Source organism: Manacus candei, unplaced genomic scaffold (assembly GCF_025592945.1).
Source record: "Manacus candei isolate 608988 ecotype Guabito, Panama unplaced genomic scaffold, ASM2559294v1 h1tg000027l, whole genome shotgun sequence".
Lineage (NCBI taxonomy): Eukaryota > Metazoa > Chordata > Aves > Passeriformes > Pipridae > Manacus > Manacus candei.
Genome location: NW_026138075.1, coordinates 5,169,868 through 5,399,529, shown reverse-complemented (window position 1 = coordinate 5,399,529; position 229,662 = coordinate 5,169,868). Strand labels below are relative to the sequence as shown.

Here is a 229,662-nt window from a genome sequence, read left to right as displayed (position 1 = left end):
CAAGCTTGGCTCTGCTGAACTGTGCCTTAAAATATAGACCGTCCCTAGGAGAGCTGTTAATTAACATCAAATATTAGCCAGAAATATTTCTTTAGCAAAGATGGCAAAAACATATTTGACCCAAATTAATTAAAAACTTTAAGATGAGATTTATGTGCACAACAGCATATGGTAGGCTTAGAGGTCTATCTTTACTGGGGAACCTACCCATATCCCTGTGAAACACAAGCTTTTTGAATTACAGTCTTTCAGGAAAAAGCTGTCATTTCCTCTTTATCCTTCGTGGGCGATATGAAGGAAGAACATGTAACAGCAAAGCAAACATAAAGTGGAACAAGTGTAGAAATCTGTTTCTACCAGCTCTCACACGAAAAAGGAGTCAGCAGCTGCATCAAGCAGAAGGGAGGAAGAAGTGCCTTCTAGGGATCTATTCCTTCAAGTACAATCTTGAAAGGGTTCCTAAGCACTCTCATGACAGTTAATACTGAAAATGCTTGCCAATGCAAAAGGTTGTAATAAAAAATTACAAGGTTAAATATTTTTTCTGTTAATGTCAAGAATAGCCTCACCAGCCTTAAGAGTGAGCAAGGACTAGGTTCAAAGGACCACAGTGCCACAGGATAATCCAGGGGAGGAGAGAGCTCAGGAAGTGGCTGGTGCAAGACATGGTTCCTAGCAGGGTCAGCCATGGGATCAGACCAGGCTGCTCTGGGTGGGGGGGAGAGCCTGCACAACCCCTGGGCACTGCTCATCCGTCCTCCTGGGGAGAGGTTTCCTAATGGCCAATCTTGGCCTCTCCTGTCCCTCAACTGCTCACTGTGTCCCACTGAGAAGATCCCAGCTCCCTGACAGCCTCTCATAGGTACTGGAAGCTGCTGTTGGATGCCCCCAAGGCTTCCCCCTTGTCCAGGTCGAGCCAGCCCTGGCATACCAGCCACTGCACACAGTGCTGGGAACCCCATGGCATATCCTCCGTAAGTCACATCATCAGAGTCTCTCCCATTTGCTGTTGTGTGCTCAGTCTCATTTGAACCGTGAGCTCAGCTATGGGCCTACTTCCTTAAGAAACTTGAAAAATCCCCATTTTCCCCTTGTAAACACTGAAAATTTTGTGAAAAAAAAAAAGAAAATCCAATGGATAAAAGTAATACTTAAAGCAGTATTATTTAACAATATTAATTCTCTGCATATATAGATTTGTATTTGAGGACTTGGAAGCACCTGGCTGAACAGACCTAAAATAATCACACCTTATCATTTCCCATGACAGGTATGATCTGAAGCACAGAGGAATTCAAAATCCCATGTTATAACACTGCAGCCCACAGAATATGAGAACTACTGTGAGATAGGCAAAGATAGCTCAATGATTTTCTGCTGAGAACAGTAAGAAAAATCAGCATTCACTTCAGTGAAGAGTGGGAAATGGGCTGGAAGGAATATATCTCAGGCATGTTCAAGGCCAGCTAAGGTGACATTCACATGAAAAGGAAAAAAAAGGCTCATAAGCAACAGCAATGTGTTCAATGCTGAAAGAAAAACCACTTAGCAGCCAAACAACACAAATACTGCAATTAGTGTGACTTGCGGCTGCAGAGTATTACACAAAGTTGCACATTGCAGAATCTTATGTAGTTTGAGCTGCATCTGACGCTGAATTTGCTGTTGTGTATCTGTGCGATCATGTGCAGCAAAGGTCTTTGTTATGGTGCTGTCACCCAAAGAGGAAACAGAGGAAAAGTTGTAGTGTGTCAAATCTGAGTGTCATTCTCAGGTGCAAATTTAATAAAACAGCCTCTATATTAAAAAGCATGTGGTGATATGAACAAAGGTGACAAATTCATTGGTAACTTGTAAAGGGTTTATCCTCAGATTACCTTGATTTGCACACAGGTTGTTTACTACAGTGCAACAGAAATTTTGTTGGTGTGAGGTATACACTGTGAAGTCAGAGAAGTGTATAAATGAGCACGTCAAATTATTGGAGACATGTATTTACATAACTTTCAGGTGCTCATCATGTGCATTAGATGCCTCTGTTTAGAGGTAGAGAAGTGTAGGCAGCTTTTAATGGAGAGCAGCTAACTGTAAAATAACCTGGTGTATACCAGTCCACAGACCACCAGAGTGGTCCCGTGCCCATGGCAGATTTGTAAGGAGATTGAAAGCAGCAACAAAAGGAGTTGCATTTGAGGCTGAACAGACATGACAGTCAGGTTTATGCTGCTGTCTGCTGCTGCAGTGATGCCTGTCAGCAAAGCATTAGGAGAAAAGTTTATAAAAACTTATATCCTAATAATGGCACCTATGAATAAATGTAGTGTCCCAGCCATCTTAGGCACATATTTCACTTAACAGTGGTAAAGGAAAAGAAAGGACACACTTCTCTCTTTACTCAGTTAATTTAGTCCTGTCCAGTCTTGTGAGAGGCTCCTAGGGGGACAATTGCCAAATATTTGCAATTGATGGGCAAACAAATACCGTCTTCAGAGGGCAATAGCGAGTTTCTCATCCCATGCCATTGGCAGATTCCCAGGCATATTGCCTTGTAAGGCGTTTGACCAATATTTATTTACTTAATACCTGTCAACTTCACACCCCAAGTCAGATGTCACTTATTTGATTTACATGAAAGAGATTAATGTTCTTATTTTGTGTATATTTTGTGTATATTTAGTATCTATGAAAAGGTCTGGCAAATTTCCAGACCCATCTCTCAGTTCCTGTCACTGGTAAATAAAATGCACACTTGACCAAAGGAAAGAATGAAATTATTTGTAGATATTTTTTTCATTAGAGTTCTCCAAAAGTGATAAAACTAACGGCTGATATGTTTAGTGCTTTAATTTCCATTCTCATTCCTGTCATCAGACCAATGGACAATATACAATTGTGTAGCAAGTCTGCTCATTTTTTCTTCTTTTATAAAGGTTTAAATTTTTTCCAATTCAATTATTTTATTTAATATAATATTATGCAAAGTGGCCTTATAGCAATTACTATTTGCCAAACCTAAAATTTTTTTATGTGACATACCTTCATTATGTGACATACCTTCATTAAAAGGAATGAAATTATAACATTTAAGTCTTAAGTATTATTGGAGTCCCATAAATTAAAAGCTTTCAGAACTAAAACAAGTTTAAGTTAATGTGGAAGTCACAGAATATGAAATCTGAACCTGCCATTTTTTCCCCCAGGAAATATCTACATATTTTTTGGTAAAATGGGTACATTGTTTTTTTAAAGAGTTCTTGAGGCTCTAAATTCTTGGGCTTGAGCCTTTGCTTACAGTTTTTTAAGTTATTGGTGATGACAGTTTAAAACTGTGCAAGCAGTACTGAAACCAAGCTATAATACTTCACTGGAACTTTCTTGAGGACAGTTATTTTTATTTATATATATTTCAATCATTCAATGGAAAATCACAGTTGTCACAGTAGATTTTATCTATGGCAAAAACCAAATTGTTGATTTCAATGGTTTTGATATATGGTTTTGTATTTTCTGTTGTTTATTACAGAGTACATTAGAATAATGAAATACTGATTTGTCAAATAATCATCTGGTGTTAACGCAAAAATCGTAGTGCTACATCTCGGAAAAAATCCTTTTTATATTAGATAGTACTTCTTATGTAATGTGAAAACACTGTGAACTCTTAGACCTATAAAAATCTTGTAACCCAAAGCAGGACATGTTGTTGTTTGAATCATCCAGCAATGACAGTCAAGCATTCATATATCTTCATATTTCAGGTAATCATTGTTGATTGCTATGCATTCTGAAAACATGCCAATAGCATGCATTAGTGATGATTCATAGTCTCTTTCTCTCACACAAAAACATACACATATGGATGCTCACATCTGTACACAGACTTCCAGAGAAATAAACAGGGCGGTTCAATATTTACGTGGAACTCAAGAGCAGGAAACAATTTCCTAGATTGAACTGTCAGTTTTAGGCTTTTGAGTGCTCATTATTCACTGAGTTAGTTAGTTATTAATTATTTTCCTCTCTGGACTAGTGTATTTAAACACAGAATCTAATTATATCTGATTATTATCAATTTTATTTCTCTCTCCTCCTGGGGCAAGACTGTGTCTTTCTATTTTTATTTAGAAAGAAGATAGAGTAAGGTGTAATTGCAAACACAGAATACCTATCATGCTTCTCTTTTGCATTGTGACTGTATTAGCTACCTGCTTCTTTGCAAAGCCCCTCAGAAAAAAGGGAGATACTTGAGTAAAGTTCAAAGAAAAATTCCTTGTAGAGAGGGGTATTGATTAAAGCTCTCTAAGTGTATTTATCAGTGCCACTGAACCACAATGCAATGGAAACTTAGTTAATGTATAGAATAAGCCACTGGAATTGCAGAAGAGCGATTTATTTCTCTTCCTCCAAAATGTGTTTAAGGGCATCATCTTTACAACACAGCTGACAGTCTACTCCAGCTTGTTACACGTGATCTAAACGTACCTGTGGAATAAAGCTTTGCACAGCTGTTTTTCATTTGCTGTGTTGGCATTTTGATATCTGTATGGTTCAACTAGACTTCGTGTTTTTAAATCATTACTGATAACCTACCAGAATAAACTGCTTGCAAGAACATATACCTAACATGAAAGAAACCAGGCTTGCCTGGATCCCAGTCTGCATTTACAAAGTGATTTAGTGTATCAAAGCTTCTTGATGGCTGCTTTTATTTAATTTCTCTCATATTTTCTCTTATGTTTGGTTCTTTCTCAGGTGTATGCTTCTGGTACAACAGGATCTCTTTTGCTCACACATGCAGGGAAAAAAATCCTATTAGTTGCTCCATGGCGTTAGAACAACACTGTGGAAAAAGCACGTTCTAGGTTTTATACATGCCCTACCTCACAAAGTATCTCCCCATTGTTCAATCAAGTTTTATAGGGCTATTGCAATACAAGCAATAAACAGTAATAACCAAGGCATTGTAGCACTTTGGGGTGTTGAGGACCCTTAATTTTCATTAGAAACAGGTTGAATATGACTGGATTAAGGCCTAAATGCTTTAAAAAGCTACTGGTACCATTCAGTTGCTCAGACAGGGATTACAACTACTGCAGGCAGTAGCAAAGTGGTAAATATTGACTCAGCATTAAATAAAATCAGTTCATTGAGGTGGATCGTACAATATGTGGTGGAGGAAGAGTCACGAGGAAGCAATATTGCTCTTGGGCAGATTAAACAGTGTACACCACAAACCCACATGCTATTTCAGGAAAGTCACAGTCTTCATAAAACACAGTGACACTTTACACACTTAACAATCTTTAAACAAGGAAGTTGCATGCACTTTTTTTTTTTAAATCTTAATTGTCAAAGCTCATTTTCTTGAGTTATAAAACAGATGGTACTGATGAACAACCCACCACTCTTCATTATGTATTAAAATGTGCATGTATAAATTTTAGTTCCTGTCAACCATTATGTTAAAAAAATCCTATAATTTGTTGTTTATAACATGGAGGATGTTTCAATGCCATTCTCTCCTATAAAAACACAAGCACTCTATTACCATATAAAGAAAAACAGATGTCATACAGGTGTTCAAGTAATGAGAAAGACAGTAATTTTAATAGTTTTTTTTGCAAGCCCCGTAAGTGTGGTTTGTTCCACCCAAAATCAGTAACTGCAATGCCATTTTCTATTCATCATATAGGAGTCAACTGCAAATCTACTACCAAGCTGAAATCTACTACCAAGCTAGTGTTTCATTTGTCTCAGCACTTTTATTAAATTTTATGTTTCTACAGAGCTATGAATATGCTGTTGAATGGTGCAAGGGATGTGCAGTAACACAGAGATGAACCCCCCTTCATTTGGTTGCTCTTACTTTCTCCCTCCTACTTTGGGGAATAAAAGCAATACCAAGAAGGTAATATTAATATTAAAAAAGCATGTATACCTAACTGTTCAGACACCCTGCATTTGTATGTAGGAATGCCTGATCTCTGTTAGTGAAATGTAGCAAGCAGAAAAAGAAACAACTTTGAGCTACATACCACTAAAACTGCTGGCAAAAGAACAAAAAGTGGGGCTACCTCACAAAGTAGCTGTGAGATACGAGGGGGTGTATGCATTTGAGGGGAAATTGTTAGTTCCACTGCAACTGGAGAGAAAAATGGGTTTTTTGTTTTTCTTTCCCAATACTAGAATGGCCATCTGCTTAAGTCTGTGTATATGTATGGGGAATAACCAAACCTCTGTCTAACCAAATCCTCCTATGAGGTTAAAACCTAACCATAAAGGTTTACCTTAAAGAGATAAAAGCATAAATAGCATAAAATGACTTTATTTTTTCAGGCTAGCTGTTGAGCATCCTAAGGCATTTTAAAGGCCTAAATATAAACGTCTGTATGCAACAGACTTGTGGAGATACGCTGATACTGAATTTGGAAACATATATATCCAACATGAAAGGAACACTAAAGTGATTGCATTATACCTCAAGTAAGTTTCTTATGGACACATATAAAAGATGCCACCCTTTTAAACATGATATGGAAAACATGTACCATGTGAAATACCACAGAAAGTTTAAAACATATAATAGAATATTCTTCCTTAGAATAGACAGACAATATGAATATTCATTATATGAATGTGGAGTGTTCATATTTATTTACATATAATTTAACATTTCACAGTAAACTAAAAAAAATAGTATTTATTATTATACTCAACTTGAAATTGGCAGTATATCAAAAAAAGAATAGACTTACTGAATAATTAAGGTTTTATATAAAAAGGACAAATACATACTGGTAGATAGTACTTCATAATGCCTATTTCAATAGCCTTTCATGTGAATTTCAAGTAACAGACCATACACAAGCAGCCTAATCAGAGCTCAGTGCCAGCAGGTGAGTTGTCAGCAGAACTTCTCCAAGGCCAGACTGAGTCTCCTAGGTCTACACAAATAACTGACCAACTAAATGGCATCTGTATTTGGGTGGAGAAAGGCTAGCTCAGTGATTTCCAGGATACGAACTATTGCACTAGGGCACAAAAAGTACCCTGTGCACATGAGACTGATGACATTTGAAAACTGACTGGTGTATCTGGGAATTGTCACTGTTTAGCATTTGCAGCAGGACAGGACTCCTACATGACACACAAGATCACTCTCATCTATGCACCACAGTCTACCAGTGGATATTTTGCGCAGCAGCTCTCAGAGCTCTGCTCCAGTGCAGCTCCCTGTCCTGGCAGTAGTCTGCTGGGAAGCAATGGGGGGACCCACTAGGGCCACCCACCACCCTCACTCAAGAGATGAAGTTCAGCTCGGCATTCTCTGTCAGGAATCACAGGGTATTTTATAAATACACAGGGAAGGAGTGGACAGTTAATGTATTATCCAGCGGTGTTTCCACGATTTTCTTAAAAAGTAGCTTTAATCTCAGTCTGTGAAATCAATACAAAACCCTGAATATGAATGGAAATTTTAAAAGCCTATTAATTGTTATCTGTTAATTTGCAAGCCTGAAGGATCTAATAATGGTTGACTTCTACCTTGGAAACAACTACTGATGATACTCTGAGCTGGAACAGAAGTATCAGCAAAAGCAAAAAAACCCCAAATTTAATAAATGAAAACATCTTTACCAATATTTTGTAAAAAAGGTACCAGTCAGTATATATCTTCCTCACCAAGTAAAAGGTTACATCAGATCACTGAAGTGAAAGGGGATGTACTGCACTGTACAGGAGATGTGACAACAACATTAGCTGTTATGAAATGTCTTTCACCAAATGAAAACAGTAAAAACCAAACGAACAGACAAAAAACCAAAAAAAACCAAATATCACTCCAACCTTCAGGCTACAGATAGAAAACACAAGCTACTGAAGACATGAATAAAGCAAGCTTTTTGCAAAGAAAGGTCTCACAAAGTGGTCAGTTGTTGAGAACCTCACTACTAAATGTCAACGTTTATGTATTTATGAATTTCACATTTTCCCAAGATGCCATGCTGTGTTTTGACTCTTTTTACACAGTTAAAAGTCACAAAAGTTCAAGAAGAGAATCAAGTACTTCTTCAACTGATTTCCAGTGTGAGCACAGAGGGAGAACTCCAAACCCTAAGATCAGTACAGGCTTTTTTGTCTTGATCTCACTAAGGTCTGACTTTTGCTTTGGTTATTCAGAAACCAAAGAAACCCTGCAGAACGACCAAAGACAACAAAGACAAGGTCAAAGAGTATATGAGGTGGGTTATTGCTGGCTGCAGTGCATTGTTTTTTTTAAGGAAAAAAAGATAAAATATATTAAGAAAAGGTATGTTACCTTCTGATAGCTCATTATTAAGAAATAAGGGAAGAAGAACATTTTCTAGCAGTGTATATAAACTCTGAACATGCTACTTAAAATGCCAGCTTCTTTCAAAGCTGCCTGTATATCACTGACATAAGAAACCTTGCTGTTGTTAATGAGTGACTCACAGATGTTTATTGCACAGAAAGAACAGAAAGCATGTCATTGTAATTCTGAAAGTGAAATAATTTACATATATACATCAATTTTCTACTGAATTACACTGAAGAATATTGTTAATATGGATTTGCTTTGCAGATGTGCAATTTCGAATTTAGAAGAGACTTGTGGCAGTATAAAATTGTCATTTGGATTTTCTTCAGATACTGTTAGGGAAATACAAGCAGGATTTATTAATGAAAAGTGTGTATGCATATACTTGGTATTGCTCTATGAAGCATTCAAAGACCTCAGTGTTATTGCAAAACTAACACTTTGCTCAATAATCCAAAAGCAATAAATTGTTTATTTCTAAGCCCTTCTGTGCATGCACAAATACTGAAATTCTGTCAGGCTTTCAGAACAGCCACAGCCACCGTATGTTAAAATACTGGATAGTGATAGCCTTTTCTATGTTTTGCTCTTCTGATACTGAGAATATTTTGTATAGTGCCCCTAAAGAAAAACGAAGGCAAGGGCTGAGTGAGCATGCTCAGGAGTTGTGAATGACAGGAGTCATCAGCTTGTGACAAGAGCTGCAGTTCCTGGAAGACTCAAAGAAAGAAGATTTACTGAGGTTAGGGGAAAAAACAATGAAAAGGAGCTTGTGATAGAATTTTGTAATCCTGTAGGTAAATTCAATGCCTATTCCATTTTTTAGACTCCTCTGGGTGAAAGGTGAAACAAAAGTGTTTTTAAAAGAAAAAGATGTTTACTGAGAAGGTGAGAAAATATGCAAAATTAACAAAAACCACAGAAAACACTTTTGTAGCAACTATTAGCTTGTTGAGCCTTTTTTTTTACCTTCCAGAAATTGTCAAGTTTTCAAGTTCTGAGCAAACCAACCTCTGTGTTTTTCTCAACAAGATGATGTATAAATACACTTATAGTTTTACTGAATCATTTTAAGTTTTTCTTTTCAAATGCAAGTATCCAACAGTGCATTCACTTTGACATTAAAATAAAATATACAGTACATAATTTGTCTGCAGCTGAATTCACAGATGTTGTACAGAAGTGAGAAAGGGCATCAAACTGAAGGCCATGTGCCCAAGTCCCACTGCTGGGGGCTGTCCTTGCCATTCCCCAAGCTGAGAAGTAGGAGAGGTCCAGCAGCAGTGTCAAGAACCAGCAGTGAGGTGAAGTGTGAGATCTCCTGACAGTGCACTGCTGACAGTGCACTGCTGACAGCAGATGTGGGAAGGGAAAGGTAGTGCCCCATTCTTGTGGGGATGTGAGCCAGGATATGGATATATGTGCCTGACAGGTCATTACATGGGCTTTCCCTCTATTCACAGAGGAGAGAACAGAAGATAATGTCTTTTCTGTTATGAAGTAAGCCAAACATATTAATCTGAGTAGTCACAAAGACCAAATCCACTTAAGAAGGAAATGAGAAGTTCTGTATTTTCTTAGCATATCAGCGTGTTAGGGTGTGACAGTTGTAAACATGTCATGTTGTGTTGTACTTAGATATAGATTAAAAAGCAGTTATGAACTGCAGAGTAAAACTCTTCCTTTCATTATTTTAGTTGGTGTCCTGAGTTTCCCTTTTTCCTGAATTCTTCATCTTCCTCATACAGAGGTCTGGGATGGCTGTCTCCTGTTACCCTACTCTCTCATCATGCTGCAAATCCTATGTGCTTTACAGCTGTGGATTGAATAAGGCTCGAAAAACCAATCCAGTTCTGCAGCATCTCTGACCTCTTCTGTCCAGTGTGTTCCACATCAGCCATTGTGAGAAGAAGTCCCAGCTAGCTGCAAATGTGAACAGAGCAGCTCACAGTCTGAGCCCAGAAGTAGCTGGTTGTGCTGAAAATGCCAAATAAGGGCCTCTTACTGTTTCAGTCACAATTCACTTGCTTGCCTAGAACCCAATGAACAGAATTTCTGTTAACTTAAAAATCCACTAAGGTTGCTTTATGAGATTCTACAGCTGGCAGAAGAATAAAATCACTTATCAGTGATCAGAACTCCTAGTAAGGGTAAGATTACTATTCATTGATAGGATAATTGGATAAGCTTTTTTATCCTTTGCCAAACAAAAGTGATTATGGTGATAGCAGTTTATAACTACCATGAGAAAACCATGGCTCTTTGAAGGAACATCGATATGCACAGATTGCCAAACTTGATGGATTTTTTCTCCTATCAGGAGATTTTAAAAAATGTAAGAAATCTTTATTTTATTTGCAATAATTATTGCAGGAAATTGTGTTATGGTGAGATGCTTTTCATTCTGCTTTTCAAAGGATGCAAGGCTTATATTTACTAAAATGACCTGTAAGACATAGTGCCCAAAACGGTATGAAATTGACCTTGCTTCCGCAGAGACTGAAAAAGTTACAAAAGGAAAAAAGGCATTGCCATGTACAGATACATAGTATCATCTTATAAGTAGCGTGGGATGTGGTACACAAAGTTATGCCTAACATTGTGAAATTATTTTAATTATGTATAATTTCTTGAAACAGCTGGTGGGCAGAAAGATGCTCTAACAGTTGATGAATTAAAATTTTACTTGAGTGCTGTAATTTACAAGGGAAAACATTAGTGATGCTGAAGTCCCTAGGAGAAATTTACAGAATCCTAAAAACTAGTTACGGTGGAAAAAATATATTATAAAGTGCTTTCAGTGTCGGAGAAAGAATGGCCATGCTGTGTCACAATGGCGAGACACTGTCAGTCCATTTGGTGGCGAAGCGCTACTGAAATGGTGAGGTGGACGTGAAGAGCCGTCGCGGAGGTCAGGCTGCCTGGTGCTCTCGGGCCCGACTTGACCTTTCCTCGTCTCGTCGAGCCAAACTGGGCTCCACTAAACCCGCTTTTAAACTGCACGTAAAGCAGCGCCCGTCCTACCCTGCTCCCTTTTCCTCTCATTTTATGAGGACAGCGAAAAGCCCGGTTGCCTACAGGTGATTTGATGTTCAAGCGATCCTCGGGGGACCAAGCGTCCCGCTGCCACGTGCTTCCCATTGTCACTGCCGCCGAGGAAGCTGCGGCTGAGCCCCGGCGCGGGGGCTGGAAGGGACTGCGCTCGGGGTCACCGCTGCCCGTGAGTCCGCTCCGTCACCCACCCCCTGGCTCTGGCGCGTCGGTCCCCTCGCAGGGCCTCGGCCGCAGCGCTTTCCACAGCTATTTTGACAGGAAAGTCAAGTTATTTTAGCAGGGAAGTCAAGTTCCGCCCTCGCACGCAGAGCCCTCAGCCCGCCCCAGGCACCGCGGCGCGGCCGGGCATGCGCGGCCCCCGCCCCGCCGCTGGGACGCGCCGCCTCCGCCGCCGCCGGGCGCGGGGGGACGAGCGGCGGTGGGCGAGCGGCCGCGCCCTCCGCCAGCCATGAACCTGCACCAGGTGCTGACGGGCGCCGTGAACCCCGGCGATAGCTGCTTCTCCGTGGGCAGCCTGCGCGAGCAGCCCTTCACGGTGAGTGTCCCCCCCGCCGCGGCCGCGGCGCCTCCGCGGGGCCCGCGCTGCCCGGCGCCCAAAGCGGCTGCGTCAGGCGCGGGGCCGCGGCCGGCCCGGGGCGCGGGGCGAGCCGCGGGGGCGCGTCCGCCAGCGGCGGCACCGCCGGGGGGACCTGTGGGTCGCGGGCCCGGCGGTGGCGGAGACCCGCAGAACTTGCCCGTAGGGGCGGCCCCGGCTTGGCGCTGCCGGCCCGGTGCCGGGCAGGGCGCGGAGCCCGCGGGCGGGCGGGCGGGCACGTGTGGCTCGCAGGGGCTTTGGGGACGCCGCGGTGTGGTGGTGGCTCTGATAAAAGATTACATAAACGGCGGCCGGGACGTGCGGCTCTCGGTGCTAGGGAGTTTCGGCGCTGGCGTGCGGTCAGGGTAGGGGGTTGAAATCTCCACTGCGGATAGTTGGGGACGGTGCTGGAGTACCCTGCCGTGGTGGTAAGATTTTCAAAGCATATTTGGTCTCCCTGTCGATGTTTGTGCTTAGAGTGGAAGGAGAACACTTGCAGTACGTGGTAAAGGCCAAATGCTTTATTAGTATGTGTTTTCTTCCCTTTCACTTTTGTTTTGTAAACAGAGTTATGTTGTTGTGTTCTTCTTCCTACCCTCCCTCTGTGTGAGCCCGAAGAGGAATAAAATAAGATGCAGCAAAAGTTTCTCAGGGCACCAGGTTTTGAGTGCTTTTAACCTTACCTTTTATGGCCGCCCCACCTTCAGCATGGCGTGGTTTTCAGTTTGATAGGGGAATGATAGCTAGAAATGCAAGAATTAAGAAACTTACGGTTTGCTGTCTATCTGGAAGGTGCAGTTAAATTCATCTGGCTACTTGTGGCTTCGCTCTGAGGCACTGGGGCGAGGAGATGCCTTCCCACGGTTAGGCTGACAGTGAGAGTTCTGCAGCATTGTCCGGCGATGTGCTTGTTTCCAAAAAAGTGGATCCTATAAATAAGTTCATGTTGGAAGATTTCTTAAACTACAGCAGTTGGGACTTCGTATGCCAACTGTGCCAAACTTTCTGGTTTTATGTATCCAGAAATTTCATCAAGGACACACTGAAGGTGGTGGGACACTGTTTTGTAAGAGACAAGGAGGTCTACTTTGCAGTGAAATGCTAGTAGGCTTTCAAAGTATGTTCTCATAAGTTTCCCATTTTGGTTTCATTCTTTTTTGAGGGAAATAATTCGAATCATTACTGTCACTGAACTCACTTTCTGCCTGCTACAGCCCAACTTATCAAAAGTGTTGGAGTTCCCCAGTGGGTAAGAAGAGTAGGAATCTCTTCTTGAGGAGAAAGGCATGACTGGGAAGTGCAGTTTTCAGTATCTGCTAGTGTGGTCTTTTTTTTTACAAGAACTATTTTCACATAAATATAGTAACAGTGTTTATTAATGTGTAATAATAATGTTTCCCATAGGCTCATTCATCTTCCTTAGTTTGTCCTTTTCCCCAGAAGGTTATTAATGGATTTCTTTTCCTCAGATTTAAAACTGCTAACAGAAATATCCTTGAGTGCTTCAGGGCTGTTTTTGTTGTTGTTACTCATTCTGTACTACCGTTTTAAGTTAATAAGATTGCTGAGAAGGATTAAGTGAAAGGTACTGAAGCTAATTTCTGCATTTTTGGGAAGAAATGATGGACTAAACCTTTAAAAAAATCCAAGAAAAAAAATTTGACAGTTGTTTTTCCATGTCTGAAATTATGATATAAGCATTAATTAGTATAAATACTGTTGAGTTATGTTTTAGAAAAAAATCCAAACATGTCTGACTTCTGTGCTTCATGTTAAGCTTCTATGCTTCCAGTTTTCATGGCTGAGAACTCATGAGAGTTGATATTTCAGGGTTATGTACAAGTGGGGCAAGTTATCTTTGTCCAACAGGAGAACTTGGTCTGTAATATTTTGATTTTTTAATTTAGTATACACTATGCTTCAGAATGTTTTCTGATGCGCAACACTGAATATTTGAAGCAAAATACTTAAGATATTACAGTTTTAAGCTAAAAATATCAGATTCTTCTCTTGACCTCTGAAAAACTGGAAGCAAAACTAGTAAAAAAATGCCTGTACCCGCTGAATTGTATGCACCTTTTTGAATATGTTCAGTTGTTTTAAGAAGGTGTTTGAGATACTTGTTCTAGTGGTGTATTTGTTCTAATGGTGTACATGTTTGTTGTTCTGACCTTGGATTTTTAGGATGTGAAGTGTAAAGTGGAGCATGACCTTCCTTGGAGAGAACACTTGATAAGGAGTCTTTAGCCCATCTTTTATTTATATATAGAAAAAGGCTCATAATCATCAAGTTATTATAAGCATGCCTGTTGTTTATCTGTGGAGAGCAGGCAGTAGTAACACTAAATGAATGAGACCTTGGCCCTCAGATGTCAGAATTTAACTGTTTATTCTTTATATCCTCCCCCTGAAATTGAAATTGTTTTATTTTCCGTGTAATTGTCCATGGTGGAAGACATCCTTCGTTTTTTCATTTCAGATCTGAAATATTAGAATAAAAGTTTAAAAAGTTCGTGTAGTTCATCAAATAGGGTTACTCTGAACTAGTTATTGCTGAAGTTGTATTTAAATTACTGGGTGACCCGCACTTTTGTGATTGGTTGGCTTTGTGCATTTTTACTTGTTCAGTTCTGATTCTGTAATATTTTTTCTGGTTTTTCTTTTTGTTTTTTTTCCAAGTAGCAGAAGATGGGGGAGCAAAATGACTGTGAGCAATAGCAACTTTACAAGTACAAGTCCTAAGGCTGATAAGAAAAGTGACAAAAGAGCGATTGTTTGTAAGGGTAAAAATTTGTGAAAGAAAGATTAATTACATGGATTATTTTAATGGGACCAAAACATTTTCTTGGCACATTTCCTCTCTCTGTGAGATTAAATTCATTCTGGACTTGAGACTTGGTTTGTACGATAGATAAAACTATGAATTTAACATTTGAAGTTGAAAAGCACTTGAAAATTTTGGGGGGGGGCGGCATTGATAGCTTCATCAAGACCACATCAGATAGCTTGGTCAAGACTGAGTTTTTCAAAGGTATAAAGATTTCCCATTTTGCAGACTTTTTTGATAAATAAAAGTAGATTTTGTGACTCAATGAAATGGTTACTTGTCTGTCTAGAAAATACTTAATACTTGTATTTAGAATTCTGCAGATATCTGTAGTCCAGAAAATTAACTGAGTGATTGTAAGACTCAAGCAAGGAATTACGCTGTTTACACTTGCTTCTTGATTGAGATTTAGTGAAGGGAAGGAAACCTTTTGGAGACTTTTTTTAAAAAAATAATGTCCAGTTAAGCTGTTATGGATTTGCAAAATTTACTATCTTCTTAACTGAATTAATCTTAAAAAAAAAAAAGGGGGGGGATAAAATTTTACACATCAGTGAAAAGTGGAGTTTCAGTGAGACATGATTGTAACTGCATGGCCAATCAATTTGCTACTTATATATACTATAATAAAGTATTGCATAGTTTGGAAAGTTGGGGGTTTTTCCAAACATGATGAAGGAGTAGTTGTTAAAATTTAATTAAGCATCTTAACAAAAGAATTTATTTATTTTAAATAAGATTTTAAAATTGAACACTTAGACTAATGTAAGTTGTGATGCAAAAATGAGGATGGAGAGAGACCACACCAAAAAGAATAGAATAATTCACGATGGCTGTGCTTTTTGATTTTGACCACTCTGTGCAAAGGAAAAAAATACAGCCATTGTCACAGTATTGCCTCTTTATAGATTTATTTGCCTTTAATTTTTGTCCTAACTTCTGCTGAGTTGTGCATTATATTTGTAATCTGTATGTTCATCCCCTGTGTATTTGCCTGGGTTTATATATATATATTACTTTATAAATATGTATGTGTGCACACACATACTGCTGCATTCACCCATGGATAATAGCTGGCAATTAGGTGTACTTGTGCCCTTCCTGTAGGAGATGTAGGTTAAATAAAGCTTGCACAAGTTGTACAAGGTAATGTATCAGTCCTTATGTAGCTGTAGCAGAAACTACAGCAAAAACTTCTGTCAGTACATAGAAGAAATATATCAAGAAGGTTGAGTGTAAGGGAAATAATTGCTTTAGAGATGCTGTGCCGTGTCAAGACCCGTGGTTATTTGCTTTCCTTCTGTTGAGAGTTCCCAGTACCAGTCTTGGATTTTGAGTTGTGTATATCAGGCTTTCATTTTAGAAAGAAATCAGAATAGTTCATATAATTGTCTATACTATTGTATGTTAAAACTCAATGCTTTTAAACCACTGTTATTGTCAAAATATCTGTTAATCTTCTTCTAAGAGGTATTAATTTAGAAATAAGAGCTGACATTGGATTAAAAGAATGTGTAGAATTTGTGTGAAAACCCAGTACTGCAATGCAAAATCACATTTATATTCACAGGCCTGAAACATCTTTCACTCCCTTATTTCAGGCTTGTTTTGTTATGTCAGCAGAGAGATCCATGGTCATGCAGCTTGAACTAGTTCTATCTTGTTTATTTCTGTAACAGAAGAACAAAGCATTGTTTAATAAACATTCCAAGAACATGATAATATCACATTATCTGCTTGTCTCATTGTGCAAAGACAACTTTCTTGTAAATGTTCCAGGGCGTTCTTAAGGTGAAAGGCTTTTATGGTTTGCCAGCATTAGACATAGAGGCTCTGCTTGTTTTGAAAAGTCATCTTGAAGTTTTTATATTATTATTATTTTTTAAAATACATATTTGGGAACTCTTTCCTTATTCAACTGTATGGCAGCTTTTTGTGCTCCACCCCTGCCACCAAGGGCCAAGTAATGTACTCAAAAGTATATATAAAATAAATTCTTATACTGTAAGATTGCTTCTTGCCCCATGCATAATAGAAGACTAGAATTACCTCTTTTCTCAGTTCCATAGCTTATAGAAAAACATTAGCTTCTGTCAAAATGAAAATGAGTGACGTGAGCTGTCGTGGATAACTCTTGCTATAAAAATTAGATAAAGTGACTGGTAGGCAGAATTCATTTTTGTTGTCTCACATAACAAATAAGGAAGTTATTTCTTACTCCTGAGTACAGTCTTTCATTATATATTAAGTTAATATGACCCATACAATTTCTGCAGTGAAAAAAAAAGGAGTAGAATTAGCCCAGTAGTTAATTTTGTGGACTGGCTTTGGAGAAATGTCTTTATGGCATACTACTGCTTGGAAACCTCATTAGAGCTGCAGTCTGAGATCCAGTGAATGTGTAAGAGGATCTGACGTCTCTGCACAGGTACAGTCTAGTAGTTGAGTTGCAGAGGGGACAGCAAAGAACCAAAGCAAGGACACCTTGGAAGGAGGGGAGATGCTCAAGCTTCCCTTCTAAAGTGTCTGGTCAGAGTGAGATATAAAGGGAATGGTGGGCAGCAGTAGGAAAGGGAGCCCGTTGCAGTTTCATTTGCCAGACAACTGAGTCACCTTCTTATTCAGACACTTTTTTTAATTGTAGTGTGTAACTTCCTTATTCTCTGCATCTTTTGCCTTTTGTCTTTGAAATTGTGGTTCTCCTGCAGGCAAACATTAACTAAACATCAAAAATAACCTCCAAGTTATCATCCTTCTGCTTGGCTGTAGTTATATTTGGAAGCTCTTTGAAAAGGCCTTTTTTTTTTTTCTTCTATCTCTTTGAGAACAAATCAGCTCTACAGGCTTAGGAGCTAGTCAGTGATTCTGCAGCTTATTGGGCATTGGGAAACCAATGTGACCAAGAATTATCTAATCCCTCTGAACAGACTGATGTCAGAAGTGATTCTTTTTTTTCCCTAAAATATAAAATTTTTTAGATAATATGGAAAAATACCAGAACATAAGGGTCAATGATTGTATTTTTCTTCCAGAAATAAGATTTTGAAGGGTCACTCCTCTCACCCCCACCTTCTTACAAGTGAACTTAAAATAAATTGTTAGAACTGAGAACTACTAGGATGAGAATGTACTCCCTGACTTTTCATAAGAAAGTTCATCCCCAATTTGACAAACATTTTTTTTTTAAACACGCAGCATATGAATTTGGGTGAGAAATTACTATTAAATATAAAATAATAACAATGGTTCAACATAGAAAAAGAGAGGGGGAGCCATAGCTCTTGACTTGTGTTCATGAAGGGAACATTTTCAAGCAACAGCAGGTCTAGAATACGTCTTGCATACCTCTTTAAGCTACTGTTGTCCATCACAGCCCGATTTAGCAGGACCTAGCCTGGGTTCTGAGCTTTGGGCAGCACAATATGAGAAGGTTATAAAGCTATTAAAGTCCAGAGGAGGACTATGAAGATGGTGAAAGGTCTAGAGGGGAAGCCATATGAGGATTGGCTGAAGTCACTTGTTTTTTCAGTCTGGAGAGGAGGAGACTGAGGGGAGACCTCATTGCAGTCTACAGCTTCCTTGTGAAGGGAAGAGGAGGGGCAGGGACTGATCTCTTCTGTGGGGTGACCAGTGACAGCACCCAAAGAAAGGGCAGGAAGCTGTGTCAGGGGGGTGTTGGGTTGGATAGTAGGAACAGATTCTTTACCCAGAGGGTGGTTGGGCATTGGAACAGGCTCCCCAGAGAAGCAGTCACTAGGCTGACAGAGTTCAAGAAGCGTTTGGACAACACTCTCTGGCACATGGTGTGACCCTTGATGAGGGTCCTGTGCAGGGCCAGAAGTTGGATTTCGATGATTCTTATGGGTCCCTTCCAACTCCGCATATTCTACCATACTGTTTTAAGTCCTTGTTCCTGATACGCTGATGAATATACCAGTTCCTCAAGACTCCGCTGTATAGTGTTTCTTACTGTTACTGTAGCATTCTTTCAGTGCAAAATGCTAAGTGTACTCAGGACTATTTTTATATGCTAAAACTGATTGAGTTCTTGATCCCCTTAAAATGGTTAGTTTATGAATTTCAAGATTGCTGTTAGTGGTGTGTGTTACCGTAAGACCCAACTGCAAGGTAGTGCACCTGGTTTGGGGCAACCTCCAGTATCAATACAGGCTTAAGGGTGAACAGGTCGAGAGCAGCCCTGCCGAGAAGGACTTAGGGGTGCTGCTGGAGGAGATGCTGGATATGACCCTGCAACATTCATTTGCAGCTCATAAAGCCAGCTGTGTCCTGGGCTGCATCAAAAGCGGTGTGGCCAGCAGGGCAGTGGAGGTGATTCTGCCCCTCTACTCCGCTCTGGTGAGACCCCACTGGAATCCTGTGTTCAGTTCTGGGGTCCCCAGTACAGGAAGGACGTTGACCTCTCCAAGCAAGTCCAGAGGAGGAACACTAAGATGACTACAGGGATGGAGCACCTCTTCTATGAGGAAAGGCTAAAAGAATTGGGATTGTTCAGCTTCAGAGTGATCTTATTGGAAGTGACCTTCCAGTTCCTGAAGGGAACCTACAAGAAAGATGGAGAGAGGCTATTTTTACAAGGACGTGTAGTGACAGGATAAGGGAGAATGACTTCAGACTAAAAGAGAGAAGGTTTAGATTAGATGTTAAGAAGAAATTCTTTGCTGTGAGGGTGGTGCAGCATTAGAACAGGTTGTCCAGAGAAGCTGTGGATGCCAGTCCCTGGAAGTGTTCAAGACCTTTTTGGGCGGGGCTCTGAATAACCTGGTGTAGTGAAAGATATTCCTGCCCATGCAAGGGGGGTTGGAACTAGATGATCTTTAAGGTCCCTTCCAACCCAAAACATTCTGTTTCTATTCAATGATTGTGGTGGTGTGACACTGTGTGATTTCAGTTAGAAATGGAGAGAATCAGATGTGAGAAGTATAGTAAGTCTGTGAAGTTCTGATGAGGCCTAGAGGGCATACAGCGGAGCAGGTGGGCTTCATACATACAGTGTTTGACACTTCTGTCTTTTATATACATTTTTAATAAAGCCATGTCAATGTTTCTATGTCATATCTTTACAGTGAAACACTTTTTTTTAATAGTATTTGTTTTCCTTAAAATTGCCTCCTTACAGAATGCTAAATTCAACAAAATGGCTTAGGGAAAATTTGTTTATATGGTAATTCTGAATAACCTTTTTCTGGTGAACTATGGACTTAACCAGTGAGTCACCAGGTAAGATGGTTTTTTACTGAAGAAAAAAAATGTTCTGTGATGAGCAGATCCAAAATTCATGCCATCACAATATGAAAGTGATCACTTTAACATTTGAATGAAATTGCTACTAAATTTTCCCTTTCAGACTGCTTTGGAATCTGCAGTTTAGTATGTCCATTTGTAATAAATGCTGCTCTTTCAACAGGAGGAATTATATTGCTTGAACCTCTTCTTGAAATTGAAGAGGGGACAGGACAGGAAGGGGCTCAAAAACCTGACCAATAATAAGTGATCATAAATAAATATATAGTTGTATTTAGTCTACAGAATTACAGACAGAATTTTCAGTTATCGGGTTATTTAAAGGGTGCCTGGTATTCTGCTTATTGCAGTGATAGCTGAATATTGGCTGAGATAGTGATCACAGTGTTCTGGGTAAGATTGTTTTGTGAAGCATTACTGCACCCTTTGTGCAGAAAAATGTCTTTGGAACAAAATCTCCATATTTTTTATATTTTATTATTTATTTTCATGTTTGTAATGGTACTGTAGTCTAGGTCAGGCTTGGTAAAAGTACTCATTCATATTTCAGATTTGTAAATCTAACATTCACTTTTTCTGCTTTTTTTCAAGTCAACAGTTTTTATTTAATATACTAGATATTAGTAGGGTTGGTTGTGATGATCATGGTAATTTTTGTCAGTATCTGGAGATCTTCCTTCTCCAGAGTTTGTGAGACTGCTCTTAAATCTTTTAGCCAATTAACATGGCATTTTTGAACCTTTTATCATTCTCTTGTTCTCTAACAGAACACTGTTGTTCGTGCTCTTAATTTTGTTACTGTCTTTCTAACTTTTTAATGAATGTGCATTCCTTATTCTAGACTTTCATCCTTGAATGCTGCATTCCTGTGCTAATTGGATGATTCTGCTCACTGTTGTTTCCACAAGTTTCTCCAGTGTGTAATGTTTTTCTCCATTTTAATCTGTATTTAGTTTCTAATAAAACTTCCAAGAAGAAAGGAAGAAATTTTGTCTCAGACATTGCAGTACTCAATGAACTGGCTCTGTGAAGGTGTTAGAGACATTATAAATGTAAGAGAAAATAAAATTAATGCGAGTAACAGGAGACTCAAAAAGTCTGAGAGCACAGTTTTGCTTTTGTATAACTAATCTTCATTTCCATACTAAATACTTTGTACCATTTTAGCTCCTTGATTCTATTCGCCCTTTTCAAAAGTTTCAAAAATTGTAAAATTTAAAAAGTTTCTGTCTCCAATGTAAGAAATATATTACTTTTTCCTACTTTGCAAGAACTTCCTTTCATGCTTTTTCTTCTAGAAGTTTTCATAACTCCCATCTTTTTTTTTGCCTCTTCTATCTGGAACCCCTGTTTGCTTGTTATGGAAGTGTTCGATGCACTTCTAAGTATGGAGAAAAAGTCCTTTTCCAGTACTATTGCTTGATTTTAAACTGTAGGCATCTCTTATCTCTGTAAATACTTCTGTACTTCTGACTATATTGTGTTTTACATGGATAGGATACGTGGACCGTACTGTTTCATTCTTCACTGATATGCTGTAAGTAGCCAAAGTTTTATTCTTGTTTCTTTTTTAATTTTTTTTTTTTTTTTTATTTTAGGCATATGCATCAGGATGTGATATTGTGGTACTAGGGACTGACTTTGAACGACTACAGATAATCCCTGGAGCAAAACATGGAAACATTCAGGTGGGATGTGTGGACTGCTCAATGCAACAGGGGAAGGTATGTAGACCAGTGTTTCTAGTAGTGTTCTAGCAATGTAATGTTAAGCACCTTCTCAGGAGTGTGGATACTTGCAAGTTAAGGCAAATACACTACAGGGAGTAGTAAAATGGCTGATTCCTTTCTGTCTTGTGGTAAGCAGCAGAATGAATGTAAAATGGATATGAGATTTTAGGAGATATGTAGGACTGCACAGAAGGCTATAGATATAGGGCTGCATAGAGGGCATGGCAAGAATTTGGCTAAAAGATGACTGAGTTGGAAGCAAAGGTAATTTATTCACTATGGCTTTGAGCTAATGGGCATGTTGTTGACGTGCTTTGGCATGTTAGTGGCTGGCAGCAGATGAGTACTCCTACAAAAATGACTTTCAGATCATCCAGAAAAATGACATCTGTTTCCAGCAATTCATAAAGGCTTAAAATTGCTATTGAATTCTTAGCTTTTCTTTTTCTTATGTAGGTAACCTTCATCAGAAATGTTGTATTTTAGGCAGTGTTGGGTTTCAAGTCCATTTAACAGAGCTCTTTCCTAATTTTTCTGTCAGAGTAAAAAAGAAATAACCAGGTAATTCTGTCCATTGGGATGTCACTGGGATTAAGTATTGACCAATTCAGTAGAAACTGGTCTGAAGTGTCTGGATAAATATTTGCTCATGTAAGAGGGGTTTTCTACCTTTTTTATTTCTTTAAGCCTGTCCTAGTAAGGAGATAATATTAGCTTTCTTCACATTACTACAAGCCTTATGAGTTCATAAGGGCTTTGATTAGGTTCTGGTGTCCATCTTGAGGCAAGACCTCTGATGGAAACCAGTTCATGTTTACATGTAAGTCTCTGCTAATAAGTCCCCAGCCACTCCCTGTTCCTGCTTTTTAGCAATTGAGCGATGAACTCTTGCAATGGTAGTGAAGGAACACAAATGAAAATGAGGAAAATGTTCTTCTCTGTGTCTCTGGTACCCCATAGCCATAAAGTCTGCCTGGGTTTCTCCACTGGCTGCTGTTAACTAGAAACTTGGTTTTTGAGTTCAATGGGCATATATTAAGAGATGGTGAAACACACATGTAGATCACACATCACAGTTAATCGTAAAAAATATTTCTATAAATTTGCAAGGTCATCTTGACTGCATGATATTTGTTATTTATGCATTTAAAGGACAAACTGTCCTTGAATTGTGAATTAACACATGTGAATATATCATACTATAAGGCTTACTAAGCTTCAGAATTTTTTTGTTTCCTGAGTAGACCTATGAGATCATTGTGATTCTGCAAGTCTATATTGTTTGCTGTCAGCAAACTGGATGTATTTGCAGAGTGCTGAAATACTGGGATTGGCTGATTGGCTAGGAATTTGCTTATTGACCAGACTGATCAGTGCATTTCCAGTTCACTGTTGTAAGGTTGGAATTTTTTCTTCCACCTTCTTCATTAGTACTGACACACAGATTTCTCTTTGGTTTACAAAACAAAGTGTTGACTACTGCATCACTCTCAGCCTCCTATCTTCAGAGGAGTACTTCAGCTCTCTGACCATTTTTGTGTTCCTTTTCTGGACCTGCTTCAACCTATCCATGTATTCCTGGTGCTGGGAACACTGTATGTGGTACTCCAGGTGGTGTCTCACTAAAGCAAGGATTATCACCTCCCTCACTCTGCTGGTCACATTATTTGGTGCAGCCCAGGACACAATCGGCTTTCTGGGCAGCAAACCCATGTTGCCGCCTCATGTACAATTTTTTGTTCACCAGTATCCTCTGGTCCATTTCTGCATGGCTGCTCTCAATCCCTTAATTTCCCTAGTCTGTGTTGATAGTCGGTATTGACTGACTGAGGTGCAGGACCTTGCACTTGGCCTTGTTGAGCTAGATGAGGTTCACATGGGCTCTCTCCTGAAGTCTCTCATGGTCCCTCTGGATGGCATCCCTTCCCTTCCTCCAGTGTGTTTACTGCACCACACAGCTTGATGTGGTCTGCAGACTTACTGAGGGTGCACTCAGTCCTACTGTCCATGTCATTAGGAATGACTGTAGTGTCCTACAACGCAGTAATGCTTCCCTGCATATCTCATTTCTAATAGCACAACTTGGGACTACTATAGGCTTTTATTTGGTGTCTGAGTAATTATTGTTGTAGTTTGGGAAATTCTTCAACAAGTTGTCATTATTCCTTTTGGCAACATCTCCTCAGTGAGGACTAGACCAAGTGGCTGTATGATTATAGAAGCCTGTGTAAAGTTTAAGTGCATAGCAGTTGCTCTAGACACTATGTTTAGCATTTTGGAATGCTAATGCTCATATGTCTTAAAAACCCATTAAACAATAAAATATGGAAAAAGTGTCCATGTTTGCTGTTGGGTGTGGAATGGAGTTATTAGAGAATAAAAGAGTAAGTAAGATAATTAAAGAGAATTAGAGAAGGGAAATATTAATCTGAGATGGAAAGTGCCTGAAGAAACTTTTTCCTTGCAAATGTGACAAAATTACTCTTGGCATTTTTGGGTCAGGCTGATGTTTAGGTTCTTAGTGTGATAGGAATTTATTTAACTATCTGCTCTTTTAATGCAGAGGGTTTCTCTTGAAGCCATGGATCTATGGATTGTAGGATTTGAATGAATCTGTACGTTTGTACAGATCATGTACGTCTGCATTTCACCACCCCCACCCCCACCATGGCTGGGCTTTGCAAACGAAGATTAGGGAAAGGTCTTTACCCACGTTCGACACAAGCGCACCAGTGGCTAAAAAGGCCAGTACGAGACAGGCACATCTGGTTGCAAAAGGCACAGCAGAAAGACTCCTTAGGTGGTAAATTCTGCAAGGCACGATTCTTTCTGCATTGTCTTTTCTCCTCGAGAGTGATCCTGCGTGCTTTCTTAAAGGAAGCAACAGCGTTATAGATGGTGTGTCTCCAGGCCTCCTGATTGGAGGCCAGAGTAGACCAGTTATGTTGATCAATATGGCCAAGGCTGAGATGTTGTTTCAGGGAGTCCTTGTATCTTCTCTTTGGGGCTCCTCTCTTGCGGCAGCCAGTGGCAAGTTCGCCATAAAGCAAGATCTTAGGGAGGCAGTGGTCCTTCATCCTGAAGATGTGCCCTGCCCAACACAGCTGTGTTCTCAATAACATGGCCTCAATACTTGTGTCTGCTGCTTGTTCTAGAACAGATGTATTGGTCACATAATCTGACCAGTGGATGTTTAGGATTGTACGGAGGCAGTGTTGATGGAAGCGTTCTAGGAGTCACAGGTGGTGGTGGTAGATGCCCCATGATTCAGATCCATATAAGAGAGTAGACAGCACAATGGCTCTGTAAACACTGATCTTTGTACTTTTCTTCAAGTGTTTGTTTCCCCAAACTCTTTAATGAAGCTTTCCGAAAGCACTATATGCCTTTGCTAACCTGTTGTCTATCTCTCCGTCAATCTTACCATCCGAGGAGATGAGGCTGCCTGGGTAATTTAATCTGTATTTAAAGGATCTGTAAATACGATGAGTATGAAAGTTTATTATTTTTTTTTGAAAGCTTCTGTGGTTGATATATGACTCTGTTTATTGTTTTTTAAAAAAAACTATGAATACTTCCTAAGGCCGAATTTTACAGAAACAGGTAATTAACTGTTACAGCATATCATAACTGTAGATGTTCTTTTAACAGCAAGCACCACTTCAGAATGCAAGATGTCCATTATGCATGATGTATGCAAACTCCTTAATTTTTGTAAATCTGTATTTCAGGTAGTTCTAGGTAACATTTCCTTGTGACAGCTTACTCAGGCTCTCTACCTGAGGTCTTTAGCATACATTTGGCTTGTTTAGGCTCTTCCTAACAAGTCTTTTAGGCTTGCTTTTGTATAGGTATCTTGTGATCAAATACTCTTAATTTTGTCCTAATGCAAGTTTGAGGTGGCTGGTAACCACTCATGAAATAAGTCTATGAACTGCCAGTTAAAGCTGACTATATTGCAACTTTTTTGGAAATATTTTATGTTAGCCTTTAGTAGTAGTTCTGTTTGCAGTTCTCTGCATTGGGTGTTTTGCTTGTGTAGTTTGGATCTTCTGAATTAACTTTTTATGAGGCAGCATGTTCTAGTGCTAGGGAAGTGCACAAAAGCACTGTGAAACAATATTGGTTCTGTGTTTGAGAAGGTGAACTCTGCAGACTCTTTTGAGTCTTTATGTAATTTAATATGGAAATAATATTGCTAATAATCTGTTTTTTTTTTTAAAGAAAATCTCATGTCTACCTATAGTCTCAGTAGTTCATCACAATTAATGAGTAAGGGTTATATTTTTATTTTCTACACCAGTTCATGATTTTAACCAGATATCCTTTTTCTGTTATCAAAAGGAAATGAGCTTCAAATTTGTCTACAAGGAGGGTTAAAAGTAAAATGAACCGTTTGCATTTTATTCTTGTTCAATAGCTTGTTTCTTCTGTGTGTGTTTATGTACATATAAATATAAACTGCTTTAGATTGCAGCTTCTTACGGAAAGGTGATTTGTATCTTTGAGCCAATCAGCCTCTTGAAGCAGAACAGCAGTCATCATAATGTAAGTATTGCATCACTCCTTGATTCGTTTGAGCAGTTATAAAGCCCATATCATTTTTCTGGTTTGCTTTAAAGTTGAAGATTTTTTCAATGTCTTCTTTTAATGCTAGAATGAAATTGAGACATAAGGTGGTTCTTGGGAAGTGAAAATGGTGGGATAAGGACAGAGGCCTATTATTTGAAATAGTTGTAAGAAAGAAGGTTTTACTGTATTGCTTTGTAGTACTTATTTATGTAGCCCTGCAGCTTATAACTGAAATATTCCAGAACCCAAAAAGACATACACAGCCCTGTTCTGCAAATAGTGTAGCCATTACAATAGGAATTCCTTTTTCATGTGTTTTACAGTTGTTACTTTAACTTTTGCTTATTAAACTACATGCTTTTGGCCAAATCTGTAATAGTTTCAAAAACCTATGGCTTTTTTAGAATATCTGACTGAATGCTTATATTTCAGTGTTAGAATGCTGAATAAGAACAGTATTTATTCAGCATAATTCAGTGATTAACATCCAGAGTCTTAGTTTCTAAATAATCATACGATTTAGAGCAAGTTATTTAGCCATGCTTCTTACATGAAGAGTAATACTCATATAGTCAGAAGCATTAGATTCTAATTAAAGTCAGTTTGATTGTATGAGAACTTTGACTTGCAGTTGCTCAAAGAGCTTCTCTCTCCCTTTTGGTGGATTTGGTCTCTCCGTTTGTATTAACAAATTGTTTATATGGCCATCTAGTGGATTGCCTTCTTTGTACTAACAAACTCAGTCACGTGATTCTTGGCGTAGTTTTAAGTTTGTGGTATAGTATATATTAATTAAGTAGCTGCATTGAATATATAAACATATATAATAATTTACATCACTGAAAAGCAGTGAAATAAAATAATGGTAAAATGTGAATTCCTAAGCTCATACGAACATTTTAGAAGTACTGTTCTCATTTTTGGGCATTGGAACCATTGAATCCATCCTGAAGGTTTTTCTAGACTGGTAAACAGTACACTTAACTTGAAACTTCAAAGTTAGTGTAGTAACTGTGGGCAGGAGAGGAAGCACTCACCATCCATGATTTGCTTTCAAATGTGTATAATTGAAGAAATATTCTGTTACTTCATTCTTTCGGTTAGCCTCTCTGCAATATTTTGTTCCAGGTTATTTTAAGATTGTGTCCATCTTACATTTACCAGAATGTACAGATTCTTAAAAAAAAACAAACCCAACAAAAAAATAACTAGCTTCAGAAATGTTTTGTTTAGATCCTTATTAGCAGATACTTCTTTCTGTTTTCTGCCAAACTTCGAGAGATTGAGCAGTCATATTTTAACTTTCACATCTATTTGATGTGATGTTTTTGGGGTGGAGGATGATTACTTTAAAGAAGTCTGTCTTTGAGAATTAAGAGAAAAACATGTTGGCTCTTAATATTATTTTGAGTAATGTATTCTTCTGTAATTCAAGGCATAAAATCTTTGCAGTCTGCTGTGGAAACAGACCACATAAATGTTTTGTGAATTTAATTCTCAATTTGTTCCAGTGAGTGAACTAAAAACTAAAGATAATTGACTGTCCTGTTGTATATTAAACAAGAGGGAGAAGGGGGAGGGAAGAACAATCCTGTATGTTATCCTAAGCTTATTGAAACCCTCTAATTCAACAGTGGCATGGATATCAAACACCAGGTGCATTTAATACATTTCATTTTTTATATATATTTTCTTTGTTCCAAAATAAAATTGCACTTCCCTACTAATGGTTATTTTATGTATGGAAGTTTTTTCAATCTATATTTTTAAAGTAGGAAGTTAGAAACTCTATATGTATGGTCATATTAGTGAAAAACTATTTTGTTTCAAAGACAGAATGAATGAATTTTTATTAGATAAACAGTAATGTATTTTAAACATCCTTCATAAAAGTTGGAGAATGCAGTGAAGATGTTTTATTTCTATTATTAATAGAAGGAAGTGTTTTCATGCTCATGTTTGTGAATGCTTAAAATTTCAGGTGCCACATTATCAATGGCAGAAGAGTGCTCAGATCACATTGGAAGCCACAGTACATAATCTAACATGGGATCCCACAGGTAGGAATAGAATAAAAGAAACATCTATCTGTTTGATACTAATTTCTTATATAAGTTTTACCATTCTTTAAGGGACAAGGAAAAGATTTTTGTTTTGTCCTAGCATGATGGAGAACACCAAGTGGAGTGAAATCTACCCTTTGTCACTTATTATGGGAGAACTAAAATACTAAGTGCATCTATGTGGTCTGACTTGGTTGTTCTTGTCTCAGAAGTTTCTAATGTTTATAATCATGGATTAAATGGTAGTGGTTGTTGAGAAAAAGGAGTGTCTACAGTAGGTGTTTCTTTTAGGGAATTGCTAAGATTTGGTTAACTTTCACAATTTGAACTGTAGATGCTCAAATCTACCAAAAAAATCTAGCAAAGGTATATCTGCCATGTTTTGTTTTACAGTTTCAGCTTTGCAAAACTTTTTTTTCCTCTTTCTCTTTAAAGAAGTCTATATCTTCCTACTGTTTTTGGAGTTAGATTATTATAAATATTTGTTTTAGGTACTCGCCTGTTGACTGGTTCCAGTTGTCTTCAACTTTGGTCCAATGTTCCTTTGGAAAACCCTTCTGACAATGACAGTACAGAAAGAACAGATATTGGACTTGGAGAGTGGAGATGTATCTGGCAATGCAAGTAAGAAATGCATTTAAAAACAAGTAATTCCTGTTTCTTTGCTTATTCATACTTTTCAGATAAAATATCTAATGTAGTTCAGTGAAATTATATTGCATGCTGTTATTTGATAAATGTTATTGATGTGTGATAAAATTGAATTGTGTCTGCCTTGACTATGTGATGTTTCTTTCTTCTTACAAGATCAGTTGTAATTGGTTTTGGGGTAGTTCGTGTTCTTAGGCAGTTCTTCAGTTATACCGAACACCAGTAAAATATTGAGGGGGGTAATGATGGAGGGGTATAGACAGATGCTCACAGGCCAATATGGTCAGCAAAATGTCTGCTTTATTAGAAGAAAGACGCCTTATATACTGCTTATGACGCTCAGTTCTTGTTCACATTACATTGGATACATAAGGAAAACATACTTTGTTGTCCACTGCTAATTGGATCACAACAGGTGGTCATAGGAGATGAGAAAACTTGTTCACCTGCCAAAACTCCTCCTTGGCATTTGGCAAAAAGCCACCTTTGTTCTAACTTCAGCTCCCGCAGCCATTTTAACTAACTGTTCACACCCAAATATGCTAAAGCAAGACTCACAGAAATGCAAGGGAAATTGTTCACACAATCTCAATATACCGACGGGGGGGCTACTATTGAAACTATCCCAGTAGACACTGTTCCTTGTACAAGAAGTAAGGTGAAAGCTGCACAATTGAAAATTATTGTACTTAAAGGACTGATGAAAATAAGCTTTCTTCTGTGTTCTGTGTAACATCTCCCTCCTTTCACGCACCTTTTACTGTTTCTGTGTTCTGGATATTTGGAACAGTCATGCCAAGGTTGATACATTCTGGTTTACTGTGTCTCTGAATGCTCTTGTATTTATGTTGATTTTAATATTTGTGTCTGTGTATTGGTAGAACAGTTTTAGTTTAGTGCTTCAGTTTATAAGATAGTTTAAATGACGGTCCTTCCTGCTATAGGAAGACTTTTCTAGTATCTTGGGTGTGCTATTTGCTTGGAAGCACTGTTCACTTGGCAGTCTCCTAAATAAGTTTCCCAAAGTGGCTGGCTGGACAGGCTCACCTGAGGTTATGCTTCATGAAGCTTTTAGCATTGCTTCGGCAGTTCTCTGGATGAACCAGAACATCTTTTTTTTAATCCTTCAGTTGTTTCTTTTTCTCTGTAGTTGAACTTTTATCAAGGATGTGTTTAAAATCCCAAGATCATCCAAATGACAACTGAAAAATTTCTCTTTGCATACAATGAACTTTCTAAATATAAGAGGTTGAAGATTTACTCTGTTTATTGTGACACCCTTGGTTGCTCATCTCTCATCCTAATAAGGGGAGAAGTCAGCCTGCAGATGGAATGGTGCGGGGTATGGCTTTAGAATCTGGGGTTGTGGTACCAGTAGTCAAGATCATACAGGTAGTGCTTTTCCTCTGTCTCTTCTATAACATGTTTTGCATTTTTGTCAGGTATAAAGACTTACAGAAGTCATCTTAGCTCTCCACCTGTTTTCCTCTTTAAAACCTTTTGTTCGAGATGGAACTAAGTGTTTTCTTCTTTGAACTAGTAGGTCCTCGGAAGGGTCAACATAACTTGCTTTCTGTGTTCACCTTTTATGCCTGTATGTTTTCTGGCATTTTTACTGCAGTTAGATTTAGAATAGGTTTTTCTTAAGGGGTGATTTTGTGTTACTACTCTTTGCCAGAATAATTTTTAGTGTCTGAAGGAAACATTCCCAGATGTCTTTGTATTTGCCCCAGTAGGAGAATTTTGCTTAAACCCGAGTGGATTTCTTTGATACATGGCTCTTGTAATTGCCTTGCTCTTGTTACTGCACACAATAAATGCATCATGCTTTTGTTGACCTCTTGGCGAACTTAGTCCTTCCTGAAAATTAGGATCAACAACTTGTTATATATATCTAATAAATTCGAGATGAAAGTGTACACTGTATCTGTGCTGCACAATTAAATACCCGTATGTTCTCATTGCCACTTAGGCAACAACTCAGTTCTTCAAAACCTGTAAAAGGAGCTCATATATTAGTATTTCCAACTAAAGTAAAACACTACAGAAATGAACCACATAATTAGGTTTAGAATATTTTAGTGTGGCATCTTGTATCACTGTGACCATTCGTGTAAAAACTACTTTCACATACTTCTTAACTTCATTATTCTTTTTACACCTTTTTGTTTTCTGAAGTTGTAGGAAGTATAAGAAATGGAGCTGTCTTTCAGTTAAGTTGGAAGATAATATGGGACAACAGACATCAGTTTGAAATCCAAAGGATTGCAAAATGGAAGTAGAACAGTTAAATTTGTTAACTGTTTTTCATTTATGATATTTTTGAATATTGGATACTGTATCACCCTCAGGTTTTCTGGTTTTCTTGTGTGACCACAACAATGTGTTGCACATGAGTTTACCTTCTAGTCCTTTTGGATTTTGTTAAAACTTGTCACAAGTTTTGTCACAAAACACAATATACACTTGTATTTAATAATCAAATGACTTTCCTAAATTCAAGGAGAAAAAAACTGTTTAGAATTCTAAAAAAAGTTCTTAAAAATTTTTTCTTTCTGTCTTTTTTTCATAGAACTGCTTCTCAAGTTTGTTTAATGAAATTCTCACCAGATGGGGAGTTTTTTGCTACTGCTGGAAAGGTAAGCTTTTTTTTTTCCTGATGGTATTCTACCAATTCTGATAAGCTATTAAAGCAAACAAACAAAAACACATTTAAAAAAAAGGCACCTATTTAATTAAAAAATTCTTTTTTTCTATTTTTTGGTGTATCTGTCTATGCATCTTTAAGTTTTGGTAAACAGGAATTTGGGAGAAAAGCAGTTTGAAGTATACAGGCAACACACCACGTATTCACTGCTTACTATTTTAAAATACCCATTTTTAATTGGTACCAAATTATAAGACATCGGAAAAAAAAGAGTTGGGGAATGGGGGGAGATCTGTGGATGAGATTGCTGCTGGATATCCTTTTAGTGAGGAAATACATTCAGGATTTCACTATTACTGTGACACCATTAGTAAAAAAGAGCTCTCTCATATGTTTTTGTGCAAACGTGTCTGTATGCCTATTTGTGTACATAGAAGAGAATTCACCCTCCCCTCTATAGGTATGTTCACACATCGTTAATGTCAGTGTTTGGGGCCAGTCTCACAGTTTACTTCTGTGTGCGGCACTGGGCAGTTTAACAGCAAAAGCAAAACCCCTTGGCAAAATAAACAAAAAAAATTAACTCAGAAAGTCAGTCTTGTCTTTTCTCTTCCTGAAACTAACAAACTAATCTTTTATTTATGCTCCAAAACTTGTTGAGGTTTGTAAGAGAATAATGTCCTAACAAGTCAAAGCAGAAAAAAAAAATCAAGATTGTGTGGAGGATAAGTGAACAAACGTGACAAGTACCTGCAAGAATTTATATCACTTGTTAAGGAATTTGAGTGAGATTATTCTGCACATAATACTATTGTCTTTATCTGAGGGGAGAATCACACTGACATTGGTCAAAGAGTTAGAATAAGAATGTCCATATCCATCTTGTGAGAATTTATGGAATTACCGAAGTAGATTGTGGAACAAACATACTGGCTTCAGGTTATTGTTTTAAAAAAAGTAACTGAAAACAGTATAAGCGGTTTTGCACAGGTTAGCAGATGCAGGTAGGCACTGAGTTTGTGCTGCCAACTACAGAACCTGGCAAAGGCTGCACAGTTATTACAAAGGAAACAAAATGCTAGTGTGTAAGATTAATTGGGGCAATGCAGTTGCTGAGGTTAGTGAAAACCTGGTTTAAGTGTCACAGAATCCTGAGCAGTAGTAACCTGACAGAATGAGTTTAAGACTGAAGAATGAAAAACAGTTTTGCAGTCTGGTCTGGTCTGTCTTGGAAGCATGAATGAAAAATGAGTGTGTACATGTAAAGAATGGTTAGAACAGTATTTAATTTAGTAATAGAGTGTGGAACTTTGCTGTTTGGATCATAATGTGCCTTAATACGTGCTTGAAAAACAAAGATTCAAGGATGGTTCAGTCTGCAAATGAACCTTGCTTTTGAAAGGTAGTTGTTGTGCATATTTTCATGGTTCACTTATGTGCATCAGGAACAGATGAGTAATGCATATCTTGATTAGTTGTGTTTGTTTTTTGCTTTAAACTTGCCATTTCAGGTCATCATGCTTGCTTGGAAGAGTAACTTTTAAGGCATTTGCTATCTTTAAAGAAGAGATAAAGATGTAATAAATCTGTAAAATAACCTAGATTTCTTTTTCTAGAGAAACTATATTCCAACTGACTAGCTTCTAACATATGAAGTAGAGTACTAGACTTCCTTGATGATAAATTATATTCTGTATAATAACAAAGAAGCAAGTCCTAATGCTCCATTCTTTTTTTGCTTTTTTGGATGTTACATTGGTTGCTATATGTTCTGTGGTGCCTTTAGCCATATGCTGACTGAAAGAGCCATTCCAGCCATTTTTCAGATAACTATTAGTTACAAAAATTGTCTGAGTACATGTTTTGTTAAAAAAAAAAAGTGTTCTATCATTGTTAGCAATATACATTATATGTATTACATTTTTTTTGATGGGTAGGAGTTAGTATTTATTTTCTAAGTCAAGTTTTAATGGATTCCAATGTTATAATTTGATAGAATTGGTGAAAAATTAATTAATCTGCAAATAACTTCTGTAGGGGTAATACTCTTGCAGAATTTTTGACTAGAATGTCTTATGTCCTGTTGTGTTTTCTTACATTATAAACTCACTCAAAGCAAAATTACTGAATAAGTAAGAAAAATTAATAAGCAGGAAAATTAATAATGTATTTTTTTACCATAAATGCTTAAGTCGGTTACCTGCCTGGAGAATCTGCAAACACATCTTTATTTCTGTGTTTTGTTTCTTGATTTAGTTTTTTGTGAAGGACAATGCTGGTGAGCAAAACAAACACCCCCTCCTCCCAGTAGGGTCATCGGTTGATACCGTATTTCAATGCCATTCATATTTAATAGCTGATCAACAACATGAATCTAGATTCAGATTAATTTATCTAGTCCTTGAAGGCATAATCAATTTTTGTGTATATCTGACAAAAGCAGATCGAGCAGTGCTGAGCTTGATTTTTGACATGGCATCTATGACCTTTGTGTGTTTATCTAACATTAAATTTGTACTGGGGGGTTTTGGCTCTTTTCTGCCAAGGTACAATTACTTGTATTAACATTTGAATACCATTTCAAGCTAATGCAGCTTGAATTTTTGTGGTTAAAAATTGGCAACTAATCAGGAGGACCAAAATTAAATCCTGTTAGTAATGGCAAGCAGGTTAAATGGAAGCTCTGCTACTGTGTTTTCTTTAAGATCAAGTCTTAAAGTTGTATTTACTGAGCTTGTTTCTGTAAATTGTACTGAATTTGTTTCTCTGTGTTACTCTGATCACAAAAGTATTTTAAAGACGAATGAAACCTCAAGAGACAAACCCAGAAGTACTTGAAGTGTGTCATACTCTTATGTGAGGTAGTTTTATTTACTGTCTTTTCTTTTTTCCTTTCCACAGGATGATTGTCTTGTGAAAGTATGGTACAACACAGAGAGCTGGCGATCAACCATAACACCACCTGGTGCCAATCCTGAAAACCAAGCAAAAGAGATTGATTTTTCATTTGTTTATTTGGCTCATCCTCGGTCAGTAAATGCATTTTCATGGAGGAAGACCAGTAAATTCATGCCACGGTCAGTAGTTCTAACAACATGAAGTTCATAAGTTGCCCAAAGAAACCCCTGAACTATTCAGTGTTCCCAGCTGTACAGTCAACAGTCACACAAATTGTATGGTTTACTTCAGTTATTAATTTTATACTGTCTGTGTGTATGTTCTTGAGAAGTAAGCATCCTCTTACCTGAAAAGAACTAGAAAGTTAGGAAGGGAGTCTCACAGACTGACTTAGGCATTGAACTAAATATGAAATCAGATCTTGGAAAATTGTCTCTTTCCATCATATTGATTGCACTGTCTGAAATGACCATTCATTCATTTAATCCCAGCTCGTTCCTTTCCATCTTAATGGAATCAGAGCAAATCAAAATAAGTCCTCTTCCACAAACAGTCAAGTATTTTCATGTATTGTAATTTCTTTCTCTACCTGGTACAAAACTAGACCTCTGTCAGAAACAGTATCTGGAAATTCAAGTGAAATAATAATTTGGAACGGATATCTTGGGTTTGAGCTTTTTGGGGTGTATGTTCTGATTCAAAATTACCTGTCCCTAATTTCCACCGGTATTTGCAGTCTCAAACTGAAATAGCGTTAGCATTTCTGTGCCCTGCAACCATTTTTTGGCTATATTATTCCAAATAGTAGCCAAATTTACATACCTTTATGTGGAGCAAGTTTATGCTGTCCTTTATGCCACCCTTTAAGCAGAAGATTCTTCATAAAGCCATTACTATAGTTCTTAAATCACTTCTGAAAATCCATCTGCTCTGTGATTCCTAAGGGAGTTTTGTGCTGACAATCTGGTCAGATGATCCATATATCTTTTGAGCCTTAGATAAAGCTCATGTGTAAACTTATGTGAACTGGAAACCTCATGATCTGCATAGCTTTTTCCAGTATTTTGCGTAATTGGATTTTTTGGCCAAATATGTAACACAAGTTGCATTTGGAAAAATAGTAATTAAGAAAAAATTCTAGCTTTCAATTGGCTGTTGTATCCCTGGTATTACTTGGTTTCTGTCCTTTGTATATATAATTTTGTAACTGGTAGATAGCAGTAAGATCTGGAATTAAGAACAGGTATCTAGAATATTATTAGCTTTTTATGCGAAGAGCTTTGAAAGGAAAAACATAAATTTTGCTATTACAAGTATGAATTATTCTTTAAATTGAAATCCATGATTTGCTGTTGCACTGTTATGTGATGAAGTTTGAGGTAATTTATAGTCAGATACTTGAACAGATAGGAAAGCCTTTGATACATCATTTGTTTTCTTAAGAATATATTGATAAGTTTTTCTTTCATTAGTATGTTTAAGTTACTTGGTGCAATTCCAAAAATTGTTTGGAACTGTTGGTTTATTTTGATGCTATGTAATAGTAAGCAGCTTTTTCATACCTTAAATTTTCTTTCTTTAGTGGTGCTGTCTGCAATGTGCTCCTGACTTGCTGTAAGGATAATGTTTGTCGTCTCTGGGCAGAGACTTTATTACCCAATGACAGTTTGTTGTATGGTGGAGGATACAGCAATTGGAGTGAAGCTGTGAACTTCACAAATAACTTCAAGAGAAATATTTCAAGCAAAGAAAAAGTGCAAAGTGCTTTAGAGGTAAGAACTGAAATTGAACAGTGACAATAAACACTTGTACAAACATGTAATTTTAGGTTTATAATTATAAACTCAGATATGTATCATAAACTGAAATCTTTTATACCAGAGATGTGGATAAAAATGCTATAATAGGGTGAGTTTCTTTGAAATCTCCCTTGGGAAATCTAAGCTGACAACTCTCCTACTGAGCTTCTCACATTAGAAGAGACACTGTTCTAAAGTCCCAGCTGCCTATTTTGGTCTGAGGACTGAAGAAAAATGCTTTACCGTATCTAGTTCAAAGGGCTAGGAACAGTATGGAGCACATACTGTATATAGGTTATGTGAAACTCAGGAGTGATGCTGCCTTAAAATGTATGGTAGGGGCTCACTTGTTACCTCTGAAGTTGTGAGATGTTCTCTGACTTCTGCAACTGGAAAAACAGTGATCATATGGAGGGAATAAAAACAGCCTTTTTGCAGTAGTCCTCAAGTAGAGCAAATTGCTTGTAAACTTTAGGGCAAATGATCCTTGCCAGATAATGTTTTCTAACCAGTGAGAATCAGGAAGAAGGTGAAGCAGTAGTGGTCTCCTGCAAAGTTGTGTAGAGCTTATGTGGGCATTGTGCTTTCATCTTAATGGAGTGACGTGTTTAGTATGCTTATAGTGCTTTCTTAGCGCATACAGCATACATGAAAAATATGACAGGCTGAAAGGCACAACACAGCAAAGAAAGTAGTCAAAAGATGGGAGAGAAGGGAAAAGTCGGAGACAGTTCTGTGTTTCTGTTGAAAATAAGAGGCAATATTAGAGATCAGAAACCACAATTATATGAGAATTGAGGAAACGCTGTTTACATGGGCATGCTATGTTAAGATGCAAAGGACTTGCAAAGCAAGTCAAAAGGAATGCCAAGGGTATAATACTGTCCTTAGTGCAAGTTGTGTATCTTCGTGTACCTGTATGTGCCTACATAGATGCCTACAGCACAATGGACTTGAACTAAGTCAGTCTTAAAAATCAAATATTACTTTTTGCCTTGGAAACATGCATTTGCATAAAAGATGAAGACCTTAAAACTCATTGGGCCCTTGTGAAGTGCTGATCTAGTTAGGTCCAAAATCCAAATCCAATTTTTCAGTCTCTGAAATGGGGCTACTCAAATTTGCTGCTTTGTTCAGAATCCTCAATAAGCATGGTATATGTTTATGAAATACAATAGTATTTTCTGTTTAAGTGTAAAAACTGTATGAACGTTGTCTGCACACTGGAATATGAAGTAGTTACTTACGTGCAGGTGTTTTATGGACCGTCATAAATAAATCTGAAGGCATTGCTATCTTTCTGCTGCAGACACCACCCGAACAGTGTAATTTTGCAAGAAACTCCACTAATTCTTTAAAGTAGCTTTTAAACTGAGAAATACAATTCACTAGTTTCTAGAAAACCTCTTACAGATGAAATCTGCTTTTTCTTTTTGAAAGGAATTAAAATGACACCTTATTCTTCATGCAGTTAAACCTGAGGCACTTCCGACGAGGAAGGAGGAGGTCAAGTGCTGTTGTAGCACATACTGGATATGCTCTGCATCAACAAGATCCCCATGAAGTTCACAGGAACATTGCTCCTCATGCAAATGCCCTTTGTCACTTCCATATTGCTGCCAGTATCAACCCAGCCACAGGTAAGAAACATGATCAATGTTTGCTGCAAAATGAACTGCAATTTCTGTTAGGTATGTATTCTCTGTAGAAGCTTAACAAATGTGTTTGTACAGTATTTACCTGATCATGCAAAATTGCTAGTATGTTTGTTTCATTTATGCATGAAAGAACCTTCTACAGTAATGAAATCATTTGGATAAATTTTCTCTGCAGTAATCCTGTCTTTCATTTTGTCATCTTTTAACTGAGATTCATAGTGGTCTAAGATGGAGTAAGGTAAGTATTTGTAACTGGGGCTACAATTTACTGTGAATTGTGTATGATACTCGGAGTGCACTGATGCGATGAAAAATTTCCAAGCTGATTAAAATCAGTATGAGACACTAAGTGTGTGAAATAACTACGTGTTCCACTACTTCTGTTCTGTCTCTGAACAAAACAAAACACGCCTTCATCTTGCATTCCATAAACTTTAATACTGTGTAGCACTCAAACAACATGTTGATAAGCATTGAGGAAACTCCTCTATAGTTGCTAATATTTCTATTTTCGTAATCTTTGTGTATGCTGAAAATGAAGTGAATGAGCATGTCTGCTCATTGCAAAACAGAATAGAAATGGCCTTTTCATTAAGGTTTTACTGCTGTTACGTGGTTTTCTGTGTCTAGACTTAAAGAACAAATGTATTATGTAATTCTTACCTTAAACTAGTTAAACTCTGTCTTATAGTATTTAAAATTGTTTTTCTGTCTCTGCTGACCCTTGTTTGAAAGGCCAATTTTGGTCTAAAGGCATTCACGATGAGTTCATATTTGTAGCTGTACAGTCTTTGGTATGATTGTAAAGAACAAGTAGTTTCCATTAAAATTGCTGTGCTAGGCAAAGCTGTAAACCCTTTCTCCTCTAAGATTAATCTTCAACGCTTTTAGTATTGGTTTGTTCATATTTTAACAGATAGGACTAGAATCACATTAAGCCTACCAGACAGAAACTTCTTTCAGTTTTGTGTTGTACCGTCAGTGCTATCCTATGTCTGCAGGAAAAGTCTCCAGTCATTACATGTATTACTACCCAATGTCATAGGGGAAAATTTCTTCAAAACGTCTTGAAGATTTGTAGTTTTCTTCTGTACTTTCTCATCTGCAGATTGCACAAGGAGCTAGATAACCTTTTCATATGGCTAGCACATAATCTTTCACCTTTTTTTTTGTACCTAGTCTTTTCTTATTATTTTTATACACAATAGATAGTGGTTTAAACCCAACCTGCCACTGGGCCCCACACAGCCACTCAACTCACTCCCCTGTCAGCAAGACTGGGGAGAGAATCAGAAGGGTGAAAGCCAGAAAACTCCTGATTTAATAGAGTTTAATAGGGAAACAAAAACAAGGAATTATTTCACTGCTTCCCATGGACAGGCAGGTCTTCAGCCATCTCGAGGAGAACAGGGCCCTATCACATGTTAAGGGCTACTTGGGAAGACAAAACACCACCACTCCTTACATCCTCCCTTCCTCCTCCTTACCCTCACTTTTTATGCTGAGCTTGATGTCTTGCGGTCTGGAATATCCCTTTGGTCAGTTTGGGGTACCTGTCCTGGCTGTGTACTCTCCTAATTTCCCATGCACCCCCAGTTTCCTCGCCAGTGTGGGAGTACAGAAAGCAGACAAGGCCTTGAGTCTGTATAAGCGCTAACATTGCTCAGCAATAACAAGCAAAACCATCTCTGTATTATCAATCCTGTGTTCAGCACAAATCCAGAACACAGTCCCATTCCAGCTGCTGCGAAGATGATTAACTACCCTAGCCAAAACTACCCAGCACAACTAAGTAAACTTTGATTTTGCTTTTAATAGCCTTTGCAATATAAATTCGCCTAACAGGAAATTCACAGAATGAGAATAAAAATAATTTTGAAAAAGATTGGAAAAATATTTTCCTAGTTACTCAAAACTTGTGTTTGGCCTTTTTAATCGTATATTCTTTTTATATTATCTGTATTAATCTGTGTCTATTACTGTCTTTTGGATCACTTGGTCTTTAACTCAGTTACCTGGAAGGTAACAGGTTGTTCTTTAAAGTAACTTTAACATTCTAAATCTTAATTTGAAGAAGTATGTGTTCTTCCTCACAGTCAAGTCCTTAAGTATGTCAATCTAATGAGATTTTCTAAGTAGGCCTTTTTGTTTGCCCTTTTGAAATTGGATTTAATCTGAAAACCTAATTGTATTTCCTTTCATTTAATTTAAACAAATCAGTCTGTGATCTCTCACTTGAAAATTTGCCCTTACGACAACATTTTAAAATAGTCGATAAAAACTTAAGGCCAAAACAGCTTCGCATTTTGAGGAATAATGCTGTCATATGTAAGAATAAATATAAAATTTCATATAGTATATGAAACTAATTTTCTTTTAGTGACAAAATCCTTGAGACCTGCTTTTATATGATGGTGTTATTTCAATGGATATTCAGCTTGGATGGAGTTCAGTGAAAGGAATAAACGGTGGTTACTACGACAAAATTGTCTCTAGGTAATTTCAGAAGAAGTTCTTCCATCCAAAGACATTAGTATTTTTCTGGAAAGAGTGATTGTGATTTATGAAGCAAGTAGAAATTCACTAGGGATAATGTCCAGAGCTGAGCATCAGTTAGAAACTGGTAATTTTGAGGTAGGAGAATGGGAAAAAAAAAAGTGATTTCTTATCTGAAGAGTAATCTTTTTAGATCACCTTACTCAGCTTTGTGTTTCGAAAAGGGGTCAACAGAATTTTTCCCTCCAAGATCTGTTGCTATCCATATGTATAATGCTATTTTTGAGACTGGCATTGGCCTGTTTAGGAAGACAGACTGCACTTCTTAAGTCATATGTGCTCCTCTTGCCTCCTTCACATGCTGCATCCCCTTCCCACAATAAAATTGCTGGCTGTCCTGGTAGTCCTTTCGTTTTATCTGTGTGCTCTTAGTTATAATTTTCTTTAACTAGATTGGAGGATTAGTAATTCAAAGCCATCATTGACTTTGATTAAAACCAACAGATTTTGAGTGATTTTGATTTTTAAATCTCCCAGGACATGGAATTTAAGTAATAGGGAGCAGAAGGAGATGAGAATATACGTAGAGGCTTCTAGGTGAGAATTACATGCAGGTTGAGCTTTTAACATATTGCTTAACGTCAGTGATTTGAGGAAATTTCGGTAAATCACCTAACTGCCTTTTAGCTACGCTTAATTTAGATGATGTTACTCAGCAGCAGTCTGACCCTTGCTTCTGTCGCACACTTTGTGATTACTGCTCTGTTTTTCACAGCAACGTGGGGCACTGGTTACCATTAAAGGGCAATGTCAAATAACAGAATCTATCAGAATTAGAAATTCTGGAATTTTGTGATGGTGTTACAGAGGGTGTCATCTATTGACTGTACAAGTTTTTGCTTGTGTAAGCCTGTAGTCTTTGATTACAATGTATATCTGCAGCATCCGTTATGGACTTAATGTTGGAAATCATGCGTAAATTATTTGGGTCATACTGAGCTGTAGTAGCAAAAGACAGGGTAAATTAACCTGAGTGTACGGTGTTACATCAAGAAGATATCACAGGGCGGTACTGTGATCCTAAGGTAAGCATTACAAAGAACCTCTCTGTGGAACATCTCTTGTGGTGGCTGAAAACAGATCATGCTGGTGAAAGGAATGGCAAGTGGCAATACACTACGTGTATTTTTTTCATAACAGGGTTTCTGCTTAAAATAATTTCTCTAAAATGATTTTTTGACCAAACGACTTAGTTCTAAAAAATGTCAACATCTTTTTCTGGTAGATATCCCTCTACTCCCTTCTATCACATCTCTGAGTCTTGGTGAAAGTGAAGAAAAAAGTGGACCTTTTGTTGTGCACTGGCTAAACAACAAAGAACTTCATTTTACCTTATCTATGGAAGTGTTTTTGCAACAACTTAAAAGGAGTTTTGAACATCATTCTCCTGAGACTAATACTGAGGAATCTAATCAAATGGATGGCAGATCAGAAGAAGGTAAAAGTTAGAGAGACATATACCGTTCAGAAAAATGGCTTTCATTTTAGAAAGTAGTTTGTAATGTTCCTTCAGGTGAAGTCAGAGGTGGGCAACTTGACATGGAAGACATATTACAGTAGCAGTTTTATGCATTTTTTTCCCATATGCTGAAAGTACCTAAGTGACTTTAAAAAATCTCTATCTAAAAAAGCTGTTGGTTGGGGTTTTTTTGTTTGTTTAGGTTTCTTGTTTTTGTGGGGTTTTTTATGGTTGTTCTAGAAATTTTGAGGTAATACCTGCTGAAAACTGCACTGTTTACTTAGGCTGACCTGGAGGCCTTTGCATAAATTGTTACTTTAATATTAAGGAAGCAAGTGCAATACTTTGAATTAACTTCCTTTTTTTTAGATATTAACATACACTTCATTTATATAGCTTTATTCTGTAACATAATATATTCAATTAATTTATATATTTTAGAGCTTGGTGCTCATGTTCTGGCTATGCATGCAAAAATTTGTATAAAATGTGGAAAAGAAAAATATTTCAAATTAAGGTGCAATATAAATTATTTTGTTTTATTAGTCATTAAGGTCCATAAGGTCTTGTTATAATTTTCATTCTTTTAGATTAGTTCTTTAATTTTAAAGTAGTTCTCATATGATTGTCTTATAAAAGGCCTGAAAGGTGCTCCAGTGCCTGAATAACACCACTTGTTATACTGCTGGTTTTGAATATAATATATATTTATATATATCTGTGTTCTAGAAGCTGATGAAAATGGGGATGAGCAAAAAGGAAACCAAGAAAAGAAGGAACTGAGCGATGAGAAAGCTACTCCAAATTCAAGCCTTGTTCCTTTATCTTCTGCTATTATTGATCATGAAATTGAAGTTCTACTCTCTGAATGGAGTAAAAATGCTGACATGCTATTCAGTATACATCCTATGGATGGTTCACTGCTGGTGTGGCATGTGGACTGGCTAGATGAATACCAGCCCGGCATGTTTCGCCAGGTGCAGGTACTTTATTTCTTCTGCATTGTACATAGTTACTCAGTGAGATGTATGATGAGACAATAACTAATATTTATTCTTCCTTTCTTAAAATTCCAGGTGTCATTTGTCTCAAGAATTCCTGTTGCATTTCCAACGGGTGATGCAAACTCTCTTTGCAGGAGTATAGTGATGTATGCTTGTACCAAAAATGTTGACTTAGCTATTCAACAAGGCAAACAAAAGCCTCCTGGCCTTACGCGATCATCATCTATGCTTATCTCTTCTGGACACAGTAAAACAACCAGCAGTTTAAAACTAAGCATCTTCACACCTAACGTTATGATGATTTCCAAACATGCAGATGGGTCATTGAACCAGTGGCTAGTGAGTTTTGCTGAGGAATCTGCTTTTTCAACCGTACTCAGTATTTCACATAAATCCCGATATTGTGGTCACCGTTTTCATCTTAATGACTTGGCTTGCCACTCAGTATTACCACTGCTGCTTACAACCTCACATCACAATGCTCTAATTTCACCAGATGTTGAGAATGCAATACAGGCAAATGATTCCTTGAGGTCTCAGGAGTCACCAGTAAGACTTCAGAGTAGAGCCAATGCAAATGTGACATCCCAGGATCCCAATGCAGTTTACAGTGAACTTATTCTTTGGAGAGTAGATCCTGTTGGGCCTTTGTCCTTTTCTGGTGGAGTTTCTGAACTTGCTCGGATCAATTCTCTTCATGTTTCAGCTTTTTCTAATGTTGCGTGGCTGCCCACACTTATACCCAGCTATTGCCTTGGTGAGTTTTGTTTCCTGATTTGTGAAGTGTTTTAGAATAAAAGTAAATAACCTAATAATGCTTTTAAGTAGATAATATAGAAATACTTGAATGTAATGGAAAAAATGTTAAGTATGGGCCCTTCACAAATTTTCAAGCTGCTGATACTTGGAAGTTCTTTATTCTTATGTGAAGATTTGCTGTGCTCTTCTGTCTTATTTTATGTATTTGATTTTTTAGGAGCTTATGTAGTTAAGTTCTTAAATACTAGTGCATTCTTCAGAGCACACTGAACACTTAAAAGCTGAGGAAAATTTTTAGCTCTAGTTTGCAAATGGGATTCTCATTTCCTTTAATAGGCTTTGATTTGATTGCTGAACACAGCATTAAACTTTGTGATTCTTGCTTGTGAATGGAAGTTAACATTTTTTATGCTGGGTTGTTTTTTGTCATAACTTCAAAATTGCCTCTTGTCCAGAAAAAAAAAAAAGGAAAAAGGAAGCAAATTAGTGTTTGAATAGTTGAGTACTTTTTGCCTTCCTGCTTTTCAGGTGCATACTGTAATTCTCCAAGTGCCTGCTTTGTGGCTAGTGATGGGCAGCATTTGAAATTATATCAAGCTGTGATAGATGCTAAGAAACTTTTGTGTGAGCTCTCCAATCCAGAAATTTCTGTAAGTAAAAAGCCATCTCAAGTTTTTGCATGTTACAACTTCATTCAGTCTCACTAGGCTCAAAACGTATTGGTAACTAAGCTGGTTGCTGAGGATTTCACAGGTGATTCTGCTTGTAAAAGCAGATAAGATAAAACTTTTTTTAGCCACTGTATATGATTTAATCTCAAACTCTGCATATTGAGGCAGGCCAGCGTTTGATTGGAAAATACCTCTGAAACACTTGCACTACAAGGAATAATACTTGTGTGTGTGCATTGCCATCCTAATGAAAAGCTGAGATGACAGTGCAGCTTGGGGAAGGGACAATACATTGCTAAATGTGGGGCTTTCCAGATATTCTTGTCACTTTTCACCCGTCCAAATCATACGTGCTTTTGATAAAATGGGGAATATTACCTGAATAAAATGGGGAATAGTCTTACTGAATCACAACCAGTGTATATTTAGTGCTTTAGTTAACATTTGTGTAGTGATGTTGCACCTACCTAGCAGGCTGTGTCACAGAAATGCACAAAACTAAGTTAACAAGACCACTCCTCTAACTCTTTTTAAACAGAAGTATGTTGGTGAAGTTTTTAACATCATAAGTCAGCAATCTACGGCTCGCCCAGGGTGTATCATTGAACTGGATGCTATCACAGAGCTTGTAAGATTTTCTCCTATACTCATTTTTCACTGTAATTAGCTTTTTTGAAAAAGTCTTAATAGTAAACGTGATACCTGTAGCTCTCTGTCAGGTAAAGATGAGGTATTTAAAGACTGCTTGTGGTGTATACTTGCTCTTGTTTTCAGTAGTACCTGTAAGTGAAAAGAATGTGAGTAATGAAAGTGCATTTTCATGAGAAATCTTTCACTGATGTGTATAACTTAGTAAGTTAGAAGCTCTCATGTTAGAGAGCTTAAGCAGTACATTCTGTAATGTTCTCTTCCTATTTGTGTTTTTACTTTCTTAGCATGGCCGGAAAACACAGTTATTCCATGTTTTTCAAGAAGATTTCATTTTACATAACCAGGAGAAGGAAATGCCTGCAAAGAAGAACAATTTATCCGACTCTGGTAAAAAATTCTTTTTCATAGAACATTGAAATTTTCATTCTGCAGAACAAAACTTCCTAATAAATAGCTTTTGTCATTTTAAGGTCAAATACCTTACTTTGAGATTTTCAGAAGAATTTCTAGTCTAACGGAATTCACGGGTGTTTCACTTCCTCTGAGTTATGTGCAACTAAGTTTTAGATAAAGTAGTTTAAATCATGAGATACCCCTTATGTAGTATATTAAGCAGTCCCTTACTGATACCTGTCTTACATGAGGGGGAAGGGGTTTTAAATGTGAAGCCTGTAGTGGTAAAGTATGACATAGAGAAATCTTATTGTATCCTATCATGGTGGATGTTCATCCTTTATATCAGCTAAATACTGCTCCTCAGGCCTTGCATAGTATAATAAATGGCAGACCAAATAATTCCCCCTCACTAGAATACTATGAGTAGTGTGTGGATTTGTAGGTCTTTGGGCAGATCTGAGTTGCTGTGGAATAAATGGTTTGTTTTCCTTGGTGGAGTGAACCAGTGATTCTGTTATGTAGGCATCACAATTTTGTGGTGTTCTGTTCCAGTGGGGAAAAGAGAGTCAGAGTAAAGTTTGTAGTAAAATAGTAAAGGAAGTCCTGAATGAAAGGAAGCAAAGGCATGGAAAAGTGTCAAAAGGACCAAGGAACATACTGCCTGAACTTTATGTTCATAGTGATCATTTATGAATTGGCTGTTTCTACTTGAGGAAAAGATTTGGAGTAGTGGAGATAATCCCAGCCTTCAGCAGAGTTCAAAAAATGCAAGTGAGATGTTGAAAATTAGGCACAAAACAGAGAACAAAAAGAAGTGTTACTGTACACATAATTGTATGTTTACATCTTGAATATGATACACAAAAAGGATTTAAAAAGAAATATGGAAGACATTTGATCTTAGAAAAAACAACTGTATATATCTGTATGTGTTCTGAAGTTCTGCATGGATTGCTACCATGTAAGGAATTGGGCTAAATGGAAAATTGTAAATTAGTTCTGGATCATTTGCATACATTCTAATCTGAAGGTATTTTCTAGTCCTTTAAAGCCTTCTAGTTTTTTAAAAGAACATTCTTTCATCTTTAATAATGCATAAAGATTGTTTTTAAAAAGAACAAATTAATTTGTTTTTCTGTAGTACCGTAAGCACCACGGTGTCAAACACACAGGGCAAATACAACTTATTCTTGATCATGTTTTATGTAGATACACAGCTAAAGAAGGGTTAGAGGAATCACAGAGGAAAGATGATCACTAAACTATTCCTTCTTGGTCCTAATGGGTTTACTTTGATACTAAGAAGGGAGAATGGCCAGGTACACCGTCCAGAAACGGGCTCCTATTGATAGTACAACTTGTGTCCTCTTTTCTTGGTGTGAAACTATAGTAAATTAATTCTTGGGAAGAAGCATTACATCTCTTGTGTGTTCCAGACTGTTTGTAGGCCTAGTCTATATATAATTGGTCTGGCTGGGTTGTGACCAACGAGCCTAGCCATTAGACCAAGCTGTGACTTTCAGAAATGTGGACAATGGCATTTCTTCTTTAGATATAATTTGTATAATTTTTATGAAGGCCAGACCTCTGTAACTGTTACAGTTACCGCTAACAGATGGTTAAGAAACTGTGAGAGACAAACATGTAAAAGGCAAAGGTCCAGAGCTGATCCAACTTTATTATACACAATAAAGCTGATCTGGGATCTAGCTTTATTATACACAGCAAAGTCACTCAAATATGTTGTTATTTCTAAAAGAAAACATTGACAATTCTTACATGAGTGCATCCATTATTGTGGTGGTTGTTAGTTGTGGTAAAATACTGAGAAAACTAAAGTAACAGTTGGATATAGTCAGACCATTGCATTTCGGTATTAGTTTGTCGGAGCTTAATGTGATTATTTGCTAACCAGCAAAATTTAGTTCTGCTTTCAGGTGAATAACTCCTAAGATCTCCCTCTTCTTAATTTCATCAGGAAACCAGCAGAATGGATTCTCCGAAAAATTCTACTTAATAGTAATAGAATATACTCAAAGCCGTTCATTACTACATATGTGGCACTTACATTTGAAGTCAGTTCCTGTCTCAATAGGTAAGCTTTCTCGTATTTTCCTTTTAAGAAGTAAGTTACTATCTAGTGAATATATCTGCTGTTCATATATCTGCTGTTCAGTGTATTTTGAATTGTATTTCATCTTTTTGAAAAGAATCTGCAGTTGATTACAAGCTTTTATCACAACCCATTCTTTCTGGATTACTTAATCTTCAGAATGATGAAGCTTTTGGGTTCAGCCTGAGCCCAGAGTTTGGTATTTTTTGTCCATTCTAAGGGCAGAAATATTTAACTGGGTTAAACTTATTTAATATGGTCTAAAAGTCAAGGTGTTTTACTTTCATAATTTTTTCTTATGCAATTTTTGCGTTTACATGTTTTAATTTGGATCATGGTCTGAAGCGTCTAAGCATCAGTGATGTCATCATAATTATAAACAATTTTGACGTTCTGAAATCTGCTGGTTCTCTTTCAAACTACCAAACTACCTCTAAAACTATAAAATTTTAAAGTAAGCAAAGATATACTTCAGTAGTTTTCTGTTAACATTTAAAGATTTGAAGAAAACATGTTTGAGACTCACCACTTACTGGAGGAATCTATTATAATGCATGTTTCTGTCATTAAACTAAATTAGTATTTCTTACTATTGCTTTCAAAGGCAGAAATAAGTATTATTGCAATTAATTTATAAAATAGTGAGAATAAAAAAGATCCAAATTTTGTGATCTGGTTACATGATGAGGATATTACTGATAAGGCTTTTCAGCAAATGTGTTTGGCTATTTATGTTCCAAATCCATCAAATTCAACTTCAACTATTGAGTTTTATTTAAAAAAAAGGGAAAATTTATATTATGTAATCTCTGAGAACCTACATTTTAAGCGATAAAATAAACTTGTAATAAAACTTTTCTGAAAAATAACTTTCCCCATTTTGTAAGGTAAGACATTGCGCTGGTTTAAAGGTAAACCAGCAGGGGAAATGAACTCAACTAAAAGGAGAGATTATAAATCAGAATAACAATTTAATAAAATAATACAATAAGTACAATTATACAGACAGACAGTTGGTTTTAACCCACAAAACCCAAATGTATAACCCAGCACCCTGGGGCATGAACAGAGTGGTGTTCTTTGGGCCCCCTGAGTCCAAAGTAAAAGGAGAGGGAAAAGCCTGTTGGTGGGAGAGCTGTTGCAGTCTGGTCAAGAGTGGTGATTGCAGTCCGGTCGAGAGTGATGGTCTGCAGTCTGGTTGAGAGTGGTGATCTGCAGTCTTCCTCTGGATCCCAGGAGTGGTTAAAGAAGTCCCAAGACTCCCAAGATTATATATCCTCCAGTTCAGGCAGGAATGCCCAGAACTTCCCTCAGGGCAGGGTGTTCCACAATGGGTATGAGGACAGGAGCATCCTCCTGTCTCGCAGGCCTCTTAACACCCAGTTTATAGCCTGATGAGTCAAGCTGCTCTGGGCAGATGGTGTAAATGGTCTATTGATAATAGTTTCTGGGAAATGGCATGGAAGGCTATAGAATACACAGTTTTGGGTTACATCCATACAGTGATGAACTAGTCCCAGCTGTTCTAACTAGGACAGCCATGGATATCTTCATTTAATTTTCTAGACCTGCAGATATTTTGTGCTCATGGAAACCTTATTTTCAGTGGGTAGCCACATGCATAACTCTGTCTGCAGTTTTGGTCTTTCTGGTTATAGTTTGATTGTTTTTTTTATAATTTCCCAGCAGTTATAGAATCTCAGAAGTGTTTAATCTGAAATATGCTAGCATTCCTCTTTGAATATGAACGAAAGTAAAATTTTAAGTCATGTTTTATCTGTCTTTTTTGGAACTATTAAGGTGAGTAAAATTACTTCTTGAGTTAAAAGAAATCATTGTTTTTTTAAAATAAACAATGCAAAATTTTTTTAGATGAAAAGATAGGTTCAAATCCACCTGAAGAAGCAACACAAACAGAAGAATTGTATTCTTCACCTGATCCAGAGAAGATCCAATCACCTTTTACTCAAAAGTATCGGGCCTGTAGAGCAAACCTTCAGAGCACCAGCCGGCTTACTCTGTCTTCCAAAATGGTGTATAGTCAAGAGCTGAATATGCCAGAAGCAGTAGAGATAATAAGTGTAAAGCCGTCAGCAGGTTTGTAATTTTTTTCAAAAAGGACTAAAATTAGGACTCCTTGCCTTTCTGACTTTGGTCTTAAAATAGAAACGAAGTAGTAGTAAGTTTGGTATTTGATGTTAAAATTAAAATACCTATAGGATCCAAAAGGTTTGCTAAAACCTGTTTCCCTAACTTTATATCTCCATCCTGGAACTAATACAAAAATAAAACTTTTCTTTAAGGTATAATATTTATTGAATTTCACATTCTTGCAATAAAAAGAATTATACAAGCACAAATTTTGTTTTGCAATCATTCATGAAATTTTTTGTAGGATCTATAAGTTTTAAGGTTTTCATCAGTAATCTTTCAGAAATATAATAGATTTACGTTTTTGAATGGAGGCATGTTTAATGGAAGAGATAATATATAGTAATATTCATGTTCAAATAATATAATTTGGCTTTCCTCTAGAGAATGAAATGGAATCAAAAGGTAAAATGGTTTTGTGGTATTTTTGTCACATTGTCTTCTTTGTGAGGCCCTGTAAACAACCTCTTTGTGAGGAAGTAGTAATATTTTTTTAATTTCAGAATAATAAAATGGTAGCTGTATAAAAACGTCTCTAGTTTTGTGCTTGCTTTTTAGTATTTCCCACAGTGAAAATGTATTTTATTTCATTTTAGGACATCTCAGTTCTTCTTCCATATATCCTGTTTGTCGTGCACCTTATCTGCTGGCTACTTCATGCTCTGATGGAAAAGTTCGATTCTGGAGATGCAGAGTTGTCACTGAATCATCAGGTTTTTCCATGCCGGAATACAGCACACATGGTGATGTTAAATATGTATGGGAAGAATGGCCATTACTGATTGAGGATGGACTTCCTAGCAGTAGTGCTATTAGTGTTCCAGGAAGGCCAACTGAAGTCAGCTGTGCACACACCAACAGATTAGCAGTAGCATACAAGCAGGTAGCATCTAAAAATAGCCATCAAGATTTTGTAATGCATGTTAGTATTTTTGAATGTGAATCTACAGGGGGTTCTTCTTGGATTTTAGAACAGACTCTTAATTTAGATGAGATAGGCACCACGTTTGACTCTGGTGTTAGTATTGACAGCAATTTAGTGGCATATAACCAGCAGGACACTTTTCTGTCTCATGGTGGGAGTATTATACCCAGCAGCAAGCACTTGGTACACTTAGACTGGATGTCTAGGGAAGATGGTTCACATATTCTGACAGTAGGAATTGGATCAAAACTTTATATGTTTGGTCAACTGTCTGGGAAGAGGCAAGAACAAAATAGTAATGAGATTGTAGCAGTCTCCCATAGTGGCAGCACTAAGACCACAACCCTTTCTGGATTTGTTTTGCTGCGTTGTGTTGACTTGGTTTCATCTGTAGAAGGATCACCTCCTTTTCCCGTCTCCTTGTCTTGGGTGCGCGATGGCATTCTTGTAGTTGGAATGGATTGTGAAATGCATGTTTATTCCCAGTGGCAATCTCCTGCTAAGCAGGAACTAGTTAGTATGGATTCCTGCAGTGGAAGTATATCATGTATAACGAGCTTAATGAAACAAAGCCAGTCAGCCGCCTCAGGTCTACATCCACCAAAGAGAACCTTGACCAGATCTATGACCAGCCTTGCACAGAAACTTAGTGGGAAAAGATCTGCCTCTGATCTCTCCGTGGAAATGGAAGATTCTGGTCTTTTTGAAGCAGCTCATACATTATCTCCAACTTTACCTCAGTACCATCCATATCAACTGCTGGAACTCATGGATCTTGGTAAAGTACGCAGAGCAAAAGCCATTCTCTCCCATTTGGTGAAGTGCATTGCTGGAGAAGTTGTTGCTATAAATGAATCTGAGCCTAATCATGATAAGAGGCTCAGATCTCTGACAATCAGTGCTAGCGGAAGTACTGCAAGAGATCCAAAAACATTCAGCAAAACGGAGACTACAGACTATATTGAAATAGACTCTGTTCCGCCATTGCCTTTGTATGCTCTGCTTGCAGCGGATGATGATTCATCTTATTCCTGTTCAGAGAAGACTAATAATCAAAGTAGTCAAAATAAAAAAGATACACCCAATGACAATTATGAAAATCTCTTTCAAAATCCTGTTATAAGTACAGATGATCTTGTTACACTTGATGCAGAAGAAGAGAGTTTGAAACCGAAAGTCATCGATCTTTCTCAGTATAGCCCAACTTACTTTGGACCAGAACATGCTCAAGTTCTTTCTCGTCACTTACTTCATTCAAGCTTGCCAGGTCTGACTAGGATGGAGCAAATGTCATTGCTTGCCTTGGCAGATACAATTGCTACTACCAGTACTGACATTGGAGAAAGCAGAGACAGAAGTCAAGGTAAGGCGTCTGTTCCAAGTTAAATGTACTACTGTGCTTCACAACCCTTTTGGAGAGTTTTTTCCTATTTTGGAATATTTTTGTGGTTTACAGTTTTATTTCATAGTATAGCCTGTATTATTTACTGTGCCATCACAGTATTTACTGTTTAACTAGAGTTTCAAGACTTAATGCTTTGATAAGAATCAAATTTTGTTTTTCTCACTGTTAATGCCACTGTTTATCCATCAGTCCACACACCATGATTATTTTTAGTTCACTTTTGAAGGGACAGCTTTCTTAATGATGAATATTTGTTGGACTATGTATTTCAGAGAAATTGAGAAATAAAGTTTGCAAGCGATTTTTTAATATAACACTTCTTCTGTTTCTTGCATTGAAGAGAACAAAAAGCTTCAAAACTTTTTATATTTGAAATCTTCTTTCCCTTCCCTTGAAGGGAAGAATTGTGAATTATGCTATTATATTTACAAATCTAAAATGTTAGTAGTCACAAAATTGTATTTCTTCTATTAAGACACACAATAACTTCAAGTAGTTTCACTAAAGTGTATGTAAAAATATTTATTTCCAGGTGGAGAAACTCTTGACGAGTGTGGTTTAAAATTTTTATTGGCTGTTCGGCTTCACACTTTTCTGACAACTGCGCTTCCTCCTGTACATCGAGCTCAGCTGCTTCACCAAGGTAACTGATGTGTTTTCTTAGATGAGTTGGATTTTGGTGATGTACATATGACTGGTGTGCTGTTGACATACCTTCACAGAACCAATGGGTTAATGTATTGGGTTTTTTTAAAAAAAATTGTCCAATATGAATAAATGCCAGAGCAGAAAATGTATGCTTTATTTTTGGTCTTGGAAATGAAGTAATTTCTTGTCTAACAAATTTTTAATTTTACTTTTTTTTTCTGTTTCCCCAAATGAACTGACTTCTCTGTACTTCTAGTATCATATCATTCCAATAACCTTCTGCAGGAATAAGCAGTAGAAAGTAGTACATATTTACTTAGGTTTTTAGTGCCTATTGGGAAAAAAAGTATTTTACAGACTGCTTGGACTTTAAATATTTCTATATGCTTACTGTAATTATAGAGTGAACTATTTCAAATGTGGGGGTTTTTGTATAATTTAACTGTTTTCATCCTGATATTGCAGGCAATCGAATGAGGTGGATTTCATTAGTCATAATCAAATCTAAAGAACTGGCTGCGATTACTCTTTTAGCCATCATGACAGTTGATGGCATTTTCAGTCTCATGACTTGTCACCCCTCAGCTGAATCAGAGACTGGCATTTGGCCAAGATGCCACAGCAGAGTATTGCAGAGTTAGCTTTCTGATGAACTAATTTTAGTTGAGATACTTCTGCTCAGAAATCGATGAGAGTGAGAAGTGCCTCCAGGACACATGCAGAAGTGCAGTTCAGTGTGCCTCTCTACAAAGAAGTGTCTGGCTGTCACTCGAGTTACAATTATCCATAACCAGCTGTTACTGCTTAATAAATGCTGTCTTTCTCCTGACATTTTTTTATTTCATGTTTTCTTTTGTATCTCTGTCCTCAAATGTGTTTTCTGCTCTGATTATCTGAAACTTTGCATTTTCAAATCCAAGTCAAAGTAGCAAACTTACCTTTCAAAACTTTGAAAAATGTAATCAGTACATTGTGCTTTGTATCATGGCTAATCTTAGTGCCACCATTATCCATATATTTGATGTTTAGTAACTCAGTTCTTTTCAAACTTACATAAAGAGTTGGCAGACGAAAAATTGTTTTTAGCTATATGATCTTTCTTTAGTATTAGATATACAGTGCTAACAGATGTTCTTACATTTCTGTTGCCTCATCAGCAATGCACTTATAAATGCAAAATAAAGAGTTTGACTTTTTTTCCCTTCTCCCTTTCCCATCCCCTTGACTTCAGATTCTAGAATATTTTATTAATGGATGTCTTTTAAATTTTTTTTTTAATGTGTTATTATGCAGGGTTATCTACTAGTCACTTTGCCTGGGCGTTTCATTCAGTAGCGGAAGAAGAACTGCTGAGTATGCTCCCTGCAGTACAGAAGGGAGATCCAACATGGTCAGAGCTCAGAGCTATGGGGATAGGATGGTGGGTTCGAAATATCCACAGCCTGCGAAAATGCATAGAAAAGGTAAACATAGCGTTCTGAAAAAAAATTACCAAACTCTTTTCAAACAGCTGTCCTGTGGTGTTTACCTTCTATTTACGGGGTTTTAAAGTTTTAGATATATTAAACGTTTCTGAATGTTTCGTGCTGTATTTTTTGTATGTATAGTTTTTTATATGAGTATGAACATTTGTATTCAACTATTTTTTTTAAGTACTTCAGATGTCAAATTCCACCGTGAAATACGTTTTTTGCTTTTAGATATTCCATTTTGGAGGTGGTAATGTGCAGTGCTTATTGTGGATGCTCAAGATACAGATGGAGCATATAGTTGTTTTTAATAGCAAGATAGAGAAACAAGTTATGGAAAAAGGTTCTCCTTAGAAAGCTATCAGAAGTGGGAACAATTTAGGTATTGTACATCTGTCTTGCAAATTGATTAATTTTTGTGATAAACAAACCTTCTACTGTTTTATTTTGGCCTGTGGGGTTTTCTGTGTGTTTGTTGGGGGTTTTGTTCATTTTCTTTATATTAAATATTTTAACCATCACAGATGTGGCAATAAGCCTAACCTCATTATCACTTGTTTTAAGCTGTTGGAAAAGCCAAGTGTGTTGAGCTAGAAAATGACATGCACAAGATACTTTGACTACAAAGCACGAAGTGGTAAAATGCATGTCTCTACTTTTACTTTTCAATCTTTAGTAATTAATCTTCACTTTATAAAACTTAACTGCCTTGCATTAAAAAAATTCCAGGTATTCTGGGCCTGAGTTTCAGGTTATCTTACATAGGTCTTGGACTATTCTTGCTGCCACTTACCCCTTATTGCTTTCCAACCTTCCAAAGTAATCTCCTGTAAACAATTTTTCTCCTGTTGTGACTGGTCCCAGCCTGTCTTTCAAGACTTCATATGTCCTTTGATTACCAGAGCAACTAATAAATTAATTTTGCTATGATTTCAGGAACTGATTTCAGATACAGGGATTCCCACCTGATCTTCCAAAAATCTTCTAGAACTGGGAGAGCATTAACTAAATGATATGAAAAGGGCTCTTGTATCTTCACGTTTGCATCAGACTCACAATGAGAGGAGGGATCCTGTATTAAAGAGTAGTTCCGAGCACTTTGGGGTGTGGGATACCAGAAGCAACAAGAATCTCTTTTCAGATGTATTTAAATTTTGGTTGTTTTTTGCTGTTGAACTGTCTTCACAGGTGGCTAAAGCAGCGTTTCAGCGAAACAATGACCCACTTGACGCAGCCATTTTTTACCTCGCAATGAAGAAGAAGGCTGTTATCTGGGGATTATACAGGTAGGAAACATTCAAGCTGTTACGTGGAGTTTCACACTGGTATAATTTTGGGAAAAAGGTTGAATGCGACGGTAATCCAAAAGAACACAAATATTACCATTGAAAGCTGAGATTTGATTGCTAAATTAGTCATTACACTCGGTGAGTCATTTCTAAGCTTCTTATATTTACTGAAGTAATTTAGTTGCTATTTCTGAAGGTACATGTTTCACATTCTAGTCTCAAAGCTACTGTAGTTTCAGTCACTGCTTAATTCTGTTTTACTTTTGAGGATTAGCAGTGTAGTGTAGTATATGATATGATACAGCATGATATATCTGTCTTTTAGAAAAGTGTTTTTTGTTATAAATTTTACCCTAAGTTCGGGGGACCGAATTATGTCTGTCTTTGAAACGGATGTTTCGTAATACACCGTTCACTGTTTCAAACTTCTTGAAAAGTAGTTTGCATTGTCACATACTCTTAGAAGCTCACCTGGGAAAAATGAGATTTTCTGTATTTGTATCAGGTTAATTGAAAATACCATTAGGTTTTGTATTCACTGACGTTTGTTATTTTTAAATATGAAGCCTTCTCCCAGTGTAGTGACATTGTATTTCCTGTTGTAAAGATCTGTGTAAAATTATACTGGCATCTGAGGAAGTAAAGAACCATGATGCATCTAATAAAATGTATAATATTTTTATCAATTATGTTCAATATGCAGGTCCCAAAAAGATACTAAAATGACACAGTTTTTTGGAAACAACTTTACTGAGGACAGATGGCGTAAAGCTGCATTAAAAAATGCTTTTTCTCTGCTCGGCAAACAGCGTTTTGAACATTCTGCAGCATTTTTCTTGTTGGCAGGACACTTAAAAGATGCAGTGGAGGTAATAAAATGAACTGCTTTTTTATATTTAAGACTATTATATTGTCCCAAATGTACAAATACATGGAATGTGATTTGCATTTTGCATTATTAGTATGGCCCCTGAAGCTTCTGATGCATCTGGTTTGTGCTCTTCTTTCCCACTCTCTAGCCCCCCAAATTAATGCCAAATACAAAACACTGATTTTTGCATTTTGATTCTTTTTTAGCTGTCATCTTAGTGATACTAAAAAGTCACATAATTAATTTCTCTGTTAATAACATATAATAATTTATTATAATATATTATTATTATAATACCTACAATTAAGGGCGTTACCTACCATTATCTTACTTTCAGATTGTCTGCTTAGTCCTTCATGAAGACAGCAGAGTTTTCATTAGGAAATTCGAGACCTGGCATTTTGGCAGTGATGTGTATTAGCTCCTAAAATCCCTTCACCAAACAAACAAACAAAAAAAAAAAGTATTTCCGGGATCTGTTTGAATTAAAAAGTTGTGAGGAAATTCATCTCTGATAATGAAGGATTTGTTCTCTTGAAGCCCATCAATTTTAAAGATCTGTTGTCATGTCACTTAAACTGAAGAAATGCATATCAGATCTTGCATGTAATAGCTGGCTATGCCTATTCTGCATAGTTCCTGCTTGATTTTTTTGGGGTTGATAGAATTACTTATTTTAGTCTGAACAGATTCATGTCAATTCCTGCCTTGTGATCATTTTAAAGAGAGAAGAAATTATGAAGTTTAATCTCTTGAATGTATTTATTTTCAATTAGGTCTGCCTTGAAAAACTGCATGACATTCAGTTGGCTCTTGTAATATCAAGACTTTATGAGTCAGAGTTTGAAGTATCTAGTACTTATAAATCTGTACTACAGAAGAGAGTTTTGGGAAGTGCGTTTACTGGAAAAGAGAGCTCAGGAAACATACACTGTGACCCTTTTCTGCGAAGTATGGCATACTGGATTTTGGAAGATTATAGCAAGGCTCTTGACACTTTGATTAAACATTCTGTTGAAGATGAAGGAGGTAAGAATATAAGTATTTTATCTGTTAGATTTGTTTTAACTATTTGTTCCTTTAAGCAGCAGTTTCTTGAAGTATCATCTGAACAAAACCAGGTACCACATAGTTCTTCACAGTGTTAGTAAATAGCTTGCTGTTTAATAACAGATACGGTGATTGTGTTGTCCTTATCTTGTGTCCCATGAATGGATACTTTGTTCTTTAAGTATATGAATATCAAGATAATGGGATGATCCTACAGTGATGCAGTTGTTTTTAAAGCAGCAGTTTAAAGATGAAGAGAGAAGTTAACTTCATTAGTTAATTTGACTCCATCACAGCCTAAAAAGAAATTTCTGATTGCACAGTTACGTAGGAGAGCCCAGAAAACAGGGTGTTTTGTGGCTTTTAATCATTGGAAAAATAGTTGAAAACATAAACTGCCAACAAAAAGATTTTGATATTTAGGATGGTACAAGGAGGCCCACGTGGTGCCTGAAATAGCATGTAGGTCTCCTAGAGCAATTAATTTCTATGTTCACTTGCTAATTTTATAAGCTTCTAAGAATCAATTATGTTATTTCCTAAAGTTAGTGTTGTCAAGGAAGTTGAGTGTTTCAAGTCCCTGGTAGTTACCATGCTAGCTGGTTTTGGTCCTGGCTACTGAGAGAAATTTGAGGGGAACAAATGAAGACTCAAATACTTATAGTTGTGTAATTACTTTTAAAAACTGATTTCAGTTGAAGTTACATGCCTCAGTATAATTTTGAGTAAATGAGGAGTATCGTGTTTGGTTTTTTCTGTCTTGGTCGCATCTTTCTGTGTTAAGGAATTTTAAAATGTTACTAATTTTTCTGTGATCAGTTCAGTGGCTTGTTTGTTGTGTCTTGCTTTATTTTCTTACTTAAATGGTACTCTTTCATTTACCTCTTATCTGTCACTAGTTGTGCCGTAACTCCTGATGAAGGAGAGAGAAAGAGTCTATCTTCTTCTCAGTTAACCTGGACTCTTTGAAAACTGAGTGACTCATCCTGTTTTGGTGCTTATATCTTTTAAGGGTTTTTCTTGTTGTGAACATGAAAATAAAACGCATAGGTGTTGCACTGCTGTGTAATTCATTTAGTTGTATGTCATACTGCTACCATTAAGTATAAATGTTACAGGTTTCCTAGTTTTATGGTAAGTTTGTTTTTTTTAAGATGTAGACAAAATAAAAAAAACTAATCCAAAATTTTAAAAAAAGACTTTAGCTAAAAATCTTTAGTAAAATGTAACATCTTATTGTCATTTAGAGGTAGCTGGTTTAGAAATCTATACTGAATAGAAAAGTGGTCTTGTTTGACTGCAGCAAAACTGTCCTTGGTACAAGGAAAAGTAGTGGCATCTGTTTTAATTTAAAAAATCTTACTTGCTGTCCCACTCAAGCTTCTCTTTTTAGTAGTGTTTTGGTTTGGCAGTGTCCTCCCCACCAAAATATTCAAATTATAAAGATGCAAAGGAAGGTGGAAAGGGGGGATGCAGTGAAGGAAACAGTAGAACGAATGTATGAATTAGACAGTAGAATTAATATTAAGACCTGATAGCTTTCTGATGAACTCAGGATTTTGCAGATTGATGTTTCTCATGGAATGGTACATTTTCCTCATGCTGCAATCTCTTTTCAGGTGAAGGAGATGGTTCATCAACTTGTAACCCTGCAGTGTTTAACTTCTATAACTACTTAAGAACACATCCGCTCTTGTTGAGACGTCATTTTGGCTCTTCTGATACATCTTCCACACACATATGCTTAACAGTAGAAAATGGATTAGCTGATAAAATCAACCTAGGTGAAAGACGGCTGTTCTTTACCACTGCATATGCTCATTTGAAAGCTGGTTGTCCTATGTTGGCCTTAGAAGTGTTATCAAAGATGCCTAAAGTTGTCAAGAGATCGAAGCCTTTTTATAGATCCCCTAGTTTAATGGATACCAGTAAAGATTTCTCACCATCTTCTCCAGTTAAAGAGTTTGAAACAAAAGACCAAGCTTCCAGTGTTGATTGGTCGCAGCCAGTATGGAATGGTCTCGGTTCATCTTCAGATTGTTCATCAGGAAAACATTCAAGTTCAACTCTTTCCTTTGACTGGAGTCAGCCAAGTCTGGTGTTCCAAGATGAACCCTTGCAACTACAGACAGACAGTGATGAAAATGATGAGAGTGAAGATTCCTCCCTGGTAATGAAAGAGCTAAGACCTCTGAAGAAAACTGAAAAATTGTGTGAAACAAGTTCTAGCTACACAGAATCTTTCAGTGCAGTTGATGACAAAGATGTTCTCAGTCCATCAGAAGATATCATTTCAGCACAGCTGAAGTTTAGAGCATGCCTGAAAATTCTTACTGTAGAGCTTCGTACACTGTCCACGGGTTATGAAGTAGATGGTGGGAAGTTGCGATATCAGCTTTATCAGTGGCTTGAGAGAGAAGTGGTAGCTCTTCAGAAGACCTGTGATTATAATGTTGAAGTGGAAGAGATACAGTCAGGAATTGGAGTAATGCCAGAGGAAACCACATTATGTGAAAACACTGAAGACACAGCTGACCAGCAAAAAAATGTGCTACGGAGAGAAGACTTTCAGAAAAGACGTCAGTGGCTTCTGAAGTACCAATCTCTCCTAAGAATGTTCCTTAGTTACTGTATACTTCATGGCTCACATGGTGGAGGCTTGGCATCTGTCAGAATGGAATTAATACTGCTATTGCAGGAATCTCAGCAGGTATGTGGAGGAGCTTAGTTTGTTTTTTCTCTGCTTCAGGTTTGTAGTGTGTTTTGTATTATTGTTGAAGTTTTCCTACTGTAGCATGCACCTGTTTTATAACAAATGTAAATCTGTTTTTAACAGGTTGTGTTTTCTGTAGGTGTTTGCTGTTGTTGTTATTTAGAATCCTTTCCCCTCTTTCAAAAATATTTATGTTCCATTTAAGAATACGTACTATCACTTTTCATTTCTTGCTTGTTTCTAGGAGCAGTCGGTACAGATGCCTTCCAGCCCTCCACCAGAGCAAAGTTCCATACCTCTCCTATTTGCTTGCACAGCTAGTGCCAAAACAGTGGTGGCTAATCCATTGCTACATCTTGGTAATTTAACTCATGATATATTACATGCTATAATAAACCTTGATTCCCCACCTCATCCAGATACTCAGAACAACAAGGTATGTATTTTTTTTATACGTTTTGTTGTTGTTGTCATTGTCTAATTTGCTAGTCGTGAATTTTTTTCTAACAGCGTGAAAACTTTCTCCTGTGCCTTCCTGTGACAAATAATAGAACTGTGAAACGTAATTATTTTCTCTAGTAATGATCTTGAGCTAAAGTGATGTCCACTGATTTATAAGTTGTTGTTGAGGTGCTGAGCATCTGGTTAAGCAAGCTGAAGAAGATTAGCCTCTCAGAACTGGATATTTGTCCAAGATGACATCTGTTCTGGAAAACATGTTGTACTATACTATCAGTATCATATTTGTCTTATATATATGATTATAATTATTATATTTGACAATATGATCATTACTTCTGGTAATTCCCAGACTGAAGTAAAATGAAAGTTTGAAGAATAAAAATTTATTATTGGCAAAGTGCAGTAAACTTTTTTGTGAAACAGTATATATGTTCGTATAGTAAATATAGTATTTTTAAAAATTATATTTCTGTAAGATTTGTTCTATCTTTAACCTTTGACTGGAAGTCAAACTTAAAGTGTTAGGTTAAGTCTTTCCTAAAGTTTTATATGTGTCAGGTCCCAAATCATGTTTGCTTTTACTAGGGATTTCTAGAGAACACTTAAGAGATTTGCTTGTTCGTTGGAGGGAACAAGCAAATAAATATTATAAACCCTTCATGTTTTAAAACAACCCTTTTGATCAACAGATTCTAGTTTTTTGTCTAAATGTGGTTTGTGATACCTTAAGAAAAATATCAGCTATGTTAAAAATACTGATCAGTGCGATACTGAGTAAAGTGCCTGTGTGTACAAGAGTTGTACAGGAATTGATCAAAAGCTAAGCTGCATTATTGTTTCATTCTGAAGCAAAGTCTTTGTATTCTGAGCCAGCATATTGCTACTGTCTTAGGGTGTAATTACTTATGACTGTTGTGTAGAGGTTTATTACATTGCTGTTTATTCATTGAAAACATTTCAGCTACAGCTGAGCTTTGATATGGGTTGGTGGGGTAAGGGAATACTTCCCCATCCCTTTCATTCAAAGTGAACTGATTTATCTGAAATAAATTCTGAAGTGAAATGTGTCTTTTTAAGTGTGTGTTTATACCTTCTGTATTCAGTGCTTGTTCCACTTTACAAATCTGTACGCATGTGTCATAGTTTGAGAAAGGCTATCATTGTAACCATTGCTCAATCTGACTGTAATATGTTCTATAAAACTTTGTCTTACAGATATATGTCATGCACACCTTAGCAGCGTCGCTCTCCGCTTGCATCTACCAATGTCTTTGTGATGGCCACAGCTACAGGTAAAGGTTAGGAAAAGTGCTTTTTAGAGAACCATTGACACACTGTCTCACTGTAGTGGTCGTAATTGGTAGTGCACCAGAAGGCAGTGCTCACACTTGCCTCTGTCTAGAAAGAACTTTGAATAGTTGTAATCATAATATTTTTGTATAAATTTCTCACTTTCCTGTTTCACAGCTCATTTCAAGCAAATCAGTTCACTGGAACAGTGTATCAGACAGTCCTGTTAACTCAGCGCCATTCTTTAAGAACAGCAAGCTTAGAAGAAACAGTGACTCCAAACACATCACCTGCTCAGTGGCCAGGTATCTGGAGTTGATTTATTTCTTTCCTCCTAAGGAAAACCGAGTTATCTGGATCCACTCTAAGCGCATGTAGCTATGCTCTGGATTTTCTAGTCGTATTTATAACAGCTGTATGGTAAAGTTGGGTTCTTTGATTAAAATTTTGTCTTTTTTTTTTTTTTTTTCAAAACCTCTAAGTTAATGCTTCTGGTTATTCACTAAGTCAAGTTGGCTCATATTGCTTTCTCTTGCTAAAAATGTTAGTGGGGGTTCTAGTGAAGGTCAAGTAAATGGGAAGTAAGGTGAAGTCATGTCTTGTGTTCTACTTGCTCCTCCTGGAGGCAACAAATCAGTCGCACCAGTATTGTACTTCCTTACTCCTGAAAAGCTGTCTTAGTTTGTGCTCCAACTCAGACTTTTGAACTAATTGAACTTATTGAAAATGAGAAGTTTATAATAAATTAAGTTTTTCTGTAGTTCTGAAATCCGTGTTAGATTTCAGGTAATTCTTAAAGTATGTTAGTGAAGCTGTACTAGGGAGCTACATTAGAGGGAGTGTTAGCAATGTAATATATGCATATGTACACATACATACATATATATATGTATGAGCTCCAGTTTACATCGCTAACTTTACTGTAAGTATAACCAAGAAATATGCTTACTTATTATGGTATTTGTTTTTTAAATTAGAAAATTTCACACTAAAAATATTTTTGGAGAGCCTCAAGCAGTCTTTGTGTTTGATGCCATGCTGTTTTTTCTTTTCTGCAAAATGTTCTGACACTAAATCTACAAATTTTAGAGAGAAATCAGATTGTCATCTGTTTTCTCCTTATTTCATTAGTTGCAGAGTTAAATTTCTAATGAACGGAACATGGAATTGTTAGCAGTTTTTCTTATAAGTAACATTACCTTGAACTGATATCTCTGTTTTTTTAATAGATTCACATGCTCTATGAGCAAATTAGAGAGGATGACAAAAAAGCAGAATTATTTGGCCACCACTATTTGCACTTGCACTTATGTGCACAGTGTAACAGTTGAAGCCACATCTGAAACAACAGCTTTTTTGTGGGAGCATCAAAACACAAGATACTCAGTACTTGAGTGAAGGAACACTTGGCAGACAGTGTCTAGTTAAAGTTGATGCCCATGATTTTTGATTGGTTTTACCACTGTAAAGTGAGAAGACATAATTTCAACTTACAGTGTTATGCTGTAGTTATAATAACTGAAAAATTGTTATGCATTTCTTTAACTGTTAGTCCAAAACATGAAACTGAAAAGCTATAATGAATTGTTAAAAATAAAAAGTATACCTCTTTCTCCTGGAGTGTTCAGTTTCATCTAAAAGTTGGAATCTTTTTACACTAGAAATTACTAAATAACATAGGTTGCCAGTCAAAATACCCTTGATAATCTGGAGTACGCTCACAAACACATATATGTGCTTTCTTAAGGAATGTATTTATTTTGTGTAAACAGGAATGACAGCTCTAATACATCTCTTGAATTCTGCTGGTGAGGAAGCCCAACCAGGTCTCACAGTTTTACTTTGTGAAATTCTAACTGCGGTCTATCTAAGTCTGTTCATCCATGGCCTTGCAACACATTCTAGCAACGAACTGTATAGAATTATTGCTCATCCACTGAACGACAAAATGTGGTCTGCTGTCTTTGGAGGAGGAGCTCATACACCCAGCAGAGGACAACAGCAATTAAAGACAAAACCTGGTTAGTTCTCTTGTTTGACTTATATTGTCTTCTGGGATTTTTAAGAAAATTATGTGACTGCTGAAAGCTTAGGAGTAATTTGCTTTAAGTAGTTTGTGTTCAGTAAGAATTCAGTGTGGTTTTAGGTCCACACAGAAAAACAAGGATCTAAAATTATTGGCATAGATATTGGGTAGAAGTAGTGAGCAGAAGTGAATGCTAGTAAAATAAGATTTCCAAGTAGCACAGTTGCTGTAATGTGAGGGAGTTTAGTTGATCTTAAAGAGAAAGTTTCCAGTACTGTTACAGCCAATTTTTTTATGTCAATTTTAAAGCTTTCCAGTTCTCTCATAACAGGTGTATATTCCCATTTTACAAATACAGTATGTTTTCTCTCTTTGACAGGTAGGCACTTCCCAATGCCTAGCCCACATCAGGTAGTAGTGTTCTCCATGGAATGCGTGGGGTTTTCCAAATCCCTTACCTCCTTCAGTACTCATAGTCCTGCCAAATCTTCAGGCAAGATAATAGATTTAGTACTAGGCCTCTACATGCAGTTTGCTATGCGTGGGGCTTTTTTGCATATGCAGAAAGACAGAAAACCTTCTGTTTGCAAGCCATGACATCAAAATTTAAAGTTTTGTAATTAAAGCAGCAGTTGAATTGGGCCTTTTTTAAAAAGAAAATTGTCAATGCTGTTGTAGTCTTCCTACTAATTCTTCATTTGAAATTAATATTAAATATAAAATTATTTTGACCATGGTTTGAAAGGATCAGAAGTGTTTCATATCTTTGGAGAGCTGCTTGTTTCGCTTTTTGAATATAAGCATTATTATGCATGTGGATTTCTAAGTGTTCATTCTATACAATACAAATGTAAGGTGTCTTTTTGATATTCAAATTTGATATTCAGAGAACCTTTTAGGAAAGTAAACATTCTTGAAGTTTTAAAGTCAGATGACGATAAATTTTGCTGAAGTCCAGAATTAATTCCTGTAATGTTTTTCTCTTTGGTACAGTTTTGTGCATTTTAATTTAGTACTATAAAACCAAGAGCAAAAATACTGCAGATTATGTGATTTTTTTTAAAGGAAGATTTTCTAAAGATAAATTTACTTGTTGGCTTTGTACATCACATCTAAAGACATATGTAGAGAGATAAAATACAAGTTTATATAATTTTTGTTATTTTTGTTATTGATATTAGATGTATTTTACATATAAAAATACCTTACCTTGTATTTAAGAAAAACTGTAAATGTGATCTGTTTAAATACCATCTTTATCAGACTTCTGGGAAACTATTTTCAGAGTAGAGGTCTTTAATCAAAAAGGAGCTGTTATTCCGGATCTGATCAATTTTTTCTGTGGTATTGAACAAGTATTTCTCAGTATCACTTTGATAAGGTAAATATGTTTGCCATTACAGAACTGTTAGAAGCCATAACTTCTTTCGTTGACAGTTCTGTTTCCTAGATGTTGGTAACTATGTATACTAGGGTGTGTTAATACTGCTGCGACAACTGCTTTAAAATGATAAATGTATTTACATAGAAATGTGTTCTGAAACATATACTAAATGCCTGTCTGCTGTATGTTTTTCTTAAAGATGAACACTGGCTGTCTGATTACAGATTTAGTAGAACTGTTGCTGCAAGAATAAAGAAGCTCAAACTGAAAGTTTCTGGGAAGAAGGGACCTCTTTAAATACTAGTTTGTAGGGATAATCAAACACTGAAAAAAGGGTCTAAAGGGATTGCAAAGTCTTCGTCTTTGGACTTACTCAAAAGCTTGAACAAATGCCGTCAATTAAGTTAGCCCTGTTCTGAGCAAGGGATTGGACCAGGCGTCTTCCAACCGATGTAATTCTAGGATTCTGCAGGTTATTATTCATTTTTAATATGTGTTTATGTAGAGCAAATTTGGGGGAAAAAATTCTTGGAGAAATATCTTTCTCTGACACTTTTAAAAAAATGGTGGAAGAAGAAAGAAAAAAAAGTAGACCCCCAGAAACAGACGCCCAGTGAAGCAGAGCAGTAGGATTCAAATCAGCTATATTTTTGTGCCTTTACGGTCATTTCTTAGTTTTTCTTCTGACACCCAGAAACAAATTCTGATAAGTGCCTGGAATGCTTGTTCAGGTCAAGTATGGCATGTTCTTCCATAGTATTATTTAGATGTTTTTATAGCTCCTCATTTGGTTAGTCTATAACTAGACTCCTTTCTCTTATGTTTACTTTTAGATTTTTGTGAAATGTTTCCACTCTCAAATAGAGATTAAAAGCCAAAAATTATTAATACTAAAAATTCTGATGTAATACTATATGTCCTACATGTCTTCTCTTTGCCTCCCCTCCAATCCTTAAGTGTATATCTGAATGGGCATATTGATCTCTAAGTTTCAAATGTGTTTTAAGAGATCATAACATTATGTTCGGTGCTGGCCAATGTGATTTCCCTTTCTGCTCTTTGCTTTAGTGGACTTGAGCATGTAATAGCTTTGGATATAAAATTTCTCTTCAACACAAACTGAAAAAACAGAAACCAAAGACTTGTACCTGGTAGTCTTATGAAGTCTTAACATCTATTAGGAATTAATTTCTATGAAAAACTTGCTTTATTGCCTCTGTCAAGTAAAGATCAGACAAAGCATAGCAATTTGGAGCATAGCTTTTTAGAGCACTATACTTTCCAGCCATGTTTCTTGGTTTTGCAATTGCAGCAAATGATTTTGGCAAAGAGGGCTAGAATATGACGTTTTGTTTTCCAAGATGCAGTTATCATCTGAAAAATAATCCTGTTGTTTATTGTAGTAGATCTTTTCAGATTTGTATTTGCCATATAGTTTCTCTTAAAAACTGCCCTAGAAAACCACTACGTAATTTAAGTCTATATAGAGACAGTAAGTTGTCTATCATCCAGAGGGTTCTTAAGGAAAAGTTTGAATTTTGGTTTAAGTTAGATATCCATAATTTCATTTTGTATATTCCATGCTGCAAAAGCAGATGAAATGTAGAACTGCTTTCTAAATTTGAGTATTTTACCAGTACACTTTATACATTTAAAGTTGGGCTTCAGATGTAGAAAATCAGAAATCTAAAAATACTTAACTATTCAGACAAGTTATTTTTCTCCACTGATTGTCCTAAGTTTTAACACAAATATAATTTCTGAGTACTTTGGTAGGGAGAAATGATGACGTGTCAGCTCTTACTATGTTGAGTTCTGCCTGACAAGCCAGAGGTTTTGACAAACAGATGCCTAGATAATGAGGATGTGCACATAAAACTTGTCCATAGGATATTCAGTTCTGCTGTCACTCTTACTTACATCATTATCTTGTTTGATCCTCTGAATTAATTCGTAGCTCTTGCTTACTCTTCACAAACCATTATTCCTGTTCTCTTAGAAAACACATTGTCATTAGAGATCTTACAAATGTCTGACTTAGAGCAACAGGTCATGTAAGTCAAGTTTTTCTTAGGTCATTGTAAAGAAGGAAAAAAATCCAAACAAACAAAAAGCCCCCAACAAAACAAAACACCCCACTCCTTAGAACTTTTGCATTTATCTGCTTGCTTTACTTACTGTGAGGTAGTTTTCATCACAAATCTAAAACAAAACAACAAAAACTGAACTTGCATTAGCAGTGCTTCAGATTAAATCAAGCAGTGCTGTGTTACTGCACTCAAGTTCACCAGCAAGTCAGAAATAGTAAAAAGCCTTAGTGTTTAGACATTATCTTCAGGAATTGCTTAATCTCAGAATAGATGAAAGAATACAGATTCCTCAAGTTTTAAAACCTTCCAGCTTACATAAGGTAACAGCCATGCCAAACTACCGCTTTTTAATGCAGAACTCCCTGTGATCCCATTAGTAATGAAATTTTTGACAACAACATGAGATTAATTGCCTTGAATTCCAGAATTAGAGACTGCAATGTTGGGCTTTTTTCCTTATGGTGCTTTGAAGTACTGAGTGCTTTGTTAGTTCTATGGTCTTTCTAGTCTATATTTAAGTCTTTGGCTTCTCACTATTACTATCTTATTCTTGGCTAAGTCAACTTTTAAAACAACATAGAAGTTTGACTTGAAGTATTTGCACTGTAAATGATGGAGTTTCTTTAGCTCAGTGGAAATAGTCTTGGATGGTCAGGAAATGTCTTGGAGGGCAGAAAATGTCAAGAAAGTTTGCGTATGCCACCAAATATTTTGTTGTAATAATTTAACTTTTCAAGAGGTTTCCCTTCACAATTTATTGAAATGCCCACAATGTGAATAATTATATTATTGTTGTTATTATTGTTGTTATTATTAGTATAAATATCTGAGAGTGTAATATATACCTTGTTTTAAGCTTTGTAATGAATCACCAAACTGCGTCTTAGGGAACTTTAATTGCTATTGCTCCTGTTGATTGGAAATTCATTAAATTCAGCACTGTGGCCACACGAGCTGTAGCCTGTAATCAGAATATCATATCAGCTTCAGGGTTTATCAGCTTAAAAAATGCAAATTCTTTCTAAGTTTGAAGTTGAGATATGGAGCTGTGTAGAATTTCACCAGACTGCTGTTCTAGTTTGCTTTTATAACTTCCCAAAGAATTGCACAAATCTGTGCAGGGCTTAGACTTCCTAAAATGATTCAAGGTGTGACTCAAAATTGGTATTTCTTTGTAGTATCTTTATTATTACGCTCTGGTTCTGGGCTTCAGCAGTGCTGGTACTTGTTGATGTCTGCAATCAAGGAGGATGCTTTTGTAAGAGGAGAGCTTCATAATTTCATATATCTTCATTAAGACTTGTGTTTTTTGTAGGGTCTTGGGCTGTTGATGCTTCATGCATACACACAGTCATCAGTAAAATACAGTAACTCTGACTTGCGTTTTAGTTTTTGGGGAAGTTGAACCTTTTAGCTCTTCCAGGGACAGAAGGGAGGCAGCAGATCTTTTGACTATCATTGCGTGTATTATAACTTGGCACAAATTAAAGGATTTTCCTTGTCTGAAATAATCCAATATTCTTGAGAAATAACATAAATTTTACATTTGTCTTATAAGTAAAATGTGAGCAAAGATGAATGCTTTAAATACAAAAGAAACACAAAAAAGGATTTTAACTAGAAATATATGACAAATTTGAAAGTGAATGTAATTTGTTATTTGAAATCCCAAATGACAAATTGGGATTTTTAATGAATTTGTTACTGTATTTAATTTTTTTAGAATGCATAAAAAGAAATCTGTGTTTGTAGTAGGTATTTCAAACCCCTTAGATGGTTGTACTTTCATTTGCCTTAAATACTGAATTTTTTCCAGTGGCTAGCAGTATTCTTAAAAATACAAAGAATGATCCAACGGAAGGAAATAAAGTACTGTTTTGAAGTAAAATATTTGCTTTTTGAATTCTGCTTAAAAAAACAACCTGCAGACATATACTTGCTTATTTCTGCATCGTGCAACATGTGCTCCTTATTTCATGCTAGTGAATTTCTTTTTTTTTGAGCAGTTGCTAAAAATTCATAGTGATGCATGTGCATGCTCTTTCTTAACTGGTAAGCTTTAAATAATGAATTGAAAATTTTACTGCAGTTACTGCATTTTTGACTTTTAGTACAGGTAAGTGGATTTCAAATAATATCCCTAACAGGATAAAAAAAAAAATTATGACACAGTGTAGTAGTGCAACACATACTGTTATGATATCCCTATGTCAAGATGAAAGATGAGGTGTCTTCATCTTTTATTTGATTCTATACATAAATTACTTTGTAGCTGTCATGGTTTAACCCCAGCCAGCCACCAAGCCCCATGCAGCTGCTCGCTCACTTTCCCACCAGCAGGATCGGGGAGAGAATCGGAAGGATGAAAGCCAGAAACCTCCTGGGTTGAGACAGATGGTTTAATAGGAAAAGCGAAAGCTACACACACAAGCAAAACAAAACAAGGAGTTAATTCACTGCTTCCCGTGGGCAGGCAGGTGTTCAGCCTCTCCAGGAGAGCAGGACCCCCTCATGCATAAAGGTGACTTGGGAAGACAAACACCATCACTCCAAACATCCTCCCTTCCTCCTTTTTCCCCCAGCTTTATATGCTGAGTGTGATGTCATATGGTCTGGAATATCCCTTTGGTCAGTTTGGGTCACCTGTCCTAGCTGTGTCCCTTCCCAACCTCCCATGCACCCCCAACTTCCTCAACCTGCGTGGCAGTATGAAAAGCAGAAAAGGCCTTAATTCAGTGTAAGCCCTGCTAAGCAATAATAGAAACATATCTGTATTATCAACCCTGTGTTCAGCACAAATCCAAAACACAGCCCCATATGACCCGTTGTGAATAAAATTAGCTCTACCCCAGCCAAAACTAGCACAGTAGTTCAGCTGCTTGTGATGGTAATGTTCATCTTCATACATGGTCAGAAATCTTTTTGAATCTCCTTGGAAAAACATGTTTTTTTCTTGTCCAAAAATGAGCAGAAATTATGAAAAAATTCCATCAGCTAGTGTGAGTACAGAGAATTTGTCCATTTGAAAAAGCATAAAGAATCGTGAGGTATAAAAAAACAGAAAGTTTTTTTTTTAAACAATCCACTTAAATCTTACGTGAGTTGGGATTAACAGTCATCTCAGTTTGTGTTAAGAGCAAGGAAGTCTTATACATGGAATATAATGGCTCGTAAATTTGTGCTATTTTTCTTTTGTCCAGAGTGTTAGACCTTCTGTGTTCAAGTGATTGGAATACCCATAAGAGCTTTGAAGGAAATTTTTTGATTCTTTCAAGCATCTGTCAAGAATCAAAAGTCTCCTGTGGATAAAACTTAAAAACAAAAAAAATAAGGGTATAGGAAATACTTCTTTGTAGTAGTTCACTCCAAGAATGCATAGGTGTGCTGGCTCTTTTTTTGCCATCCCAAGCATTATCAAGAGGAGAAAGTAAATTTGGAGGCTTCGGTGGTAGTTTTGAGGGTTAATTTTGAGCAGAAGGGAATTGGAAAGTTAAAACGATAAAGAAACCCATTTGTATTTATGATGTTCGATTTAGTTCATCCTTGCAAACAGTTTGGCCCAACGTGTTGATGCTTGTACTCGGTGACAGTAATATCCATTCTCCAGGTCAGCTCTTTTAGACTGCAGAATTGCCATCTAGGATCCTAATTATTACTGCTGCTAGGTCAGCCAAAAACTTGGATCATAAGACAACCCATGTTGCCCTCTACTGAAGAAAAAAGACTTGATTAAATAAGTCTTGGAAATTTCATGGATTCCAAGAGGAAGTTCAAAAAATCAACTTCCTTTTTATCCTAATGTTTTAGCTTTCTGTGTTTTTACTTAAGTCTTGAACCCGTTAATTTTTTCACTATAGAAACTAATCTCCGTGCCTTACATATATCTACTTGAAAATAAAAAACCCCCACCTTTTAAAATGAAGTAGGAAATTGATTCAAGTCCCTTTTGTCTGTTATGAAAGTGAGTGATGGTCAGCATGTTTTATCAAGTCTCCAAATAAAATTTCTTTTCTCCTTTGTCCCTTTCACTTCAAATGTGTTCTGGAGAGCTAGAACACTAACTTATTGCTCAGGGACAGTGACAACAGGTATCATTCCTCCTCCACTAACACAAAGGCTGTATTGGGATATTCACCTAACAAGGTCCAGAATGATTTCAGGTTATTAGGTGATATAACTGCATTAAGATATTCCTGAAAGCTTGGATAAAGTATTTCCTTGAGTACTGTAATCATCAAGAATGTAAGTCAGATAAATCTCCCACAGACACTTCTTTCGTGTGAAAAAAGTCAATGTTGGGGCAAGCGAGGGGAGCTCTCTAGTCCTAGGACTTTGGGTGTTACTACAAATAATTAGTCCTTCCCTGTTTAATAAGATATATGTCAGATTGCATTAGTTAAAACGGAATCTTTCATATTTGCTGGAGAAATGTATTGTTGGGACATAGGATTTAGCAGAATTGTACCATTTAGAAAAAATACAGACCTCTACTACAAGGAGACATGGAATTAAAACTTGAGTAAGAATGGCAAGAATGTATATTGCTTACATATTTGCAATATACATTCTGAAAGACAAGACTTTTGGCTTGTCTTAAAAGCAAGCATTATCAGTATTCAGTAGTTCTTATTAAAGTGATTTAGTTTTGTAATATCGTTGCTTGAGTAATGATATTTGTCATCTTTGTAGAAAGAGAGCTTGTAATGCAGTTATGGGTGTACTCTACTGTTCTGTATTATTTGTGCTGGGAGTTTTCATGTTCTGGAGTTCTAGTTACGTATCAGTTTTATGTATTTGAGGATCAGCATTTTCTATTTTTGTTACAGAAACGTTAAAATTTGAAAACTTGTAATGAAGATTTTTACTTTCTATTATGAATCCCTTTATTAAAAGCAATAGGGAGGTGAAGCAGATGGTTTAAAGCAACATACTGTATTTTCTTTTTCCATAGATGATGGAGAGAAACAGCAAAAACGTTACAGGCTTTCATCAAAAACCTCGCCGAAAGAGAGTTCTCAGTTGCCTGCATTGCCATTGGTAGACCAAGAATTTCCATGTCACAAAGAAAGATTTATCCCTCCTGAGCTTAGCATCTGGGACTATTTCATTGCAAAAGTAATTTTTTGCTATTATGACTATTAAATGTCTTCTGTCACTTCTGGACCAGTAGTTTTTCTTATCTTAGTCATTATTCTAGATATTGATATGATAAAACTTGCCGGTTTTTATTGCTCACATTTAGCTTTTTCTGAAACACGGATATTTCTAAAACATTAAATAGATATTTTGAAATAGCTTTCTTAAAAACTGTTGTTATTCAGTTAATTTGGTTTTAGGTAATGGTATGAACAAAACATGTTTTTTATTCTTGCAGCATACAAATGTATAGATAGTTATGGGCCAGCTATTTAGATGAACAAGGAAATGTGAAAAGCTTTTTGTCAGCTATTTCAATTGGATGAAATGAACATGTAAGCTTACTAGGAATCAAATTATATTGCCTCCTGTTAAGTCTGCTGTGGCAGATCTTTCTTTGTAGAAAGTTACGTAATGGTATACGAGTACGTAATGGCACATTTCTGTATCATATGTTAGTTATACCAGCAAAATAAATATGTCAGTTGTATTTTAGGAACAAGGACAAAAAAGAAATTGCAAATACTGAATAAACACAGTGAGGCACCAATAGTAGGCTGGTCATATATTGAATTCTGTAGGGAAAGGATAGGATTTTCTTGGTCTTTTGTCCTCTGAGCCCTTGGAAGAACTAGAGACAATATACTCAGTTTTTGGCTTCTCTCTGACCAACTTGTGTGTCCTATGTCTTGTTTGATATATTTGACCTATAAATATATGAATAAAGTAAAATAAGAATTGGAAAACTGTTAGTGTTTTCAGCATTAGAATTTTCAGTAATATGAAAAATAGTTAAACAGTTTAAGCATATAGTGCTTATGGACAATTACCCTTTTCATGAGGTACAAACTCCAAATGTTACTAAATTGAGTAAGATGATGTGTTTGCATTTTTATAAAAAGCATTAAATATTATAACAATTCAATTTTTAAAAGGTAATTTAAAATGAGATAAAAGAAGATAATTTAAGGAATATTGTTTAAATTTTCAGCCATTTCTTCCTTCACAAAGTAGAGTGGAATATGATTCAGAAGAGAGTCAGGAAAGTGATGAAGATGATGAAGACATTGATGGAGATGTGTGTGCATCAAATTCACGTAATCAAGAGCATTCTAATTCAAATTCTTACAGGTAAGTAGCTTTAGAATGTAAGATCTTCTACAATGTCTGCTTGTATTTCTGGCCTTTTATTTTTAAGTTAATACACCAGTTACTTGATATTTCACGGGAATGCATTATTTAAACTTAGTAGTTAATTTTTCACAATGATTATTTTACTCAATATATAGTATAATGACTTTTGAATTCAGAGTATCTATAATATTCTAAAATATGGGTTTTAGTTTTTAGTAGTTTATAATGAGGATTTGAAGCTCTAAATTTAAATCCTAATATTGAATAAGTGAGAAAAAATTATTTTACTATTAGTAAATGACTTACTAGTGCTTTCTTGTTAGTTGGTCACTGATGAGATTGGCAATGGTTCAGCTGGTACTTCACAATTTGAAGATTTTCTACCCTTTGGCTGGACATGATCTTTCAGGTAATAAGCAGCAGAGTTGTCTCTTTATACCTAATTACCACACTTTAAATCAGTAACGTATAATGTAGCTTTATTTTTAGTTCAAAAGTTATTAATTTTTCAGTGATCTGGGAATAAATGTTCTGATACTCTTTATCATACAGGCATATTTATGAAATAATATTGTGGGTGGATAAAATGAATGGGTGAAAAGGAATGCTCAGTAATTAGCAGCAGTCTCTGCATACTTATGTTTTCTTTGCCTCTTAGTCACGTAAGAATGTTTACAATATGTATTTCTTGATGGAAACACTATAGGCTTTCTGTAATTCAAGTAACAACCTTCCTACTCCTTGTTTCATAGATTTGTAGAACCATGGAATGGTTTTGGCTTAGAAGGGACCTTTAGAGATCATCTAGGTCCAGCCCTGCCTACCGCAGGACAGGGACTCTTTCACTAGATGGTGTTGCTCGAAGCTTCATCTGACATGACCTTGAACACTTCCTGGGATGGGGCATCGACAACTTCTCTGGCAACCAGTTCCACTGTCTCACCATCCTCATCATAAAAAATGTCAACCTTATATCTAATCTAAATCTCCTTGATTGGTTTAAAACCATTACTCCTTGTCCTATCACTACAGGCCGTGGTAAAAAGTCTTACTCTGTTTTTAACTTAAGTCCCTTTTAAATAGTGAAAGGGTGCTGTAAGGTTTCCCTGGAGCCTTCTTTGGTCCAGGCTGAGCACGCTTAGCCTTTCTTCACAAGAGAAGTGTTTCAGCCCTCTGACCTGTTTTCATGGCCCTTCTTTGGGCCCACTCAAACAGGTCCCTGTCATTCTTACACTGGGGGCCCCATAGCTGGGTGTGGTGCCCCAGGTGGAATCTCATGAGAACAGGTGTGAGGGGCCATATTCCTTCCTTCACTCTGCTGACCATCCTTCTTTTGATGCAACCTAGGATGTGGTTGGCTTTCTGGGCTGCAAGCGCACATTGCCGGCTCCTGTACAATTTTTCATCCACTGATACCTTTTAAGTCCTTCTCCACAGAACTCCTCTCAATCTGTTCATCACTTATTCGGTTTTGGTGCTGGTTATTGCCTTGGCTCAGGTAGACTTGTCCTTGTGTAAGCTTGGAAGGTTCACATGGCTCACTCCTCAAGCCTGTCATGATCCCTGTGGGTGGCATCCCTTCCATCCAGCAAATCAACTGCACCTCTCATCTTGGTGTTACCTACAAACTTCCTGAGGGTGCACTCACTACCGCTGTATCACTGTCACGGTATGGAACAGTACTAATCCCAGTATGCATCCCTGAAGGATGCCACTTGTTGCCAGTGATCTCCATTTGGACATTAAATGTAACTCTTTGGTTGAGATCATTCAAGCAGCTCCAGCCATCAGATAGTCCATCCTTACTGCTCCAGTTGAGAGGTAAGGGTGTTGTGTGGGACTATGTCAAAGGCCTTGCAGAAGTCAAAAATAGAGGACATCCATTGCTTTTCCCTTGCCTGCTAGTGCAGTCAGTCCACAATAGAATGCCACCAGATTAGCTGGGCGCAATTTACCTGTTATGATGAAGGAATGTCATGTTTCTCTCATCAGCTGCCTGTCACCTATATGCCTTGACATAGCTTCCAGGAGGATCTGTTCCAATATTTAATTTTTGTCAGCATTGGAGAAGTCTGTTCCTATATTTAGCAGTGATAACACAAAGCAGTTCATCTTTTTATACTTGTAAATATCAAACTGAGGTTTGAATAAAGCTTAATTGGGGGGATACTGAAATAAACTTCAGTCTTCAGCTGCCGGAATTATCTTTGTCAAGATCATAATGGAAAAGAGAGGGTTTTTATTATTGTTTACTTGTCTTTCTAGAGCTTCCAGTTAGCTCCCCAATATGCCATGCAGTTTTGAAAACTTTGCAGCGCTGGGAACAAGTTCTTCTCCGACGTCTTGAGCTCTATGGGGGTCCACCTCAACATTATATTTCAGTTCATGCTTCTGAAGATTCCCTAGCTGCTGGTCCTGCATTGCTTCGCCATAAAACTTTACTTGAACCTACAAACACTCCTTTCAGGTGAGTCTAATTTATATGAGTACTGACTATAATATCTTTAATATAAATCAAGCATTAGGTTATTAGTGCATGTGATAGAATTCAATAACTAAATACCAGTTTTAAGATTTGCTCTAATCCACTGTGAAATGGTGGGTGCAGATCAGATTTCATGCATCTCTGATCAGAGCAAGATCAGGAAAAGCAAACAACAGTTTCTATTTTTTTTAAGTTCTTTCATTGAAGCTTAACATATAGATTTTTAGTGTCTTTGGAAAGGTATGGTTGACTATAAACTAAAGAATAAAAAATTTACCTTGAGAGATAATTAAGGATTAGAGACAATGAATGAAATAATTGCCCCACCTTTGGAGGTAATGTTATCACATTCTTATCAGTATTATTACCTAAAATCAGAGAAGAAATATTTACTATTTGTAATATTTGCATAGTTATGACTTCACATAATTGCATGTTCAGCCAGAAAAGTGTGCTCAGTTTCTTAAATTATAATTTTTTAAATAGATATCTACTTTTTTAGTCTTACTGTCACCTATGGATTGCAGAATTAGCAAAAAGTCTGTCTTTTTGTTGTAAAATATCTTACTATGGTCATACTTAGTTTTAGTAATGTGACTTGATTAAAAGGTCACAGTTTAACATGTGTCTGCCGTCTGATATTTTTAAATTAAGATTTAAAGCAGTTCAGAGTTTTTTTTTTTTGGCCTGTCATAAGCAACTGTACTTGCATTTATAATTTTTGCTTGAGCATATTGTTTCTAGGGATAAGCATAAAATTTGAATTCTGATCTGATTTTACAGTCCTTCCAATTTTGTTACTGAAAAGTCATGGGTGTTTCAGAAATATTGCACAGCTGATGATATGTTTCTAACAGGAAGAGTTAGTCATTCACTGCCCATGTGATAAGATCAATCATTAGCACTAAACAGAAATTATCCATGTTGTAAAGAATGAGTTGGACTAATAAATAATCTGTATCCTTATCATTGTGTAGTTTCTTGAAGAGATTTTTCTCACTTGTCCCAAAATAGGAGGAGAAAATGGTACATATTATTTTCCTTCTTCCTTTTGTGCCTTCTCTCACATGTAGGTTTTTCAGGAAGAGGGTATTAAAGTGCTTCCAAATAGATCTTGTGTAGTTTCTATAGATCTGTAGTTTTGCTTCAGCATTTCTTCTGACTATCGTTTGATTCGAGTGTAAGATATTGCACTCTTGTATAAGTATGAGCAGTGTGTAAATATTTATTTTGACTTTATTCTGTAGATCTAGCAGTCATGTTGCACTATCAGTGAAGAGGCTCTGGCAATACTTGGTCAAACAGGAAGAAGTGCAGGAAACCTTTATCAGAAATATTTTTACAAAGAAGCGATGCCTAAATGAGGTCAGTATGGTGTTTAAAATGGAGAAAATATTGCAGGTCAATCTGTGAACTTTTACTTAAGTTATTTAGCTGGCATGTTTACTTCTAGGGCATGAATGATTAATACTCTTGGTTATGACTTTAAATCTGCAGTATTTGTAATAAAAAATGTTTGTCCATTGTTTTGTAGAATACAAAAATAATCAGTCTGTGATTATAGAATGAGAACTAACACAACTTGGCTGTAGTCAGCCTGTTCGTTAAGTTCAGTAAAGCTACCTCAAAAGAGTGACAAACTCGAAAATTTCAAAGATTAAAACCAGTAACCTAATCAGCCACAGTTCTAAAACTGTGAATTTTTCCCTGCCACAGTCATTCTGGCTTTTATCCACTGCTTTCTGTCATGTTATGATTTGATTTTAGTAAGAAAATTGGTCATACAACAGTTATTATTTCTGTCTCTGATAAATTGTTCCAGTGCCTTCTTGGATTCCAGGTTCCAGATTCAGTTAAATGTTTTTAAATCGTGGTTCTGTAATGGACGTTTAGGTTTTTCTTTTTCTCCCTGTTTAGTTCCTCTTTTTTTCTTCTTACTCGTCCATACTTCCAGTATTTTAAAAGAATTACTGGTATTATAGAAAAAGTGTGGAGTAGCATAAACAGAAGAGAAAGCAGCAGATGTGAACCAATTAAACATGCAGGAAAAAGAATATTTATGACTAGAAAATATTGATGACATATGGCAGCAGAGAGGTCTCTGTGACCTAACCTTCATTCTGTCACAACTAGAATATTAGCTTGTTTGGCTAATTGTGTTCACTGCAGACTGCAATTAAAAGGAAAATTGTTTGTCCTTTAAAGATGCACCATTTCTGGTCATGCTTCATGTTAATGCAGCTGTGTTGCTATGCTGTATGGACAGGTGTTTTGGGAGATTTTTTATGTGCTTTATATATTTCAAAGGAGGATCATGTACAACCTTATAGAGCATAGGTGTGTTGGCTTTATTTTTTATCTTGTCAGTGTAGATTGCTTTTTTTCCAATAAATTTGACTTTTGGGATGGACAAGATACTGTTACATCACAGAGTAGGTAAATCAGTATGTTTTGTACTGAATACAGAGCTTAGAATTTGTTAATTATTGTTACTACATAAAATGTGTGTGTGCAAACATGCTACTGTGTTTCAGTTGTTCTGTGTTGGGGTAAAAAACAAGGAATTAAGGATTTCCTTGATACCTTGTGTGTTATGTCTTACCTTTATGCTTTGTTCTGTGGTTGTTCTTTCCTTGGTGAAGTCATTAGAGGAGCACAATGAAACCATGAAAAATTCTGTGGTGGAGGAGCACATCATCAATAAGGTACACAGTAGTAATCCTCAAATTTATTAGATCTTACATCATTATGAAGTACTTTCTTTTTGAGATGGTGCTGATTTCACTTAAAAAAAGTCTTTGATGTCATAGCAAGCAAACTTAAAAAATCACTTTTGCAAGGGATTGAGTTAAACTAGTCTTGTTATAGAGTTTATCTGAAACTTAATTATGCTAGAAAGCCGCATCAAGCAACCAGGTATGAACAATATGTTGTATCAAATTCTGTAGCTCTGGCAAGTGAAGAGCTGAAGTTGAGATTTGCACAAGTGACAAAGATTTAGTAGCAGTATGGTATATAGTACATACAGGACCTTTCACCAATATCAGATGTCTGAATAGTTTCCTATAAGTGGAAGTGGTTTACTGAAGTTACAGCAGTTTTGTTAGCATGGTACTAGTTTGCTACTGAAAATTTTCCCTGAACCTTATTTTAAACATGGTGACAAATGAATCCATATAACAGTTTTTTTTGTAGCAAGTTTCTTGGAAGATTGGTATTGAAAAGGTATAATATTCTGCCTAGAAATTCAAATGAATACTGTATTCTTCAGTCTTTCTTTTGCAAAACTAATGTGAAGACAAACAAGAACATCCTGTGATGTCCTTGGGCTACCTTATTATTATTAATTATATGATAAAGTGGTATTAGCAAATAGGTAATTGGAACCGACTGGGGAAAAGTAATTTTAATTTCATGCAGGTTTGTTCACCATAACACACAGGTCATGGTTTCGTATCTGTTTGTCACTGCAGTTTTGTGCAGTGTCACATACATAAAGTCAACAAGGTATCAATTTTGTTTTGACATAAAAAAATATTCCACTTCTTTGTCTGTAACAGCTATAGACTTTTTTCAGACTTCAAAAAAGATTTGCAGATCTTTGACAGCACAGTCTTACTGTTTTTTCAAGTAAAATATCCTTGATTAACTCTTTCAAATGTCAGAAGATTAAGAATTTGAAGATGAGAGCTGGGAATAGTTCTGGAATAGTTCTTTGTGTTTTGAAGAAAATATAAGATTTTACATTTGTAATTCAGGTTTAAATTTTCAGATCACCATTAGTTTGGCAGTGTCATTTTTTTTTACTGTAAAATAATTTTGTAACTGCGATAGACTGAGTCTTTAATTAGTGTAATACTTGCAATGCTGAGCTCTTTAGTTTTGAACAGAAGTGCTACAGTGCTGGTAGAGTTTAGAATTTTGTGTGTGTTGGCACATACCCCAGTGCACTTCTAAAATACAAAATGGTAGATGATACTCAAATCCAACATTAGATCACATTAAGAAAAATGAAAGAAAAAAAGAATATGTAATAGTAAAAAGTTTGTGATACTTCAATGTACAGAATTCCAGATTTATTCAATTGTGGAAAAATGTGAATAGGTAAGCTGACAAAGTTCAAATTTATTTTCCGGCTCAGGAGCTTACCAGTATCTTCTTTTGTACTATTTCATCAGTTTCAGTGGCAAAAAGTGTTTACTAAGAGCCTGCAAAGACTTAAGAAAATTTTTTGAGAGCAAAACATCAAGATTCAAAATTTTAGTCATCAACAGCAAGTGTGTATGCAGCCTTGCTGGTTTTCAGCATCCCTGAAAAACTTGAAATGAACATAGAACTGTGACTTCTGTGACAAATTACACTTTCTCTGTTGCTGTGGTGATCTCAACATGGCAGTTGGAAGTAGATTATTACACAAAATAGATTTACCATAATTGTTACAGGATGTATTTGTTGAATTTTCCTAGAATTCAAATGAAATAAAAAAAGAGTTTTCATATGAGACAGTGTTTGGTCTCTGTACTTTTGTAAAAAGCAGTGTTGCATAAAAGTTTGTTTTTAATTGTGCTTTACTTTTTAAATACAGATAGAAACAGATATGGGATACCCAGGAGGCAAGGCAAGAATAATCCATAAAGAGTCTGACATCATTACTGCTTTTGCAGTCAATAAGGTGAGTGTAAAGGAGGTAGAATAATCTAATCGTGTTGTACTTCCACCTGATAACACTGATGGTAGCCCCATTGTGAATGTGTGAGATAAGCTTAGCCACCACCTTTAGCTACTTCTAGCACACAGGACTTTTAGCACTCCCTTCTCAAAAGCCGTTCATAATTACCTTTTCATAATTAAGCGCTTCTACTACAAATTGACTTTTTTTTCTGTTGTGCAGTACATTGAGGGAATGGAGAGGTGGTGTCTACTTTTTCTTTAAGCTTGTGTGTAGGAGTCAAGTTTAAACATATATAGATCAGACATATATGTTTGGGGTTTTATAAATTAAGTGTGTATTTGTGTGAACAACGGTGCCATAACCATAGAAAACTAAAATAAGCCCCTTTTTGAGGTTTCCTTTTGTATCTCCCATTCTGTGTGTTACTTTTTTTCAGGCAAATCGGAACTGCATTGCAATAGCATCAAGTCATGATATTCAAGAGTTAGATGTTTCTGCGATTTTAGCTACGCAAATCTATACCTGGGTTGATGATGATGTGGAAATAGAAAATAAAGGGTATATGTTCTTTGTTTTCAATATCACACTTTTGACTGTGGATAATTCAGAGTAACAAAGCATGGTATTTAATGTTGCTGTTTGGAATCTTAACTTACAGTGCTTTTTTCATTTACAGGGCTGATGATTTCTTAGTTATACATGCTCGTGATGATCTGGTAAATGTTCAGGGAACTACTCCATATACTCATAGTAATCCTGGCACACCTATCAATATGCCTTGGCTTGGTAGTACACAAACTGGCAGGGGTGCATCTGTGGTAAGTCACTTGTCAAAGATTACCTTCATGTATTCTATCTGCTTATCTCCTTTTGTCTGTTCAGTGTTGCTAGTTGTATTTTACAACTAGCGTGTAAGTAAATGTAGCTTGTCAGTGTAATAAAGATGAGCTGGGTTTTTTTATAACAATTCCCGTAATAGATTACTGTTACAAATACTGCACATGATTTAGGGGACACCAACTAAGCAAGCAAAGCCTTTAGACAAGCCATATATGCTTTCTTTACTTATGATGCATAATTTAAAAATTAAGAATCAGGGTTTAGGTAAGAAGTTGCTTCTTAAATTGTTCTTTGATGGCTTGAAGCCAAATGCTCTATCTAAAAAGAGTATATCCAGCAGATTTCAGGCTGTAAATTTGTAAGGATTGGGTAGAAATATTTAAATGAAATGTTGAAGCAGCTTTTATTTTAAGTGTGATCTTCAGCTTCAGTTTTAGGAATGATTTTGTGTCTGGAATGAAGCTTGGCCCTGAGCAAAAAGCTATTAGGTTAAATTTAATTCAGATCAAGTGATAACAATGTCAATGGCTAGACTACAATTATCTTAGTTCCTATGCAGCATAGATGCTGTCTAATAATGCAGATCTGTTGATTAGTTAGCTGGGAGATGCTTATTTGGAGACACTTAATTGGGCTGAAAGGGTCATACAAGGCACCATTATCTCTTGATCTTTCTACACACGGATGTGGAGTTTTCCTGGATAACTGAATGCATTAAGTCTTGGGACTTGGCTACATTTTGTGTCATTTAACAGCTCAAAGCAAGTCTATAACTGGTGGCAGAATGAAATAACCATACGTTAATTAATATTGTATTTGATTTTTGAAAATATCTGTTGATTAGGAGAAGTAAATAAGGAATAAGCATTATAAGAGTGATAATGTTATCCACATGTGGAAGTGGGTATTGTGCCCGTACCTACACCTCTGCCTTCTGTTTAGGAAATACTGATCCTAGTTTCCAGTGTTGCAGCTCTGTTACCCCAATCTCTTCTGCAAGTATTCTTTGAATGCCTTCACTGCTTTCTGCTCTCACTTCCATTTATATATATAAGTATGTATGAATTTTTGTGTGTATGTTTCTCAATGTTAAGTAATTATATAATATATTATGTAAACTGTACTTATCTGACTTTTTATTTTGTATGTAGTAGAACTTTTCTTCTTAAAGATATTTAGTTATGCTTGTGTTGAATGCATTTGCTGTTAAACTTTGGACCTAAATTTTGTCTGGCATACTGTTTGACTGTGGCAGAGAACCAAGCACAGCACAGAACGACACCTGCCCACTAGGGAAGAAACACAAAGGTACCCAATGAAGGACAAAGTAAATGCAGGAAGATATAGGGATTCTTGGGAGAAAATAATGTTGCTGTGGAAGGACTCAAACCTGGAAGAAAAGCAGCTTCACTAAAATCTTTCCTTTGCTACTATTTACTACTTTGTTCCTTCGGATACTACTTCTGATTCTTGTTGTCATCATTGCTTTTCCATAATGTGCAGCCCATTTAGTAGTTATAGCCCACTGTTCTCTACCATAACTGGCTTCTCAGTCTTGTTGTCTTTGCTTCACTTTCATCAGTAAGGGAGACTATTAGACTGATGATACTCAGGCAGTTAATGTTTTATTAGCTCTAAGGTTTTTTTCGTTACTCTTCACTGTTTCCTGTTGCACAGTTCATACAAGGTAAGTAGGGAGGCTCACCATCAGACACTTCAGCACAATGTGTTCACACAGTTCTTGCAGGAGGTGTTTCTAAGAGGGCACTGAAGTACTAGTATGTAGCTACAGCTTTGAAACTCAGGTAATGTTCTCAACAGCTCGTCATACAAGACATTGTGACTCACACCATTATTTACCTGTTTAACAACTGGTGGGGTGGATTTTAAGAGCTTTTTTATTCTTTCAGGCTTACTGTACATTAGACCCAAAGCACCCAGTTCTCCAGCAAAGTAACCAGTGTTCTAGCCATCAGCTGTTGTAGGGGAAAGTAAGGGCTAGCAGTTTCAAATCTCAGTTATATTAATAATGGAAGTATTTGCACTTGATAATTGTGCATGTCTTCTAAATTGGAGATGCTGCACCGGAGAGTTATGTTAGCAGTCTTTCAAAGGCATGTTTCTGTAAGTTTGCATTTTTCCAAAGCATAATCCATCATGGGTTAAGAGACTGTGATGTGTGCTTGTCTGTTGAATGAAGGAAAATGACTTCCACTAACTTCTGGGTAAAAGTTGGTGGCTCTAAAACTCAACAGAGCCCTTCATTTTAGTGGAGAATTAGAGTGAACCTGAATAACTGTTCTTCCATTTCCTCATAGAGATAAGTTGTAAGTTTAGGGAACAAAGTATTGCAATTATAAATGCACGCACCAATCAGTAAATGTTTGAAGAATATCATCCTCTCTTGTCTTGTCCTAAACCTTAAAATGTGTATATATTTTTACCAAACCATTTGACATTTTTCCTTGACATTTAAAGTGCTTAAAGAAAATAAAAAGGAAAATACATAATTGAAGATCTTTTTATCTTTAGGAAAGTCTTGTGAAATAAAGCTTTGAGAATTAAAATACCTAAATCTGCTTCCAGATGTAATCAAGAGCATGCAGTTTCTCCATTAATCCAAACTCAGGGAAATTTTAGCAAGAAAATAAATTATTTACCTTCCAAGTGCTTTTCCTCATTTTTGCTTTTGATAATTTAGAGAATATTACTTTTCTACTCATTGGATCATATGAAAAACACATGAAAATTTGTAATTCATGCCTCCTTCCAGTTGACAGCCTGATATGATTGGAGGCAAGGGAGAATCTTATGCTTGAAATACTGATCACTATCTACTGCTTCATGACAAGCAGTTTCAAAATACTGCACAAAATTATGGCACTTGAAAGTCACAGTTGGATTCAATACGATCTTAAAGGTCTTTTCCAATCTAAATGATTCTTTGAAAGTAATTCAATGCCAGCTTGATATTGGTGTGTAGTAAGTGGTAAGCTGCTGTGTTGAAGATACGTGCTCTGGCAACAAAATTTCATTTGTGTTCTCATTTGAAGTTAGCACCTGGCTCAAATATAACGTTATGCCTTTCTCAAATGTTCAGGTAAATAATACATACATGAGCAGACAGAGTCCAACAATTTTCTGAGGAAAGACAGTCCTCGAAGTAGTCAGATACTTTTGAGAAGAACTATCAAGAAACAAAAGAATGAAAACTCAACCTTGACATACATTAATAGAAAGAAAAGAAAGGAAGAGAGATCACAGGGACAGATATATTTCTATGATGAAAAAATCCCTACAGGTTTTTTTCCTTTTGTGGGTTGGGCATAGAATTTAATTAGATGAGATTTAAACATAATTGTCTAATGTCTCCGGGCCTCTTCATACATTGAATTCTTCCCAGTAAGAATTAATAAAATAAGAAAAACAGCAATGTTAACAGCGATCTTGGCAATGCACCTTGCGAAGTGTGGAGCATAGGAACAAAAGTGCTTCTGAAAAGTCATTGGATCTGTATTTGCAAAGTTACAGAAAGTTTTGAAGAAGTTTTTATTATTATTTATTTTTTAATGCCAGTTACTAGGTATATTGCTTATTCTGGATGGCCACAAATAACCACTTTCCAAGCAATGGCAATAAGTTAACTAGACTTGAAAATAAATATATTCCTTCCTATTTTTTACTTCTGTTAAAGTTTGTTTACCTCTTTCTTTACATGCTTCTGCCTCTGTTTTGCTTATCTTACAATATTCAGGAATATTCCAATAAATTTAATGGAATCAGAAAGGAATTGGCAAGAAAAGAGGTAAGATTGCAGTCTAAGGAGTGCTTATGTTTGGATCCATACATTTCTGAAGCAAAAATTTAATATTTACCTAGATGTGTTAACATGTTAACATGCAGAAGTGTTAACATGTGCACTAGTCTTGGAAGAAACTGACTTCTGTCTTAATCTCTAAACCCAGTACTTGCTTTCAGTAAGAAATTTGATAGGAGACAACTCTCCACAATCACTAATTATTCTCCAGTTCAGTAACTTTTTGTTCAGCAGTACTGTTAATTTTTTTCTATTTTGTTGTATATTTAACAGATGCTCAAGAAAGCTATTAATAACGTCAGAAGAATGGCTTCTCACCCAACACTACCATATTGTAAGTTCAGTTTTGTTTAAAAAAAAACAAGAAAAGTTATCTAAAGACTATATATTTCTTATTGGCCTGTTTCTCAGTATGCTACTTTATACTAGCACGGCAATCTACTATATGAAAGTTGTTTGTAAGCTGTATTTTAGTGAAATTATTTATCATTTTAAAAAACAATACCAGGGGATTTAGAATAGCCTTTAGAAACAGGGATATTTTTATAGCAAAAAGTATTTTTGTTTCATTTGTCACTTGAGTGAAAGATAGTGGGAAAAATATATTATTATCTCCAAGTAAATAGCTTCATATTTCAGTACCATCTAAATATAGTTCTTAATTAAATAATGAATAACACAAGTTCCAGTGGTACCTACTACTCCTACACCAAGCCAGGTACTATGGCACATAGTTTGGCACTAGTAACTTTGAGGTGGTGTGAGATTTTTTAAAATTTTAAAAGCTACAACACCTGTGAAAAGTCATGTAAATATTTTCTGTTGCAGACCTAACAGGTGCTCAAGATGGTAGTGTAAGAATGTTTGAATGGGGTCATGCTCAGCAAATCACTTGTTTTCGATCTGGTGGCAACTCAAGGGTAACTCGAATGAGATTCAATTACCAGGGAAATAAGGTAACTGACAGAATGTTTCCGTAATTATTCTATTCTCTTCTCTTCTCTCTTCCCCCCAGTATAATTGCAAATTAACAGAAACTCACATTCTTCAAATCTAAAGTAGTTTCGAAGAATTGTGGGCATTTTCTTTGCAATACATATGTATTTACTATGAGTATATATTTTCTTTCAGTTTGGAATTGTTGATGCTGATGGATATATAAGTTTATATCAGACAAACTGGAAATGTTGCCCGCTTACTGGAACTTCTCCTAAGCCGTATTTGGTAAGCTGAAAACTAAATTAGTTTCCATAACCTTGTGTTGTGCTCTCTTATTTCTTTGCCCCTTCAGAATAGTTAGGAGAGAGTGGGGATTGTGCTGATAACCAGTGTTAATCAAGAATAAATTATGTGTTGTTCCCATTCTGTGATATGTCTGACAGACAAGTTCTTATGTTCTAATCATACTTGCTAAGTGGAGAGTAGAAAATGCAATGTTAGATCTGAAGTAACTTTAATGTTCATTGAGACTAGTCTGTAATTGTTAGTTGTCAGTTAATTGTCCTGCACTGGTGCGACCTCACCTTGAATATCGTGTGCAGTTTTGGCTGCTGCAATATAAGAAAGATATTAAGCTGTTTAGAGAGCATCCAAAGAAGGGCAACAAGGATGGTGAAGGGCCTTGAGGGGAAGCCAAATTAGGATTGACTGAGGTCACTTGGTCTGTTCAGTCTGGGGAAGAGGAGACTGAGGGGAGACCTCATTGCAGTCTACAGCTCTCTGGTGAGGGGAAGAGGAGGGGCAGGCACTGATCTCTTCTCTGTGGTGAGCAGTGATAGGACCCGAGGGAATAGCCTGAAGTTGTGTCAGGGGAAGTTTAGGCTGAAAAAGGTTCTTTGCCCAGAGGGTAGTTGGGAACTGGAAGAGGCTGCCCAGGTTAAGTGGCCACAGCACCAAGCCTGACAGAGTTCAAGAAGCGCTTGGACGATGCTCTCAAGGCACATGGTGTGATTCTTGGGGAGGGTCCTGTGCAGGTCCAGGAGCTGGACTCAGTGATTCTTGTGGGTCGTTTCCAACTTGGCATATTCTGTCATTTTGTGATTCTGTAATTGACAGTTATGCAGGGCTGGAAAGTATACTTTCATGAAAAATTAAGAGTTTCACAAGGCATACCAATACCTTTATATGCCATGTTCTTTAAATTGCTTTTGAACAGCGTACCTTCTCAAGGAGATTTAATATTTCACGCTTGTACAAAATACGTTTCCCTTTTAATTAATTTCTAAACTGCAATTTTTCAGATGTGGCAATGTCATAACAAAACAGCCAATGACTTTGTTTTCATCAGTTCATCATCTTTGATAGCCACAGCGGGATTGTCTTCTGACAACAGGTAAGAACTGCTCTGATAATGCATGAAGATACCTTCTCTCTGCCACTTTGTTTTTTTTGACGATTCTTCTTAAGTAGTTTAAGAGCCACCTGTACTTCTACTTGATTTCTTTCTTTGTGGGAGGGGGAAAGAAGCAATGTTAGCATCTAAATTCATATGTCTATTAAAGGAGGTTTCGTAAGAAAGCACAAAACTCTGTTCATGTTCCCTATGAGAGGGAGAGAAGGAGATCCTGAGCTCTTCTCCCTGGGATCCAGTGATAGGATGGGGAATGGCTCAGAACTGTGCCAGGGGAGGTTCAGACTAGACATCAGGAAACATTTCTCTCCCAAGAGGGAGTTCAGACACTGGATCTGGCTTCCTTAAGAGGTGGTCTATGCCCCAAGCCTCTCCATGTTTGAGACATTTGGCTCTTAGTAACATGCTTTAATTTCTGATCACCCCTTAGGTGTCAAGCAGGTGGACTAGATGATCCTTCTAGGTCACTTCCAGCTGAATTATTCTGTTCTGTTCTTATCATAGGAGCCTGTCTTAAATTACAACTAGCATAGCTCTTCATTTCACACTTATTTTTGTAAGTGTTGATCAAGAAACATCAACAACTGCTGACATTCCTGTGAGTTCAGCTACAACAGATTGTCATCTCAATAGGAATCCTTTATGAGAAAAGCCAGTTATAGAATGATTGTGTAGAAGGCATGTTCATGCAGTATATATATAACTATGGAAGTAATTTGAGGTCTGCTCAAAAGTAATCATTGAAAGACTGTTTTTAAGGTTCAGATGGCTTCTCAGGTGTTCAAAATACCTTAGAACATTTGTCACTGATTTAAACTGCATTTTTTTTCCTACAGAAATATTTGTCTTTGGGATACTTTGGTTTCACCCACAAATAGCTTGGTGCATGGTAAGCAAAATACAACCACCAAAATATTTGATCACAGTAAAAAAAATGTATTTTTGTGTCTATCTTTATGGAAGTTATTGTGGGAAGTAATTTTAGCATTAACAGTAAAGCATCTTACACTGCTCTGTGTGAGTGCACTGGCAGGAACATAAAACCAGATTCTTGAGAAACTGTTTAGTGCTCTGTATAAATGATCAGTTTCATGCACATGAGCACCTTCCTTTGCATACCTTGTGTGTTTGCACCACAAGGGCAACCCCTGACAGCTAAACATTTCTGTTCCTTTTTAAAAGGTTCTGAGCAGCGTCCCCATGTAGTGAGTAGCATATTGAGAAGACAATAGCTATAACATTGTCAGAACCCCAGTTTTTAGCATGGTTATATGTTTTTGTACAACATGCATCGACAGCCTCCTGTTTAAAGTTCCTGTAGCTGTGTCTGTATTCATAAATCCGTGCTGCTACCCAAAATTTATTAATTAAATATTAGACCAAATAAAGACATGAGGACATGATTACAAAACAGTTGTCTGAAGATATGTATATGAATAAACACACCTAATTTTATAGAAAATATTGATATTTTTATGAAAATATTGAACCAGCAGATATACAAATAAGATCTCACAATTGTATAGTAAATTTCACAGTTGAATTAAGAGATGAACTTAACTGCTCTACTTGTAGTGCATTTTTGCCCTCAAAGATTGTCCACTTCCATGGCACTTTTATTCTGTGCCAAATACTGTCAATGGTTTATATAGATAAATAGTATCCAGAAATAGTATTACAAATATGCTTTAGAAGAGTTATTCATATAAGCATGCTTTTTGAGATATAATATTTAGCAAGGTTTTATTAGGTTTATTACTTATACTTTGTTGCAAGAAATACAACAGATTTCAAAATCTGAAATACAGAATTAAGATCAGAGAGTTTACTTACAGTATGATGAATGTTTGATTGTATGTGAAGGACATATGCAATCTCTAAATAGAAACTTGGAGACCCTTTGAACTACAAGTGCACTATATTGAGCTTTGTTCTGGAAATTGTAATTTTCATTCACTTCCTCCACTCGTTTGGGAGAGTAGACGTATCCAAATAAGTGTGAAAAGCACCAAATTATCAGTAAAATAACCAGTGGAAACTTGTAAGGTAGTTGGGCAAGTAGTTTAGGAGGAATTTCTGATGGAAATTATATGCCTTAAAATAACAAACATTAGAGACTTTGAAAATAATCTGTTTCTGGTCAGGGATTAATAGTTTGTGATTACACAAGGATAAAAAGAAAAGGATTTTTTTGAGAATACTATAGCTTGAGAATGGCTGATGTGAACCTGGGATTACATATATATGGTACTGGAACAAATGGGCTGGTTGTGATCACTTGAATTACAGCATCAAAGTCACTGTTGCTACTGTCTTCAACCATTAGAGGTTGATGGAGAATTGAAGTTAGTACTGTGTTTTATTTAAATTCCTTTGTTTGGCTTTCAGCTTTTGTCTGTCATGATAGTGGAGCAACTGTGCTTGCATATGCTCCAAAACATCAGCTGTTAATATCTGGAGGCAGAAAAGGCTTTACATGTGTAATTGATCTTCGACAAAAACAGCAGCAACAGTTACTTCAGAGTCATGATTCTCCAGTCAAAGCAATTGCTGTTGATCCTACAGAAGAGTATTTTGTCACAGGATCTGCTGAAGGCAACATAAAGGTACTAATGAGGGGGAGGGAGCAGAGATGATGTGTACATTCAGAAAGAATCTGGTACCGGTGTGGAACAATCAGATGTCATATGTACTGCATTTGTTCTCAATCTTGACTTTCGTATTTACTAATTTAATTACGAAATATTAGTCTTACATTGCAGTCTTCCTTTTAATTAGTGGTACCTTAGTCGCTGTATATATATTCCCTGTTATAGAAAATGCATATTGATATTCTATAACTGTGTCATTACATATTGCTACATATTTTTCTTTTACAGTTAGTGTCAGAAAAATAAAGGCAAAATGTAGTCCAGTTTCTCCATGACTCATGACTGCTGAATTTTAAGATCATGGTAATTTTCCTTATAAGAGATTGATGTTTTGATGGTCTTTCAGGTGTGGAGTCTTTCTACGTTTAATCTTCTTCACACTTTCATCAATGAGCATGCTCGACAGTCTCTCTTCAGAAACATTGGGACGGGAGTCATGCAAATTGAGACAGGACCAGCAAATCACATATTCTCCTGTGGTGCTGATGGAACAGTGAAGATGAGAATCTTGCCTGATAGATTCAGCCCTTTAAAGGATGTGTTGAAAAATGATGTGAAATTTATGATCTAATGTTTTTCTCAGAATAGTGAATAACATTCCCCTTTCTGCTATCCCTGAAAATGCTTTTCCTGGCACTAACCAACAAAGCAGATGCACAAGGATAGCTTGTGACACAAAGATGTTTTGGTTTTTCCTTTCTCCCCTTTGACCTCCCACTCCCCCACCCCCCCAACCTTGTATTTATTACCTGGAGCTTTTAGTCCCTGATGCACTAATGCCTTAAAGATTAACAAAGTCCTTCAGATTTTGATCGTTGCCTAAAATAAAAGCTATATAGGACTCCGAATTATATAATTATAATATTATTAAGATGTTGCTGAAGTGGTTTATTCTTCCTTTTGAGGTAGTTACACTCCCACCAGGAGTGTACCATCTGGGCATGACCTCTGCTTATATTCAACACCTGGCCACCTTCTAAAAGCGTGTCTGTCCAAATGGAAACGTTAGGTAATGTTCTTTTTCACTGTGGCAACCATAACTGTCTCTCTTCTCAACTTATTTAGTCAGCTGACAATAAAAATTTATACCTGTGTGTAGAAGAGAAACAAAGTTGTAGGAGTGAATGCTCCTGGTCATGCAAGCATTCATGTAACGAGCCACTCTTTGTATCCATTCCTGGAATCCAGGCTGTTTACCTCTCTTAACTTGCCTGATCTCCTTCCTCTCATCTGGGTATAAGAAACTGAAGGATGTTCTGTAACTTGTCTTCTGTTCTATAGCTAAAATCACTGCCATCAGGTTGGCAGGCTTACCTTTTAAAAGTAAATATATTTTTAATCCTGAACACTCCCTTTACAAAAGTAAAATGTAAATATGAATGGATATCTTCCTAGTAAAATCGTCAAGATTATGTGTGAAGCCTTAGTCTTGATCAAAAAGATACAGGAAGATACTGCTTTAGGATATGGCACTAGAATTTCTTCAAAGACTATTTATTTAGCTGTATGTAGAGGAAAAAAAACCCAAACCCAACCTAATTTATTTTTGCCTTTTTTTTTTTTTCCGGTAAGAGTCTTTATTTAGCCCAAAGATACTCAGTTCATTCTTAGCACTTACGTTCTTGTTTGTCTGCTTTTCCTAAGTACTTTAAAAAAAGGAAAAAGGAAAAAACTCAACAGCAAATTACTTCACCAGTGTCAGGCTTTGTACTGTATGTTTACATCTGGTGTCAAGTGAAAGAAAAAAATTAGAAAAGGATAGATGGAGTTTGGGGTATTTTTTGCCAAAATATTAAACTGCATAACTTAAACGTTTGACCAAATTATTAATGCGCAAGGCCTTTACATTTTTTTAGTCAGCTAAACTGTTTCTGTATTTTGGTTTACTTTTCCTTACTTGAGAGCTTGACAGAGGTTTAATTTGTAAATTAGATGTGAGGCTGGATTACTTGAATGCCAGTGGTGTACTTTTTGCTAAAAGATATTTTGTGAAATATAGCACCAAGATATTAACTGTAAAATAAACTTGTCAAATTAGGAACTATGGGGATAAACAAAGCTTAGCAGAAATGAAGGGCTTGTAAAATGAACTATGTAACATTCTCAGGATGCTTTTATCTTAAGAATATAAAGTTGTTTAAAAAGATTTTGTAAAATGTATTAAGGTCATTTTAAATGTATGTTTCGCAAGTTGCAGTGCAAACACTATGAAGGTTTTTATGCACATAACCTGAATTTTCAAATTGTGCAATAAAAAGAATGTGAATGTTTTGCCATGAAGAAACATGTGACAGCATTTCAAGCTGGTACAGCTGTTCAGTGATTCAATTATATTTGTTCTTCCTTAACACTAGATTGAAATCGAACTTGATAACAAAACAGTTTAAGTACAGTGATGGACCAGAAAAGTGACTAAAAGTGACACCACCTTACAAAGCAGACTTGCCCAATGGGTATGTTGTGTCTGTTCAGTGGCTGAGTTTCTAATATCCTGTGTTCTTATGGAAGAAGGAAAACAATGAAGTAAACAGTAGCACAGTCCTTTAGAATCAGCTGAAACCGTGACTTTGTAGCTGCTTATATACATGCATCAGTTTTATACATCCACTGAACTAAAAAAGTTACATGTGCAAAAATCATGGCAGTATTATATAATTATGTCCTAGATGTTTTGTCCTTAAATATTTATATCTCATTAGCTTTAATATTTCAAGCTCAAGTTTATTGTACTGGCAATCACAAAAAGCTGTCTTACCATCTGGGAACTGAGCAGTTTTTATATGTAATTTGCCAAGACATACAATGTTGTCATTTTTCTGAGTAAAGCTGCACTATGAAAAATCCTGGCAAACTTATGCTTATAACAGAATAGTACTGACCGTGAGCAGACATTTTCAATAATGTTTATAGTTACTATAAGCTATTCTCAAAAGTAAATTATGTAAAATCACAATGTATTTGCCACATCTTTATAATCTTTCCAATAAATCCTGCAGAAACTCAACCTTCTAGAATTCCATGTTGCTGCTATTTCATTTATGAATCAGTTGTTTGCTTGTATAGTGTTCATTGATGTTTAACTATTGTAAGACAAATTATTGGTAGTTTTCTTGTAATGATGGAGTCAAAATGAGTTAACTTCTGTTGTAACTGAAACTTTTAAAGGGACACTCTCAACTTGAAATCTAGTCATTGGAGAACTGAACTTAAAAGTCTTCCAGCTATTGCCCTTAACAACTTCCACTGACTTTTGTCCTCCAGCAATTAATGCTTCTTCCCCGTTGCTATGCAAGTTACTCAAACTTAAGGGTGACAGTGCCTGTGGAGGGTTCTGTGCTCAAAGTAGCCATGTGCACAGATTGAAAGTAAAATTTGCATTTACGAGTACTTAATCAAAAATAATTTATTGTCCAGACAAAATAACTTGGCATGTAGTTGATAATGTCCCTTTTAAATATTATAGACTGGCAGTTGTGACTTGTGTTTGTCTGTGTAGCAATACATAATGCTATCAGAGTGCGTCATTCTTGTGTTGCTAACTGATTCAGTTACCTCAAACAGATACGTGATCCACATTCTTTAGGATTACTTCAGTAACTTGTGGAAGTTTAAAACTCTGGCCATCTGGGTACTTAAACTGGCTTGCTGTGTGACTTTTCACTAGCAAATTCTCACCTGACAGCTGACATTGCAGGATGTTTATGGAGAAAAATGGAATTTAGATGCAGATTTTGTACCATGCTACAGTGGTGCAGTGTGAAGTCATACATGTTCTACTGCATTTTAGGAACCTCGCTACCAGTTGCAGGAAATAAACTGTTCAGATATCCTACATTAGGTACCACTCCCTTCCTCTTAAGAGCCCCCAGTGTTAGATTAGTTGCAATAGTTACAAAAAAAAGCAACAATGATTAAATGGAGATAAGCTTGGAGATGATAACTTCTCTAAGGTAATTTTTTTCAAATGTTTATTTTTATTAAAAATAGCAAAACCACCGCTAATGGCAGGTTCAGCACACTGATCAAACTACTTTCTATAAAATAAAGATATTGATTTACCAACTTTCTTGATGTTTCTTATTCCTTCCCACTCTTAGGTCTAAAATCTGCATGGTTTTGACCCCCCCCCCCCCGCACGCCTTAGCTTCTCGTACCTTAGCTTTCCTTGTATCCTTTTGGTATTTTGGGAGGGTTGTGTGTTCTTCTTTTTTTTTTCTTTTCAGTGTGTAACTGGCGGAACCGAGTACAACTAAGTCATTTTGCAGTGGAATGAGGTCGATGTAGTGATGGCGCTCTGTGTCTGCCACAACTTAACTTTTTAAATCCCTTTTCTGTTTCATTTAAGTTGAAAACCTTTGAGGGTCTTGGGGAGCTTCACTCCTCTGGTGTTCCCACCTTTAGCAGAGGTACAAGGATCAGTTCCCCTGTTCTAGTCGTGCACTGGGCATGAGTAGAGCACGCAACGAGCCCGGCGGCAGAAAGCTGCTGCCAAAATTTAAAATGCCTCAGCATGCAGGGCTTGCCCTTGTACTAATTGCAACTCCTCCTTTGGTAGCGGCGCGGGGCGGTGGCGGGGCTCGGGTGCGACCCGCGGCGGGGCGGGTGGGGCTGGGCTGGCTCCGCTCCCGCCTCCGGCCCCGGGGCTCGGGCGGGCAGGGCCCTGCTGCCGCCCCGCCCCGCGGCCCCGCCGGGGAGCCGCGATCGCCGCCCGCCCGCAGTGCCCGCACAGCCTCGGCCCCGCCGCTCCCGCCGCTGCCCCGCGGAGGCAACGCCGCCCCCGCCCCGCCACCACACAGTAAGTGCCGCGTTCCGCTCCGCGGGGGCCGCGCCCGGCCCCAGCCCCCTGCCCCAGCCCCCTGCCCGGCCCCTGCTCTGTGCGCCCGCTGGGCCCCCGGCCGTACCGCTGGAACTCCCGGCTGCGTCTGGGGCCGGGTCGCTGCCGCCTCCTGCCCCACCGGCTCTCGGTGCGGCGGAGCCCCGGGTGGGAGCCGCTCTGCAGGTGGGAGCCGCCCAAAGCCGCGCTGGGAGAGTTTGGCCACGCGTCGATGTGTGTGGGTGGAGGTTGTACGGGGCTGCTGCTCGGGGGCGCCGAAGCTCCGCCGCTCCTCCCGGGTAGCTCTTTGCTGTTTTTCCAGAAGTGTTTCTGCTCGCCCGGAGTGAGTGTCGTCCCCCTCGCCGGGGTGTACCTGGGCACAGGACTGATCTGGGGGTCTTGAGGCAGGGGCGGCTAGTGTGGTGATGCTGTTGATCTGTAAGTCTCAGAAAAGATTTTTCTGAGATGCGTGACTTTGGGTTTGAAGTACTACAAGAAAAAATCCTGAAATTCTGCCAGTAGAACTAGTTGTATCTTATTTACGTACTACTAATTAAATGAAAGAGATCACGGTTCAGTGTGGGCTTTTCCCTTTTAGAAGCCGGGATGGTCAGACCTTCCGCGCTGGAGGTCTGTGTGTCTCTAGACACACGTGTCTCTTCTGTACACGTTCAAAGCCCTACCTGGCAACACAAACACATGGGCGAAGCAAAGAGCAGCCCAAGCGATGCTCCGTCTGCACGTATCGTATTTCGGCTGTGCTCCTCTGGAAGTTGCTTCACGTAACTCCGTAGTAAAACCACTCACGCTGCAAAGTACCAGGTTAGAACTTCCCCGAGCAGTTGGATACGCCAGGTGAGGAGCTATTAGCACTCACTGGCTGGGCTGACTGCTGCCAACTCAGTTTATCTCGTCAGCTCTAAATAGGAAATTGGCTTTGAAAGAGCACTGATAGTGGAACCAAGCGCAAAAAATCCAGAGAGGGGGAGTTTTGCAGTGGAAGGAGGTCCAAGACCTGTATTTGGAAGACAAAACTTGGTGAACTTGGGACATGCTTAAAAGTAGGAAGAACGAACTAAAATGTTCTAGTATATTTCCATACTTGTCTTTATTTCGTCTGGAAGCAAATTTCACGTGGAATACTATTGAAATGAAAGTTATGGTGCAGATCTTTGCAGGAGCGTAAAATGCTGCAGCTTGAAATGGAAGTTGTTTGCTGTTTGCCTGACAACAGGAAGCTGCTCATTTCCGTTAAATAGTAACTAGTCTAATCTGACCATATCTAGATTTCAGTGTACTTTATGACTTAATTTGTCTATTTTGAGTATTCTTTAAATAATTGCTACTAGGTTACAGAATAATAATTGCTGCTTGTAAAGGCTGAGGAAATAATCAGATGTTTGGGAATTCTCAACTTTAGTCGGTGTCTTATTGCAGTACCTCAAGATGAGTCCACCAAATGATGGACAGTAAAATGCCTAATAATCATTAAAGCAGATAAGGGATACCTACAGATTATTTTTATACAAAGAACAGGAGTACTGAATAACAATATAAACAGTAGCTGGTTTGAGATAAATTACTTTTTAGGATTACTTTTCTTCCAGGTTGCAGATATTCACTCTTGAGTTTACCTCTTAATAGAGGTTTTGGCCTAGAATTCCCTTGTGTGTTTTTTAATAATTCTCATATGTGAAAGGTAAGAAGATGGAAAAAACCTCACCAAGTGGTATTTGTTATGATATTACTGTTGTATATATCCATTTACACAACCTCCTTAATCTAAATGGCTGGTTGTATGTTTCCCACAGCTTTCTTCTGTATTGATTACATTCTAGAAGCTTTTACCACTGTCTGGGTAAATTTGGTTATAGGTTCTTACATCCCTAAAATATAACACAAGGCATTTGGACTTTGCTCCTCTTCTTTTTGTCTTTCTTTTCCCATTGCCTTTGCAGGTAGATTTCTTGCCATTTCTTATATTTTCCCACCATTGGGCAGGTAATTTAAACTACTTAATCTTCTTCCACTGACAAATTCCTTATGCTTTGTTTAAGTTTGTTCTTATGCTTTCTTTTTTGCCTTTTCTAAATTTCGTGAATCAGATTGATCTGATGAACAAAATGAAATTCTACTGAAAATCAAGTATATAGGAAGAATTTTCTCATAGGGAAAGTATTTCTTGTACACAATATAGCTTGAGTAAGTGTCAAGACATATTCTGGTAACATATATCTCACTTTGCCAGATTCTAGCGCTCTTGTCTTTTGTTTGGAGTACCAGTATATGGTAAATGGTGCTCCAGGAACTGATGATTTAATGGCAAAGTAACTAGGGGACTTTTTAGGGTTGGTGTGGGGGGTTTTTTTGTGTCCATCTGTTCACAGCCCTGAGCAGCCATGTTGTCAATTTTATCTGTAATAAAAATGTTTACAACATTCTTCAACTGTGATGGAGTGCAAAATCTAGGCCTCTTTGTTTGAGACTGGCCTTGTAATCAGAGAAAGTGAGAATGGCCTTGAAATCAGTTATGTTTATTTTTTTTCTCTTATGCCTCCAGCATCTTCAGATCATAAGACCTAGAGTAAATGTTATGTATGTTCAAGTAGAAGTTAAGCTGGCATTTTGTCAGTTAAGCATGTGAGCAGGAAGTTTCACACAGCATTTTTACACATTCTTTTTCAAGTAATGTTTTGCTCAAACCAGAATTTCCTTTTTTAACTTGAAGATTGACCTCCCCCCCACTGAGAAGCAAGCTCTGTGCTCTGAGACTGAGGCTGCAATTTGCAGAGCGGTGGTAGCACTTGGGTGTTTCCTTAGCACTTCTTAACAAACCTCAAAGAGGGGGAGAACTGCAGAATACATGATTTAAATTAGAAGCTCCTAATCCTGTGCTTCAGGTGCTGTTTTCTGAACTGATTATTGACACTGTCACTTCAGACCAAAACATCACTTCTTTCTTTTTCTTTAGTTCACTGTGGTGGTTCTTGGGATCTCTTTAGTAAAGTGGGTGTGAGAGATGGAGTATTAAACAGAGTACATAACTTCTAAAAAAACTATTCCTTAATTTCAATTCTGTTTTTATTTTGAAATCCAGATAGAGAAAAGTGAGTGTCTCAGCTCTTACGCAAACCTCACAGGGACTTAAAAGGTGTTACATGCCTTTTAGATGATAAAACCCGTAGTTGGCATTGGTAAGTTAATAAGATGTATGTGGAGGAGTAAGTCCAGAAGACATTAGTACCAAAATCTGCATTTCTTTCAATGTCTTCTCATTAACTAAAAGCATATCTTCTGACAGCTGAATATTAGTTTTAAATATGCCTGGCTTAGTCCAAAATCTCTTTTTTCTTCCAGAAATGGGATTGCGTATTTTTAAATAAATATTTTTGAAGTTCATTTTGTGTTACAGGATCAACAAAACTGAATATGTTAAAACCTGGCATTTTCACCCACTTATGAAATACTGCAGTGAAGAATGCGGGGGTGCAGTAATGTTAGCCTGTGGAAATCAGCCTTGTTGCTGGTGGTAGTAGTTTGGATACATGTCTGACCCTGAGTGAGTGGTGATTGTTAAATCATGTGGAGGAGGTGTGTGTGTGAGTAGTGGGCTGTGCTCTCTACATCCACAGCAGAGTATTTGTATTTGTATCCATGTCTGGAGGCCTCAGAACTCAGAATGAATTTGTGGAAATTACACTTACCGTATAGATTTGATATTACCTGGGTCAGTATTAAGATTTTAATTGTATGGTGTGCTTAAGCCTTCCTCAACTAATAGCTTATTTTCTGCTGCAGTATTACAGCCTTACAGGAGCTTGTCTGAATGCTGTGCCCTCCTAAGGACTTGGTCTTGAGAGGAATTCGGGAAATGGAAGAGTAAAGCCAACTCTTTTAAACAGAAGTGGATGGTGTTCTGTGGTTGAAGATTTTACATACTTACTTTCTCTTAGTTGGTTTCATCTGGTATTTATAAACTAACTTCCTGCTAATCAAGTATTTTTATAGAGACAAGATGTTTTTTCTTGCTGGCTGTTTTGTCCACAGAATTTACTGGGGCTCAGATACATTCGGGGTGGACTGTCTTGAATAACTGAACTCAAGAAAACCTTGTTCATGTTATTCTTCTACATAGTATATACATGTAAAAGGAAAGGATATATTAAACTATAAGGCACTGAGAAGCAGAAAAATAAGCCCTAAACTGAAAAAGCTTATACCTGCATGTGATGATCTTCAGATATGTTTGTCCCTTGAGCTTTGAAGTTGAATGCCTAATTTGTGAAGGAAATAAAATCTTCTAGTTACCAGATTTTTTCAAACCCTTTGTCCTTTCCAGCATACATGTAACACACAGATATGGTCGTAAAAATTGACTGTCTTGAAAGGCTTTTTAAGTAATAATAAGTGATCCAGCAAGGCAAAAAAAAATCATCTGTTAGATAAAAAACTATTTAAGAAGGAAATAGTAATTTTCTCCAAATACAGGCTAATTGGAGTTTGTCAAACAAAATGTTACCACATTTCATTGATCAATTGTGAAATACAATGTGTGTAACCACTCTGATTCTCCATGAAGAGGAATTTCACTCTGGTTTCTGGCTGCAGGAAGTTATTTTGGACCGAATTCTCATACCACAGTGTTACCCACTTTCAATTTGATGCATGATACTGAGCTATCAGAAGTGCATTGGCATTACTGCAGAATATTATACTTGCCTGAAGAACTTACTTTACCTATGAGTACAGCTGAAGTTCTGGAAGTTAATCTTGAAATCCTGAAAAAAAAGACATTAAAAACTAGGCTTCAGGTGATGAGGAGCATTTTCTGTCAGGAGTTGGGTGGGTGTGCTAACTAGCTGCCATCACTCAGTTTTAAAAGAAACAAAACCTTAACTTCCTGCTTTTGCCAGTTCTGCAGAAATTTAAGACATAACCAAGTCATTGTTATCACTGTACTATTGTTGATGGGATGGAGGGGGGAATAAAATAGTTGCTACTGTTTTCTTATGGACATGGGCATTGAAAATGTTAACCTTTATAATGGAAGGTATAAAACCAAAAGATATGTCTGGGCTCATAAATCTTGTGCTGTGTTCCAATTTCAAGATGTGAGTTTTGCAGAAAATCTTTTTCATCCATAAATGGTCCATTGTGTAGCAGAAGGCTTATCCCCAGCAGCCATAAATAGTGACATGACCTAAGATGAGATTCAACTTTTTTGTTACAATGTCTAAAATATATACCTGCCTCTTGACTTAATGAAAGCATTCCACTGTGTAGTGGGTTGACCCTGGGTGAATGCCAGGCGCCCACCAAAGCTGTTCTATCACTCCTCTCCACAACTGGACAGGGGGGAGAAAATAAAATGAAAGGTTCAAGAGTTCAGATAAGGTCCATGAGAGATCACTCACCAATTACTGTCAGAGGCAAAACAGGATACTGAGGATATTAATTGAATTTATTACTAATAAAATCAGAGCAGGATAATAAATCTTAAAAACACTTTGATCCCTTCCTTTCCTCCTTTCCAGCTCTACTTCCTCCACCCAAGTGGTACAGGGAGACGGAAATGGGGGGGGGGGGGTGTTATGGTTACTTTGTCATATGCCATTCCTGCTGCTGCTCAGGGAGAGGAGCCCTTCCCCTGCTCCTGTGGGGTCCCTCCAAGGAAGACAGTCCTCCACTAACTTCTCCAATGTGAGTCCATCCCACAGGCAACAGTTCTCCACAAAGTACTCCAGCGTGGGTCACTTTTCTACAGGTTGCAGTCCTTCAGGCACAATCTGCAGTCCCCCACAGGGTCACAAGTCCTACCACAAAACCTGCCTCTGGTGTGGGCTCCTCTCTCCATGGGTCTGCAGATCCCAGCACAGGCTTCCCATAGGGTCGCAGCCTCCTTGGGGCATCGAGCTGCTCCAATGTTGGTCTCCTCCACAGGCTGCAGGTGGATCTCTGCATCCCATGGTCCTCCATGAGCTGCAGAGGTACATCCTGCTTAACCATGGTCTGCACCACAGGGGAATCTCTGCTGGGTGTCTGGAGCACCTCCTCCTGCTCCTTTTCTGCTGACCTTGGTGTCTGCAGAGTTGTTCTGCTCAGATATTCTCACTCTCTCTTCTATGGCCTCAGTTACATCTGCCCAATAATTTTTTTCTCCTTAAATAAGTTGTCATAGAGGCATTATTGCTATTCCTGATTAACTTGGCCTTGACCAGTGGTGGGTCCATCCTGGACCTGGGTGCATTGGCTCTGCAGGACATGGGGGAAGCTTCTGGCAGTTTCTCACAGAAGCCACCCCTGTAGGCCCTCCCCACTAGCAAAACCTGACCACACAAACCTAACACATGGTGTTATTTCTGTACAAACAGTTCTGAAGGGATTTTTGTTGCTACTTTGCTTTGAGGAACAGAGAGGAAGTTGCTGTGACATTAATTTCTGTTAATAAAGCATCACAGTTTCATATGAAGCAGTCAGTTTTTAGGGCTCTCTCTGTATATTGTGGTTAACTAATATGAAGTAAGTAGCAAAATCATACTTCCATATTTTACAAAACATTTTGTAGATTTTTTTGAGTGTTTAGATACTGTGGTTTCAGAATGTAGAGAAATTTTAGTTGGTATTGAAAGGTACCTGTGACTTTCTGACTCATCTGCTGCAGATGGTTCTCTGAGTGATAAGTAGTGCACACATAAAAAACCTAGATAAGGTAAGCCTAGTTAAATGACCTGCAGTTAAGCCCTGATTATTGAGACAGTTTAAAGCATTCATAATTAGATGTGTTTATTTATGATATCCTTCCACTTCTAAGCAGAAGAGTATTTGTTTTGTATATATGCTTAGCCCGTTTTCTTTAGTGTATTAAAATAATTTTCAAGTCCTGTGGAAGAACCTTTGCCCACCATAAGCTCCTCCCACATCCTTCCTCCTCAGTTTGGAACACAAACTCTGCATTTTATCAGCTGCATTTCAGATGAATTTTTTTATTTCATGATTTAAAGGAGAAACAAAAATGAACAAAAACTGTTCAGCAAAATTTTTTTTTAAAATTCCAGCTCATCTTTTTGTTTTATAGTCAGTAACTGCTGATATTAAGACTTTGTTTAATCCTGATGTGTAGAGTACTGTGTTTATGACTAACTGCAGAATTATTTTGTTTAAAAAATTAATCCCTTTCTAAGGAAATCTAATCTACCTTTGTGTCTTTGATATATTTTAATTGTTCAGTTTATATGGAAGAAAGTACTTTGCTACTGTTGAGCCTTCCAACTTGTAGTGTCTGGGATTCCAGACATAAAATCTGTGTCTCAAGTAGTCTAGAGTTGATCTTACTTATAGTGTTGCTAGAACTTTTAGTTGTGTTATCTTTTTGGCATGACTGGAATGTTTTGTAGGTGGCTAGGTGGAGTTTAGTGGCATGTGAAACTTAGTTATAGTTTTCATGAGATTAAAAGGTAGAAGCTTTTTTACATGAGTTAGAGGGAAGAGGACAAGAGGATAGAGCAAGAGAGACAAAGCTGAGCTTTGTAGGAGCCTTGAAGTTTGCTTAGTTGTCCAAAACTTTGTAAGTCAAGTTAGAAGGTGGTAGTTGATAACCTTTATGTTTAGCTGTTTAGTTATAGCTATGTTACAGTGAAACATGGAATAATACAGATCAAGGACTTTTTGTATTGTTGCTGTACTTGAAATTTTTGTGTAACAAAATCAAGAAGCTGAGCTGTTTTATTTTGTTAACCTTGTTATGCTAAATGACTCTCTTGTATGTGAACTAAAGAACAGATCTGCATTGGTGGTTTAATATTTCATGTGTCCTCCCCCATCTTCTTAAAAGTTAAAAAAAGCAACTATATAAAATATGTGAGGTTCATTTGTAGGGGTGTCTTCTGCAGAAGTCATGAGTGGATTCAGGATGAGTGTAGCAAAGCTTTTGTGAACATCTGTTGAGATCAGCCCTGTGGAGAAAGACTTGGGGTCGATGACTGATGGAAAACTCAACATGAGCTGGCAGTGTGTGCTCACAGCCCATGAAACAAACCGTATCCTGGGCTGCATCAAAAGGAGCGTGGCCAGCAGGGCAAGGGAGGTGATTCTGCCCCTCTTCTCGGCTCTTGTGGGACCCCACCTGGAGTACTGTATCCAGTTCTTGTCTCCCCAACGTAAGACTGAAATGGAACTATAGGATCAAGTCCAGAGGAGGCCACAAGGTTAATAAGGGGATTGGAGCCCCTTCTGTACAAAGACAGGCTGAGAGAGTTGGGACTGTTCAGCCTGAAGAAGAGAAGATTGCATAGAGACCTCATAGTAACCTTCCAGTATCTGAAGAGAGCCTACAGGGAAGCTGGAGAAGGACTCCTCGTCAGGAACTGTAGTGATAGGACAAGAAGAAATGGGTACAAATTGAAAGACAGTAAATTTAATTTAGATATTAGGAAGAAATTCTTTGCTGTGAGGGTGGTGAGACACTGGAGCAGGTTGCCCAGGGAGGTTGTGGATGCCCCAACCCTGGCAGTTTTCGAGGCCTTGAGCAACCTGGTCTGGTGGGATGTGTCCCTGGTGGGGGCTGGGGCGAGGTGATCTGTAATGTCCCTTCCAATACCATAACATTCAATGCTTCTATCTTCCTGTGATTTCCAGCAGTTTCAGAATAATTTAAACACACTGAGCAGAAGCTAATGGTCTTTGTCTGTTTGACTGTAGTTTTATTTTCTTGTATCATTGAGTAGTATTTAAAGTTATTGTGTATAAATGACAGAATGCTTTAACCTCCTCTCTGATGACATAATGAAATAATACAGATCTGTTATAAGCAGTGCAGTGGGAATCTGGATTTTTTTTTAGCTACCAGATTTTTTTTTCCTCCAGCACTTGACAACATATTGAGAAGTGGAATTGTTTCTTATTTAAAGAGCTCATTCTAGCAATAGTTTGTATACTTTTGCATTGCCATGAATTATATATCAAGGTCTTATCTGCTGTGTTATGTGAATTCAACTGATTACTTCCAGGCGTACCCACTTAATTGGTTCTCCATTAAAATGTTTGTTGTAGTATTAGTTTGTTCAGTGTATTAGATTACTCTTATGTTAAAGAAGAAGTAGTATTAAAATCTGGTTTTGCTCTGTGCTTATAATATTCATTGGAAGTTACTTGTAGCATTGAATAATAGTGGAAATGTGATTAACGTTTGAATTGTAGAAAAAACTGTGTAATCCAAGCTATGAGTTTGTGTTGTATTGGTCTGCAAAACACCACACTGTTCAGTGATGCAGAAAGTATGCTGATTGCGACCGAACGCTTTTGTGCAGGTTTGCCAGCAGTATTTGCTGTACACGTGGTTTTGAATATGCAGGTGGATAGTTTAAAGTCACTTGAAATGTGAATTTTGTTGTTAATACCAGGAGGATAACTGGGGAATAGATAAGGAGGAATACTGAACATGAGGTCAGTGTAAACCTCACATTTGTGTAAAGATCCTGCTTTACAAGAAGTACCCAGTTCTACATATCAAGTCAGGTATTTTATTTCAGTGATCATAGAATTGACAATATTTTCAGAGTGGGTCCACCTGGTGGGGAATCAGCATTTGAGACTTATAAAACCTGCAAGGGCCTAAAACCAGACTATGTGCTGCTGTTCTGTACACAGGAAACCATGTCACAAAAACAGCCCTGTTTTCTGCTGAAGCACGAGAGGTTTTTTTGTACATGACTGAGTTTGGGGAAGGAGAGTGTATTGTTACAGTGGACTTTGAAATTGAATTTTAACACTGTAGGAAAGCAGGCCTCGCTACTAGCCAAGCTTAAATGCATCATGCAGCATTCAACTATCAGCTTTACAACTGCATGTGAGAAAACAAGTACAGGAGTCCACAGCTGAAAATGCAGTCGAGACATATTTCATCTTTATTTGTCTTAAAAATATATGGTTTAATAAATTAGTAGCTACAGCACAAATCTGAAAGTTGGTGTTCTGTGTCATACATTGATGGAGAAAAATGGCAAATAACAGATAGGTTAATAATTAAATAATTATTAACAATTATAAGCCATAATTAAATAATTAGCTAGGAGGAGTAAATTCAGAACTTGCTCAAATATTGGAATAAGGATAAGGAGAACCTTGAGAAGCTTAAATGAACTTCTTGAGATGAAAACCAAAAGACTGAAAAGAAAAAAATCCATGTATGTTTAAGGCTTTATTTTTTCTTAATATGAAGAACTGGATAGCACCATAATGAAGTACACTAAAGCTAATAAAACATGTAACAATACCAGGCAGAAGAGAGTTCTTTTTTGAAGCTTCTTCATGGTTTAGATACCCAGCAAGACAGTCTGAAACTATCTGATCATGCAGATTTTTTTCTGTGCTCTGTGAACCAAGGGCTTGTTATGCAAAAGTGGTGGAATCAGTGAACTAAAGGTGTTATGGATATTATTCTCTTTGGGGTGCATATGGGCCGAAAGCACTACAGTAAAAAGGCACTAGAGGCTTGTTGGCTTTAGAGCCTGCACTCGCATCAAGAAAAGCTGTCTGACCCCTTTGTACCATTAAATGAAGCTCACAGCTGGGACACTTCTCTCTCTGAAGGTCAGTAGCTGGTGTGGTGCCTCAGACAACAGGGATGTGTGGAGTAGAAGCATCTGATGTGCCACAGCTGTTGGCTGTGGCCTGCAGGGGGGCAGGCACATCACACAAAGTGCCTTGGAAAGCCCTCACATGTGTCATGAGGTTGTGGTTATTGATAATGCCTGGAGAAACCACCCACCTTCAGTAATGCTGTGGTATCAGGCAGGGGTGTTTGTGTCTCCTGCGTTCAGCTGGGTGACAAAGTACAAATCTTACATTGTGCTGGACAACTGAGGGAAATAAACAGTTTGTCAATTATGTAACACAGATAGCATGAAGACTGGTGACCATTGCTTAATTTCTTCTGCTCAGGCAAATTCAACTGAAGTTCCCTCAAGGGCAACGCTATTGTGCCTGACTAATTTGGAGGCAATTTGTTCAGTTGCTTAGTGGTGATGCAATGTAACCCTGAAAATAACATGCCTTAAGCTTGTTTATACCTTAAACAAGACCATGTTGTAATTATGATTTTCAAGCTCTGAAGCAAGTGCTGCTTGCAGAAAGCTTTGGCTTCTGTTGGCAGAAGTCCTTTATAGTCAGAGCTGGGGAAATCTTGTGTTTTGGAGAGCCCCGATCCCACTCTCAACCCCTTTTATTGAAGGAAAGTACTAGGAGAACAGTAACTTTCTGCAAAATAAAACATACAGATAACTGTTGGATCCTACCTAACTTTACAGTTAAAAAGCACATTGCGACATTATCTGCTGTTTTTTCTGAGTGACCTCAGAGCATCTTTGAAAACTTGTTCAACTCAGCAGTAGTGGTCACCTTAGTTTAACATCACAGTCCTTCACGAGCAGCTAAAGATCAGATTGCCTAAATGAATCTGTCTGAGAAACAAATAACTCACAAAGAAAAAAACTGATGGTGTTTGTCTGGCTGGTACATCCATTGCTATGTCTGTCCAAATAGCATGGTGGTAGAATAACTAGCTCTTAGAACCTGACATACAAAAGTTGTGTCTGTGTATAGTCTGCTTGAGAGCTGGAGTATCAGTTTTGTCTGATGACAGTTTTAGGAGATGTAATGTTTAAGGTACCCATATGAAAGGTTATCACATGGTGGGTGATGAGGGTATGTGTGCGACGGGCTCCCACAGCTCCTGATAGTACCAACTTTTGGGACCCTCAAAGCCTACAGCAGAGCACAGCACTAGGTGATTGTGTCCCAGAGTTATGCTCCTGTATCTGAAGACTTTGGCTGGATACAGTAATGTTTGAAGTAGGAAATAGCTGTCTGTACAAACACATTTATTGTGCAGCAGTTATTCTGTAATACTCAATGCGTGGCAGCTTATAGCAAAACTAACTCCTATTTTGTATCTAGATTTTGAAAATTTCAATGCAAGATTTCTTTGAGGGAACGTAAGTCAGTGAAGTGCTTTAAAATGAGACCCTCTGTTTTTTCTCCCTTAAAATTATTTCAAGTTGTAGCATTTATGCATAATTTAGTTTTTATCTATAAACAGACATTGATGGAGTAGTTCTGTTACTTAAAATGGGAATCCTGGGTGGTTCACAAATCCATGTGGTTTAGGAAAAGTGTTAGAGCAATGATATTTTTGCAGTGCAGCTTAACAGCTGAGAGAAAATGGGAAGATAAACTAATGAAGTTCTTCTGACATAGGCTAGTGAAATAAGAAGATGAAATTCAAAAACTGTGGAAAGACTTCAGGCAGTAACTTGCCTACCTCCTTAGTACTGTCTTTTTTTCAGTGCTCTAAAGGAAGTAAACCAGGTTCCTCTTTGAGTACACAAAACCTTTTATTGACAGTAGAGGTGTGTAAGTGAATTAGTACTGGTGACTGTAAAGCTGTTTGTGTGACCCAGGGTAAATATCTTCGAGATGTTGAAGTGTTGTCTGTTTTGAACAAGTCTAAACTGAGGTGAAAAGAGTCTGTTGGAGGAAACCTTTCACTGTAAAGTTCTAAGCTTGTTTTGCTTTATGTGAGTGGAACAGTTAAGATTTTTCTATTTGGATAAAACTTCCTTCCACACTGTCAAATAGAAGTGCTTGGTTTCTATTGTGTTTTGCAATAATTTAGATTAAGAGCTTTCAGTAACTGGTAGCATTTGACCATTAGTATAATTTAAGATAGTTTTCTTACCTAACACATCAATTTTTATACACAGTTTAGGAGATAATTTGCACAGAAATGTTTCTCAGACATCTGATTGTAATGTTTATTTATTGATTTGATTCATTAAATGGAATGTGCTTTAAAAGTTATTTTTCTGCCCATGATTCAGATCTCTTATTTTTTTTGTTTTTGTCTTTTGTTTGTTTGTTTGTAGGTTGGTTTGGTTTTTTTTGTTGTTGGTTTTGTTGTTTGTTTGTTTGTTGGGTTTTTGTTTTGTTTTTTGGAGGTTTTTTTGTTTGTGTTTTTTTGTTTTGTTTTTGGGTTTTTTTGTGGGGGGTTTTTTTTGTTGTTTTTTGTTTGTTTTGGGTTTTTTGGGTTTTTTTGGAGTTTTTTTGGATTTTTTTACAGAGTGCCAAATCCAGACAGGTTGCTCTAAATTTCTCTGTAACAGCTGCATGTAGTTACATATGCATGAAGTAAGTGTAGTATGTCTGAACAGTGTTCTCTTCTGCCTTAATAACATACAGAAACTACTATAATTAAAGCTTTTCAGTACTTAGGACCACAAGTTAGATTTCTTCTCAAAACCTAATTTTTTCCTTGCTCTTTCAATGTATAGGACTCAAGAAAGAACTCAGGATGTTCAGACCTGCATTTTCATTCATGGCTCTTGACATATGTTTTTAAGCAGACTTTATCTCTGTTTTTACTTGGAAAATGCCTAGTATAGAGATAATTCCAGCATGGTAGCATTCTATTTATTTCCTTAACTGTGTGCTCCCATTTTTTCAGAATCACAGTATGGCCTATGTTAGGAGGGACCTTCTAAGATAGCCTAGGTCTAACCCTGGCCCCTGTCGTTGGCAGGGACATCTTTCACTGGATGGTGTTGCTCAAAGCCTCATCCAGCCTGGCTTTGAACACTTGGGTGTTCAAAGGGTTGGGACAGCCTGTGCTTCCCTGGGCAACCTGTTCCAGGTCTTCACCCTTATGGTAAAATATTTCTTCCTTATATATAATATATAGATATAGAGATAGACATAGACAACAGGTTAGCAAAGGCATATAGTGCCTTCAGAAAGCTTCTTAAAAGAGTTTGGCGAAGTAAACACTTGAAGAAAAGTACAAAGATCAGTGTTTACAGAGCCATTGTGCTGTCTACTCTCTTATATGGATCTGAATCATGGGGCATCTACCACCACCACCTGTGACTCTTAGAACGCTTCCATCAACTCTGTCTCTGTACAATCCTAAACATCCACTGGTCAGATTATGTGACCAATACATCTGTTCTAGAACAAGCAGCAGTCGCAAGTATTGAGGCCATGTTGCTGAGAACACAGTTGCGATGGGCAGGGCACGTCTCCAGGATGAAGGACCACCACCTCCCTAAGATCTTGCTTTATGGTGAACTTGCCACCAGCTGCCGCAAGAGAGGAGCCTTGAAGAGGACTTGAAAGGACTCCCTGAAACAACATCTCAGCCTTGGCCATATTGATCAACATAACTGGTCTACTCTGGCCTCCAACTGGGAGGTCTGGAGACACACCATCTATAACGCTGCTGCTTCCTTTGAGAACGCACACAGGATCACTCTTGAGGAGAAAAGACAGCGCAGAAAGAATTGCACTTTGCAGAATTTACCACCTAAGGAGTCTTTCTGCTGTGCCTTTTCCAACTGGTCGTACCTGTCTCGTACTGGCCTTTTTCACCACCAGTGCGCTTGTAACAAACGTGGGTAGGGCCCTCCCCAAATCTTTGTTCGCGAAGCCCAGCCATGATATCTAATATAAAGCTACTCTCTTTCAGTTTAAAGCCATTTTACCGTATCTGGTTGCTACAGGCTCTAGTGAAAAGTCTTTCACCATCTGTCTTTTAAGTCCTCTCTCAGTATTGAAAGGCTGGAAAAAGTTTGCCCCAGATCCTTTTCAACCCCAGCTGTTAGCCTGTCTTCATAGGAGAGGCACTCCAGTCTCTGGATCATCTTTGTGGCCTCCTCTAGACTCACTCCAGCAGGTCCATGTCCTCCTTGTTTTGGGGACCTCAGGGCTGGATGCATTACACCAGGTGGGATCTCATTAGGAGTGGAGCAGAGGGGGAGAATCACCTTCCTTGACCTGCTGGCCGTGCTGCTTTTGGTGCAGCCCAGGATGCAGTTGCCTTTCTGGGCTGCAAGCACACCCTCTCAGCTTTATGTCCAAATTTCCCTATTTTTTTTTTTTTTAGATTCTCTTGCATACACTTGACCATATTTGCAGTTCCCACCTTGGTAATTAGTCTGTGCAGTTAAAACATTACAGATGGGCAATAGGTGGTTCCAGAAAGGCCCTGTAATGAAAGTCAAAAGTTATTCTGCTTTAAATCCTACCAGCCTATATTCTTTTCAGGAAAAGTTTGCCTAATATTATGAAAACCAGTGCATGGCCTTAATCCTCTAGGAAAAACAAATAAGGTGAGAACAGTGAAAACAGTCATGTGGCTGTACCAGGTGATAGCCTTAGTGGCTTTGACAACATCCCACTGGTGTAAGAAATTCCAAAGAATATTTTATTATATTTGTGATTTTCCCATTTAGAATGACATGCGACTGAAATAGAGTCTCATTTCCCAAAAGAGATGTTCTTAGCTAATTAAAAAGAAAATGGAGGTTGCATAAGTCTTAATTCATTTAATGTTCAGCTATGAAACTTCCAGATCCTTCTGGTATAATGTAAGTTTTTAGGAACTTGTGAAAAAAATTTAAATTTATATCAGACTTCTAGATGCTTTAAGTAGAAATGTGTCATCTATTGAGATCATTTAGAAGAAAAATAGTTTAGTGCAGGGTACTACATGCTTCAGGGTAACCAGGCTTTTTGGTGTGGGGTGTTCTTTTCTTACAGTTCTGTTTACCTGTAAAGGAAATGCACCTCTCCTGTTTTGTGAGAACCCCTGTTTTGTTTGTCAGCCATGGGAAGCGAATGCTTTCAGCCCTTACACATTTGCTTGGGTAGCACATGAAGATTGAGAACCTGTTTTTCAGAGGTAAAATTATGGAAATTTGTAACCCTACTGACAAGTTACTTGTGTAGCCTAGAATGAAATTTTAACAGTAACTCAGAGGAGCAATTAAAGCACCTCCTTGTAACCACAGTGGTGGTTGTACTTGATGATCTCGGAGGTCTTTTCCAACCCTGTTGATTCTATGATTCTATGATCTAGCACCAGATAACCCTAAGGAAGTGTACCTTGTCAATAGCCATATAATAAGGAAATTTTACAGAGAGTCCTTTGGATAAAGTCTTTTTATTTCAAATGCATTGAGCTTTGCTAACATTACCTGGAGGTAAAGATGACTAGTTACAGCACATTCCAGGAAGTGCAGCTGTTTGCCCTCTTGGAAAATAATGAATATATTTGTTGTAGAGACTGTGCAGGGAGACCAATCCCTTGGTGACTGATAGTGGTTTCCTTATTGGAGAGTTTGAAGCCAAGAATCTGGAACTGTTAAGAGACTGTTTCAGATGATGCATATTAAAACCAGCATGAGCTTTTCCAGTCATAGACTGAAATGAGCTCTCATGTTGCAGTCATCAGCTACTTTCACTCAGATTCTTCTCTTCCATTGTTTTTCAAATAGAGACTTTAAAAAAACCCTCACTTCTCAAGCTGCTTTTAGGAAAAAGCCTAAATGTCTGTTAAAATAATCTTTAGCATGGCAGAAGTAGAGAAGGGTTTACAACTTTACTAAATGTTGATTCTTTTTTTTCAGTAGGTATATGGGTTTAAAGAAATTTAACTTAAAAAGTGATATTCATAATATCAAACTCATCAGAATCAAACTAATTATGGTCAATTTTTGTAGTTCTGCTGGTTGTGCAATTTTAAAAAAATAGTACTATGTTTCGGACATAAATTTAACTGCTGTTTTTCAATTAATATTGAATGCTATTCACTTTGACTCATAGAAAGTATTTTCTGATGTTTTATCACTTATTACCTTGGGATGCAAACTAAATGTTTTTTCCTAATGTTTATGCTGCTAGTTTGAAATTAGTGACACTTGGCAGAATTTTTGCCATTAATAATTAAGACTAATTCTTTTTTATAAGGTTTATAAGAAAGGTTTATTGCTTTAGTCCTGGCCTTGTATAAACTTATACCAGTCTTATTAGGCTGATGATGATGTCTGTGTTTTAGGAAGAGATAGCTGGAAGAAGCCTGCCTTCTGAATCACAGGCTCCAGGTGGCCCTGTAGCAAGCAGCTGCATCTCACATTGTGATCAAACATAATTTTAATTCTGCACAGGCATTTTCACTATTTACAGAGGTGGATGAAGGATCGCTCTAGTGTTGGAGGCTTCTGATGATTACTTGTCTTTTGTGGCTGGTCTGTTCTCCCTTGTTTTCATATCAGGAGCTGAATTAGTTCTTTCTATGACCTGCTGTTCAGACCCTGGATATTTTTATAGACTGAGGTCTTCTGTAATTAGTGTGCTTGTTGAAAGAGTAAATATGTCAAAACTCTTCTGCCTGCTACTGCATGCTGTACATTGCCTCCCCTTGACTTTGTGATTCCTGTGGTTTGAATCCTGCTCTCCTGAGCAATGTAGGTAAGAACATGCTTTTGTTTGCATACATACATACACAGCTGTCATAAATAACATCTTTGGGGAAGTTCTGTCTCTGCTGGAATCATTGCTCATGATTTTTCTCTCCTGGTTTTATTGGAGTGACAGAGATCAACCCCTCTAAGCGTTTTTGTGCTGCCACAGGCATACATACACCTTGGCATTAACTGTTGTTGCATTGTGGCAGCATTTCTGTTACAGCTTAGAAGACAGTTGGACTCAATGATCTTTTTACAAGGTGAATGATTCTAGGATTCTAGCACTAATCATCAACATGCAGGCTCATATGGCTGCATTACTATCAGATTCTTATGCACATATTAGCAAACATGTGACAAGACATGTTTTTCTTCATGCTTAGCTGTGGCAGCTGCTCTGAGCAGTGTGTGTGATGGTGTCGCAGCCGCTTTTGGAGCCCAGGGGCATATGGGGCTGTGAGGTCCTGGGTAAACCTGGTGAGGTCCTGGTGCATAGTTAAGGCTGTAAAGTGGTAACTGAAGCAAAAGGAGATGCAGCATATTTGATTCCTTCACTTTCTGCAAATGAGAAAGAGTACAGACCAATTCCTTAGCAAATGTAGTCAGGATACATCCATTTGAGCTGGTGGAAATGGTGGAAAACTTGTGAGCATGTGAAGTTATCTTTATTTCAAGTGAAGGTTAAGTAGTGTTTGTTCTCAGCATGCATTGCTGAGGTAGCTGCTCATCTAAAGTTGGCTTGAGGATGAGGAGGGCCTAATTTAATAAGACAAATACCCTGTCAGCAGGAGAGAAGCTCGATGATGGTTGTTTATATTGAAAAATACAGCATTTCAAGCATCAGTAGGTATTGAGATTGTGGATATGTGAGCCTCAAAGGAAACCTGTGGGGTGAGTATCGTGCTGGCACATCACCCAGGATATTGTGGGGAGTGGTTCTGGTGTCATCTTCTTGCCCACCTCCACCATGAGAACTGCGTGCCATGCAATGAAAGTAGGGGTTGATGAAAAATGGGATCAGTCATCAATGCTGACAGGCAGGTATGATGCAATGATATCCAAGCTAAGGACATTGTCGTGGCAGGCCTGAATTTAGGTCTTGAGATGGTCAGAATGAAAGTTGGGCTCAGTATCAGTAGATAGTAACAAATGCAGTACACCTAGGAAAAGCTATTGAGGGCAGATAATGTCCCTTGCTTACTGAGAATGCTTAATGCCTGACTGAATGTAATGGAAATTTGAACTGAGAATTAGGCTACGCAGCAGTAGAATTTTTCAAAAAGTATGTTGTACGAGTGTTACTTCAAATGCAGGAGTCTCTGCGCAATCAAGCTGCAAAGGGTTATGCATGACAGATACAACTCTGGACTGGTAGCTGCAGTCAAGGGCTGCATAACTGAAGGAAATACTGTGAGCTAATAAATTTTCAACCTCAGAACAGAAAAGAGATGACTGGAGCAGTGTTTTTACCTGTGTAGTCTCTGATTGGTTAGAGGATTGTGATACTTGCATGACTGGGTACAGGATAAGAAACAAGGCATCCTTAAACCCACACAGTTTGTAACTTTGGTGAGTCTCTACAGAAGAGCTGAAACTGTGCTTTATTGTTTAGTCACATACCAAATGTCCGTATCATCCTTTGTATGCAGATAAGTGTCTTGTGTGTCTCACCATTGTTGTCTTATCTTTTTTGGAGCTGTAACAGATTGGTTGGTTTGGCATGATCTTGTGGCACAGTACCTTTTCCTTTTGCTTCCAGTTGATGATATCCTCTCTTTGCTGAAGGATTCAAGTCAGTAAGCACTAATTTCACACACATCTTTGTCTGCCAAAAATGTCATGCAGTCCTGCTCCAATGCTTGTATTATTTCCTTCCTTGTGTCAGCAAAAACATTCATGTTCATCAGACTGAGGAACTCAATTATGAGATCAATTAGCCTTTTTTTATTTTTCCCTCGGCAATCTTTTTCTGTGAATCAGTTCTTCAGTCGTGGTGTGTTGTACAGCTAAACATGCTTTTGCTACCGCAGGGAGCTCTCAGACTGGGTGAAAGGAGAAGACAGAGTGAGTGTAACTAAGGTTGGGAATTGTGCAACCTCTTCAGTTGAAGGCAATGCTTAAAAATTTGTGTTCATGGAAGTCTCTCAGTGTGACTTTGCACTTAGATATACTGGTCTGTATCCCACTTCACTGAAACCAGCCCTCCTCAGAGGGACTTGTGTTTTGTCTTTCTGTGTTGAGGAAGTCTTTCAGCTTTGTGGGAGCCATGGTGCAAACGCTCACCTCCTTTTGAGCCAAGTTATATTACTGAAGTTGAGGTTAAATATGTTGCAAGATTTAAGTTTACCTAAACTGTAGAAGAAGGCTTATTTTAGTCTGATACCCTCCCAGTACTTCCTGTTACCATTTTTCCTTTAGCAAGACCACTGTCTAACTAGGCATTAATAGTCACTAATTGTTCACTAGTAGCTTTCCATATAATAAGTCTGAATTGGGAAAGATAACAGCTTGTTTTCACATGACCTACTTTTGAGATAACCATTTCTGAATAATGTTTCAGTTTCTTTAACCTCTCTTTAAAAAGCATGGCATAACCAGGAACACTACTGTAAACCAAGAGGCAGTAGTAGTTGGTCAGGTCTCTTTTTTCCTTTTTCCATTCCCCTTTGTTGTTTGATATTTTGAAGTTTTCCTAAATTACAGATATAATGTATTCAACCTTAAATCAGTATAATCATCATCTGTGTATGAGAATTTTTGGGGAAATTTTGTACAATTTTTGGATTCTGAAATATTTTTAGGAAGAGTGTTTGATCCTCTTTAAGCCAGTTTTTTGTTGTTTTTTTTTTTTTTCCATTGGAACATTCAGTGCTTGATACAGGTTGGCTTTGTTTCTCAAGTATTAACTTGTACACCTGAAAAAAACTCCCTTTGAGTAAGGCTTATGATCCGAAACGTGTATGTTGTGCCACAGTAGTGTTTGGCATTTGTTAATGCCACTTGTCACAGTAAAGTGAGAGATTTACCTTGAAATGCAGGGGCATTTGACCCAGGAATGCTTAAGTACAATGGATAAAAGGAAAATAGAAGATGCCAGACACTGGGTTTTTTTTCATTAATCATAACCTTTTTTTTGGCTATGTTTAATGATTTAATTTTGTAGTTAGCTCTTAGAAATATCTGCCTCTCAGTATCAGCAGTGTCAGGGTTGAATTGCTGGATTATATGAGAAGGGCCTATGTACCATCTGCAATCCACATGTGGATATTGTGTTTTAAAAAAGCCCTTTGCTGTCTAAACATCTTAGTAAACAATGTGTAGCTGACATACATATGCATGTCAAAATATTTTTATGTTTATACTAGCAAACATAGAGAGTTCTAAAACTACGCTTCCTTAGCAGTTGTTTAGTTGTTTTTGTGTAGCAAATGGCAAATAGCATGTGAAGGAAGGACTGAGATTGTTCAAAATACTTGGACTAAGGGAGGAAAACTTTAATCCTGATCTGCAGTCTTGTTTTCAAAATACACGAGAAAGTTAAACTTGTATTAGTTCTTGAACTGGTTAGACTAAGTCCTGTGTTATTTGCTGCAATTCTTCTCTCGTTCTCTAAAATCCACAGTATGGGAAACCACTTGAAGTAATATTAGTTGTGACAGAGATACTTGAACAAAACAAGACCATACAGAGAAGCAAAGCTGCTGCGAGTTGCTTCCCTGTTACAGTTGTATTTAATTATCTGCTGAAGCAGAGTGGTGAAGGCTTGGTAGCTGTAGACGTATGATTTCACTGTTCAGGATTTTTTCTGACTTCTTCAAGCTGAAGAGTACATTGTTTAGGGATTTTTTTTTCATTGACATAAATGAGCAAAAGTAGATATTTCAAATGTTTTATAAATTAATATGACTTTTGTTCTAATTTCAGGTTTACTTTTACAGTATAAACAGATAACTCCTATTTTTAGGACCCTTAATTGCTGTAAATTAAAACAATTATTAAGTGCTAGTCCTTAAAGACTTAGAATAAATTTTGTCCAATATTGTAATATTTAAGAAGTGTAGATAGGTTGGTACTGGGACTGGATCCAGCAAATAATAAATAATGCATTTATAACTTTAAAACACGAAAAAGTTGCACAGATGTTTCAGTATGTAAGTAGTTTCCATGTAAATCCTTTAAGTAAATGCTGTCATAATTCTTAGTGATCAATATGGTGGTGTCCTCTGTTGTTTACGAATTATACGAGCTAAGAGCTTTAACCTAATGAGTTATGAGATGTGTTTCCCAAGCTACAGATTTATGAACTTTTAAATATGTTCCTAATCCTTCCTGTTATGTTTTTCTTTATTTATTAACTCAATTGCTTTCTGAAATTCCTTTGTTTTGCATGTAACTACCTACCAGCCTTGCCATCTCTGCCTCTTGATGGATCCTGAACTGCAGGTGGTCAGGATGGTGACTGGTTGTGGTACCTTTTTAGATGTCTTGTGCTCTTCCTGCTTTTGGCTGCTGTTGAAGGCAGAGACCTGGGACAAACTTACCTTTGGTCTGGTCTGGTAGATCTCCTCTTTATGTTCACAAGTGATTAATGTTTAGAGTGAGGAAAACTCCTAGCTATGTTTTTAGAAAAGTGTAAGTTCATAACAGCAAAAGTTGCTATGAAGGCATATGCTTCACTGGTATCCTTAATTTTTCTGTCACCCAGCCAGACCTTCAAGTTTGCAGCAGTGCATGAACTGGGAGGTTTCTAGTACTGTAAAGAACATATCTTTTTCTTAATTAAGAGCTTAATATGTTCTGAGGTTCAAAGGTAGAGTAAGGAAACTGCAGAGGAATCTGCCCCCTGGCATTTTTTTTTTCTCCAGTGTCAGATAGATGCTTACTGATAGCTGATTTCTTCAGCTCCTTTCAGAGCAGGTAAGATTAACTCAGGTGGCAGAGTACTCTCTGGCATTCAGAGAATTCAGAAATCACCTTTCTGGTGATTTCCTTGTATGTATGATCATGTGTGTCAGCCTCACTCTGCTTCAAAAATAGTTTAAAACATAAATTATTTCTTTTAATAGTTTGAAGTTTATTCCTTTAGTACTTTAAAGCTCATTTCTTTAAATTTTAGTTTATTTGTACTCATACAACCTCAAGATGCTTCCTCTTATACAGGGACATGAAAGCATGTAACCATGCTTTGTTCTTCATCTGCTGCAGTTCAGTGATTTCTCAAATAGTGTTCACCCTACCACCTCAGTCAATGGTGGCATATACCTCCAGCATCTGCTGCTACCAGAGTTTGGGGCCTTTCCCAAAGCTCTTGAAATGTATGGTGACCAGTCTGAAGACTGACAAAGGCTCTGAGGCTTTCTTCTGGTGTCTGAATGCTACAAAGATTGGAATAGGCTGCTGCCAGATGTCTAAAGCAATGAATATCAACGTGTTCTACCTAAACGAAATTCTTGGAAAGCACAAATTTCACATGGTTTTACTGCTTAACTTGGTGTCTTCTTTATCCATCTTGAACTCACTTGCCTGGTACTATTGACTGTGAAGAAGATAGCTTTACTCTGCTCTTTTGACAGAAATCTGCATATGCTTGTGTTAAAGTTTGTACTGCCAAGCTACTAAACACAACAAATGTTAGCACAACAAATTGAAATAATTTTATATTCAAGTATTTGAATATAAACTATTGAAATAGTTTATATTCACTAGACTTAAATGCTTAAAATAATTTCCTTTCCTCAAAGAAGTAAGCTGATTCCATTATTCTTCCAGAAGATCATCTTGCTTTGAATTTTCCCTACAAGAGATGCTGGAATCACAACTGCGAGGATAGAGCTTTGCCACTGAGGTGTTCCTCTTCATTTTCTTCCCTGTCTCTGAAAGAAGCTAAACCATAATTTCACCTTCTCTAGAACCGCAAACTCTGCCTCTGTTACTTAACATTACAACGACTTGTACTCATCCATGTATTCAGAAAAGGAAGCAGCGCTGTTGCTGATACTCTTCCTGTCTTGACCTCCAGCTATCTCACCACCACGTCTTTGGGTGCCTGCCAGAAGTGGTGTGTTTTTCTTCTTCCTCTGTTATGCATTTGGACACAGAATGTACATTTTCCATTTCATTGCAGTGGTATAATCATGAACATCAATTCTTAGATTTATGATATCCTGTCTAACTATAGTGGAGTGTGTGATGCCATCAGCTGCCATATTCCACATAAAATGATGCAAGGCATCAACAATCCCTGAAGATAGCTGTGATTGCAGTCATTCTGAGAATTTTAAGTTCTTTCTGAATGCTGCAAGGCTAGACAAGGGCTTTTTGGGGGGAACAACCTATCCAGATTCAGATGACATGGAAGCTATTCTCTTCAGCTTAGTAGTACACTTGGGTGGTTAAGGCACAGCATTTTTGTGTACCTCTGCACAGCAGCTCCATGCAGTGTGGAGGAATGTCTAGCATTTGCCCACTGAATGAACAGCTATCATGCTTTGGTGTTGACAGTCAACAACCATAATGTATCATATAAACAAAAGTATGAGATCTTTTTCCTATGTAGGAAAGTCATTGACTTTTGGGAGGTTGTCTTACAACATAAAGTCTGGTTGAACATCTGGGCTTCTAGTGAGAGGCCCAGGACAAAAGCTCAAAATAACACAACTTGAAAGAAGAATTCCTAGGCCTTACCTTTCTTTTTTACTTTACTTTACTTTACTTTACTTTAAAGAGCAGTGGCTTTTCTATTTCTGAGCCTACTGATTCCTAGCACTGCAACTGGATGCCTTCCTCCTTGCTCAGTCTCAGATAGTGTTCACCCTACCACCTCAGTCAAAGGTGGCATATACCTCCAGCATCTGCTGCTACCAGAGTTTGGGGCCTTTCCCAAAGCTCTTGAAATGTATGGTGACCAGTCTGAAGACTGACAAAGGCTCTGAGGCTTTCTTCTGGTGTCTGAATGCTACAAAGATTGGAATAGGCTGCTGCCAGATGTCTAAAGCAATGAATATCAACGTGTTCTACCTAAACGAAATGAGGTATGAGTTTTCACTGAGCATTTCTGCCTCATCTTCAAAAAACTGTCAGGAATCCTGGGAATGCTGGGACAGCTTCCCTTACCAAATGCTTCCCCATGTCAACTAGACTGTCTCAGATGCATTAATGTGTGTGTTTCTCAGTCCCACTAATTGTACTTGTCAGTTTTAAACACAGGGTTAGTCAAATTAGTTCCTTAGTATTTTCCTTTGATCAGGGATAGCAGTTCACAGGGCACCTTAATCAGGCATTGATATCTTTTGGAGAGGAGCCTTTCAAGGTTGCAACCTTGAGTGGTCTGCTGTTTCTTCTGGGGGACAAGGATAGTGAACATGAATGAGCACTTGTCTGAAGGAGATGCGAAGGCTGTTTATTAATCACTACAGATAATTTCAGATATGTTCCACATTCTTATTCATAGTCCTCTGGCTTTCTGCCTCAAGTGCTGTCAACTAATTCTAATATTCAAAGACTGTAAAGAGACCAAGAATCCAGCAGCATGTTCCTGCTATTTGAGTCCTCCCAGAGGGAGGAGATGGAGCACTTCTCCTGACCCAGCATCTCCAGTCGTACTTAGTCATAATGTGAGTGGTATTGGTTACTGCCAACATAAACAATTAGGAATACAGCAGAGTTAAATTTGGAAGGCAGTATGCTTTGTGAATGAAGTGTGCATGTCTTAGGACTATTTCTGAACAGTATACCAGGGAGAGAGTTGTTTAATACTGCTGTCTTATTTTATAATAAATCAAGGTTTATGCAGACCAGAATGATGACATAGGCTTGTGGTAGAGTGCTGAATATATTCAAAACAAGCCTTTGGGCTAAAAAGAAATTACTTAAATTTTGTAATGAAACTGGTTCCCAAAACTTTGTAATTACCAAAATGTATATAAAAGTAGAAATATATATATTTCATTTTGATGGCATATCAGGTATTACAAATGTAGTTAAACAAGAGCCTTAAGAGTGCCTTCACAGATGCTGACTGTTGATGTGTTTTGTCACTACCTGGACTGTTGCTAACCTTTTTTTTTTTTTTCCCTGAGGGTATATCAGACACTTTGATCAATAGAGCTAGTCTCCGGTTCACTGCAAAAAGAGATACTGTTTAGTTGTTGGGGGTTGTTAGTTCTGCTGAGGTGCAGAAGATACAGTTTCATTTGTCTTATTTAGTCAAAACAACATTTATGTCTAGTTTGAGTTTTAGCATAAACCATCTGTGAATAATTAACTTCCCTATGAGGGAGTTTTAGAGTAGATATTTGTAGTTACTCTGTTTTTACCCTATGAAATCAGTGCTATGTCAAAGGAAAAATCTGTTGCTTTATACCAGAGGGTTTTGCTGTAAGAAATACGGGGGTGGGGGGTGGAAATTGCTGCCTCATTCACAGCATGAATAAGGGGATTTCAGCACACTGCTCTGCGTCAGACATCAACACCCTTGAAGAGAGCTGGACAACTTAAATGGGATTCACAGCCACCAGTAGGTTAGGTAAGGACTTTCCTGGGCATCAGTAGGAGAAACTGACATGCATGAGGTCCTAGCCTCTCTCTGGAGAGAGATGTCCTACTTCACATGGAAAGGTACTGCCTGTTTCCAAAACAAAATCATATCCTGGACCTCTGAAACAAGGCTTTTCCATTCATGGAAGTTGCTAATGCATTAATTTGGACTAAATGTCATTTGTGGGGTTTGTTTTTCTTTATATACTGAGGTTAGAAATAGCTTCAAGATAATAAAAGGGTTCTTATTTCAAGTCTCAGTCAAGGTCAAGCATTTGTAATCCAGTTCAATTTTGAATTCATTTAGAAACCAATTGGTGAAAAGCCATAAGTAGGTTTGAGTTGGAGATCAGATAAGATGAGCATAAATCTCTGTGGTCATCAAATACATTACTTTCTTTCAGGTCTTTGTTGCACAAATGTTATTAACTATGAGTGGTTTCTGGTTTTTGTTGCGCACATTGGTCTGAGTACATCTATAGTTCTGCAAAGAATTTTAAAGCTGGATTTAGAAGAAGGAGATGGCATTAATGTGTAACATTCTTCAAAAGGTAAATATTCATAGATTCTGTATTTTAAAGGATCCGGAAGAAATAGACAGACAAGGAGGTACCACGCAGGAGCTCCATGTGTGCATGACTGCATCATCAGTGAAGGCTCTGTAGAATCTCTGTTGTCCAGAATCATGCAGGGGATACTGACATTTGTTATACCTTAAGACTTCAAAATGCAGCATTTCTCCCTGAGTGTACTTGCATGCTTCTTAAAAGCTAGAGAAATAAGAAAATCAAGTTCACAACTCTTCAGACAAAAGAAATCATTTGTCACAAAATTTCAGTTTTGAGTAGTAATTTCTTAAAAAGTTTTTGACATTCCTTTTCTCCAAGTTTTATATTAAGACAGATTTCTTTATTGGTGTTAGATACTTGCATATTTTAGTGTAGTAGGTTATTTTTTCTTTATTTACCTATTCATTCACTATTAAGTATTTGTATTTCACCTGTTAATGATAAATATTTGAATAAAGACCAGAAACCCACTATGACAAATTGGAATTTTTCATTTTTTCCTTGCAGTCATTAGGATCAACACTATCCTTAGTTTTTTTGTCATGCTTGTGATTTTTGCAAAGACGTTTTCTCTTCTTTATCCCTGATTCACTTTGATAGACTGATATACTTAAAGATTTCCAGATATGGAGTCTGCTGTGTTTAAGTTCCATAGGAATTTTGCAAAGAAATTAGATTATCTGTGCAGTGACTGTTGAGGAGCTGTCAAGGATTGGTCACAAGCCTGAAGGTCAGTCTGCATTTACAGTATAAACTATGGAGTGAAAATGACAGAGAATTGTGAAACTAAACACTCAGGAAATGGGGAAACATGATGGCTTTAGTATTATGTTGCCCAAACATGTTCACTGTTTACTCTCAGGTGAGTTCCTTCTGGCTTTTTCCTGATGTTAAAAATTAGCTGTGTTATGTAGATGTTGGAATAATCTGTTTTGGGAAGACATTGCATTAGCGTTGAGTCAAATATATTTGTAACCTGGCCTCATAATGCTACACTTCAGCTCTGCTTTTCGGTTCATCAACTAGACTTGCTACTGTTCTCTACATGCAGACAACTGTTCTGAGATCAAGTAAGCCTGTTTGGTTATAAAAATCCAATTTGAACGAAACAGCTCTGTAGCCAAGTGAATTTATGAGCTTTGTGCTAAATAGATGCTGTTTTATTGCTTTCAGTTAATGTGTTTTCTGGTGCCATTCTCTTTGTTCCACGGTTAAGACAAGCATGTAATTTCTGGTATTTGTTAAAGAATGGAGATTTGGTTTTTTCAGTTTCAGTTACAGACATGAAAAACTTGATAACTCTACACTGGCTTAAAATATGGATCAAGATTTTGGGGAAAATCTTACTTGATTAGATTGTTTTGAGTAATGGGAATGTTAAAGTGGTGTTTAAGTGGTGGCAGTTCCTGCTTCATCTATTTTGATGGGGAATGTGAATGCATTTGTACATACATTTAGGATTAAATGCTCTAAGGCAACCAGGAAGTAGAAAACATAGATTTAGTACTTCTTTTACTTTCATACACATCTAAAAACATGGTAGGCAGTTGTCTCTACCCAGCACTGATTAAACTAGAATATCCTAATTTTTCTTTTTGCATCTCTTTCTATAAATTACCTGCATTTTTTAAAAAAAATGTCTTCTAGAGGTTTTAATTGATGTGCAGAAAAAATATTTGGCGGAAAAATATTGGAGGGGGGTGTGGTCCTGAGATACTTGCAGTTTTACAGTGTACAGAGACATCAGCTATTATCTAATTTTAGGTATACCGTCCTTTCTCCACCATTTGAATTGCTCTTAGTTTTCAGAAGAAAATAAACAAATGTTTTGAACTTTTGAATTCTGACAGAATTAATGAGACACTGACTTCTCCTGGGAGTAACATGAAGAAAAGCCTGATACTTGGGATTGTTTTGCTGGCCAAGTTGAGGTTGTATGTGCAGTCTTTATCCATGGCACTCCTTGTTTATGGTGGGCATTTTAATTCTGCACAGTAGATCACTACTGTTTGTGGCTTCCTGACATCAGACCTAGTATCACAGCTAGATATCAGGTGAGGGGCCATCAGGATTCCCAATGACTTGATGAGCGCTGGAACTCATCTCTCCCTTCCCACACTGTCCTCCCTACTGCTCTTGCACCCCATCTGTACCGTGTTGGGGACGTAGGAGCTTTCGGCATGGCTACTTCTTCACTGAGCTGACTACAGTGAAGAGTCCCTCTTATCCTGTTTGAATTCCTGAAACAGAAGAGACCTACTCCAGTCCAGGCCCCTGTTTCATCCACTGTCCCCCTCAATGATCCATTGTCCCCCTGATTTATTCACTATCTCTGGCTGCAAAAGAATCCTGCGTGTTTGGTATGAGGAAGGGCTGACACCGACTCTGTAGCTGGAAAGTTGAGTTATAAGTAACTCAGTGCCTCCCCTCTGAAGGAAGAAAGAATTATCCCGTTTCTGGAAGTGCAGTGGCAGGATAGGGAAAGGAAAAGCATGCAGGCAGAGCAGGGCTGAAGCAAGTCGTGGCAGGCAGAAACAGAGAGCAAGGGGTGAGTATCACGAGTAGCACAGTTGTATCCATACTTTGAAGTGACACTTGAAATTTTGGTGTGGTTTTAACTTCATGGAGCCAAGCTGTTACCACTGTAACGTCTGCTGTATTGCAGTCTTAGTAAGTATCATCTAGATATATTTTTTCAAACATATCTGGCATTTAGGTTGGAGAAAATGATAGATATTTTTTGCTGCTGCTTGATGTTCTGACGACTGATTTCAGATGATGGCCGCCACTTCAGAAACCTTTAGTTCTCCAGACTTGCCATTCCGGCATGCAGAGTCACAATTTCAGCCTTTATGTGTGAGTTACAATATGAAATACTATTGCCAGGCTGTACATGAAGCCTCTCACTTGACATTTGTACCACTCTTTGCTGCTGGTCCTGCTCTGTTCCGTAGTCTGGAGCAAAACACAGTCCTGAAGACCAGCTCTGTTTGACTCAGGATACTGTTGCCACCTCGTGGCACTGGTCAAAACCACCAGCAAATGCTCTGTGATCTAAATCAGTCACTGACAGATGTCATGAGTGAGGTGAATGTGGGATGCACAGAGGGGAGTGGGTGGATTTCTTATGAGACTTCATCTTTGTGCAACACTTGGAAGTTTGTTACATGGGATTTCTGATCAAAGTGCCAGATTCTTATGTGCCAAGAGTGGCAGAGCCAATGGCAATCTTTATTTGTTTTCTTGTCCCATTTGTTTTCTAGAGTGGACAAAGATATCGGCTATTGTCCGTACTGAGCCTCAGATTTTGGAAACACATTGTGAAGTCCTCAGCCTTTAGGAAGAATTGAAGTAGCACAGCCCTGACAGACCATCTGCCTGAACAAGTAAATCATCTTAGTTATATGCCAGTAATTCAGCTTTCTGCAAATGAGATGTTGAGCAATAAGACTAAGAGCTTGTTTAGATTTTGTTATCCAGAATTTTTTTTTTTGAAAGTGAATACTTGAAATAGTTCATGAAAGTATTGCAATAACCCTGTGAAATGGTAGTCAGTTTGGCCTGGCCTCAGAATGCAAACTGTGTTATTATTGTTGCTAAAGCATTCTAAGAGCTGAAGTAAGAGTTTCCTGTAAAGTGGATAAAATCCTTGAAAGGTTAGACATGCTTCTACTAAATAAACTCATCTAGGCTCCAGCTAAAATTTTGATGTGTTTTGTTTGTTTTTATTGGAACTTAGAGCAATCAATAAAAGTCCAATATTGAGATTTTAATGTAATGTTGAAATGCTAAGCAGAGTTTATATCTGAAATTTGCCTACATTGCTCACTAGTGTAAGCCTGCTTAATATAGGGAAAAATGATCAAGGTAAGGAATTTTCAGTTGTCATAACTAGATTAGAGATCATCCAAGGCCGCCTTTTTGAGAGAAATGCTTACTTTTAGCCACAATTCATTTATTATATATTTATATAAAAAAAAATCAGAGAGCTAGTTTAGGTTAAAATTCTCCTAGCCAAAGGAAAAAAAAATTTAAAGGTGAGCTATAACTGAGATCTTCTCTAAGTGGACACCACATGCCTGTACTGGCATGGTAGGTGTAAAGGAAGAAGAAGCAGAAGATGCTTCTGCTCTGGTGGACAAGTCACTCTCACTTGGACCAGCCTGAAGTACTGTTTTCTAAAGTATGTTTTAGTTACAAAAATGGCACCGTAAACTGGGGAAAGCAAGTGCTGAAAATCTTCCCTCCCAGAGTGCCATCAATGATGAACTCTTAAATTTCTTTGGGTATTGATTTTTCAGCACTTGTTCAGCATAGTCTTAGTTAATATTTTCCTAGAAGAAATCCAGCTCTTGCAAGTACTCTTCCAGATTCTTTGTGGCCTCAGTCTAAGCTTTAGGCAAATAATAAACTGATTTAAAACTGATTTGGAACAAGCAGAAATCAATATGATTCTTTGAATGAACACCGTATAATTAGATACATCTGGCTTGTGAATGTAAATTATAGCTAAACTGAATTTTTAAAGAGCAAACTTTGCTTAGGTTTAATATCCATTTAAATCTCCCTTTTAATGTCTTAATTAAATTTGAACTAAAAGGAGAATTATTCACATAGCTTGGCATTTTTTACTTTTGTTTTATTTGAAATTTTATCTAGATAAGATTCCATTTGATATGCAAGTGGTGTTTTGACTGTTTGCATGATCAGTGGCTTTGGCATCTGAGAGAAAAAGGGCATAGTTTGATTGTTACACATTAGCAAAATACTTGGATCGTTTGCTTGGGACTGGAACACAGCCCTCACAAACCAAGACACATATGTTTTGCCACATGTAAACTGTTTTTATATGAACAAAAACCTTCCTTTTTTTAAGCTAATATTCAATTTTTGTTCTATCAACATCACTGCCATACCTTAAAAAAAAAAAAAGAAAAGAAAAAAGGACCTTATTAGCCATATGCTCCAGTAGCACTGTTTAAAATGTGCTGTATTTAACACTAGTTCAGGGACTTTGTTTTCGAGCTCTTACTAACTTTTGGCTATGTGATACTAGATTTTCTGTTTTTAATTAAGATATCCCTTTTCAATTAAAATTGTTCTCGCACTGTTTTGATGCATAAGTATCCGGCAATACCTCTTATGCCTTTCTGAGAGCAGATCTGGTGTACCTATCTCTTCTCATGGCCTGTGGTGATGCTGTCAGTTTCTGTGCAGCACATTGACTCCTTCCTACTTGTCTGGGGAGTCTGTGACGCTTTGGTACGATTCCTGTTTCCAATGCAAGGTTTTTTTCAGATTTATGTTTTTGGTGCTCTGCCTCTCAGATTTCTTAGACCTTGCTTTAGTTTTCACAAGGGCTGCAACTTCATATGGTAACACAACCATTTCATAAGAATTTTATCATAAACTACTGCTGGGAAGCTTATTTTGCTATGTGACAGAACTAGGTCAGATTTGCTCTACTCTTCACCATCTTCCTACCTCTGTTAACGTAGGTCTCTTTCTCACTGTGTCATTCTCTTCAAAGCTAGTCTTTGTTTGGCATAGCAGTGTTGTCAGGAACAATCTGTGTGTGACCCTTTTAAAAGAAAAAAATTAAAATAATGAGTGCAGTTTTTTATATTGGAAGAAATAGTGCTATAAACCAATGTCAGTACCTGTTGTGATGTTTGGTGCAAGGCAAGACACCTTGTCTTTAACTTCTGTCACATCCTCTATGAATTCCCAAACATTCAGCAACTGTCACTGTTGACCACCTCCTTCTGGATAGCTGTGCTGGTTTTGGATGTGATAGAGATAATTTTCTTCACAGTACTTTGTATGGGGCTGTGTTTTGGATTTCTGTTGGAAACAGGGCTAATACAGGGATGTTTTCATTACTGCTGAGCAGTATTTACACAGTGCCAAGGCCTTTTCTGCTCCTCACCCCACCCCAGCAGGGAGTGGGCTGGGGGTGCACGAGTTGAGAGGGAACACAGCTGGGACAGCTGACCCCAACTGACCCAAGGGATATTCCATAGCATATGGTGTTGTACTCAGCATATAAAGCTGGGGGAAGAAAGAGGAAGAGTGGGACATTCAGAGCAAAGACGTTTGTCTTCCCAAGTCACTGTTACTCGTGATGGAGCCCAGTTTTCTCAGAGATGACTGAGCACCCACCTGCCCATGGGAAGTGGTAAATGAATACCTTGTTTTGCTTTGCTTGTGTTTGTGGGTTTTGCTTTTCCTACTAAGTTTTTAGTATCTCAACCCACAAGTATTCTCACTTTTGCCTTTCTGATTCTCTCCTTGTACCACCGAGTGGGAGTGAGTGAGCAGCTGTGTGGGGCTCAGTTGCTAGTTGAGATTTAACCATGACAATAGCAACCAAGTAATTGAATATTATTTGACATGTTTGCTCTTGAGAAATTGTTTTATATTTGCTTATGCATTGAAACCTTTTCTTCAGTAACTGCTAACTACTGGATAAATAAACTCGTCTCAGTGCATGGTATCTACATGACTGCAATCAAATCTCTCATTTTTAGTGGTTTTGTACTACATGATACCTATAGTCAAGAAATCACAATTACATCAGAGTTCACATCTCAGAAGTCACAGTGTTGCTCTGTGTGTAAATTTGCAGAATAATTTTGAAGAGAAAAGGTAAGCCAGAGAAACACCTTCTGAGTTGAGAACAGTCTTGTACCTTGGCAGTGACAATGCTGATTGTGAGGTTGAAAGGTGGGGATCAGTCTGAGCCAGCATCCCAGACTTGTGCTGAGGCTATGCTGTGACTGAATAGTCCAACACTTAGTGGCAGATGCAGATAAGGTTTATGAAGAAAACTGTATTTTGAGGCTAATTGAAGGTGTTTCCTCACCTCTTAACCACAGGAGCTTTTGAGTAGAGTCCATGACAGCTTAAAAACAACTTTTGTTGCTATTTGGAATCTTAAAATCTCAGCATGTTTGTAGCAGGGACACAGGTTTGGAAGATGGTTAGTTTTATGTTATCTTCTTGCACTGTCAGCTCTGAAAATACATATATGTGATTGAGAGTATTGCATAGATGAGACAGATGGCACATTCAAATGTTGTAGCAAGGTTATGTTCAGTATTAAGCAGGTTCAACTATATGAAGCCTTTTGTGCCTTCCTGCCCTCTCTCTGTCTGTTTTCTGTCAGGGGCAGAAGAGATGAGGTGAGGACTATAAGGGAAGTTTTTACTGCATCTACATGGAAACCACATCTGTCCCCTGCATGTCACCACATACTGCTGTTTATTCTGCCAGTTCATTATCAGAAGGTTTTAGACATATTTTTGTTCAGCTTACTCTGTAGTGAAGCCCTAGATTTTGCTTAATTTGTCTGAAGGCCACTCCAGCAGTGTGGTGTGGGTTCATTCAACACCAGATGTGCTATGTATTCCTTTTGCCATTTGAAAATGAGAGAATTGATAGAGCTCAATAAACCAGTAGCAGGGTAGAGAATGGGTGTTTTAACAGTAAGGTCTAGAAACAGGAAAGGAGGACAACACTGAGAATAGGATGAAGTGCTGGATGCCAAGCAGATGCTCTGAAGATGCTGTGGAGGGATCCCCTGATATAATTGTCAGGTGACAGTTATATGTTATAATTTTTAACTTTTATAATTAGCTTTTTATAATTTGTTAACCATATGGTAGAAGCATACAACAGAGTATCATTGACAGATCTCCCCAACAGGTGGAAGTATTGAGAGGGCTTCAACAAGTGCCACAGTCATCTGCATTGGTCTGAAGTCTGTTGTGTGAAGGGGAAAAAATGAGTTAACAATAAGGAACAGCAAGCAGTGACAATCAGACCAAACCCAGGAGTACACATATTTTTGAGATCTGGCTTATAGCTCAATGTGCTAATGTTTTGTTTATTTTATTTCTCTAGCTTTCAGTAGACTTAATTTTACTAAGATAAAAACAATATCTGGAAGTTTATGTGCAGAAAGAAAAATGTCTTAAAAATTTCTGCGCTGTAGATAACTGAGATTTTAGAGTCATGCTGTTATATGGAAACACTGAATGCTGTATGCTGAAAATAGGATTTTTGACGCTGATTGAAAGCTAAGCTCTGTCCAGGTTATCTTGATATACTTCTAGTTTATGGTAGAAGATAATAAAACAGGAGTAAAGTCTGGCTACACCAACAACAGATGGGCTATTTACCTGATATTTTTTGCTACAGAACTGTGTAAACAGTGACATTAAAATCACAATTAGTCAAAACCTTCTTTTTACTCAGCTCCAAAATAACCAAATTGCATAAGAGTTGGAGTTTGATTTTGCTGTGTTCACACCTCACGGACAGTGCATATTGCACTTTCTTTTGCAATAATGGGAGTAATACAGCTACAAATGGTGTTGCTTTACCTCTGTGTTAGGAAATAACTTTAAAATAGCTTCTTGGTGTGCTAATTTAAATTTCTATGTGTAATTATTTAAGTTACTGAAAGCAGAACAACTTAGATACAATGCAAGAAAACTGAAACTTTACTGTTTCCTGTGACTCTGTACTACTCTCTCCACGCCTTTCCTCTCCGTGTGCACCATCATGCACATGCAGTGTCTGTGTGTGGCAGCAGCAGCAGGCACAGCCAGCAGCTCAGGTCAGGGCTGCACTGTTTGGCACCTGGGAAGGTGTTTGGCAGGTGGGTTTCTGCGTCCTAGGAGATGGAGAGTGCTGGAAGAGGCAGCAGCTCCTCCTTTTGTGCTGCAAGATCTCAGTGCTCTAAGACCTCATCTACCAGTCTGAACTAACAGAGAAGGGCTAGAAAACAAAAATATTTCCTGTTTTATAAACCTGAAACTCAGCACAGTTGTGATCTGCCTGCCTGAACAAAGGTTGTAGTGGTACTGGAAGGAATTCAGAAAAGGACCAATGGAGCAAGTAAAGGGCATGCTTTTGTGCTGTCTTTGACCTCTTACTCGGTCAGTAACTTCTATAAAAAGATCTTTCAGGTAAAACCTAGAAGTTAGCAAGGTGCCACTTGCAGAAGAGTGGCACCCAAACTAAGTTAGTTTCCTAGTGGTATCTCAGTGTGGCTTCCAGACTTGAATTTAACAAGTTTTCCTCTTATTTCCATGAACTATTATTTGTACCTTTTTTTCTGAGATACTGTGTAGGCATCTTCTTGCACTTTTGGGGGGCAGCATTCTATAAATGTATGCAGACCAGACCTGGTAAACTTTTTGTTTGCCTGGGAGATCTTAGACTTAAATATAACAATCTTAAATCTCATTCCCTTTCAGAACATTAGTTTGATAAAAACTCAAAACACTTGAGAATTGGTGGGATTCATTTATTATGACTTGTGTATCACATAATTTCCCATTCCATTTTGAAAACTATATCTATGAAGAAATAGTACTAATAAATGTGAGTGATTCAGGGTAGTGTCCAGTGCTATTCTTCTCCCAATGTCCTGGAGAAAACTTGAATTATATATCTATAATCCACACCCATGGAAGAGTCTCAGAAGTTGAAAATTTATTAAGCTAAACCTATAGTATCAGAAATAGGTACAACAACTTTTTGGGGCTACAGGAGAGAAATTACATAATATTTCCCTATATTTCTGCATGATTGCTAGATGGCATAGCATTATCCCTAGGTTATGATATCTTTTAGTTTATTCTATGAAAACAGTTGGATGAAAAGCTTTGTTTATAGCACTGCTGTGAAAGCCAGTAATTTGTTTAACTATGCAGTCTTACATGGGACAGTGTAGTTCAACACTTACTTTCTCCCCACACAGCATTCTCCACCTTGCTTATTTGTGGGAAAGAAAATTTCAGCAGCACAGCTATCTACTGATAGCATAAAGAAACCGTACCTGCAGTTACATGTACTGGGATCTTTCAGAGTCCTTGTACACTTTCTCCTTTTGTCTCACAGGTGGGAGTAGAGTGGGAAACTCAGCTGCCATCAGGTCTGTCATGTGGCTTCAAATAACTCAGTGCAATTACAGTCGGCAAAAGACACACAGTGGACTTATAGAAAGTGTCATCTGTGTGAGGGAGCTGAGGTTGGGCATGGACCTTATTTTTATCGTTTAAAGGTTTGCAGACTGTTGAACGTGACATTCTGGAAGAGCAGAAGTTATCATCGGATAACTTTAGTTATGTTAACAAAACATGGGGAGGTTTGGGTTTGGTTTTTTTTAACATCCCATGAATATGTAATGTCCAAAGTGTGACATTACCACTTCCTTCTCTGGAACTGTTCTAGGGCTGTGCAGGGGTTTTCTTGCAGTAGACTTATTCTTGCTTCCATGGCAGCTGCCTCCTCCTGAAAGCTTCTTCCTGATAGTTTTCATGTAGTAGTGCTGCTTCCTCTTTTTTGTGAAACAAAACATTACAGGTTTGGTTTTTTTTGACATTTCAGCGTTGAGCTTTAGAATCTTCTTGGCTGCAATTTTAGCTCCATTGTTTTGCTACTAAAGTATTTATTATTTTTGTTATGTATTTATTTATAATAGGATTTGTCACCTCTGTATCTAATAAGCAAATCCTTCTCTAAACAGAGCTGTCTCAGAATGCATCAAGACACAGAACATAGGCAGGGTTTTGAGCTGAACTGGTGATGTGCTGACACACAGCTACCCATCCCTTCACAATTCCCCATGTATTGCTGTAGTAAGCCAAGGCCTGGCTCTAGTCAGCTCTTTCTGTGGTAGCCCTCCCTCAGTCCCTAGGAGAAGTTAGGGCAATTTACAAATGATGAGTTAAAAACCAAGCCAAACCAAAACCTGCTAAATATTTTTTTCAAAGTAAAACCAGAAGTTTTTTTGTTTCAGCAGAGAAGGGTGTAAAGGACCATACTGCTTGTCTTACCCAGCTTTGTAGCTTTTAGACTTCCAGCCACTGAAGTGTGTAAACCCATTTTTTTGTATGTTACACACAAACAATATAATTTTCCTCTGGGAATTCTGGCCTTCCCTCCGCAACAGTGTCTGTCCAAATGTGTGGTGCGTTTAAAGCCCTTCATTTTAGGAAGTTACTTTTCTTTTCTGTAAGAGAATCTGCTGTGTGAAATTTAGCTGTATCTACTGATTCTGTTTTTAGAGTTTTTGTCATTCTTTGTTTTGTCCTTCCTATTCCATATCACATGCACAGTTTACAATTAAAGAGGGTTTTTTTGAACTTCCAGGTTTTTTACTCACCATGGGATCCAGAAATCAGTCTGGATGCTTTGATAAATGCCACTTCCCTGCAGATGTGGTGTCATCTGTTACCTGAGCTCCAGTGTTGTCCACAGACTCTGTTTAATTTTACCAGCCTTATTCTATTAATTTTGCTAGCTCTCTAAGAAAAGTAATTAAAGTTGGCTGCAGACTCTGAAGAAGGTGATAATGTCCTCAATATCAAATACCATTACAAGTCCCTGCTTAATCTAATATCAGAAAATTACATATGTAAACAGTCTTCAGTCAGGTTGGTGTCTTTTCAGCCAATACATGTGTTTTTAAAAAGCATAACAACCAAAATGAAGCATAAAAAAAATTTCCTGAGTCTGAAATATATTTCCTCTGTATACAGGAGGAAAAGGACTGGGTGAGGAGATGTGATTTTGATTCTGTAGGGAAGAAACAAGGCAAATTCTTTGTGTTTTTGTTATCTGTCCAGTGAGGTACAAAGTTTCTGAGGGATTTGAGAAATCTTAATTTGTAGAACTTGCTGATGTTTAACCACAAGGCTCATTATCTCTCTGTGTCTGTCATCTAAAATAACAAAAGGCATCCATCTATTGTGTAAATCTGATCATGCAGGGATCTTCATACCGTCTTGTATTTTTATTTCTCTACAACACTCCCTTTGATTAAAGGACCCCAGAGGCTATTGCAGTTCATCTGGACTAACCCTATATTTCTTCTTGTTCCTCCTCTATTCTGTGTGATGTTTTTTGAGTGGTTTCAGTCCCCTAAATAGTAATTACTCCAAACCAGTACTTTAATTTTTTTTCCTAATGTATTTTTTTTTAAACTTGAAAATGTAGCTTCATTAGCTGCTCCAGTGTTGTAATTAGGGTAATACTCACTTTCATTCTCTGTGCTTTGAAGGATGCAGCTTCTCTGCTTTATACCCTACAGGAGATGATAAGGCCTTTAGAAAAGAGAAATGTCTTTAGGAACCTGTGGAATTGTGTGTATTGCAAACCAAAAGAATTTTCAGTGTTACCCAGAACCTTTAACTAAAATGAAATCTGTCTTTCCTAGATATGGGAGGAGTACATGGCAAAGGACAGTCCTTATCATTAATAAAATAACTCTTAATGGGATAAAAGTTGCTTACAGTCTGAAGTATTATTTACTGCAGTCCCCAGAGCAAGTTTGCTGTGGCTAAAGAATTCATACTGCCCTTTATGACATTGTGTCTTACTGTTACTTACAAGACCATCCCACCTATGTCTAGTCTTCCCATAAGCTTTAATTAATATAGGTGAGTGTTACAATCTGAAATGTTTATTTTTTTTTCCTCCTCTGTGCCCCAGTTTTGTGCAGTTAACAGCTTTGGCTCTTTGTGACTTTGTCTTGAAATACACTTATTTCTATTTGACTCCACTGGGACACTTGCTAACTGTTAATAGTTCTTAATAGTGTTACTTCCAGAAGACCCTCTCAGCCCTTCAGATGGCACATTTAACCCTGTGAGGGAGAGGCAGGTGGGAATTTGGAGAGACCATACCTCTCCTCTTGTCAGAAAAGTCACATTTCCAGTGACATTTTGTCCTATTCCCTGTGCTAAAAATCTGTTAAATTAGTAAGTAGGGAAAGATGGTTCCTTATGACAGTGGTTTTACTGAAGACTGTGCTAATTGAGAATAGACTTCCAAGTAATTCCCCCTAATTTTGCACTGAAGGCATATGTGATACCTGGCAAATTGGGGGGCAGCTGCAGAAGACCCCAGTTATCTTGCTGTGCTTTAAAACTATGTTGTGTAGTAGTTAAAATTAACAATCTGTTCTAGGATGGCGGGGGGGGGGGGGGGGGGGGGGAGGGGAGGGGGACGGGGGGACTGCAGCACGAAGAAATCAGATAGTTTTTCCAGGAAGGAGAAGTGAATTGCTGCTCTCAGGGTAGATGGCACCATGCTCTGAGCACGAGTGAAAGAAGATTATTTAGTTTAAACTACCTGAAAGTAAGCTGCTGCTTCTCATCCTTGAAGTATGTATTTAGTCATCCAGTATTAGTCAGTGTAATTACGGAGGCTACAGAAGTAATTCCAGATAACAGCCAGTGTTGAAATGTACAATTTAGGCTTCAAAAAAATTGATTTAAAATAGATATTCCAGCAAGTTAAGAGAGGCCCAATCTGATTGTCGGTTACCACGATCAGACACTGCTCTGCACTCAGGGCTTTTTTAGTCTCTCCTGCTTGCTTTCTCATACCGCGTTGGCAAGCTGCAACAAGTGAAACTCCACCCTTCCTACAGACTGGGGAGAATAAGATTCATAAACGGCAACAGCTGGCGAGTAAAATCAAGGTTTCTCTGAAGGTGCTGGATTACCAGACAGTTGCTGGTGTGCAGCTGAGAAAGGGGCGGGATCTTTTTCCCCTTAAAACCTCAACCCTCTCTGTCTCTCTCTCTTTTTTTTTTTTTTTTTTTTTTTTTTTTTTGGAGAGACTGAGAAGGGGAGGGAGAGGGAAAGAGAAGTTGACTTGCTGCTGCATCTCAGCACGCACGTCAGCTGTAATCTGGTCCCCAGCGCCGTGAGCTGACACCATGAGTTCAGAAGCCGATGATCCCAAGGAAGGTACGTTTTTAACTATTTTCACAGGAGAGGAAACATGCACACTTGTGTTACCCATGCCGCTTTTCTGAGCGTGGAGGAGAGTTTTTGCTCGTTTTAGCTTTTGGGTATTCAACGGGGAGGGGCAGAGGCCTTCGCAAAAGCAAAGTCGTGCCGATTTTGCTGGATGTGAAATGACCGAAGTGTTGGAACCCAGGGATATCTGTCTTGGCAGTGCTAATTTACTCGCACGTGGGGTACCGATAAGTGGAAGAAACAGTGTTTCAGAACACTGGTAGTCACATAACGAAAGAGGAATATTTCTTTAATTTGGAAGCACTGTATTTTTCAGCAAATGAGAAAGTTGCATGGGGGAGAAGTGAAAGGTCATTATTTTTGGGAATAAGCTTGATGCTGTCCAAATGAGTGTGCATGTGAGCGTGTGTGTGTGTGTGTGTGTGTGTGTGTGTGTGTTTTCAAACAGAGTGTGCCAAAGCTACAGTGTGCTGCTTCTGGAGTGGAACATGTGGAGGAGCTGGAAGTGCTCCAACAAAAATGCAATTATTCCCTAGTGTTGATCGGGAGGGGAGTGTGAGCTGGAGTCGGACAGTGGGGAGCAAGTGGGGGAGGAGGAGGGCAATTTCCTGAAAGTGCCTATATACAAAAGAGCGTTTATACAGATGAGGGAACAGGGCAGTGCTGGAGTTGTGCACCGGATTCTTAGAACAGAATTGATGTTTCATGGCTATGTATAGTCCTTAGGGAGACTCAAATATACAGGGTCCAGTATGGCTGAGAAAAACAACTAAAATAACCACAGCAGATAAGCAAGCAGTAAGGCAGCCTAAGCATTTAGTATTTGGTGAAAACAAGAACTTTTCAGAATGTTTCAGATGGTATTCCCCTCACAGTCTGTAAAACTTCCTCCAGTTGAAGAATAACATTACCAGGGACATCTGTCTGCTTACTTGCATAAAAGAGTATTTGGTTGATTTGCAAAAAAGTCAGCTTGCACTGAATCAAACATAATGCTAATAATGCTGGTAAAACCTGCGTAGTAATGAAGCCTGATAGCCTGTGTTTTGATAAGAATAATTCTTATCTTATTTTGCTTGTTGAACAAGCAGATGAACAAAAAGGCAGCTCTTCCTTTTTTTTCATTTTCCTAAATCTGTAGGACAGATTTATTGAAAAGCAGAACTCTAAAAAATATTTCTCTATAGAAACTGTTTGAAAAAGAGAATATGTGAACATTCTCCCTCAGTTTTACAGCAGCAGAGATCTGCTTGCGTGGTATAGCAGGAAAGATCCTCTGGTTTCATACAGGAAGTTCCAGACAGTTTTACTAAGTTGGCTATATTTGAAATGTAGATTTCATTGTTTAAAGAAATGTCTTGCCTTCTTAGATGACTCAGATTCTTAAAATCCTATTTTTGCCTTTCTGTACATTTCTTTAGAAACTATTTGAGGTGGCAGGATTTTCATGCTGAAAAAAAGGCATTTGAAGCAGGTGTCTGAGACAGAAGAGAAAGGGTAGCTTTTTGATTAGTTATTTTTAGCTTGGGAAATACTTGGGTTTTGCTGTCCTGTGTTCTTAATGTGTTAGAATGGAAAACAAAACAGTTTGCCATTGTGAGAAGATGAGGTACAGATGTCTGAGGAGGTTTTTTAGTCTGTCTAAAATGTATTCCTGGTAATATATTCACATCTTTAAAAGAACAATTTAGAAAAGACATGAGAAAAGGGGAATTTATGTGTATGTGAATAAAGACTGGGATTAACAGATGAATATGTAGATTTGCAGCTTTTACGCTGCTTTGCCTAGTCTGACTGAACATGGCATGAAAGATCACTGATTAAAATACTGAAAAATACAGTCAAATACCTGTGGATTTGTAATGGTTCAGTGTATGTAGCATAAAATAGTCAGTGAACTAATTAGCTTTGTTTCATGAAGAAATGGTGCTTTTTGCATTAAAAAAATCGATGCTTCACAAATTCAAACTAAATGTGGGGCTCAGGCTTTTGACATTGAGGATATATAATTTTTTAAGCGTTTACCAAAGGGAAGGTGGTTGATTTTTCCTTTAGGTGCAAGACTGAATGTCACTCTAAAAGAGAAATTCTGATTTACCCTCAGATTATAAGGTCCAGCCAGAGAATTAGTAGGTAAAAGTCTGTGACTGATTATGAAAGGAGGATACATTTGGACAGTTACAAAATAGTTATTTTACTCTATTCTGTACATTCAATGCCAAAGCTAGTGATCAAGGCATAGTGGAGAAAGCTACAGGAAAAATATTTTAATGATGTTTGTAAGCATAGGCAGAATTTTTCTGTTTTGCTTAAAACAGAGATACTCAAGTGTCCAGGGAAGCATCACTGGCTATAGGAGAAGCTCTAAAATTCAGTTGCAGCTTCCAGATGTGACTCTGAGACCATGTGTTGGAAGATCAGGCTGAATGAAAAAGAGAGTTGATGGCAAAGTAATAGCACTGAACATTGTGTATATTCTGCCAGTGATCTGATGCTGAAGTGAGCAATACTTCACTTTCACCTACCTTATACAAGTGAATTGCAATATTTGGAGAACATTGGGATGTCTATAAAAGCAGATTTAATAGGTTGATATGGATTTTTTAAAAAATCTGCATAACAAGATCAAAGACCATAGGCTTTACTACTGTAAAAATAAACTCTACCCATTGTTACAATGAAACCCAAAATCACGGTCAATTTCAAATGGTAAACTTCTGAAGATCTTCTTTTTGTAATTATTCGAATAATGATAGAGCCTTTGACTTCAAGTAAAGTCAAATATTTTATCAGGAATAGAGAATTAAAAGACATTGCTAGAAGACAATCATTACTTCACTATATATTATACTAATTGCTAGATATAGGGTATGCAGCACTGTATGTGGGCTTTTTAGCTTTTGCCTTAGATCTCTTCATGGTCCATATTAGAATGGTAACATGAAACAGGTTTTTTTTCCTCCTATCATGCTGCTTAGTAACTTTAGAACAATCTTTGTGTTCATCTGTGTACCACAATGCTGTGGTAAATATGTGCGTGTGTCTGTACGGCATCAATCTGTATTGCATTTACAGATTCCAGCTACTATCGTGATATAAATAACCCTGGTACATTTTCTTGTAGTTACTTTTGCCCTGGATGAAACAAATTTTGTGTTAAAGTCCAGAAGAAGACTACAGCATTTAGCTGCATGGCATAATTTCAGTCTGGTTTTGATTGGTGACATGTCATGCACCATGGAAGGTACCAAATGGTTTCAGGATGTTATTTGACTTAATTCCATTCTGAACATTTCTGAAGGAAATGTTCTTAATGCTGTTGTGCTACAACTGGGTATCATTTTATATACATACGTTTTAGTATAACTTTCAAAATACATGCCGATATCAGTTAAAATTACTGTGATGTGAATATGTTTCTTCAATAGATGGAAATAGTAATTTATGTAAAGCTCCAGGGAACTTCAGCTTCATTCTGTGGGTTTTATGTTGTATATTTAAAAACTAGCAGGAGACAAATCTGTCTCAAAGGAAAAGTAAAATAATAGATATCAGAGTGAATGTAATACATAGCCTATGAAACAATGGCTATTGTATTACATTGAGAGCCTGCATTGCACCTTTATCATACTTAGTTTTAAGTACCACATTTCATAGGAGAGAGAGATCACTGCATTCCTACAAGTGCTCAGAGATTTTTTTTAGACATGATTAGCATTTTTTAATCCAAATGAGATTACTGAAGAATGAGCTCACCTGTTTTGTTCCTTTTAGAGCTGAGAAAAACACAGGAGTTATAAAATCACAGAGTACTCACTGTTTTGAGAATTCAGTACTCCCTCGTGTAAGTAGTCATGGATTTGTTTTGACATTTTGCAGTCACCTCTGACTGTGTGAATATTTTCCAGGGTAGAATTGTGTTCATTTAGATAACAAATAGTCTGCTCTTGTGCTCCTGCAGGCCACTTACTCCATCCACAGCATTGATGGGACTCTATAATGTGTGATTCTCCATCCCACTCACTCCAAACATTTGTGAGAACCTTTTTTTGCTTTTGTGACAGTGAACAGGGAGATCCAAATTGTACAAGTAGAGCACACAATTAGTACTTGCCCACAGACTCACCTTCTGCTCTCACCATGAAGACTACAAAATGTGGGTTTCCTTTGTTTCACCTGCTCTTTGCCCTCCCTTGTCAAAATAATAATCTCCATAAAACATTAAGGCCAGTGAAACAGGGACCCTTTGTTGAAAGTGGTCTGAAAATTTCAGTTCAGGAGCAGGAAGAATCATCCAACCCCAAAATGGATATGTTAGAATCTAGATTAGTCAATTTGAGGATTTTTTTTTGTTCCATATGTAACTTTCTTATTGCTGATGAAGAGAATGAAAATATTACTGTGGTTATGTACACAGTAGCAATGATAGTCAATTTGGCATTTTGTGTAATCCCTCCTATGGATAATTAGAATTCAAGATTAATAGCAGAAGGTGATGGCCTAAGAAGTATCACTTTAGTACAGGAAAGAAGGGAAAAAGGAAGTAAGCTTATGAGAGGTTAGAAAGAATTATTACTAACTAGATGCTGTAATACTATATCACATATGCATGAAGAAAGCATTGCCAGAGGTACAAATAGCGGAGTGAAAGTAAAATCAAGAAACTAAAGCCTTAATGAAGAAGGAGCAATGGGAAATTTGGAGGAAATAAGACTACAGTACAGAGGCAAGTCAGAACTGCTAGATATTTTTAAATGTAGTTTGGGGGATAGTACATTTTGATGAAGCAAGATGTGGGATATGGAGAAAGGGCTCTGAGAACAGGAATATGAATGCCATGGTTTGTATCACAGCTGCTGCAGCTTCACTGAGATGTGGGCTCTTGAATCTCGTGGAAAGAGCACTGACTACAGGCTGTTAAGCCATAAGACTCTGTAAGCAGCTCTGTATCTCTCCCTTTAAAAACTGAAAGAATGGTAGTTTTTATTTTCCTTGCCAAATTAGGGTCATCTTTAGGATAACCTATCTGTGAGTGGATTAGATGGCCACTCTCATTGCTTCTTCTCCAGGTTCAGAATTGAATAAATTGAACTGGTATTTTTTGTTCTATACTACATTTGGAAGTCCATATGGAGTAGTTGTCTTCTGCAGAACACTTTGTACCCCATGTATTTAGCAATCTGAGCATCTGGATCAGATGAGGAAGCTAATTTGAGCACAGACCACAGGATAAGCACTGGCTGTAGCTGGTAGGTTACTTCAGAGAATCACTGAAACTTAACAGGTTAATCATTTAGCTGCAATTGTTGGGTTGAATGCTAGATTGCTTTGAGAAAATTCCATTAATATAATTATACTTATGCAATCAAATCTTTTAATTCATAGTGAACTGTGACTCACATACTTAATTTCAAATAAGATACAGTCCTTTGAGCTATCTGGTTGATAGAGAGAATTGTAGATTAACTGAAGCTGCAGGGAATTTCTGGAGGTCATGGGACACAACCTTCCACTGGAGACAGAGCCAGCTTTAAAGTTGGATCCAAGGTTGCTTAGGCTTTTTCCAGGCATGCTGATCTTCGAGAGTGGTGGTTCCACAACTTCTCTAGCAACATATTCAGTATTTGACCACCCTTGCTATGAAAGTGGTCATTCCTAATGAGACTTCTCCTTTTGGCCTTGTGTCTTTTGCCCTCTGTTCTTTTGCTGTCTGTCCTCAAAAAGAGCCTTGCTCTGTCTATGCTGGAACTATTCAGTAACAAGTTGCATGTATCCATAAGGTCCAGTCCTGATCATACCTAGCACTCTCAGCTCATCTTCTGTATTGTGTGCTTCACCTCCCTAACCATGTTGGCATCTGTCTGCTGGACCTGCTTCAGTTTCTCAGCTCCTTTTTTTGAGAGATATTGGGGAGCCCAAAACAGTGCACAGTACTTCAAAAGAGAAGATAGTACTTTGGTTTCAAATTCTACCAAGACGTCTTCCAAAATTGATCGTTGTACTGGAGATTTAGTTTCCCAGTCTTCCTTTCATTTGTCTGTTGGTGACAGCATTTGCTGTATCATAGTACTTACACCTTTTGGTTGTTTTCTTTGGGGACTTTGCAAACTATGCACTGTTATAAATGAGATGGAAGTTAGAGATCAGGGAGCAACAGCCTGTGAATCTCTAGAGAATCAAAAGAAGTATCTGGGTAAGGGAAGGCCTTGCATCTACATTTGGAAAAACAATGTTCTATACCAGTACTATTTCCAAGTACATCATCAGGCTAAATGAATTACTTCTAAGAATAATGAGTATTTTGTAATACATGTGCCAGGAGTAACATAAGGAAAGTGTAACACTGCAACATTAATTGTAATTTGCAGGTTTTATTCAAAACTACATATCATTTGGTCAAATCTTCTGTAAAATGTGACAGTTTGTAAGGGTCCTTAAGCACTGCTTTTTGGGAAGCAAAATGCATCCCCTCCCCCCTGAGGCATTTAGAGTATCTATAGTAATAACTAAAGCAAACGAAAACTGTATTGCAGGTGTTATTTCAACCTTCTGGACTGTTTTTTTTTTGTTACAATAAGATTACAAAATGTGGTAAGAGGAGAGCATTTCATAAAGAGGTGTGAAAGATTTTTATGCTACTTCATGAAACAACTTCTGGTTTTCTTTGTTTTATGGATGCATTTCTATCCTGACTACAGAACAGGACACATGTTGGTACTAGTGATACTAATACAACTGCTGAAAACTTGGTTCTTTTAACCATAATGCCAGCAAAAGTACAAGCCTTAAGCCTGCTATCACCTGGGCACAGTCTCACTTTGAGCGAGGAGGAGAGGAACTGAGAGACTTGTACCTTGAAATATTGATTCTACATTCATAACTTTGTGATATTTTCTCATAAATTTTGTTCTTATCCTAAGATTCCCTGCCTGGATTGGGATGTGATTTGGTTGTTTCATCAGCTGATTCCCTGTCACAAGTCTGGTTAATGGTCCTAGTGCTCAACTGGCTAACTGTGAGAGGTAGAGAGCTTGCATCTCTGCATGGCATGTTGGATTCAGTCCAGGGAACTTGGGATCAGAAATTTTCCGCACAGAACTGTTTCAGCAGAAGCAATATAGAGGATTGGATACACACTGTATAAACGAATTTATTTTTCCCTACCTTTTGCAGAACTCGATATTGATATTTGTAACTATACAGATTAGTAATGAAAGATCAAAGAGTCTGTTTTGCAGAGCAATATGGAAAACCTACATTTAGTTTTAACATATAATATATAAACCTTGGGGTGTCTGCAGAGTCCTGTTCCTGCTGACAGTTTACAGCAATGACAATAAATTTCAGTAAAGTGGGAATAAACACTTCATTTATTTGAGTGCATTTATCCTTGAAAGGTTTGTAACCTCAAATTCCAGGGACATATTTTGAGATGATTTTATGTATCTCTGAAGGTCAGTACTTGCAAGTTTCTTTGAGGAATTGCTAGCTGACTTGTGATTTCAGTGGCTCTCTAGGAATGTGATACCCTCAAGTCTCTATCCCAAGGTGCTTACAATTAATAAATTGGAATCAATAAAGCACTGAATTAGTACATGCACAGACAAGCTTCTACTTAATTAACTACACTGTGGTGTGTACAAAACTTTGACCTTGACAAATGCAGAAATTACATTATTTTAAAACTTTCATGAGTTCTGGTTTTGCCTTTGCTATGTCTGATTTACCAAACTGTTCTACAAAGATAATTTTATTGATAGAAGGAAGAAAATTTTGGTTTAATATTAAGAGAAGTAAGCAGGTGACACTGGTGAATATTTCAGCTACTGATTCCAAGGGCTGTTTTTCACTACTTGCAAATGAGACAATGAATGAATGTTTCTGTTCACCTAAAAACATTTGTATTAAAAACATTCACTGAGAAATAGTGATGCAGAGTTTTCTTCCGATTCACTTGAAACAGTGAATCGTAAGTTTGAGCATCTTTGAACAGAAATGGTGGATACTTCAGGAAGAATAAAGTTTTACTCTGGTATCTTGTGGTGTCTTCATCAAGCTCACAGCCTTGTCCTCAATGGTGGAAATCAGAGATTTAAATTCTGTGATGCAAGACATTTGTATCCTAGTCGTATGTTTGAACTCACTTTTCTTTGCAACGAGCAGTTGGTCTCAAAATCAATTGAAAGAGCTGTAACTTCTAGTTAGATGTTGATTTGTTTGTTGTGGCTTTTTGTGTAATGCCATGAGGTTTGGGAGGAGAGGATATGGTGAGAAAAAGAGAAACTGTTGACATTTTTATTTTGGTGCAAAAATATAATCTGATTCGGAATTGACATTGACGGTGTTCCTGTTTACTACTTGAGTGCTTTCCTTCTCCAGGTTCAAGTATGGATTTCCTTCTTCTTACTATTTGGGTAATAACCTTGAAAATCTCAAGGTACAACAACCTTTCCTGGTGGTGTATATCCCCTCATAGCTGATGAGTGCTGTCTGTTGACTAGTTAAAAATGCCATTTGATGCCAGTGCAAAGTAAGGAAGCTAGAAGTTTAAATTCTATGGTAGTCAACAGCTGTAAAAACCAGTATAGTCAGTTTCATACTCTTTGCGTCAAGAAGTGAATTACAATAGATTCAGATTTTACAGAATCACAGGACAGTTGAGGCTGAAAGGGACCTTTGGAAACTGTCCAGTTTTAGTCAGTAAATATATTTGCCACATTTAAAAATAAATAGGATTGCTGGTGCTTTGTTGGATAACAAAGTTCTGTACCCAAATAATATTGCTTCCTGATGTAAAAGAAAATGACAGTGTTGCACACATGATATTTAGCCAGAAGATTAAATTTTACAGAAGAATAAGTTGCTAACTGTATTGAAGACCTTATTTTTCTCTTATGTTTCATATTCCACCAGAACTTAATGACATTAGTGAAAACAAAACTTTTGAGATGGTGGGAAGGTGGACTGGTGTTTTGACAGTCATAAGTTTGAGAGTTTTGGTGTTGTTAAGTCAAAGATTTTAAAGGTAGTTTGAGGGTTTTTTTCATAACTGTTTTGTATATAAGTACTTTGCATACTTTTTCAGCTGTTTTGAGCATTGCTTTTGAGTTGGAGGTGCCAGGAATAGAGCAATCCAAGTGGAAACAAAGAGGAGTCAAAGCAAAACCTTCAAAAGATAAACTGTGTTTCGGTCTTGAGGAGCCTGTTCTGAGCTGACAGCAAGGGAGTAGAATGAAGAAGAGAAAATACTCCCAAGTAATGATTTCATGGCTGGATGTTTGGATGAAGGTCATGGAGTTGTAGTATGGATACAGAAGGAACAGTCTGTGGCTACTAAATATGGGGGGGAAGTTAAAACTGAGGGATTTGTTTATTTTGCTCATTGTGGAAGGGGAAAGCAAGTGAAATCCTTGTTAACTGTGCAGAGAAAATGACCACTGCAGCCAGTAAGTGTAGTCCTTCATAATCACAGGTACTATGAATGATTAGTATGGAAGGGTAGACAAAGCATTTATTCTCTGTACAGCCATGCATTAAATGCCAGATTTATCCTTCATGCTATAAAACAGGAAAATGGGTAGTGGAAAATTAAAAACTAATTAAAAAGAGATGCAGGATGTCACTAGTGTCCCCGGCCTAAAGAACAGCCAGTATCTTGATATCTTAGATGACATATTTTGTTGTGCTTTATAGTCTGCATTTCAGTGTTGATATTCAGACACCTCCGAGGGGGGTGTCTCAGCCACCTGAGAACCGAGAGCCCTGGGAATCACTACCAGTTTTTTATGTAGCTGGCAGTCTTCAGTGCCTCAGAAGTTTCTTTAGAAAGGACAAAACTGAAATCAAATGTTATGTGTGTGTGCGCGCCTTGTTTAATTTCTCAGGGCAACAAGTGGAAGATAAAAAAGTAATTTTTGTATATATGTGTATGTATGTGTATATATACACACACAAAGTGAACAGTAGCAATCCAGCCTAATTTCAACATTATAATGAATGACAGATACCAAGGGACTCCTGTCCTGTCTGTAAGAAACAGAGTGTGTAGTTTACAGATCAACATGGAGAAGAACAGAGAACCAAAACTAGGAATACAGGAAAAACATTTTTAACTACTTTCAAAGCCACTGTAAGAAGGCTCTGCTATGACTTTCTTTACATGCGATTCAACATATATGCCCTTTGCATTTTGACAGCCAGGTTGCTACCTTGTCCTTGGGACTGAGTTCCCTGTTCCTCTCAGGCCAGGTTGCTATCTTGTGTCGATATTCAAATTCGTTGTAATTTTGCAACATGTATCTTAATCTTAACTTCCACCCCTGTGCCGATGTCAAATTTGAAATTTCTCCAACGAATTCCAAGTTTCCCAGGGCTGTGGGCCTCAGAGCTTTTCCTTCTGTATTCAAGCCAGAAATTCTTCTTTTATATATATAGGTTCTGTGCCTACAGCCTAGTTTTTGGGGGCTTTTTGTGAGAAGACATTCTTTTTGCCAGGATGTTGTAAAAAAGATACCTCTTTTTTAAACTTTAACTTTTGGTAAGACATTCAATGTAAAGGCCAGGTTATTTTATTGGAAGTTCCACTTGGGTCAGGGAGCTTGGCACCATTGCCTTCCTGCAGTTTGATATGTGTTTCTGAGGCTAGACAAAACATAGAGTACCTGCATTGCATTTGATTGATTGGAAGGAATTATGTAAGATATAGTTTATTTCCTCTAGAAAGATTTGTGCAGTATTACTCTTCACTGTGCATGGACACCTGGTAGATACCGAGGAACTTGATGCAGCCCTGAAATGGCCAACAGCTGAAATATACAGGCTGCATATTTAATACCACAGCAACAGTTGTTACATTCCAACAAGGATAACACATGGTGGCAGAGGATTGAAATACCAAATTAAGTTCATGACCCTGTTCCTTTTGACTGTCATTTTCTCTGTTTAATATCCAACATATTCTGTAGTACTCTTCTGAGAGCAGTCATAAGAAGTTAATCTGATTTTTTTTCTTCTTTTTAAAGCTACACTGTTAATTAAAATACATGCAGAGGCTCTAGGAAAGAGGGTTTTTAGAAGGTTTTTTTAAATGTCTAAATCAGCTGCAGTATATGTATCATGTGATGCACAGGCTGGCTGTGGGAAGCAAAAGCATGTAAAACCAGAATAACTTGTTGGCACTGGCTGCTCCCATGGGACTGCAAAACTCTGCACATACTTTCTTGTTGGAAATAGCATCATTCCTTTCCACTCTACCCAGCCTTAACTTTCAGGTACATTTTTTAGCAATTCTTCTCACTTCTTGGTCAAAAAAGTAATTTTTTTTTCTGTTTTTTTTTAATGTTTTGGTTCTGTTTTTACAGCAAGAATGTTGGTCAAAGTGTTTTGTTGTTTGGTCAAATTTTGGACATTTTAGTATGCCAAGGTTAGAATTAAATAGCAAAACTCAGAAGCAATATCATATGCGTTTTGCAAACATCTTGACATTGACTTATTCAACACTTTATTGAGGAAGAAAAGGTCTTCCAAATGATGTATTTTGGCTTTTCTTTTATCTTTTCCATGTTTCTACAGCTGAATATATGTTCTATATACTCATACAGTATGCATATATAGATTAGACATACTGTGTATTTCCAAAAATGCTTCCTTAGCCATATTTTTTTCCAAAATTCCTTGATTAACCGTTGCCTCAGAGTGACTTGCAGCCTCACATCTGACTTCCAAATCCAGTAAGACTGCTCAGGCAGTATTTGCCATGCATTAGGCTTGGCTTCAGGTGGAGCGCTTTTTCTTTTGAAGGTCTTCCATGTGAATGCTAAAATTAGTACACGTTGCTTGATTAGTTAACATTCTCATAGTATGCTCAGTTGGTAACAATTATGGCAAGCGAGAATTTACTACAATTTAGTGTACCTATTAAGAGAACTGTAGGCAAATTGTACTTGTGAAAGAATGCTTTGTATGCATTGAAAATTTTAAACTGTTTTCCAGTTAAAATTGATATTCATATATAAATCCCCCTTTTTAAAAACAAGGTGCCAAGTAAAATATTTGATCTTCCAATAAGGACCTTGTGTACATGAATCAAAAAGTATGTGAAAGAAGTAAGTACTGTACAGGGCCCCTGTTTAAGGTTGGTTTTTTTATTCTGCACTTGGCCATTTGTTCTCTGGGTTTTCTGCTGCCTGATGATGCTTCCCCAGGCTATCTGGACTGTTGCTGTCTTTCTCTCAATAAATTCTGTGGCTGTCCTGGTCTCTTCTCTCTCCTGCCCTCAGCCAGCTTAGAAGTTGCAGTACCAGTGTCTGAGGTTGACGAGTGAAAGCTGTCAGAGTGCTTCTGGTCTTGCATGTCTGGTACAAGCTTCAGTTTTCATCAACTTTTGAAAAGCCAACAAGTGAACAAACCCTTGTGAATGTGAAGACTGGCCAGTATGCTGAAGTGGCCGTCTGGGAACTGCTGTATTTTTGGAAGGATTCCTACATTTTAAGGACTTTAACATACCTTTCACCCAGGAAACTTCGAAGCACTTAGATAAGAATGAAAACACTGACTCTTCTATTTAAAAAGAAAAAAAACCAGCACCTAAAAACCTTTTTGAAACTGTGACTCACTCACTCAGATGGTTATTGGAAGGAGCTATATATCATGGCGGCAGCTAGAAAAATGAGCTTACCTTATTCATATCTGAAGAGTTCATAGTGAGTGTCCTACCACTCATGTTTTTTAATAATTTTGTCATGTAATAAGTATATTGTGAAAATTATAACATTATAACAGGTTTATGACTATTTCTATCTATTCTGTCCATCAGGATTGTTCACTGATGCTAACTCTTGCAGTTTACAACCATTGGGGCTTTCCTTTACACAAATTCATATATTTATATGCCCTGTATCTATTTTTTTAATGTTTCTGGACTTTATCATTCCTGAAAACAAGGGTAGGCCTGTAAAGACCCAGAAAGCAGAAGGCACAAGAAAGAGTAAAAATTCAGTAATTTTTTTTATCCCTTCACATCTAGGCAATCTCATGATTTTGGAGGTGCATGACTCATGGTCACGTACACTCAGAGAGCAAAACGCTGTCAATTCCACTTGATTTCAAGTTGCCTCCCTCCAGGGGAATCATGCTCTCTCACTCTAGGAGTCTGAACATCCAATTTGTGTGCCATGTGCAGACTTTCAGCTGTAGCTCTCCCACACAGTGTATAGAGAGGCAAACACGTCCACACAGGACACCTGGCAGGAAATTGATTGCCGTGGTTCTCAGCGCTATTGTGATAGTCTTTTAAATGCTGCCTGGAGCCCTCAGTCAGTGCTGTCCCTTTCCTCCCAGTCCCATGTCAGTGTTCTTTGTGCCTTGCCCAAAACCCGTTGTCATTTTTGGGCCTTGCACTCACCAGGTACTGGTGCAGCACGTGGTATTCCAGTCACAAAAATGAGAACTGAGTCTCACGCAGCAGTGTTGTTATTAATGGCTTCACAGTCACATTTTCTCTTCCGTTGGGACTGTTGTATCAACATAGTGAGTATCAGAAAGCTCAACTCTTGATTTGACCACAGAATTTAACATGGTTCACTGTCAGTTTTTACTGGATACCTCTTTTATGGTCCTTCTTTGTTATTAGAAGTTTAAAAATACTCAGTGACTCAATATTCATTGTCAGTGTACATGACATTGAATACACTCAACTGCAAGTGATGTTGAATGTACTGTAGACTGTTACCTTGTGGCAAAAAAGGTGTTTTTTTCCCCCAATACTACCTTTCTTTTCTTTTTTCCTTTTAATGTAAGTATAGTTGAGACATAGGGTATGTGTAGTAGTCATTTGCCACAGTATGAAGGGAGATGTACTAGCTTCCACAGCTTCCGTGTGAGGGAGAAGTCAGCATCACAGCAGCAAGCATTAGCCTGCTTGTACTTTTATAGGAGTCTCCTGAGAGCTTACTAAGCACAACTTTAAATTTTCACTGAAAGTTTATACTTCCATCACAGTTGTAAGGAAAACCTCTGCATGGCAAAATATTTTGGGAAAATTCTACGTGTCCAATATTTATTCACTTTAACACAAAAATACTGTGTTAAACACACACACACTGTGTGTTTGGCTGTTAAAATGAAGAAGTTTCTTGATTTCTAAGTTCACGACATTCACAGGAGGCAATCTCTAGAACATTTCCTCCTCTAAATCATAAATTAGATTTTGCATTATCCCTATGATTGGTCCTGTCAATTTCAGAGTAATGGAGACAGGATTTCCTTTGAGGGCCTTTCCCCTTTGACTGCTTTCCTCTGTGGAGGAGTGGCTTTACTGAACACAATCATTCATATTTGTATAGGTTTTGCAGAAAATGACATCCCATTGATTGCAAAGGAGTATTTCTTGATGATACACTTCTAAAAAGTAAAGTGTAAAACTGCATAGGAAATAAATAGGAGCTATTAAGAGCAGTTGGGAAGAAAAACAAGCTGTGAGATTCTTAAAATTAGTGGGAATACCTGCCCAAGTTCTGGGTCTACTGCAGGTCACCAGAGAAATGACAGTATTTCACTTTAAAGTGCAAGGATAGGACCTGTCAACACAAAAGATGTGATAAGACATTTATATATCCAGGCCAGCTACGGTAATCTCTTTCAAAAGGTGGCTGCATACAACAATCCCTAAGAAAATGAAGCTGCTTTAAGTAGTTGTCTAAATGTGCAGTTTTGGATGCTTGCGTCTGAAATTGCAGTCAGAGGTTTGGCAGGGGATGCTTGGCTGCCCTCACACTGAGAAGGCATGCAGCTGGTGGCTGCCCCTCTACCGGCACCCTGTGAATCAGCCATCTCTGATACATGCGAGTGTCTCCATCCACAGCTACCTGGTTAATGTTCTAACCTCTTCTTGACGTGTCACCTGTCCTCTCGAGTCACAGGACCTTTCTTCTCCCTCCCTTTCTGCAAACTGTTCCAGTTGGCAGTAACAGCCATCAGTGTTGCATTGCTTGCTCAGCGGTGCAATTTCCTTTCAGCTCTCTCTTCGAGGAAGTGAAACCACTGTGATGTATTTTTACATTTTGAGGTGCCAGAGCAAAATGGAGCACTACAGGCAGGAGAGAAAGGTTGCTGAGAAGAGCTGCTGTTACGGGGAAGGGGAAAAACCCATATTCACTCTGTGATAGCTTCTGACAGTGTTTCAAAGCACATGATAAAGCGTGCAGTGGATTTACTGGAATAAATAAGCCATAGGCAAGTCTTCACCTTGGGTATTTTGCTTCTCTTTCTGCTGTCAGCATTAACAACTGCAATTACTTTAGATGAGCAAGTAAGTTATAATTTTACTATTATTTAAGGAAGTATGTGTTTTTGTTCTGAAGGAGCTCTACAATCTTACTGCTTAAACTCAGTTTTATTTAAGCTGTGAAATACATTTTAAGTTTTTTTTATCATTGGTAATGAGGAAAAATTCTGACTATAAAATACAAACAGTTAGGAAGTTCCTTTTTTGATTGGTTGAAATACTGAAGTTTGGAATATACATATTTAGCAATTAAATTAGAACCCATGTAACAGCCCAGGGAAAATGAAGCTGACCTCTGATGTTTTTGTGGCAAAGTAGATAAAAGGTAACTGGCCATGCTAGGTAGTCCCAAAACTTGGACAGATTTTAGAGAAATACCATTAAGAGTTTAACAGCTTTTATAAGGGAGCAATTCCTGTTTTGATTACTAAAGGTAACTGCGTGTTGAGCTCCAATTTGTCAAATGTAAAATTATGCAATATAAGGGGTTTTCTTGTTGAAAAATTGTAAAACTTTAAGGAAACTGTCTAGTTTTCAGTTTCTTTAAATTGATACTTTGCAGGTTATTGTGCTAAAACCATACCTGAGTGTTCGTGTGACTTTCTTCAGGCAGGTTATGTAGATTTAGAACTATAGAATTGTTCAGGTTGGAATTACCATGGAGCATTCGATGTGATATAGTTAGAATTTTATAAGAATGCCTACAGCATCCTGGTAAAGAATGCTTAAAAAATATGGATATTTTGTATATGTGGGATTTTCTCTGCAGATTTCTGGAAGATATATTGAAACAGTAACTGCTATTAGTGTGAACATCTGTATATTTGTGAAGAATGTGAGCAATTAATAAGTAAGAAGACTAGGTAATAAAAGTTATTATAAATTGATATTCCTGGTTTGGAAAGAGAAAAAAAAGTTATTAACCTGTGGATCTTTGTACAGCATTGGCTGTTGTGTTCTAGTATTTGACCACTCTGAGATACTTGGATTAGTTTTATTTTAATAGTAGCAGTTGGGAGTTTTACATTTAAAAACACGAAAAGTGAATCAAATATTTTCAGTTCAGAATAATTGCTTAGCATCTTCAATGCCTTCCTGTATGTTTGTGGTTGAGAAGTGTGTCTGTCTTGTGATCTTGAGTGTTTTGCCCAAGATAGTTAACAAGGGGTTCTTTGGTTTTTGAGTATCCTTGTGTAGCAGAGATTTTAAAAAATGCTCTCAAACACTTCACGCTTCAAAACAAAATACTGACATGCACTGAAAGTCTTAAGAAACAAACCTGCTTGAAAGTTTCTGGGATGACAAAAAAGAAGCTAGTTATTAAGTTTCTCAAAGATACTGTTGAGTTAAAAATACAGATCTGTGTTTCATGTCCTGAAGGACAAGTTTCTTGTATTTGCTGAAACCCCTGAGGCACCCTGCGTCTGAACACACCCAGCTGCCCACATACCAGCAGTTAAGAGGAAACCTTTTCCAAATTCAGGGACTTACTGTCTGACATCTGCAGAGTTGATGTTTTCATTAAAAAAAAAAAAAAAAAGAAAGGAAATATTTCCAGTCCCTGTGTTTGCTAAGCAGACCTTCCATATGTATAGTAAATGTAAACAGATGAAGCTTTCCTTCAGCCTGTCTGAGACTCCAGGAAAGCTGCAGCACAACGGCAGCCATCTCCCAGGCTGTTCAAACTGGAAATGTGAACTCGCATGCGCCTTAGTGGAGAAGGTGCTGCAAAGGGAGCGTCCTGTAAATAATTGTTGCTGGCAACAGAACGGAGAATAACATTTCACAAGTCAAGTTTGTGAAGGAACGTTTGGGGTCTTTTAAGTATCTGAACAAAATTACTGACTGGTCATTGGGTATATTGGTGCAAGCAAGCATAGTTTGGGAAGTGGAAATCTGTTCTAGTATCTACTTCATTGGTCACCAAAAGATTTCTTTAAAAGGTTATGCTTGCAAGTGTTATGACAATCCCTAGACTGTTAAATTCTGGCTTTTACTGCATTAAGTATAGGACATAGAAATGTTTATCTGTACTTGCTTTCCTGAAAACTAACTTCTTCAAATTGCATCCAGAGAATCTCAGTATTGTTTGCTGACAGAGGATTTTTGTCTTTGTTTTATATTCCTGTATGTCTTGTCTATATAGATATCTACATATATATAAAATATATATAAAAAATAATAATAGATGTGTGGGTTCTGAATTCACTGATCATGTAAAAGGCTAAGCAGGAAAAGGTTTACAATGGTAGATTCACTGAATTACTATCTCTATTGGAGTAGTAGTGGTTAATTGTCATGACATTTGGGGTAGTCACAGTTTCAGATTTCATTATGAATGTGAGAATCGGATGAGCCTTAACGACACATCTGATAAAATAGGGCAGATTTATTGCCTCTATTTGAAATTCCATCAATCCATGTATATATATAGAGATCTTTTAAATGGTTTCTGAGCAAGTTTATTTGGTATTTTCTCAAAAATAAAACAGTCTAAAAGAACGTAAGCCTAAAGAGAGCAGAGTTTTAGGGATTTAAAAGATGGAATTTTCTGCAACTACACTGCATTATTTTTGTGGCAGTTACTAAGTCTATCATGAATGGCTAAACATGGAAATATTCCTTAACTTGCTGTCCAGAGAATGTCTATGTGGAAGTACTGACTGCATACTTTTTTTTACCCCTAGTGGCCACAGATGTCTTCAACTCCAAAAGTCTGGCCATTCAGGCCCAGAAGAAGATCCTTGGAAAAATGGTGTCCAAATCAATCGCAACTACTTTGATCGATGATACAAGCAGTGATGTTTTAGATGAGCTTTACAGAGTAACAAAGGAATATACACAAAATAAAAAGGAAGCAGAGAAGATCATCAAAAACCTCATTAAAATAGTCCTCAAATTGGCAATTCTCTACAGGAACAACCAGTTTAATCAGGATGAAATAGCATTGATGGAGAAATTCAAGAAGAAGGTTCATCAGCTGGCTAAGACCGTGGTCAGTTTCCATCAGGTGGATTATACCTTTGACAGGAACTTTTTGTCCAAACTGTTAAATGATTGCAGAGAGCTACTCCATGAAATCATTCAGCGTCACCTAACTGCAAAGTCACACGGACGTGTCAACAACGTGTTTGATCACTTCTCTGATTGTGAATTTTTGGCTGCCTTGTACAATCCCTTTGGACCTTATAAACACCATTTGCAGAAGCTTTGTGATGGGGTCAACAAAATGCTAGATGAGGGGAACATATAAGTACTTGTATTAGAGGTGACTGCCCATGAATTATTTGTAGATGGAACACTGTTGATTTATGAAGGAATAAGGGAGCATGCAAAGAGGGGGTTTTTTACATATTGACAAATATTTCCAAATATTTCCAAATGTCTTTATTAATTGATTTCTTATTATGAACTATGTGTTGCTATTCACAGTCCATCTGGAAGAAAGACTGTGCAGGACTATTTTTGCTATGCTTTGCCTATGGAAACAGCTTGATAAAGACAATCAAACAGAATGATCCAAGTAGAGTAAGAGTCTTGCAAGATAGATACACAAACCAAAACAATATGCTGTCAGACAATCAGCATCTTTCATAGATTTACAGAATTAATTCTAAACTATCAGAGTCCAGTAATGTTGGTAACAGACTATCCTGGTGATGGTACACTCTGTAATTTTTTTCACTTGTAAAATAGATATATTTGATTCATTTATAGTCTTTTGTGCTCTCTGCACAGATCACAGCTTCCTAGTATTGCCATTATGAAGCACTGAATTTAAATAATATCAACGATGCTGTCACATAAGAGTCTTAACAGCAGGCTTGTGCATCGCCAGCTCAGAGATGAAAAATTCCTGTCTGGAAAGAAGGATCTGCCAAATATAGATCCTTATAGACCTGCACAGATGCTTGCTTACTTTGATTATATGGGGATTATTTGAGGAATAAGCTACAGTAAAGTAGCCGAACTGGGGAAGAGTATTCCCTAGAAACCACCTGCAGTACCTAATTTTAACTCTGCCTGTGATAAGGTAAAACACAGTGACTTCTCTGTGCAATTCCTTGAGATATTTAGAATTCTGCTACTAGAATCATAGAATCAGTCATTTGGGTTGGAAGGGTCACAATTCTTTTTGGAAAGGTGTGAGTCAGTATATTTTATATGCTAGTCTGATGTGTATGATGATGTGAATTGACTAAGGTTGATCATCTGAAAATAAATTCCAGCCAATTTGCTTTCTGTACAATGAAACTAGAAACAGAAATTAGTTTTATCATTGTGTTATATACTATTTAACTAATGGAAAAATGGAATTTTGAATAATTTTTTTTCTTCTTTTCTCACTTCCTACTTTTTATCCTTCTTCTTCTCCTTCATCTTCTCTCTGCCTTGACATTGGGGATAAAAAAATGTGACTTTCTAGACACTGTAATGTACTTTAGAGCATGAAGTTAATACATTTCAAACAGCCGAAGACTTTTTGTTAGGAAGCATATACAGAATTTGCTGTTTATTTAATTGCCAGTGTTTTTGCTGTTTGCTGTGTCCTTTTGTTTTAATGAGTAAACCAAAGAATATTTGCACTCCAAAATTTTCTTGCCTTTTTTTTCTCCCATTGTTTCCTTTTAAATTGTAAAGAACAGACTTGGCCTATGCCATCAACAGAAACATCACAGCCTCTGACATATGGTTTCAGCATTACTTGTAATTTTTAAGAGAGAAAATTAAGTTTTATTCATGTTTGGTTTGTCATTAGGTTCTGAATATTCCTAGAAATGTGACAGAGAAATGTGTTCAAAATGTGAACTCATTTTATAGAAGCCACTAGCGTCCAGCAGAGAGAGAAGATTTATGTACTACTGAGCTGGAACAACAGGATAGTACACCAGAATTTGCCAAGAAATAGATTATTAGGTAGATATCTGAAGGAATATCATGTAAGATCCCTTCCATTAGTTTTACTTAAACAATAAATACATTATACTGGTGTCCATCAGAAGTCATGTATAGGGATGCAACATCATGAGGAAAATCGTACAAATTGTAGAGTTTAGTTTCTGATCTATTTATTTTATTTTCCCACCTAGAAGGAGAAAGCTATTTGTTTTCTTTACCAGATTTTCTCTCGGGGGTAAAAACAAAAAGGAACTTGAGTTCTAGAAATTGAAACAGTTTTCTTTACAAATCCTATTTCTAAATCATGTTCTGATTCTCCCAAAATAGCATAATTTATAAAAAATAGTAAGAGTTACTGAAAGGAGAGGACCATATGTAATATATGCATGTGCTGTGTAAACCACAGAAGATTTTCTTCAGCCATGACCCAGAATATTTTGATTGCTCAGATTTTTATTTTCTCTGGGATAAAATTTGCTGAAATGGTCTCTATAGATTGTTAATGAACACCTACTTACATGTATATGAGGCATGTATATTTTCAGTACACAGTACCTTCTTACTTAGCTTCATTATCTGGCTATTTATTGTTAGAATAAGTGAAAATTGCTCATGAAGATTTGATTATAAGCATAAAAACTTGATAACTAGGAGAACTTTTATTTAGCTCACAATTGAGTTGCATTCTTCTGAGATCCTGTAACAATAGTTCTTGTCTGACATTAATTTTGAATTACAAAGAAGAGACTTCCGTAATGATGAAAGAAAACAATTGTGTTGGGTTTCCAGCATCTACCATTGTGAATAGAATGACCTAGCACTCAAGCTGTATACTTTTTCAGTTACTTTATTTCTACAGCAACATACATAATTTGTAGCCTTAATTATAAAAATTCAGAAATAAGTTGATAGCATTTTTCCCTGTAGTAAGGCATTGACCCTCCTGCAGAAACTTGACATAGTCAGAATTTTAAAAAAGGTTAGAATGGTGCTTTTTAATTAGAGGTAGCATAATGCCATTATTCTGTGCTGCAAAACTGATACAATACTGTGTTTTAATAGGGTAATAATGTATTAAAATCCAATTGTCATAGATACATTTTATAACAGGCTTTTAAATCTCAGTACCTTAGGTGTTTCATATTTGTAATGCTTAGTTAATATGTCATGTCTAATGCCATTAAAATACATGTTGGTGAAGTTCTGGAAGTTAATACTAATTTTATAGCCTTTTAGAGGCACTGAAAAAGTGCCAGGTCGGACCTTGGGTATGTTATGCATGACATAAAGAAATGTAATCTCAACCATACAATGAAAAGAAGATACAGGGAGGTTATCATGGCCATTTGGTGTGGACCACCTTAGAAGGGATTCAGTAGAGCTTTTGGCCACCCCTTAATTATGTTTGTGTGCATAGACAAACAAAAAGACTCGGGTTAGTTACAAGCCTTATTCTTGTCCTTGAGCTCTCTTGAGATTTATCTCCATTTAGAAGGTACAGAGATTATCAGGAATCTGGAAGCTTTAGGCAACTGATGTAGGGTGATATATGTGGGTTTTTTTTTCCTAAAAGGAAAATACCAAGTCATGTGTCTTCTAAAAAAAGATTCAACCCACCCATTAAGCAAATTCCTGTAAAATAAAGGAGTGAGATGGCCAACTGCTTTCTCATATCTCTCCCCAAGGAAATAAGGAACTGATTCTGATGGCAGTTGGCTTCAGTCACTTTCCAGCCCCATGTAGCTACAACAGCTATAATGTGATTATTTAAAGGTAAACTGGACTTCTGCCTGTAAATTTCCAAGGGATCAGAGAATGCTTGTTTTCAGGGCCTAGCTGAGAGGAATCCACACCACATCACTGTCAGAGAAGAGTGTTAAGGATGGATAAGTTGTACACTGTGTGGGCTTGGATGATTTCTCTATGGATCAGCATTGGCTATCTGGTGACCTGCTACCACGGCTTTCCTTTAGCTTTACATGCCTCTTCTGCCCTACTGAGCACCTGAACTACTCCTAAGACAGGTCAACTCCTTCCCTACTGTTTTTACCACAGAATTATATTACATTGTGTATGCATCTAAGGGGAACAGTAGGTAGGCTACGTTACCCACTTCCCTTGATGAAAAAAAACCCAGCGGTAAACACCAATTTCCTGGGGTTTTTTTGCAATGTAATTTGATCTCTGAATAATCTACATTTTTATTTAGTTGTTAATACTGTTTTGGCTATAATCTATACCCTCATCAATGTAGTAAGCATTTAGCTATGATTTCACTACATATACTTCTGAGCTTTTTTTTTTAAGTGCTTTTGAATGCATTACAGAGGGAGTACTTCAGCATGAACATGAAATGAAAATTCCTGTTTGCATAACCATTTGGAGAGAAACTTTGTTACAACTGTTTTTTATTGAGATTTGGGCAGGTCAGCCAACATTCATGGTTAAGTGGCAAACATCTGTGCTCTGGATAAAACAACTGTCAAAGGAGATCATATTTGTCCAGAAAAGTTCTGTAGTATGTTATTTTTTATGTTTTTCACATAAATGAAACTTCTTTTGGGAGAGGAAAGTGTCCTACTTATCTCAAAACCAAAATTGCTACTCAAAATGATACTATGACTATTACTCAGAAAGTTTAGACTAGGTAATGTAGTTATTTCCAGTTTGTTACAAACAAAACAAAACCCAAACAACCCTACTCAAAAAAAACCCAAAACAAACAAACAGAAAAACCCTTCCCTTTGAAGAAGTTCTGAAAAACTAATCCATTCTAAATTACCAATCTTTTCATGCTGAATTTTGCATCCTGCAATTGAAATTATATCACAAATTTGTAATTCATATCTGTAGCATTAAATATGTGATTTATTTTCCATGTATAAAAATAAAGGCTATGTTGAAGAGCTTTCTCAGTTACAGTAATGCTCAGTCTATATAACAAATCAAGATTTCTTAGTGTTTCAACTACAAATTGCTGAAGTGACCTCTCTTTTCTTAATACTCAGTTTTATTATTTAGAGTTCTGTTTTCCAATTTTAAATTTGATATTTATGAGCAAAACTCTCCTGAATCAATACCCATTTTGCCTTGAAAGCTTGGGAAATACAGGTGCTGATATATAACTTCTTACAGTCTGTAAATTTCTACTTGCTAGCACAACACCAGTTTCTGGAGAAATATCCCTTGCAGCATTTCTTTCTATTAGGGAGCAAATTGAAAAGAGGCAGCTTATACCTTTGGGATGTACCATAATTACACAGTATCAGGCAAAGAAGCAGCCTATAATGATTAAGAATAATGTAATTAAGAAGGTACTTTACTTACCCAGCTTTCCCAAGCAATCAAAACTTATTTGCTATTTGTTGTTCTCCCCTGTGGGAAAGTTTTGGTGTGGTAGGTGGAGGACAAAGGTGGAGCTTCCTACAGTTACTGTGATTTAGATATAAATTACCATCACATGTAAGACATTCCACTACTCTAAAAATTGTAACACTAGATTTTACAATTATACTTTCCATTGGCTTAATGATAAATTAATTCTTATTTCAATTTGTATTAAATATTTGAGTTTAAAATATGCTTTTATTATGCACTTAAATATGAGCTGAAACAAATTAGAACCTGGCCTTGTGCATCATATTACACTTCCTTGGCTTTTTTCCATTAGTAAGTTTTTCGTGTGCTATAAAGAAGCTTCTTATTGGATATAATTCTGAAGGTTTTCATAAATTCAGGTTCTTCTATGAGAAAATTGTTGGCTTTCCACCCACTTGTTCTCCAGTTCCTGCTGGCACCTTTTCAGAGTGTCAGCTTACTGGTCTTTAAACATGGCAACATAAAGTTTCTAATTGGCAAGACATTTGTGAAACATTTTGAATTACATTTTTCAGATTTCACTTACTGTTGGTTGTTCTAGCCAAGCCACAGATCATGGTGGCTGAAAAATATTGTTTGAGGTAAATTGTGTGAGGGTTTTCTAATGCAGGGAGTATGATGGTGTAGATGGAATAAATCAGCTCAAGTAGGGCCCATACTCCACCAACCCTGCTTTTCTTGTGTGGGAATACAAACGCACCAGTTATACTCCACCATTTATAGTCCATTACAGAATAGTGTTGAAAAACTACTTGGCTTTCTTGAGCAGGATTTAGACATCTTTTATTTTGGGAATCTGCTTCAGTAGCTGGGCTTGGCTTGGGTTCTGAGAAGAAAGTCCCATGGCTGTTGATAGCCTGATGTTAATTAAAGGTTCGTGTGACATGACAGGACAGCCTTTCCCCATTCCAGAAGCACTTAGCTGAATCTTTCAGCTTACTTCACTGACCAGACTTGAGATACTATGGTTTTTTGCTTTGTTTGGGGTTCAGTTTTGTTTTTGTAAAGAGTCATGACCTAGAATTGTGTATTATCTGCTAGGCCTGCTAAGAGATTGCAGAAATAAAAGAGACTGAGGCTATCTGGTTAATTATCCTTCGAGGCTTTGAGCCAGAGGGGAGTAAGTGCATCGGTCCCAGGACATGACATGAGATCAGCTGTTAATTTCAAGAGAGCTGGTTCTGTATCTCAAGGATCTTGATAATTCAGCAAATTATCTCATCCTTGGAACTAAAGTGAGTCTCTTTACCTAACTAAAAAGCTGTCTCAGTGACAGGCTGCCTAACTTGATTTCAGTGGTGTGGACACTCCCAAAGGTACATTTGCTGTGCCATCAAATAAGAAACTATTAGGGAAAAGTGGAAAGGAAAGCTCAGCACTTTTCTGGGAGGAAGGGCTGTGATCAGGCAAAGGTCTCATTAAGTTTGCTTTGCCATCCACACTGTGATAAGGACTACTGCCTAGTGTAAGCACAGACATTTGACTTTGGCTAAATAAGACATTATGTCTAAGCCTACAGTTTCAGTATCCTATGACACTGCAATCTACAGTTTACCCCAAAGCTAGAACTGAGAAGCTTGTGCTACAAAATACGGAAACAGGGAAGGAGGCCCTTTATTCAACAATATCAAAGAAAACGAGTCTTTGCTACTGCTTGGAGCTGGGAGAACTTTGGCTGGGGAATTCCTGCTTCCCACCTCATTTCTGATTAGCAAAGCAAGTGTTGGAGAGGAGCACAAGCAAACTACAGGAAAAGGTGTTTATGTTGTTAATTCATTAACTGGCTGTTCTCCATCTTGTTCCTACATAGAGGGCTATTCCATACTTCATGTATTCTTGAGTAAAATTGCTCTTTACTGCAGGCTAGGGAGGAATTCTCATCACAGAATATAGTCAATTTGAAACCATGTTGTTTGGCTTTCATTTGCATTTTTAGGACGGCTAGAGTGGATGCTGGCAGAATGGGTATTCCTGAGAGATAACTGGAACTCTACTGAAATGAATATATATGTACTTTTGTGCACAGAGAAAGCTTCTGTAACACTGGGAGTAAGAACTGTTGAATCCCCTTGGTAGCAGCTTCAGAGAAGAGGCCATTTTAGAAGGCACAAAAGTACCTTATATATATAAAGTACCCTATTTGTGCTTAGATAAGCACAAAAGTAGCTTATCGTTTGTGCACACTTTGTGGTCATTAAAGGAGCTGCCTGGATTTATTCTACAAGCAGAACATCATGGAATTTTTGGCTGTTCTAAAGCTCAATATGGCTATTAATTCAGAAGCAACTCCACCAAATCAGTTTTCTCAAGAGGCATTTCAAGTCTTCCATCTATTCAGTTCATCTGTAGAGTCTGTTTACTTGTAACTTGGTAGTAGTGCCAATATGCATCTGATTTCCACAGAAGGCAACATATGGTTATTTGCTAGTCTTTTTACCTCTTGTTTTAGTTTTTGTTTTAGTCCATGTGGGGTTCTATTCTCTCTCTTTTCTCTGTTTTTTTTTCCAAGGGGACCAAGGTAATGGAGTTTTCATGAAGAATCACTTATAGTCAAATAGAGCAGTTGTGTTATGGGAGTAACACCATAACCTTTTGCTGGCACCTCCCTAATATCTCTCCACAGGACGCATTTTCAAAGCTGTAGATGTGCACGCATAACTAGTTTCTGCTTCACGAGTTTGTTCTAGTACTGTGTTACTACATACCTGCTCAGCAGTCCCCCAAGCCCTGACTGACCCAGGGCTTCGGTCTCCCTTAAATCCTAAGTCTCTGATGGAATGAAATGGAGAGCTTCCATAGTGTTCTGCTTGTGCCCCCTGCATGGATTTTCCACTTGATTGAGTGGTATGTGCAACAAATGCCAAAATAATGTTTCTTGCCAAAACAGGGATATGAGACCTCCTGTGATGTGGGTTGTTGACAACAGCTATAAAAATGTTTGCATTTACATTTGCAGTTGGTGCATAAGAATATGTGCACTGTTAACTACACAGTAGGCTGTTCGTCATCATCAGGAAAGCTGCTTTTCAAGTATTGAGGGTGAGAAACAATGGATTCAATAGCAAGAAAAAACCCACTTACTAATTGCTATAGGGTCACAGAAAAATAAAGACAAGCAAGCTGGAATGGAAACTACTATATGCTGTTCCTGCAGAAGAAAGGAATCAGTAGAAACATTGTATTCTAGCTACTAAGAATTCCACAGCAGGGGGTTCTGTCACATTGGATTGTACACCTGACCAAGATCAGTAGTTTTGTCTAAACACTTTTACTCAGAGAGTAGCTACTACAGTGAGCTAGGCCATACAGTTGGTTTTTTAAGATGAACATATGCGACCAGCTCAGTGCTGAGACCTCTCAATGACCTCTCTGCACTGGCAGCTGGAGGATGGCTGCAGAGAGAGAGAGGAAATGGGAGGATGACCTGGCTGCAAGCAAGGCACCCTCAGTCACAGCAAAAAACATGTGTCTCCAAAACTCAGGGACTTCTACAAGCATTAGGGCTGTGGGGAGGTACGATCTGTTGGAGGCCATGCTTTTGCAGTGTTCAGTGGAGGGTGCTATGGTTTTTAGCATCGATTCAATATCTAGTTCTTGGTCATGGCAACAAACATCTGGTAGCCCCCTTCACTCATGTTTGTAAAGAAATCTTTTTTCCCAGTGAATAGGCCTTTGCTAATCTCCATGAGCAAAACCATTTAGAAAGCAAATAAAGTACTTGAAAAGGAGCCTTATGATCCAAACAGCTCTTTTACCAATATTAAAAAATACAGAGTAAAAGCAAGCCAGATAGTTCTTTCATTCCCCTTGAATAAAAGTTTCCAAGGTGCTCACCATCTCCACTAGCAGACAGTAGAACACATTGTCAATGGAATTAAGACTCCTGCAGTATCCACAACACTTGCAACCCCTAGTTTATAAAAGACTCAAAGTAAAAAAGCACAACTGAATTATCTAACCTAGTCAAAAGAATGACATTAGGACATACACCAAATTTGTTTCAGTGCACAACATGAAAATTCACTGTTAATAAAAGAACTTACTGCTCTAGGCATTAAAGCATATCAGAAAAAAACCCATGATCTCATTCAGTATTACAGGGTACTGCATGGGGGTTTTGGCAATTTTTTCCTGATTTAAAATGTCTCATATGTCGATAAGAATGTTAGTGGCAAATATTTGTTAGTTCACACTGCTCACTAAGAGATAAAGTAAATTTGGCCCTCCTTTTTGAACTCACTTATTTCATTACCAGTTTCAACCACTTTAAACCCTCTGGCTGAGTTTGGACTGTGGATATCCTGCTATTCATCTCCCACTCATTGAAAACTCGGTATGACACCTGCTATTAATTTGTGGCTTGACACCTACTCTGTTCATGTTTCCACCTGCCATCACCTGACTTTGGTCACCAGCAGTACCCTCATACCTTGTTTCAGACTGATGCAGTTATTTTCTGATAGCTGTATGACTTCTGGAACAAAGTACTACTGACTGTTAAAGGGAACTTTTAAGTTCAAAACCCTTTGAATTGTGAGTGGTTCTTTGTATTTTGGATCTTTTTAATACAGACAAGTTTCACTTTAAAAACATAAAATATAGAAGAGACATACTATTACTCTTCTGCACTTTCTTTTGTGTTTTACAGGTAAAAAAATCTGCAATCTGTTGAGGAAACTCTTTTTTTTTTCTGTTTTGTTTTTAAGTGTGAGCTCTTTGTTCGTTCTAATCCCAGTCTATGCACAAAAATGAGGAAACTATAAAAGATCATGACTTGTTAACAAAGCCCGTTTATTAGGTATCTAAAGAACAAATTCTGCTATAGAAGTACCTCAGGGAGTGATTTTACCACTAGCTTCCAGGCAAATTCAAGAATAAATCCTGTCCTATTATCTATAAAAAACAGAAGATAGAAGGGTATGGAATGTGAAAGGCCAGAGCTGAAAAGGCTTGTTCAAGGTCATGTAAGATGCAGTCCTCGACAGAAACAGCACTGAAAATGAACCAATTTGTCTTGAAATTTGTTTATAGAAGTGCCCACAGGACTATGCTGCTTTAGACTGATATGATTATTAGGGGATTATGCAAGTAAAATTGGTACTGTAAGGATGACCACTCAGTCCCTGTGGGTATTTCCAGTCTGAAGTAGGTGCTGCTCTCACAGCAGCCAGCACCACTCTCGTCCTGGAGACTTCCCTTTCTTCTTCCAGGTGGGAGCCCAGTCTCTCACTGTAGCAACGATAAACAAAATATTAAGTGTTGAGGCTGAACCAAAGCTCACAGATGATTGTGAGCTCAATCTGCTATTTCCTCAGGAAGAGCAATTGCAAACTGACTCACAGCTCTGCCCATCAGGGAAACAGCTTCCTCCTACTGTCAAGCACCGTACAGACAAACCGCAATCAGTGATGTTCTCTCTACAATACACAGCCAACTGCACCGGGCCTCTCACTGCTGGGAAATTTGCTCTTCTACTGAGCTGCATTCAAATGAAATAGACAAACTTTAGAAGTTTAATTAGTTGTGAGGGTACTTTGTGCTGTGACAGAATAATACAGTGCAATGGGTTGTTTCTGCACACATTCAACGATATTTCCCACAGTTAAAGCTTGCGATTTATTGTAAACTATTCATCTGATCCATGTTCCCTTGCCTGCCTCCAGAAATTTTTTGGTCGTTTCCAGTAGTTTCCCTGTGGGCGGTACCTGTGATATGTGGGTTACGTGGGGCAGTTTTACTGTAGCACGATCTCCCTCCAGTGCCCAAAGTGCAAGTTGCAGCTGGAGTATGCAAACCTACGCAGCTTCCTCCTTCAAGCCGAACTGTTTCATAAAAATCACAGGCAACACGTCTCTGTTCCTGCTATTTCTGAAGAGCGAATGCTACATTTGAGGTCAGAAATGACAGTTTATTCTATTTTGGAAGTCACCAAACAGCTATTTGTACTCAGATACCTATCGCTTCTCTTTAGTGTAGACAGTAAAGCATTAACAGCCAAGAAGATAACCACACAGCAAAAACAGTTTTTCTTTTTGTTAGCTCCAGAAGTATTCCAAACTTTACAAGAAAGGTTAATCATGAATTAAAGTTCATCTGTGCAGAGGGAGTATGTAGGCGATTTCTCCAACAACATAATTATGTGTGTTCCTTACACAATCTTCTGTTCCCCGGGCACCCCTTAGATTTAAGGCAGACAGTGCAAAGGAGCAGGGAGTTTACAGCTCCCACAGGCTCATGTTGCTCTCATGAGTAGTCAGCCAGGAGAGGGAAAGAGTAAGAATTAATAGCTTCATAAGATCCCTCTCCTTAGTTCAGATAAAGTTTGTCATCGTCTGAATTGGTGGATTTCCATGGCTACGCTTTGTGAATGAAGATTTGGGAAGGGCTCTACCCACATTTGTTACAAGTGTGCTGGTGGCTAAAAAAGGCCAATATGAGATAGACAAGTCCGGTTGCAAAAGGCACAGCAGAAAGACTCCTTAGGTGGTATCGGCAAGACACGATTCTTTCTGTGTTGCCTTTTCTCCTCGAGAGTGATCCTGCGTGCGTTCTCAAAGGAAGCAGCAGTGTTATAGATGGTGTGTCTCCAAACTTCCTGATTGGAGGCCAGAGTAGACCAGTGATGAAGATCAATATGGCCAAGGCTGAGATGTTGTTTCAGGGAGTCCTTATATCTTCTCATTGGGGCTCCTCTCTTTCAGCAGCCAGTGGCAAGTTCACCATAGAGCACGATCTTAGGGAGGCGGTGGTCCTTCATCCTTGAGACGTGTCCTGCCCAGCACAGCTGTGTTCTCAGCAACATGGCCTCAATACTTGTAACTGCTGGAATTGGTGGGTAATACTGGAAAATCCTCACTAGATCTACTGCTGAGGTATAGAGCAGTGGCCCTATGAAACTCCAGTACAATGACATTCTGAATAACACTGTCACACTACACCACACCTGCAATAATGTAATGATTAAGTGTGTGCATTCTACTTAACCCACTGTCTGGTTCGACAAAATACAATGCATTCTGCTACTCGTGTTCCTTTGCTTCACCATGGGGTCACTGCGACGGGCGGAGTTCTCCATGAACTGCTCCAGCGTGGGTCCCTCCCACAGGGTGCATTCCTTCGGGAGGTGGGGTCACAAGTCCTGCCAGCAAACCTGCTCCAGCGTGACCTGCATGGGCTACAGAGGAACAGGTGCTCCTGCACCTGGACCACCTGCTCTCACTCCTCCTTTGCTGACCTGGGGGTTGGCAGGGCTGCTTCTTCCTCAGCGTTCTCTCTTCTCTCCCACAGCTGCTGCAAAGTGGGTTTTATACTTTCTTAAACACGTTCCCGCATAGGCGCCAGCACCCGAGGGTCTGAGCCGTGCCCGGCGGGGTTCCATGGGAGCCGGCGGGAATGCTGTGCCTGGCCCGGGGCAGCCCGGGCCTCTCCTCACGGGGGCCACCCTGCAGCTCCCCCCAGACAGCCGGACAGCCGCACCCGGCACCGCCTCCCGCACACGGGCTGCCAAAATACGGGACGGGAAAGGGCGGCGTATTTCACATTAATGGTTCGAAACAGAGAGTTCCCACAGACAGTGATTTGGATTGGGAAATTGTAAATAGAACAAAAAATAGTTACACAACACAAACCCTAAGATTAACATACAAGAAGTAACTATAGATTAACTCTAAACGGAGGCGTGATGTCTTACACCAGAGCACCAGGGTCTCGCAATCCACTCGGCCTGGCTGCGGCCCCTTCAGACACACGTGGATATGCCTGCGGGAGGAGCAGGACCGGCGGGATCCTGCTCCGCCTTTCACAAGCGCCGTGAGAAAGCAGGACCGGGCGGGGCTGGGCCCGAGCACCACCGCCCATGCACCGCGGCCGCGCTCTCCCTGCCCCTCTCTCCCTTCCCTCCCCTCCATCCCACACTACACTTCCCAGCGGGCGATGGGCGCCGACGCACGCGTGGTCCCTCCCCTCCGTGTCTCTCCTCGTCCCGCCCGCAGGCGGGGCCGGGCCGGGCCGGCAGCGCAGTCGGGCCGGGGCAGCGGAGCGATGGCGGCGGCGGGGCTGCGCTTCGACGGGCGGGTGGTGCTGGTGACCGGCGCCGGAGGAGGTGAGCGGGGGCCCGGGGGCCCGCACCCGCGGGAGGGGCTGTCCGAGGGGGCCGGCGCTGCAGGCTCCGCGCAGCCAGCGCTGCCCGCGGCCCTCGCAGGTGCCCTCGGGGCGGCCAGTCGGGCTTGGCCGGGGACAGGCAGGTTGTTTCCCTTAGAAAAGAGAAGCGAGGCTGCGGGCGAGGCGCTGTCAGCGCCAGTCCCGGCCGTGCCAAGGCTGCACAGGGGTCACCGCTGTGGCTCCTGCTGCCCTCCGCTCGAGCTGAGCCCCGGCACCGCCGAAACTTGTCCCGCCGGTGCTGCTCCCGAGCGCGTGATTTCTGCTCTTCAAACACACGGGGGGAGCAGCGCCCCGTCGGTCATGGATGGCCTCGTATCCTGGTCCCTTCCAGTTGTGCTTTGGCCCCGGTGACTTGACGCGTGTGCCCCGCGTGGTTTGGCACTGCGCTGTTGCAGCGGCGCTTTGCGGGTGCCAGCGGTGCTGCGGAAAGCAGCCGCCCACCTGTTGTGCCTTCCCTGCCCTCGTTGCTCCCGGGAGCCGGCCTGGAGGCACATGGGAGAGGGCAGGACAGAGGGGAGAGGGTGGGGAGAGCCCTCTGTCACAGGCAGGGCGGGCCTGCGCTGTTGGTGGTCTACAGGCCTGGCCTCTCCAGGGAAGTGGATTTGCAGTAGAATGCTTGGTTTTGCCAGCGAAATGTTTTTTATTTGTTGTTGTGGAGTGGGGCTGTTTGTTTGGGGTTTTGTTGTTCATTTTTTCCCCTTTTACTATTATTTTTTCTTCTTTCTCTGCGCATGCTTGACCTTTAGCTGCTGTGAGACCTGCGTAAATATACGAGCTGTCGGTGTATCCACTGGGCGAGAGGCAAAGTTTATGTTTGTGATGAGCTGGTAAAGGAGCTTATTCTACGATCCTCTAAGAAGGTTCCACCCTTCCCCCAGAAAAGTTTTGCTCTCATTTTGTGGAGCTGCACATAGCCAGAGTTGTCATTTTGGGGGCCTAATTAGGTGATGTGAAGATGATGTTGTGGAAAGCACTGAGCAGTCCATGCACCTGAAGGTGATTAGCGTGAGCATAATTCAGGCCAGATGCGTATGGTGTTTTCACACTTTTACCAGACCTATATTTATGTGCTTCTCCCTGTATAGCAAGTCTCACTGAAAAAAACAGGTTCAAACCTTTGATAATAGCAAAACAAAGCCACTTTGATAATAACAAAGCTTCTGAAAAGCACTGCATTGTGTAAAAATTGCTTGTCATAAGTGTGGGTGTGCTTACCCTTGTACTTCTAGTATTAGACTGCTTGAAAGTTGTTTGTTAAGAGAAAAAACTCATCTTGTATGTTTTATTTCATAATAGGTTTTTAATAGGTGGTTATTTAAATTTAGAGAAACCCTATTAAATTCAGATTAGTTCTTGTTTTGCTTTTATTTGGTTCACAACACTGTAGTTAGACTTTACTGCTAGTAACATTATTTTTCAACATTCATTTTTGGATTGGATGCTGGTGCACTGATCAGAGCTAAGAATTTATTTAAACATCTGGAGCACTAATTTGTTTTAAAGTGAGACCTGTTTTCACATACACAGGCATCTAAAATACAGTAGTTTCTTTCCACTTTGGGCAAATCCCTTGTGAAGTACTGTTCCTGCCTGTCATGCAGCATTGTCATTGTTCATGCAATTCAACCTTTTTTTTTTTTAAATTTTGGTTCTTAAACATTCAGTCCTTGCTGACCAATTGAGAATGCCAGCACATATAACATGGTCTGGGTTTTGTGCACTTCTCACAGTTGTGTGGCTTTTCAAAACAACGAAAAAAGTTTTCTTGGAATTGAGTTGCATGAGGCAGTGGAAGTGTATGCACCTCACATGTGTTACTCTCCACTGCAGAGGCTCAAGACAGTCTTAAAGGAATTTTCGATTTTTTGGTGTAAGATTAGTGTGTTTCAAAACAGTCTAAACAGTTCTGATTTTTTTTCTCCCATTTTTTCTTTTTAGAACTGGCTTTGAATGTTCTGGTGAGGGCCAAGTAGACACTGTTTGCACTCTGAAAAACTTGTTTCTGACTGATCGTCACTTGATCATTCAAATTTCTTTTTCTTTTGAAATTAATAAAAAAAGGATCAGTGTCATTGATCTCAATAAGTTTGACTGGTACAGATATAATCTAGAAATGATTTATTGTAACAAATAACTAATGTCTAACACAACTAGAATCTAGGCCAGAGTAAAGGTGCAAGACCCTTGTTTTGTATGTAATGCAGAATTGACAGTCTTCTGTTACCATAGGCAAAATGTCTATGTGTCTGGTTAATAGAGGTATTAGGCATTCCTTTGTATCCAGATGATTTTGTCAATACATCTTGAATCAGAGTTAAATTTTGTTCAATTTCTTTTTCAAATCTTAACTTTAGCCAGGGAAGTAGCTTATTCACTTAGAGTGTAATTAATTAACTTGAACCATCCATTCCTTCTTCACTGTTAAATCAAGACATTAAACGTTCTTCCTTTCAAATGTATTTTTCTGTCACAAGCACAAACTCGACAGCAACTTTCCCAGATGGTTCTGTTGAATGCAGTAACAAGGAGTAAGCATGGTTTGTTTTTTTTTCTCTTGACTGGAGGTTTTGTCTACAGTTTACATGTTTGTATACTTGCAAGTTTTGTACTTATGAAAAACTTTGAACTCCTGGGGGAAATAATGTTTTACTTTGAATCTTGAAGGTGTTTGTGTTGAATTGGTGCATTTTTCTTGATGCAATTAATTTTTGTTTAGCTTTTGTCTGAATTGTAATCCAGAAAACACTTGTTTTTAACTTTTTTTTTTTAACCTAGGTTTGGGCAGAGCCTATGCTCTGGCTTTTGCTGAAAGAGGAGCTTCGGTAGTTGGTAAGTTTTATGCTAGCTAACTTGATCTAGACAATAACCTTTGCCTTTTCACATATCTTGCATTCAGCTGTCCATGGCCTTTTTGACGGTAACCTTTGTTATTTAATGGTTTTCTGTCTTATCTTTTGCTGTTTAACTTTTGCTTCTAAGCCTTACTTTCTTATGAAACAAGCTGCCCAAGTTTCTCCCTGGGCTTATCTTTGCTGGAAAGCCAGTTTGAGTCAGATCATTTCCCAGATTTGACTTTCACCTATGCATACCAGTCTTTACCATGATTTGTGGCCAGAGAGTGTTGTCTTAGGTGAATATTGCTTAGAGTCTTCCAATATGACCATTTGAGTAGGTGAATTTGTTATAGTATCTTCTCCCAAGAAAGAATTTACTGGAGTATTACTCAGTATCAGTAGCATTGCTTCTTTCTGCAGCTCGTGGGACAGAAGAGCCATCTGGTCCCGGTGACAGTGCCAAATAGCTCTCAGTAAAAGGATTTCTGATGGATTTGTAGTACCTTGGTTGAACCTTCTCAGGGCATCTTTAGTTCTGAAAAATGCTGCATCGCGTGGTGATTCTGAAGGTTAAGTTATATTCTTGGGCACTTGCTGGCAGTCAGCATTGCCATTTTTAGTTTGGCTATTAAGAAAAAGTTATTCACTGAAAGGGTTGTCAGGCACTGGAACAGGCTGCCCAGGGAGGTGGTCAAGTGACCACCCCTGGACATATTTAAAGGATGTGTGGATGTGGCACTTAAGGACAGGGTTTAGTGCTGAACTTGGCATTTTAGGTTAATGGCTGGACTTGATCTTAAAATACTTTTCCAACCTAAATGATTCTATGATTTTATGATTTGGCTGCCTGTGAATGAATTTGTACAGGTATTGTTGATAAGTTCAAGGTTAAATGTTTAAAGAGATTATGGACAAGGATTTGCTGTCTAGTGTTTAGCTTTCTAATGAAAATTGCAATTTCGGTTTACAAAATTTCATAAAAATTGTTTTGTTTCACTTCATAGGTTTAATATCATATATGCATGTATAACAATATATGTGCATAGACAACTTTAAAAAAATCTAGGTAATTTTTTTTTTGTGGTAGTTGCCATCTTTAATGCTTGTCTTATTTACTAGAGATGTGAGTACTTCACCTTGAGTTCTCTTATGTCACTAAAGCAGCCCAAATGTTTTGATTGACTCTGTGTAGGTAAGTGTTCTGACTTACCAGAAGGATCTGAAAGAAAATGTATTGTATTGCCTAACCACAGCTAATAATCCTATATCTCTTGGCCTTATTGCCTAATAGCTATATTGGTAAGTTAAGAATTGACTGTAAGGGCAACTTCTTGTTTCCTTTTGGAAACTGCATTGCACTTCACCTCTTCTCACAGTGTGCAATTACCTCTAAATGTTTGCATTTGTCTCTTTTGTTCTCTTATGATTCTGACTTCATAGAGTTGAGAAGTTATTTGTGTAAATGTGATTTTGTTAAACTCAAGCAGATGTGAGACTCATGCCATGTCTCTTTAAACAAGTTCCATGTTCTAAGTTCTGGAAATGAAGGTATGTTGTAAGAACAGTGATCAAATGCCCTGGAAGAACACGGCAGCTTTTCTGCCCAGTCCCACATCTCATCTCTGAGTGACTTACTGTTGATGTGGTTAGCTTGACAAGAGCAACCCACGTGGAAAAACTCCTTTTCTCATCACCTAAAGGCTGCCTGCTGCCACCTTTTTTTGTCATGCTTTGTCTCCTTCATGCCTCTCATCAGAAAAAGTTGGAAGAGGGAGGAAGGGATGCTTTGCTTCTGTCTTGCAATCTGTGTTATGCCCCAACCTGTGGTTTCAGGCAGTCTATCTGAGAGCTCTTCTGTGTTGCTGTTTTAGTTTAGTTTAGAGTAATGCTTTTGAAGCATCTCCCCTGATATGTATCTTATTTGTATTTTGGAATGATATTTGGTTGCGTGAATGGAGTTCCGTTAAAAACCAGACTGGAAGATGCAACTTAGCAGCACATCTGCAGCGTTCCATGTGTCTGTTAGATTTATGACACCAGAATACAGCAAGAAATGAGCTGGCTTGTTTTGCAAAAAAACCATGAACTGTAGATGTCAGGTCCTCAGCACCAACTGTTTCACACTTCTGCTGCTCACACTCATAGCCTTAGAGGAATTCTTCTCTGAGATTCAGACTATTACCAAGCTCTGTCACAACTGCTGTGGTCTCCAGCTCTTTTCTACTGGGTGTTTTCAACCAGAAATTACATGATGGAAAGTTTGAGCTTAAAATACTGTTATTGGTCTGTTTCAAAGCGTAGAATAGCTCAGTTCTTTCTTTCATACTCAATTTTGCTTCAACTCTGTTGATGCCTGCGCTCAGCCGAAGGTACTTTGCTGCCTCTGAAAATTTTCTGAAATATTTAATTAAGTTTTTGTCAGCAAACTGCTAATGAAGTGAAGGGTAAACACATATAAGTTTTGTCTTAGGTTTTAGCGTCTTAATAAGACCGAATGTTTTGTGTAAATGTTTACCACAGAATTGTCCACTGTTATTTCCCAGGAGAAATTAGAAATTCTAGTGCTGTTCCTGACTCACTTTCCTTTAATATCACGTTAAAGGCTTGTTATGTTGCAGACTGAGCAGCCTGCCTGTGTTGCCTACCCTAAAGCTTCACTACTCTTGGAAATTTTCCCTAATGCCTCACCTGAATTGTGCTAGCTGCATGCTTGGATGGTTAGATATTGATCTGTTTAACTGGGAGGTTCTGTCTCCTTTCTGTTTTGCATCAATATGTTATTGTACTTGACCATAGCATGGTGTTCTGCCTTAATTCTTCCTACTTCAGGCTAGGTGTGTTTTGGGTTTGGTTTGTTGTCAGTTGGTTGGGGTTTTTTGTTGTTGTGTCCCTCCCCTCTACAAAGCCCCTCGCTTCTTCTGGGCTTTGGCATTTTCATTTACTCGTATAAATTTTCTACAGTGTTTCTGCATTTCTCTTGTGCTGCAGACAAATACGAAGACAGGATTTCATATGAGACTTTCTTTGTCTGGCTAATAGAGAATGATTTTGTCATGTGTCCTGCAAGCCATTTTCCTGCTTATATGGAGAGTTAAAAAAAAAGGCAAAAAATGGATTTATTTCATTTTGTGATGATACAGCAGACTTACAATTGCTGTTTGTCATCAAAATTAGCAAGAATATCTTGCATATTTTGTGGATTTCACTGTGTCTGGCTTCTTGAGGACTTCTAAGAAGTTAGAAGGCACAAAGCTGGAGTTTGCCATAGTGAAAGACCGTTTAGCAAAATACCATTTTTGCATGTAAATTCAGTCAATTCTGGCTTTCTTACAATTTCATTTTGCACCCGTTTAAACATACTTCTTAACATTTTTTGAAATTCTTTGTTCGAATATAATGTTTGGGGTTTTGGGGAGTGTTTTTGTCCCCTGCTGAATTCTGTGAGTCGGTGAGAAGTGCAAATACAGCAACAGTGCAGCAACGAGTGGTGATGGTACATTACAACTTCCACCATTAATGATGTGTGCCCCAGTACTGAGAACAGCCTGGAAACAAAGCATCTCTGTGTGTCAGGTGGCCCTCTTATCCCACAGGAGCAGGATCTGAAAATCCAGAGCAGACACTTCTCACTTTGTTCAGACTGCTTGATCTCTTCTATAGTGAAGCTGACTAGTAACAATTTAGCTACTCTATTAAACAGGAACAAAGTCTTCCCAGTTTTGCTTACAGTTCATGCAATAGTTAGAGCAGGGTGACAAAAGATCAGAATAAAGCACCTATGATTGGTATGTATTCTAGATATTAATCTCAGAACTACAACACAAGTACACAGGTAGCCTGGGCTGGGCAGACAAGTTGAATGTGTGGTGCAGGGGGGGTGGGAAATGCTCTGCTTTCCATGTTATTAAAAAAAAAAAAAGGGATAACATATATTGCACTAGTTTTTTAAAAAATAATCATGTGTCCTACTATTCTTTTCTAGTCATCTGAGATTTTCAGTAATATCCAGGTACAGCAGGCTTTATTAATACTCCTTATAACTTCTGGCATGATAATGAGGTAAGGACAGAGCATGAATTCTTGAGTTTTAACAATGAAAAATTCATTTCTTTGTCATGCATAGTGAATGATCTTGGAGGTGATTTCAAGGGATATGGCAAGAGCTCCTCAGCTGCTGACAAAGTTGTCAACGAAATCAGAGCAAAAGGAGGGAAAGCAGTACCCAATTATGGTATGTTATTTTTCCAGACAAGTATAATGCCTTAATGAAAAGTTGACATTGCCTAGTAAAGGATTACTTCTAGCTTGCCAGTAACATAATTTAAATAGATGTAATATGATGTGGGTTGGAGATGGATGATTCTTACTTGCTTTGCTTCATGTTTTTCTTGCAATGGCAAATGTTGTGCCATTTAGACTTACTGTGTGGATTTTGCTGTAGGACACATGCAAATAGTGACTGAATTTGAATTTAGTTTGTATTGGGGTTGTACACAGTTGATTTTTCTCAACTCCATGGAGTTAGTTGTTAATATCTTGGAAGTGCAGTATATCCAGTTAATTTTATTTGAAAATTTATACCTTTTCCTTACAGATTCGGTGGAAGATGGTGAAAAGCTTGTGAAGACAGCCCTTGAAGCTTTTGGGAGGATAGGTACAATTGCTTAATTCATATTGAAACTTGTTTGCAAGGCAAAGCCATTGTAAACAGTGCAGTTGACAACAAGTATATGAAACACAGGATGACAACAATAATACTCACTAACTCTTGATGCCCTTGGTCAGTGAAATCTAATTAAGGGGCTTTCAACTTTTAATCTAAATGGACAACTTTTCTGATTTTTTTTTTTTCCGGTGTGTTTTTAGCAGAAGTTTAAGGCTTAATATATGATACTTGTTTTCCTGCCCTTCAGAATTTTGGAACTTCAATAATGGTTAACAGTTTCTGTCTCAAAGCACAGAGTCCATCAAGTGTTATAACAAGCTGCATAAAATTAGCATGAGCAACTGTCATGCTTTGAAAACTCTCCTGCTTATGTAAAGTCAAAATGCTTTAACAGAAATAAAAAAAAAAGCTTGAGGTATTTTACCTAGTAATTAATTGTTTGTTTTTTAGCATGTGATTGCCACTGTTCAATTGTGATTTTAACTCAGGGCTAAATTGTTTAAAGTACACACAATCAAACCCAAGAGGAACCTCATTAAATATTTGACAAAAAATTATTGTGATCCAGGTTGCTTTACTGGCTTTGTGTCTCTGTGGTTCCTCTGGTTATCATTTGGGCTTACTGCAGCAAAGGTGGTGGCACAAACTGCATGATCAGGAGCACTCTGAATTCAAAGCAAGCTTCAAACTGTACAGGATGGCTGCATCCTGCAGGTATTGGATTCCCAGGTAGCTGGCACTTCAGAGCTATACGTCTCTGTCAGGCTTTGTCCCGTTGGCAGGCTGAGACTTAACTGTCCTGAATCGTTGTGTCTTAATTACTGTCCAATGGTAGGATTCGCTATTAGAGACAAGGAGATATAGAATAGTAGTATGATGTATATATGCAGTGTTCTTGTCTAGATACATTTTTAGAAGTGGGAGAAAAGTAGAAACAAGCTTGTACTTTATAAGTGCATTCACTTGGTTTCCCTTTTTTTTCCCCAGATATTGTTATAAACAATGCTGGGTGAGTATACCTGAGGGTTTTGTCCTGTTTGAGTGTGGACTATCACTCTTGTTTCAACAACTGTTCATCTTCTGTTTGTTTTGTTTTCCTAATGTTGCCTTTTAGGATCCTAAGAGACCGTTCATTTGTTCGGATAAGTGATGAAGACTGGGGTGAGTTGATTTTAAAATGTGCTTTCTGTGTGAAAGATGAAAGGTACATTCCTCCCTTTGGAGCAAGGAGGAAGAGAAGTCAGGGAAGACTTACCTTTTACCCTGAAAGCTTAGTGGTAAGCTGCTGGTGTTTAATTTGCAAAACAGATCTGTGCTGCAATGCATGGTAGGTATATGTAGTTCCAAAGGGGAAGAAAGGCTTTACTTACCACTCCTAGTTGCTGAGTGGAATACTAAAAAGCCATGTGAATTATACACAATAGTTTTTGTGAGCAGAACACATTCCCAGCACTAGCACTGAGTGGCTGAATACTATACAGGCTTAAAAGACCCAGAACTAACGAGAGAGGAAAGCATTCTGATGTGCCAAGGGACAGAAGAAAAGGTGAAACCTTCAGTGAGATAGTATTGATGGTGTTGATAAGCCAGTGGAGAAGACTTGCAAAGATGGTCTGTCTTTGTCTAATTCTGCCTATTTGCAGGAATTTTGAGATAAAAAACAAAAAAAAGAGTGCACCAGTCTTTTATTACCAGTGTCAGTGTGAAGAGAGTGTATTTTTTGTCATGAAGAAGAAACATGGTTTATTTCAAGTTGGGAGAAAAAACCCTGGAAATATTGAACTGATATTAATTTGTTCCTAGATATAATCCATAGAATTCACTTGAGGGGATCATTCCTTGTCACCCGAGCTGCATGGAATCACATGAAAAACCAGAAATTTGGCAGGTAAAAATTTGTCTTCTGTTTTGTTTTTTTCAGTAGGGAATAACAGACTGATGCATGACAGTGAAGGAGTTTTGCACCCTTTTCTTTCACTGTCCCAGGGGTGAGGCAAAATCAGTTAAAATGTTAAACCTGTTCAGTTCTGATCCCCCCTCTCCACCTCCCCAGCCAAATGTTTAAAGGGGTTTTCTCCATGTATTTAAATGTATTTTTCTGAATATTCGAGACAGGAGCTGTAGAACTGTGAAAGTACTGTTTCTTTTCATGGAGACTGGTTAGAAATGTTTGTTACTTGGATGTTACTGTAAATCCACGGGATTCTGATCCTGCTTCTTTTTACTCAAATGATTGGTACATGCAGTTCTGCTTGTAGGTTGTGGGTTCTTTTTGTTTGTGGTTGGGTTTTCATGGGTTTTTTGGTTGGTTTGTTAGTTTTAACCTTTTGGACAAATGTACTTGTCTGAGAAGTAATAGGAGTGTTCTTAGTCTGTCTTGGTACATATTACTGTTAGCGCAAAGAGTGCAGTGAAATCAGATTTCTTAGTTTTTTTCAATTTAATATTTTTTTCCTCTCCTTCCCCCTAAGAATAATTATGACATCCTCAGCTGCTGGAATATATGGAAACTTTGGTCAGGCAAACTACAGTGCTGCAAAGCTTGGCCTTTTGGGTCTTTCAAACACAATTGCAGTTGAAGGCCGAAAATACAACATCCATTGCAACACAATTGCTCCAACTGCTGGATCCAGGCTGACTCAGACCGTCATGCCACAAGGTGAATCATTTAAGGTCTACTTGTGCTGATATTTTTAGGTGAATTGAAGCACAGTAAATTTTCTTATCTCTCAGAAAATGCAAATCGTTCACACTTCACACTGATAAGTCATTGTTCCCACTACCTTTTTGTCTCTGAACTGTCAACTTACTTGCTTTGCCTGTTGTGAGGAATTCTTATTTTCTGCCACAAGATAAGAAGCAAGTTTTCTAATTTACAAAAGCAATCTCGTGTGGCAAGGCTCTTTAATTATAATCTCTTCCAAGATCCCTCTACAGTAGTGGAAAGGCTTGTTTGTTTCATCAAATGTGCAATCAGGTATGGGCATAAGGTGTCTGCACTTGTTACTTTATCGCCTGATTGCAAAACACTGAGTTTTTGCACTGTGCGTCATGTGTGTACTTAGTTGTTTCATGATCAGCAGGAGATAATAGTGAACTGAGTTGCCTAATTTTTCCATATTGCACAGTTACTAATCTTAGAATGTCTGAACAGGTTTTAACAGAGCACTGCATTGGGAAGTCAGTATAAGCAACATTTTAGGAGACAGCTGTGTGTAAAGTGTAAATTTAGGATAAATAGCCTGACTAATTACTTTGGCAAATGACTAGAAAAAAGAAAAATAATTTGGAAAAAAGGGGCTATAAAAGGAACTTGCTCTCAGATAGTCTTCAGGCTAATAGATTAGCCTGTTTCATTTCCCTTCTACCCTCCTTTTCCCTGATGATAGGCAGATTTCAAAGCCAAGGAAATAATGACATTTTTCAGACTGTTATACAAGGTATTGGAGAATAGTATATTTTGTACATTATGCATAGTTTAAATGCTTGATTTTGTTTGGTTAAAGTATGCTGGTTTAGGTCTAAATAATCCAGGTAGTTATGAAATCTAGCAGTTCTACAGGTTGTAGTTTTCAGGGATTTATTGCAAATATTTAGAGAAGAGCCAAATACATTAAGCTTGCAGCCATGAGTTCCTGACGTGTAACATGGGGTACAGTACTTGGAATTTTCTGAAGATATTTAAGTTACAAAGGATGATTAAAAACACCTCAAAATTTTCTTTCTTAGTAATTTTAAGAAAAGTGAGATCCTTTGGTCTCTCTATAAGATACTTGGAGCTCTGATAATTGGTTTGTTATCTCACTCCCTTCCTCCCTGTTCAGATTTTCAAATACTCTCAAAATATTTGAACATCTCCACAACTTTAAAAATGTTTTCAAATCTCACATCAAATTATCCTTGTTATCTTAGTCAGTACTTTCCTATTTGTTTTCAGCTGTCTGCAAGCACATATGATTTTTCATTGCCACACTTACGTATGCTCAGCTTGACCTACGTGGTGGTGTTCTTGCCAGAACTCTTAATATAGTTTGCTTCTTTTGTGTGGTTTTTGTTTCTTTGGGTTTTTTTAAACTTCTACCATAGCACTCTAGGCCTAATTTTTGAGACTAAATTGTGTGTGGCATAAAGTGGAATACTTTGGAAAAGCCTAAGGGTTTTGTTATGCACTAACAACGTGCCATGTTAAATGGAATTCATCTTCTTTTGATTTTGTGGAACTTCTGAAAATGAACTTCTGTTCGCTTCTGTTTTACTATTAAAGAAGTACTCATGATAAACTTTCCCAGCTCTTCATCTGGGAAAATCGTGCTATGATTGAAAATCATAGAATCATAGAATTGTAGAATCAACTGGGTTGGAAGGGACCTCAGACATCATCAAGTCCAACCCTTGATCCACTACCGCCATGGTTGCTAGACCATGACATTAAGTACCACATCCAGTCTCTTCTTAAAAACCTCCAGGGACAGAGAATCCACCACTTCCCTGGGCAGCCCATTCCAATGCCTGATTACCCTTTTTGTGAAGAATTTCTTCCTAATATCCAACCTAAACCTCCCCTGGCACAGCTTAAGACCGTGCCCTCTTGACTTACTGATAGTTGCCTGGGAAAAGAGACCAACCCCAACCTTCTTTCAGGGAGTTGTAGAGAGTGATGAGGTCTCCCCTGAACCTCCTCTTCTCCAGGCTGAACAACCCCAGCTCCCTCAGCCTCTCCTCATAGGACTTGTGTTCAAGTCCCTTCACCAGCCTTGTTGCTCTTCTCTGAACCTGCCCCAGGACCTCAATATCCTTCCTGAACTGAGGGGCCCAGAACTGGACACAGCACTCCAGGTGTGGCCTCACCACCACTGAGTACAGGAGCAGAATCACTTCCCTGGTCCTGCTGACCACACTGTTCCTGATCCAGGCCAGGATGCCATTGGCCTTCTTGTCCACCTGGGCACACTGCTGGCTCATGTTCAGCTTCCTGTCAATCCAAACTCCCAGGTCCCTTTCTGTCTGTCTGCTCTCCAGCCACTCTGTGCCCAGCCTGTAGTGCTGCTTGGGGTTGTTGTGACCAAAGTGCAGGACCAGGCACTTGGTCTGGTTGAACCTCATCCCGTTGGAATTGGCCCAACTCTCCAACCTATCCAGGTCCCTCTGCAGAGCCCTCCTGCCTTCCAGCTGATTGACACTCCCCCCAACTTAGTGTCATCTGCAAATTTGCTGATGATGGACTCAATCCCCTCATCTAAATCATCAGTAAAGATATTAAACAGAACTGGGCCCAACACTGATCCCTGGGGGACACCACTAGTGACTGGCTGCCAACTGGATGCAGCCCCGTTCACCACCACTCTCTGGGCCCGGCCCTCCAGCCAGTTCCTAACCCAGCACAGAGTGCCCCTGTCCAAGCCATGGGCTGCCAGCTTTTCCAGGAGTATGCTATGGGAGAGAATGGCAAAGGCTTTACTGAAGTCCAGGTACACTACGTCCACAGCCTTCCCCTCATCCACCAGGCGGGTCACCTGATCATAAAAGGAGATCAGGTTGGTCAGACAGGACCTGCCCCTCCTAAACCCGTGCTGGCTGGGTCTGATCCCTTGTCCATCCTGTAGGTGCTCTGTGATTGCACTGAGGATGATCTGCTCCATAACCTTGCCAGGCACTGAGGTCAGACTGATGGGCCTGTAGTTTCCTGGGTCCTCATTCCAGCCCTTTTTGTGGATTGGTATGACATTTGCCAACTTCCAATCATGTGGGACCTCCCCAGTGAGCCAGGACTGTTGGTAGATGATGGAGAGTGGCTTGGTGAGCTCTTTTGCCAGCTCCATCATGCTTGATGAACTTTAACTGAGGAACAGCTATGTATCTCTTGCTGTTGAAAGAGTAATATTCTAAAAGCTGAAACAGGAAATTAAACAAAATTATTGTTCAAACAGTGGATAAAATAGGTGATAAGAGCTGCCTGGACAACCACAGTCTGCTCCATGACAGTGTCTCAGTTTTGAGATAGTTTTCTATTGTGCCAGATGCTGGTAGAAATCCCAAAATACAATTGCTATATAAATTCAGCAGGGCTGATATTCCCTATCTCTCGTTTGGAAAAATCAGTGTTTCCAGATGAGATGTTTCTTGAACATTCAACAGGTGCAATTATTTTCATAATGCCTTACCTTTCTAACTGACTAGCAGACTAAAAGGAAAATTGCTCAGGTACATCTCCATCAGGATTATGTCTAGCTGGCTTGTCCTTGTTTCAGGCTGCTTGTCAGATGGAAATTTAGGAAGGTCTCTGGCTTTGCAGTCTGCATGTAATTGTGTTTCCAACATTTAAACAGACTTTCATCTCTCTCTCTGAGAAGCAATGTCATTGGGTTTGGCAGCATATGTGTGTCTCACGAGTTGTTCGTATTTAGGGGATCTTCAAAGTTTCATGTTGTTTGTCTTTTTTTCATGACAAAACACTGTTGGTTAAATTCTGGCTCTCCTGTTCATCAGAAGGTGTTAAATTAAGAATAATTTGGTGAACATGTAGAGGTTTTTTTATTTCTACTTTGTATTTTATAATTCCCCTTTCCAATCTGCTCTAGATCTGGTCGATGCTTTCAAACCAGAGTACGTTGCTCCCTTAGTTGTTTGGCTTTGCCATGAGAGCTGTGCAGAGAATGGCAGTCTGTTTGAGGTAATTTTTTTCTTTTCCCTTTCTTCCCTCTCTTTCCCTCCCTGTATCCCTTTCCCCCAAATCAGTAGTTTTTTTAGCCTATCCAGTCTTAAGCTTTTTGGAAGAAATGTTGACCATGTTGTGCAGTATTTGACAAGTACTTCAGGTAGTAACAGCCTGATCAAATTCTGGTGTGTGCTCAAAATACCACCAACTTGCTACAATTCTAATTATTCTCTTTTAAGTTTGAAAAGATACTAAAGAAACTACTTCCAAAGATATTTGTTTTCTAAATCATTCAAATACGGAAAATAACTTGCAGAATTGCAGGATAAATTACTTAATTATGATATTAATTATAGGTGTTGTCATCAAACTGCTGGATCATAAGTTGGATGGAAGCTGTTGTCTTGTACTTAGAGTTTTATGTTGATGACATTCTGGTGCTTAACTGAACTGTTAAATGCAACCAGCAGTAGTTCAGAAATTTTTATTAAGTTTGTATTTGTTCTGGAGTATAGTTTTGTTTCCCTATACTACCAAAGCTTTGCTTTGTGACATGTGCAAAGTTGATGATTTTCTTTTTTCTTGGCAGGTGGGAGCTGGATGGATTGGAAAACGTAAGTACTTTTTGCTGCAGGATTGATCTTGTTTTTTGAATTGACATTAAAAGTATGCAGATCTTCTGAGCAGTTAACCTTTGCTCAAGACATTTTTTTTAAGGGGGAGAAGATTAACAAAAACTGAGGTTCTGAGGAAACTGCTTGTTTTAAGTAAAAGTCACAAATTTAACTTCACGTGGAGGAAACTGGTAACTTAGGTGTGTGCATTGTTATGGTTTTGAGCTGACTGATAATGACTGAAAATCTACCTAAGTAACCTTAGCTCTTGAATCCCAGATGTAATTTGACGTCAAGAAGAATCTCTGTTTTTGGTATACATTGCTGCCTTTTCTTGATAACTTCAGTTTTTCCGTGATATAAAAGTAGCACAGGCTGGTAAACAGACAGTTTTTTAGTTGCTTTCTGCATTTATTTATACCTCTAAACATGTTGAGGCAATTAGTCTTCTTAATAATCAATAGCTATGCTAGCTGTATTTTCCTTGAGTAACTGCAGTAACTAGCTTAAATATGAATGTAAAGAAAACTCACAGACAATATTAAGGACTTTGGAGAAGAAAAAATTGTGTGAAATGTCTGAACTTTTTTCCTAAATGTGTTTAACCTAATACCAGCATTACTAAAGGTTTAACTTCTTAGTCTACATGAATGTCACCAGTGGATTGAAGTAGGGCCATTAATTGAAGAATACATTCCCCCTTCTTTTAAAACATTTTTTTTGCCTACTTGATAACCATTTTGTACACTTCTAACTGTAAATGTACTGGTGGCACTGGAATAGCTTTTCCAAGAAGTGAAGTAAGCAGCTTAAAAGAAGCGGGACAGCAGCATAAAACATCTTGCTGCCCTCCACAAGGAGTTGAGTTTCAATACAGCTGAAAATCTCTCTGATCAAAAGAAAGTATCACTTTTCATCATTATAATGGCTGTTGTTGAAGTTATTGAAGTGAAACCATGTTGTTAATGAGGTATCATTATGGCCTTATTCATTGTCTGTTGCTAATTAAGAGCAAAATCAATATGACAGGTTAAGTATTAGTTGCAATCCAGGAAGTCTATATCCTTACAGAACTGATTTCACATTGACCTTACCAGTTTCTCTCAGGTTACAGTACTGAAATAAAACTTCAAAGACCATTTGGAGATGCTGGCTACTGGTATTAATGTTCTTTCATAGATAGCAAGTGGTTTTCACATTTTTCCTATAGTTTTCCATGGCTTTCAGGAGATTCCTAAGCATTAGTAGTCAAAATCCTGACAGAAGAGAAAGTCTGTAGATACATACTAGCTACGTCTTTTCACTAGACAGAGTCCTAAAATTGATGTAATATTTTTGGAGGGCAGCCGGTTTCTCATGGCTTCAATGAAATTTAAAAGCAATGCTATTCCCTTTCTAAATGCTAGTTAAAAGCGGTGAACCCTTTTAGTCCAACTTGAAGTAGTACTGGTGAGTTACATCAGAGTACTTAGAACTTTCCCTTGTTGCAGAATCTTGAAAATAGTGACCTTGATGAAAGTTATCTAAAGAACTGAAAAGTTTCTTTGTTTGTTACTGAACTCTTTGGCTTATGTTTCCCATTAGTGCGCTGGGAGCGATCCTTGGGTGCTATTGTCAGAGGAAAGAATCAGCCAATGACCCCTGAAGCAGTGAGAGATAAATGGGAGAAGGTGTGTGACTTTGAAAACGCCAGCAAGCCCAGAACCATCCAAGGTAAAGGAGACTTCGAGAGTTGGGGTTGTTCAGCCTGGAGAAGAGAACGTTCTGGGGAGACCTTATTGCAGCCTTCCCCCCCTTAAAGGGGGCCTATAAGAAAGAAGGGACAAACTTTTTAGCAGGGCCTGTTGAGATAGGACAAGAGGTAATGCATTTAACTAGAAGAGGGTCAAATTACATTTGTGTTAAGAGAGAAGTTTTTTACAGTGAGGGTTGTGAAACACTGACACATGTTGCCCAGTGAGATGTTGGATGCCCCATCTCTGGAAACATTCGAGGTCTAGTTGGACAGGGTACTGAGAAACATGATTTACTTGAAGATGTTGCTGCTCAGGAGAGTTGTAAGGGGGTTGGAGTAGCTGACATTTAAAGATCCCTTCCAAACCAAACTGTTCTTTGATTCTGTGTGGATAGTTTGGGTAAGCAAAGCTTAGAAGAGAATACTTTCCTTTCAAACATTTGCTGGAACTTCACTTCAAAATCTACAGAACCAGTGCCTTCTTTTGTAAATGTGTAACATTAATAATTTACCGTTTCAGTATGGTCAGATCTTTCTAAAGAGTCTTTTGTGTTCTTGCCTATAGAATTAAGACATAATTTTATATTTTTTTAAGAGAGGAGCAACATCAGTGTTATTGTAAGTATTACAGTCAGACTAATGATAGTGTTTTATTGATTGCACCTACACACAGGCAGTAACAGTGTAGTAGAGAGATTGTGTTTTACTTTTGGTCCTGGAATCTTGGTTTTTGGTGAACATTTCTCTACCAAAAAGCTCTCTGGTTAAGTCATGGGGTACATCACAGTTCTTACTGTGCCTTGTGTTCCTGGGTCACATCACCCACTTGGCTGGTGACCAAGATGATTTTCAATGTTGTTTACTCTCCTTATTCCTTGCCAGCATTTAAGTGTGTGGGGTAGGAGGGAAAGAGGCATGCTTATGTACAATGTCAGTTGAATTTCAAAGATATTTACCTACACAGTAGATGTTTAAGGTGTTGGCTCTGAAATCCATTAGGACATTTTGTTAAAACCTTAGGGATATGTTTTTAGGTACCTAAAGTAAAACTAGAATAGGATACACTTTGTCCTTTCCCTTATACGTTGTCAATGGAATGTAACCATCCATACAGTAGTTGTAGATCACCTAACTGATCTTTGACTTACAGATGTCCTGTTTTCAAATGTATGTGAGTTTATACATGTCCTCTGTCCTGCTATGGAATGGTATTTATAACAACATAATTCCAGCTTTATAGCTTCTGATCTGTTCTGCAACCTGTCACATGTGCTGTGTTATTTTTATGGCTTGCTAGCAGAAAAGTGTTGCAGAGAAACAGTTGTACGTAGGAATTTCTTTCCAAAATTGCTTCAACATTATGTATGATATTCCTCATCTACCACTTGATACTATCAGGAGAAAAAAAATTGGATAAGATTTTGAACTTCTGAAGTTAATATGCTTACAATACAGCATAGTAGGTTTCTACAGGTAGTTACATTGGCATGAGTCTTCCATGCCGTCTACATGCCTTAGCTTCTGTTTTGTTATGAACTTAGCCAAAATATGGCATCAAGCCACAGATACTACCAGGCTGAATAAAAACTCTTGCAATTATTTGTTGTGAGAATCAGCAGAAAGGTTGAGGGAAATTCTGAAGAAGTTAGCTGATTTAGTACTAGTAAAAGTTTTTTCTACTGCCAAAGTTTCCACTTTCTTACTTGAAGCTATTTGACTGTTAAATAAGGGAAACTAATTAGAGTACTTGCATTAAAAATTAGAAGTTACAATACCTAATATCTGCAAGTTAAAACTCTTCCTGAAGATTTCATTGATTTAAGTAATTTGATGTTGTGAAGAACATTCATGTACTAAACATTATGTATAATAAAAAACCCCACCAAAACCAAAAGAGGAATTAGAAAGATCAAATTAAGTGTGATACAGAAGCTTCTCAATATGTGGTGCACAGTGCAGTAGGTTACAGTTGCAGATTGCACTGCATGTTGGTGTGTTTTCTCCTTGCCTCCACAGTGTACTACTTGCTCTTGTGTCGTTGTCTGATTCTTCCTCTTGTGGAAAAGGAATCGGAGTGTATTGTGATATAGGCAGAAGACAACCATCCATGTCCTGCAGATTGTATACTGTATACAGCATTCCATAGTATTTATTGCACTAGTTAGTATGTTTACTTGTTTCATTATGTAGGGAAACAGTTCATTGTGTCTGCTACACATATGAGGTGCTCTGTTTCAGTTTTTCTCCTCAACTGTGAAGATGTGAGCCAGTTTCAGCTAAATCTAATATTTTAGAGATCTGTAATCAGCTCTTGGATTCATTGTGCATTTTTGATTCTCTTAGAAGCTATCAATGTACAGAAAATAACTTGACTTCTGGCACATTTCAGAAGCTTATTTCTGGTATAGAGCAAACTAATGTAGAACACATAGAAGCTGTGTATATATGTGTGTATACTTTGTGTGTATATGAAGAAAAAATTTCCATAAGAGGAAGAGTTTCAATATCAACTTTCTTCATACATTTTTAGAAAGGGTTTAAATGCTGATGCTGTTTCCTCCTTTGTTAAGGGATATGGTTCATATGCAATGTTCCCTAGTTGGAAAGTGAGAGGAATACTTTTGGAACAAGTCAACCTTTGTTGTGATTATTTTCAACCTTTGCTCTACAGGTTACTCTTTTCCTGCACTCTGCTAATCATTTGCTGCATAGTAGCAGATCATTCTGGGGTGGTGGACATTTAAGGTTTTAGAGTTCAGTGGCAGTGTAACAATGTAAAAAATACTGCTATACCAATACTAAAATAATTATGTTAATTAAAAGGTTTCCTACTGGGTTTCTTTCTGCCAAAATTATACCCCTTGGTATAATTATATATTTCTTGGATCTTAAAAAGAACCTTCCTGAGCTTGTGGGGTATTACAAAGTACAAATTGTCATTGCTGAAGCATTAATTTCAGACATGTTGTGTGTTTTCTTGGCTAAACACTTATATCCCACTCTGTGCTTCCCTCTTCATCTTTTACTTGCACTACTCAAAATTACTGAAAAATAAAGACGTCCTTATCATTGTCCAAACTTCACTTATCAGTGATTTTTAATGTTTTATCTTTCTTTTTTGGTAGTCTCACATTACATTGTTAACTTATAACAATGTATTTGATCATAACCTTTGTACCTCTTAATGCAGTAACCTAATTTACTGTTTCTTTGAAGGTGTAACCCTACATGAAAGATTCATATCTGCTAAAATATTACTGTAAATTCAACACCATACTAGTCCAGTTTATTATGCCAGGCAGCAGAAGTGCAATGAAGACTGAAACAAATTAATATGTTGACTACTCATTTCAGTTGCATGCTGCTATACCAATACCTGGAAGATGAAAGCAATATGTCAGCACTGGAGTTCTTAACTGGAAAAGTTATGTAACATAGTAATTCAGGGAGGGGAAAAAAAAAAGAGTATTTTTTTCCCCTTATTAAAAAATAAAACCCAACAACAATGACAGAAGAAAACTAGCTTTGCTGCCTTCTATTTGATGATGTTCTAATAATTTGCTTAAATATTTTGAGGCAACCAAAAGGAGCAGCATCTTAAAAGTAGCTTTGATATCCAAGGCTGAAATCCACCTTGAAATATAAAGAATAACATTTAGTTTTTGCTGATACCTCTCAAAAAGTTTGGGCCTGGAATCACAGGCATATCTCACACAGTTAATGTCTGTCATGGAGATAAAGAAATAAACCCAGGAGTTCCTGAATGTTTGAAAATCAGTAAATCTGTTACTAAATGGTTCTGATACGATGCAGGTCAAGTGCTGTTGCTGATTACAAATGTAACAGTAGGCCAAGGTTTGAAAAAGAACCAAAATGGGGCCTTTGACATCAAGAGTGAAAAACACCACGTATACATTTCAAAAAAAGATAGAAAGGAGGGCCCTGGAAACTACTGACCTGTCAGGCTGTGAAGAACATGGAGAACAGGGAGGTGATTTGAGACAGCCAGCATGTCTTCACCAAGGGCAAGTCCTGCCTGATCCACCTAGTGACCTTCTATTGATGGAGTGATTCCATCAGTGGACAAGTGACGAGCTATGAATGTAATCTGTCTGAAGTTCTGTAGGGCCTTTCCCACAGTTCCCCACAACATCCTTTTCTCTAAATTGGAGAGAGATGGATTTGATGGATGAACTGTTCCATGGATGAGGAGTTGATTGGATGGTCACAACCAGAAGGTAGTGGTCAGTGGCTCAATATCCACGTGGAGATCAGTGACAAGTGGTGTCTCTCAGGGACCTGTATAGTGAACAGTACTGTTTAATGTCTTCATCAATGACAAGGATGGAGGGATCGAGTCACCCTCTGCCAACTTGCTGAGGGTACTCCAAGCTGAGTGATGCTGTTGACACACCAGAGGGATGGGATGCCATTCAGAGGCACCTGGACAAGCTTGAGGAATGAACCTTTGGGAACCTCGTGAGCTTTTACAAGGCCAAGTGCAAAGTGCAAGGTGCAAGGTACTGCACTTGGGCTGGTGGAACAAGCACCAATACAGGATGAAGGCATCAGAAACATCCCTGCTTGGGGATGGACTTGGAGATGCTGGAGAGTGAACAGTTGGACATAAGCTGGCAATGTGCACTCACAGCCCAGAAAGTCAGTTGTATCCTGAGGTGCCTCAAAAGGGGCATGGCCAGTAGGTCAAGGGAGGCAATTCTGCCCTGGGAGGTCTCTTCTCCACATGGAATATGATATCCAACTCTGGAGTCCTCAGCACAGGAAAGACAGAGACCTGCTGGAGCAAATCCAGAGGAAAGCCACAAAAATGATCAAAGGAACGAAACACCTCCCCTATAAGGAAAGGCTGAGGGAGTTGAGTTTGTTCAGCCTGGACAAAAGAAGGCTTCAGGGGCACCTTATGGTTGCTCAGAACTTTCTGAAGGGCCTGTTGTCGTAGGGCAAGGGGAATGACTTTAAACCAAGAGAGGGTTGATTTAGATTAAGTAGAAGGAAGAAGGTTTTTTACAATGGGGGCTGTAAAACTCTGGCATAGGTTGCCCAGAGATGTATTAGGTGCCCCAAACCTGGAAGCATTCAAGATCAGGTTGGACAGGGTTCTGATTTGGTTGAAGGTATCCCTGCTCATTGCAGGAGGGTTGGACTAGCTGACCTTTAAAGGTCCCCTCCAACCCAAAGTGTTCTATGATTCTGTGATTTCCTTAGTGTTCAGCCAGAAACTAACCAGCTCAAAGTCACTGGACAATTTTATTGTCCTGTAATATCATACATTCTGGAACAAAGACTCCTTGAAAGGAGATTGTAGCATTCTGCACCATTATTAATTTACAGGTCACCTTTATGGTGTTGGTCTTAGTGTGACATTTCATGTAAAATGCATGTTGTTAATCTTTGGATTTCACCACTTAGACTGATCATTAGTTCCTCCATAGAAATAGGTTGTGAACATGCTAAGTTGAGGAAACATTTAGGTTTACTTGGAGGTCAAACCTGTATTTTCCTGTGAAGGTTTTAAAGTGATATGAAACCTTCATTTAGTTCATGCAGAAAAGGTAGAAATAATCTGTTACTTCTGCTAGCAGCTCAGGTATTTCTCTTATTTCTCGGCCTTTCTTTTATTCATTTAATGGATGAACAAAGGTATAAAAGAGATTACCTTTTAAAGGGTTCTTAAAAATTACAAATCTCGTTTTGCACATTTTCACATTATGTAAATGTTATAACCTCATGTCATATTGTGGCAGAACCTGCATCCAAAGAGAAGGCTTGTATTTGGCAGGAGAGGTGACAGCATGTGTTTGTTTCTTGGATGTTCCTTTTTCTTCACAAGATTCAGGCCACAAATAAAACATGGTGATTCTGGCAGTGAGACCATTAAGCAAGAGATAGTTTAGAAAATCAGAATTCTACAAGAGGTCATACAGTACCTTGCACAACGCCCTATTTAGGGTAGTGCATGATGGAGCAACACAACGTTAGTCCAAGTAGCAGTGCAAGTCAGGATAGGCACAGGGGTTTTGAAGTAGAAGGAAGTGACTCTGGGTTAAGGTCGTTCAATAATGATTTTGCACTCCTCTGATATAAACACATTTTTATTTTTCTGTGCACGTTCTCCTCACATTCCGTTTGGTTCTTTCTAGCATTTAATATTGATTTTAGCCATAGTGAACTCCAAAGAAGAAGCTGTTCTTGATGGCCTACCTTTACCATAACCCACTTCACCCATGCATTATCTCACTTGTAATCTTGTCGTTGTTGAGGTCTCAGACTTATTTGATTATCTGTCTGTTTGTCTGTCTATCTGTCTGATCCAGAAAAGAGGGTAACAACCAGGAGATTAGACCTGCTACTTGTATTGGAAATAATTTTAAAGATAAGAAAAGCAGTAGTAATTGTCAGATGTTTGCTTCTCAGATGGTTGAAACATAGCGTGCTCTTTATCTTCTCCTTAAGACCTTCAGATAGGTGTCATGATTGACTGGTGGGTACAGAACTGATGGAACCGGTGTAGAAATCATTTGTCCTCAACTTTTTTAGAGATACTTGTAAAATGCAGCACTATGCTCGATTTGCAGATATATATTTATCGTGTTTAAAAATTAATTGAGAAATACCAGGCTGTATCTCTCTCGCTGATGTGTTTGTTGTGTGTCTAGCTGGAGTGTCTCATTTAGGGATATTTATAAGTGTATTTTTTTCAATTCCTTTCTCTAGAGTCCATAAGTGTGTTGAGTGATGCTCTAAGTCAGATAGAGTCTCAAGGGAATGTTTCTATGAATTCCACAAGCTCTGGATCAGTGGCCTCTTCACCTGTTGACACGGTAAGTACATCTGTCTACCAGATGCATTCAAAGCTAGGTGAAAACCTCGAGCAGAGAATATTGCGTTGCTGATCAGCTTCGCCTCTTGCTTGCTGTCTACAAAAAGAAAGATGAGTTTTAAATGGTGAAGTGAGGAAGTAGAATAAGAAACATCTTCAGATTCCACTCTTTATTTTTCTTAATGATGATTGGAAAACTTAACAGCTGCATAGACTGGATAATGCAGAATCTAAATGCTTATAAGTGCTTTTGAGCCTCTTTAATTATGATATTTTTCAGAAAAGGGAAAGGGCTTTGACATTGTTGGGCAGTGTCATTTTGAAGTACCTCCTTCTCTGTAGGTACTCTTTCCTCGTTTCAGTCTTACTACGGTGTTAATTATTTCATTTGTGGTTTGTTTTAAAAAAGGTCTTATGCACTTCTGGAAGTGCAGTTGTATGAAGTTATACTATTTACTCTTGAAGTAAATTGCTTTCAGCAAGGCATAATGCATTACACTTGGGTTGCTTGTATTGTAACAAATAAATTAATATCTTAATGTGTATTTAATAGTCGTACTTTATGTTTACATGTGATTATAAAGAAAATGTTTAAACATAAAGTTTGTTTGATATGAGAATTACAAAAAGAGTGCAAGTTCAATATCAACTATTTTAAATTTTTATTTTATACTGACTTTCAATTTCCAGGCAAGCATTGTTGGCCGTGAATTGGCTACCAACGTGTATAAATACACTCACTTAGAGCCTATTCTGTATGCCCTTGGTGTGGGAATGTCAACTAAGGATCCTGATCACCTAAAATTTCTCTTCGAAGGAAGTGAAGAGTTCTGCTGTTTACCTAGCTTTGGAGTAATTCCTGCTCAGTCTTCAATGTTTGATGGTGTTCCTTCTCTTCCAGGACTAAATATTGATCTCGCAAAGGTATGGAAGAGTTAAGTAGCTAATGTTGTTTGTCTCATATAACTAGATAGAAGATGAGTTAAAGTACTATTTGTGTAATATTATTATGTTCCTTTTGTTCTAGAAATAAAAATACAGTGTTTTTTATTCTTACCTCCTAAGAAATGATTCATTTACCTCACTTGAATAACATATGTCTTCCAAAGATAATACGGCTGGTCCATTTTCTATTAAATTTTAGTTTGTTTTCACTATGCTTTTTCTAAACCACAGAAGTTTAAAACTTTCTTTGAATATATTTTGAGGATGAAGTTAGAAAAACCAAAGAAGAGCACTTTTTTTTTTTTAAATTTTCTTTACTCTGAACACTTTCTGAAATAACTGTTTATTGACTTGAGGGAGACAACAATACACTGATTGATGTTAGAGCCCTGTCTTTCTTTACATAGATGCTACACGGTGAGCAGTATCTGGAGCTGTATAAACCGTTACCAACCTCAGGTCAGTCCTTTTGTGATGCTGATTTGTTTTTCCCTATGACAACAGTTCCCGTAGCCATACTGTAAATGGTAAGGGGGAAGCTCTGTTTCAGACTGCATTATTGCATGTTGTTTTTACAAGGAGTTTGGGAGACGGGAGGCAAGCTGTTGTATAATTGAAGGAATTCTGAAACTGTGTCTTTGGGATCATGTGTTGCTTTTCTATAGTATAGTTAGTAAAGTTTGCTTAATCTTTCGTATAATAAGCAAATATACTACATGCCTATATTATTCATATAATTTGATACATTTCATTCTTTCATTAAGGTTGTAGCATAAAACTTGTGGGATGTTTATCTAAAAATTCTTCAACACTGATTACATCTGTGTGCTTGTAAGAGGATAAGATTTAAAGTACATATGTAAAGAACAAATTGACATCTCAACAAGGAGGCTAAAAAACAGTTACTTTTCTTCCCCTCAAAATTCTTAAGGTATTAGTTACTGCAGTAGCAAGCTCTTTTCACACATGGCTTTGTTTTCCCAGATTACAGCACCCGAGAAATGCTCTTTAGGCTCATTCAAGATATGTATGTGTGTGTCTGGATTTCTTTGCTAGTAGTTTTTTAAAAATTAGGTTTTCAAGTGTATAGAAGAATAAAATGTCACAAAATAAAAGTCACAAATTGATGGCAGAATTTCTTGTTGAAACAAAAAAGAGATCTGTGAAAGTTATATTAACTTCAGAGAAGTCTGATAATTAGTAATAGGTTGCCAGGACTTCATAAAACTTTTTATTTTTCGTTCCATAGGCTGGTTTATAAACAAATGTGGTTATATGTGTGTCTAGAGCAATAACCTCTTCAGTGACAAACTTCATGAACCCCGAGGGCCAGACTCTGAACTGAGCTTGTCTTCTACAGAACTGTGGTTGCCTTAGCCCTCTTGAAAGCTGGGGACAATCCTTAAGTGAATGGAGCTATTTTTGGAGTTTGAGTCTGAAATGTGATTTGTGTTTAGCTCCAAATGCATGAATTATAGCAAAATTCTGTTCAAAAAACTCCCCACGCTTATAAAAAAAACCAACCAAAAAAACCCACAAAAAACCAACACAAACCCCCTTCACATCTGCAAACAAAGATTTGCAAAGATACCCAGACACTGGTATTATAATCGTGATGATCATGATTACTATGATTATGATGATGATGATGATAATAATAAGGATAGGTAAGTAAGTCAGTAAGTAAGATAGTGTAAAGAGGGATCTGTGAAGCTTTGTTCCTGAAGCAAGAACTTACAATGTATATGTGGTGTTCTTTTCTTACAGGGGAATTAACTTCAGTTTCAACTGTTGCTGATATTCTCGACAAAGGATCAGGAGCAGTCTTGCTAATAGATGGTAAAAAGGTTTATGATTTTTGAAGGGGATGCAGTAAAATTTATTAGGCTCCATTTTTAACTAGCTCTACTAATAACTGCCAGTCCTTCCACAGAAAAGACAGCTTATTAAATCTCAGTGAGATGTGACTGTGTAATTGTTCTTGGGCACTTAACATCCTGAAATAAGAACACTCTCTTCCTGTGTGGGTGGAATAAATAGTGCACTGTGAAAACTGATCAAAGTTCTTTAATAATAATAATAATAACACTTAGTCCTACCTGAAGGCAGCCATTTTACATTCTACCAGCCAGGGTGTGTGTGTCTGCATGTTTGCATGTGTTTTGTGGAGTAGTTAAAAGAATGTCTCCAGAAGTTGATAACTTGTAGTTTTCGTGATTTTGCTGTCTTTAGGTGTGATTATACCAAGGTCCTTTGTGAAATTAGGCAGAAAGAGTAGGTTAATAGGCAGTGCATCTCTAAACACTATTGACCTTTAAGTTCTTCAGTGGACAGATAAAATTGTAAACAGGTTTTTACTGACTATTTTTTCCTCCTAGCTGTGTTTTGTTTTCATACTGGGCTAATACAAAGCCTGTCTGTTTCTGCAACATGCAAAAGTTATTTTTGTGAGCAAAGTCTCAGTGTTTTTGAAATTTCTTCCGGAACTGGAAATGAACATTATTAAGAAACTGAACTGTAAATTTCAGTCTTAAGTGTAGGGGAGTGGAATAGATATGAACTGGAAATAGGAAGCTGAATCTCAATTTAGTGTAAGGAGTCTACTTTGTTTGGAAGAGGGAACAGGTAACCTTAACCTCTGGAAGTCTTTTTATACAAGATACTAGTACCACTTTTGGATGAGTTCATAATCTGTTTTATTCACTGGATATTCTTAATAGCTTCTAATATATCATATTTTATGGTACAAGTCTATCATAATTAAATAAATTGCTAATGTAGTGTGAGATGCTGAAATAAATCTATTTTCAGCACTCTGTTGTCAAATAATTTTAGCACCTTGAATGTTATCACCATTTCGATAGTTCATTTTTTAATTTTAATGCTTTCATATAGATAAAATTCATTATGTTATTTGACAGATCATTAGTCTTCCCTGGTCAGGAAGTGACTTGCAACAGTGCAACGTGAAGGTGTGACCATTCCCCCTTCAGCTGTTAAAAAGAGCTTTGTCATGTTTGAATCTGAACTTGTCTCAGATTCAAGCTGTATGAAAAAGGAGATTAAAGACAATATATAACCTTCCTCTTCCTTTGTCTTTCAGTGAATACCTATTGCGGAAAGGACCTAGTGTGCTATAATCAGTTCTCTTTGTTTTTTGTTGGAGCTGGGGGATTTGGTGGAAAACGAACATCAGAAAGGGCCAAGGTAAATTCTCACATATTCATATTTAAAAAAAAAAAAAAAAAGTAAGAACTTATGTCAGCAATGCAAGAAAAATACTTGCTATACCAACCAGGAAGGATAAACTAACATTTAGGTGGTGTGGAAGTACGAACTCAAATGGAATTTAAATACTTCTGTTCACTGGAGAGCCTGAGTGAAAAGGTACTATTCAGAGCTTGGGAAAACAGTGGATTTGTTTTGACAATTAGGGAGAAACATGAAGTAATAAATAAACAATGGATTAGATGTTCCTGCATTCAAATATTTGTGATTACAGACATGGAATATCTTAATGGAAAGCAGTGTTAGGTTTGAAGTTGCAGTTTCTAGAAAAGATCTCTAGGTGTAGCTCTTTCTAAATCTATGTGTTTGCATGGGAGAGGTATAAAGAGGAAGAGAGAAGCAGCATTATAGTTTGGAGTTGAACTTCTGTGTTTTGAGAGGGAGAGAGCATGCATCAAGCAATATCACATGAACATGTAGTGTGTATGTCCAGATGCATCAAACAGCTATTCAGCTACCTGACATATAACCTTTGTCTCCTTCAATACTGTGTTTGAGAGTAGTGTCAGCTGTGACTGCATGTTCTCATTGTGAACTAGAGCCCTGAGACAGTACAGTAATAAACAATTTAATAGAGTGTCTTTTAAGGCCAGTATTTGTTAAAATATATAACGAAATACCTAGGTTTATACATCTGAAATACTGTGGGTAATGTTCTTTGTGATTTTTGCATGTAAACTTATAGTTTTTTTTACTTAAATGTGTATCAATTATATAGAAGTTTTATCATATGTAATTCTACAAATCACATCCTGAAATGCCTGTTACTTCAAAGAGAAGTGGGAAAAGCCTCTATGTAGTATAAAAAATTCACAGAATATACTGCAGACAGTGGGGAGAGGTCTTTGAAGGAATCCTTAATTCTTCTGCAGTCAGATTTTATAATAGTGTGTGTTAAAAAATCCCAGTGGTTCAAAGGAAAAGTGACCAACCTATAATGATGGCGTCAGTCAGTCTAGTGTAGTGCCTTGGCACTTTTTAGTTAAACATTTAGGCAACTGCAACTTCTTCGCTCTATTTAGTGAAGTATGAAAATGAAATTATCTTACATTTTAAAATATGAAGGATACCTGTTTCAGGCAGCAGTCCCTCCTGTGACAGAAAAAAACCCAAAATGTAGTCTCATTAAAACAATACAGTGCTATAGCAATTTCAACAGAAGCATCTGCATGCCAGAGGCTAGTTTCAAATGGTAAATTTTCATGCTTTTACCTTGCAAACCTTCCCAGTTAAAAAGAGTTCCATGTCCCTCTGTGCCAAAAAGCAATTCCAGGCTGATCAGACATGTATTATAATATGTCTCTTTGTCAACTTTCATTGTATTTGCAAATTGTATTGCAAGTTAAGAGGAACAAATTTCCAAGTGAAATCTTTGATGAGCAACATGTTATATAAGTCAGGACTCTCCTCTTGAGCTGAGGTTTTCTTACCCTACTGGCAGAGGGCATACTGGCAGATTATTCATACAGTGGCTAGTTTTAATGACTCAGTAGGTCGGGTTGAGTTTCTTTAATCCAACTGGAAATAGATTGGCAAGCCTTTCTTGTTTTGGAAGCATGTTTAAGTAATGTTCTTGTTATCAGGCTGATTAATATGTAAGTCCATTGTGGTTCTCTGAAGTGACAAAAGCAGGAGTGCTGTTACCCACTTCCACCCAAGGTGTTCTTCTACCCAAGGAGTGTCTTTGCTGTTAATAAACAGGAAAGAGCTTTTGCTTTTATTAAATATGAAACTACATAGAACTTGGTTTCTTTTGATTTCTTAAAGGTGAAAAATGATGAGTCCATGAGTGAGGTGGTATATAATTTTGTTAAAGTATTATTTTAAAGGCTTCATTTTAATATCTGTGTTCCAAAGCATTAATGTTCAATGAGACAACTATTTTTTCTGAGTGAATAATTCTTACTTGAGTTTTTTTGGGTAGTTTTGAAGAAATTTTACCAAACTCATCAGCTGTAACATGTAAGGCAAGATCTGATGCCTCAGGATCACTACCTATGTAAAGCTAAACTTGATGGCAGACTTTTTCTGGACTAACATCTTTTTTTTTTATTTGTCTGTAAAAGTAGAAAAGGGTAGGAGGAACCTTAACAGATTGGTGCTATTGTTTCTTTTTATACATATTTGACATATTCTGGCATTGGGTATGAATAAAAGATTTTTATTGTGAAATATTAATAATTCTATTACTTTTGCTTTAGTTAACAGCAAATCCACCGAAGCGACTTCCTGATGCTGTAATTTCTGATGTGACAACATCTGATCAGGTAAAGCTTTGTATACTTTAGGTGTGGAAATGTTTGTTTGGTTTGGAGAAAGGAGTCTTAAATGATGTTACTTATAGTTTGGGTTTTCTGATGTACCTCAGGTATTTGTATATATATGTTTATGAGTATATGGGTGCTTGTGTATATATTTATACAGCTGAAGTTTCTCCTAGCTTATGACAGTGTGCTCAATGTACTGTATAAAACATTCTTTTCTTAAGACTGATGAAATTTGTAGTGTTTTATTACAAATTTTATTTAGTAGGAAATTAAAATTTGTATTCTGTTATACTTCAAAAAAAAAAAAGGCTGAGACTTCCTGAAATTTACAGCCCATGGTGCAAACACATTGTGACAAAAAAAAGAAGTGCTTGTAGTTCACAGTTTTGAAAAAGTTAAATTTCTGTATTAGGAGTCAGGGAAACCTGAAATACTGACAGGTACCTGTCCAGGTATGTTTCATCTGTCTGCATTCCCACTGGTTCACAGACATCTACTTTCCAGGGGAGAAACCTGAGTAAAGAAATGTAACCTCCACTCAAGGGAAACATAGACAGATGTCAGACAAATAGGAAAGGAAAGTCTGGAGCTACCAGTATTAAGACACTGAGTAGTATTTTCAAAAGCAACTTAGTCATGGCGGGATGCTATAGCTTTCAGAGATGGAATTAAAATGTTCAGCATTAGCTTAACTTGGTGACTGTGGTGTCTGCTTAGCCTCTCTCTGATTATATACAGAGTAATTAAGTCCATCTGGCTGATTCCTGTGCTCGAAGTCCAAGTTAGCCCTACCCATTTTATTAGATAAAATACCTCATCTCTAATTGCCTGGTAGTTTTAAAAGTATTTACTTTGAATGTTGGAGCCCTAGTTCAGATTCTCCTGTGCATGATTATATTGTAATTGATTTCAGGCCCATCAATTTTCACAGGATATTTATGATCCCCTTTTTCTTACAGTAATCTTAGTGTCTAAGCCTTAAGCTCTTATGTCTGGAATTGTTATTGTGCATAAAATGTTAAGTTCATGAGATAAAAGAAAAGGGTAGTTGAGCCTATAATGCAGCAGTTGAAAAACTTGGCTACTGCAAAACTGATGTTTGGAAATAAAGAAAGTAATTGAGATTAGCCACTACACTTTTATTTTAAGACCTACTCTGACATGTAGATATATAAAGAGAATTCCTCTTCAGTTAGAACTTACAGAAAACACAACAAATGGACTTTGATAATTGTCAGAAGGCTGATCTACCAAATTATTCAGTAGCATCTATGCTTCAGTGATGATGACTGTATACAGGAGGGGGAATCTGTAGAACTTGGGAACTTTATGGGCAGGAGTACAGACTTTTGTGTGAAGGACAGCTTGTTATCACGATTTTACATTTATGTGTCTGTGGAATGACACATGACTGCCTAAAATCTTTAAAAAACTGAAGCTGGCACACAAATTGCATCAAAGGTTCTGAATTTCTTTTTCTTAGTGTTTAAATTAAAAATGTGTTGGCAGAAATGACTGTTGCCATTCAACTATTGAATTGGTACAGAGTATAAGACAGACTGGAAGAGTCAGTTTGCAGATGGCATTTGATTTAGTTTAAACTGTACTAATATCCAGTTTTTGTGTTACCACAATTGTATGAATAAACTGCTCTTCATAATTACTGTTTTCCCCCTTAACTTTACATGGCGTGATTTTGTAGTAAAGCTTCTGATAAATAGACATTCCTATCCCTTTTAGAAATACTTACAATAATGGCACACCTGTCTTTCATTGAAGATAATGACTGTGGTTACCTTGAATGTTTTAGTCAGTTCTCACTTACTGCACTGTTTTTTTTCCAAAAGGAGGAATATTTTAGACCAGATGAAGCACTGCCTAGGGAAGAAGATACTGGGAATAGAGGGCTAATAACTGGTTTTACCCTTTACCGTGTGTTCAGCAGAAGAGAGGGTACAGGCCCCTATGATTCCTTGAAAAATAATTGAGTTATGTCAATGACCATTGACAGAACAAAGTAATTCTTTTGGTTAGTGGTATCAAAAACTAATAGCAGATGGTATAATACGTGTTTGTCCCTTTCAAATCTGTACTCATTTCTGAGAAGTCCTTTAATCACGAGCCAGTGTTTATGAATGACTTGCAGTACCATGATATAAGCTGCTTAAAGGTGAAAATTGGTTAAGTAAAATTTACAAGTATCTGACCTTCAAAAATGCTTTAAGGCTTAAAATTTGCATCCTGATGAAGAAGAATAGAAAATATTTCCTCAGTGTTCAGGAATTTTTCCACAAAGAACTAGAACAGTTTTTCCATGTTGCCCAGTAGAGCTGTGCATGTGCAGTGATATTTTTCTAGCTCGTTCTCTCTCTATAACCTGAACTATGCTTTACTAGATACACTGCCATAAATCTTTTGAATAAAATAGTTCTTTTGACAGAAGGTCAAGAAGTCTAGAGGGTGTTTGACTATTAGCCATTTAGCAAGGAATGAATCATTCAATTTCAACCCTGTAGGGAATGTTTAATGTAGTTACAGAGCTTTTGTCCTGCTGGTTTTTGAACCAGGAGCTTAAATTAATCAATCAAATGGATTTTGCTGAATGGTTCCTAATGCAATGAAAAATCACAGGCAGGGAGTTGCCTGTATCTCTGGAGAGTTTTGTCTATGTAGAGCTTTCACTCTCTTCCTAAATGTGTTGATTTCTTGGGAATTCATTTTGTGATGATACTCAAAATAAGCTTTAGTGGTTATTTAAAGTGGATGATATCTTAAGTAATGTTTCTGCTTTTGAGGAAGGAAACAAATAAAGAGTCTTACATTCATTGGGGACTTTCTGTGGTTTGTTTGAGGAGCTTTTTTCTTGTTTGCTCATGGAAAAATTCACAGCATTCTTGTACTCTGCAGGTTTCCTTCCAGAAAGCAAACTGTTCTCTGTCTTCAGATACTAGAAATAATATTCGGAATACACAGTGTTGTGGCAATGAATAAACATCATAACAATAGTCTATAGAATAGAATTTTTCAAGAAGTCACTTAAGTTTTACTATTCTGTTTCCTCCTGCTTTCTTCTGAAGGCTGCTTGTCTTGTTTGCTATGGGGAAAAACTAAAGCTGTAGTATTTGGATTTTGCAGGACTTCCAAGTTTTTGGTAAGGTCATTTAAGTAAATCATACAAAAATTTTACAAAACGTTTTTTAGTAGAAAAATTCTCTTTGCTTGCAACAGTGTCATATTTCACTAAAGCATTCTCCCACATTGAATTCAGACTCTTTGCATTTGTTATTTATATCAATAGGGAGAAATAGGCATGACTAAAAGGTAAATAAGACCATTTAGACAGATTTTGAAAAACATGGTGTCTCAACCTGTCATGCTTTGAGACCAGTTGTGCAGCTTTGCCCCCTTTAAGTCTTTGCAATGCAGTGTCATGCGAGCCATCCCACATGAATTTCTGTCAGAGCTACTTTTCCATTACACTTGAGTATCTCAAGCACATGATTCTTCTACTCCGTGGTATCCAGGGTCAAGAGAACTGACCAACCTTGCTTTCAAGAATTTTTAAATTCCTCTTTAAAGCTGATAAAACTGAGCCTGATACTGGTCTCTTGGACTAATAGCTTTCTGGTATCCTGTCATTTGTAAGTTATTTTTATTTGGAAAACTATGATAATGTTTTAAATGTTGCAGAATCTCGAAAAAGGTAAAAATTCTGAATAAAGGTTGTGGTTTTTGCAGTCTTAATCTGCTTTATGTGCAATGCTTTATGATACGGTTTTCAGTCATGCAGGCGTAAATGGTGTGTTTGTTTGCTCTTCTTCAAGAACTCCTTCCACATGCAAAGAGAGAGCACTAGGCATGAGCTGAGACAGTGTAGGAAGTCAGTTTTCCTATGTTACTTGTTGCAGTGATCTCATAGTTAGTGACTGGTTGGAACAGAAGTTGTTTGACAATGGATTTTCTTTGCTTTATTTTTATGGTCTGTGGGCAGCTGTTACCCAGATAGCCCAAAGTACTCAGACATGGGTGCTCCTTAATCAGTGGCTGGTAGAAGAGGATTAGATGATGGAATCTGGAAGATGGAATTTGTAAGTCAGACTAGCAGGAGGGTGTCTGAGCATCACAGGCTGTAATTGAAATCTGTAGGAGCTGTGTTCTGAACTTGCCCACTGTACATCAAAAATGTGAGGTACTCTGAAAACTTAGACCTTCAGATGTTACGTCGGACAGCTGGAATTGGTTTGTGCTGCTGGCAATTACAGTCTTTTCTGCCATCTTGTAGTTTCCAGTCTGTAAAGTAAGGATGTTTAGAAACGTTTGAGGAATTTTAGTTGTACAGGGAGTATTTAAACAAGTGGTGTAAAGCATTGGATGGTGATTTTTGAGAATGTGATACAATGACCAGCATAAAAAAGAGAGAGAGATATACTACATATATTAGGGAATATAGCAATTCTTTACTCACTGAGAAATTTTGAGAGAGATTCAGTAAATTCACACCTAGACTAATCTAAAGAAGCTATGTAAAACCTTCTGTTCCAGGTATAAATCTAGCACTGACTGACACAGTGTGAAGAAATTGCTGCTTTTTAGTGGCTTGTTTTTGTTTTCAAAAATACAGTTATTTTCTGTTTTCTCTGAAAGAGAAGAAAATAATTGACACCTGTCCTGTTTGAAGTAGTGTTATCAAGATCCTGTGACTCAGACTGCAGGAGTGACCTTCTCTTCCTGAGTCGTTGACAGTCCTGCAGTCCTGCTCATACTGCTGTCTGCTAGCTACCCGAGTTTAGTTTCTCACTGTGTCAAGTCCAGTTAAAACTACAGTTCGTAACATAACAGGAAAGAATTGTGAAGACAATTATGCAAAAATCCAGTTTTTGTAAAAGAGTGGACTTTACTGTAAAAACTTATTATAAAGATGTCTTGGAAAGCAATGGGAAGCAGATTGTAGTTTAATAATTCATCATGCTGTGAAATGTTTTCTGCCTGTTGCCGACACGTACAGTATTACGAGGCTTTGCTTTACTTTGAGGATACCTTTAAAAGCTTCTGTGTAATTGGGATATTAATCCTTACCTGTGGAAAGTCATCTTTTATTCTACACAGTTTTCATATGTGTTTTCATTCTAAGCATATGTAAATATTTGTATGTGTTTTTAGAAAACATAGGGAACGATAGAGGAAGAAACAGGAAGACCAGACAGATCAATAGGTGGCTCTAGGTCTGGTGTCACTGGCAGAATTGTGGTTTTTTTGGATCAGTTTACACAACAGCTGGCCTGCTGTCAACAGTTAGGATACATCTGTTTCAAAGGGGTAAAGGATCTTTGCACAGGAGTTAGCAGTGCTGAAGGAAGGAGTTTTGAACTAGATTTGAAAGGGGGAGTGATAAAACTAGGCTCACTGGAGATACATGTGGGGCAGCATGCCAGTGTTTGAGGAAAGTGTGCTAGTGAGGTCCTTCAGTCTGCTGCCTCAGTGGAGATGGAATCTACATGTCAGCAGAGACACAAGGATTACTGATGTGTTAGAAACCATGGAAGAGCCTGAGAACATAATGTAGGAATTAGAACATAATGTAGGGTTCTCCCCTCCAAAAAGGTGGTGGGATCAGTAGCCCAAGTGGAGTGCATCTACACCAGTGCACACAGCATGGGCAACAAACAGGAGGAACTGGAAACCATTGTGTAACAGGAGAGCTATGACATAGCTGCCATCAAAATATGCAGGACAAATTCTAATTTATATCCTTTTCTGTAAAGTCTGTAGTACAGCATTGCTTGAAAACATGTACATTTAAATGAACTTCAGACAATAGCACAAGAGAGCCTCTTGAGAGATTCTGGTGATTTTTTTTTCTACTTGTAGTATAAATAATTTGTTTCATGATAGAGAAAATGATGCGTTGCAGAAGGTTCACAAATATTGAGAAAAAAATTGACAGAAAAAAAATTACAAAGCAAAAAAGGAGGATACAAGCCAAACAAAGGGATGTGAAGCCTTTGCTAGGATTTGATAACCTTTTCCTTGTTTGTCTAGAGATTTCAGTGTGCAGAGATGGTAGTCTCAGAACTGTTGTATAGTGAGTGAACATTTGTAATAGTAATTGCTTTAAAAGTTTGTTACATGTTATGATACTAATGTAAAATTTATATAATCTCCTGTCCTCCATCCTTATTCCTGTTGGGAAGATCAGAAGATAATTTTTGAATCACTTTGGAAAAATAGTTGAGGGCTTGGATTATGCTAGAATGTTGTGTGTTAAGATAATAAAAGAAGAAAAGGTACTAGTCTGACAGTCAATTCGTTTAAACAAGGTAGCCTTCCTTACCAAGTTTGTTCCCTCCTCTTATCTATGTGTATCTTAGTAAAGACTATAAAAATTGTTATTCCATTTGAAGTTCCCCAAGCTGAAGTGATTTGGTTTTTTTTTTAATTAAGAGAGGCATTGTTAAGGGAAAGGCTTCTTGTACATTTGCCATGCTACTGAAAAATGACTAATGTCTGTGAAGCCTGTTTCAGAATAAGTAAGTTGATACTAAATTTGAAAAATATTTGGTATGGACAAGCTGTAAATATGTAAATAGTGTGGGGTGAGGAAGTTTTATGTACAGTGCTAAATTTGAGCCCTTGAAGCATCAACACTGCCAGTTTGACTGGAAATATCCACTGTTCTTAATGTAAATGAGAGCTTATTGACAAATGTAGGTGAGATTGTGGTGTTTTTTCTTCCTGAGATTGCTTGACTGCTTACTCTTAAATAGGCTGTTAGATAAAGTATGCCTACATACATGTTCATATGCATGCGTACATGTGTACATATATATACATATATACTTTGTAAGATAAGCTTTTGGGCAAAGCTTTTTTTCTGCCCAGTTGGAAGAGAAAATATATGGATAGTTAGCTTCCTTTTTCATTAGCTTTACCACTGACCTTTATTGCAGTCTGCAGGAAGACTGAAAAATTGGCACAGAGAGGTTGGATATCGCCTTTTATTTTGCGGTCTGGCAGAATTCCTAAATTTAGGAAATGAGACTTGACAGTTTGTGTTATTAATTGGAGAACAATCTAACCGTATTATGACTGACTTCAATCTAATGCTGCACATCAATTGATTCTTGTCATCCTGCAAGGTTGCTTGTTTTGGGCTTTTGTTTGTTTGTGTGTTTGTTTTGGGGGTTTTGTTGTTGCTTTTTTTCTGTTGCTGTGGAATGTAATTTATATAATGAAGTAATACCAAAGATTGTGGTAAATGAAGTTTGTTGGCACTCCTGATTTGGCTGCACTGAGTCTGAAATAACCTACGGTGTAACTGTTGTATTCAGTTCAGCCTTTGTGTTTTTTAACTGTGAACAGTGCCACTGTACTTATTGAAAATACAAGAAGACAAGTATCATTTCCCGCATTCATATGTCAGACTTTTAGTTAAATACATTGGTCTCATTTAATTCTTTGAATCTAATAATTTCCTAATTGCTACATTTATTTTGTTAGCAAAGCACAAGTATTTTTTACTACAGTAGTTTTGAAAAGCCTTTGGTACAAGTGTTGTCTCCCAAGTAAATAAAAACCCTAAACAAATTGCTAGTTCTTATTACAGCTTTAGTAAGCTACATCTGCATAGCTAGATTTGAGATTTGGTCTTAAAACAGAAATTTGTCTTTTTTTATGTCACATAAATTGAATTTTCTAGTGGTGCAACTAAATTTTAGAATTAAAATTTATTACAACTCCTTTGTGAAAATAACCTCCTGACAGCTTTCATAAAAATTCAAATTAATGAAAGTGAAACCATAGAATTTTAATTTAGTTAAAAAGCCATTTAATTATTTAGCATGTGGCAATTTTTTTCTAGTTCTTGATGGCAATTTGCTTCAGATTTTAGATGCTTTTGAAAGAAAACTTTGATAATGAAGGGGGATACCCTACTTCATAGAATTCTGTTGAGGAATTCTCTCTAAATTATCAATTTTAAAACTTCCTTTTTGAACAGAAAGTAAGGATCTGTCCCTCTCTTTCATGGTGTTACAACTTTGATATATTCATCAAATTATTTGCTCTCTTTTTTATCCTTTGCAGAACATCAAACTCAGACCCACCTGAACTTTAGTCTTACATTACTTAGGATCAATTAGAAGATAATTGCAAAAAAAAAAAATTTACAGTAAATACATGTTTTGGGCAAAGGTAGAATTACAGTTAGAAATTTCAGAGTCGTGATGTCATCGTACTGATACATCTTTGTTTTCAAAATGGAAAGTGTTTCGAAAAGAGTAAACAACTATGTAAACAACCATTGAGAATTATTAGCTTAGAATTTGTCTTTCTAAGATGTGCATGCTTAAGGCATGGTGCAATTTAGGATTTTCCTCTTGCTATTTTTAATGCATGTCTTCAACTCTCACAGAAAGCAGTGACAAGCTCTTCTACATTCCACTTTAGCTGAGGCTCAAAACACTTGCTGTGTTGAGGAAGGTTACCACAACAAATAAGAGAGAGGTAGAGTTTAGTGTTTAAGCTGTAGATACTTGAAGAAATAGACTTGAATATTAACAGGTTAAAAAATAAAACAGATGGATTATGGATTAAAATGATAATATGAGTTCAGAACCTCTTCAGTTAAACCGTCTGCTTCAGATTTGATAGGAGAAACAGTGTTATGCATATATATTAGAAAATACGTCCTTTGGGGAATCTTTTTTTTTTTCATCCTTCTCTTTGAGAAATCTACTAGCTTCTTTCCTTCGAACAGAATTTAGTTCAGTTTACTCTCATTTGGACAAAGGCATACGATTTTTTATAGTCCCAGTTCAAAATATAAGGGGTTCCAGAAGTCAATAATGTGCTTGATTAAAATAAAATCTGTTTCAGTTTAAGAGCTTTTTTCCATTATATCTGTGTTCAATTTGTTTATGTCATCTTATTATGCTGCTAAATTCTTGAAATCTTCATTAGTTAATGTGATGTACTGATTTTCTCTGTACTTTTGGGAAATTTGTACTAGAGAGTACTCCACAAGCATTTAGTCACTGGATTTCACTGGAATCTGTGACCAGGGAAAAATGGTTTTAGTCCAGAAAGATGCAGAGTGGCTTGTCATATCTCTCATAATATGGGCTGCTGGCTACTGAACACGTACAGCAAATATAAGATTTGATAATAGAAATGCTAAGGCTACACAGGGACTGCAACCTCAAGTACAGTAGCCATATCCTTCATCATTTCTCAGGTTTATTCACAGTCATGATATATAAAACACGCTAAATCTGTATTTTGCTAGTGAAAGAGAATATTTATTGTGAAGCATGAAGTCTTCCTGAAAGCTTGTAATGTTACTTAGGGGTTTGATTTGTTTTCGATGTTGGGATCAGCTACCCTTGAATCTGCTACAAGAGAAGTGTATCACAATTAGTCAGTCATGGTACTCTTAAAAGGCAAGAATAAGGATATTTCTGATCTCCATAAGATGAAACAATTGTTGGAGAAATATGGTAGTGTGTGCATGTTTTTAAAAAAATAAGTTTTCATATGTAATTTTTTTTACATTGTGGATAAAATTGTCAAGGAAAAGACTCTTTAAAATTAGACTTCAAGCTGAAGAACCTGTGAACAAAATTTTAGAAAATGCATTACTCCACTGTTGCCAAATTTTAGTGAAGCTGGATCTGTTTGTCAGCAGAGTAGGTCGTTTCTTCTTCCCTCTAAGCACTTTTATCATTTTATGTACCAAGACCACACATGGCTCTTATCACATTTTCCTGGAGCTTTGGCAGTTTGTCTGCACGGTAATAACTAATTTCTGTTTTGTCTGCTTTGTTGTAGAGTATGTTAACTAAGGACTAGTAACATAGATTGTGATAAGTTTATTAATCTGTCATGAATTTTTGGGTGACTCATGCTTGTTTCTGCCTCCCATTTTTCCTTCTCTGTTTCTACAGGCTGCCTTGTATCGACTGAGTGGTGATTGGAATCCTTTACATCTTGACCCAAGTTTTGCTGCTCTTGGAGGTGAGCTGAGGGATGCCATTGTATTAATATTTGGATGAAAGATGATGTAAATGTATTTTTAGTCTTTTTTTTTTTCAGTCTGTCCGTACATCTTTGACAATCTGGAGAAAATAGTGCTTGTTTTATAGCTGTTCTTAAAATCACCATTACCTGTCTTCAAAGTTCTGCCTGACACTTCACTTTGAAGTATTGGAGGGTGGTGCTTGGACTTTACCTACCATGGTAACATACCTCCTAACCCTCTTTTCCTTTAGAACTTGTTTGTTACCTGTTTTTACAATCTCTGTTTCATAAAGAGAAATAATTGACTATCAGAGCTTCAGAAGAAATTGCATAAATTCATTGATATGTAGTTCTTTCCATCTAAATAATTCTGAGATTATGATGGTGTTGGTGGAGGTTTTTGTTCTTTTGTGTAGTATTCTCAATCTCAATAAATCTAAGAGGGCAGGAGAGAGAGAGTTAACACTTCTTTCCCATGAAATTGCTTAACTGTACCTCTTGCTAGCACATAAGCTTATTTGTTTACATACTTCTACATGTGAAAGCATCAGACCAGAGGCTGCATTTACTGAATCTGAAGAGATGTAATTACTGAAAAAGGGTCTGTTTGCTTAATATCCTTTGTAAAGTTATTTTTGAGTTCTCTTCAGACCTTGCTAGTAGTATAGTTTACTTACTTCAGTCAGACATCAATTTGATTTACTTATGAAATTTTCCTGAATATCCTGAATATGATGTATGTTATCATCATAAACATTACATGAAAATGCTGATCTGTAATAATTTGTCAGCAGTTTTCTGATGAATTTCTTTTTAATATACAAGTATCATTGTATGGTGTTCTTATCAATACAAACAGAGCAGAGCTATACTTTCTTGTTCGGATCATGCTTCACATACTTTCACAAATGATCTTTCAAAATTTGATTAACTCAGTTTTGTATAATTCTGTGTAAATTAGTGTTAATAAGAATGCTAGTCACTAGAGTCCATAAAGAGATTTTCCCTGTTTGTTCACCTGGTGATTTTGGATAAATATTTCCTTGTGAAGATGCTGGAGGTGAAAAATAAATGTTTGGAACTGAAACCCCAGTATTTGGAATAATTGTGATAATCCTTCAAAAGAAGAGGAGTAGAAATCTTCTACCTGCTCATACAAAGAACACTGGCACTTAGACACAGTGAAAATGAAATTAACTATATAGATGAGGTACATAAAACTGCTGCACTGGATTTTGGAACTGTGGCAGTACCCTACTCTAATACTTATACTAAATGTAAGTACAATCAAAGAAAAAAAATTACTGTAGGGATATTGCACAAATATTTTTTTCTAGTTCTGCAAAAGCTTTTTTCTTTGGGCATATTCACACACCTTCTTGCCTTGTAACAGTCTCTGTGACTGTTCTTTTTAACTGGCTCTCATAGGATGCACTGGAAGGAAGCATTCAGCATAGTGCATTCAGATTGTTCGGGGGTTATTGTTAAGCCTTCCTGTGAGTGATATTTCAGAGGACATATATGACTTGAAAACACCTGTTTATATTCTTGTGCCTCTATTCCTGTGTTTTGTATTTCCAGGTCCTGGAAAGTGAAGGCAACATTTACTTTGGTTTTGTTTTAGTCTATATACAAAGTAACTTGATCACCTTACAGAATCACCTTTTTCTTTGAGTGGGCATTAGTTTTATAAAGAAAACCCTAGGGAAAATAGGTCTGAGTTCTGAAAAGAGTGGTGGTTTCTGGTTCTTGCATTGTGAATTGAACTAAGTTTTTAAAGAGCTAAATGTGACTGTTACATTCTGAATGAAAGATGCTGAATACTGATGATGTACTACTAATCTGTTTTAAAATTGACTGCATGGTGTCTGTGGTTTCAGAACAGTGCACATTTTACACAAAAGTGAGTGCTGTTAAAAGTGTTCATACTCAAATATTTTACAGGAAGGAAATGGCAGAATGATCAGGGTGTAATACACAGTGAGAAAACAGACTTACCGTCCTTTTAGCTTGTCTTTCTGTCACATCTTCTCTTCTAACCTAATGAATCAAAATTTCTCTTTCTCATGCTTGATCCTGGTAGTCTTATCTTTCCTTTGGGCCATTTCTTATAATTCCCGTCTTCCCCAGCCTTGAGTTTGTCATGGTTTGACCTCAACCAACAACTAATTACCACAGAGCTGCTTGTGTATTCCTTCCCCTTTTCCTCCCTTCACGCTTCTCCACCACCTCTAGTCCCAGTGGGATGGGAAGGAGAGATGAAGAGAAAAAAATGTAAAACTTGTGGGTTGAGATAAGAACACTTTAATAACTGAAACAAAGCAAAACATTATGCTAATAATACTGATGATGTTACTAGTAATAACAATGAAGAGGAGAGAGAAAATGAAAGGAAAAATCCTCAAGAGAAACAAGTGATGCACAACACAATAGCTCACCACCTGGACTGATGCCATGCCCATCCCCTGAGCCGTGATCAGTGGCTCCTGCCAGCTCCCCCCAGTTTATACACTGGGCGTGACGTTCTGTGGGATGTAATATGCTCTTGGCTGTGTCAGCAGTCCTGGTTATACTTCCTCATAGCTTCCTGTGCACCTGCTCGCTGGCAGAGCATGAGACACTGAAAAGTCTCTGGCTTAGGCACTACTTAGGCAACAGCCAAAAAATCAGTGTATTTTCAAATTATTCTCACAGTAAAGTGAGAGCAAAGCACAGCACTGTACAACCTACTAGGGAAGAAAATAAATTATATCCCAGCCAAAACCAGTGGTGGCTTTTTTCTCTTTGTCTCGAAGGTGTTTTTTTTCCTTCTACATCTTCCATTTGTCTGCAGGCTACACTTTCTCCTGTCTCCTCTTTTTGTTTGGTTTTGCTTTTGTTTTTTCTCCCAGCTTGTGTCCCTTGGGGCATTTCATGCTGTGTAGATGCTATCAAGAGTTGTTTAGAGCTGAGGAAAAACAGATTCTGGCAGACAAGAGTGGCAGATGAGTTCTGGGCAAAGCAAGTGGTTTTAGAGCCAAAGCTGGACAGATGTATCTGGATTCCACAGGCTGTTGCAAGTGTGGTCAATTACTGTTTACATGCCTTGTCAGGTCAGAGCAACCTGTTAAGGGATCAAAACATAAAAGCGACATCTGTATAACTTAACTGTTGCACTTTAACAAATGTGAGGCCAGTTCTTAAAGGGTTTTTTTGTCAGATTTTGACAGTACTGAAAAAAGATTCAGCACTAATATAAAGCTTATCCTCTGCCAAGGTTGAACGCCTGCTCCAAAGCACAGAAGTGCAAGGAAACTTGCCAAAAAATGCCCAGATAGGAAAAACACTGCACTTTTTCCCCCGTTTTTGTTTGTTTGTTTGTTTGTTTCATGTACTCAAAATTCCTGAAATCTTCTCAGGGTTTTTTACACTTCTCAATAAAAGTTAATCCTGAAGTGTGCGCTGTATTAGCAACCATGAATAGGAATTCAAAACAGGAAACATCAAATAATCTTAGTATTGTCACCTTTTAATAATTACAATACCTCTTACCCTTGATATGCATACTTCTGTGTAACTGTGTGTCTGGTGTGCCTATGCACATATGCTAAAATAGCTAATCTTCATATTTTTCATTTTGTCACCTCTACAGACAGGGACTAATCCTACTTGTGAGTCTCGCAGACCATAGGCAGTGTTGAAGTGCCAGTTCTCAGCAAGCGCTTTCCTTTGCCTAAAAGTAGAGGAAACAATAAATGGTAACAGATACTTTTTCAGTGAGATAAATTAGGTTAAAAAGAAAAAGGATTAAGAACATTATTGAAGGAAAATACTATGAATAAAGTGTAGATATTCACAGAAGCAACTTTGAGGTCCTAATTTTAAAAGTGTTAAAATGTTACTTCTTTAAATAGGATTTAAGAAGCCTATACTTCATGGACTATGCACCTTTGGGTTTGCTGCTAGGAACGTTTTGAAGCAGTTTGCAAATAATGATGTGAACAGATTCAAGGCAATCAAGGTCTGTGTGTTCATTCTTTGCAGTTAATCTTCTTGATTTTTCTGTTTTTGGTGACAAAAGAAATCTTTAGATTGGGGAAAAGGCTTTTGCACTGTCTTAACTTCCAGAATTGCTTTTACTTACTGCTGCGTGCATTTTAATGCCTGTCTTCTATGTTTACTTAAATATTTAGGCTTTCTACATTAATAGTTGATTAATTTTCCTCTTCACTCTATAATTTCAGTAGAGCCTGTGCTTTTAAGTGTTGCATGTACCTATGACAGATCTGTTCGCAGTCCTACTTTTTTTTTTTTCTTGTTTTACTTTTAGGTTCGCTTTGCAAAACCAGTTTTTCCTGGGCAAACTTTGCAGACAGAAATGTGGAAGGAAGAAAATAGAATCCATTTTCAGACCAAGGTCAGAACAATCTCGTCATTGTGGGCTTTAGAGAAAGATGTGTTGGTTAAAAGACTGGGGTTTGGGGAAAGCCAAAAAAAAAAAAGCACACCAGTGATGAGGCTTTTGTAAAGCAATTAAGTAATAGAATGAAATGTTCTTATTTCTAGGATTTCAATCAAAATACCATTATAGGACTTAATACCTTCATATTAAATGAGAACTCATTTCATTGTGTTGCATTTTCTGTGTTTGTCCACTGTGGAAGAGCAAAAAAGAGTCATACTCAGGTCATCATAGTTTGTACTTGTTTTCTGCAGTTACTCATAACCTCGCATATGCATCTTTTTTTTTAGTATTTATTTGTCTTAAATCAACTCCTGACAGTTTTTGCAGGTAAACACACTTCAAATTTAGCTTAAATTGAGTTAAACACAGAACAACTTACCTAAAAATGGAAATTTCATAGCAGTTGGACATAGTGAGTACAATAAAACAGAGTTTACACTTTTATAAATTTTGGTGTTGCATTATTCTGTTTTCTTTGACATTGCTAGTAACATTTTGTGTGGATAACCTATAATACTGCCTACACAGCATAGGCTCCTTATTGGAAGCTAAGAGTAAAATGCTTCAAGTAAAGGGCAAAAAATAGACGTTCATCACTTCTGTTGTATTATTGTGTGACATTGTTACTTTCTTAAACTATGATTTGGTACTGGTATTTGTCAATTTGTGTTGGCTAATGCAGATGGAATTTATGTTACTTTGGCTGGTCAAAATTCTGCAACCCTGTCTCTGTAAAAATGTGACCAGCTGTTGATTAGTGGGTAAGGCAGCAGGTACAGTTGCAGCTGCTGGGAGGATTGGCACACAAAATCAAATAAGGGAAGTCATCATAGGGACACATGATTGCTGTTTCCTCAGGAACAGGGCTTTGTGGTGTATATGTTGACTGAAAGAGATAAGTTCTGTTTGCAGACCTGATGAGTGTTAGCAGCTATAGAATTCCAGAATATTAACAATATAGAGAATGCTATATACACACTGTCCATATCTGATTAATAGTAGTAGCTAAGGTAGTTTGGTGCCTCCAATGAGCTTTGGAGATTACTGTAGCTATATTTAAAAGATACTACTACTCAGTCCTGACAGAATTTCTAGAATTCAGGTATTTACTTTTGAAGGTTTGTGTGTACAGCGTAAATCAACAGAGCTCATGATATGCTTCCAAGCCCTTTGGAATTTGTAAAAAGGGTGAATTATTTTGTTCTGTTTAAAAGCTGAATTTGTAATTATACTTTAGTCATTGCTAATACATAGAGTTTTGCTGAATTATTCTACAGGTTTTTTTCCTTCCACAAGTTTGGAGTAGCTGATTTTAGAGAGAAACTACAAGGTTTAAAAGAAAGCTGCCTTGTTTGAACAGTTATGAGTTGAGCAGAATTCTGTTTCTTATTCCATTTTGTATTTATCTGAATTAAAAGCATCTTTGTGCTTGAAATAAACTCTGACTAAATCAAACTAAGAGTGGACATATAACTTTGATAAGCTGACTTGATTCCAGTTTTGACATTGTCTGAAGTGCAGTGGCAGTGGGTGACAAGCTGTTAGGCATGATTTGTGTAATTGTTGTAATAAACTAGTCTAGTGCAATAAACTAGACTGTGATACTGAATATTACTCTGTTTTGGTTATTTATTGATTCTCTATATGCATTGTCAGTGAATCAGTTTGCCGTCTTCTGTTAGCTGCCATAAGTCAGAATGGTTTGTTACACTCCTTAAAGAGACAATGTTAAAATTGTGAGAAACAGAGACCCAGTCGGGCAATTTCCAATCAGAATTTATTATATGATAAAAGCAACTTCAGCGCTGGGTGATCAGGGAAGGGGTCCAACAACTCCCAACGCCTGTCACACCCAAAGAATACAGTTGTTCTACATTTATTTCCAGCTACTTCATGCATATTCATTTTACATAAGCATAAACATTACACATTGTTAGGTACATGAATATAAACATTACACATTGTTAAATCAGACTTTCAGCAGATGTTCGCTTGTTATCTATACAAAGTTATAAATTTTAAGAAAGGTGCTATTATCTAGCTAACTAAACAAAATTCTCTCACTATAAATCCTACACAAGGTAAAAGGGAGGTAACTTGTTTTATCTCTTTATAGGGGTCCAGTTAAGTTTTACGACTTGTTTTTCTTTTCTCTCCAGATCATATTGACCTTACACTGTTTTCTCTTAATTAGCTCGAATCATTTTCTCAGTTTATCACAAAATGAACACATTTTCTTCTTTGACTTAACTATTTCAAAAAATTAAACCAGAAGGGAATTCAGGTATTTTTCATCATTCTCTTGTAGTCTTTCTTGTTTTTAAATGCTTTAAAAATTGTTTCTAGTGCAAGTTGCAGTATAAGGCATGTGGACATATTGAAATTGTCTAAATGGACTTCTGACAACTGAATATCTACCTCAAGGAAAACCATTTTAGAACAATGTCTTTCTCAGAACTATTTATAAAGAAACATTGACAGTAACTTATGACAATGAAGGCAAATTTTTAGATGAATAAGATTTTTCTACTATTTTGTGGACAGAAAACCAGCAATATATTTTGGTACAATTTCTCAAGAGGCAGATAGTTATTCCATTTGAAGAACTGTTTGAAAGATGTGGTATACTAACAACTTGCCTCAAGACTACAGCTCATTTATGAGGTGTTGTTTTCACTCTCTAACTTTTATGTTTTCTCTTTTCTTCATCTCTAATTTTAAAATATAAGGAGAACTCCTTGGATGCCCTTCTGTTGTGACTTTTTGCAAGTAACATCACCTCCTTAATTTATTTTCCCCTCCTGTCCCCGCAGGTCAAGGAGACCGGAGAAGTTGCTATTGCAGGGGGCTATGTGGATATAGTACCAGCCTTGGATAAACCTACTGCTCGAGAGCCTCTGAAGGTAGGGGGAAGCAATAAAAATCTTAACTTGCAAAGCAGCTCAGTTAGGCTTTATTTTTATGATATACACAGGAAAGATACTTAGATCACACACTAGTCTTATTTGCAATACACAGATGAGTGTGTGAGTTAAAAAGAGTGAACACACATGTTGTTTAAGATACAAAGGTTAATTGATCTATTCGAGAATAAAATTCCAGTTAAGACACACAGGATGGCTGATGTAGTTTAATGTGCTTGATGCTAATTGAATTCTTAGAATAAATATTGTGCTGTATGTTACAAAACAAGTGGGGCATGTACCACTGAGGGCCACAGGTTTCGAGCACTTGCATAACTTGAAATTGGAATTACATCCTATATCTGTAGAACAAGGATTTTGTTTTTATTTTGTAGATGTTAAAGATCAAAATCTGTGTAGGATGTAAAAGTGTGTGACCAACCTTTCTCAATTTTTTCAGAGATATGGAGAAAGTGGCAAGAAGGCATTAGAATAAGTGAAAATGAGATAATGTGCTCATAGAAAAGAACAGTTTTGTCATTGAATCATTTTGAGATAAGACTGAGAGCTATTGGTACATGGGGTTAGGCCTAACACAATATGCACTTTATACTGTGTATATTTAAAAAAATCCTCTGCATGCATGCATGCCTTAAGCCTTGCATACTGGACTTGCCACAGGAGACAGAATTGTACATGCAGTGCTGAGGATGATTAAGAACCTGGGTTCTTAATGTGATCTGAAAGACATTGAAGACAGTGCACTGCCTTATTAAACTGTATCTTTTTTCCCCTATGGATCCTTGCCTGTAAAGGGTGAAACTTTGTTGCATTGAAGTTTATGAAATGCTGAGGTAGTGATACTCATATGAAGCCTGTGATCACAGAATAGATAATATTGCGTGATACCTGGGCTGCATCCAGAGCAGCGTGGGCAGCAGGTCAAGGGAGGTGATTCTGTCCCCTTTCTCTGCTCTGATGAGGCTCCACCTGGAGTACTGCATCCAGCTCTGAGGTCCCCAATACAGACACAGACCTGTTGGAACGAGTCTAGAGGAGGGACACAAAGATGAATAGATGGATGGAGTGCATCTCTGAGGAAAGGCTGAAATAATTAGAATTGTTCAGCTTGGAAAAGAGAAGGCTTCAGGGTGATCTGATTGTGGCCTCCCAGTTCCTAAAGGGAACCTACAAGAGAAATGGAGAGGGACTTATTACAGAAGCACATAGTGACAGGACAGAGGGGATTGGCTTCCAGCTGAAAGACAGTAAGTTTAGATTAGATATTAGGAAATAATTCTTTACTGGGAGGGTGATGAGGCACTGAAACAGGTTCTCCAGAGAAGTTATGGTTGCCCCATCCCTGGAAGTGTTCAAGGCCAGGTTGGTTGCACTGAGCAGCCTGATCTAGTGAATGCTGTCCCTGTCCATGGCAGTGCAATTGGAACTAGATGATCTTTAAGGTCCCTCTCAACCTGGGTCATTCTGTGATTCTGTGATGCATTCCAAGAACCTGTTGCTTTTTGCTGCTTTTGTTTAATCTTCTGACATTCTGAACTGTTGCCTTATCTGCATTTGAAGTTCAAACACTAGAGCTTTTCAGAACTTTCCAGATTTTCTGTCTTCTTTTTTTTTTTTTTTTAAACTTGGGCAGAAAAGGTGTTTCTGTTTAAGCTTACTCTGAGAAATTAAGGTGCTTTAACAGACATTTGCTGAGAGGACCAGACATTCACCAGGAGAAACTAACCTGACTGAGTGAAGATTGGCAAATTTAAATGCCATTAGGAACCCTGTTGTATAATGAAAAATATTAGGCATAAACAAAGAGGTGACAGGATAGCAGCACGAGGATCACTGCATTCTGGTGTACAGGTGGGTACAGCAGAACAACTACAGCTATGAGAGCTTCTCTGCTCCCGTTCCAATTAGATGAGAAATGTCACTGGAGTAGCTTCTAAAGGTGTAGCCTTTTATCTAGCACAAATATTTGCTAAAGAAAGACAGTGAAAGGTTTGCGCAATAATGTGTTTGGAACAGTTGAAAATGTAAAAGTAGCTATTTGCACTCTTAAATTCTGTCCTCACTGCAGTTTTGACTGTGTTCATAGTTCAGTATATTTTGAACAACTTCCATGTCAAGCTAAAGTAATATACTGGTAAAACCAATTTTTTGTTTTAAAAACTAACCTGCCATTCACTGTGGAAAAAGTGACAATGGTTATCCTCCAAAGGGAATAAAGGGCAATTTAGAAACTATTAGAGCACTAATTAAAAAGCCTGTCTTGTGATGATAAATGACAAAACTGCAAAAGCAAGATTTGAAATAATTTGAAATGAAAATTTAGAATAAAGCATTTTCTGCTTAAATGTATTCTTTAGTGCTCATGGCTGCTAGAGGTGATTATTTTGTGGTGGAAGTAATCTCAATTGCATTTAATAATTCTGCTATAGATACTTTTCCTGGACACAATGCATAAGCTAAGAGACATATTCAGTACCTTTTAGCAAAGTTTCAATTTTCAATTCTTCGTACTCTCTTTTTTTAAGACTGTAGGGCTGCAGAGTGACCTCGTGTTTGAAGAAATTGGTCGTCGTGTCAAAGAGCTTGGAAACGAGCTGGTAAAGAAAGTAAACGCTGTATTCCAATGGGACATCACTAAAGATGGAAAAACAGCAATGCAATGGAGTAAGTTGTAGCTTTTATATAATACCCTGATGCATTTTTTTAATGAAGTGAGAATAATTATTTCTTTCTAATTAAACTGATGGCTTGAAAATAAGCATATGGTAGTAGATGAATATTCACTGGGACCTGAAAGTCTGAATGCATTCTGGATGCACAAGTGACAAGGGGGTCAGGTAAAGTCCCATACTGGCAGTTACTAACCTTTCTAGGAACATACTTCTGTAACTTGCCTATTTACATGCGGGCATAGACAAATATCCTTTGGAACTGAAGCGCATTTCTCTTTACATTTTCCAGATGGGATTGCCACTGCACTTAAGAAAGCATGCTAAATTAGCCTACTAGGAGCTCTGTGTTACAGTAATTAGTCTGCTGGTGATGTACATGCTAACTCATCTAAAACAAATAAGTAATTATTTCTACTGCATTGTTCTTGTCACTTCTGTGAAAATATAGCCCAATTTGTTTCCATTCAAATTTTCTGAGATCAAGGTTTAATGAAGCTACAATCATGATTTCTTATTGTTTAAGCATGGGTCTGGTTGATGAAAAGAGACTAAAGCCTGTAATAGCAATGGGTCAGAACTTTTTCTGGTAAGAGTGGATTATAGAATTATGTGAAGTGATCTGAGGGAGGCAAAACTACTTCCTCAAAAAATTTTTGTTCTTAAATTCTATTGTGCTATCTTTCTAAGGATATGTATTTAAAAAGAAAAAAAAATTAAAAACCGATTTATTGTCTTTCGAATTTATTTATTTTTTAGTTCATGTGTCTACTGGTCTGTTAGTGGAATGTAAAGTTTTTCCAAAAGGATGAAGCTTAGTCAGGTTGTAACTTTCAGGCCTTTGATATTTTGTGGAGAAATTAAAGTCTTTGGGTCAAGTCTGTTGCTTAGACTGCTTCATTTTCGTTGGTCTCTATGGTTGGATGTAGTCAGAAGGGTTTTGGGGGAGATGCAGATGAGTGAGCTGCCCTTTGACAGGCTGAGGGGAGAGACTGACAGTAGGTCAAATCAAGTCTGTGTTGTGTTTCGTTCTGTACATTGTGATTTTTTAAAAACTATTGTTAAGTCTTTACAATGTCTGTTCTCAAGAAATGGTTATTGTGTTTAAGAAACTGCTTGTCCTTTTACGGAACAATTTAGAAACCTATAGTTTCACCTTATCTTTACCTAATGTGAACCAGAAGAGATTCTGAGTAGCAAGACTGTTATTAAGTTTCAGGAAAAATATTATTGTGCTCTACCTTTTTTGCCTTTTAAGCAGTTTTTAAGGAATAAGGGGTGACTTTCACTTGGGTAGCAGTTAATCAATATGCTGAATATACGTATGTAAATTATGCCAGCTTATTACCTCTATATCAAAATGAGATGGGGGGAAATACTGAATAATCCACCTCAGATGTTCTGTCTTAAAATTCATTGCTGCTCTTAATCATTTCTCCTATCTGTAGTTTTCCATTTTTACACTCAGTAATTTAAAATTATGGACATGCTTTGAACCTCAACAAAAGGCTTATGAAGTCTTTCTTATGTTCTTACTTACATTTTTAGAAGATAATTAGAAGTGCATAGGTTAAACTCCAAAATACTTAAAGTGAATACTTGGGTTTGTTGGGAGTCACTCTGTATACTACATCAGTCCTGCCTGTTGTTTCATGTGTAACTAAATGTGATACAAGTGATGACCATGTTTATAATAACAGCCAGAAAACTATTTTAGGATGATTCATCATTGCCTTTAGTTTCAGAACTGCTTTGTTGGTCACCTATTATGTGTGTACAAAGAATAGAAGGACAAGACAATGGAGGAAAAAATCTACTGAGGAATGTTCCAGAGATGAATAAAGTTTCTCACTCGGGAAGGTCTGGAATTGCAAAATACTGAGTGCAGAACAAACACATTTATAGATTTAGACTTGAGCAGTGGCCTTACCTGCCTCATGAGACCAAGTTTCGTTAGAGGGGAAACAAGGAGATGTTTTGCCATTGTATCCAGAGCAAGAGAGTACTCCTGCTTCGAGTAAATCAGTAGTCAGCCTTTTCTGCTTTTCAAACAAAGCTTGTCCTCTCTTATGTTTCCTGCTGAAGCAGTAGGAGTAAAGTAACCTTCTTCCAATGCATATTTCCCTAGCTAAAAGGGATTAAATAGACATAACTTTTGTTTGTCCTGTTCCCTCTGCCTCTGTTGCAGTAAAAATTATTTGTACTTTTATATGAATTTGGAAAAAACCTTAGAACTCCCTGTGGGATGGAGGGTGGAGGAGGTAACCAAATATTTTAAACATTTCCTGTTACCAACTACTCTTAAGGGCTGAAATGAAGCATTTTCAAAATCTCGGAAAAGTTACTGTGAATATTTATATAGTGTGGTAAGTTCCTTCAAGCTTATGAATTACTGTAGACTCTGTGGTGTATTAAATAATTTAAATATTAAATTGTAATATTAAAATAGTTATGAAAACTCACTAGCAGAGTGTTAGCTGGTATGACAACTATAGTGTTGACCCTCACAGTTTGTCCTTATTTTGGATCAATAGCCTACTACTATTGCTGTCTACATAACTCTAATGGTACGTTTCTAATGGCAAGGTATGGATGTGTCTGCATGATGGAAATTTTATTTTGTGAGTTTTTAAAAACAGTGTTCCTGTCATTAAAAAACACACCCAAACAAACACAAAGAGAAAAAAAAGAGATTTATAAGCAGTTGCCAACTTAATTCTTTTTGCATGTTTGCATATGTTATTTTATTATTCAGTATTCAAGAGCATCATCATGTACTGTCTCTTCTACCAGATGCTCGTATAATTAATTTTGCATAGTGAATGTGGAAGAAGAGAGTAGTTTATGATTTTACATTCGAAGGAAGACAGCTTTCTTGCAGCTAGGATATTCTCAATAACTCAAAAGATTTCTGTCTTTGTATGATCTTTATGAGAGCCTCATATATAGGTCACCAGTAAGACTTTTGTAATGCACATGAATGATGGTAGTCAGTTTAGAATACATAACATTGACAATGCCATTTGCCGACTTGAATGCTTGACTTTTTCGGTTGTTAATGTAATGGAAGCTTCTGTACATAATTAGAAATTTTAGCCTTTGGCAAATTAATTTTTTACTTTAAAAATTGAAGATGATAGTAAGATTGTAACCTTTGCTATAGCTCGAATTTAGTTATGTGTCACTATTTTGGCTATTTTCAAACCTGCTTCAGCTTTACAGAGTTACTCAACTATGTCAGTAGAATGACCCTTCTTTACACTTCAGTTTGACCTACTGATTATTAATTGATCTTCTGTAATTTTAAATCAGTTTTGTAAATGTTATGCTGTTAGAACACTTCTGTCTTTCTGTCTTTTCTAAGTAAAATTGCTGTTTGAAGGGTAGATCTTATGATGTACGTATCTACAAGAGAGCAAAAGGGAAAATACGACATTAAAATGAATTTAGATTTTGATTCATGTGGCTAAATACTACATACTATTTTAATGTATGGTCAAAATTCTTTGAACTGAAATGAGAGGACGAATATTACTTGGGGGGGAGTTTTTTGTTTTGTTTCAAACCATGAGTTCATGCCAATTATTTCATTATCTCTCTTCTTTTTAGGTATCTCTTTTTAAGGGCCTCAAAGGCCTTTAGAAACAGTGTTTCTGGTTCTCTTGAGCTACCTGCTAGGCCTCTTCCGCTTGTTAAATTTGTTACATAGTTGTCCTGCATTGTGTTTCAATTTTTTGACTTGTCGCTTTTGCTCAGCTTTGTGCTGTTGTGGTAACTGCAGCAGTTGACAATGCTGGAAACAATCTGGGCCCTGCAGCCCATTGCTGTCTTAGCCAGTGATTATAGCTCCAGCATCTTCTACTAGTGTCCTTCAGCCTTCTAAGATCTGGGAGGGAAGCGTATGAGAGAAGGCAGCAGTATTAAGGGCTGCTGTTGCAGCTACACGTCGAGTCCTGTGTCCAGTTCAGGGCCTCTCAGTTCAGGTGCTGGAGTTAGTCCAGAGAAAGGCAATGGACCTCATGAAGGGTCTGGACCACAGGTCTTATGAAGAGCAGCTGAGGGAGCTGGGGTTGTTTAGCCCAGAGAAGAGTAGGCTCAGGGGAGACCTTACCACTCTCTACAACTGCCTGAAAGGAGGTTGTAGCCAGGTGGGGGTCAGCCTCTTCTGCCAGGTAGCAAGTGACAGGATGAGAGGAAATGGCCTCAAGCTGCAGCAGAGGAGGTTCATGTTGGACATCAGGAAGAATTTTTTCATGGAAAAAGTTGTTAAGCATTGGAATGGACTGCCTATGGAGGTTGTGAAGTCACCATCACTGGAGGTGTCCAAGAAATGACTGGAGGTGGCAGTTGGTGCCATGTCTAGTTGTCAGGGTGCTGATCAGTCAAAGGTTGGACTTGATGATCTCAGAGGTCTGTTTCAACCTTAATGATTCTGTGATCCTGTGAAATTTGTTCCCATGTATGCAGTCATTCTGGTCTTTTCCAAACTTTAGGAAACCAAAAGACTGGGGGTTTTTCATACTTACATTTATTTCTAGTGTTTTGTTTTGACTGCAGGTGTGACCTTTTGATCTCTACTCTCTGCAGTAAACCAAGATTTTTATTAGTTTAAATGAAATGTAATTTGTGAATTGAATTAGCTTTTGTTGTTAAAGAGACGCTTCTTGATGGAGACACTGGTATTAGTAACACTAGTCTGTTTAACCAGCAATGACTTTTATGTAGCTGTCTGTGGATTGTGTGAAGCTGTGGAGGGGTGTAGAACAATTGACCTTGCACTCAGGATGTGATATTTTGGACAGCTCTTCTGCTGTCTAAACAATGTTGAACTGTAACCACTGATAACTGGCCTTAATTTAATGGTATTTCTATACAAAATCAAGCTGTTCTAATTTAAGAGGATGCTGAAAATCCTCTTAAGAAGATAAAGATACAGATTTTGGCAGTATCAAAACCTAAGGAGTAAGTGTAGTGGAACTGGAGCTGTCTTTTGTTATTTTTTAACAAAATTCTTAGTTGACACCCACCCCAGCTTTGATTTTCCTAGTTTGCTTCACTACCTAAAGCATACTTTGCTCTCTCCTTCGTATTTATTATGGTACATCAGTTGCCTTTGTTTTCAACAGTTATAAAATATTAATCTTTTTTTTTAGAGTTAAGGTAGTTCATTTCAACTTCTCTTTCCAGATAAGAGAAAAGGCATTGCCACTGAGATTTGTTGGTTGATAGTTAACGACTTTCTGGAACAGTACTCAGAAGAATTTACCCATCTGTTGCTTTTCCTCATGCTGCTGAAGACACTGCTGAAGGCAGGAGATATTTCTGTTCCTTTCCGGTTCTTGGAAGATTAAAACTTTGTGATGAGAACCAGGGAGAAATTGTTGCTTGTAGTTGCTTGTTAACAGCTGACAAATGAAGGCGAAACTGCTCAATAATTTTATGATGTAATATGACTTCAGGCAGTGAAGAATGGGTGACACTTCGTTTTGTTTGCTTTAAGAAAAAGTTTTCTATTGCCATTACCCTTTTAAAGCAAAACAAATCCCAAACCAAAACAAACAAAAAATTAGTCTAATTGTTAATATTTCTCTCCTAGAAAAGGTAAGGCACTCCTCAAGGGCAAAGCAAATGTCTATCCTAAATCTTAGAATGTCAATGTCTAGTGTTTTAACTTCTATACATGTGATTTCCGCCCCCTTTGTATTATGTCTCTGACAACACTATCTTGTGAACGATAATAATTCATAGATATTTAATTACTTTAGTGTAAGTAACAATGGAAGATTCTTCATGTTTTTGTGGAAAAGACAGTTTTGTTGTCAGAGTACTTTTCTTTTGTGGCTGCTGTGTAATTCCTTTTCATTTTTAGTTCTTCATCAAAAATCTTGATGGTCTTTACAAAGAATACAGAGGAAGTGCAAATAATATTTTAATAACATACCATTACATTAGTCCTTTTTTGTTTGTTTGGTTTGGTTTGGTTTTTTAAATTTCCAGTAAGTTTTAATTTGAGGTAGGTTAAGGATTTGGTGTGGTCAGCCTGACCCAGCAAGGTTATGGAGCAGATTATCTTGAGTGTGATCACGTGGCACATGCAGAACAACCAAGAGGTCAGGCCCATTCAGCAGGGGTTTAGGAGAGGGAGGTCCTGATCAAAGGCTCAGCAAAGCCTTTGATATGGTCTCCCATGACATTCTCCTGGAAAAGCACTCTTTGCTGGGTTAAAAACTAGCTGGATGGCTGGGCCAAGAGAGTGATGGTGAATGATGCTGCATCCACTTGGTGTCCGATCATGCATGGTGTTCCCAATGGCTCAGTATTTACCAGTACTGTTTAATATCTTTAATTTCATCTTTGATTATCTAGACGAGGGCATCAAGTGTCCCCTCAGTCTGTTTACAGATGACACTGAGTTGGGTGGAAGTATAGATCTGTTGGAGGGTGGGAAGGCTCTGCAGAGGGATTTGGACAGGCTGGATCAATGGACCAAGGTCAGCTGGATGAGGTTCAACAAGGTGAAGTGCCAAGTCCTGCACTTGCATCTCAACAACCCCCTACAGCTCTGCAGACTTGGGGAAGAGTGGCTGGAAAGTTGCCTGTTGGAAAAGGACCTGGGGGTGCTGGTCAACAGCTGTCTGAATGTGAGCCAGCAGTGTGCCCAGGGGGCCAGGAAGGCCAGTGACATCCTGACTTGTATCAAAAATAACATGGCCAGCAGGACCAGGGCACTGATTGTCCCTCTGTACTCGGCACCGGTGAGGCCACGTCTTGACTGCTGTTTCCAGTTCTGAGCCCCTCACTGCAAGAAAGGCATTGAGGTGCTGGAGCGTGTCCAGAGAAGGGCAACAGAGCTGGTGAAGGTTCTTGAGCACAAGTCCTATGAGGAGTGACTGAGGGAGCTGGGAGTGTTTAGCCTGGAGAAAAGGAGGCTCAGGGGCAACCTTATCGCTCTCTACAACTACCTGAAAGGAGATTGTAGCCAGGTGGGGATTGGCCTCTTCTCCCTGGTAACTGGCACCAGGACAACAGGAAGTGGCCTCATTCATGTTGGACATCAGGAGGAATTTCTTCATGGAAAGGGTGGAGTCACCATCCCTTTTGAGGTGTTTAAGAAACAACTGGACATGGCATTTAGCGCTATGGTTTGGTTGTCAAGGTAGTGATGAGTTAAAGGTTGGACTCGTTGATCTTAGAGGTCTTTTCCAACCCTAATGATTCTGTGATTTTATGAGTGTAAACATAAAAGGTTTGTCTGTGGTACCATGATTATGCAATGTTTAAAGGCATGTTTGTGCTTTGAGAGCTTACAATTAATTGTAGATGTTGATTGGTAAACAATGGTCCTGTGATTTGGCTAGGAAATGGAGAACAGGAGCGTAACAATATTGTTACAACTGAATGTACAACAATTTAACAACTGTTAAGTATGTACTATATTCAAAATAAAACTTAGATATTGTTAGAAATTGCCTGACTCACTGCACCTTTTTAATTTTGTTTGTATCAAAACTTAACACTGCTGAGACTGATGGATGAGTCTTACCAATAAGATATGTCAAAATTGCTTTTCCAGTCAGTAGGTAATGAAGAAGTTGTGTCTTGGCAAACATTATGTCAGGCTTTCAGTGTCTGTGTCCCTTCTAAACAGTCCAGGGACTGTTCCAGAAAAAATTAAATAGATGCAAAATGAAGCACTAGAAGGGATTTCTAAGGTCTGGAAGTAATTCAAAACAAATAACTGAGAACTTTAAGTATCCTAGATACTATGTCTGTTTTGTAAATTAATCTGTTGGGCTTACTGACCAATGCTGTTTGGCTCAAAGGGAGCTCAGTTTGGCTACATTGCTATGGTTTGTAACATTGCTAGCATTTGAGTAGTGGTGTGTTTTGAAAGCACATGGGTAGTTAAGCTTAGTTAACTTAGTCTGGGGAGCTGGTATCCACTGTGAAGCTTGCATTTCATGATTCAGTAGATGATTTTTTGATCGTTTTTTTCCTCTAATAATAGTCTGTGCCTGTATAACCTACAGAAGAATGTTTAAAGGCTCACATATGATGTTAGACTATATAGTACCTGTTTTGGGTCAAAAGGATGTTACACAGCTCCTACCCACAAACAAAAAGTTACACATCATTCATCTGGTCCTCAGTCATTGTTTTCTTTCTTCTCATATTGTATCAAGCTATATGCCTGAAAGTGATATGCATGAAACCTGCTTCAGAAATTATAATTTACTTTAAAATCAACTGGATATAATAGTTCACTATGTCACTTCTCACTGAGCAACTTAACTCCCCTTCTAGTTTTGTTATAACTGGATAAATTTCAGAAAATTAAAGACATAGACAGACTGAAGCTACTCCCAGTCTTCATGGTTCCCCTTATCCTTTCAAAAAATTGTTTCATGTAGACTGCACATAAGATAGTTTATGTAGAGAAGTCTCCATCGTTTAGCAAGTGCCTTAAAATTTGTCAATGAACTGGCATCCATGATTCTGTGATTAGAGATGCCATGCCCTTCCTTATGGGAACATGCACTTGAATACTGTGTGGGGTTGGAGCACGATGGATCAAGAGGGAAAAGTGTAAAGGTAAGACAGGGAATCTGCAAAATCTGAGAATGATTTGGCAGAGCATATCCTGTCAAAATACTCTTCTAGCCAAATGACACAATACCTGATAGTGTTAGCTTTGTAATAGATTATTTTGGCAGGTCATTTGGTGTGGGAAAAGAACACTCTGAAGCTACAGACAGTTTGAGGAAGAGGAAGACAGATACTTGGCAAGGCTTTAAATGTTCTTTGCCTCAAGCAGAACAGGCTATATTGCCTGTGGAGCAGAACAAGGAAAATACAAGTGTGTTTGAATGCCACCATGTCTGCATTGTCTGACTATAGGATATTGTTTTCAAACATTAGAATTCATTACTAACTTTAACATTTGCACAGTGACTGCACTAATTAATATCTTATGCATCTTTAGTGTTGTTCAAAAACAGTTTTTACCATTGCTGCAAGAATTGTTTAAAGGCAGTCCCTGCTGCAAGTGCCCTCCCCCTTAGCACAGGAATAATTTTTTATTTTCTTTCATTAAAGAAGAAGAATTAAACCTCATTCATTTTCTTAGTGGCTGATAGGTGATAGTTTAGACCGGATGCTTTATAATAATAGATAAGGAGAGTAGTGTTCTTTAGCCTGAAGATTTCATCGTTAATTTGAAATTATCTTTGCTTTTCCTTCTTAGCAATTGACTTAAAGAATGGCTCTGGAGCGGTGTATCAAGGACCTGCCAGAAATTCTCCTGATACCACCTTCACTCTCTCAGATGAGGATTTCATGGATGTGGTACAACAAAAGACCAACCCACAAAAGGTAAAACCTGTGTGTCACAGACATACTCACTTGCATGGGGACATACTATATGCCTTAAATCAATCTTCGATTCATGACTGTTTGGATTCCAAAATCTGCAACAAAGTTAGTAGTTTGTTTGTTTCCTGGTACTTCACAATATATGATCTGCAAGGTTTGTCACTTTGATCATTCAGGCTGTTTTGACTGTCATATTGCAGCAAGTTGATATTTGTTGCAATGTTCTGATTTACTGCTAATACTGCAGTAGAGTGAAAGGTCGGACAGTGAATGCATGTAGATGCATTGAAACTGGTCAAAATTCACCCAAACTATGATGATTTTGTCAGGGAGAGAAAGATTTAAGAAAGGTCTGTAATCTGGGTCTGCACTTTCAGCTTCTTGGAGTAATCATCTGCTTAAAACTACTAATTTTACTAATAAAAATGGCTTGTGTAAAAGTAAATTAAACTGTCACAAATTTAATATGTCAGTTTACAGATTAAAGCTTGAGCAAATGAAAACTTTAATTGAGCTCATCATATATCAAACAATTCCTTTTCTTTGATCCCAAGCAGAAGTTGTTGGAGACTTTGATTATAAAATTGGAGACTAACGATCATGGTGAATGTTTGTTATAAATCCTACATACCACATGAATAAAATCCTTTGTGACCCTCTGTATATAGCAGGCATAAAACATAAATGAACAAGATGTTGACATGTAATCATCAGAATGCTAAAGAACAGTGATTGAGATTCAGGAGCATGATCTATTCTTGGGCATTTGTATTTCCTTTGAGTTTCTGTGAAGTTTTTCATCTAAAGAAGCTCAAAGCATCTATTCAGATTCTTTTCTGCTGGCTCTCTCTATTCTTTATTTGAATGTATTTCAAGTTAATGGAACTATGCAAAAGCACATTCAAAGAACTTTCAAAGAGCTTTCAAACTGCAAAGCCACAGTGAAGCAAAACTAGTTTTATAAAAAATACGAACTGAATGTGAAACAGGGTATACAGCTCTTTGAAGTAGGGACAATAAAAATGTAATATACTGGCATTTCAATGAAAGTATGCTATGTATAAACCCAGAGCATTTCTTTGAGATATGCTTATACATACATTGTGCAAGTTTCTGGTTCATTTGGTATGAATTTGAGTGATACCTTACCTTTTCATTAGGCCTTTAGTTTTCATTAAATAACCTTTTCATTCTGTTTTTTCATTTCTTATAGGGATATATGGATAAGTGTAGCATGGGGGGACGAGTCTGGGAGCTTTATTTTTGTACCCTGCTGAAATTTTGCCATCAGCTTCTGTGTAGGCATTTGTCTTACAACAGGAGAAGTCCTCTGTGCTATACAAAGAAAAGAAATAGAGGTTACTGAAGTTGCTTTGTATTTTCTTCTTTTCTCCTGAGTGATAAACTTGGCCTTGTCTGCACTACGGACGGAAAACTATTTCTGGATGGTATTAGAATGGAACTGGAATGGTTTTCATTAACAAACAATAACCATTAGGCGTCCTGCACTGAAGGCTTTCTCCTGAGTACTGAACAACCACACTTAACCTTTGGCTTCTTATTTGGTTCTAGCAACTCTTTGATTTGTGTGTAAACAACTGAATACACACTTTTTTTCCCTCTTGTCTGCTCTTTTTAGGCGTTCTTCTCCGGTAAACTGAAAGTGAAGGGTAACATCATGCTGAGCCAGAAATTGGAAATGATCCTGAAAGATTACGCCAGGCTCTGAACTGCTTGATCATCTCCCATAGCAGTGAAGAACTTCGGAAGATAGAAACCTTAATTAGTTCGGAATCAATGACTGAAACATTTGCAGGCTATATAACATCAATGTATTGATTCATTATACTGCTAATACACAAGCTGATTTAATTACTGTAGACAGAAGTTATGAAATGAGCATAACTGTTACTATTGTCCCTTTTTAGTTTCTCAGCAATGGTAGAGAATCACACTTTTTTCATTGCACACCTTTATCTAAACAAAATTTATGTAGTTCTTACAAAGAAGCATATATTTCTATGTTAATTATGAAGAAAATTAAACCAATAGACATCTTTGATATCTCCTTATATGTGTCTGTCAGTCTTCATTCTTATTGCCTTAGATAGACTGGTTTCTCTGAGTCTAGCTGGTTTATTATTAAAACTGACTTTTTTGTCTAAAGTTCTCATGATCCCATCAAAACAGCTGGAAGATGGAAATCAGTTCTGTTTATTTACATCTTGTCATTATGTGTTTTTTTTCTGTACAGGAAAAACTCTTGAACTTAGCTCCGCCCAGATTGATTAGTCATTTTCATATAAGCTACTCTTATAAATCATGTGGAAGGTGGTTAGTGTTAGTTCTTTAGGGGAAGCTTTTTCACCTGGGAGGCATTAATGCTGCCCCAAAGGCTGTTACTAGAGCTAGATTGTTCTTCATGTAGATTCATTCTCGTGAGGGCCAGCATCATGGCAGCAGGGAACGATGGAAGTCAATTCCTCATTTTGAACCTACAGCCAGAACTGAGACAGCAGCTGTGGCTGTATGTTTTCCTAAATAAGGTATGCTCTTAATTGCTAATAGCCATGTGAACACCTGGAAATTTGATTTCATCAGTTTGACCAACATTTTGTGTCCTCTGTAATTTTTTTTTCTCCTCCAGACATGTTCTATGTTTATACCTCTCAAAGAATTCTGGCTCTCTAAGACTTGTTTTTTCTGTCCCAAAACTTGGAGGTACTTACCTTCCCTTTTTGAGTAGACCATAGCCATTAAAGAACTTTGTGGGGCTGCACTTGAGTATGACAGTTTGAAGATAAATTCTACATGTTGTAATACTAAGTCAAATACTCAAAAAATTTATTTCTTCGCAGCTATAGTATCAACCATGCTTTGGTTCAGGCAGAGAAACATGAATCTTAAGTATGTCAACAAGTATCTCACAAAAATCACATCATGAATAGATGGGAAACAACAGTGTGAGGTTTGGCATCTCAAAGAGGCTGTCAAATAGAAATGACCGAAAAAATGCCCTTTTACCACATAACATTTACCTTTTTCATGGCAGTCATTTTCATGTGTGAGTAGGACCTAATAATACCCTCTACTGCCCAACTTCTGTTTTTCAAGCAGCTTTGTGTCAAATAGGTAA

General features: G+C 37.6%; 3 protein-coding genes across 14 annotated transcripts; all 3 read left to right on the top strand.

Moving 5' to 3' along the window:
* Nucleotides 1-11,762: 11,762 nt before the first annotated feature.
* On the top strand, nt 11,763-93,547 carry DMXL1 (Dmx like 1). 7 transcript variants are annotated; one of them, XM_051789288.1, is made up of 46 exons: nt 11,764-11,930; nt 21,657-21,782; nt 26,259-26,336; nt 28,342-28,420; nt 28,915-29,047; nt 31,647-31,713; nt 34,623-34,798; nt 36,202-36,391; nt 37,890-38,058; nt 41,858-42,070; nt 42,824-43,074; nt 43,168-43,852; nt 44,383-44,504; nt 45,064-45,153; nt 45,461-45,563; nt 47,551-47,667; nt 49,558-49,782; nt 50,433-52,124; nt 52,699-52,809; nt 54,108-54,277; nt 55,472-55,569; nt 56,276-56,441; nt 57,220-57,472; nt 59,113-60,203; nt 60,451-60,642; nt 61,884-61,960; nt 62,136-62,263; nt 63,731-63,979; nt 64,364-64,477; nt 72,410-72,573; nt 73,586-73,725; nt 74,052-74,137; nt 75,994-76,195; nt 77,461-77,578; nt 78,856-78,918; nt 80,799-80,885; nt 81,322-81,443; nt 81,562-81,703; nt 85,480-85,530; nt 85,816-85,876; nt 86,371-86,498; nt 86,674-86,766; nt 87,783-87,874; nt 88,729-88,781; nt 90,281-90,498; nt 90,890-93,547. In XM_051789288.1, exons 1-46 carry the CDS (start codon nt 11,844-11,846, stop codon nt 91,112-91,114), a joined length of 9,297 nt encoding a protein of 3,098 aa, XP_051645248.1. In that variant the 5' UTR covers nt 11,764-11,843; the 3' UTR covers nt 91,115-93,547. The 7 variants fall into 7 exon arrangements, with proteins under 7 accessions (XP_051645253.1, XP_051645248.1, XP_051645247.1 ...); XM_051789287.1 differs by having other exon boundaries at nt 42,821-43,074; XM_051789292.1 differs by having other exon boundaries at nt 11,782-11,930; nt 26,266-26,336; nt 42,821-43,074.
* Nucleotides 93,548-95,183: 1,636 nt separating this feature from the next.
* Nucleotides 95,184-155,419, top strand: TNFAIP8 (TNF alpha induced protein 8). 5 transcript variants are annotated; one of them, XM_051789486.1, is made up of 4 exons: nt 95,201-95,338; nt 125,018-125,140; nt 135,396-135,526; nt 153,509-155,419. In XM_051789486.1, the coding sequence occupies exons 3-4, from the start codon at nt 135,496-135,498 to the stop codon at nt 154,072-154,074; spliced, it is 597 nt and encodes a 198-aa protein (XP_051645446.1). In that variant the 5' UTR covers nt 95,201-95,338; nt 125,018-125,140; nt 135,396-135,495; the 3' UTR covers nt 154,075-155,419. The 5 variants fall into 5 exon arrangements, with proteins under 5 accessions (XP_051645448.1, XP_051645446.1, XP_051645449.1 ...); XM_051789487.1 differs by lacking the exon at nt 95,201-95,338 and adding an exon at nt 122,181-122,824; XM_051789489.1 differs by lacking the exon at nt 135,396-135,526.
* Nucleotides 155,420-167,081: 11,662 nt separating this feature from the next.
* HSD17B4 (hydroxysteroid 17-beta dehydrogenase 4) lies at nt 167,082-228,598 on the top strand. 2 transcript variants are annotated; one of them, XM_051789380.1, is made up of 24 exons: nt 167,082-167,199; nt 170,034-170,087; nt 174,216-174,323; nt 174,687-174,746; nt 175,746-175,767; nt 175,873-175,919; nt 176,562-176,646; nt 177,230-177,417; nt 181,337-181,428; nt 182,003-182,027; nt 183,612-183,740; nt 190,498-190,604; nt 191,294-191,527; nt 191,956-192,007; nt 193,316-193,387; nt 194,652-194,755; nt 197,038-197,103; nt 207,045-207,114; nt 211,011-211,117; nt 211,427-211,513; nt 214,375-214,464; nt 217,011-217,149; nt 226,399-226,526; nt 228,166-228,598. In XM_051789380.1, exons 1-24 carry the CDS (start codon nt 167,139-167,141, stop codon nt 228,253-228,255), a joined length of 2,217 nt encoding a protein of 738 aa, XP_051645340.1. In that variant the 5' UTR covers nt 167,082-167,138; the 3' UTR covers nt 228,256-228,598. The 2 variants fall into 2 exon arrangements, with proteins under 2 accessions (XP_051645340.1, XP_051645341.1); XM_051789381.1 differs by lacking the exon at nt 167,082-167,199 and adding an exon at nt 169,684-169,786.
* Nucleotides 228,599-229,662: the final 1,064 nt, after the last annotated feature.

Bases quoted from the DNA above. Each gene is read 5' to 3' on its own strand.
- DMXL1 (XM_051789287.1), top strand. From the start codon at position 11,844: ATGAACCTGCACCAGGTGCTGACGGGCGCCGTGAACCCCGGCGATAGC. The intron at 45,564-47,550 runs GTAAAAAATTCT...TAATTTCATCAG, and splicing joins GAACAATTTATCCGACTCTG to GAAACCAGCAGAATGGATTC. The intron at 64,478-72,409 runs GCAAGATAATAG...CTTTTTCCATAG, and splicing joins TAGTCCTGCCAAATCTTCAG to ATGATGGAGAGAAACAGCAA.
- TNFAIP8 (XM_051789486.1), top strand. From the start codon at position 135,496: ATGAGTTCAGAAGCCGATGATCCCAAGGAAG. The intron at 135,527-153,508 runs GTACGTTTTTAA...TTTTACCCCTAG, and splicing joins AGCCGATGATCCCAAGGAAG to TGGCCACAGATGTCTTCAAC.
- HSD17B4 (XM_051789380.1), top strand. From the start codon at position 167,139: ATGGCGGCGGCGGGGCTGCGCTTCGACGGGCGGGTGGTGCTGGTGACC. The intron at 174,747-175,745 runs GTACAATTGCTT...TTTTTTCCCCAG, and splicing joins TGAAGCTTTTGGGAGGATAG to ATATTGTTATAAACAATGCT. The intron at 214,465-217,010 runs GTAGGGGGAAGC...TCTTTTTTTAAG, and splicing joins CTGCTCGAGAGCCTCTGAAG to ACTGTAGGGCTGCAGAGTGA.